This window comes from Scyliorhinus torazame, chromosome 20 (genome assembly GCF_047496885.1).
Source record: "Scyliorhinus torazame isolate Kashiwa2021f chromosome 20, sScyTor2.1, whole genome shotgun sequence".
Lineage (NCBI taxonomy): Eukaryota > Metazoa > Chordata > Chondrichthyes > Carcharhiniformes > Scyliorhinidae > Scyliorhinus > Scyliorhinus torazame.
In genome coordinates, this window is record NC_092726.1 from 95228407 (window position 1) to 95510907 (window position 282501).

The window sequence follows — 282501 nt, forward strand, 5'->3', positions numbered from 1 at the left end:
CTGTGAGTGTGAATTAGTGTCTCTGTGTGTGTGCCAGTGAGTGTGTGCATTAGTGTCTATTTGTGTGTATGTAAGTATGTGTATTTGTGTCTGTGAGTGTGTGTATTATTCTCTGTGTGTCTATGTGTGTATTAGTGTCTCTGTTTCTGTGAGAGTTTGTATTCGTGTATGTGTGTGTCAGTGAATGGGTGTATTAGTGTCTGTTTGTGCGAGTGTGTGCATTAGTGTCAGTGTGTGTGTGTGTGTGTGTGTAAGTGTGCGTATTACTGTCTGTGTGTGTCTGTGAGTGGGTATATACATGGCTGTGTGTGAGAGTGTGCGTATTAGTGTATTTGTGAGTGTGTGTGCGTATTAGTGTCTCGATGTAGATCTGTGAGTTGGTGTATTATTGTCTGTGTGAGTCAGTGAATGTGTGTATTAGTGTATCTGTGTGTGAGTGTGTGTATTAGAGTCTCAGTGTGTCTGTGAGTGTGTATTAGTATATGTGTGTGAGTGTGGTATTATTGTCTCTGTGCCTGTGAGTGTGTTCATTTGTGTCTCTCTGTGTGTGAGGGTGTGTATTAATGTCAGTGTGTGTATGTGTACATAGTTCTGTCTCTATGGGTCAGTGAGTGTGTATTAGTGTCTGTGTGTGTTCGTGTCTGTGGTAAGTCTGTGAGTGTGTGTATTAGTGTTTGTGTGTATGCATTAGTTAGTGTGTGTATTTCTCACTGTGCGTGTGTGTATTATTGTCTCTGTGTCAGTGAGAGTGTTTTTAGTGTCTGTTTGTGTGAGTGTGTGTATTAGTGTCAGTGTGTCTGTGAGTGTGTGTATTAGTGCATATGTGTGTCTGTGAGTGTGCGTATTGATGTATCTGTGTGTGTATTACTGTTTATTCGTGTGAGTGAGTGTGTGTATTTATTGTCTCTGTTTAGGTGTATGACTGTGTGTGTATTAGTGTATCTGTGTGTGAGAGATTGTGTGCATTGGTGACTTTGTGTGTTTGAGTGAGTGTGTGCATTAGTGTCTGTTTGTGCGAGTGTGTGTATTAGTGTTAGTGTGTATGTGATTGTGCGTATCACTGTCTGTGCGTGTCTGTGAGTGTGTATATTCATGTCTGTGTGTGTGACTATGTGTATTAGTATCTTTGTGAGTGTGTGTGCGTATTAGTATCCCTGTATAGGTCTGTGAGTGTGTCTATTAGTTTCTGTGTGTTTATATTCGTGTCTCTGTGTGTCTGTGAGTGTGTGTATTCGTGTCTGTGTGAGTCAGTGATTGTATGTATCAGTGTATCTCTGTATGTAAGTGTGTGTATTAGTGTTGCTGTGTACCTGTGCGAGTGTATTCGTGTCTATGTGTGAGTGCGTGTATTATTGTCTCTGCGTGTCTTTGAGTGTGTGTATTAGTGTCTCTGTTTCCGTGAGTGTTTGTATCAGTGTCTCCGTGTGTCTGTGAGTATGTGTATTCGTGTCTGTGTGTGTGAGTGTGTGCATTAGTGTCCTGTTTCGGCATGTGGATATGTGTACTCGTGTCTCTGTTTAAGCATGTGAGTTGGTGTGCATTAGTGTATCCGTGTGTGATTGTGTGCTTTGGTGTCTTTGTGTGTGTGATTGAGTGTGTGCATTAGTGTCTATCTGTGTGTATGTGAATGTGTGTATTTGTGTTTGTGTGTCTGTAAGTGTGTGTATTACTGCCTGTGTGTCTATGTGTGTATTAGTGTATCTGTTTCTGTGAGTGTTTGCAGTAGTGTACGTTTGTCAATTTGCATCAGTGCATCTGCGTGTCAGTGATTGTGCGTATTAGTGTCTCTGTGTGTCTTTAAGTGTGTGTATTAGTGTCTCTGTGAGTGTTTGTATTAGTGCATCTGTGTCAGTGAGTGTGTGTATTAGTGTTTGTTTGTGTCAGTGTGTGCATTTGTGTGTGTGTGTGTGTGTGTATTAGTGTCTCTGTGGGAGAATGTGTCTCTTAATATATATGTATTTGAATTCGTCAACACCACGTCGACAATACTTGTAATGCTTTTCCCAGGCTGATGTATAATTTCATTGTTTATTTACTTTCCTCACAGTGAACCTCATCACAATTGTGATCCTGAAGAGAAGAAACTGTGGGTTGTCCAAATGTGTGACTTGTTACCTGTTGGCCATGGCAGTGGGGGATCTACTGGTCGTTATTCTCGACCTGATATTGAGACACATTCCCATTGTTTTTGAGGAACAGTTTTATTTCTTGTGGGACATCCCCGTGTGTAATATCCACGCCGCCCTGCTTTATGCAGCCACTGACTGTTCTGTCTGGTTCACCGTCACTTTCACCTTTGATCGATTTGTGGCCATTTGTTGCCCGAAGCTGAAAAGTAAATATTGCAGCGAGAAAACGGCGGCTGTGGTTCTCGGAACAGTGGCTGTGCTGAGCTGTTTGAAGAACATTTCCTGGGGGTTTATGTTCTCAGGTCTGTATCGGATGGCAAACGACCCCTGGTTTTGTGATGTCCCAATCGATTTGTATTTCTCTCCGGTCTGGGGACCAATCGAGTTCCTCCACAACATTCTAACCCCGGGTGTTCCATTTGTCCTGATTCTGCTGCTCAATATTCTCACCGTCAGACATATTGTCCTGAGCAGCAGGGTCCGCAGGAGAATCCGGGCTCACAGCAGTGGGCACAGTCCCAGAGACCCAGAGATGGAGAGTCGGAGGAAATCCATCATTTTACTCTTCATTATCTCCGCCAATTTCATCCTGTTATGGTCAACGTTAATGGTTTATTCTATATGGAGCCGGATGATGTATCTGGGGTATAAAGATGTATGGTTAGATAATTATGTTCGAGAATTGGGCTTCATGTTGCAACCCCTGAGTTGCTGCACAAACACTGCGATTTACGCCGTGACACAGACTCAGTTCAGACAGCAGTTGAAGAATGTGCTGAAAGTTCCCTTTAGATCAATTCTTCAATTCATGAAATGCTGAGAGGAAACCCCACCCACACGGCATCTCTCTCCTCCCACTGCCGGTCAAACTGACCCTCCCAAGCCAGCCTCACCCTGATTTACCATTCTGCATTACCCAGCAAGGTTTCCCATTTGTGTTACCATTGGAGATGGTCTCCGACCACTTTGAGTTTTGTGTGTGCATGTGCGTGGCAGGCTGACTCGGGAGTGCGGGACCAAGAGGTTACTCCGGGAGGAGCAGCAGCGACCGCAGATAGAACTGTAGCGCCCTGGGAATCGGGAGGATCAGGAGTGGGAACACCAGCAGCTACAATGGGGAAAAGACTGGAAAAGATCTCAAATGAAATAAATTCAGTGGCACAATCATTATTTAAATGTTTTCAAAATTATTGAAACCTCCAACTTCATGAAATATATAAACCCCCCTTTTAAGACATTAAATATATTCAAAGAACTAATTACTGACATTCTGAATAATAGGTCAGCATTAACTCGGCCCACTCACCTGCTCCATATCCGTAGCCCCACGTAACCTCCAATAACCCTCCTAATCCTTCGTAACCCCCCCCCCCCCCCACTGATGGGTGGGGACTCTATCAGCCGTTGCATAAACGTTCGGCCTGGAAGCGGAGGAACCCAGCAGGGTTCGATCGGGAAGTTTCTCACCGTATTGTAAATTAATCTCAGCAGTGTGTCCTTACTGAAGGGATGTTCCTGCATTCGACCTGCTGTTTAGCGTGGAATTATTTTGGAACAATTACTTTCCCACTATAAAAATAGTTCTTCAAAAACATTTGCTTCCGCTGCCAAATCCGTCATTGGCGATCAGGTGGGTCTGTGTGATCGCCCCCATGGCCGATTAGCTGGGTGAGTGGAGCTCTACCCATGGCCAATCAGCTGGGTGGATGGAGCTCCCCCCATGTTCGATCAGCTGGGTCTGTGATTTTGCGATGGTCCATCAGCTGGGTCTGTTTCAATCCCCCCCCCCCACCCCCCCATGGCGGATCAGATGATTCTGTGTGATTGCCGCCATCGGTGATAAGGTGGTTCTGTGTGATTCAACCATGACCGATCAGCTGGGTGTGTGTGCCTCCATTCCATGGTCGATTAGCTGTGTTTTTGTGCCTCACCCTCTGGCCGATCAGCTGGGTGTGTGACTCCTCCAAGGCCGATCAGCTGGGTGATTGAGCCTCCCCCCGTGGCCGATCAGTTGGGTGATTGCGCCTGCCCACATGGCTGATCAGCTGGATGAATGTGTCTCCCCTAAATCGCCGAGAGATTTAGTTTTTAAAAGGTTACTCTCAAAACCTTATTGTTATTAACCTGTCCTGCGACGACAGGATCTTAGGCCACTTCACACACAGGGTGGTGGGGCTGGTCCAGGGATATGTGTGTGTCAGGTGCAGTGTGGGAGGGAGATTGCAGCAGGTGTGAGGATGTGGGTCCGCAAGGAGCTGGCGCGGGGTGGAGCGCAGGACGGTAGTGCCTCATTTGGTTAGGTTCAGATTTATGCTGCAGAGGGATCTTGCTATGCACGACCTGGCCCCTGGCCTTTGCCCGCACAGCAACAATGACCACAACATTTTTTAATAAATAGCTCACGGACTTCAAAATGGATTGAAAGGTCTCGAATTTTAAAGTTTTAAACTTGAATGATTGGAAATGAGGCTGTTAATGAACACTTTCCATAAGGCCATAAACATAGGAGCAGAATTAGGCCACTCGGCCCATCGAGTCTGCTCCGCCATTCAATCATGGCTGATATTTTCTTATCCCGATTCTTCTGCCCGAATCCCATATGCCCTGATTAACCAAGAACCTATATCTGTCTTGAAGACACTCAGTGATTTGGCCTCCACAGCCTTCTGCGGCAAAGAGTTCCACAGATTCACCACCCTCTGGCAGAAGAAATTCCTCCTCATCTCTATTTTAAAGGATCGTCCCTTTACTCTGAGATTGTGACATCTTGTTCTAGTTTTTCCGACAAGTGGAAACATCCTCTCCATGTCCACTCTATACAGGCCTCGCAGCATCCTGTAAGTTCCAAGTGGACTGAAGAGATATTCACCCGTGATCACATTGCCGCTTGTGGTCATCACTATTCCTGCCGTCGGTTTGTCTGTTACAACAATGGTGCACAAAGAGAGAGTGAGAGAGGAAAATCATCACAAACTCTGACCTCAATTTTGAAAGCGTCACAATTGTTCACAGAACAACATAGAACATAGAGTACAGAAGGAGGTCATTCGGCCCATCGAGTCTGCACCAACCCACTTAAGCTCTCACTTCCACCCTATTCCCGTAACTCAGTAACCCCTCCGAATCATTTTTGGTCACGAAGGGCAATTTAGCATGGCCAATCCACCTAACCTGCACTTTGGACTGTTGGGGGAAACCAGAGCCCCCGGAGGAAACCCACGCAGACAAATGGAGAACGTGCAGACTCCGCACAGACAGTGACCTCGGCCGGGAATCGAACCTGGAACCCTGGCGCTGTGAAGCCACAGTGATACCTATTGTGCTACCGTGCTGCCCGTTAACGGCAATCTCGCTGTGAAAAGGTTACGTCCAAAATAACCTAAATTAGCACAGTGTGTTCACTTCAAAAATTCTTCAATTGACATTAAAGCAATCTTCATACCCCAGAATTAATGTCCTTTAGCTTAAAGTGGGTAGAATTCTGTAAAAAAAAAAGCTTGTGTTTTGGGCCGAGACTGAAAAGTAAGGGTGAAATGAAATTCACAGGGCGCCATTTGAATTCTGTTCAAACAAAGAACAAAGAACAATACAGCACAGGAACAGGCCCTTCGGCCCTCCAAGCCTGTCCTGATCGTGGTACCTGCCTAAACTAAAACCGTCTGCACTTACGGAGTCTGTATCCTTCCATTCCCACCCTATTCATATATTTGTCTAGATGCCGCTATCGCACCTGCTCCCACCACCTCCCCAGGCAGCGCGCTCCATATATTTACCACCCGCTGTGTAGAAATATCTTGCCTAGCACATCTGTTCTAAACTTTTCCCCACGCACTTTTTACCAAAGCCCCCGAAAGCTTGACTATTCTCAACTAGGAAAGAGCATCTGACTATCCACTCTGTCCATGCCACTCATAATCTTTTCAACGTCTATCAGGTCACCTCTCAACCCCCGTCGTTCCAGTGAGAACAGAACGAGTTTGTCGAACCTCTCTTCATAGCCAATGCCCTCCAAACCAGGCAACATCCCAGTAAACCACTTATGTATCCTCTCTAAAGCATGCACATCCTTATGGTGTGTGGCGGCCAGAATTGTACAAAATATTCAAAATGAGGCCAAATTAAGGCCCTGTACAGCTGCAACATGACTTGACAATGTTTTTTTAAAAGCACCGACTGATGACGGCCAGCATGCCCTGTGCGTTCTTGCCCAGCGTATCCACATGTGTTGCCACTTTCAGCAATCGGTGGACATGCACGCCCACATCTTTCATGCGTTTCAGCACTCGCCAGGATTCTACCATTTATTGTGTAATTCCTACATGCAGTGGACCTCCCAAAGTGCATGACGTCACATGTTCCCGGATTAATCTCCATCTGCCATTGCAACAACCAAGACTCCAACCACGTGATATCCTGCTGCATCCTCTGACAAGCCTCTTCACTATCCGCACCTCCACCAATTTGTGTGTCATCTGCGACTTACTGATCAGACCAGCTATATTTTCTTCCAAATCATTTATATACACCATGAACAACAAAGGTCCCACAACTGATCACTGTGGAACTCCGCTCGTCACAGCCTTCCATTCACAAAAGCACCCTTCTACTCCTACCCTCTGTCTTCTGTACCCAAGCCAGTTCTATATCCAACCTGCCAGGTCTCCTCTGATCCTATGTAACTACGTCTTTTGTACCAGTCTACAAAGAACAAAGAACAACGAAAAGTACAGTGCGGGGACAGACACTTGGGCCCTCCAAGCCTGTGCCGACCTTGCTGCTTGTCCAAACTAAAATCTTCTGCACTCCCGGGGTCCGTATCCCTCTATTCCCATCCTATTCCTGTATTTGTCAAGATGCCCCTCTAATGTCACTATCGTCCCTGCTTCCATCACCTCCTCCGGTAGCGAGTTCCAGGCACCCACTACCCTCTGTGTAAAAACATTTAATCTACATCTCCTCTAAACCTTGCCCCTCGCACATTAAACCTATGCCCCCAAGTAATTGACCCCTCTACACTGGGGAAAAGCCTCTGAGATTCCACTCGGTCTATGCCCCTCATAATATTGTAGACCTCTATCAGGTCGCCCCTCAACCTCCTTCGTTCCAGTGAGAACAAACCGAGTTTATTCAACTCTCCTCATCGCTAATGCCCTCCATACCAAGAAACATCCTGGTAAATCTCTTATGCACCGTCTCTAAAACATCCACATCCTTCTGGTAGTGTGGCGACCAGAATTGAACACTATACTCCAAGTGTGGCCGAACTAATCTGCTTTACATCTGCAACATGACTTGCCAATTCTGATACTCAATGCCCGGCCAATGGAGGCAAGCATGCCGTATGCCTTCTTAATACCTTCTCCACCTGTGTTGTCCCTTTCAGTGACCTGTGGACATATACACCTAAATCTCTCTGACTGACAATACGCTTGAGGGTTCTACCATTCACTGTATATTCCCTACCTGCATTAGACCTTGCAAAAGGCATTCCCTGACATTTGTCTGCATTAAACTCCATCTACCAACTTCCCGCCCAAGTCTCAAAACGATCTAAATCCTGCTGTATCCTCTGACAGTCCTCATCGCTACCCGCAGTTCCACCAACCTTTGTGTCGTCTGCAAAATTACTAATCAGACCAGTTACATTTTCCTCCAAATCATTTATGTATACTACGAACAGCAAAGGTCCCTGGACTGATCCATGCGGAACATCACTAGTCTCAGCCCTCCAATCAGAAAATGACCCTCCCATTGCTACTCTCTGCCTCTACCATGAGGAACCTTGTCTAAGGCTTTACTGATGTCCATGTATACAACATCAACTGCCTTCTCCTCATCTATCATCTATGTTACTTCATCGAAAAACTCGATCAAATTAGTGAGGCATAACCTCCCCTCCCACTATTCAATGGTAATCAGGGAGAAAGTTCACCACTGGTTAGAGTCATGTCTGGGACAAAGATGGTTCTGGTGGTTGGACTCAGGCGTCTCAGCTCCCACACCAGCCTCACCGAGCAACCGCCGGTATGTGGCGACTAGGAGCTTTTCACACTAACTTCATTTGAAGCCTACTTGTGACAATAGGCTATTTTCATTTCATTTTTCACATAGCTGCAGGAGTTCCAGAGTGTAGAGTCCAAGGCCCAAACATCTCTGCTGCTGCATCAAAGGCGTTCGTTCCAACATAACGTCAACAGAGCTGACATTCGCTGTTTGTTGCACAGTGTTCAGCACTATTCTCCATTCCTGAAACAATCCACATGCAAATGCAGCAAAACCTGGAGAAAATCCAGGCATAGGCTAACACGTGGGAATTAACATTTGTGCCTAAAAATGCCACGCAAGGGCCACCTCCAAAAGAGAACATCAAACTATCGCCCCATGACATTCAATGATATTTACCATTACTGAATCCTCCACTATCAACAACCTGGAGGTTAGCATTTGTCCCGCGACCCAGTTGAACCACAATCTGAAGTCCGTTTGTCCGAAGATTATACCACATTGGGAACAGTGTCCTCAATTCTAGTGTCTGTCTCCCTCGGTTGGAAATCACGCAGAGCGCCGCGCACATTGGTGGTCCCGATATCCTCCAGTTAGACCACACTCGTTGGATTGTGCACAGTTTAGCCTCTGCATTCCTCTTTAGACCAGAGTTGGAGTGCTTAAGGCAAGGCGACACTGGGAGTGCTGTGCACAGTTCTGGACCCTGAATGCCTCGGTGTGACCATACTTTGTATATCGTGCACAGTTTAAGACTCCTCATCCCACGTTTAGACCACACTTGGGGAACAATTCACACTACTGGTCTCGGTATCCCTCGGATAAACCACACTTGGTTGACCGGGCACTGTCCTGTTCTCTGTATCCCTCGGTTAGAACACACTTGGAGAACGTTGCACAGTCCTTGTCTCTGTATCCCTCAGTTAGAACACACAATGCATTATTCCAGTTTCCGTAACCCTTATCGAATCTGCACTCGGAGAACTGAGCACAGTTCTGGTCCCGGTGTCACTCCATTTGAGCACATTTGGAAACTTTTTTGAAATATATGATTTGTGTGTGTTGAGAAAAGATAGGATGGTGTTGCGGGCGGCGTACTTCACACTGGCGTAATGCATAAACTGTTTGAATTTTGGAGCGGACCCAAGTGTGGAGAGGTCTTCCTGGGTTCTTTCCTGCTAACAGCGAGATTCAGGAGAAAGCAGGGATTCAGCAGCAGCTTCCATAGGAATTCCAGAACCGAGCAATCATCTGTATGAGATCAATGAGGAGTGGCAAAATCATTAACAAGGGAGAAATATACTCATCAGACAGCAGGTTGCAATGGAAGGACTGGCAGGACCTGTGGACCTCTAAAAGCTTTCCAATTCCTCTCATAATGACGCTCCAGGAAGTGATGACACTATCATCTGGTCAGGAGCGACAGGGGAAGGAAGGAAGCCGTCTCACCGTGTTCAGCAAAAACATCTCCTCTAGTGGAATATGGAATCCGGAGTCTGAAGAGCTGCGACAAATGTAGCCAGAATATTCAACAGTCTTCCAACGTGCAATGACTGTTGTTTTCCACTGTGCAAATATACCAGCTGTTAACAATTATTTTTGGCAGTCCCCAACAGACGTACAAAGAGTGGAATATAAAAAGTTGAGAAATGAAAAATGAAATTAATAATGAAATGAAAATCGCTTATTGTCATAAGTAGGCATCAAATGAAGTTACTGTGAACAGCTCCTAGTCGCCACATTCCGGCGCCTGTTCGGTGAGGCTGGTACAGGAATTTAACCCACGCTGCTGGCCTGCCTTGGTCTACTTTCAAAGCCAGTTGCTTAGCCGTGTGCGAAACCAGCCCTAAATGGAGGAGCTGATGATGAGTTCCCCAAATTCGAACAACAATCTGCCTTACTGTCAAGTGGAACTCTGCTAGTAACGCCAGGTAACGGAATATAACTGAATTATTGAAGACGGTTTATTTCGGGAAAGTATGGAGGCTATCTCAGAGATCACCTTTGTGTTTGATAATACCCGGGCCTCTTGGACGGATCTGATGCAAAAATTGGTCCAAAAGAAAATGTGATTACTGATCATAATGACGCGATGTTTGCTTGTTTACCAAATGACATGATATACATTGTATAGAATGCAAATTTTATAGAATCTTAAGAACTGTTTAAAGTTGGAAAGTATTGAGATATGAAAGCATCTGTGTATATTGATGGTTAATTATTTTGCAGGAGGGAGGTGTTGCAATAGGGAAATGTTGGACTATCAGTTCCGGAAATTGGGTCGAAGCTGCAGTGGCCATTTAGGGGTTACCAGACTGAGGGTAAAAATGTTACAATTGTATCGAAGGTACACGCCCACAACTCGCCTCAGTTACATTGTCTCACGCAGACGTGCCCTTGTTGGTGGGAACGGACACGATGCCCCTTTTCTGCCGGGTGATTCACTCAAGATTCCTCGTCCTCCTGGACACCCTGATCTGATTCGCGTTTAGCGCAGTAAAGAGTCTGATTCTCTCTGAAGTACGAGAATTGCAGGTTAATTGCATACTCATAGCTTGCCCCTGTTTATTTGTGCAAAGGGGAGTGGGCAATCAAGCGGCCAGATAGCGATGATGAGGTCAAGGCTGGACAGCCAGTACAGACCATTCTATGTGTGGCTGGGTGAAGCTCAGGGAAATAAATCAATCCTGTTTGAACAGGTGGGAAGAGAAGGTTTGGGAAAGTGACAGGCAGAAGTCCGATGAACTGGTACTGAGAAAGACTATCGAAAAGGGGTCTGATGGAGCTGCACAAACAGCAGTAACATGTTCTGTGAATGCAAATAGAACTGTTCCTTGCCCACCTAAGTGGAGTTTCGAGCTGTCTGTTCATGGCACGTGCTGTTTCGTGGCTAATCGCATATTCGGCTTAAGATATAACATGCAAGCTTTTCTTGTTAGGATTGAAGTTTACATATTGTTTAACTTTACTTCAAATAACGTTTTATTCAAACAAATAACCAAACCCTATTTGTTATGCCACCACGCCTGGAGCGAAACACGGCCATTCTGGTCCAGTATCTGAGCCACTGTTGAGCTCTGACGAGTCGGCTTGAACAGTAGGATGTAGCTGAAATCACACAGGCCGTTTTCCAACAGAAGACTCGCCGTTGTCTGATCTCCTGACAGTGAATGCCCGTTGGACTGGAATGAGCCTGTAGTGAACTAAAACAGGAATTGACCGAGGCCCCACTCGGACAAGTGCCGGATCCAGAATCCCCTTTAGCCAGTGAAGTAGAAGCGACGGGCGATACTATGTCTGCCGTTCTATCACAGGAAAGGCACGGGGGAATGGAACTGGCTGGCTCTGCTTCACCACTCACGTGTCCGGGAGAACTCATTTTTTGGGGTGCAAACGCAACCTCACGGCTGTTTCTTGGCCTGTCCAAAATTATTCCTGTATTATTAAACTCACTCCACTAAGTAGTGCCAGATGGACGAAAACAATATGTAATTATTGGTCAGAATTGCATAGCCGGATGGACCTCATGTTACAAGGGAAGGACGTGTCTGTTGAAACGACTAAAACACCCACGTTCCCTGCAGAGAGCATCAGTTCCAGCGGGGAACTGCTGGGGGCAGCACGGTAGCATTGTGGATAGCACAATTGCTTCACAGCTCCAGGGTCCCAGGTTCGATACCCGGCTTGGGACACTGTCTGTGCGGATTCTGCACATCCTCCCCGTGTGTGCGTGGGTTTTCTCCGGATGCTCCGGTTTCCTCCCACAGTCCAAAGACGTGCAGGTTAGGTGGATTGGCCATGATAAATTGCCCTTAGTGTCCAAAATTGCCCTTAGTGTTGGGTGGGGTTACTGGGTTGTGGGGTTATGGGGATAGAGTGGAGGTGTTGACCTTGGGTAGGGTGCTCTTTCCAAGAGCCAGTGCAGACTCGATGGGCCGAATGGCCTCCTTCTGCACTGTAAATTCTATGATCTATGATACTGTATACAAGCAAAGTACTGCGGCTGCTGGAATCTGAAACGAAAGAGAAAATGCTGGAAAATGCTGGAAGCAAGTCTAGCAGCATCTGTAGGGAGAGAAAAGAACCAACGTTTCGAGTCCGATGACTCTTTGTCAAAGCTTTCTCTCCCGACAGATGGTGCCAGACCTGCTGAGATTTTCCAGCATTTTCTCTTTCACACGAATACTGTAGTGATCTTTGTGTGTGCATGTACACAAGGGGTAAATGAGTAATCAGCAGCACCAGATGAACACTAGAGGGCCGACCCAACAGGCGTATAAAAGGCAGTCACACTGGGTCTTGGGCAGTTGCTCTCTCTCTCCGGTGCACTGTGATCAGGGCAATATCAGAATTTTTCAGCTCGTTAGTGGAGTTGTGTATCGTCACTGTTGTTAGATCATGTTAACCTTATCACTAGTATCAAAGTTAAAGTAAATAACTCATGCACTTGGTGTTTTAGTTACTCAATAAACCTTTGTTGTTTCTCGATGAGTTTGAGTCTTCTTCATCGAGATTCCGAATACCTCACCATCAACCAAGGATTGAGTAGCACGAGTTACCTACCACACCGGTAACAAGACATGGTACCAGGCGTGTTGGCTTTAAAAGAGCTAGTTAGATAAGGTTACACATCAAGGGAAGAAACATTCGGATAGATATTGGACAACGGCAGTCTTTGCAGCACTCGGATCTCTCGGGCAAGAAAAAAATAGCGGTAAGATGGAGTCACTTCCAGCACCACAGCAACTCAGAACCTCTCGTAATCTCCAGTATACTTGGAAAATATTCCTTCAACAATTTAATCTATTTATGGAAATTAAGGACATGGCCACTGTGGCATATTCTAAAACAAAATGCCTATCTCTTATCTGCGGTAGGGGAACAGGCCATGGAGATATATAATTCATTCACTTACACGGACATTCGACAACCACTGCAAATATGCGGTGAATGAGACATTTGAAAGCTTTAAATTCACCAGGCTGCTACAAAAACAAGGAGACTCGTTCAGCAGTTTTGTCACTGACTTAAAGCTGATGGCCAAATCCTGCAATTATGAAAACCTCCGTGACTCCCACATCAGAGACCAAATTGTCAGTGGCATCTCTGATGAGGGACTCAGAAAGTCTCTCCTAAAATACAGAAATCTGACCTTTGAAATTACCATTTAATTACTGAAGCACAGTATGAACAATTTACTCACCGGGAACAAGGCCTCCACAACGTGGTTGGATCCTTCAAAATGGTACCCAAGCTTCTAGAAGGCGTTCCTCCACCGGCAATCCCGCGCGCGCGAACCTGGAAGTGGCAATCAAACATGCGCAGTTCGCCCGAAGATTGGAACCGGATAACAAATGCACAAGCGAGGCGGGGCAGCGTGATGACGTGTCTTCACTGCGACAAGCCCATTTGAAAGGGCAATGTCCGGCTTTTGGCAAGCAGTGCAAGAGGTGTCGAAGATACAACCACTATGCCACTAAAGGTAGACCTGTGCTTCACATGACGTCCACAGGACAAAAACTGAGGCCCTGTGACGATAGGAACGTTGCACCAATGGAACACAAACCAACCTACGGTGATTACTTAGCAGAGCATGATGACCAAGCCTGTGACTACTCATGCGGTGTGGACACGGTTGAGTCAACTGAGAAACCTCATCCGAAATGTCCGAAAGTAAGCAACAAGAGTTTTACAGTTACAAAACACAAAATAATATTCTCCAGCGACAGAATGTAGTCCGTGCCTCCACCCACAATTAAAGATTACCGCCACACCACCCTGGAACAAGCAGCTTGCAACACACAAAGAGGAGAGCACAATGACAAATCCAGAGCAAAAGATTTGTTCATTGACGATGATTACTCAGGAGATGAGTTCCTCATTGGACAAATAGAGCACCATGGCACATCCTCAGTAGAAGAGATGATTTGCTCGCTGAAAAATTCTACACAGCCATGGATGACTTCATCGGATCTGATGATCATTGCAACAGCAGCATGGGTGCCAAGTTCAATATGAGTCTAATGGTAGAGAAATTCCAGTACCATGACGACATGCCAGATCGTCGATACAATGTATGACAGCCACTTGTCAAAGATACAAGAAGAAGGCGACGCCACGCAGAGAGCACAGATGGACGCCACAGAGAGGGTGATACCAGCATCCACAGCGAGCTCGTTGACAGACTCCAGAATGGACGCAAATAAAGACTCCGGAGTGACAACAATGCACGTGGAAGTCTATAACGGGCTATCCGTCTTATATGAGCAATCAGCAGCAGGCTATGAAAATCCATGTCATCAACATGCAAAAAACAGTGACAAAGTGATAACACTCCACATCCAGCGTGTGCAGGGTCACAGCGAGACTGGCAGATCTCAGGTCGTCTGTACGGAAGCACAGAGTAGGTCTACTCTTGGTCCAGTGAGACCACGTCATTTGCAATCTTGAAAATATTGACTCCAGAAGAGGAGCACCAAGAAACCAAAGGCGATTCAAATGAAACGGAAATAACTCCTGAAGAGGAGCATAACGAGATCACAGATGAATCCAATATACCGGAAATGTCTCCAGAACAGGAGCACCAAGGAAGGACAGAAGGGCAATCAAATTCACCACAAATGACTAATGTCACCAACATCAATGCAACATCAGATCATTCTCACAACTCTAAAAACAAAACGCTCAACGAAACATTGGCTAACAAAAAGGGGACTGACATAAAATACCTTTGAGTATGACTCGAATAATACAGATGGGACAGTCAGCAAGCAAAACTGTAACAACAACACCAACAAGACCAACAACGGTATCAACAACGACAGAAGCCACTGGTATGGACAAGGCTTTTCAGAACCCCAAAATGTATCATGGAGTTCCACCAAGCTCACCTTTTAATGGACTTGTTGCTTTTCCGAGCACACGTCTTTTTCCCTACGGGTTACAATTATGGACACGTGGGTTTTTAAACAAAAAACACTGTTCAATCCATGAACTAAACATGGAACTAAAATTAATTAAACATTGGATCTCTTAACACCCCTTACTTCAAAGATAACTCAGAAATTATTGCAACAGTAGATACTTCATTAAAATGTTCCTTCAAACTTCCAAGAGACGTAACACCGTTCAACAGAATCACATCAGGTTAAAGGACATATATATATTTTGTAGAATGGCATAGACTGTCGGAAACTGGCTTTCTACTTTTAAACTGCTCTCAGCAAAACCAGCCAGGCACTTTTAAACTGCTCTCAGCAAAACCAGCCAGGTACTTTTAAACTGCTCTCAGCAAAACCAGCCAGGCACTTTTAAACTACTCTCAGCAAAATCAGCCAGGCACGTTAAAACTGCTCTCAGCAAACCCAGCCAGGCACTTTTAAACTGCTCTCAGCAAAACCAGCCAGGCACTTTTAAACTGCCCTCAGCAAAACCAGCCAGGCACTTTTAAACTGCTCTCAGCAAAACCAGCCAGGCACTTTTAAACTGCTCTCAGCAAAACCAGCCAGGCACTTTTAAACTGCTCTCAGCAAAACCAGCCAGGCACTTTTAAACTGCTCTCAGCAAAACCAGCCAGGCACTTTTAAACTGCTCTCAGGTAAACCAGCCAGGCACTTTTAAACTGCTCTCAGCAAAACCAGCCAGGCACGTTTAAACTGCTCTCAGCAAATCCAGCCAGACTCTTTTAAACTGCTCTCAGCAAAATCAGCCAGGCACTTTTAAACTGCTCTCAGCAAAACCAGCCAGGCACTTTTAAACTGCTCTCATCAAAACCAGCCAGGCACTTTTAAAATGCTCTCAGCAAAACCAGCCAGGCACTTTTAAACTGCTCTCAGCAAAACCAGACAGGCACTTTTAAACTGCTCTCAGCAAAACCAGCCAGGCACTTTTAAACTGCTCTCAGCAAAACCAGACAGGCACTTTTAAACTGCTCTCAGCAAAACCAGCCAGGCACTTTTAAACTGCTCTCAGCTAAACCAGCCAGGCACTTTTTAAGCTGCAAAACCAAATTGCAAACTTGCAGCTCTCTGGAAACACACAGACTGCTTTTAAACTGAAACTAAAAACCTGCAAAATGGCTGAACTGACCTGAGCCCCACCCACTCTCTGACATCACTGTTTTCCTAAAGGTACATTGCTTACACATTCTTTTCTTAAAGGTACCCTCACATGACATCTACCCCCAAGAAAAAAAAATAAACCATCAACTTCAAGATGGTTTCATTTTTCACTTTTGCACCATCCATTAAGAAATGTACACAGTAAATATACCTTTTCGTCTTTAAAAAAACCCACAGGAGCATTGGTGATCACAGCTTTCAGGCAGTCAAATGCCTGTTGAAAGTCGGCTGTCCATTGAAATTATTTCCGTTTCTTCAGCAATTCCATCCGTGGAGTAATCACGCCACAAAGCTTTTGCACAATTGTTTGATCAAATTCATTCATGCAAGGAGATCGCATTATTTCCATTCGTCTTGAGGGTAACGGAAACACCGCAAATAAATGTATTCGGCCTTCTCCAGATTCACTTTCGCCTAGGTTATCACCAAACCCGCCTCCTGAAGTCGACCGAAGAACTCCATACGATGTTTTAAATGTTCTCTCCATGTCTGGAAATTGGAAATAAAAGCAGATTGTCCCACTTTCTCAATGCAATCCTTCAATGGTGGGACAGGATAAGAGTCCGTTCTTTAACTGCATTCACCTTTCTATAGTCCACACACAATTGTTGGGTACCGTCTGGTCTAGGTACCATCACTATGAGCGAGCTCCATTAGCTGCAACCCACTTCAATTATGCCATTAGTAATCATACTCCCAATCTCTCTGTTAACCTGTGCCAATTTTAAAGGATTAAGTCTATATGAATGTTGTTTGACAGGAACAGCATTTCCCACATCTACATCATGTATAGCCATTTTAGTAGCTCCCAATTTATCTCTACAAACTTGCCCATGTGATATCAATAACTCTTTCAGGTCAGTTCGTTTTTCCTCTGGAAGGTAATTTAACAATTCATCCCAATGTTTAAGAACATCTTCGTTTTCCAATTTAATTTGAGTTATGTCAAACTCACAGTCATCTGGATTTGGCTCGTCACTTTGAGGTAGAATCATTAAAACCTCCTTTGTCTCTCCTTCCCTTTCAAAGTACCTTTGAGGCATATTCACATGACACACTCAGTGAGTCTTCCTTCTATCTGGTGTGTTTACCACATAATTAACTTAATTGCCTTTCAATCTGATACGGTCTATAAAACCTAGCTTTTAAAGGCTCCCCTATCACTGGTAACAACACTAAAATGTTATCCCCACTGGCAAAACTACGAACTTTGGATTTCTTGTCCGCTACCCGTTTCATCATATTTTGTGCAACTTTTAAATGCTGTCCAGCCAATTCGCCTTCTCTATTTTCTCGTTCCCTAAAATTTGACACGTAATCCAATTGTGTAATTTCCGATTTCTCACCCACCAATTTTTCCTTAATCAATTTAAGTGGCGGTCTTACCTCATGACCAGAAATTAGTTCAAAATGACTAAATTTGGTTGACTCATTAGGTGCATCCCTACTTGCAAACAATGGAATTCCTTCATCCCAATACTCTGGATAATCTTGACAATACGCCCTCAACATTGTCGTTTATGTCTGATGCCATATTCCTGACGCCCCCTGCGATTCTGGATGGTACGCAGTTGATTTAAATTGTTTTATTCCGAAGCTATCCATAACTTATTTAAATAACATAGAAGTAAAATTCGTTCCTCGATCGATTGAATTTCTGTGGGTAGTCGATATCTCGTAAAGAATTCAAGTAACTCGTCCACAATCAAAACTTCAAAACAAATGTACCGTTTTGGATAATGTTGGCGGGGGGGGGGGGGCGGGGGTGACCTACCGGGGGAAGGCCATAGCGGCCAGGTCTCTGGCACTGAGTCTGGCTCTGGGGCTCAGAAGGGAAGGGGGGAGAATCGAAAAGCAATAGTTGTAGGAGATTCAATGGTTAGGGGGATAGATCGGAGATTCTGTGGTCGCGAGCGAGACTCTCGGAAGGTATGTTGCCTCCCTGGTGTCAGGGCCAGGGATGTCTCGGATCGTGTCTTCAGCATCCTGAAGGGGGAGGGGGAGCTGCCAGAAGTCGTGGTGCACATTGGTACCAACGACGTAGGTAGGAAAAGGGGTGTGGAGGTAATAAACGAGTTTAGGGAGTTAGGCTGGAAGTTAAAAGCCAGGACAGACAGAGTTGTCATCTCTGGTTTGTTGCCGGTGCCAAGTGATAGCGAGGCTAGGAATAGGGAGAGAGTGCCGCTCAACACGCGGCTGCAGGAATGGTGCAGGAATTAGGGCTTCAGGTATTTGGATAATTGGAGCGCATTCTGGGGAAGGTGGGACATGTACAATCAGGACGGGTTGCATCTGAACCAGAGGGGCACCAATATCCTGGGAGGGAGGTTTTCTAGTACTCTTCGGGAGGGTTTAAACTAATTTGGCAGGAGAATGGGAACCGGATTTGTAGTCCAGCTACTAAGATAGCCGATATGCAGGACCCCAAAGCGTGTAATGAGGCAGTGAGACAGGGAACACTGACAACGGAGAGTACTTGCAGGCACGGAGATGGCTTGAAGTGTGTATACTTGTTAGGAAGGAAGATGTGTTGGGCATTTTGAAAAACTTGAGTATAGACATGTCCCCCGGGCCTGACGGGATATATCCAAGCATTCTATGGGAAGCATGAGATGAAATTGCAGAGCCGTTGGAAATGATCTTTTCGTACTCACTGTCAACAGGGGTGGTAACAGGGGATTGGAGAGTGGCGAATGTCGTACTCCTGTTCAAAAAAGGGACTAGGGATAACCCTGGGAATTACAGGCCAGTTAGTCTTACTTCGCTGGTAGGCAAAGTTATGGAAAGGGTACTGAAGAATTAGATTTCTGAGCATCTGGAAAGACACTGCTTGATTAGGGATAGTCAGCGCGGATTTGTGAGGGGTAGGTCTTGCCTTACAAGTCTTATTTAATTCTTTGAGGAGGTGACCAAGCATGTGGATGAAGGTAAGCAGTGGATGTAGTGTACATGGATTTTAGTAAGGCATTTGATAAGGTTCCCCATGGTAGGCTTCTGCATAAAGTAAGGAGTCATGAGACAGTGGAAAATATGGCCAGTTGGATAACGAACTGGCTAACCGATACAAGTCAGAGAGTGGTGGTGGATGGCAAATATTAAGCCTGGATCCCAGTTACCAGTGGCGTACCGCAGGGGTCAGTTATGGGTCCTCTGCTGTTTGTGATTTTCATTAATGACTTGGATGAGGGAGTTGAAGGGTGGGTCAGTAGATTTGCAGACGATACGAAGATTGGTGGAGTTGTGGATAGTGAGGAGGGCTGTTGTCGACTGCAAATAGACATAGATATGATGCAGAGCTGGGCTGAGAAGTGGCAGATGGAATTTAACCCTGAAAAGTGTGAGGTTGTCCATTTTCGAAGGACAGATATGAATACGGAATACAGGGTTAACGGTAGAGTTCTTGGCAATGTGGAGGAGCAGAGAGATCTTGGGGTCTATGTTCATACATCTTTGAAAGTTGCCACTCAAGTGGATAGAGCTGTGAGGAAGGCCTATGGTGTGCTAGCGTTCATTAAACATAAGGATTGAATTTAAGAGCCGTGAGGTGATGATGCAGCTGTACAAAACATTGGGAAGGCGACATTTGGAGTACTGTGTACAGTTCTGGTCGCATCATTTTAGGAAGGATGTGGAAGCTTTGGAAAAGGTGCAAAGGAGATTTACCAGGATGTTGCCTGGAATGGAGAGTAGGTCTTACGAGGAAAGGTTGAAGGTGCTAAGTGTTTTCTCATTCGAACGGAGAAGGATGAGGGGCGACTTGATAGAGGTTTATAACATGATCAGGGGAATAGATAGAGTAAACAGTCAGAGACCTTTTCCCCGGGTGGAACAAACCATTCCAAGGGGACATACATATAAGGTGAATGGTGGAATATATAGGGGGGATGTCAGAGGTAGTTTCTTTACCCAGAGAGTACTGGGGGCATGGCATGCACTGTCTGTGGAAGTAGTTGAGTCTAAAATATTAGGAACCTTTAAGCAGCTATTGGATAGGTACATGGATTATGGTAAAATGATATAGTGTAGATGTTTTTGTTCTTAAGGGCAGCACGGTAGCATTGTGGATAGCACAATTGCTTCACAGCTCCAGGGTCCCAGGTTCGATTCCGGCTTGGGTCACTGTCTGTGCGGAGTCTGCACATCCTCCCCGTGTCTGCGTGGGTTTCCTCCGGGGGCACCGGTTTCCTCCCACGGTCCGAAGATGCGCAGGTGAGGTGGATTGGCCATGATAAATTGCCGTTAATGTCCAAAATTGCCCTTAGTGTTGGGCGGAGGTGTTGACTTTGGGTCGGGTGCTCTTTCCAAGAGCCGTTTCACACTCGATGTGCCGAATGGCCTCCTTCTGCACTGTAAATTCAATGATAATCTATGATTAATCTAGGACAAAGGTTCGGCACAACAGGGCCTGTTCTGTGCTCTATTTCTCTATGTTCTATGTTCTAATCCTTTTAGCTGTAATATTACGTACTGGAATGGCCTCTGGAAACCTAGTAGACACATCCATTACAGTCAAAAGATATTGATTCCCACTTTTTGTTTTATGAAGATTGTTTTACACAATCGATTAGGACCATTGTAAAAGTTTCCTCAGATGCAGGAATGGGTATTAAGGGCGCTGGTTTTATCACTGCTTGAGGTTTCCCTATCACTTGACACGTGTGACATGATTGACAAAATTTAACTACATCTTTATTTAGTCCCGGCCAATAAAAATATTTCTGTATTTTAGCTTGAGTTTTCCTTATTCCCAAATGACTTTCCACTGGTACCTCATGTGCAACTTGCAACACCTCCTTTGTATAAATTACCAGCAATACTACTTGATGAATTTCTGCCCACTTTTCATCATCCTACATATGTAAAGGTCTCCATTTTCTCATCAAGACATCATTTTTACGGTCATAACACTTTGGTATCCTCTCAGATTCCTCTTCCGTATATGCTTTCTGCAATCCGTTTTATTTCTACATCTTTCTGTTGTGACTCCGCCAATTTTCCTGAATTAAATATATCCGCCTCATCCTCCACCTGTTCTTGTTTTTTTTCAACTATATGATCAAAAATCGTTTATGATAATTGCACTTCAACTTCAACTTCACTCTTTGATGTCTCCTCTTGTCTTAACCTGTGACTTTGCGACCTTGTTACTACACAATCCTGAAAAATCTTAGGATATTCGACCTTCAACACTTCAGTTGACTGATTTTCCAATGGCTTATCAAACACAGTGGGCATCACACCCACCTGCGATCCAGCTATATCATAACCCAAGATTAACTTTATTCCTGGACAAGATAGTTTATCTATTACTCCTACGACCGCTTCACCACTCTTCACTGGACTTTCCGACCTTACCTTATGTAATGGAAGTCTACTCCCCGACCCTGAATTCCAACCTTACCTTATATAATTGAACGCTACTTCACTTACCCTGAATTCCACATATCACAACCTTTTCTGGCAACATTCTTCCCAAACTACATAATTCCTCATCTATCACCATTAACGATTGGCGAGCCCCTGTATCTCTTAAAATTGCGACATCTTTACCTGCTCCTCCTGATACACATGAGTAACTTTACCCACACAAGTAAATTCTTTAAAGACATCTGGCACCTTCTTAACAATTACTTGTTGAACAGGTTGTACAATCGTTTGCACCTCCTTCGCTTCCCTTGGGCTTTCCTTTACACTTTAACAAACCCCACTGTCTTATCCTGTTTTACCACATCAGCCTTCCCAGTGTTTTCTTTTCAACCACCAACACTGTGACGTTACATGACCTAGTTTATTACAGTGAAAACATTTGAAACTTTTCATTTCTTTTCCACCCTCCTGGATTTCTTTGGTAATCTGAGGTACACTCTCTTTATTGTCTACCATCAGATCAGCTTTACCTTTACCACTTGCGTATGTCTTATATTCCCAGTTTCTATCCCCCACCAGCTGAAACTGATGTCGGAAACAAATCTTTGATTTATGAACTAATTCATAATCATCTGCCATTTCCGCTGCTAATCTCGCAGTTTTACCCCTCTGTTCTTCCACATGAGTTCTCAATGCATCAGGAATTGAATTTTTAAACTCCTCCAAAAGTATAATTTCATGAGAGCTTCAAACGTTTGGTCTATTTTCAAAGCCCTTCTCCACGTATCACAATTACTCTGTTTGAGCCTTTCAAACTCCATGGATGTTTGATCAAATTATTTCCTTAAATTTCTAAACCTTTGTCTGTAAGCTTCAGGCACTTGCTCATATGCACTTAAGATGGATTTCTTCACCTCCTCATATGTTCCAGATACCTCCTCCGGTAGTGATGCAAACACTTCACTAGCCCTACCTGCCAGCTTTGTTTGAATCAGTAACACCCACGTGTCCTGTGGCCATTTCGTTTGTTTAGCTACCTTCTCAAAAAAATGAAAAAGGCTTCCACTTCTTTCTCGTCAAACCTTGGCAATGCTTGGTCATATTTAAGTAGATTCCCACCAAGCCTTCGACTATGACGCTCTTTCTCACTCTCCTCATCACTATCATCCAACTGTACGTTTCCCTTTACGTCTGCCAATTTTAACTGATTGTCATGTTTCATGGCCATTTTCCCAAGTTCAAACTCCCTCTCTTCATCTTTCTGTTTTGCTCGGGCTATTCGTTCTTTTCTCCTTTCTTCGCTCTCCTTTTCTTTTTCCTCTCTCTCTCTCTTTCTCTTTTTTTCCTCTCTCTCACTTTCTCGTATTCCAGCCTCTATGATTATTTCTGATGTTCCATTTGTTTAATTTGCAACTAACTTTTTGCCATTTCCCATGAGTCAAACTCTATCTGAGGCAACTTTAAATGCTTAACCATCGGCATAATTACCTCATCTTTTCGCATTTTATCATTAAAGGTTAACTGCAATGTTTTTGCCAAATCAACAGTCTGCGTTTCGTTTTCGACCGTAAAGCACTACGTGTGACATTCTCCACCCCCAAAGACCTCTGAGCATCTAAAAGAGCCATTTTTCACAACACTCTCCCCACTTAACCTAAAATACCACACCGGAAATCAACAATCCTTCACTGTATTTAAGTTCACAAAACCTAATCCAATCGATAGACTTTTATCCCGCTTGAGCCCCCATTTGTTATGGGCGATGCTTCTCAGAACCACAAAATGTATCATGGAGTTCAACCAACCACATGCTTTAATGGATTTGTTTCTTTTCCGAGCACACGGTTTTTTCCCTTGGTGTGGGATTACAATTATGGACTTTTAAGCACAAAATACTGTTTATTCCATGAACTCAACTAAACATCTTAAATAAACATTGGATCTCTTGACACCCCTTACTTCAAAGATAACTCAGAAATTATTGCAACAGTAAATACTTCCTTAAAATGTTCCTTCAAACTTCCAAGAGACGTAACATCTTTAAACAGTATCACATCAGGTTAACGGACATATAAATATATATTGTAGAATGGCAGAGACTGTCGCAAACTGGCTTTTTACTTTTAAACTGCTCTGAGCTAAACCAGCCAGGCACTTTTAAACTGTTCTCAGCAAAATCAAACTGCAAGCCTTGCAGTTCTCTGGCAACACACAGACACTGCTTTTAAACTGAAACTAAAAACCTGCAAAATGGCTGACCTGAGCTAAGTTCCACCGACTCTATGACATCACTGTTTACTTAAAAGTAAATTGCTTAAACATCCAGTTCTTAAAGGTACCCTCACATGGTACCACAAAAACAACAACAATGAAACATCGACCTCTACATCATATGACAACTCCACACATAAATGACAATGTACCAGCACAGTTCCAAATGGTGCTTAGTCTACAAAAATTACATTCCATAACAATAAATCTCTCGATTCCATAACTGCACCACAGCAACCAGCCAACCCAGCTTTGAAGAACGGGGACCTACGGAGTCAATCCCGCAAGCACAAAAAAAAGTACCCGGCCTGACCACAAGCTGCTTCGACCATTCGAACACCTCATGATGACTTGCTGGTCACTTACACACATGAACACTGACGATGTTCTCAACGAAATGACGACATCAACTTTGCCACATCGACGACAGAAGAAGAAAGCAACCCAACTGGTCAAATTCATAAACATTGGACTCACAAGTGTTCTTGTTAACATTTGTCTCTTTAAACACTGATTAGCGTTGTACTGTCATCATTACCATCACAGATTGTACACAGCGTTATTTGTCTTACCTATCTCCAGTTAACTGCATTACGTATATTTGTTCAATCTTCTTTCCAACATACAGAAAATATTTAACACGAGAAAGAGGGGGGATGTAATGATTTCTGTATGTGCATGTTCACAAGGGGTTAATGTGCAATCAGCAGCACCACATGATGGCTAGAGGGCAGGACCAACGAGGGTATAAAAGCCAGGCACATTGGGTCTTGGGCAGTTGCTCTCTCTCTCGGGTACACTGTGATCAGGGCAATATCAGAATAGTTCAGATAGTTAGTGGAGTTACGTATAGTTACTGTAGGTAGATCTTGTTAATCCTATCACTAGTATCAAAGTTAAAGTAAAGAACTCATGCACGTATTGTATAGTTACTCAATAACCCTTTGTTGTTACTGGACGAGTTCGAGTCTTCTTCATCGAGATTCAGAATACCTCACCATCAACCAAGGATTGAGTAGCACGAGTTTCCTACCACGCAGGTAACAAGTCAAATACCAGCTGTGGCAGCAGCCGGTCCCAAGGGAAAGTTTGTGCTGAAGCGAAAGGGAGAAGCAGGGGTTGTCCAAAAGGCGGAGCACAACCCAGTGAACACACGGCAGACACAAAAATCACAATGTTTCTTTGTGGACGGCTCATCGATGGTTGAGGACAGAGTGATAAAAGTGGTATTTCGCAATTATAGGGAAACAATGAAACACAGGTACAGGAAGAACTAATATTGGACTTAGCCGGAACCATGAGCCTTCAGAGAGCTGAAGTAGCAGCAGTAGAAATATACCCGGAATATTTAGCTGCAACACTTGACATTTATCCAGGAGCATATATGTATGAAATAGCCTGACTGTGTTGATGAGGATGAGCCAGTCAATGTGCATTAATTGAATTTTAAGAAGGCTTTGCAAAAGTTCCCACATAAGACATTCCAGTGTAAAAGTAAAGCGCAGTGGAGTAGGGGAATGTATTGATGGTTAGAAAACTGATTGGCATACAGAAAACAAAGAGCAGGAATTACTGGGTATTTTCCAGATGGCAGGCAGTGGTTCCTGGGGTTTCAGAGGGAGCCGTGCTGGGGCCCCGGATTTTCACACTATATATTAATGAGTTAGATGAGAGAACGAAATGTAACATCTCAAAATTTACAGATGACTCAAAGTTGAGTTGACTTGTGAGCTGTCCGGGTTCCTGCCGTGTGATTCGGACATGATTCGGAGTTGGCAAATGAATGGTAGATGTAGTGTAATTTGGATAATTGTGAGGCGGTATGGTAGCACAGTGGTTAGCACTGTTGCTTCACAGCGCCATGGTCCCAGGTTCGATTCCCGGCTTGGGTCACTGTCTGTGCGGTGTCTACACGTTCTCCCCGTGTCTGCGTGGATTTCCTCCGGTTTCCTCCCACAAGTCCCGAAAGACGTGCTGTTAGGTGAATTGGACATTCTGAATTCTCCCTCAGTGAGTGTGGCGACCAGGGGATTTTCGCAGTAACTTTATTGCCGTGTTAATGTCAGCCTACTTGCAGTTGTGACAATGATAACGATTATGATTATTCATTATTATTATTTTTCCTGTGATAGCAAAATGGGGCGGCGGATTATTAGCTGAAATGAGCATAAATTCGGAGAAAGGAATGTGCAACTCGACCTGGCTGTCATCGTATACCAGTCGCTGAAGGTAAATATGCAGGTACAACAGGCAGTAAAGAAGGGAAATTGTATTTTGACCTTCATAGCGAGAGGGTTCGACGACAGGAGTAGGGATGTCGGCCTTCAATTATACAGTGAGGCCACACCTGGAATATTGGGAGCAGTTTTGTTCTCCTTATCTACGGAAGGATCGACTTGTTCGAGAGCGAGTGCAGTGGAGGTTTCCAGACTGATGGCATGGCTGGACTGACGTATGCGGAGAGGTTGATTCGATTAGAATCATATTGGCTGGAGTCCAGAAGAATCAGGAGGGACCTCATAGATACCGATAACATTCTATCAGGACTAGACAGGGTGGATGCAGGAAGGGTGTTCGCGATGGTGGCTGTGTCTATATTCGGGGACACAGTCTGAGGCTACGTGGTAGACCATTTAGGACAAAGATGAGCAGAGACGTTTCACCCAGAGGTGAGGCTGTGCAATTCGGAACGACAGGAAGTAGCTGAGGCAAAATCATTGTATGAGTTCAAGAAGTTCGAGGTAGCACTTGGAGCGAAGGGGATGAACGGGTTTGGCCAAAGGGCGGTTAGGATGTGGAGTTGGCTGATTAGCCATGGTCAGAACGAATAGTGTAGAAGAGTCGAAAGGTCAAATGGCCTCTACTCGCTCCTGTTTTCTATGTTTCTATGTTTGACAGACATGGAAAGCTGGAAGATGTGTGTCTGCTGATGGAAAGACTCTCCCCTAAGCCACATTATTATAATATATAATCCAGATAGTCCAAGGAAAATAATATGGTGTAATTATGGTAAAGGCTCACCCCCATTCTCCCCAACAGACATTAGAAACACAGGTGAGTTCGGGTGGCATGGTGGCGCAGCTGTGATCACTGGGCCTAGGGACCCAGGTTCTACTCCCACCTTGGGTGACTGGCTGTATGTTCTGTGTGTGCGCATGGGTTTCCTCCGGGTGCTCGATTTTTCTCTTACAGTTACATCGATGTGCAAGTTAAGGTAATTGACCACGGTAAATTATCCCTCATTGTACAGAGATATGCAGGTTAGGTGGGGTAACAGAGACTGAGTGCGGTGTCGCTCTGTGTACATTGCTCTTCCGAGGTTCCGAGCAGATTCGATCATCCACATGGCCTCCTTCCCCACTGTAAGTATTCTAAGAAAGGGACCAGGGAAGGCATTCCTCTGAAATCCCAAACAACGAGGAAATAGCGCTCTTCGTGTATGTGAGAGTAAATATGAGGATCATATTCAATGTTAAAGTCAAGATAATGATTTGAAACAGATTAGAGAAGGATCAGACCCATTCCCATTATCATATAGGAAGTGGATAAACAAGCGTGATGTCAAGGACGGAGGACTTGTTAAAGAGGGCCGATACATGCTTCCAACCCCAGATTGCCACCATGGATTGTGCAATGTCATGGCGTTCCGCGTAATCCATGACTAGAAACTACTGCGGAAATTATTAAGAATTTATCTTGCTGGCAAAATTTGTGTGAAGATATCAAACATTATTTTGAAAATTGCTTGATATGTGCCGAAAAGAATCACGGTCGATGTGATCAAAATTGAGAGCTCAGACAAACCAGGCCTGTAGATGGACCCTGGACGAATTTACAAATTGATTATGTGGGACCTTTGTCCCCATGTAAGTCGGGTACAAATATATCATATTAATTATTCAATGAATGAGTAGAAACATTTCCCACAATAGCCAAAAGCACAAAGTTGACTGCTGATACACTGGTACAACAGGTATTCGCCCAGTGGAATAACCCAAAGTGGAGAATCCTTCACTGCCCAGTTTATGCCCAATGGCATCACCATATCGGATTAAACCACAAACAAAATGACAGTTTGTACCACCCACCGTCCAATGAAATTGCGGAATGATTGGATAGAACCCTGAAAACCAGGATCGGGAAAACAGTACAACAAAATGACAACACAGGGAATGTAGTGTTGCGTTTTGTTCCAATGTTAGTATCTGGTTTCTTGTCCGAAGCCAATGGATTCACTCCCCATGCCTTGGTGACAGCGCGTTCCAGAAAAGGACGACAGACCCTCACGGGACTGGACTTTTTGGAAGCGGATTTGTCAGCTTTCAGGCACTAGAAAGAAGTACAACAGATATTGAGCAATGTGCAAGCAGCACACATATCGATAGATATGTCCGGAATAGCCGAATGACTAGGGTAAGAGTAGGGCCAGTCAAGCACAGTCGTGGGAAGTTGTGCTTGGAGTCCGAGGAGATAGGAGAGGTGCTAAATGAATATTTTTCATCAGTATTCACACAGGAAAAAGACAATGTTGTCGAGAAGAATACTGAGATTCAGGCCACTAGACTAGAATGGCTTCAGGTTCATAAGGAGGAGGTGTTAGCAATTCTGGAATGTGTGAAAATAGATACGTCCACTGGGCCGGATGGGATTTATCCTAAGATTCTCTGGGAAGCTAGGGAGGAGATTGCTTAGCCTTTGGCTTTGATCTTTAAGTCATCTTTGTCTACAGGAATAGTGCCAGAAGACTGGACGATAGCAAATGTTGTCCCCTTGTTCAAGAAGGGGAGTAGAGACAACCCCGGTATCTATAGACCAGTGAGCATTACTTCTGAAGTGGGCAAAATCTTGGAAAGGTTTATAAGAGATAGGATGGATAATCATCGGGAAAGGAGTAATTTGATTAGAGATAGTCAACACGGTTTTGTGAAGGGTAGGTCGTGCCTCACAAACCTTATTGAGTTCTATGAGAAGGTGACCAAACCGGTGGATGAGGATAAGACAGTTGATGTGGTGTATATGGATTTCAGTAAAGCGTTTGATAAGGTTCCCCACGGTAGGCTACTGCAGAAAATACGGAGGCATGGGATTCAGGGTGATTTAGCAGTTTGGATCAGAAATTGGTGAGCTGGAGGAAGACAAAGGGTGGTGGTTGATGGGAAATGTTCAGACTGGAGTCCAGTTACTAGTGGTGTACCACAAGGATCTGTTTTGGGGCCACTGCTGTTTGTCATTTTTATAAATGACCTGGAGGAGGGCGTCGAAGGATGGGTGAGTAAATTTGCAGATGACACTAAAGTCGGTGGAGTTGTGGACAGTGCGGAAGGATGTTACAAGTTACAGAGGGACACACATAAGCCGCAGAGCTGGGCTGAGAGGTGGCAAATGGAGTTTAATCCAGAAAGGTGTGAGGTGATTCATTTTGGAAGGAATAACAGGAAGACAGAGTACTGGGCTAATGGTAAGAATCTTGGCAGTGTGGATGAGCAGAGAGATCTCGGTGACAATGTACATAGAGCCCTGAACGTTGCCACCCAGGTTGAGTACGGTGTGTTAGCTTTTATTGGTAGAGGGATTGAGTTTCGGAGACATGAGGTCATGTTGCAGCTGCACAAAACTCTGGTGCAGCCGCATTTGGAGTATTACGTGCAATTCTGGTCGCCGCATTATGGGAAGGATGTGGAAGCATTGGAAAGGGTGCAGAGGAGATTTACCAGGATGTTGCCTGGTATGGAGGGAAGATCTTATGAGGGAAGGCTGAGGGACTTGAGGCTGTTTTCCAGAAGACCATAAGACATAGGAGTGGAAGTAAGGCCATTCGGCCCATCGAGTCCACTCCACCATTCAATCATGGCTGATTTCAACTCCATTTACCCGCTCTCTCTCCATAGCCCTCAATTCCTCGAGAAATCAAGAATTTATCAACTTCTAATAAGATCATAAGAAAGTTTTCGTTGGAGAGAAGAAGGTTAAGAGGTGATTTAATTGAGGCATACAAGATGATCAGAGGATTGGATAGTGTGGACACTGAGAGCGTTTTTCCTCAGATGGTGATGTCTAGCACGAGGGGGCATAGCTTTAAATTGAAGGGAGATAGATATAAGACAGATGTCAGAGTTAGGTTCTTTACTCAGAGAGTAGTAAGGGCGTGGAATGTCCTGCCTGCAACAGTAGTGGACGCGCCAACACTAAGGGCATTCAAATGGTCATTGGATAGACATATGGATGATAAGGGAATAGTGTAGAAGGGCTTTAGTGTGGTTTCACAGGTCGGCGCAACATCGAGGGCCGAAGGGCCTGTACTGCGCTGCAATGTTCTATGTTCTACACATGGCTGCGGCTGTTGATGGGCTAGAAATAGAACAAAAAGTGTTCGGCATACTTTGATGGTGAAGTTTTACCAGCAGAATACGAGGTGTGACAAAATGTCATGATGCAAGTACACAAACATGGATGATATATATCCGCAAAATTCGAAGGCCGTTACTCAATTGTGGATAAAGTTAGCCCGCCTGTCTGTAAGGTTGTTTCAGAAACCGGGGTAAGCGGATCGTACCATGTCAATCAGGCACGTGTGACGTGTGACAGTCACAAAGCCGTTCACACGTGGGGCTGGTTTAACACAGTGGACTAAACAGCTGGCTTGCAATGCAGAACAAGACTAGAAGCGCGGGTTCAATTCCCGTACCAGCTTCCCCGAACAGGCGCCGGAATGTGGTGACTAGGGGCTTTTCACAGTACCTTCATTGAAGCCCACTTGTGACACTAAGCGATTATTATTATTATTATGTAGGATGCTGGAGAGGCGCAAGTGAACGCTCGTCTTGAGGTGTCTGCTTCAGTACCAGTTGTTCCACATGAGGTCCGACGGGCGCCAGTCGGTGGATCAGCTCCGGGTATCCACCAAAAAACAAAGAACGCGAGGCACATAGGGGGAAATGGACAGGCATGTTCCGGGATTTTGACCCAGCGAAATTGAAGGAACAGCGATATATTTCTGAAATCGACTCGGAGCAGCCGACCACGTACGAGCAGCTGCCCGAGTCGCAGGCCAGGGAATCCCCCTACAGCGGCTGCCAGAGACCGGGGAAACGTCCTAGAAGCCTGAGCCTTCACTCTACTGGCTCCCAGAGACCTGGAAAACAACACAGAAGCCGGGACCACCACTATGCTGCCCTCCAACGACTAGACCAGCATCGCAGCAGCTGCATCCCTCCCCCCTCCACCCCCCAGCTCCCAACCCAACTGACCCAGAGAGCTGCGACCCCCTGCAGGCCCCAAGCACTCCTTCCACCCCCCGCCAGCCCCCTCTACAGTCGCCCCACACTCCTTAAACTCAACTCCCACAGCCTAACAATCACTAATACTGCTCTTTTAAATTTACTTGCAGGCCTAGAGGTCGCCGTCCTCTGAAGGAATACAGCGATCTGGAAAGGACGCTGCGGACCCCAACAAACGGACCTGGCCATCGCCTCATCCGCAACCGCGATCCCAGAGACGCCATCCACTTACCGGCCTTCGCCCCAGAGCAAGGTCTGGGCATCCACCGACCTGTGAAGACAAACCGCAGCCCGATGGCGAGCTGGAACGCTCGGCCGAGCAGACCAACTTACCGCCACAGGAACCGCAAGCAAGGCCACAAATCCTCCATCCACACACCGACCACAGTGAATAACCTCATTGGACACAACTATTCGCTGAACACTGCATACTCTCACCGTCTCCCAGGCTCGAAAAGAAGCAGTCACTTCAGGAAGCGGGGAGAACGCACAGGTCTGCAAGGGAGAGTGAAACAACGCGGCCCCAAAGCCCCTCTGCCCAGCTCACTCCCAGCTAATGTCCAATCTCTAGAAAACAAGCGAGACGAACTTAAAGCCAGACTCACTTTTCAAAGAGAACTGAGGGACTTCTGTGTGCTCTGTTTCACGGAGACATGGCTCACTCCTGCTTCACCGGACTGTGGCCTACAACCAGAGGGTTTCTCGATCCACCGAATGAACCGTACGGCGCCCTCAGGCAAGACAAGTGGAGGTGGGGGTCTGCCTCCTAATCAACACCTCCTGGTGCCGAGGTGTAGCAACACTGGCGAGTTTCTGCTCCACGGACCTGGAACACCTGACGCTAAAATGCCGACCATACTTCCTTCCGCGGGTGTTCAGCTCCGTTATCCTGACGGCAGTTTACATCCCACCCCATGCAAATGTGAAAATCGCACTGAACTAAATATTCAGCACCACAAATAGCCTTGAAACGAAACATCCCGAAGCCTTGTTCATTGTAGCTGGGGACTTCAATCAGGCCAAGCTCAGTGGCGTACTACCAAGTTACCACCAACACGTCACCTGTCCACCAGAGACCCAAACTTCCTGGACCACTGCTACACAAATATCAAACATGCCTACCGCTCTATCGTCCGCCCACACTTTGGCAAATCTGACCACAAGGCTGTACTCCTGCTTCCGACTTATTCACAAAAACTGAAGCGGGAGAATTCGTCAAAGAAAGTCGTGCATTGTTGGTCTGAGGAATCGGATGATCTCCTGCGGGACTGCTTAGAGTCAGTGGACTGGTCAGTATTTAAAAACTCTGCGACTAGGCTGAACGAGAACGCCACTACAGTAACTGACTTCATTAGTAAGTATCTAGGAGACTATGTGCAACAGAAGCAAATCCGCGTGTTTCCCAACCGGAAACCCTGGATGAACAGGGATATCCTCTGCTTACTGAAGTTTAGGTCTGAGGTGTTCAAGTCAGGCGACCCTGACCTCTACAAGAAAGCCAGATATGATCTAAAGAAATCCATCAACGATGCCAAAAGACAGTCCCGGACCAAGCTCGAGTCCCAGACTAGCCACACGGACCCCACTGTATATGTCAAGGTCTGCAAGACATAACAGGCTACAAGATGAAGGCATGTAAAATCGACGGCTCCAACGCACCCCTCCCTGATGAGCTCAACGCATTCTATGCCCGCTTTGAGCAAGAGGTCAGCGAGAGCGAGCCCTCCACCCCAGAAGCCTCGGATGAACTTGTATCTGAGATCACCACTGCAGACATCAGAGCAGCCTTCTCGAAGGTCAACCCACGGAAAGCCACTGACCCGGATGGGGTACCCGGACGAGCACTCCGGTCTTGCGCGGATCAGCTGGCGGGGGTATTTGCAGACATCTTCAACCTCTCTCGACAACAATCTGAGGTCCTGATCTGCTTCAAGAAGACGACGTTCATCCCTGTACCAAAAGAAAAGTCAAGCAGCGTGCCTTAATGACTGTCGTCCAGTGGATCTGACATCCATCATCATGAAGTGCTTTGAAAGGTTAGTCGTGGCATGAATCAACTCCACCCTCCCAGATTGCCTTGATCCATGGAACAACTAGATAACAAAGACACCTATGTCAGACTCCTGTTTATCGACGACAGCTCAGCCTTCAACACCATCATTCCGACGAAACTCATCTCCAAATCCGTGGCCTGGGCCTCGGCTCCTCCCTCTGTGACTGGATCCTGAGCCTTCTAACCCACAGACCACAATCAGTAAAGAGAGGCAGCAACACCTCCTCCACGATCATCCTCAACACCGGTGCCCCACAAGGCTGTGTCCTCAGCCCCCTACTATACTCCTTATACACCTATGACTGTGTGACTAAATTCCCCTCCAACTCGATCTTTAAATTTGTTGATGACACCATCGTAGTGGGTCGGATTTCAGGCAATGACGAGACAGAGTACAGGAATGAGGTAGAGAATCTGGTGAACTGGTGCGATGACAATAATCTCTCCCTCAATGTCAACACAACGAAGGAGATAATCATCGACGTCAGGAAGCGCAGTGGAGAACATGCCCCTGTCTACATCAATGGGAACGAAGTAGAAACGGTCTTGAGCTTCAAGTTTTTAGGTGTACAGATCACCAACAGCCTGTCTGCTCCCCCACGCCGACACAATAGTTAAGAAAGCCCACCAACGACACTACATTCTCAGAAGACTGAGGACATTTAGCATGTCAGCTACGACCCTCACCAACCTCTACAGATGCACCATAGAAAGCATTCTTTCTGGTTGTATCACAGCTTGGTATGGAACCTGTTCTACCCAAGGCCGCAGGAAACTACAAAAGGTCGTGAATGTAGCCCAGTCCATCACGCGAACCGGCCTACCATCCATTGACTCTATCTACAATTCCCGCTGCTTCAGAAAGGCAGCCAGCATAATTAAGTACCCTACGCACCCCGGACATACTCTCTTCCACCTCCTCCCGTCAGGAAAAAGATAACAAAGTTTGAAGTCACGTACCAACCGACACAAGAACAGCTTCTTCCCTGCTGCAATCAGACTTTTGAATGGATATACCTCGTATTAAGTTGATCCTTTCGCTACACCTTGTTTTAACTGTAATATTATATTCTGCAGTCTCTCCTTCCTTCCTTATGCAATGTTTGTACAACAGGCAAGAAACACTACTTTTCACTGTATACAGTACATGTGACAAAAATAAATCAAATCAAATCAAAACAAAAAATGACAAAGGTCTTAACTTTTAAATTTGTGCTGCATTTTTTGCGTACTTTTTTCAAAATAAGTTATCCCTTCTTGTTATTATTTCCTATCTATGTCTTTGATCCATTCAGTACATCTTCATCTTACAACACCTCGCTGTCAGCACGATCTGGAGAGAAATTGTCCTGTCATATCACGTTCATCTATCGGTTAGGGTAGCATGGTGGCAGAGCGCTGAGCACAGTTACGTCACAGCTCAAGGATCCCAGGCTCGATTTCCGGCTTGGGTCACTGTCTGTGTGGAGTCTGCACCGTTCTCCCCGTGTCTGTGTGGGTTTCCTCCGGGTGCACACGTTTCCTCCCAGAATCTAAAGTTTGCAGGTTAGGTGAATTGGCCGTGAGAAATAGCCCTTAGTGTCCCAAAGGTTTACGTGGGGTTACGGGGATAGGGTGGAGGTGTGGGCTGAAGTAGAACCGCTGCAGAATCGATGGGCTGAATTGCCTCCTTCTGCGCTGTAACTTAACTGATTCTGTAATCGACGCCGTAAAGTCTCCATCAATGAATTTTCATGCTGCCCCTGGACTGTTTTATTTGTGCTTCTCACAGAAACCCCTCTTCAGCCTCTGTACGATTTTCTTATAGGTGTTGTGACGGATCGGAAGAAAAGAAACTCGGTTCATTTCCCTTATGCCACTTTCGCGCGTAAGTAGCAGTATATAGAAATTTGTGTGGTCATATGATCATAGAATCATAGAACTTACAGTGCAGAAGGAGGACATTCAGCCCATCGAGTGTGCACAGGCTCTGGGAAAAGCAGACGACTCAACCTCAGGCTTCCAACCTGTCCGCGTAACGTAGGAACCCGACCCAACCTTTTGAACACCAAGGGACAATTTAGTATGACCAATCCACCAAACGTGCACATCTTTGGACTGTGGGGAAACCGGAGCAACCGGAGGGAACCCAGTCACACACGGGGAGAAAGTAAAAATTCCATGCAACGGCCTCGGATGGAATTGAACCATCCGAGGCCGGAATTGAACATTGGGACCATGGAGCTGTGAGGCAGCAGTGCGAACAACTGTGCCACCGTGCGCACGCGAGGGAACGAAAACATCACAAACTCTATTTATGAACATATTGGAAGACTAAATTCTATCAAATTCATAGGTGCAGGTGAGGGAGCGGCCTGACGGGATCATTTTCCATAACCTCACACACATAGTCATAATATAATAATGATTAAAATAATTATAAATATCTTTATTGTCACAAGTCGGCTTACATTAACACTGCAATGAAGTTACTGTGAAAAGCCCCTGGTCGCCACATTCCTAACTTTTGGGAACTGTGGGAAGAAACAGGAGCCCCCGCAGGACCCCCTCGTAGACAGGGAGAAAACGTGCAGACTCTCTACAGACAGTGACCCAATTCTGGATTCGAAACTCGGACCCTGATGGAAGGCTTGAGGTGCCGCAGTATCGGGCAGGTGTGCACAAAGTCACACACACTCACAGTAAGGCGGGGGAGTAGGAACCGGCTGGATGGGCCAGATGTTCACAACGTCACACACAGTCACAGTAAGGCGGGGGAGTAAGAACCGGCTGGATGGGCCAGATGTTCACAACGTCACACACACTCACAGTAAGGTGGGGGATGAGGAACCGGCTGGATGGGCCAGATGTTCACAACGTCACACACACTCACAGTAAGGCGGGGGAGTAGGAACCGGCTGGATGGGCCAGATGTTCGCAACGTCACACACACTCACAATAAGCTGGCGGATGACGAGCCCAATGGATGGGGCAGGAGTTGACAACCTCACACACACACTGACAATAAGTTAGAAGGTGTAAAAAGAACAAAGAAAAGTACAGCACAGGAACAGGCCCTTCGGCCCTCCAAGCCAGTCCCGACCATGCAGACCGACTAAACTACAATTTTCTAAACTTCCTGGGTCCATATACCTCTATTCCCATCCTATTCATGTTTTGGCAAGGTGCCCCTTAAATGTCACCATCGTCCCTGATTCCAACACCTGCTCCGGCAGCGAGGTCCAGGCTAGCACTATCCTCTGTGTAAATAACTTGCCTCGTACAGCTCCTGTAAACCTTGCCCCTCGCAACTTAAACCTATGCCCCCTAGTAATTGACCCCTCTACCCTGGGGAAGAGCCTCTGAATATCCACTCTGTAATGCCCCTCATAACTTTGTAGACCTCTATCAGGTCGCCCCTCAACCTCCGTCGTTCTAGTGAGAACAAACCGAGTTTATTCAACCGCTCCTCATAACTAATGCCCTCCATACCAGGCAACATCCTGGTAAATCTCTTCTGCACCCTCTCTAAATCCTCCACATCCTTCTGGTAGTGCGGCGACCAGTATTGAACACTATACCCCAAGTATGGCCTAACTAATGTTCTTTTTAGCTGCAACATGACTTGCCAATTCTTCTCTTCAGTGCCCCGGCCAATGAAGGCAAGTATGTCGTATGCCTTCTTGACTATCTTCTCCACCTGTGTTGCCCCTTTTAGTGATCTGTGGACCTGTACTCCTAGATCTCTCTGACTTTCAATACTCTTGAGGGTTCTACCCGTCACTATATATTCCCTACCTGCATTAGACTTTCCAAAATGCATTACCTCACCTTTGTCCGGATTAAACTCCATCTGCCATCTCTCCGCCAAAGTCTCCACACGATGTAAATACTGCTGTATCCTCTGACAGTCCTCATCCCTATCCGCAATTCCAACAGCCTTTGTGTCGTCTGCAAACTTACTACTCAGACCTCTTACATTATCCTCCGAATAATTTATATATACTACGAACAGCAAAGGTCCCAGCACTGATCCCTGTGGAACACCACTGGTCACAGCCCTCCAATTAGAAAAGCACCCTTCCATTGCTATTCTCTGCCTTCTATGAAGTAGCCAGTTCTGTATCCACCTTGGCAGCTCACCCCTGATCCCATGTGACTTCACCTTTTGTACCAGTCTGCCATGAGGGACCTTGTCAAAGGCCTTACTGAAGTCCATATAGACAACATCCACTGCCCTACCTGCATAAATCATCTTTGTGACCTCTTCTAAAAACTTTATCAATTGAGTAAGACACGACCTCCCCTTCACAAAACAATGCTCTCTCACGTCCATTTGCTTCTAAATCGGAGTCGATCCTGTCTCGAAGAATTCTCTCCAGTAATTTCCTTACTACTGACGTAAGGCTCACCGCCTATAGTTCCCTGGATTATCCTTGCTACCCTTCTTAAACAAAGGATCAAGATTGGCTATTCTCCAATCCTCCGGGACATCACCTGAAGACTGTGAGGATCCAAAGATTTCGGTCAAGGCCTCAGCAATTTCCCCTCAAGCCTCCTTCAGTATTCTGGGGTAGATCCCATCCGGCCCTGGGGACATATCTACCTTAAAAGTTTTCAAGACGCCCAACACCTCGTCTTTTTGGATCTCAATGTGACCCAGGCTATCTACACACCCTTCTGCCGACTCAACATCCACTAATCCCTTCTGTTTGGTGAATACTGATGCAAAGTATTCATTTAGTACATCGCCCATTTCCACTGGCTTCACACATCGATTCCCTTGCCTATCCTTCAGTGGGCCAATCCGTTCCCTGGCTACCCTTTTGCTTTTTATGTGCGTGTAAAAAGCCTTGGGATTTTCCCTAACCAGATTTGTCGTTCGGGGCAGTTGGACAGAATACTTGTCCACAACCTCACACGCTCACAATACAGTCGGCTGATATGCCTTTGGGAGGGGCAGCTTTGCACCACATCAATACCCTCACGCTGAGGTGGAGGGAGTTGTGACGAGGGCGGTTGGATCCGGCAGTTGTTCTCAACCTCACACTCACTCTCAATAATATGGATGGAGTTATGACGCCGCGGCTGTATGGGAAATTGTTCTCAACCTCACACTCTCATAACATATTGGATATGCTGAAGTGTCGATTGAACGGGGAAATAGTTCACAACTTCACACACATGATCACTATCAGTTGAAGGGGACGGTGAGGTTGCGGCGGGCGGAACAATTGTTCCCCAATTCACACACTAACTCTCTCACAGTCATTTAGAAGGGCAGACGTAGGAGCGATTGTACGTGCTAATTTTTCACAACCTCATACGCACTCACAGTAAAGTAGGGAGGCGATGCGGAGGTCATGTGGTGGGTTAATAGTTCACAACCTCACACACCTGTTCACAATAACTTAGAGGGTGTGGAGAGTGGGCGGACAGAAGTGTTCGGTGTTCACAACCTCACACACACACATTCACAATATGGTGGCGATGGTGAGGGGGGGCCTGGACGGGGCAATTGTTCACACAGTTTCAATAAGGTGGAGGTGTTGTTGAATGGGAGAGGGATATTTTGCAACTACTGAAAAAAATAATAAAATATCCAGAAAGAAGAAGAACCAGACAACTTGCCTCAAAGGCTACCGTCCGTTGGCCTTGACATCGATCGAAGTGAAGTGCTTCGAGATTTTGGCCATGAAGCACATCAACACCACACTCCTCGGATGCCTCGATCCACGACAATTTGCATAGTGTCGCAACCGGTCCTCAGCAGACGCCATCTCACTGGCCCGACACTCATCGCTGGAACATCTCCACAACAAGGACTGCTACGTCAGACTCATATTCATTGACTAACGCTCCGCTTTCGAACACAATGATTTTGACCTTCTCCACGATTGTTCTCATTACCGGTGCCCAGAACGCTGCGTGCTTAGCCCTGTACGACACTACCTATACAGCCAGGACGTGTGGCAATATATGGCTCCAACTCCATTTAAAGTTTGCTGCTCGGTCAGATCTCGAACAACGATAAGTCATAATACGGGAGGGGGTAGAGAATCCAGTAGAGTGGTGCAGCGACAACAATCTCTCCCTCAATGACGGGAAACGAAAGATCTGGTCATTGTTTTTAGGAATCTAAGTACTGTACACACTACTGTGTGTATCAGCGGGGCCGGGGTGGAGATGCTTGATAGCTTCAAATTCCTTGTTGTGCACATCACCAAAAATCTGTCTGCTCCAAGCACGTCGACGCTACCACTAAGAAATCACAACAGGGCCTATACTTCCTCATGAAACTAAGGAAATTCGGCATGTCCCCACTGCCTCTTACCAACGTTTACAGGTGCAGCATCGAACGCATCCTATCTGGCTGCATTACAGCGTTGTATAGCAATTGCTCAGCCTAAGATCGCAAGAAACATCGAAGAGTCGTGAACACCGCCTCGTCCATCAGACGAACCCACCTCCCATCCATTGCCTGTATCTACTGCTGCCTTGGGGAAGCGGGCAGCATAATCAAAGAGCCATCCAACCTGCTTACTAACTCCGCAAACTTTTGCCATCGGTCAGGAGATACAAAAGTCTGAGAACACGCAGAAACAGATTCAAATACAGCTTCTTCCCCGCTGTTACTGGACTGCGAAACGACCCTCTTCTGGACTGATCTGATTACTACTACTCCTGGATGCTTCACTCGATGCCGGTGTCTCGGTATTTGCAGTGTGGACCTTTTGTTGCCCTATTACGTACTTTGGTTTCTTTTCATCGACTAAATGGTCTGTTAGATCTGTAATAGAAAATTAATTGTAACTGTACCTCGGTACACGTTACAACAAACAAATCCAAATCCTATCCGGAGTTCAGATATTAAATATCTTGAAACCGGTGAAATTATGACAGATGGAGTGTTTATTACTTGAACTATTTAATTATTTTCTGTCGAAGATCAGTCACCTGTTAACGTAATTTATCCCAATAATTAGAATGAATTCGAACTCACTGCTTGGTCGAATAAACAATTAACTCATTCATTCATTACGTGTTTGTTCATTATGTTGAAGTTCAACAAACATTACAACCAATTATTATTTCGCAACATCAATAGAAAATAGAAAATTATTTTTCAGTCCATTAAACACAGCAAATGACTGAAAACATGTCATTGCATCCTTCTCTGTGATTGCCGAAGGATTGTTCATTCCAATAATAACATACAGTTTCTAATTATTGTTTATACAATAATGACATTGAGATTGTTATTCAATGGAATAGAATCTGTAATTCCTGACCACACAACGATAATAACATCAATTAAAAATGCATTTGTTCAGCTCACAATCCCAATCAATGGGATTCTCCCTCGGCAGGATCCTCCACTTCGCCGGCAGCGCTCCCATGTCCGCGGGTTTCCCGACGCCGTGGGGTGGCCACAGCGGGAAACCTCATTGACCGGCTGCGGGAATGGAGAATGCCGCGCGCAGCTTCGGAAACCGGACCTGATGGAACTGAGAACCAAACACAGACCATTAAAACGCTGATAATATTCTGACAGAATGCTCATGGGAAGGAACTGATTACATTCAATCCATTGATCACTAACGATATGTATTAATTTTTTTTAACTTGCTACAATAATATGCATTTTGAAATATTTTGCATGTCGCTGACATTAACAATTATATCTCAGGTTTTAATTCCAGTAATCATTGTTGTGACATGAGCCAACGGTCTAGGTCTTCCAGCGCGAGATGGACCGAATGGTTGACCGGTATGGTTTACCGGCAACATTACCGTATCTCTATAATGTCACAATCTGCGGCCATGACCAACAGGACATCACCAACCTCCGAAAATTTCTCCAGACCGCTAAAATCCTTAACCTTACATACAACAAGGATAAATCTGTGTTTAGCACCGACCATCTAGCCATCCTCGGCTACGAGGTGCGAAATGGATTTATAGGCCCAGACCCTGCACGCATGTGCCCCCTTATGGAGTTCCCCCTCCCTCACTGCTCCAAGGCCCTGAAACGTTGCCTCGGGTGTTTTAGCTACTATGCCCAGTGGGTCCCCAACTACGCAGAAAAGGCCCGTCCCCTGATCCATTCCACAGTTCTTCCCCTGTCGATAGAGGCCCGCAGGGCCTTCAGCAACATCAAAGCAGACATTGCAAAGGCCACGATGCACGCCATTGACGAGTCCCTCCCCTTCCAGTTCGAGAGCGATGCGTCCGACGTAGCTCTGGCGGCCACCCTCAACCAAGCAGGCAGACCCGTGGCCCTCTTCTCCAGTACCGTCCATGCCTCCGAAATCCGCCACCCCTCAGTCGAAAAGGAGGCCCAGGCCATAGTAGAAGCTGTGCGACATTGGAGGCATTACCTGGCCGGCAGGAGATTCACTCTCCTCACTGACCAACGGTCGGTTGCTTTGATGTTTAATAATGCACAGCGGGGCAAGATAATAAATGACAAGATCTTGTGGTGGAGGATCGAACTCTCCACCTACAATTCCGAGAGCTTGTATCGTCCCGGAAAGCTAAACGAACCTCCTGACGCCCTGTCCCACGGCACATGTGCCACCGAACAAGTGGACAGCCTCCGAGCCCTCCACGAGGACCTCTGCCACCCGGGGGCCACTCACCTTTTCCATTTTGTCAAGACCTGCAACCTGCTCTACTCCATCGAGGCGGTCAGGACAGCCACTAGGGACTGCCAAATCTGCGCGGAGTGCAAACCGCACTTCTAACGGCCAGAGAGGGTGCACCTGATAAAGGTGTCCCGTCCCTTTTAACGCCTCAGCATGGACTTCAAAGGCCCCCTCCACTCCACCGACCGCAACACGTACTTCCTGAACGTGATTAACGAGGACTGTTCCCGTTCGCCATCCCTTGCCCCGACATGACCGCAAACACCGTTATCAAGGCCCTCCATAGTATCTTTGCACTGTTCGGGTTCCCCGCTTACATACACAGTGATAGGGGGTCCTCCTTTCTGAGCGGCGAACTGCGTCAATACCTGCTCAGCAAGGGCATCGCCTCGAGCAGGACGACCAGTTACAACCCCCGGGGTAACGGACAGGTAGAGAGGGAGAAGGGAACCGTCTGGAAGACCGTCCTACTGGCCCTACAGTCCAGGAACCTCCCAGTCTCCCGCTGGCAAGAAGTCCTCCCGGATGCCCACTCCATCCGGTCACAGCTTTGTACCACAACCAACCAAACACCTCACGAACGTCTCCTTGTCTTCCCCAGGAAATCCTCCTCTGGGACCTCGCTCCCGACCTGGCTGGCAGCGCCCTGTCCCATCCTACCCTGAAAACACGTGCGGGCACACAGGTCGGGCCCGTTGGTCGAGAGGGTCTATCTGCTCCATGCTAACCCCCAGTACGCCTACGGTTCGTACCCCGACGGCCGACAAGATACGGTCTCCCTATGGGACCTGGCGCACGCCGGAACCCCACGCACATTCCAGCCCCCAGACCGACCCTCCCCTCCACGGCAGCACCTTACCGGAGGCTCGGGCCTTCCACCGGTCCCGCCGTGCCCCCCCACCCCCACCCACCGACGCCCCCCGCAGGCGCTCCCTTCCCAGGACAACCGTTTTCTCCACCAGCGCCATCTAGGGGTGCCGAAGCAGCCATCGAGATCGAAGCCACGCTCCCAGAGTCTCAGACGCCCGAGACTCCACCGGAGTCAAAAAAAGCTCCGACGATCACAGAGGACGGCCAGGGCCCCCGATCGACTGATTGCTTCATTTTAATTGTAATCTGTAAATATAAACCATCAAATGTACAGAGCTATCAGACTTGTAAATAGTTTCTAAACACTGTACGGAGGTATTACGGTACCTCCATAACTAATTATACCATGTTGCCATGTTTTGTAGTTTGGGGCCACAACCCCCGCCGGACTCTTTTTTAACAGGGGGTGAATGTGGTATTATAGGTATTACGGTGCCTGATAGGCTGAAGCACCATTGGTGGAAACTGTATGCTTTCTATTGGTTAGAATGTATGAAAGCTCCGCCCTGAAAAGCGGGGTATAAGAAACCGTGCCGCCCCAACCTGAGCTGCTGGGGGAAACGTCTAGCTTATTAAAGCCTTCAGTTGGACTACAACCTCGCTTCAGTGGTCATTGCTCGTGCATCAGTGTGCAAAGGAGATTTACCAGGCTGCTGCCTGGTTTGCAGGATAGGTCTTATGAGGAAAGTTTGAGGGAGCTAGGGTTTTTCTCTTTGGCGCAGAGGAGGATGAGAGGCGACTTAATAGAGGTTTATAAGATGATGAGGGGTATAGAGAGAGTGGGCGTTCAGAGACTATTTCCGCGGGTGGATGCAGCTGTTACAAGGGGCATAACTATAAGATTCAGGGTGGGAGATATAGGAGAGATGTCCGAGGTAGGTTCTTTACTCAGGGAGTGGTTAGGGTGTGGAATGGACTGCCAGCTGTGATAGTGGAGTCGGACACTTTAGGAACTTTCAAGCGGTTATTGGATAGGCACATGGAGCACACCAGAATGACAGGGCGTGGGATAGCTTGACGTTGGTTTCGGACAATGCTCGGCACAACATCGAGGGCCGAAGGGCCGGTTCTGTGCTGTACTGTGTTATGTTCTATGTTCTATTCCAATGTGTTTACTGTTTCTGGAGAGAGAGAGAAAAAGACGGGTGGGGAGGAGATAGAGGGAGTGACTGGTAGAGACAGAAAGGCAGGAGCGGAGGGAGAGAGAGAGGTAAAGAGAGAGAGAGAGACAGTCAGAGAGAGAGAGAGGGAGAGAGAGTGAGGGAGAGACTGGCAGAGACATAAACGCAGGGACGGAGTGAGAGAGAGAGAGAGGTAAAGAGAGAGAGACAGTCAGAGAGAGAGAGAGAGAGAGAGACAGAGTGAGGGAGAGACTGGCAGAGATATACAGGCGGGGGCGGAGGGAGAGAGAGAGGTAAAGAGAGAGAGAGAGACAGACAGTCAGAGTGAGAGAGAGGGAGGGAGAGTGAGGGAGAGACTGGCAGAGACATAAACGCAGGGACGGAGGGAGAGAGAGAGAGGTAAAGAGAGAGAGAGAGACAGATAAAGAGAGAGAGAGAGAGACAGTCGGAGAGCGGGAGACAGGGAGAGCCAGACAGTCAGAGAGAGGCAGAACGTGACAAAGACTGAGGAGGAAATAGAGAGAGACATGGGGAAAGAGAAAGAGAGACAAAGGGACAAATTGAAAGTCAGCCTGTCACTAAATCTCAATTCAAACTGATTCCTGTACCTGTCAATAAAGCCTCACTTCATCGCAATGTATAAACCTGCCAGCATGAATCCAGAATGCAGTCTGGTGTTAAACAACTTTAAACTCAGCTTCCGCTAACTTCTCCCACTTTCTGCACCTGATTTGGGAATAGAATTTTTTGCTGGAAGGGCGATTGGAAAAAGACTCCTAAAGGAATGGGCAGCTGAGTTGTCAGTGTGAAGTGGTCAGGGTAACTTTTTCTGGGGGCAGAGGGGATGTGTCTGCAGACTGGCAATACAGATGGTGTCCACGGGTGGTGTGGGGGTTGTACAGAGAGAGGGTGGAGAAAACGTGGGTGAGTGAGGGAGGATGACAGCAAGCGGGGAAGAAAAGTATGTTTCCCACCTCCTCATCCGGATAGGATCACATTGCTGTCTGTGGGATCCTGCTTTGCACCAATGGCCTGCAGCCTTTCCTGGACTGTCAGCTTAGTGACCACACACAATGTCAAATTAAACTAGTTCATAGACTGTAAAACACCTTTTGGGGAGGGGGGGAGATATAACCTAACCCCTCCCCTGCCCCACCCCCCTTAGACTGGGAGCAGGGCACTGACTCCACACTGGAGACCCCCAGATACTGTGTGCCTACCCCCCCATCCCCATCCCCTCTTTGACCCTCCCATCAAACTCCACCTCTTATCTTCTCTCTATTCCTGTTTCCCTCGCTCTCTCCCCTCCTTCGCCACCCTCTCTTCAGCCATTTATCTGACTCGGGGAGTAAGACGGGGAAAGAGACAGAGAATCTGACAAGCAGAAACTTTGTCAAAGTCAATTCAAACGCTGCCCTGGGCTTTTCCACACACAACACTGACATTCCAGTAAAACACGGGCACTGTCCAATTGGCAAATTGTCTCAATGAAATGAAATGAAAGTCCCTCTTTAAAACTGGCAGTGAGGCGGGGGGAGTGGGGGAAAGTTTGGAGACTTTGGAGAACTCGGTGACTGAATTACCCCCCCCCCACACACACACACACACATGCACCCCCCTCCCCATCACCAACACGTCACTAATCAGCCCATCTTCAGCACAGGAGATATTATGGGATTAGAAACAATCCCTCACACAGCCTCACATTTACAACTTCAATTCCAGCACCTCGGCAACATTAGGAAAGGCGATGTGTTCACGTTTACATGTTGCAGTGTGCACAGCAGGATCCCACAATAAATAAACATGATGGAGACAGGAGCCCAGTCCATAATCCTGTGTCTCTCTTAACAACCTCCCACTCAACCCCCCTCTCACCTCCACGCCCCCCCCCCACCCACACACATTCCACACCCCCGCCTGCCCCCCATTCAAATAACGACAAATCACATTGGTGTTTCTATCATTTTATTGGAAGAGGAAATATAGAGAGAAGTAGCTGGAGAGAGAGAGCGGCTGGTGGTGGGGGAAGGGGAGGTGCGGTGGGGGAGGAGGAGGTCCGGTGGGGGAGGGGGGAGGTGCGCTGGGGAAGAAAGAGACAGGGAATTTCTCCCACACTCCCTCCCTTTTTCTCTCTGGGCTTCTTTCCCCCAGGAAACATTTTCAAATCGACTGTCTCAGGATTGGAGTTTGTGTAAAATCGCACTTTCTAAAACAAAATGTAACTGGGCCGTGCTTGACTGCACACAGCAGAACTCCACCCACAGATCCTGTCTTTTACACCCTATCTCTCTGTCTTTCTCTCTCCACCTCTCTTTTTCTCTCCATCTCCCTCCGACCTCTCTCCTCTCTATTTTTCTCTCGCTCTCCCTCCCCCCCTCTCTCCCCCCTCTCTTTTTCTCTCTATCGCCTCCCCACCCTCTCTCTCCCCCTCTCTTTTTCTCTCGCTCTCCCTCCCCCTCTCTCCCCCCTCTTTTTCTCTCGCTCTCCCTCCGACCGACCTCTCCCCTTTCTTTTTCTCTCTATCTCCCCCCATCCTCTCTCTCCACCTCTCTTTTTCTCTCGCTCTCCCTCCACCCTCTCTCTGTTTCCCCTCTCCCTCTCTCTTATCTCTCGTCAAATCGCATTGGGATTTTCTTTTATATTTATTACAAGGTGAAATATAGAAAAAAATGGCTGGAAAGAGGGAGAGATTGGAAAGAGGGCGAGATTGGAAAGAGGGAGAGATAGGAAAGAGAGAGATAGAAAGCTGGAGGGATAGAGACAGGGATATTTCACCACAAACCCCAATCAGAAATCCTTCCAATCCCACCGCCCTGTCTAAAGCACAAACACCACTCTGGGCTTGAGGACAAACCTTTACCCAGGCTGCGGCCTATTCATTTCAGACCCAGTCCCTCACCTCCTCCCGACTGCTTTACACTCAGACAACTAGTTTAATTTTAAATTTGTATGGTCTCTAAGTTGAAGTTCAGGAAATGCAGCAGGCCATTGATGCACAGCAGGATCCCACACACAGCAATGTGATCCTGTCAGGGACAGGCAGGTGAGCAGGGGGGGGGGGGGTCATGTTCCTTCCACTGCCTGCTATATTATTTCTTCCATCTCCACCTACGCCCCTATATTCCCACCCCTGAACACCATGGGTATTCCGAGTCTGGAGACACATCCACTGTCCCCAGAAAGAGTTAAACACCCCTCTTTAAACTGGGAAACCCACTGACCGGTCCGTTCGGAGACTTTTTAAAATCGTCCTCCCAGCATTTATTTCTATTCTATTCCCAAATTAGGGTATCCCCAGAAAGATGTGATGAGATTCCCCATTGCAGTTTGTGGGGTGGTTTTCATAGATTAAAGGTTTAAAGAGACACTAAAATGCTGGAGAGAGATGGACAGATATCGGCAGAACGCTGGGAAGACAGAGAGAATGAGACAAGAAGGGAGAGAGGGAGAGAAAGCCTCTCATTTTCACAGCCTCCCTCTCCCTTCATCCTCTCTCTGTCTTTCTCCTCTCACTCTCTCTAATCTCCCTCCCCCTCCCCCCCCCAATACACACTCTTTCTGTACTTCGCTCTCTCTCTCTCTCTCTCTCTCACCCCTGTTCCCCAGTAGTTGGGAAGGAGAGAGAGAGAAAGGGTCAGGCACAGGAATCCAACTATCACAACCACAGTAACCTGAATTCAAATGGCCCTCTGCGGATGGAATTTCACCCTCATATTTATGTCTCGGCCTAAAATACAGGCTTCATTCCAGAATTATATCCGCTTCAAGTTAAGGGACTTTTATTCCGGGCCATCGAGAAAACTTTACAGTCGATGAATTTGTTTTGAAAGTGACCCCACTATTTATTTTATTTTTATTATTCTTTTTATAAATTTAAAATACCCAATTCATTTTTTCCAATTAAGGGGCAATTTAGCGCGGCCAATCCACCTACCCTGCACAACGATGGGTTGTGGGGGTGAAACCCACGCAAGCACGGTGAGAATGTGCAAACTCCACACGGACACTGACCCAGAGCCGGGATAGAACCTCGGACCTCGGCGGCGTGAGGCTGCAGTGCTAACCCACTGCGCAACCCTGCTGCCCTAAATTGACCCCACTCGTATTAATTTTGTGAATTCTGCTGGCAACGTGTGCACAGGGAGATCCCAAAAATGATACCACTTTCAAAATTGAGTTCAGATTTTCTGATCTGGGATTTCTCTCTCTCTCTCTTTCTCTGTTTCTGCACCATTGTTGTATTGTACACACTGACGGCAGTATTGATTACACAGTAAGATCCCACACGCAGCAGTGTGATCCTGGCTGAATATCCCCTCAGTCCCCTGTGAAAACGGTTCATCAACTCACTCACTCCTAAGACTTTGAAATGTGAGACCTTGGAACCCACTTGGCAGTCCATGTACTATTTTCATTTAAGAATTGTGATCACAATTACTTTGCGGGCAAAGTCCACAGGCCTGTGCATGAACAGCAAGATCCCACAGCAGCAGCAATGTGTACCTAACCAGGTGGGATGCTGTCTGTCCTCTCCCCCACCCTCTCACTCCTGCTACGAGCCCCATTCCCGCCTGGATCTAAACCCCTTCCTCCCCCATCATCCTGTGTGTGTGGATTGGACCAAGTCTAAAGAACTCCCTTCAATCCTCTGAAAGAGTTAAACTGCCTCTCAAAACTGAGCAAAACCTTTTTAAAACAAAATCCATTGGTACACAGAAAGATCCCAGAAGGTGCTGTCAGCAGTGTTGAGTGTCGTTTAAAATAGTTAACAGGTTATACGGAGAGTGAACGGGGCTGAGGCAATGAAACCAACCCCTCCCCCCCTTTTCAGGACACCCAGATTTCAAAGAACCCTGTTATTTTGGATTCATAAACAAAATTTAGACAGCTTCATATTACAGATTTTTAATTTACACATTGTCACCCACCAAAGGGTTCATCCACTTGTTCTCTGAAGAAAATACCTTGTCCAAAGATTCCTGCTCACATTGCAGTCTTCAAAATTCAAATTCCTGGGGAAAAGAGGGAGAAAGTTAACTAATACGCAGGAAAGTGTTTAAACTGGAAACACAGCAAGAGGCCAAGATTCTCCCTCTCAGTTACACAAACTCGCAGCACCTTTTATAAGGTGTTACTGCTATTAATTATACATTTAAGGCCAAAGAAGGCAAAAAAAAATAATGTGTTTTATCCCCCTCCTGTGAGGTGAAGCCCGGCCACATTTATCTCCATGCAGCAGGGGACGAGTGTGCTGCATGATGCCTATTGTAGCAACTGAGTAAAAGAACACAAAGTGACTGAGGGAGAAAGAAAAGGGGGTGGACTCCAAAACGACGGGCGGAGCACAACCCAAAAAGAACAAAAAGGAGAAACAAAAACTTAACAAAACGCCGTCAAATGAAAGTGTGAGAATCGGGGTCAGTCCGGCAGCCCAACCCCTGCGGGGCCCACCGAGCCCGGAAAGCTTCGAGTGCGCCCGTGGACAGCGCATGCTCCCGCTCCAGGGACACCCGGCCGCCAACCAGGCCGCGGAAGAGGGGCAGACAGCCGGGCCGGACGGCCCTCTCGGTCGCCCGCTGCCTGGACCTAGAAATGGGAAGTTTGGCCCGGCCCAGGAGCAGGTTCACGAGGAGATCCTCCGCCTTCCCCGCCCCCTCCGCACCGGATGTCCGTAGATCAGGAGCGTGGGGCTGAAGGGCAAAGAAAACCTCAACAACAACGTTGTCAAGAAATCAAAGCGGGAGAGCAGCCGAGGACAGACAACGTGGACAAGCTCCACGGTCCCCACCAGGCCGCAAAAGAGGCAGGTCTGTGGGGAGGCCGAGAAGTGATAGACTCTGTGATTGGGCGGCGCTGCCGTGTGCAGCACCTTCCACCCCAGCTCCCCCAGTTCTATGGGGAGGACACCTCCGTAGAGGGCCCCCCAGCAGGGACCTCCGCTGCCGGACGCCAAGGCGTGTGGGGAGGGCGGGCGAGGTAAAGGAGGTGGAAGGTGTGCAGCAGCAGGCCGGACAGGAAACCCCACCGCGCGGTGCGGAGAGGCACGGAGGGTATTTCCATGAGGCGGCTGCGGCTGTGGGGCGCCGGCGCCCGGCGGGTGCACCGGGGCCTGGGACCAATGTGGAATTCCGTCCGAGCAGGGGTTCGCTCAGACGGGATGCCAACCTCACAACCGCGCCGCCTCTAGCTCCAGTGTGCCCGCGGGGCCGGGCACGGCCGTTTTGAGGCGTGGATGGCATTGGCCGCGCGCCGGACAGACACCGCCCCGCGCTCAGCGAGCCTGGCCCTCCGCCACCCAGCCCTTCCCACGGCATCCACAGCCCGGCCCTCCGCCACCCAGCCCTTCCCACGGCACCCACAGCCCTCCGCCACCCAGCCCTTCCCACGGCATCCACAGCCCGGCCCTCCGCCACCCAGCCCTTTCCACGGCATCCACAGCCCTCCGCCACCCAGCCCTTCCCACGGCATCCACAGCCCGGCCCTCCGCCACCCAGCCCTTCCCACGGCACCCACAGCCCTCCGCTCCGCCACCCAGCCCTTCCCACGGCACCCACAGCCCTACGCCACCCAGCCCTTCCCCCGGCACCCACAGCCCTGCGCCACCCAGACCTTCCCACGGCACCCACAGCCCTCCGCCACCCAGCCCTTCCCACGGCACCCACCGCCCTCCGCTCCGCCAGCCACCCGAATGGAGATTGGCGGAGGTGCGGATTCCTGAGCAGCGGCTCCCTTACGACAGCCGCCACTCCTGACGGGGGAGAGCTGCGGCGCGTGGCGACCGTGTTCCAGACTTTGAGGAGGTCCTGGTACAAGACGGGCAGCGCCAACAGAGAGTTCCGAAGACCCTGCTGGTCAATGAAGAGGAGCTGCACGTCGTAGTTCAGGCCGAGCACCTGGGGGAAGAAATCCGTCGCCAGGGCCCCACCGTGGAGGAGTGGCAGTCTGGGTGCGGAGGCACACCAGCGCCTGACCGCCCTCCGCAATCGGGAGACTCCAGACCTCCGCAGCGACCCAGTGCAGTCGATTGTCCCAGAGGAACCGAAGCTGGGCTCTCTGGATGGTGGGACAATGCCAGGGGGAGGAGTCAGTGACCAGCCAGGACCACAACATGGAGGCGATCAGCTGGTTTATGACAAGAACTCGACCCCTGTGGGACAACACTCGGAGCCGTCCTGTCCAGCGTCCCAGGCCAGCAGTGACCTTGGTCCCCAGCTCCTGCCAGTTCGCCGGCCAGGCTCCCTCTGCCGGGCAAAGATGGACTCCCAAGTCGAGGATGTTGGTCCGACTCCAGCTGAAGGGCCCGAGCTCCTCGGGGAGGGGGTCCATCTGCCACGGACCGACCAGGAGTCCGGAACATTTTGTGCAGTTGATCCGTGGGGAAGACGCGGCGGAGTAGACAGCTTGGCACTCTCGCATCCTCCGCAGGTCACCGGGGTCAGTGAACATGAGGAACACGTCATCAGCGTCCGCCGAGAGGACCACCCCCACGTCCGGCTCGCGCAGAACCAGCCCCGTGAACCTCCTCCGCAGGAGGCACAGGAAAGGCTCCACGCATAGGGAATAATGTTGGCCGGACAGGGGGCAGCCCTGACGCACTCCTCTCCCAAAGCGAAGGGGCGCCGTCAGGGACCCGTTAACCTTAATCAGACTCTCCGAGGCGGCGGACAGTAATCGGAGCCGGGCCACAAAATGCTCCCTGAACCCGAAAGCTCGCAGGGTCTCGAGCAAATCCCCGGGCCCCACCCTGTCGAACGCCTTCTCCTGGTCAAGAGACAGGGAGGCGCTCGACATACCTGTCCTCTGGGTAAAATGAATAATGTCCCGGACCAGGTGGATATTGTCATAGATTGTGCGGTCCTGGACTGTGTAGGACTGGTCAGGGTGGGTCACATGGTCCAGCTCGGGGCCAAGGCGTAAACACAGCACCTTGGCAAAGATTTTAAAGTCCGTGCTGAGGAGGGAGACCGGTCGCCAGTTCTTAAGTCGGCGGAGATCCCCCTTCTTGGGCAGCAGCGCATGAGGGGGCATCTCCCCGGTCGCGATACATTTCCCCAGGACATAGTCGCTCCCCAGGCTGTCCCAGCACGCCCTGAAGAACTCCACGCTCAGCCCGTCCAGCCCTGGGGATTTGCCCCGTGAGACGCTGTCCAGGGCGCCGGTCACCTCTTGGAGGTTGATGATTTGATCGATCTGCAGGTCCTCCCACAGAACTCTGCAAGCGTCTGTGCGCAGGGCTGGTTGTCAGGGGGATGGGAACCAGCACGGTAGACCCCTGCCCACCCCCTCACCCGGGGAGGGGGCAGCAAGACACACCCTCCTCACCCGGGGTGGGGGCAGCGAGACCCACCCCCCTCACCCGGGGAGGGGGCAGAGAGATCCACCCCCCCCCTAACCCGGGGAGGGGGCAGCAAGGCCCACCCACCCTCACACGGGAAGGGGCCAGCGAGACCCACCCCCCTCACCCGGGGAGGGGGCATCAAGACCCACCCCCACTCACCCGGGGAGGGGGCAGCGAGACCCACACCCCTCACCCGGGGACGGGGCAGCGAGACGCACATCCCTCACCCAGGGAGGGGGCAGCACGATCCACCCCCCTCACCCGACGAGAGGGCAGCAAGACCCACCCCCCTCACCCGGGGAGGGGCAGCAAGACCCACCAACCCTCACCCGGGGAGGGGCAGCAAGACCCACCAACCCTCACCCGGGGAGGGGGCATCAAGACCCACCCCCACTCACCCGGGGAGGGTGCAGCGAGACCCACACCCCTCACCCAGGGAGGGGGCAGCACAATCCACCCCCCTCACCCGGCGAGAGGGCAGCAAGACCCACCCCACCCTCACCCGGGGAGGGGCAGCAAGCCCCACCAACCCTCACCCGGGGAGGGGGCACAGAGAACCCGCCTCACCCGGGGAGGGGCAGCAAGACCCCACTCATCGCGGAGAGGGCAGTGAGACCCACCCCCTCACCCTGGGAGGGAGCAGCAAGACCCCCCATTCACCCGGGGAGGGGGCAGCAAGAACCTCCCCTCACCCGGGGAGGGGGCACAGATACCCACCCCCTCACCCTGGGAGGGGGCAGCAAGACCGACCCCCCTCACCTGGGGAGGGGGCAGAGAGATCCACCCCCCCTAACCCGGGGAGGGGGCAGCACGATCCACCCCCCTCACCCGGCGAGAGGGCAGCAAGACCCACCCCCCTCACCCGGGGAGGGGCAGCAAGACCCACCAACCCTCACCCGGGGAGGGGGCATCAAGACCCACCCCCACTCACACGGGGAGGGTGCAGCGAGACCCACACCCCTCACCCGGGGACGGGGCAGCGAGACGCACATCCCTCACCCAGGGAGGGGGCAGCACGATCCACCCCCATCACCCGGCGAGAGGGCAGCAAGACCCACCCCACCCTCACCCGGGGAGGGGGCACAGAGATCCCGCCTCACCCGGGGAGGGGCAGCAAGACCCCACTCATCGCGGAGAGGGCAGTGAGACCCACCCCCTCACCCTGGGAGGGGGCAGCAAGACCCCTCATTCACCCGGGGAGGGGGCAGCAAGAACCTCCCCTCACCCGGGGAGGGGGCACAGAGACCCACCCCCTCACCCTGGGAGGGAGCAGCAAGACCGACCCCCCCTCACCTGGGGAGGGGGCAATGAGACCCACCCCCCTCATACGGGGAGGGGCAGCGAAATCCACCCACCTCACCCGGGGAGGGGGCAGCAAGACCCATCCCCCTCACCCGGGGAGGGGGCAACGAGACTCCCAGTAGGTTGGGATGGGGAGTAGGAGCTCAGTGGGGAGGGAGGACGGGACGTTTGATAGAACAACTCGTTCTGCGGTGGCCTCCAGCGGCTCCACCGCCACGTGTGTCCCGCCCACCGTGAGCCCCCTTTCCAGGGCCCGGTGGGCCGCCTGCTCGGTGTGCAGGAAGAACACGGCCTTGCCGTACATCCGCGAGGCGGCTACGATGGCCGAGGGGCCGACAGCCCCGGACATTGCACGGGTGCACGCCTCAATGGTCATGGTAGGGTGGGCATAGCACTTCACCCCCAGCTGCCGCGTGAGCAGGCGGGAGGGCGAGGGCGCTGCGGAGGCAGCGGAGGGACGGGGGGCTGCCGCCCCGCATAATGTCTTGGCCGCCCTGCCCCCAGCAGGGTGGAGGATGCCCCCGAGGTGCTGGCCATGCCCACCCCTGGTACCACCCGACCGTGTAAAACGGCAAAGGACAGGGGAGGTGTGGAGGTGGCAGCCTAAATGCAGGGGCCACAAGGGAAGGCGCCGCAGGGCAATAGCAGAGCGGGGCAGCATTCTTCAGCCCTGGAGGGGGCTAAAGTAATGTCCAAAGCTGCCCCACACCCGCCGCAGGTGGTAAAGCGGCCGGACGACAGTCTTCAGCCCTGCCGGAGCCCAAAACAAAGTCTTTCGCTGCAGCCCCAGGTGGTCCCACTCCCACCTCAGGCAGAGGGGGTGGGAGGACAGGAGGCTGGGCCTGCAGCCCTGGATGGCTCCACTCCCACCTCAGGCAGAGGGGTGGGAGGACGGGAGGCTGGGCCTGCAGCCCTAGATGGTCCCACTCCCACCTCAGGCAGTGTGGTGGGAGGACAGGAGGCTGGGCCTGCAGCCCTAGATGGTCCCTCCCCCACCTCAGGCAGAGGGGTGGGAGGACAGGAGGCTGGGCCCGCAGCCCCAGGTGGTCCCACTCCCACCTTCAGGCAGAGGGGTGGGAGATAGGAGGCTGGGCCACCAGCCCTGGGTGATCCCACTCCCACCTCAGGCAGAGGGGTGGGAGGACAGGACGCTGGTCCTGCAGCCTTGGGTGGTCCTATTCCCACCTCATGCAGAGGGATGGGAGGACAGGAGGCTGGGCCTGCAGCCCTGGGTGGTCCCACTCCAACCTCAGGCAGAGGGGTGGGAGGACAGGACGCTGGGCCTGCAGCCCTGGGTGGTCCTATTCCCACCTCATGCAGAGGGATGGGAGGACAGGAGGCTGGGCCTGCAGCCCTGGGTGGTCCCACTCCAACCTCAGGCAGAGGGGTGGGAAGTCAGGACGCTGGGCCTGCAGCCCTGAATGGTCCCACTCCCACCTCAGGCAGAGGGGTGGGAGGACAGGAAGCTGGGCCTGCAGCCCTGGGTGGTCCCACTCCAACCTCAGGCAGAGGGGTGGGAGGAAAGGAGGCTGTGCCTGCAGCTCTGGATGGTCCCACTCCCACCTCAGGCAGAGGGAGCGGGGAGGACAGAAGGCTGGTCCTGCAGCCCTGGATGTTCCCACTCCCACCAGGCACAACATAAGCTGGGGCAGGTAGGATACGGGAACTCCACTTCCTCACACCACCAACAGCTCTCGCTTCAAGCTCTCTTACTTCAAACTGAAGCTCCACTCAGCAACACACACAGACACACACTGAACAAGAGGGGCAATGTTTTCGGTGAAGTGGGAGGATTGGTTTGAAATCTGAATTCCCTCAGACTCAGATTTATCCTCAGTGAGCTGTGAGCAAACTCCTGCCCTAGTCTCTGACACGTGTGGAATGTCTGCCTCTGCGGACAGCTCACTATTGACATATAAATGACTGACAAGAGATACCAATCTCCTTACTGTTGATAAATGACACAGCAATGAAACCAGAAAGCTGCTGTCTTAACACAATCATCCCACATGGACCACAATTCTGTATAACTGTATAATTGAAGCAGAAGTTAAAATGCAATTGGAAAATGATTAGAAACAGTATTGGTTGGGATCTCCTCAGAGATCTGTGTGCAAACCGACCCCCTGACTTTCTGTCATGAATGTTTTCAGTCTGTCCGCTGTGATTATTTACTAAAGATGTGTCTTCACAGGAGAGGCCAGAGGTATTTGTCCTGTCTGTGGTTATGTTAATTCAGGGGACAGCAACAGATCTAGCAATGTCATGTCCTTACTTCAGTTTTGATGTTAATATTAATTTCCTCCTGAGTTTCTGACTAGTTTGGGATGTCTATTCGTCTGATTCCCAAGGAGGGCTTTCTATACAATGAGGAAAGACCGGCAAGGATCCCCAGGATGTTCCTGTCTTGGGAGTCTTTGATGAGGACAATCTTATTCTGTTACTCACAGACAGATTTCCTCAGTGAGCTGTTCTTTAAATCTGGATTCAATTTGATTTTTCCCACTGGGAGATGTAAAGTTTATTCCTGAATAAATACAGTGTCATCGGCAACAGCAACATTTTATTAGACAGGGAGGTTCAATGGGGCTTTTCACTGAAATCCTCTGATGTCAATTTCTGAGATTAGAATTTAAAATGAAACAATTTAGATTAAATTAAAACGGTCAGTATGATAACCCCAACTGCTTTCTGTTCACGATCCTCTCTCACCTTGTTTTTAATTTGGGGGATTCTGCAGGCAGGTTGTGCACAGGAAGAGCCCAAAAATGGGGCACTTTCAATATTAAGTTCAGACTCTCTGAAGATGGATTTATTTCTCTCTTTCTACTCGAAGGTGTACAAACTGACAACAGGAGGATTGATTGCACAGTAAGATTCCACAATCAGAAATGTGGTCATGACGGAAAATTCCCCACAGGGCTGTAGGGAGAGCGGGATTAGTTTGGGGAATGACCCAGAGTGGGATTAGTATTGGGGATTGACACAGGGCTGTGGGCAGAGTGGGATTCGTTTGGGGATTGACACAGGGCTGTGGGGAGAGTGGGATTCGTTTGGGGATTGGCTCAGGGCTGTGGGGAGAGTAGGATTAGTTTGGGGAATAACCCAGGGCTGTGGGGAGAGTGGAATTAGTTTAGGGATTGACCCAGGGCTATGGGGAGAGTGGGATTAGTATTGGGGATTGACCCAGGGCTATGGGGAGAGTGGGATTAGTATTGGGGATTGACATAGGGCTGTGGGGAGAGTGGGATTAGTATTGGGGATTGGCTCAGGGCTGTGGGGAGAGTAGGATTAGTATTGGGGATTGACCCAGGGCTGTGGGGAGAGTGGGATTAGTATTGGGTATTGGCACAGGGCTATGGGGAGAGTGGGATTAGTATTGGGGATTAGCTCAGGGCTGTGGGGAGAGTGGGATTAGTATCGGGGATTGACACAGGGCTATGGCGAGAGTGGGTTTAGTTTGGGGATAGATACAGGGCGATGTGGTGAGCCTGGGGCAGTGGGATTAGTTTGGGGATTGATACAGGGTTATAGGGAGACAGTGGGGCAGTGAGATTAGTTTGGGGTTTGATACAGGGCAATGGAAAGAGAACAGGGCAGTGGGATTAGTTTGGGATTGATACAGGGCCATGAGGAGTGTTTTTGAAAACTCACCACTATTCTTAGAAGTCCCCCTATACCAAAAAGGGCCGACATTCTAAATGGTAATCAGGAATTCTCACTCCCCGACGCCGGTGCAAGCTTCAGTGGGTGCTATTCAGATCAAACTATGTTTTCAAGTTATCCCCCCACTATAACCCATACCTTCACCGAAGATTTCATCTACTTCCCACTTAGTAGCATCAATCCTGGGTCCCGCATTGCTAAGTAAGTAAAGTAGACTTTGGAATAACCACTGTTTCAGGTTAAAATATTTAAGTTATTTTATTATTATATATTTTTTTCTCTTTTTAGAAGATGCAATCACTGTCTTTATAGAAAAGGAAAACGATCTTGCTTCTGGATCCTTCTGGTTGGTTGAAGGGACCTTCAGGCCCAACTTGACAATCAATCTTCTTTAAAGTCTGGTCTTCTTTCGATGTATCGGCTATTTTAGCTGGGTTGCTTTGCTCTGTCTCTTTCCATGACCGAGCTGTCTGTGACTAGCTGCTTGTTCCTTCTCTGCTTCTCTCTCTCTCTCCCTCTGATCTCTGGTTGTCGTTCTGGTTCTCCTTCTGCTGCCCTGGCCTCTTGATTTATATTCGCTTTCTAACAATTAAGTTTTTATGATGTTATTGTAAAGTAACTCTTATTTTCTTTGATTGTAAAAAGTATCTTTTTATCTAAACCTTTTTATCCAACTAAATATTGATTTTGACATGTCCTCATCTCATAGACCTGATTGCATTGCTTCCTTTGTGATGTTCAAAATGCTTTGACTTCAATAGAGGTGCTACTTTTAATTTCTGTCATTTGTCTAGTTTTATTTTCCAATTGTGTCCTCAGCTCATAATTTTGACTTTCATTTTGGCTTTGAATTAAGTTTCTCTTAGACTGATAGTCCTGGTACAAGCAAATGTTCACACCTATAACCTCGTCCATTCTTTTCCAGATCCTTACTAAGTTAGTTACTTTCAATGAAGGTGTGAGCCATTGTCTTTGGCTTCATTCAAAATCCTGTTTGTCTTGTTTGCTGAGCCTGCTTGACCAAGGATATCTGCATTTCACAATCCTTCCCTGGCAGCTTGCTGTTAACCCTTTGTGGGATATTTCCCTGTATCCTATCGTGTTTCTTCCAGACCAGATATTGCCAGACTTCCATGTTTCAAATGACACATCTTTCCATATTTCAATAACACCCCATCTTGACATTTGAAACATAACTATATCATTTGGTCAATTATCCCCCTCCATCTAATTGTATTGACTTACATTTATCCCCGATCTTTCTCATTTGTATGTATGTTTTGTGATTATAAATTGTGCACCGAAATCAATTCGTAATTGTATCCATATCACAGACAACTGTCTTTTTTCGTTCTTTCCTCAAGTCCAATTACCGTGAACCATAGCCGCAGTTGCTCAGGAAGGTAACACAATTGCTATATCCGTGTTCCACTACCTCCAAAGCATTTGACTTCCTTTGGGTAGCAGCACCGTAAAAGCGTCCTCATGTCCCTTAGAAACAGCACACAACTCAGGCCATCAGTAACCAAAATGGTCTTTTGTCCATCACTGGCTGTTAAGTGTCACATTTTTCTGTCATCCAAAATTGCTTTCCGTTTCTCATCGGAATGGTAAATTATGATACCATGTACCACCCCTTGCTTCGTTAATTTAAAAGGTTCAATTGATCCTGCTTCTATCCCTGACTTCCCCACATTAATGTCTAATATTGTTCTGAAACATGTATGCCAGCCAACCCTGGTGTACATGAGAGAATATCTTTCTGACAAATTTCCTTCAAATCCATTTCATCTGTTATCAATTCCCTTACAACATTTGCAATACAGTATGCCGACAGTATTCACAAAACCACATCGAACTGTCATTTTTTCCAAATAAATTCTCCCTATTGTTAAATACACAGTTTTTAAAAAATTAAGTCTTATCTTAAACACATTACTAACCATGCAAATAGACCGTGTGTTACAACTTTACATATTTGCAACTGCTATTACAATTTCAATACTAAAAATAATGTACAATATCGACACATCCCTTCTCGGCTTTGGAACAAATGGTCATTATATACTAAATATGGCGTGTTAACAACATCAATGTTATTCGTGATATTCTATGCAGTTATATGAAGAAAACACACTAAACTACCACTATACCCCTCTATTAAAACATTCACACAGTTTTGAAATGCTGATCAAGATACTTGAACGGCACACATAGCCCCATTATCATACATAACAGTTCCTACTAATTTACATGACATTTCTTCCTTAATAATGTTTACAGCTCGACAATGCAATTTTGTTTGCTGCATTGGTAATAATTTTCCCGCCGTTACATCAAGCTCCAAAATTTTTAAAACTTTTATCATTTATCATGTTGGGGTTCCTCGTCAGTCTCTGCTGTCTCCCGAGACCCTTAATAACTCCATCGCGTAGCATCTACCCCGTGGAGACCTCAGATCATCTATCAGCTGATGTCCAGTTCGAGATGTCTGACCGGAGGTTTCACTGTTCAGTAATAATTTGACATTTTGATTTGTTTCTCACCCGTAAAGTTTTCCTCCGGGCTCTTGTCATTTAATTCCCTCAAATATGTAGCCAATTGTATCATTAGTTCCCCCCCCCCCAATCCTGTCAAAAACATTCTTCTCTGGAGTGCAGTTCTCTTCCTTCTTGTGAACTGGTTCGCCTGTTATTTACTTTTTCCATCTGAAAAATCAAATGAACAGGTCAAGGGTGGAGAGGGCCCTATTCTTTAATTTGTACTTTCTGTCTTCATTTGGATTACACAGAAGTGCCCTCTCCAGGACTTCTGGATTTCTTTTGCTACCATTTCTTTCTTTTTTCTTTTTGAACTGGTTTATTTTCCTTATCCTTTATGTCGTTCATAAAATGAAGGCCTGTTAAGCCTCCTCCTTCTGTCATTGCACCCCTGAGTGGGATTCGAAGAATCTCAAACTCCTCTTCTTTTGCTCACTCTGATCCAATCATTGAAACCTGACCCTGATACATTCCTGATATTGCTACTGCATTTACTTTAATTACTTTATTTTGATTACGACCTGATTTTTTGAAGGTAAGTTCCAAACATGCCATTATAACTTCATGATCTGTCCAATGTTTTAATTCACTGTCTTCCCACCAATTGGTCATGTGTTTTAATCTCTAATTCAACTGTATATTTACCCAGATTCTGATCAATCTTGTCTTTACATTTAACAGCTTCACCGATTATTTTTCCTGCAGTTTTAGTTGGTAACTTCACCCAAACTTCCTCTGTGTTATCATCGTGGGCCGAAGGGCCTGTTCTGTGCTGTATTTTCTATGTTCTATGATATCAATTGTTTTAATATCTTAATTTTACTCCCTGCATTTATTTTCATCAAATCTTTTCCTGCCATCAGATTCTCATTTCATTATACTGCTAGTAATTCTCTGAATCTAACTTATTCTCTAAAGTTCCTTCTTCAATGTATTTTACATTCTAAACATCATTATTTTTTCTGGTGTCATTCTTGTAGGGTGTAGAGGAAAGGACGGCGAGGATGATCCTGGATAAGAGCGAAAGTAACAGGGTAGTTATTATGGGAGACTTCAACTTCCAAATATTGACTGGAAAATATATAGTTCGAGTATATTAGATGGGTCGTTTTTTGTACAGTGTGAGCAGGAGGGTTTCCTGACAAAATATGTTGACAGGCCAACAAGAGGCGAGGCCACGTTGGATTTGGGTCTGGGTAATGAAGCAGGCCAGGTGTTGGATTTGGAGGTAGGAGAGCACTTAGGGGACAGTGACCACAATTCGGTGACGTTTACGTTAATGATGGAAAGTGATAAGTATACACCGCTGGGCAAGAGTTATAGCTGGGGGAAGGGCAATTATGATGCCATTAGATGTGACTTGGGGGGGATAGGTTGGAGAAGTAGGCTGCAAGTGTTGGGCACACTGGATAAGTGGAGCTTGTTCAAGGATCAGCTACTGCGTGTTCTTGATAAGTATGTACCGGTCAGGCAGGGAGGAAGGCGTAGAGCGAGGGAACCGTGGTTTACCAAAGAAGTGGAATCTCTGGGGCGATGGATAGTTACAAGGTAGCGAGGAAGGATGTAAAGAGAGAGCTAAGACGAGCAAGGAGGGGACATGAGAAGTATTTGGCTGGTAGGATCAAGGAACCCCCAAAAGCTTTTTATAGGTATGTCAGGAATAAGCGAATGACTAGGGAAAGAGTAGGACAAGTCAAGGACAGGGATGGGAAGTTGTGTGTGGAGTCTGAAGAGATAGGCGGGATACTAAATGAATATTTTTCGTCAGTATTCACTCAGGAAAAAGATAATGTGGAGGAGAATGCTGAGACCCAGGCTATTAGAATAGATGGCATTGAGGTCCGTAGGGAAGAGGTGTTGGCAATTCTGGACAGGCTGAAAATAGATAAGTCCCCGGGGCCTGATGGGATTTATCCTAGGATTCTCTGGGAGGCCAGGGAAGAGATTGCTGGACCTTTGGCTTTGATTTTTATGTCATCATTGGCTGCAGGAATAGTGCCAGAGGACTGGAGGATAGCAAATGTGGTCCCTTTGTTCAAAAAGGGGACCAGAGACAACCCCGGCAACTATAGACGGGTGAGCCTCACGTCTGTAGTGGGTAAAGTCTTGGAGGGGATTATAAGAGACAAGATTTATAATCATCTAGATAGGAATAATATGATCATGGATAGTCGGCATGGCTTTGTGAAGGGTAGGTCATGCCTCACAAACCTTATCGAGTTCTTTGAGAAGGTGATTGAACAGGTAGACGAGGGTAGAGCAGTTGATGTGGTGTATATGGATTTCAGTAAAGCGTTTGATAAGGTTCCCCACGGTAGGCTATTGGAGAAAATACGGAGGCTGGGTATTGAGGGTGATTTAGAGATGTGGATCAGAAGCTGGCTAGCTGAAAGAAGACAGAGGGTGGTGGTTGATGGGAAATGTTCAGAATAGAGTTCAGTTACAAGTAGCGTACCACAAGGATGTGTTCTGGGGCCGTTGCTGTTTGTCATTTTTATCAATGACCGAGAGGAAGGCGCAGAAGGGTGGGTGAGTAAATTTGCAGACGACACTAAAGTCGATGGTGTTGTCGACAGTGTGGCAGGATGTAGCAGGTTACAGAGGGACATAGATAAGCTGAAGAGCTGGGCTGATAGGTGGCAAATGGAGTTTAATGTAGAGAAGTGTGAGGTGATTCACTTTGGAAGGAATAACAGGAATGCGGAATATTTTGCTCATGGTAAAGCTCTTGGAAGTGTGGATGAGCAGAGGGATCTAGGTGTCCATGTCCATAGATCCCTGAAAGTTGCCACCCAGGTTGATAGGGTTGTGAAGAAGGCCTATGGAGTATTGGCCTTTATTGGTAGAGGGATTGAGTTCCGGAGTCAGGAGGTCATGTTGCAGCTGTACAAAACTCTGGTACGGCCGCATTTGGAGTATTGCGTACAGTTCTGGTCACCGCATTATAGGAAGGACGTGGCGGCTTTGGAGCGGGTGCAGAGGAGATTTATCAGAATGTTGCCTGGTTATGGAGGGAAAATCTTATGAAGAAAGGCTGATGGACTTGAGGTTGTTTTCGTGGAGAGAAGAAGGTTAACAGGAGACTTAATAGAGGTATACAAAATGATCAGGGGGTTAGATAGGGTGGACAGTGAGAGACTTCTCCCGCGGATGGAAGTGGCTGGCACGAGGGGACATAGCTTTAAACTGAGGGGTAATAGATATAGGACAGAGGTCAGAGGTAGTTTCCTTACGCAAAGAGTGGTGAGGTCGTGGAATGCCCTACCTGCTACAGTAGTGAACTCGCCAACATTGAGGGCATTTAAAAGTTTATTGGATAAGCATATGGATGATAAGGGCATGATGTAGGTTAGATGGCTTTTGTTTCGGTGCAACATCGTGGGCCGAAGGGCCTGTACTGCGCTGTATCGTTCTATGTTTGGATACTGTCGGTTGTGGGGATAGCCTATCAGGGGAAAACAGCAGCAGCCAGAGCAGTGGCACCACGGCTGGCTCTGATGTTCAGAAGGGAGGGTCAAAGCGCAGAAGAGTAATAGTAATAGGGGACTCTATAGTCAGGGGCACAGATAGGCGCTTCTGTGGACATGAAAGAGACTCCAGGATGGTATGTTGCCTCCCTGGTGCCAGGGTCCAGGATGTCTCCGAACGGGTAGAGGGCATCCTGAAGGGGGAGGGCAAACAGGCAGAGGTCGTTGTACATATTGGTACTAACGACATAGGCAGGAAGGGGCATGAGGTCCTGCAGCAGGAGTTCAGGGAGCTAGGCAGAAAGTTAAAAGACAGGACCTCTCGGGTTGTAATCTCGGGATTACTCGCTGTGCCACGTGCCAGTGAGGCTAGAAATAGGAAGATAGAGCAGCTAAACACGTGGCTAAACAGCTGGTGTAGGAGGGAGGGTTTCCATTATCTGGACCACTGGGAGCTCTTCCGGGGCAGGTGTGACCTGTATAAGAAGGACGGGTTGCATCTAAACCGGAGAGGCATAAATATCCTGGCCGCGAGGTTTGTTAGTGTCACACGGGAGGGTTTAAATTAGTATGGCAGGGGGTGGGCACGGGAGCAATAGGTCAGAAGGTGAGAGCATTGAGGGAGAACTAGGGAATAGGGACAGTGTGGCTCTGAGGCAGAGCAGACAGGGAGAAGTTGCTGAACACAGCGGGTCTGGTGGCCTGAAGTGCATATGTTTTAATGCAAGAAGTATTACGGGTAAGGCAGATGAACTTAGAGCTTGGATTTGTACTTGGAACTATGATGTTGTTGCCATTGCAGAGACCTGGTTGCGGGAAGGGCAGGATTGGCAGCTAAACATTCCAGGATTTAGATGTTTCCGGGGGGATAGAGGGGGATGTAAAAGGGGAGGCGGAGTTGCGCTACTGGTTCGGGAGAATATCACAGCTGTACTGCGAGAGGTCACCTCAGAGGGCAGTGAGGCTATATGGGTAGATATCAGGAATAAGAAGGGTGCAGTCACAATGTTGGGGGTTTACTATTGGCCTCCCAACAGCCAGCGGGAGATAGAGGAGCAGCTAGGTAGACAGATTTTGGAAAAGAGTAAAAACAACAGGGTTGTGGTGATGGGAGACTTCAACTTCCCCAATATTGACTGGGACTCACTTAGTGCCAGGGGCTTAGACGGGGCGGAGTTTGTAAGGAGCATCCAGGAGGGCTTCTTCAAACAATATGGAGACAGTCCAACTAGGGAAGGGGCGGTACTGGACCTGGTATTGGGGAATGAGCCCGGCCAGGTGGTAGATGTTTCAGTAGGGGAGCATTTTGGTAACAGTGACCACAATTCAGTAAGTTTTAAAGTACTGGTGGACAAGGATAAGAGTGGTCCTAGGATGAATGTGCTAAATTGGGGGAAGGCTAATTATAACAATATTAGGCGGGAACTGAAGAACATAGATTGGGGGTGGATGTTTGAGGGCAAATCAACATCTGACATGTGGGAGGCTTTCAAGTGGCAGTTGAAAGGAATTCAGGACCGGCATGTTCCTGTGAGGGAGAAGGATAAATACGGCAATTTTCGGGAACCTTGGATGACGAGAGATATTGTAGGCCTCGTCAAAAAGAAAAAGGAGGCATTTGTCAGGGCTAAAATGCTGGGAACAGACAAAGCCTGCGTGGAATATAAGGAAAGTAGGAAGGAACTTAAGCAAGGAGTCAGGAGGGCTAGAAGGGGTCACAAAAAGTCATTGGCAAATAGGGTTAAGGATAATCCCAAGGCATTTTGCACGTACATAAAAAGTAAGAGGGTAGCCAGGGAAAGGGTTGGCCCACTGAAAGATAGGCAAGGGAATCTATGTGTGGAGCCAGAGGAAATGGGCGAGGTACTAAATGAATACTTTGCATCAGTATTCACCAAAGAGAATAAATTGGTAGATGTTGAGTCTGGAGAAGGGTGTGTAGATAGCCTGGGTCACATTGAGATCCAAAAAGACGAGGTGTTGGGTGTCTTAAAAAATATTAAGGTAGATACGTCCCCAGGGCCTGATGGGATGTACCCCAGAATACTGAAGGAGGCTGGAGAGGAAATTGCTGAGGTCCTGACAGAAATCTTTGGATCCTCGCTGTCTTCAGGCGATGTCTTCAGGACTGGAGAATAGCCAATGTTGTTCCTCTGTTTAAGAAGGGTAGCAAGGATAATTCCGGGAACTACAGGCCGGTGAGCCTTACTTCAGTGGTAGGGGAATTACTGGAGAGAATTCTTCGGGACAGGATCTACTCCCATTTGGAAGCAAATGGACGTATTAGTGAGAGGCAGCACGGTTTTGTGAAGGGAAGGTCGTGTCTCACTAACTTGATAGAGTTTTTCGAGGAGGTCACTAAGATGATTGATGCAGGTAGGGCAGTGGATGTTGTCAATATGGACTTCAGTAAGGCCTTTGACAAGGTCCCTCATGGTAGACTAGTACAAAAGGTGAAGTCACACGGGATCAGGGGTGAGCTGGCAAGGTGGATACAGAACTGGCTAGGCCATAGAAGGCAGAGAGTAGCAATGGAAGGATGCTTTTCTAATTGGAGGGTTGTGACCAGTGGTGTTCCACAGGGATCAGTGCTGGGACCTTTGCTCTTTGTAGTATATATAAATGATTTGGAGGAAAATGTAACTGGTCTGATTAGTAAGTTTGCAGACGACACAAAGGTTGGTGAAATTGAGGATAGCGATGAGGACTGTCGGAGGATACAGTAGGATTTAGATTGTTTGGAGACTTGGGTGGAGAGATGGCAGATGGAGTTTAATCCGGACAAATGTGAGGTACTGCAGTTTGGAAGGTCTAATGCAGGTAGGGAATATACAGTGAATGGTAGAAGCCTCAATAGTATTGAAAGTCAAAGAGATCTAGGAGTACAGGTCCACAGGTCATGAAAGGGGCAACACAGGTGGAGAAGGTAGTCAAGAAGGCATACGGCATGCTTGCCTTCATTGGCCGGGGCATTGAGTATAAGAATTGGCAAGTCATGTTGCAGCTGTATAGAACGTTAGTTAGGCCACACTTGGAGTATAGTGTTCAATTCTGGTCGCCACACTACCAGAAGGATGTGGAGGCTTTAGAGAGGGTGCAGAAGAGATTTAACAGAATGTTGCCTGGTTATGGAGGGCATTAGCTATGAGGAGCGGTTGAATAAACTCTGTTTGTTCTCACTGGAACGAAGGCGGTTGAGGGGAGACCTGATAGAGGTATACAAAATTATGAGGGGCATAGACAGAGTGGATAGCCAGAGGCTTTTCCCCAGGGTAGAGGGGTCAATTACTAGGGGGCATAGGTTTAAGGTGAGAGGGGCAAGGTTTAGAGTAGATGTACGAGGCAAGTTTTTTACGCAGAGGGTAGTGGGTGCCTGGAACTCGCTACCGGAGGAGGTGGTGGAAGCAGGGACGATAGTGACATTTAAGGGGCATCTTGACAAATACATGAATAGGATGGGAATAGAGGGATACGGACCCAGGATATGTAGAAGATTGTAGTTTAGTCGGGCAGCATGGTCGGAACGGGCTTGGAGGGCCGAAGGGCCTGTTCCCGTGCTGTACATTTCTTTGTTTGTTATGGTCTATTTTGTGCTCAACGGGCAATAGGACCCTGCGGAGCTATGCAGTGTCATTTTCAATGCTCTGTTTCAAAACCTGCAAGCAGTTGACTGCTGGCCAGTACAAACTCTTTATCTGTTTATTTTAAGCCTAATTTAGTTCCGAACATACTGATATACCTCATAATACTGATCACATTTCTACCTGCCATTTATAACTTCCAATTGATGTGAAACTCGGTTTTGCAAAATACAACATGTTTTTAAAAATACAAACACCAAAGGAAATTCACAATTCCTTATTAGACATACACACACTCATTCATCCACTCAGATCTTGGATCTCTACTTTGTAGGGTTTCACAAATCCTTATTAAACACACACTAATTTATCCACTGAGGTCTTGGATCTCTATATTGTAGGATCTTAGTTACTTTTAACAAAAATTGAGACCCCCTCCATGCTGATAAAGTTTCACTTATGCAGGAGTTTTTTGCCTCTGTTAATTTCTTCCACTCTAGTTTCATTGCTTCAACTCTCTTGACCGTGTTTCAGAGCAAGAGGATTATTCTAATTTCCATTTTTCGGCATTCTAAGTTCTGTTCCTGGTTTTCCCTTTCAGTTGCAATCTGTAATTAAGGATAAGTACCCTTTCTGGGCCCTATCCAAGGCTGACTAAGGCACTATCTTACTCTTTTAGTTAAGGGTCGATTGGTTATTGGTCTCTAAATATTCTAGGCGTCCCCTATTTCTCTAGGCTTTAACCTCACAATCTGCCTTACTCTAGGGATGATTTATTTTGGCCTCATTTTACCAGTAATGGATGCAAGATTTTTAGTGCTGTCACCAAGATGTCTCGCAGACTTTATCTCAGGGCCAGCATCTTCTAGTCTGCTGATTTTACAAACCCAACCTGAGTTTCAGTCCTCTCGATCCACAGAATATCCTTACAAAAGTTAATCACACATGACTTTCCAAACTAAACTCGGCAGGTAAAGTCTGACTCACACATAGACCAGAAACGTCTAATATTCTAGCCTTTGTGCCGGTGTGAAACTTCGAATATTGTAACCGTTTCTTGGGAACTAGAAACTTCTAATATTCTAGCCCCGATTCTGCTCACCTAGAAATTCTAATATTCTAGCCTCGCTTTACCTAGAAACTTCTAACATTCTAGGCCTCCACGCTGGATGCCATGGAGAAAGCAAAACATCCGGCTGGGCGTAATTAACACAGTGTTAACACGACGGGTGCCATCTAGAAAATACAGCAACCTGCTAGGCGTAATTAACACGGTTTTAATAAAACGTCCCTGTTCGGGCGCCATGTTTTTGAAAACTCACCACTATTCTTAGAAGTCCCCCTATACCGAAAATGGGCGACATTCTAAATGGAAATCAGGGATTCTCATTCCCTGACTCCGATGCAAGCTTCAGTGGGTGCTATTCAGATCAAACTATATTTTCAAGTTATCCCCCGGTATAACCCATACCTTCACCGAAGATATCTTGTCCTTACCACTTAGCAGCATCGATCCTGGGTCCCGCATTGCTAAGTTAGTAAAGTAGACTAATAACCACTGTTTCAGGTTAAAACTTTTAAGTTATTTTTTTTTCTATGTTTAAAATATGCAATCACTGTCTTTACAGAAAAGTAAAAAGATCTTGCTGCTGGATTCTTCTGGTTGGTTGAAGGGACCTTCAGGGCCAACTTGACAATCAATCTTCTTTAAAGTCTGGTCTTCGTTAGATGTATCAGCTATTTTAGCTGGGCTGCTCTACCCTGTCCATTTCCCATGACCGAGCTGACTGTGACTAGCAGCTTGTTCCTTCTCTGCTTCTCTCTCTCTCCCTCTCTGAGCTCTGGTTGTCGTTCTGGTTCTCCTTCTGCTGCCCTGGTCTCTTGATTTATATTCGCTTTCTAACAATTACGTTTTTATGATGTTATTGTAAAGTAACTCTTATTTTCTTTGATTGTAAAAAGTAACTTTTGATCTAATCATTTTAATCCAACTAAATATTGATTTTGACGTGACCTCATCTCATAGACCTGATTACATTGTTTCCTTTGTGATGTTCAAAATGCTTTGATTTCAATAGGTGTTACTTTTAATTTCTGTCATTTCTCTAGTTTTAATTTCCAATTGTGTCCTCAGCTCATAATTTTGACTTAAATTTTGGCTTTGAATTAAGTATCTCTTAGACTGATAATCCTGGTATTGGCAAATTTTCACACCTAGAACCTCATCCATTCATTTCCAGATCCTTACTAAGTTAGTTACTTTCAACGAAGGCGCGAGCCATTGTTCTTGGCTTCATTCAAAATCCTGTTTGTCTTGTTTGCTAAGCTTGCTTGACCAAGGATATCTGCATTTTACAATCCTTCCCTGGCAGCTGCTGTTAACCCTTCGTGGGATCTTTCCCTGTATCCTATCATGTTTCTCTCAGACCAGGTATTGCCAGACTTTTATGTTTCAAATGACACATCTTTCCATATTTCAATAACAGGAGAGCGTGTGCAGTGAGATTAGTTTGGGATTGGTACAGGGCTGTGGGGAGAGAGCGAGGATGTGAGATTAGTTGGTGATTGATACAGGGCTATTGGGAGTGAGTGGGCAGTGAGATTAGATTGGGATTGATACAGGGTTATGGGGAGAGAGCAGGGTAGTGATATTAGTTTGGGGATTGACACAAGGCAATGTGGAGTGAGTGAGGCAGTTACATTAGTTTGGGGGTTGACACAGGGCCTTAGTGGGAGAGTGGGCAGTGAGATAAGTTTGGGATTGATACAGGGCAAGGGGAGAGAGTGAGGCAGTGAGATTAGTTTGGGGATTGACACAGGGCTATGTGGTGAGAGTGAGGCAGTGATATTAGTTTGGGGATTGATACAGGGCTATGGTGGGTGAGTGGGCTGTGATATTAGTTTGGGAATGGACACTGCGCTATGGAGAGGGGTGGATTAGTTTGGGGATTGACACAGGGCTATGGGGAGTGTGGGGCAGTGGAAATAGTTTGGTGATTGATACAGGGCAATGTCGAGAGTGGGGCAGTGGGATTAGTTTGAGGTTTGATTAAGGGCTATGGGGAGAGAGTTGGATAGTGGGATCAGTTTGGGGTATTGCTGTAGGGCTATGGGGAGAGAGTGGGGGCAGTGGGATTAGTTTGGGGAGTGATACAGGGTTACAGGGAGTGAGTGGGGCAGTGGGATTACTTTGGGGATTGATACAGTTCTTTGGGGAGAGTGGGATTAGTTTGGGTGTTGACCCAAGGCTGTGGGGAGAGTGGGGCAGTGAAATAAGTTTGGGATTGATACAGGGCAATGGGGCGAGAGCCGGGCAATGGGATTTGTTTGCGGATTGACACATTGTTTTGAGGAGTGAATGGGGCAGTGAGATTAGTTTGGGGATTGATACAGGGCTATGGGAGAGAGTTGGGCAGTGGGATTAGCTCGGCGATTGATACATTGCTCTGGAGAGAGAGTGGGACAGTGAGATTAGTTTTGGGATTGACACAGCTCGGGGAGACGGATTTCGTTTGGGGATTGACACAGGCCAATGGGGAGAGTGGGACAGTCAGATTAAGTTGGGAATTGATAACGGCGCACGTGGCACAGTGGTTAGCACTACAGCCTACGGCACTGAGCAACGGCCCTGGGTCACTGTCCGTGTGGAGTTTGCACATTCCCTCGGTGTCTGCCTGGGTTTCACCCCCACAACTCAAAGATATGCAGGGCAGGTGGATTGGCCACGCTAAATTGCCCCTTAATTGGAAAAACTGAGAATTGGGCACTCTAAATTTAAACAAAAAAATTGGGGCAAATTATAGAGGGACCTGGGGAGAGAGCTGACAGTGTGATTAGTTTCGGAATCGATGGACGGCTATGGAGAGAGTGGGCAGTGGGATGAGTTTGGACATTGATACTGGGCTACGGGGAGGGTGGGATTAGTTTGGGGATTGACACCGTGCTATGGGAGGGTGGGGCAGTGGGGTTATTTTGAGTATTGATACATGGCAATGGGGAGAGAACAGGGCAGTGAGATTAGTTTGAGGATTGATACGTGGCACTGTCAGTTCTCCCCCCACAGCCAGCACTGCCACTTCTCCCCCCACAGCCAGCACTGTCAGTGCTCCCCTCACAGCCAGCACTGTCAGTGCTCCCCACACAACCAGCACTGTCAGTGCTCCCCCACACAGCCAGCATTGTCAGTGCTCCCCCACACAGCCAGCACTGTCAGTGCTCCCCCACACAGCCAGCACTGTCAGTGCTCCCCCACACAACCAGCACTGTCAGTGCTCCCCACACAGCCACCACTGTCACTGCTCCCCACACAGCCAGCATTGTCAGTGCTCCCCCACACAGCCAGCACTGTCAGTGCTCCCCCACACAGCCAGCACTGTCAGTGCTCCCCCACACAACGAGCACTGTCAGTGCTCCCCACACAGCCAGCACTGTCAGTGCTCCCCACACAGCCAGCACTGTCAGTGTTCCCACCACAACCAGCACTGTCAGTTCTCCCCCCACAGCCAGCACTGCCACTTCTCCCCCCCCCCACAGCCAGCACTGTCAGTGCTCCGCCCCCCACAGCCAGCACTGTCAGTGCTCCCCTCACAGCCAGCACTGTCAGTGCTCCCACCACACAGCCAGCACTGTCAGTGCTACCCCCACTCAGCCAGCACTGTCAGTGCTCCCCCCACTCAGCCAGCACTATCAGTGCTCCGCCCCCACAGCCAGCACTGTCAGTGCTCCTCCCACACAGCCACACGGTCAGTGCGCCCCCACACAGTCAGCACTGTCAGTGCTCCCCCTCACATCCAGCACTGTCAGTGCTCCCCCACTGCCAGCACTGTCAGTGCTCCCCACACAGCCAGCACTGTCAGTGCTTCCCCCACACAGCCAGCAGTGTCAGTGCTCCCCCACACAGCCAGCACTGTCAGTGTTCCCACCCCCACAACCAGCACTGTTGGTGCTCCCACAGCCAGCACTGTCAGTGACCCCCCCACAGCCTGCACTGACAGTGCTCCCCCTTACACAGCCAACACTGCCAGTGCTCCCGCCCTCCCACAGCCAGCACTGCCAGTGCAACCCCTACTGCCAGCACTGCCAGTGCTCCCCACAGCCAACACAGCCACTGCTCCCCACAGCCAGCACTGCCAGTGCTCCAACACACAGAGAGCACAGCCAGTGGTCACCCCGCAGCCAGGACTGCCAGTGCTTCACCCACAGTCAACACAGCCAGTGCTCCCGCCCACGAGAGCCAGCACTGCCAGTGCTCCCCACAGCCAGCACTGCCAGAGCTCAGCATCCCCCCCCCACCATCAGCATTGCAAGTGCTCACCTCTCTCCCACAGCCAGCACTGCCAGTGCTCCCACAGCCAACACTGCCAGTGCTTCCGCCCCCTAGAACCAGCACTGTCAGTGCTCCCCCCTCACATCCAGCGCTGCCAGTGCTCCCCACAGCCAGCACAGCCACTGCTCCCCACAGCCAGCACTGCCAGTGCTCCACCCCACAGAGAGATCAGCCAGTGGGCCCACCCCAAACCTAGCACTGCCAGTGCTTCACCGCACAGCCAACTCAGCCAGTTCTCCCGCCCCCTAGTGCCACCACTGCCAGTGCTCCACTCACAGCCAGCACTGCCAGTGCTCCCACTGCCAACGCTCCCTACATCACAGCCAGCAATGCCAGTGCTCTCCAGCACAGCCAGCACTGCCAGTGCTCACCCCTCACAGCCAGCACTGCCAGTGTTCCCCCACAGCCAGCACTTCCAGTGCTCCCCACAGCCAGCGTTCCCTCCCCCACATCCAGCACTGCCAGTGCTCCCAACACACGTCCAGCACTCACAGTGCCCCCCCCCTCACTTCCAGAACTGCCAGTGCATCCCCACAGCCAGCACTACCAGTTGTCCCACCCAAGGCCAGCACTGGCAGTGCACCCCTCCACAGCTAGCACTACCAGCGCTCCAACCACAGCTAGCACTGCCAGTGTTCCCCCACACAGCCAGCACTGCCAGTGCATCCCCACCGCCAGCACGACCAGTTGTCCCACTCAAGGCCAGCACTGCCAGTGCGCACCCCCTGAAACAACACTGCCAGTGCTCCCACAAACAACCATCATTGCGAGTGCCTCACCCCCCCCCCACCAAGCACAGCCAGAGCTCGCCATCACTACCAGCACTGCCAGTGCCACACACAGACAGAGCTGCCAGTGCTCCACCACAGCTACCACTGCCTGTGCTCCCCTCCACACAGCCAGCACTGCCAGTGCTCTCCGCACAGCCAGCACTGGCTGGGCTCTCCCCCTAAGGTAGCACTGGCAGTGATTCCCTCCACATATAACACTGCTAGTGCTCACCACACAGACAGCACTGGCAGTGCTCCTCCACACAGCCACTATTGCCAATGCTCCACACACAGCCAGAATTGCCAGTGCTTCCCCCACATCCAGCACTGCCAGTGCTCCCCACAGCCAGCACTGCCAGTGCTCCCACAGCCAGCGTCCCCTCCCCCCCCAGACATCAGTGCCAGTGATCCCCACAGCCAGCATTCCCAGTGCTCCCCACACACATCCAGCACTGCCAGTGCTCCCAAACATACAGAACTGCCAGTTCATCCCCACAGCCAGGTCTACCAGTGGTCCCACCAAAGGCCAGCACTGGCAGTGCACCCCTCCACAGCTAACACTGTCAGTGCTCCACCCACAGCCCGCACTGCCAGTGTACCCCCACAGCCAGCACTGCCATTGCTCCACCCCACAGAGAGATCAGCCAGTGGGCCCACCCCAAACCTAGCACTGCCAGTGCCCCCCCACACTGCCAGTGCTCACCTCCACAGCCAGAATTGCCTGCGCTCCCACTCACATATCCAACACTGCCAGTGTTCCCCCACAACCAGCACTGCCAATGCTCCCCCACAGCCATCACTGCCAGTGCTGCCTCACCACAGCCAGCACTGCCAGTCCCCCCCCCCCACATCCAGCACTGCCAGTGCTCCCCACACAGCCAGCATTGCCAAATCTCCCCACACAGCCAGCACTTCCAGTGCTCCCACACAGAGCCAGCACTGCCAGTGCTCCCGCCTCTCCACAGCCATCACTGCCAGTGCCCCCCCCCACAACTGTCAGCAGCGGCTGGAGCGGCTGATTGGCTAAGAGGCTGTCAGCCAGTTTTATTTTCTCATTAATTTAATAATTGATTTAACCGGGTATTTGACCGCGATCTTGATCTGCTCCCTGAACCTGGACTGAGTCACCACATAAATAAATGTGTTTGTGCAGCAATTTAAATTCCGCAGCAAAAATCCGACTCTTTGTAAATTATATTGAGGAAGGGTGATGTAAACTAATCCTCTCACATCGATATAGAAACATTTAATAACAGACAAGGTCCAGAGGAGGATGAAAGCTCCGGAGATGCTGAAGAGTAAAATCATTGACTTCCTTCTGCTCTCCATCTCGGGGTCGGTGCGATTGTCTCCCTGACTCTGAGCCCTCAGTGCCTTCCGGACCCGACTGCTGAGTAAAATGTGTCTGACTGTCAGAGCGTTGGTCAACAAGATTGAGAAGAACGGCATCAATGGGGTTAAAACCTGATCAAACCAGGAATATCCAACCCATCCCGGGTCAGTGTAATAGCTGCTCTTTATCCGTCAGAACCACTGGACATTGTCGATTATCCCCCAAGGTTCCAATGTAACGTACCGGGGGATGTTTTTCGCACAGAGCAGGAGGCCGCTTGTGGACAGAACCACAGCCGCAGTTTTCCCGGTGCAATATTTAGTTTTCAGTTTCTGGCAGCGAATGGCCACAAATCGATCAAAGGAGAAAGTGAGGGTGAACCAGACAGAACAGTCCCTGGCTGCAGAGAGTAGGACAGAGTAAACACGACACACAGGGGTGAGGTACAGGAAACTCCGGGGGAAATAATAACCATTGATGATGTTCAGTGTGGGTTTAGTGATGATAAACAGCAGATCCGCCGTTGCCATGGCCACCAGGAAGCGAGTGGTGCAGGTAGAGAGGCCACACTTCCCCGACACAGAATCACAATTCCCAGTAAATTAACAATCAGAGAGAGAAAGGAGAGACGTGGGAAATTACTGGATAATGGATCTCCCTGTCTGAACCAGGACACAATTGCAGCATCAATATAATGAACAGTGGGTGGGTGTGTTGGGAGAGGAGTGGGCACAGAGATTAACATTGCAGAGAGGGAAGTAGGAAATGTAACTCCAGAGTTAAAGATGGGGAATGGGGGGAAAGTGTGAATTGCAGCCCTGTCAGTTTGATGGCAGTGGTAGGAAAATGTTTATAATTCAGCGACCTTAAGGAGAGGTTACATTTCTCATTTTTGTCTGATTTACAGGATTCACTCAGGACGGCCAGGTTTCCCAAACCGGATACAAACATACCAGAGATTGTCATCCAGCTCAATTATTGGACCACACCCCGGATTGGACCGTTCACTGGACTGGATTTCTGATGGGGTTGGACTCCACTCCTGGTTTATTTGAATACTCCACGATCAATGGAAAAAATAAAACAAACGCAGGACCTTCCCACTTCATAATCATGGGAGGAATATAAATATAGAATGTACAGTGCAAAAGGGGGCCATTCGGCCCATCAAGTCTGCGCCGGCCCTTGGAAAGAGAAAACCAGTTCAGCCCACCCATCCCCATAACCCAGTGACCCCATCTAAATTGTTTGGAAACTAAACACAATTTTTCGTGGCCAATGCACCTAAGCTGCACATCTTTGGACTGTGGGAGGAAACTGGAGCACCCGGAGGAAACCCACGCAGACACGGGGAGAACGTGCAGACTCCGTACAGACAGTGACCCAAGCCGGGAATCGAACCTGGGACCCTGGAGCTGTGAATCAACTGTGCCAACCACTGTGCTACCGTGCAGCCCAGCCTGTCCAGAATAGGATCTTTTCAGTCTCCAGAACATTCCGAGGGCATACACCTACCAGGTTTAGTCATTCGTAAAGCACCCGCTCCCAGGAATCCCCCATTGCCATGTCTCGAACATCCCAACATCACTGTTCCCAGGAATCCATCCTCTCCCTGTTTGAAAACAACCCCTGCTAATCTTTTCACAGGAATATTCCCGCTCTGGCATTGGACATTCCCCAGGGTTCACTTGGCCGGAATAGACTCTCTCCAGATTCGGACTCATTGCATCCTTCAAAAAAGTAGGAAAATTCCAAAACAAGAGCGGAAAGATGGAGGAGAAAGTTCCCAGAATAAAGTTGTTGAAATTAAAGTTACGTCCTGCGGGATGTAACATCCGAATTGGACGATGAGATGTTGCTCCTCCAGCTTGCGTTGGACTTCACTGCATTCTTGCAGCAGGCCAAGGACAGATATGTGGGCCTGAGAGCAAGATGCTGAGTTAACATGGCCACAACAGGAAGGCGGGGGCCATGCTGTGGGCTGAGTGAAGATGTTCCACAAAACAGTCTCCCAGTCTGTGTTTAGTCTCCCCAATGTAGAGGAGACGGTATTGGCAGCAGCGAATACAGTGGAACAAACTGAAGGCACAGAAGTGAAGCGCTGCTTCCCCAGAAAGGAGAGTTTGCTGCTGAGAACCATGAGACGGGAGGAGGTAAAGGGACTGTTGTTGCACCGTCTCTGATTGCAGGGGAAGGTGCTGGGGGAAGGGAAAGGGGTGTGGGGTGTGAGGGGGAAGTGGAAAAGGGGGAGGGAGCGGTACCTGAGGAATGCAGAAATTGAGGGGGGTGGTTGGAGAGAGGTGAAGATGTGTTTGGTGGTGACATCATGCTGGAGTTGGCAGAAATGGAGGAGTATTTTTCTTTCAATGGGGAGGCTGATGGTGTGAAAAGTGAGGAGTGGGAGACACTATCATGTTTCCGGGAGGGAGGGAATGTGTGCGGACAGAGGTGTGAGAAGTGAATGAACACGATTGAGAGCCCTGTTAACAAAGGAAGGTGGTGGGGACAGCCCGGTTAAGGAAAAGACAGACATGCCAGACGGGCTATTTTCGAAGACGCCATCATGAGAACAGAGGCGATGGAGGCGGAGAAAGTGGGAGAATGAACATAGAACATAGAACATTACAGCGCAGTACAGGCCCTTCGCCCCTCGATGTTGTGCCGACCTGTGAAACCACTCTAAAGCCCATCTACACTATTCCCTTATCGCCCATATGTCTATTCAATGACCATTTCAATGTCCTTAGTGTTGGCGAGTCCACTACTGTTGCAGGCAGGGCATTCCACGCCCTTACTACTCTCTGAGTAAAGAACCTACCTCTGACATCTGTCTTATATCTCTCTCCGCTCAATTTAAAGCTATGTCCCCTCGTGCTAGACATCACCATCCGAGGAAAAAGGCTCTCACTGTCCACCCTATCCAATCCTCTGATCATCTTGTATGCCTCAATTAAGTCACCTATTAACATTCTTCTCTCTAACGAAAACAGCCTCAAGTCCCTCAGCCTTTCCAAATAAAATCTTACCTCCATACCAGGCAACATTCTGGTAAATCTCCTCTGCACCCTTTCCAATGCTTCCACATCCTTCCTGTAATGCAGCGACGAGAATTGCACGCAATACTCCAGATGCGGCCGCACCAGTGTTTTGTACAGCTGCAACATGACCTCATGCCTCCGAAACTCAATCCCTCTACCAATAAAAGCTAACACACCGTACGCCTTCTTAACAACCCTCTCAACCTGGGTGGCAACTTTCAGGGATCTATGAACATGGACACCGAGATCTCTCTGCTCATCCACACTGCCAAGGATCTTACCATTAACCCAGTACTCTGTCTCCCTGTTATTCATTCCAAAATGAATCACCTCACACTTTTCTGCATTGAACTCCATTTGCCACCTCTCAGCCCAGCGCTGCAGAGTATCTATGCCCCTCTGTAACTTGTAACATCCTTCCGCATTGTCCACAACTCCACCGACTTTAGTGTCGACTTTAATCAGATGCAATCTTTACAGGAAGCAGGGTATGAGGATCTGCACACAACCCTTGTGTTGGGGAACGGAGGTGAAGAGGGATTGGACATCCATTGTGAAGATTAGGCGGTTAGTGTCAGGAAAATGGACCTTGTTTACGGCACCAGAGGAATCAGGAATCATAGAATCCCCACAGTGCAGAAGGAGGTCATTCGGCCCATTAAGTCTGTACCAAACCTCTGAAAGAGTACCTCACCCAAGCTCACTGCCCCGCCTATCTCATTAGCCCCTTAATCTAACCTACACATCTTTTTGGACTCTACAGAATAATTTAGCATGGTCAATCCACCTAACCAGGACTGTGGGAGGCAACCGGAGCACCCGGAGGAAACCCACGCAGACACGGAGAAAAGGTGCAGTCTCGACCCAGACAGTCACCTAAGCTGGGAATTGATCCGGGTCACTCGTGCTGTGAGGCAGCAGTGCAAACCACTGTGTCACTGTGCCACCAATGTCTTTGGGAAGGGGCAGAACAGGGTAAAGCGGATGGAATCAAGGTCGGAAGAAATTATCTTGGTGAGGCTGGAACATGCCGAAATAATGGGTGCACTGGAACTTTCCTGTTTGTGGATTTTGGGAAGGAGGTAGAAGTGGGAGGTTGATGCAGGATGTGTGGGGATGTGGGACTATGATGTCCGAGGCTGTGGACAGAAGATATCCAGAGTCAATGCGGTCAGTGAAAGTCCTTGAGACAATATCATGATGTTTGGTGGTGTGCTGCTGGTCCAGGGGGAGGTAGCAGGATGGGTCTGAGAGTTGACGGTCAGCCTCTGTGAGGAAGTGGTCAGGACACCAGACAATAATGGCACCACCCTTGTGAGCAGCTTAGATCATCAGGCCAGGGTTGGATATTAGAGAGAGGATTGGAGCAAGTTTAGAGTGAGTCAGGATAGAGTTGGTGAGAGGCACAGAGAAATTGAGACGGTCGATGTCGCACTGACAGATCTCAATGAAAAGATCAAGAGCTGATAGGAGGCCAGAGGGTGGGGTCCAGGTAGAGGTAGATTACTGGAGGCGGATGGATTTCAACAACATATTTTCATAAAGTAGACAGTGAGAAACAGCAGAAACAATATTATCTATTCACTGATCATCATCAGAATAATTACCAAAGAATTGAAAAGCAGAAGTCGGCCTCTGTTATTCTTGAATTTAGAACAGAATATAATCAAATCTCCCAGTCACAATGTCAACAATTGGAAAAAATGAATTAGAAGTCTGAGTTAAAAGAAATCCAGTAACACAGAGTATACTAAATAGTCGGCACATATTCCAAAGTCAACATTATTCCTGGCACATTGTATCCAATTATTTCAATAACTAGCAGAAATAATAGATCTGAGTAGTATGATAGATGTTAAACAATTTGATTTTCTAAAGGCCGTCAGTAAGATCCGACATAACAGACTGAAGAGTAATCTCAGAGCCAGTGGAGTTAGGGGACACAGCAGCAGAATGGACACATGCTGGCGACACACACAGAAAACAGGGAGAGGAGTTAAAGGGATTTAGGCTGATTGGTGGAATGTGGGAAGTGGTGTTCCACAAGGATCAGCACTGGGATCACTCTCCTTCACCATTCCCATCAACAGTCTGGGATCGGGAAGCAGAATGATAATTACACAATTTACAGACAAAATCACATTGGGAGTGATAGTGAATACAGAGGAAGAATACAACTAATTACATTCACACATTCATCATTAATGATGAATTTGCAAAGTGGGAATTTCAATGGGAAATTAATTTACCGACAGATCAGTGTCCGCTGCTGCATTTTGATCAGAACAATAAGTCCCCCAATCACTCCTTGGAAAACAAGTGTGTGAATGGACTGGAGGGGTTTCTGGGTTCAGGTGAATAGATTCACAAATCGTCTGAAGCAGAAACACAGTTTTAAAACACCCATAAAAATTGATAAAAATTGTGACTGAGGGAGTGGGAGAGGGAAATATTATGAGGGATTTTGTGAGGGGGAAAGAGTGTGACAGAAAGTGTGAGAGAGGGAAAGAGTGTGAGAGAAAGTGTCAGTGAGGGAGTTGTGTGAGAGCGAAGGAGGCATGGACGGCGAGAGATATAGGGATGGAGCGAGTGTGAGAAAGGGACAGAGTGTGAGAGAAAGTGTCTAAATAAGGAATGAGCGAGGAAGGGAGGGAGGCATGGAGGGAGGGAGACAGAGGGAGGGAGTTTGAGTGAGGGAGAGAGTGTGAGAGAGTGTGAGAGAGGGAGGGAGTGTGAGAGATGGAGGGTGTTTGAGACAGGGAGAGTGTGTGAGAGAGGGAGAGAGTGTGAGAGAGGGAGAGAGAGGGAGAGAGTGTGAGAGATGGTGTGAGTGTGAGAGAGGGAGAGAGTGTGAGAGATGGAGGGAGTGTGAGAGATGGAGGGAGTCTGAGAAAGGGACAGAAGGTGAGAGAAAGTGTCTAAATGAGGACTGAGCGAGGAAGGGAGGGAGGCATGGAGGGAGGGAGAGAGAGGGAGGGAGTTTGAGTGAGGGAGAGAGTGTGAGAGAGTGTGAGAGAGGGAGGGAGTGTGAGAGACGGAGGGTGTTTGAGACAGGGAGAGTGTGTGAGAGAGGGAGAGAGTGTGAGAGAGGGAGAGAGAGGGAGGGAGTGTGAGAGATGGAGAGAGTGTGAGAGAGGGAGAGTGTGAGAGATGGAGGGAGTGTGAGTGAGGGAGTGTGAGAAAGGGACAGTGCGTGAGAAAGGGAGAGAGTGTGAGAGAGTGAGACGCTGTGAGAGAGGGAGGGAGTGTGAGAGAGGGAGAGAGTGTGAGAGAGGGAGAGAGAGTGAGAGGGGGACAGAGTGTGGGAGGGGGAGTGTGAGAAAGGGACAGTGCGTGAGAAAGGAAGTGTGTGTTAGACAAAGAGAGCGTGTGAAAGAGGGAGAGAGTGGGAGGGATGGAGAGAGCTGGAGAGATGGAAGGAGTGTGAGTGAGGAAGTGTGAGAAAGGGACAGTGCGTGAGAAAGAGAGTGTGTGTTAGACAAAGAGAGAGTGGGAGAGAGGGAGAGAGTGGGAGAGAGGGAGGCGAGTGAGGCAGAGAATGTGTTAGAGGGAGAGAGTGTGAGAGGGGAGAGTGTGAGAGAGAGTCAGAGTGCAAGAGATGGAGGGGATGTGAGAGAGGGAGACACTGCAAGAGAGAGGGAGAGTGCGAAAATGGGTGAGAGAGGTAGTGCGAGAGCGTGTTAGAGGGTGAGAGAGGGTGGAAGTGTGAGAGAGGGAGAGAGTGCGAGAGAGGGGGTGTGAGAGAGGGAGAGAGTGTGAGAGAGGGTTTGAGTGCGAGAGAGGGAGGGAGTGTGAGAGGGGGAGAGTGTGAGGGAGGGAGGGAGAGGGAGAGTGTGAGAGAGGGAGGGAGGCATGGAGAGAGAGAGTGGGAGGGGGGAGTGTGAGAGAGACAGAATGTGAGTGAGTGATAAGTGAGAGACACGGGAAAATGTGTTTGAGAGAGTGGGAGAGTGGGAGTGAGTATCAATGAAGAACAAAGTATGAGAGAGGCAGGAATTGGAGAGAGGGAGTGTGAGAGATGGAGGGAGTTTGAGTGAGGGAGAGAGTGTGAGAGAGAAAGAGTGAGTGAGGGAGGGTGTGTGAGAGATGGAGGGTGTTTGAGACAGAGAGAGAGTGTGAGAGAGGGAGAGAGTGTGAGAGCTGGTGGGAGTGTGAAAGAGGGAGAGAGTGTGAGAGATGGAGGGAGTGTGAGTGAGGACGTGTGAGAAAGGGACAGTACGTGAGAAAGGGAGTGTGTGTTAGACAAAGAGAGCGTGCGAGAGAGTGAGAGAGTGTGAGAGAGTGAGACACTGTGAGAGACGGAGGGAATGTGAGAGAGGGAGAGTGTGAGACAGGGAGAGAGTGGGAGAGAGGGATAGTGGATGAGCGAGGGAGAGAGTGTGACAGATGGAGTGAGAGTGAGTGAGGAAGTGTGAGAAAGGGACAGTGCGTGAGAAAGGGAGAGAGTGTGAGAGAGGGAGAGTGGGTGAGAGAGGGAGAGAATGTGAGAGATGGAGGGAGTGTGAGTGAGGAAGTGTGAGAAAGGGACAGTACGTGAGAAAGGGAGTGTGTGTTAGAGAAAGAGAGCGTGCGAGAGAGCGAGAGAGTGTGAGAGAGTGAGACACTGTGAGAGAGGGAGGGAGCGTGAGAGAGGAAGAGAGTGTGAGACAGGGAGAGAGTGGGAGAGTGGGAGAGAGGGAGAGTGGGTGAGAGAGGGAGAGAGTGTGAGAGATGGAGGGAGTGGGAGAGAGGGAGAGTGGGAGAGAGTGTGAGAGATGGAGGGACTGTGAGTGAGGAAGTGTGAGAAAGGGACAGTGCGTGAGAAAGGGAGTGTGTGTTAGACAAAGAGAGCGTGCGAGAGAGTGAGAGAGTGTGAGAGAGTGAGACACTGTGAGAGACGGAGGGAATGTGAGAGAGGGAGATTGTGAGACAGGGAGAGAGTGGGAGAGAGGGATAGTGGGTGAGCGAGGGAGAGAGTGTGACAGATGGAGTGAGAGTGAGTGAGGAAGTGTGAGAAAGGGACAGTGCGTGAGAAAGGGAGAGAGTGTGAGAGAGGGAGAGTGGGTGAGAGAGGGAGGGTGTTTGAGACAGGTAGAGAGTGTGAGAGAGGGAGAGAGTGTGAGAGCTGGTGGGAGTGTGAGAGAGGGAGAGAGTGTGAGAGATGGAGGGAGTGTGAGAGAGGGAGAGTGTGAGACAGGGAGAGAGTGGGAGAGAGAGAGAGCGGGAGAGATGGAGTGAGAGTGAGTGAGGAAGTGTGAGAAAGGGACAGTGCGTGAGAAAGGGAGAGAGTGTGAGAGAGGGAGAGTGGGTGAGAGAGGGAGAGAATGTGAGAGATGGAGGGAGTGTGAGTGAGGAAGTGTGAGAAAGGGACAGTACGTGAGAAAGGGAGTGTGTGTTAGAGAAAGAGAGCGTACGAGAGAGAGCGAGAGAGTGTGAGAGAGTGAGACACTGTGAGAGAGGGCGGGAGTGTGAGAGAGGAAGAGTGTGAGACAGGGAGAGAGTGGGAGAGTGGGAGAGAGGGAGAGTGGGTGAGAGAGGGAGAGAATGTGAGAGATGGAGGGAGTGTGAGTGAGGAAGTGTGAGAAAGGGACAGTACGTGAGAAAGGGAGTGTGTGTTAGAGAAAGAGAGCGTGCGAGAGAGCGAGAGAGTGTGAGAGAGTGAGACACTGTGAGAGAGGGAGGGAGCGTGAGAGAGGAAGAGAGTGTGAGACAGGGAGAGAGTGGGAGAGTGGGAGAGAGGGCGAGTGGGTGAGAGAGGGAGAGAGTGTGAGAGATGGAGGGAGTGGGAGAGGGAGAGTGGGAGAGAGTGTGAGAGATGGAGGGACTGTGAGTGAGGAAGTGTGAGAAAGGGACAGTACGTGAGAAAGGGAGTGTGTGTTAGACAAAGAGAGCGTGCGAGAGAGTGAGAGAGTGAGACACTGTGAGAGAGGGAGGGAGTGTGAGAGAGGGAGAGAGTGTGAGACAGGGAGAGAGTGGGAGAGAGGGAGAGAGCGGGAGAGATGGAGGAAGTGTGAGTGAGGAAGTGTGAGAAAGGGACAGTGCGTGAGAAAGGGAGTGTGTGTTAGACAAAGAGAGAGTGGGAGAGAGGGAGATAGTGGGAGAGAGTGAGAGAGTGGGAGAGAGGGTGGTGAGTGAGGTAGATAATGTGTTCGAGAGAGAGAGTGTGAGAGGGGAGAGTGTGAGAGAGTGTGAGAGTGCAAGAGAGAGAGAGTACGAAAATGGGTGAGTGAGGGAGTGCGAGAGGGTGTTAGAGAGCGAGAGAGGGAGGAAGTGTGAGAGAGGGAGAGAGTGCGAGAGAGGGGGTGTGAGCGGGGGAGAGAGTGTGACAGAGGGATTGAGTGTGAGCGAGGAAGGGAGTGTGAGAGAGGGAGAGTGTGAGGGAGGGAGGGAGAGGGAGAGTGTGAGAGAGGGAGAGTGTGAGAGATGGGGTGTGAGAGAGGGAGAGAGTGTGAGAGAGGATTTGAGTGCGAGAGAGGGAGTGAGTGTGAGAGAGGGAGAGTGTGAGGGAGGGAGGGAGAGTGAGAGTGAGAGAGGGAGAGTGTGAGAGATGGGGTGTGAGAGAGGTTACAATCACCTCTGGCCAGCTCCTCCCTCATGTCTTTGTAGTTACCCCTATTTAATTGTAATACTGTTACATCTGACTCCAGATTTTCCCTCTCAAACTGCAGGGTAAATTCTAGCATATTGTGGTCACTGCCCCCTCAGGGTTCCTTCACCTTATGTTCCCTAATCAAGTCTGCCTCATTACACATCACCAAATCCAGAATTGCCTGTTCCCCAGTCGGCTCTGTCACAAGCTGCTCCAAAGAAAATCTCTTAGACTTTCCTCATATTCCATTTCTTGAGATCCACGACCAACCTGATTATCCCAGTCCACCAGCATATTGAAGTCCCCATGATTATTGTAATATTGCCTTTTTTACATGCCTTTTCTATCTCCTGATTTATTTACTGCTCGGGGTCCTGCAAATAACTCCCATCAGGGTCGTTTTATCTACACCATTTCTCAACTCTGTCCACAGATAATCTGTGCCTTCTGATCCTATATCGCTCCTTGCTATCGATTTAACACCATTCCTTACTGACAATGCAACCACGCCCCCTTTGCCCATCTGCCTGTCCTTTCGATAGAACACTTGCATATTTTGACCCCAGCCCTGATCACGTCTCTGTGATTCCCACCAAATCGTACCAGCCAATATCAATGTGCGCAACATGCAAATTTACCTTGTTCCGTATACATAGAACATAGAACATTACAGCGCAGTGCAGGCCCTTCGGCCCTCGATGTTGCGCCGACCTGTGAAACCACTCTAAAGCCCATCTACACTATTCCCTTCTTGACCATATGTCTATCCGATGACCATTCGAATGTCCTTAGTGTTGGCGATTCCACTATACTGCGCACATTTAGGTCCACCACCCTCAATCCTGCACTGAGCACCTCCCTTCTCACACTTGTCACCTTTTTTGCTCTGCCTGAGGGTGATGTTGTTCAGGTATTTGTGTTCTCCATTTCCCCTTCAGTTATTACACCTTCTGAGCGAACGCTCTGTTTCCCACCCCCTTTCATATTCGTTTCAATTCTCCCGGGTGACACTAACGAACCTCCCAGCGAGGATAGTGATGCCCCTCCAGTTTAGAAGCTACCCGCCCTTCTTGCCCAGGTCCCACCTATCCCGGAAAATAGCTCAATGATCCAAAAATCTGAAATCCTCCCTCCTACACCACCAGTTTAGCCACGTGTTTAGCTGGACTATTTCTAGCCTCACTGTCACGTTGCACAGGGAGTAATCGTGTGACTAATCCTCAGACCACCCGGAGGAAACACACGCAGACACGGGGAGAACGTGCAGACTTCGCACAGACAGTGACCCAAGCCGGGAATCGAACCTGGGACCCTGGTGCTGTGAAGCAACAGGCTTCACGCCTCTGTGCTGCTGTGCCGGCCTTCACATCAGGAATCCTGAAGAATTGGGAGAGTGTCGGTATCACGGAGAGCTGTGGCTCTGCTGTGTAATACTGATAAATAAATCACCAAGGCCATGGCAGGGTTTGATTCTCCTCCAATCCGCCAGCTCCAATCTTAACCATCACATTAGACCCCGGCATTGCTCAGTCCATTAAACCTGGGAAACAGAGTCTAATTGATGAATGATGAATGGAAACAATGGTTGATGACTCTCTTATTGTGAAACAGTCAGTATTTTCCCGAGGAGAAACACTAGAGGATACAGAAGGGAACCAAAAGGACCAGTCTCCCCAACAACACCAGCGGGAGTTTGTAGTTATCCAGTTCCAGCGGTCAGGTAGCCTCAATAATTTTAATAAATATGTGACACAATATATAATTGTTTTTGAGCCCATTACTTCCCGGATTCCATTATTTAAATGGCTGGGCCGTCTTCAGTAGACACATGCAGAGAGATCACAATGGATTCCACCACATAGCAGCGATATGTCTAGTAACTAATGGAATTAAAACCTGAAAGATAATTCCTGATATTCATAGAAATTTCCAAATGCATATTATTGTGAAAAGTATAAAGATTTCTAGGTATATTCAGTAATCATTGGACTGAAATAATCATGTTCCTGGCATGATGATTCTATAGAAAGATAATCACAGTTTAGTTAATTGTGAGCAGAAATGTGCATGTTCAATTTATTGTGTTATTATAGGAAGATCAGGAATTACTGACTCTATTTGAAAGAACAATCGTATTATGATTATTGTCTGAGCAATATTCATTTATGCCTCTGATTACTGGAATACTCAATCCTTCAACAATCACTTTCAAAGTTGCAATTAAATGTTTTTCGATATTTACTGTGTTCAATGGACTGAAAACGAATGTGATGCTTTCTATCAATGTTGTGCAAACATGATGTCATCCTGTCTTCCATCATTGGATATCAGAGATCATAGAATTTACAGTGCAAAAGGAGGCCATTGGGCCCACCGAGTCTGCACCGGCTCTTGGAAAGAGCACCCTACCCAAGCCCACACCTCCACCCTATCCCCATAATCCAATAACCCCATCTCAGTGAAGAGCAATTTAGCGTGGCCAATCCACCTTACCTGCACATCTTTGGACTGTGGGAGGGAATCAGAGCGCCCGGAGGAAACCCACGCAGACACGGGGAGAACGTTCATACTCCGCACGGACAGTGACCCAAGCGGAAATCGAACCTGGGACCCTGGCGCTGTGACGTTATAGTGGCACCACTATGCTACCGTGCTGCCCGATTTGCTCAGTTTTCTTTGGTAGAAACAGGCAGAATTCTCACACTATTCAGTCATGGCACAACTATGATTAATGAAATTAAATCCTGAGATATAATTGCTGGTATCATAGACATGGGAAATATTTGCCAATACATATTATTGTGGGAAGTTAAAAGATTTATTCATACCGTTAGTGATCAATGGATTAATCAGTAGCTTGGCATAATAATTCACTTGGAAAATGACCATCGGTTGAATGTCCTGTACCCGGTTCTCCGGCCCGCCAGCCTCGTTATCCGGCGCGGCGCACCCCCCGCCACAACGGGATGCTCCGTTCCCGCAGCCGGTCAATGAGGTTTCCCATTGTGACCACCCCACACCATCGAGAAACCCGCCGACATGGGTGCGCTGCCGGCGGAATTGGAGGATGCTGCCGAGGGAGAATCCCATTGATTGAGATTGTGAGCTGAACAAATGCATTTTTAATTGATGTTATTATTGTTGTGTGGTCAGGAATTACAGATTCTATTCCACTGAATAACAATCTCAATTTGATTATTGTCTGAACAATAATTAGAAACCGCCTGTGATTATTGCAATGAACAACCCTTTGTCAATCACAGTGAAAGATGCAATGAAATGTTTTTCGATATTTGCTGTGTTTAATGGACTGAAAGTTAATTTGGTATTTTCTCACAATGTTGCACAAATAATAATTAGTTGTGAAATGTTTGTTGGACTTTAACATAATATGCTGTTCAATGATTTAATTCAACCTCGCAATGAATGAATGAGATAATTGTTTATTGGACCAAACAATCAATTCAAGTTCACTCTGATTATTGGGATGAACGATGTTAACAGGTGATTAATCTTCACAGAAAAAAATTAAATAATTCAAGTAAAAAGCACCAGACCAGTACGAACTTCACCAGTTTAAAGACATTTAATGTTGGGACTCTGGCAATCATTGGTTAAAATATCTGAGCCATTTTAACAGATAGTTCTTCCATATTCGCTTTGATTATTGGGTGTAATGATTAAAAGTTAGTTACTTTAACTCTTGGACTGATGTCTGCGTGGGTTTCCTCCGGGTGCTCCGGTTCCCTCCCACAGTCCAAAGATGTGCCGGTTAGGTGAAATGGCCAATGATAAATTGCCCTTAATGTCCAAATTGCCCTTGGTGTTGGGTGGAGGTGTTGAGTTTGGGTATGGTGCTCTTTCCAAGAGCCGGTGCAGACTCAAAGGGTCGAATGGCCTCTTTCTGCACTGTAAATTCAATGGTAATCTATGATTAATCTAGGACAAAGGTTCGGCACAACATTGTGGGCCGAAGGGCCTGTTCTGCTCTGTATTTTCTATGTCCTATGTTCTATGTTCTATGATGAATATTTTGCTCTTCACTTTTATACGGAATCCAAGCAGTAGAAAAAGTGTTGGCCCTCAGGACAATCTCAACAAAAGGACACTTGAAAAGGGAACTGTTGCAGTGACTGATGCTGTCTCCAACGCCGCAGCCCACTCACCCCTCTCTGGGGTTGGGTGATATCTGGGCTTGGGTGATCTCGACCGTTGGGTGATATCTGGCATAGGGTGATCTCTGGTGTGGGGGTGATCTCTGGGGTTGGGTGATATCTGCGGTTGGGCGATATCTGTGTTTGGGTGAACTCTGGGGTTGTGTGATCTCTGGTGTTGGGTGATATCTGGTGTTGGGTGATATCTGGGGTTGGGTGATATTTGGGTTTGGGTGAACTCTGGGGTTGGGTGATCTCTGGTGTTGGCTGATATCTGAGGTTGGGGGATCTCTGGGGTTTGGTGATATCTGGCATTGGGTGATATCTGGGGCTGTGTGATATCTGGGGTTGGGTGATCTCAGGGGTTGGGTGATCTCTGGGGTTTGTTGATCTCTGGTGTAGGGTGATCTCTGGGGTTGGGTGATCTCTGGGGTAGGGTGATCTCTGGGGTAGGGTGATCTCTGGGGTTGGCTGATATCGGGGGTTGGGTGATCTCTGGGGTTGGGTGATATTTGGGGTTGGGTGATCTCTGGGGTTTGTTGATCTCTGGTGTTGGGTGATCTCTGGGGTTGGATGACATCTGGGGTTGGGTGACCTCTTGGGTTGGGTGATCTCTGGGGTTGGGTGATCTCTGGGGTTGGGAGATATCTGGGCTTGGGTAATATCTTGGGTTGGGTGATACCTGGGTTTGGGTGATATCCGCGGTGGGGTGATCTCTGAGGTTGGGTGATATCTGGGATTGGGTGATATCTGGGGTGCGTGACATCCGGTGCTGGGTGGTCTCTGGTGGTGGGTGATATCTGGGGATGGGTGATATCTGGTGTTTGGTGATATATGGGGATGGGTGATCTCTGAGGTTGGGTGATCTCTGGGGTTGGGTGATATCTGGGGTTGGGGGATATCCGGGGTTGGGTTATATCTGTGGTTGGGTGATACCTGGGGTTAGGTGATATCTGGGGTTGCGTGACATCCGGTGCTGGGTGATCTCTGGTGGTGGGTGATATATGGGCATGGGTGATCTCTGGGGTTGGGTGATCTCTAGGGTTGGGTGATATCGGTGGTTCGTTGATATCGGGGGTTCCGTGATATCTGGCGTTGGGTGATATCTGCGGTTGGGTGATATCTGGGGTTGGGTGATCGCTGGGGTTGGGTGATATCTGGGGTTGGGTGATATCTGCGGTTGGGAGATATCTGGGTGGGGGGATTTCTGCGGTTGGGTGATATCTGGGGTTGGGTGATCTCTGGGGTTGGGTGATATCTGGGGTTGGGTGATATCTGGGGTTGGGGGATATCTGGGGTTGGGTGATATCTGAGGTTGGGTGATATCTGGGCTTGGGTGATCTCTGGGGTTGGGTGATATCTGGGGTTGGGTGATATCTGGGGTTGGGGATATCTGGGGTTGGATGATATCTGGGGTTGGGTGATATCTGGGGTTGGGTTATATCTAGGGTTGGGTGATATCGGGGGTTCGGTGATATCGGGGGTTCCGTGATATCTGGAGTTGGGTGATATCTGCGGTTGGGTGATATCTGGGGTTGGGTGATATCTGGGGTTGGGGGATATCTGGGGTTAGGTGATATCTGGGGTTGGGTTATATCTAGGGTTGGGTGATATCGGGGGTTCGGTGATATCGGTGGTTCCGTGATATCTGGTTGGGTGATATCTGCGGTTGGGAGATATCTGGGTGGGGGGATTTCTGCGGTTGGGTGATATCTGGGGTTGGGTGATCTCTGGGGTTGGGTGATATCTGGGGTTGGGTGATATCTGGGGTTGGGGGATATCTGGGGTTGGGTGATCTCTGGGGTTGGGTGATATCGGGGGTTCGGTGATATCGGGGGTTCCGTGATATCTGGAGTTGGGTGATATCTGCGGTTGGGTGATATCTGGGGTTGGGTGATATCTGGGGTTGGGTGATATCTGGGGTTGGGGGATATCTGGGGTTAGGTGATATCTGGGGTTGGGTTATATCTAGGGTTGGGTGATATCGGGGGTTCGGTGATATCGGTGGTTCCGTGATATCTGGTTGGGTGATATCTGTTGTTGGGTGATATTTGGGATTGGGTGATATCTGGGGTGGGGTGATATCTGGGGTTGGGTTATCTCTGGGATTGGGTGGTGTCTGGGGTTGGGTGATCTCTGGGGTTGCGTGACATCCGGTGCTGGGTGATCTCTGGTGGTAGGTGTATCTGGGGATGGGTGATACCTGGTGTTGGGTGATATATGGGGATGGGTGATCTCTGAGGTTGGGTGATCTCTGAGGTTGGGTGATATCTGGGGTTGGGTGATCTATGGGGTTGGGTGATATCTGGGGTTGGGTGATCTATGAGGTTGGGTGATATCTGGGGTTGGGTGATATCTGGGGTTGCGTGACAGTGTGAGAGAAAGTGTCTAAATGAGGAATGAGCGAGGAAGGGAGGGAGGCATGGAGGGAGGGAGACAGAGGGAGGGGAAGAGTGTGAGAGAGGGACGGAATGTGAGAGAAAGTTCTAAATGAGGTATGAGCGAGGGAGGGAGGCAGGCATGGAGGGAGAGAGAGAGTGGGAGGGGGGAGTGTGAGAGAGAGACAGAATGTGAGTGAGTGATAAGTGAGAGACAAGGGAAAATGTGTTAGAGAGAGTGGGAGTGAGTATCAATAAAGAAGAAAGTATGAGAGAGGGAGGAATTGGAGAGAGGGAGTGTGAGAGATGGAGGGAGTTTGAGACAGGGAGAGAGTGTGAGACAGGAAGGGAGTGTGATAGATGGAGGGAGTTTGAGTGAGGGAGAGAGTGTGAGAGAGTGTGAGAGAGGGAGGGAGTGTGAGAGATGGAGGGGGTTTGAGACAGAGAGAGTGTGTGAGAGAGGGAGAGAGTGTGAGAGAGGGAGAGAGAGGGAGAAAGTGTGAGAGATGGAGGGAGTGTGAGAGAGGGAGAGAGTGTGAGAGATGGAGGGAGTGTGAGTGAGGGAGTGTGAGAAAGGGACAGTGCGTGAGAAAGGGAGAGAGTGTGAGAGAGGGAGAGTGTGTGAGAGAGGGAGGGAGTGTGAGAGAGGGAGAGAGTGTGAGAGAGGGAGAGAGAGTGAGAGGGGGACAGAGTGTGGGAGTGGGAGTGGGAGAAAGGGACAGTGCGTGAGAAAGGAAGTGTGTGTTAGACAAAGAGAGCGTGTGACAGAGGGAGAGAGTGGGAGGGAGGGAGAGAGCTGGAGAGATGGAGGGAGTGTGAGTGAGGAAGTGTGAGAAAGGGACAGTACGTGACAAAGGGAGTGTGTGTTAGACAAAGAGAGCGTGCGAGAGAGTGAGAGAGTGTGAGAGAGTGAGACACTGTGAGAGAGGGAGGGAGTGTGAGAGAGGGAGAGTGTGAGACAGGGAGAGAGTGGGAGAGAGGGAGAGAGCGGGAGAGATGGAGGGAGTGTGAGTGAGGAAGTGTGAGAAAGGGACAGTGCGTGAGAAAGAGAGTGTGTGTTAGACAAAGAGAGAGTGGGAGAGAGGGAGAGAGTGGGAGAGAGTGAGAGAGTGGGTGAGAGGGTGGTGAGTGAGGTGGAGAATGTGTTAGATGGATAGAGTGTGAGAGGGGAGAGTGTGAGAGAGGGTGAGAGTGTGAGAGAGGGTTAGAGTAGGAGAGAGGGAGAGAGTGTGAGGGAGGGAGAGTGTGAGAGAGTGTGAGAGTGCAAGAGATGGAGGGGATGTGAGAGAGGGAGAGACTGCAAGAGAGAGAGAGTACGAACATGGGTGAGTGAGGGAGTGCGAGAGTGTGTTAGAGGGCGAGAGAGGGAGGAAGTGTGAGAGAGGGAGAGAGTGCGAGAGAGGGGGTGTGAGAGAGGGAGAGAGTGTGAGAGAGGGTTTGAGTGCGAGAGAGGGAGGGAGTGTGAGAGGGGGAGAGTGTGAGGGAGGGAGGGAGAGGGAGAGTGTGAGAGAGGGAGGGAGGCATGGAGAGAGAGAGTGGGAGGGGGGAGTGTGAGAGAGACAGAATGTGTGTGAGTGATAAGTGAGAGACACGGGAAAATGTGTTTGAGAGAGTGGGAGAGTGGGAGTGAGTATCAATGAAGAACAAAGTATGAGAGAGGCAGGAATTGGAGAGAGGGAGTGTGAGAGATGGAGGGAGTTTGAGTGAGGGAGAGAGTGTGAGAGAGAAAGAGTGAGTGAGGGAGGGTGTGTGAGAGATGGAGGGTGTTTGAGACAGAGAGAGAGTGTGAGAGAGGGAGAGAGTGTGAGAGCTGGTGGGAGTGTGAAAGAGGGAGAGAGTGTGAGAGATGGAGGGAGTGTGAGTGAGGACGTGTGAGAAAGGGACAGTACGTGAGAAAGGGAGTGTGTGTTAGACAAAGAGAGCGTGCGAGAGAGTGAGAGAGTGTGAGAGAGTGAGACACTGTGAGAGACGGAGGGAATGTGAGAGAGGGAGAGTGTGAGACAGGGAGAGAGTGGGAGAGAGGGATAGTGGGTGAGCGAGGGAGAGAGTGTGACAGATGGAGTGAGAGTGAGTGAGGAAGTGTGAGAAAGGGACAGTGCGTGAGAAAGGGAGAGAGTGTGAGAGAGGGAGAGTGGGTGAGAGAGGGAGGGTGTTTGAGACAGGTAGAGAGTGTGAGAGAGGGAGAGAGTGTGAGAGCTGGTGGGAGTGTGAGAGAGGGAGAGAGTGTGAGAGATGGAGGGAGTGTGAGAGAGGGAGAGTGTGAGACAGGGAGAGAGTGGGAGAGAGAGAGAGCGGGAGAGATGGAGTGAGAGTGAGTGAGGAAGTGTGAGAAAGGGACAGTGCGTGAGAAAGGGAGAGAGTGTGAGAGAGGGAGAGTGGGTGAGAGAGGGAGAGAATGTGAGAGATGGAGGGAGTGTGAGTGAGGAAGTGTGAGAAAGGGACAGTACGTGAGAAAGGGAGTGTGTGTTAGAGAAAGAGAGCGTGCGAGAGAGCGAGAGAGTGTGAGAGAGTGAGACACTGTGAGAGAGGGCGGGAGTGTGAGAGAGGAAGAGTGTGAGACAGGGAGAGAGTGGGAGAGTGGGAGAGAGGGAGAGTGGGTGAGAGAGGGAGAGAATGTGAGAGATGGAGGGAGTGTGAGTGAGGAAGTGTGAGAAAGGGACAGTACGTGAGAAAGGGAGTGTGTGTTAGAGAAAGAGAGCGTGCGAGAGAGCGAGAGAGTGTGAGAGAGTGAGACACTGTGAGAGAGGGAGGGAGCGTGAGAGAGGAAGAGAGTGTGAGACAGGGAGAGAGTGGGAGAGTGGGAGAGAGGGCGAGTGGGTGAGAGAGGGAGAGAGTGTGAGAGATGGAGGGAGTGGGAGAGAGGGAGAGTGGGAGAGAGTGTGAGAGATGGAGGGACTGTGAGTGAGGAAGTGTGAGAAAGGGACAGTACGTGAGAAAGGGAGTGTGTGTTAGACAAAGAGAGCGTGCGAGAGAGTGAGAGAGTGAGACACTGTGAGAGAGGGAGGGAGTGTGAGAGAGGGAGAGAGTGTGAGACAGGGAGAGAGTGGGAGAGAGGGAGAGAGCGGGAGAGATGGAGGAAGTGTGAGTGAGGAAGTGTGAGAAAGGGACAGTGCGTGAGAAAGGGAGTGTGTGTTAGACAAAGAGAGAGTGGGAGAGAGGGAGATAGTGGGAGAGAGTGAGAGAGTGGGAGAGAGGGTGGTGAGTGAGGTAGATAATGTGTTCGAGGGAGAGAGTGTGAGAGGGGAGAGTGTGAGAGAGTGTGAGAGTGCAAGAGAGAGAGAGTACGAAAATGGGTGAGTGAGGGAGTGCGAGAGGGTGTTAGAGAGCGAGAGAGGGAGGAAGTGTGAGAGAGGGAGAGAGTGCGAGAGAGGGGGTGTGAGCGGGGGAGAGAGTGTGACAGAGGGATTGAGTGTGAGCGAGGAAGGGAGTGTGAGAGAGGGAGAGTGTGAGGGAGGGAGGGAGAGGGAGAGTGTGAGAGAGGGAGAGTGTGAGAGATGGGGTGTGAGAGAGGGAGAGAGTGTGAGAGAGGATTTGAGTGCGAGAGAGGGAGTGAGTGTGAGAGAGGGAGAGTGTGAGGGAGGGAGGGAGAGTGAGAGTGAGAGAGGGAGAGTGTGAGAGATGGGGTGTGAGGGAGGTTACAATCACCTCTGGCCAGCTCCTCCCTCATGTCTTTGTAGTTACCCCTATTTAATTGTAATACTGTTACATCTGACTCCAGATTTTCCCTCTCAAACTGCAGGGTAAATTCTATCATATTGTGGTCACTGCTCCCTTCGAGTTCCTTCACCTTATGTTCACTAATCAAGTCTGCCTCATTACACATCACCAAATCCAGAATTGCCTGTTCCCCAGTCGGCTCTGTCACAAGCTGCTCCAAAGAAAATCTCTTAGACTTTCCTCATATTCCATTTCTTGAGATCCACGACCAACCTGATTATCCCAGTCCACCAGCATATTGAAGTCCCCATGATTATTGTAATATTGCCTTTTTTACATGCCTTTTCTATCTCCTGATTTATTTACTGCTCGGGGTCCTGCAAATAACTCCCATCAGGGTCGTTTTATCTACACCATTTCTCAACTCTGTCCACAGATAATCTGTGCCTTCTGATCCTATATCGCTCCTTGCTATCGATTTAACACCATTCCTTACTGACAATGCAACCACGCCCCCTTTGCCCATCTGCCTGTCCTTTCGATAGAACACTTGCATATTTTGACCCCAGCCCTGATCACGTCTCTGTGATTCCCACCAAATCGTACCAGCCAATATCAATGTGCGCAACATGCAAATTTACCTTGTTCCGTATACATAGAACATTACAGCGCAGTGCAGGCCCTTCGGCCCTCGATGTTGCGCCGACCTGTGAAACCAATCTAAAGCCCATCTACACTATTCCCTTCTTGACCATATGTCTATCCGATGACCATTCGAATGTCCTTAGTGTTGGCGATTCCACTATACTGCGCACATTTAGGTCCACCACCCTCAATCCTGCACTGAGCACCTCCCTTCTCACACTTGTCACCTTTTTTGCTCTGCCTGAGGGTGATGTTGTTCAGGTATTTGTGTTCTCCATTTCCCCTTCAGTTATTACACCTTCTGAGCGAACGCTCTGTTTCCCACCCCCTTTCATATTCGTTTCAATTCTCCCGGGTGACACTAACGAACCTCCCAGCGAGGATAGTGATGCCCCTCCAGTTTAGAAGCTACCCGCCCTTCTTGCCCAGGTCCCACCTATCCCGGAAAATAGCTCAATGATCCAAAAATCTGAAATCCTCCCTCCTACACCACCAGTTTAGCCACGTGTTTAGCTGGACTATTTCTAGCCTCACTGTCACGTTGCACAGGGAGTAATCGTGTGACTAATCCTCAGACCACCCGGAGGAAACACACGCAGACACGGGGAGAACGTGCAGACTTCGCACAGACAGTGACCCAAGCCGGGAATCGAACCTGGGACCCTGGTGCTGTGAAGCAACAGGCTTCACGCCTCTGTGCTGCTGTGCCGGCCTTCACATCAGGAATCCTGAAGAATTGGGAGAGTGTCGGTATCACGGAGAGCTGTGGCTCTGCTGTGTAATACTGATAAATAAATCACCAAGGCCATGGCAGGGTTTGATTCTCCTCCAATCCGCCAGCTCCAATCTTAACCATCACATTAGACCCCGGCATTGCTCAGTCCATTAAACCTGGGAAACAGAGTCTACTTGATGAATGATGAATGGAAACAATGGTTGATGACTCTCTTATTGTGAAACAGTCAGTATTTTCCCGAGGAGAAACACTAGAGGATACAGAAGGGAACCAAAAGGACCAGTCTCCCCAACAACACCAGCGGGAGTTTGTAGTTATCCAGTTCCAGCGGTCAGGTAGCCTCAATAATTTTAATAAATATGTGACACAATATATAATTGTTTTTGAGCCCATTACTTCCCGGATTCCATTATTTAAATGGCTGGGCCGTCTTCAGTAGACACATGCAGAGAGATCACAATGGATTCCACCACATAGCAGCGACATGTCTAGTAACTAATGGAATTAAAACCTGAAAGATAATTCCTGATATTCATAGAAATTTCCAAATGCATATTATTGTGAAAAGTATAAAGATTTCTAGGTATATTCAGTAATCATTGGACTGAAATAATCATGTTCCTGGCATGATGATTCTATAGAAAGATAATCACAGTTTAGTTAATTGTGAGCAGAAATGTGCATGTTCAATTTATTGTGTTATTATAGGAAGATCAGGAATTACTGACTCTATTTGAAAGAACAATCGTATTATGATTATTGTCTGAGCAATATTCATTTATGCCTCTGATTACTGGAATACTCAATCCTTCAACAATCACTTTCAAAGTTGCAATTAAATGTTTTTCGATATTTACTGTGTTCAATGGACTGAAAACGAATGTGATGCTTTCTATCAATGTTGTGCAAACATGATGTCATCCTGTCTTCCATCATTGGATATCAGAGATCATAGAATTTACAGTGCAAAAGGAGGCCATTGGGCCCACCGAGTCTGCACCGGCTCTTGGAAAGAGCACCCTACCCAAGCCCACGCCTCCACCCTATCCCCATAATCCAATAACCCCATCTCAGTGAAGAGCAATTTAGCGTGGCCAATCCACCTTACCTGCACATCTTTGGACTGTGGGAGGGAATCAGAGCGCCCGGAGGAAACCCACGCAGACACGGGGAGAACGTTCATACTCCGCACGGACAGTGACCCAAGCGGAAATCGAACCTGGGACCCTGGCGCTGTGACGTTATAGTGGCACCACTATGCTACCGTGCTGCCCGATTTGCTCAGTTTTCTTTGGTAGAAACAGGCAGAATTCTCACACTATTCAGTCATGGCACAACTATGATTAATGAAATTAAATCCTGAGATATAATTGCTGGTATCATAGACATGGGAAATATTTGCCAATACATATTATTGTGGGAAGTTAAAAGATTTATTCATACCGTTAGTGATCAATGGATTAATCAGTAGCTTGGCATAATAATTCACTTGGAAAATGACCATCGGTTGAATGTCCTGTACCCGGTTCTCCGGCCCGCCAGCCTCGTTATCTGGCGCTGTGCACCCCCCCGCCACAACGGGATTCTCCATTCCCGCAGCCGGTCAATGAGGTTTCCCATTGTGACCACCCCACACCATCGAGAAACCCGCCGACATGGGTGCGCTGCCGGCGGAATTGGAGGATGCTGCCGAGGGAGAATCCCATTGATTGAGATTGTGAGCTGAACAAATGCATTTTTAATTGATGTTATTATTGTTGTGTGGTCAGGAATTACAGATTCTATTCCACTGAATAACAATCTCAATTTGATTATTGTCTGAACAATAATTAGAAACCGCCTGTGATTATTGCAATGAACAACCCTTTGTCAATCACAGTGAAAGATGCAATGAAATGTTTTTCGATATTTGCTGTGTTTAATGGACTGAAAGTTAATTTGGTATTTTCTCACAATGTTGCACAAATAATAATTAGTTGTGAAATGTTTGTTGGACTTTAACATAATATGCTGTTCAATGATTTAATTCAACCTCGCAATGAATGAATGAGATAATTGTTTATTGGACCAAACAATCAATTCAAGTTCACTCTGATTATTGGGATGAACGATGTTAACAGGTGATTAATCTTCACAGAAAAAAATTAAATAATTCAAGTAAAAAGCACCAGACCAGTACGAACTTCACCAGTTTAAAGACATTTAATGTTGGGACTCTGGCAATCATTGGTTAAAATATCTGAGCCATTTTAACAGATAGTTCTTCCATATTCGCTTTGATTATTGGGTGTAATGATTAAAAGTTAGTTACTTTAACTCTTGGACTGATGTCTGCGTGGGTTTCCTCCGGGTGCTCCGGTTCCCTCCCACAGTCCAAAGATGTGCCGGTTAGGTGAAATGGCCAATGATAAATTGCCCTTAATGTCCAAATTGCCCTTGGTGTTGGGTGGAGGTGTTGAGTTTGGGTATGGTGCTCTTTCCAAGAGCCGGTGCAGACTCAAAGGGTCGAATGGCCTCTTTCTGCACTGTAAATTCAATGGTAATCTATGATTAATCTAGGACAAAGGTTCGGCACAACATTGTGGGCCGAAGGGCCTGTTCTGCTCTGTATTTTCTATGTCCTATGTTCTATGTTCTATGATGAATATTTTGCTCTTCACTTTTATACGGAATCCAAGCAGTAGAAAAAGTGTTGGCCCTCAGGACAATCTCAACAAAAGGACACTTGAAAAGGGAACTGTTGCAGTGACTGATGCTGTCTCCAACGCCGCAGCCCACTCACCCCTCTCTGGGGTTGGGTGATATCTGGGCTTGGGTGATCTCGACCGTTGGGTGATATCTGGCATAGGGTGATCTCTGGTGTGGGGGTGATCTCTGGGGTTGGGTGATATCTGCGGTTGGGCGATATCTGTGTTTGGGTGAACTCTGGGGTTGTGTGATCTCTGGTGTTGGGTGATATCTGGTGTTGGGTGATATCTGGGGTTGGGTGATATTTGGGTTTGGGTGAACTCTGGGGTTGGGTGATCTCTGGTGTTGGCTGATATCTGAGGTTGGGGGATCTCTGGGGTTTGGTGATATCTGGCATTGGGTGATATCTGGGGCTGTGTGATATCTGGGGTTGGGTGATCTCAGGGGTTGGGTGATCTCTGGGGTTTGTTGATCTCTGGTGTTGGGTGATCTCTGGGGTTGGGTGATCTCTGGGGTAGGGTGATCTCTGGGGTAGGGTGATCTCTGGGGTTGGCTGATATCGGGGGTTGGGTGATCTCTGGGGTTGGGTGATATTTGGGGTTGGGTGATCTCTGGGGTTTGTTGATCTCTGGTGTTGGGTGATCTCTGGGGTTGGATGACATCTGGGGTTGGGTGACCTCTTGGGTTGGGTGATCTCTGGGGTTGGGTGATCTCTGGGGTTGGGAGATATCTGGGCTTGGGTAATATCTTGGGTTGGGTGATACCTGGGTTTGGGTGATATCCGCGGTGGGGTGATCTCTGAGGTTGGGTGATATCTGGGATTGGGTGATATCTGGGGTGCGTGACATCCGGTGCTGGGTGGTCTCTGGTGGTGGGTGATATCTGGGGATGGGTGATATCTGGTGTTTGGTGATATATGGGGATGGGTGATCTCTGAGGTTGGGTGATCTCTGGGGTTGGGTGATATCTGGGGTTGGGGGATATCCGGGGTTGGGTTATATCTGTGGTTGGGTGATATCTGGGGTTAGGTGATATCTGGGGTTGCGTGACATCCGGTGCTGGGTGATCTCTGGTGGTGGGTGATATATGGGCATGGGTGATCTCTGGGGTTGGGTGATCTCTAGGGTTGGGTGATATCGGTGGTTCGTTGATATCGGGGGTTCCGTGATATCTGGCGTTGGGTGATATCTGCGGTTGGGTGATATCTGGGGTTGGGTGATCGCTGGGGTTGGGTGATATCTGGGGTTGGGTGATATCTGCGGTTGGGAGATATCTGGGTGGGGGGATTTCTGCGGTTGGGTGATATCTGGGGTTGGGTGATCTCTGGGGTTGGGTGATATCTGGGGTTGGGTGATATCTGGGGTTGGGGGATATCTGGGGTTGGGTCATATCTGAGGTTGGGTGATATCTGGGCTTGGGTGATCTCTGGGGTTGGGTGATATCTGGGGTTGGGTGATATCTGGGGTTGGGGATATCTGGGGTTGGATGATATCTGGGGTTGGGTGATATCTGGGGTTGGGTTATATCTAGGGTTGGGTGATATCGGGGGTTCGGTGATATCGGGGGTTCCGTGATATCTGGAGTTGGGTGATATCTGCGGTTGGGTGATATCTGGGGTTGGGTGATATCTGGGGTTGGGGGATATCTGGGGTTAGGTGATATCTGGGGTTGGGTTATATCTAGGGTTGGGTGATATCGGGGGTTCGGTGATATCGGTGGTTCCGTGATATCTGGTTGGGTGATATCTGCGGTTGGGAGATATCTGGGTGGGGGGATTTCTGCGGTTGGGTGATATCTGGGGTTGGGTGATCTCTGGGGTTGGGTGATATCTGGGGTTGGGTGATATCTGGGGTTGGGGGATATCTGGGGTTGGGTGATATCTGAGGTTGGGTGATATCTGGGGTTGGGTGATCTCTGGGGTTGGGTGATATCTGGGGTTGGGTGATATCTGGGGTTGGGGGATATCTGGGGTTGGATGATATCTGGGGTTGGGTGATATCTGTGGTTGGGTTATATCTAGGGTTGGGTGATATCGGGGGTTCGGTGATATCGGGGGTTCCGTGATATCTGGAGTTGGGTGATATCTGCGGTTGGGTGATATCTGGGGTTGGGTGATATCTGGGGTTGGGTGATATCTGGGGTTGGGGGATATCTGGGGTTAGGTGATATCTGGGGTTGGGTTATATCTAGGGTTGGGTGATATCGGGGGTTCGGTGATATCGGTGGTTCCGTGATATCTGGTTGGGTGATATCTGTTGTTGGGTGATATTTGGGATTGGGTGATATCTGGGGTGGGGTGATATCTGGGGTTGGGTTATCTCTGGGATTGGGTGGTGTCTGGGGTTGGGTGATCTCTGGGGTTGCGTGACATCCGGTGCTGGGTGATCTCTGGTGGTAGGTGTATCTGGGGATGGGTGATACCTGGTGTTGGGTGATATATGGGGATGGGTGATCTCTGAGGTTGGGTGATCTCTGAGGTTGGGTGATATCTGGGGTTGGGTGATCTATGGGGTTGGGTGATATCTGGGGTTGGGTGATCTATGAGGTTGGGTGATATCTGGGGTTGGGTGATATCTGGGGTTGCGTGACAGTGTGAGAGAAAGTGTCTAAATGAGGAATGAGCGAGGAAGGGAGGGAGGCATGGAGGGAGGGAGACAGAGGGAGGGGAAGAGTGTGAGAGAGGGACGGAATGTGAGAGAAAGTTCTAAATGAGGTATGAGCGAGGGAGGGAGGCAGGCATGGAGGGAGAGAGAGAGTGGGAGGGGGGAGTGTGAGAGAGAGACAGAATGTGAGTGAGTGATAAGTGAGAGACAAGGGAAAATGTGTTAGAGAGAGTGGGAGTGAGTATCAATAAAGAAGAAAGTATGAGAGAGGGAGGAATTGGAGAGAGGGAGTGTGAGAGATGGAGGGAGTTTGAGACAGGGAGAGAGTGTGAGACAGGAAGGGAGTGTGATAGATGGAGGGAGTTTGAGTGAGGGAGAGAGTGTGAGAGAGTGTGAGAGAGGGAGGGAGTGTGAGAGATGGAGGGGGTTTGAGACAGAGAGAGTGTGTGAGAGAGGGAGAGAGTGTGAGAGAGGGAGAGAGAGGGAGAAAGTGTGAGAGATGGAGGGAGTGTGAGAGAGGGAGAGAGTGTGAGAGATGGAGGGAGTGTGAGTGAGGGAGTGTGAGAAAGGGACAGTGCGTGAGAAAGGGAGAGAGTGTGAGAGAGGGAGAGTGTGTGAGAGAGGGAGGGAGTGTGAGAGAGGGAGAGAGTGTGAGAGAGGGAGAGAGAGTGAGAGGGGGACAGAGTGTGGGAGTGGGAGTGGGAGAAAGGGACAGTGCGTGAGAAAGGAAGTGTGTGTTAGACAAAGAGAGCGTGTGACAGAGGGAGAGAGTGGGAGGGAGGGAGAGAGCTGGAGAGATGGAGGGAGTGTGAGTGAGGAAGTGTGAGAAAGGGACAGTACGTGACAAAGGGAGTGTGTGTTAGACAAAGAGAGCGTGCGAGAGAGTGAGAGAGTGTGAGAGAGTGAGACACTGTGAGAGAGGGAGGGAGTGTGAGAGAGGGAGAGTGTGAGACAGGGAGAGAGTGGGAGAGAGGGAGAGAGCGGGAGAGATGGAGGGAGTGTGAGTGAGGAAGTGTGAGAAAGGGACAGTGCGTGAGAAAGAGAGTGTGTGTTAGACAAAGAGAGAGTGGGAGAGAGGGAGAGAGTGGGAGAGAGTGAGAGAGTGGGTGAGAGGGTGGTGAGTGAGGTGGAGAATGTGTTAGATGGATAGAGTGTGAGAGGGGAGAGTGTGAGAGAGGGTGAGAGTGTGAGAGAGGGTTAGAGTAGGAGAGAGGGAGAGAGTGTGAGGGAGGGAGAGTGTGAGAGAGTGTGAGAGTGCAAGAGATGGAGGGGATGTGAGAGAGGGAGAGACTGCAAGAGAGAGAGAGTACGAACATGGGTGAGTGAGGGAGTGCGAGAGTGTGTTAGAGGGCGAGAGAGGGAGGAAGTGTGAGAGAGGGAGAGAGTGCGAGAGAGGGGGTGTGAGAGAGGGAGAGAGTGTGAGAGAGGGTTTGAGTGCGAGAGAGGGAGGGAGTGTGAGAGGGGGAGAGTGTGAGGGAGGGAGGGAGAGGGAGAGTGTGAGAGAGGGAGGGAGGCATGGAGAGAGAGAGTGGGAGGGGGGAGTGTGAGAGAGACAGAATGTGTGTGAGTGATAAGTGAGAGACACGGGAAAATGTGTTTGAGAGAGTGGGAGAGTGGGAGTGAGTATCAATGAAGAACAAAGTATGAGAGAGGCAGGAATTGGAGAGAGGGAGTGTGAGAGATGGAGGGAGTTTGAGTGAGGGAGAGAGTGTGAGAGAGAAAGAGTGAGTGAGGGAGGGTGTGTGAGAGATGGAGGGTGTTTGAGACAGAGAGAGAGTGTGAGAGAGGGAGAGAGTGTGAGAGCTGGTGGGAGTGTGAAAGAGGGAGAGAGTGTGAGAGATGGAGGGAGTGTGAGTGAGGACGTGTGAGAAAGGGACAGTACGTGAGAAAGGGAGTGTGTGTTAGACAAAGAGAGCGTGCGAGAGAGTGAGAGAGTGTGAGAGAGTGAGACACTGTGAGAGACGGAGGGAATGTGAGAGAGGGAGAGTGTGAGACAGGGAGAGAGTGGGAGAGAGGGATAGTGGGTGAGCGAGGGAGAGAGTGTGACAGATGGAGTGAGAGTGAGTGAGGAAGTGTGAGAAAGGGACAGTGCGTGAGAAAGGGAGAGAGTGTGAGAGAGGGAGAGTGGGTGAGAGAGGGAGGGTGTTTGAGACAGGTAGAGAGCGTGAGAGAGGGAGAGAGTGTGAGAGCTGGTGGGAGTGTGAGAGAGGGAGAGAGTGTGAGAGATGGAGGGAGTGTGAGAGAGGGAGAGTGTGAGACAGGGAGAGAGTGGGAGAGAGAGAGAGCGGGAGAGATGGAGTGAGAGTGAGTGAGGAAGTGTGAGAAAGGGACAGTGCGTGAGAAAGGGAGAGAGTGTGAGAGAGGGAGAGTGGGTGAGAGAGGGAGAGAATGTGAGAGATGGAGGGAGTGTGAGTGAGGAAGTGTGAGAAAGGGACAGTACGTGAGAAAGGGAGTGTGTGTTAGAGAAAGAGAGCGTGCGAGAGAGCGAGAGAGTGTGAGAGAGTGAGACACTGTGAGAGAGGGCGGGAGTGTGAGAGAGGAAGAGTGTGAGACAGGGAGAGAGTGGGAGAGTGGGAGAGAGGGAGAGTGGGTGAGAGAGGGAGAGAATGTGAGAGATGGAGGGAGTGTGAGTGAGGAAGTGTGAGAAAGGGACAGTACGTGAGAAAGGGAGTGTGTGTTAGAGAAAGAGAGCGTGCGAGAGAGCGAGAGAGTGTGAGAGAGTGAGACACTGTGAGAGAGGGAGGGAGCGTGAGAGAGGAAGAGAGTGTGAGACAGGGAGAGAGTGGGAGAGTGGGAGAGAGGGCGAGTGGGTGAGAGAGGGAGAGAGTGTGAGAGATGGAGGGAGTGGGAGAGAGGGAGAGTGGGAGAGAGTGTGAGAGATGGAGGGACTGTGAGTGAGGAAGTGTGAGAAAGGGACAGTACGTGAGAAAGGGAGTGTGTGTTAGACAAAGAGAGCGTGCGAGAGAGTGAGAGAGTGAGACACTGTGAGAGAGGGAGGGAGTGTGAGAGAGGGAGAGAGTGTGAGACAGGGAGAGAGTGGGAGAGAGGGAGAGAGCGGGAGAGATGGAGGAAGTGTGAGTGAGGAAGTGTGAGAAAGGGACAGTGCGTGAGAAAGGGAGTGTGTGTTAGACAAAGAGAGAGTGGGAGAGAGGGAGATAGTGGGAGAGAGTGAGAGAGTGGGAGAGAGGGTGGTGAGTGAGGTAGATAATGTGTTCGAGGGAGAGAGTGTGAGAGGGGAGAGTGTGAGAGAGTGTGAGAGTGCAAGAGAGAGAGAGTACGAAAATGGGTGAGTGAGGGAGTGCGAGAGGGTGTTAGAGAGCGAGAGAGGGAGGAAGTGTGAGAGAGGGAGAGAGTGCGAGAGAGGGGGTGTGAGCGGGGGAGAGAGTGTGACAGAGGGATTGAGTGTGAGCGAGGAAGGGAGTGTGAGAGAGGGAGAGTGTGAGGGAGGGAGGGAGAGGGAGAGTGTGAGAGAGGGAGAGTGTGAGAGATGGGGTGTGAGAGAGGGAGAGAGTGTGAGAGAGGATTTGAGTGCGAGAGAGGGAGTGAGTGTGAGAGAGGGAGAGTGTGAGGGAGGGAGGGAGAGTGAGAGTGAGAGAGGGAGAGTGTGAGAGATGGGGTGTGAGGGAGGTTACAATCACCTCTGGCCAGCTCCTCCCTCATGTCTTTGTAGTTACCCCTATTTAATTGTAATACTGTTACATCTGACTCCAGATTTTCCCTCTCAAACTGCAGGGTAAATTCTATCATATTGTGGTCACTGCTCCCTTCGAGTTCCTTCACCTTATGTTCACTAATCAAGTCTGCCTCATTACACATCACCAAATCCAGAATTGCCTGTTCCCCAGTCGGCTCTGTCACAAGCTGCTCCAAAGAAAATCTCTTAGACTTTCCTCATATTCCATTTCTTGAGATCCACGACCAACCTGATTATCCCAGTCCACCAGCATATTGAAGTCCCCATGATTATTGTAATATTGCCTTTTTTACATGCCTTTTCTATCTCCTGATTTATTTACTGCTCGGGGTCCTGCAAATAACTCCCATCAGGGTCGTTTTATCTACACCATTTCTCAACTCTGTCCACAGATAATCTGTGCCTTCTGATCCTATATCGCTCCTTGCTATCGATTTAACACCATTCCTTACTGACAATGCAACCACGCCCCCTTTGCCCATCTGCCTGTCCTTTCGATAGAACACTTGCATATTTTGACCCCAGCCCTGATCACGTCTCTGTGATTCCCACCAAATCGTACCAGCCAATATCAATGTGCGCAACATGCAAATTTACCTTGTTCCGTATACATAGAACATAGAACATTACAGCGCAGTGCAGGCCCTTCGGCCCTCGATGTTGCGCCGACCTGTGAAACCACTCTAAAGCCCATCTACACTATTCCCTTCTTGACCATATGTCTATCCGATGACCATTCGAATGTCCTTAGTGTTGGCGATTCCACTATACTGCGCACATTTAGGTCCACCACCCTCAATCCTGCACTGAGCACCTCCCTTCTCACACTTGTCACCTTTTTTGCTCTGCCTGAGGGTGATGTTGTTCAGGTATTTGTGTTCTCCATTTCCCCTTCAGTTATTACACCTTCTGAGCGAACGCTCTGTTTCCCACCCCCTTTCATATTCGTTTCAATTCTCCCGGGTGACACTAACGAACCTCCCAGCGAGGATAGTGATGCCCCTCCAGTTTAGAAGCTACCCGCCCTTCTTGCCCAGGTCCCACCTATCCCGGAAAATAGCTCAATGATCCAAAAATCTGAAATCCTCCCTCCTACACCACCAGTTTAGCCACGTGTTTAGCTGGACTATTTCTAGCCTCACTGTCACGTTGCACAGGGAGTAATCGTGTGACTAATCCTCAGACCACCCGGAGGAAACACACGCAGACACGGGGAGAACGTGCAGACTTCGCACAGACAGTGACCCAAGCCGGGAATCGAACCTGGGACCCTGGTGCTGTGAAGCAACAGGCTTCACGCCTCTGTGCTGCTGTGCCGGCCTTCACATCAGGAATCCTGAAGAATTGGGAGAGTGTCGGTATCACGGAGAGCTGTGGCTCTGCTGTGTAATACTGATAAATAAATCACCAAGGCCATGGCAGGGTTTGATTCTCCTCCAATCCGCCAGCTCCAATCTTAACCATCACATTAGACCCCGGCATTGCTCAGTCCATTAAACCTGGGAAACAGAGTCTAATTGATGAATGATGAATGGAAACAATGGTTGATGACTCTCTTATTGTGAAACAGTCAGTATTTTCCCGAGGAGAAACACTAGAGGATACAGAAGGGAACCAAAAGGACCAGTCTCCCCAACAACACCAGCGGGAGTTTGTAGTTATCCAGTTCCAGCGGTCAGGTAGCCTCAATAATTTTAATAAATATGTGACACAATATATAATTGTTTTTGAGCCCATTACTTCCCGGATTCCATTATTTAAATGGCTGGGCCGTCTTCAGTAGACACATGCAGAGAGATCACAATGGATTCCACCACATAGCAGCGACATGTCTAGTAACTAATGGAATTAAAACCTGAAAGATAATTCCTGATATTCATAGAAATTTCCAAATGCATATTATTGTGAAAAGTATAAAGATTTCTAGGTATATTCAGTAATCATTGGACTGAAATAATCATGTTCCTGGCATGATGATTCTATAGAAAGATAATCACAGTTTAGTTAATTGTGAGCAGAAATGTGCATGTTCAATTTATTGTGTTATTATAGGAAGATCAGGAATTACTGACTCTATTTGAAAGAACAATCGTATTATGATTATTGTCTGAGCAATATTCATTTATGCCTCTGATTACTGGAATACTCAATCCTTCAACAATCACTTTCAAAGTTGCAATTAAATGTTTTTCGATATTTACTGTGTTCAATGGACTGAAAACGAATGTGATGCTTTCTATCAATGTTGTGCAAACATGATGTCATCCTGTCTTCCATCATTGGATATCAGAGATCATAGAATTTACAGTGCAAAAGGAGGCCATTGGGCCCACCGAGTCTGCACCGGCTCTTGGAAAGAGCACCCTACCCAAGCCCACACCTCCACCCTATCCCCATAATCCAATAACCCCATCTCAGTGAAGAGCAATTTAGCGTGGCCAATCCACCTTACCTGCACATCTTTGGACTGTGGGAGGGAATCAGAGCGCCCGGAGGAAACCCACGCAGACACGGGGAGAACGTTCATACTCCGCACGGACAGTGACCCAAGCGGAAATCGAACCTGGGACCCTGGCGCTGTGACGTTATAGTGGCACCACTATGCTACCGTGCTGCCCGATTTGCTCAGTTTTCTTTGGTAGAAACAGGCAGAATTCTCACACTATTCAGTCATGGCACAACTATGATTAATGAAATTAAATCCTGAGATATAATTGCTGGTATCATAGACATGGGAAATATTTGCCAATACATATTATTGTGGGAAGTTAAAAGATTTATTCATACCGTTAGTGATCAATGGATTAATCAGTAGCTTGGCATAATAATTCACTTGGAAAATGACCATCGGTTGAATGTCCTGTACCCGGTTCTCCGGCCCGCCAGCCTCGTTATCCGGCGCGGCGCACCCCCCGCCACAACGGGATTCTCCGTTCCCGCAGCCGGTCAATGAGGTTTCCCATTGTGACCACCCCACACCATCGAGAAACCCGCCGACATGGGTGCGCTGCCGGCGGAATTGGAGGATGCTGCCGAGGGAGAATCCCATTGATTGAGATTGTGAGCTGAACAAATGCATTTTTAATTGATGTTATTATTGTTGTGTGGTCAGGAATTACAGATTCTATTCCACTGAATAACAATCTCAATTTGATTATTGTCTGAACAATAATTAGAAACCGCCTGTGATTATTGCAATGAACAACCCTTTGTCAATCACAGTGAAAGATGCAATGAAATGTTTTTCGATATTTGCTGTGTTTAATGGACTGAAAGTTAATTTGGTATTTTCTCACAATGTTGCACAAATAATAATTAGTTGTGAAATGTTTGTTGGACTTAAACATAATATGCTGTTCAATGATTTAATTCAACCTCGCAATGAATGAATGAGATAATTGTTTATTGGACCAAACAATCAATTCAAGTTCACTCTGATTATTGGGATGAACGATGTTAACAGGTGATTAATCTTCACAGAAAAAAATTAAATAATTCAAGTAAAAAGCACCAGACCAGTACGAACTTCACCAGTTTAAAGACATTTAATGTTGGGACTCTGGCAATCATTGGTTAAAATATCTGAGCCATTTTAACAGATAGTTCTTCCATATTCGCTTTGATTATTGGGTGTAATGATTAAAAGTTAGTTACTTTAACTCTTGGACTGATGTCTGCGTGGGTTTCCTCCGGGTGCTCCGGTTCCCTCCCACAGTCCAAAGATGTGCCGGTTAGGTGAAATGGCCAATGATAAATTGCCCTTAATGTCCAAATTGCCCTTGGTGTTGGGTGGAGGTGTTGAGTTTGGGTATGGTGCTCTTTCCAAGAGCCGGTGCAGACTCAAAGGGTCGAATGGCCTCTTTCTGCACTGTAAATTCAATGGTAATCTATGATTAATCTAGGACAAAGGTTCGGCACAACATTGTGGGCCGAAGGGCCTGTTCTGCTCTGTATTTTCTATGTCCTATGTTCTATGTTCTATGATGAATATTTTGCTCTTCACTTTTATACGGAATCCAAGCAGTAGAAAAAGTGTTGGCCCTCAGGACAATCTCAACAAAAGGACACTTGAAAAGGGAACTGTTGCAGTGACTGATGCTGTCTCCAACGCCGCAGCCCACTCACCCCTCTCTGGGGTTGGGTGATATCTGGGCTTGGGTGATCTCGACCGTTGGGTGATATCTGGCATAGGGTGATCTCTGGTGTGGGGGTGATCTCTGGGGTTGGGTGATATCTGCGGTTGGGCGATATCTGTGTTTGGGTGAACTCTGGGGTTGTGTGATCTCTGGTGTTGGGTGATATCTGGTGTTGGGTGATATCTGGGGTTGGGTGATATTTGGGTTTGGGTGAACTCTGGGGTTGGGTGATCTCTGGTGTTGGCTGATATCTGAGGTTGGGGGATCTCTGGGGTTTGGTGATATCTGGCATTGGGTGATATCTGGGGCTGTGTGATATCTGGGGTTGGGTGATCTCAGGGGTTGGGTGATCTCTGGGGTTTGTTGATCTCTGGTGTTGGGTGATCTCTGGGGTTGGGTGATCTCTGGGGTAGGGTGATCTCTGGGGTAGGGTGATCTCTGGGGTTGGCTGATATCGGGGGTTGGGTGATCTCTGGGGTTGGGTGATATTTGGGGTTGGGTGATCTCTGGGGTTTGTTGATCTCTGGTGTTGGGTGATCTCTGGGGTTGGATGACATCTGGGGTTGGGTGACCTCTTGGGTTGGGTGATCTCTGGGGTTGGGTGATCTCTGGGGTTGGGAGATATCTGGGCTTGGGTAATATCTTGGGTTGGGTGATACCTGGGTTTGGGTGATATCCGCGGTGGGGTGATCTCTGAGGTTGGGTGATATCTGGGATTGGGTGATATCTGGGGTGCGTGACATCCGGTGCTGGGTGGTCTCTGGTGGTGGGTGATATCTGGGGATGGGTGATATCTGGTGTTTGGTGATATATGGGGATGGGTGATCTCTGAGGTTGGGTGATCTCTGGGGTTGGGTGATATCTGGGGTTGGGGGATATCCGGGGTTGGGTTATATCTGTGGTTGGGTGATACCTGGGGTTAGGTGATATCTGGGGTTGCGTGACATCCGGTGCTGGGTGATCTCTGGTGGTGGGTGATATATGGGCATGGGTGATCTCTGGGGTTGGGTGATCTCTAGGGTTGGGTGATATCGGTGGTTCGTTGATATCGGGGGTTCCGTGATATCTGGCGTTGGGTGATATCTGCGGTTGGGTGATATCTGGGGTTGGGTGATCGCTGGGGTTGGGTGATATCTGGGGTTGGGTGATATCTGCGGTTGGGAGATATCTGGGTGGGGGGATTTCTGCGGTTGGGTGATATCTGGGGTTGGGTGATCTCTGGGGTTGGGTGATATCTGGCGTTGGGTGATATCTGGGGTTGGGGGATATCTGGGGTTGGGTGATATCTGAGGTTGGGTGATATCTGGGGTTGGGTGATCTCTGGGGTTGGGTGATATCTGGGGTTGGGTGATATCTGGGGTTGGGGATATCTGGGGTTGGATGATATCTGGGGTTGGGTGATATCTGGGGTTGGGTTATATCTAGGGTTGGGTGATATCGGGGGTTCGGTGATATCGGGGGTTCCGTGATATCTGGAGTTGGGTGATATCTGCGGTTGGGTGATATCTGGGGTTGGGTGATATCTGGGGTTGGGGGATATCTGGGGTTAGGTGATATCTGGGGTTGGGTTATATCTAGGGTTGGGTGATATCGGGGGTTCGGTGATGTCGGTGGTTCCGTGATATCTGGTTGGGTGATATCTGTTGTTGGGTGATATTTGGGATTGGGTGATATCTGGGGTGGGGTGATATCTGGGGTTGGGTGATCTCTGGGGTTGGGTGGTCTCTGGGGTTGGGTGATCTCTGGGGTTGCGTGACATCCGGTGCTGGGTGATCTCTGGTGGTAGGTGTATCTGGGGATGGGTGATACCTGGTGTTGGGTGATATATGGGGATGGTTGATCTCTGAGGTTGGGTGATCTCTGAGGTTGGGTGATATCTGGGGTTGGGTGATCTATGGGGTTGGGTGATATCTGGGGTTGGGTGATCTATGAGGTTGGGTGATATCTGGGGTTGGGTGATATCTGGGGTTGCGTGACAGTGTGAGAGAAAGTGTCTAAATGAGGAATGAGCGAGGAAGGGAGGGAGGCATGGAGGGAGGGAGACAGAGGGAGGGGAAGAGTGTGAGAGAGGGACGGAATGTGAGAGAAAGTTCTAAATGAGGTATGAGCGAGGGAGGGAGGCAGGCATGGAGGGAGAGAGAGAGTGGGAGGGGGGAGTGTGAGAGAGAGACAGAATGTGAGTGAGTGATAAGTGAGAGACAAGGGAAAATGTGTTAGAGAGAGTGGGAGTGAGTATCAATAAAGAAGAAAGTATGAGAGAGGGAGGAATTGGAGAGAGGGAGTGTGAGAGATGGAGGGAGTTTGAGACAGGGAGAGAGTGTGAGACAGGAAGGGAGTGTGATAGATGGAGGGAGTTTGAGTGAGGGAGAGAGTGTGAGAGAGTGTGAGAGAGGGAGGGAGTGTGAGAGATGGAGGGGGTTTGAGACAGAGAGAGTGTGTGAGAGAGGGAGAGAGTGTGAGAGAGGGAGAGAGAGGGAGAAAGTGTGAGAGATGGAGGGAGTGTGAGAGAGGGAGAGAGTGTGAGAGATGGAGGGAGTGTGAGTGAGGGAGTGTGAGAAAGGGACAGTGCGTGAGAAAGGGAGAGAGTGTGAGAGAGGGAGAGTGTGTGAGAGAGGGAGGGAGTGTGAGAGAGGGAGAGAGTGTGAGAGAGGAAGAGAGAGTGAGAGTGGGACAGAGTGTGGGAGTGGGAGTGGGAGAAAGGGACAGTGCGTGAGAAAGGAAGTGTGTGTTAGACAAAGAGAGCGTGTGACAGAGGGAGAGAGTGGGAGGGAGGGAGAGAGCTGGAGAGATGGAGGGAGTGTGAGTGAGGAAGTGTGAGAAAGGGACAGTACGTGACAAAGGGAGTGTGTGTTAGACAAAGAGAGCGTGCGAGAGAGTGAGAGAGTGTGAGAGAGTGAGACACTGTGAGAGAGGGAGGGAGTGTGAGAGAGGGAGAGTGTGAGACAGGGAGAGAGTGGGAGAGAGGGAGAGAGCGGGAGAGATGGAGGGAGTGTGAGTGAGGACGTGTGAGAAAGGGACAGTGCGTGAGAAAGAGAGTGTGTGTTAGACAAAGAGAGAGTGGGAGAGAGGGAGAGAGTGGGAGAGAGTGAGAGAGTGGGTGAGAGGGTGGTGAGTGAGGTGGAGAATGTGTTAGATGGATAGAGTGTGAGAGGGGAGAGTGTGAGAGAGGGTGAGAGTGTGAGAGAGGGTTAGAGTAGGAGAGAGGGAGAGAGTGTGAGGGAGGGAGAGTGTGAGAGAGTGTGAGAGTGCAAGAGATGGAGGGGATGTGAGAGAGGGAGAGACTGCAAGAGAGAGAGAGTACGAACATGGGTGAGTGAGGGAGTGCGAGAGGGTGTTAGAGGGCGAGAGAGGGAGGAAGTGTGAGCGAGGGAGAGAGTGCGAGAGAGGGGGTGTGAGCGGGGGAGAGAGTGTGAGAGAGGGATTGAGTGCGAGCGAGGAAGGGAGTGTGAGAGAGGGAGAGTGTGAGGGAGGGAGAGGGAGAGTGTGAGAGAGGGAGAGTGTGAGAGATGGGGTGTGAGAGAGGGAGAGAGTGTGAGAGAGGATTTGAGTGCGAGAGAGGGAGTGAGTGTGAGAGAGGGAGTGAGTGTGAGGGAGGGAGAGAGAGTGAGAGTGTGAGAGAGGGAGAGTGTGAGAGATGGGGTGTGAGAGAGGTTTAGATTGCGAGAGAGGAAGGGAGTGTGAGAGAGAGAGTGAGAGAGAGTGAGAAAGTGTGGGAGAGGGAGAGAGAGGGAGAGAGTGTGAAAGATTGTATGGGTTGGAAGGAATTTAAGAGAGGGATAGTGTGAGAGAGTGTGAGAGAGTGTGAAGAGGGAGAGAGTGTGGGAGGGGGAGAGAACGCAAGGGAGCAATAGAGTGTGAGGGAGTGTACTTGGAGATATGGGGAACTGGGTGTCATGTGGAAAACACAATCCGGATTAATACATTTGCTGAGTCAACAAACTTGTTCCTAAATTATAAACTCAGATCCTGGATAAAGTAAATGTCCTTCATGCAGTATTGCACCATTTAAGTTGTGAATAGCTGACAGAGTGTGATAGGTCAGTTATTGTGCAGAGCTGGAATAGAACTTGTCTTTCCCCAGTGAGAGGCCAGAAAGCAAACACGTGGCACAGCCGCTTTTAAAAATAATTGTAAAGCAACCTGAAAAAAGATAGACCTCCCTCTAATTATTAAATGTGCGTCTGCTTTTATTGGGAGCAACACAGATGTTTTCAATGTTAACAGCACAGGCAGCGCCCAGGGTCAGACAGATTGGAACTTACAATGAAGTTGATGCTGTGACGTAAGCAGTGAGCTAAAGCGGACGCTGAGTTCACACATGGACACAGTGAATAGAAAGGATTACAGTGAGAATACTCGCGGTGATGGGGAACTTGGAGGGAACCTGCAGGTGTTGGTCCCATCATCTTACAGCCAGACCACATCCAAAGCCTTAAAAGTGCGTGAAGTCCCGAAGGAGGACATTCATTCCTGGGGCTGGTTTAGCACACTGGGATAAATCGCTGGCTTTGAAAGCAGACAAAGGTATGCCAGCAACATGGTTCAATTCCCGTACCAGCCTCCCCGAACAGGCGCCGCAATGTGGCGACGAGGGGCTTTTCACAGTAACTTCATTTGAAGCCTACTTGTGACAATAAGCGATTGTCAACCATTTCATTTCATTCCGTTTGACCTCAGCGGCTCTATAGATGAGCAGATGATTCAATCCGACTGGACCGCCCTATCACAGTGACAGTGACAGTGACAGAGACAGTGACAGAGACAGAGACAGAGACAGAGACAGAGACAGAGACAGAGACAGAGACAGAGACAGAGACAGAGACAGAGACAGAGACACTGTCTCGGTCTGTGTCTGTGCCTCTGTGACTGTCTCTGTCTCTGTCTCTGTCACTGTCACTGTCACTGTCACTGTCTCTGTCTCTGTCTGTGTCTCTGTCACTGCCACTGTCTCTGTCTCTGTCACTGTCTGTGTCTCTGTCACTGTCTCTGTCTGTTCCTGTGTCTCTGTCACTGTCTCGGTCTGTGTCTATGCCTCTGTCTGTGTCTCTGTCACTGTCTCTGTCACTGTCTGTGTCTCTGTCTGTGTCACTGTCTGTGTCTCTGTCACTGTCTCTGTCACTGTCTCTGTCAGTGTCTCTGTCTGTGTCTCTGTCTGTGTCTGTGTCTCTGTCACTGTCTCTGTCACTGTCTCTGTCTGTGCCTGTGTCTCTGTCACTGTCTCTGTCTCGGTCTGTGTCTGTGCCTCTGTCTGTGTCTCTGTCACTGTCTCTGTCACTGTCTCTGTCTGTGTCTGTGTCTCTGTCTGTGTCTCTGTCTGTGTCTCTGTCACTGTCTCTGTCACTGTCTGTGTCTCTGTCTGTGTCTCTGTCTGTGTCTCTGTCACTGTCTCTGTCAGTGTCTCTGTCTGTGTCTCTGTCACTGTCTCTGTCTGTGCCTGTGTCTCTGTCACTGTCTCTGTCTCGGTCTGTGTATGTGCCTCTGTCTGTGTCTCTGTCACTGTCACTGTCACTGTCTCTGTCTGTGTCTGTGTCTCTGTCTGTGTCTCTGTCTGTGTCTCTGTCACTGTCTCTGTCACTGTCTCTGTCAGTGTCTCTGTCTGTGTCTCTGTCAATGTCACTGTCTCTGTCACTGTCTCTGTCTCTGTCTGTGTCTCTCTCTGTGTCTCTGTCTCTGTCTGTGTCTCTGTCACTGTCTCTTTCTGTGTCTCTGCCTGTGTCTCTGTCTGTGTCTCTGTCTCTGTCTGTGTCTCTGTCACTGTCTCTGTCACTGTCTCTGTCTGTGTCTCTGTCTGTGTCTCTGTCTCTGTCTGTGTCTCTGTCTGTGTCTCTGTCACTGTCTCTGTCACTGTCTCTGTCTGTGTCTCTGTCTGTGTCTGTGTCTCTGTCAATGTCACTGTCTCTGTCACTGTCTCTGTCTGTGTCTCTGTCTGTGTCTCTGTCTCTGTCTCTGCCTGTGTCTCCGTCTGTGCCTCTGTCACTGTCTCTGTCTCTGTCTGTGTCTCTGTCTGTGTCTCTGTCACTGTCTCTGTCTCTGTCACTGTCTCTGCCTGTGTCTCTGACTGTGTCTGTGTCTCTGTCAATGTCACTGTCTCTGTCACTGTCTCTGTCTCTGTCTGTGTCTCTGTCTGTGTCTCTGTCTCTGTCTGTGTCTCCGTCTGTGTCTCTGTCACTGTCTCTGTCACTGTCTCTGTCTGTGTCTCTGTCTGTGTCTCTGTCAATGTCACTGTCTCTGTCACTGTCTCTGTCTCTGTCTGTGTCTCTGTCTGTGTCTCTGTCTCTGTCTGTGTCTCTGTCTCTGTCTGTGCCTGTGTCTCTGTCACTGTCTCTGTCTCGGTCTGTGCCTCTGTGACTGTCTCTGTCAATGTCACTGTCTCTGTCTGTGTCTCTGTCTGTGTCTCTGTATCTGTCTCTGTCTGTGTCTCTGTCTGTGTCTCTGTCTCTGTCTCTGTCACTGTCTCTGTCTGTGTCTCCCTCTGTGTCTCTGTCAATGTCACTGTCTCTGTCACTGTCTCTGTCTCTGTCTGTGTCTCTGTCTGTGTCTCTGTCACTGTCTCTGTCACTGTCTCTGTCTGTGTCTCTGTCTGTGTCGCTGTCTCTGTCTGTGTCTCTGTCACTGTCTCTGTCACTGTCTCTGTCTGTGTCTCTGTCAATGTCACTGTCTCTGTCACTGTCTCTGTCTCTGTCTGTGTCTCTGTCTGTGTCTCTGTCTGTGTCTCTGTCACTGTCTCTGCCACTGTCTCTGTCTGTGTCACTGTCTCTGTCTCTGTCACTGTCTCTGTCACTGTCACTGTCTCTGTCTGTGCCTGTGTCTCTGTCACTGTCTCTGTCACTGTCTCTGTCTGTGCCTGTGTCTCTGTCACTGTCTCTGTCTCGGTCTGTGTCTGTGCCTCTGTCTGTGTCTCTGTCACTGTCTCTGTCACTGTCTCTGTCTGTGTCTGTGTCTCTGTCTGTGTCTCTGTCTGTGTCTCTGTCACTGTCTCTGTCACTGTCTCTGTCAGTGTCTCTGTCTGTGTCTCTGTCTGTGTCTCTGTCAATGTCACTGTCTCTGTCACTGTCTCTGTCTCTGTCTGTGTCTCTCTCTGTGTCTCTGTCTCTGTCTGTGTCTCTGTCACTGTCTCTTTCTGTGTCTCTGTCTGTGTCTCTGTCTCTGTCTGTGTCTCTGTCACAGTCTCTGTCACTGTCTCTGTCTGTGTCTCTGTCTGTGTCTCTGTCTCTGTCTGTGTCTCTGTCTCTGCCACTGTCTCTGTCTGTGTCACTGTCTCTGTCTCTGTCACTGTCTCTGTCACTGTCTCTGTCTGTGCCTGTGTCTCTGTCACTGTCTCTGTCACTGTCTCTGTCTGTGCCTGTGTCTCTGTCACTGTCTCTGTCTCGGTCTGTGTCTGTGCCTCTGTCTGTGTCTCTGTCACTGTCTCTGTCACTGTCTCTGTCTGTGTCTGTGTCTCTGTCTGTGTCTCTGTCTGTGTCTCTTTCACTGTCTCTGTCACTGTCTCTGTCAGTGTCTCTGTCTGTGTCTCTGTCAATGTCACTGTCTCTGTCACTGTCTCGGTCTCTGTGTGTGTCTCTCTCTGTGTCTCTGTCTCTGTCTGTGTCTGTGTCACTGTCTCTTTCTGTGTCTCTGTCTGTGTCTCTGTCTGTGTCTCTGCCTCTGTCTGCGTCTCTGTCACTGTCTCTGTCACTGTCTCTGTCTGTGTCTCTGTCTGTGTCTCTGTCTGTGTCTCTGTCACTGTCTCTGTCACTGTCTCTGTCTGTGTCTCTGTCTGTGTCTGTGTCTCTGTCTGTGTCTCTGTCACTGTCACTGTCTCTGTCACTGTCTCTGTCTGTGTCTCTGTCTGTGTCTGTGTCTCTGTCAATGTCACTGTCTCTGTCACTGTCTCTGTCTCTGTCTGTGTCTCTGTCTGTGTCTCTGTCTCTGTCTGTGTCTCTGTCACTGTCTCTGTCACTGTCTCTGTCTGTGTCTCTGTCTGTGTCTCTGTCTGTGTCTCTGTCAATGTCACTGTCTCTGTCACTGTCTGTGTCTCTGTCTGTGTCTCTGTCTGTGTCTCTGTCTGTGTCTCTGTCTCTGTCTGTGTCTCTGTCACTGTCTCTGTCACTGTCTCTGTCTGTGTCTCTGTCTGTGTCTCTGTCTGTGTCTCTGTCAATGTCACTGTCTCTGTCACTGTCTCTGTCTCTGTCTGTGTCTCTGTCTGTGTCTCTGTCTCTGTCTCTGTCTCTGTCTGTGCCTGTGTCTCTGTCACTGTCTCTGTCTCGGTCTGTGCCTCTGTGACTGTCTCTGTCAATGTCACTGTCTCTGTCTCTGTCTCTGTCTGTGTCTCTGTCTGTGCCTCTGTCTCTGTCTCTGTCTGTGTCTCTCTCTGTGTCTCTGTCAATGTCACTGTCTCTGTCACTGTCTCTGTCTCTGTCTCTGTCTGTGTCTCTGTCTGTGTCTCTGTCACTGTCTCTGTCACTGTCTCTGTCTATGTCTCTGCCTGTGTCGCTGTCTCTGTCTGTGTCTCTGTCTGTGTCTCTGTCACTGTTTCTGTCACTGTCTCTGTCTGTGTCTCTGTCAATGTCACTGTCTCTGTCACTGTCTGTGTCTCTGTCTGTGTCACTGTCTCTGTCTCTGTCACTGTCTCTGTCACTGTCTCTGTCTGTGCCTGTGTCTCTGTCAATGTCTCTGTCACTGTCTCTGTCTGTGCCTGTGTCTCTGTCACTGTCTCTGTCTGTTCCTGTGTCTCTGTCAATGTCTCTGTCACTGTCTCTGTCTGTGCCTGTGTCTCTGTCACTGTCTCTGTCTCGGTCTGTGTCTGTGCCTCTGTCTGTGTCTCTGTCACTGTCTCTGTCACTGTCTCTGTCTGTGTCTGTGTCTCTGTCTGTGTCTCTGTCTGTGTCTCTGTCACTGTCTCTGTCACTGTCTCTGTCAGTGTCTCTGTCTGTGTCTCTGTCACTGTTTCTTTCTGTGTCTCTGTCTGTGTCTCTGTCTGTGTCTCTGTCTCTGTCTGTGTCTCTGTCACTGTCTCTGTCACTGTCTCTGTCTGTGTCTCTGTCTGTGTCTCTGTCTCTGTCTGTGTCTCTGTCTGTGTCTCTGTCACTGTCTCTGTCTGTGTCTCTGTCTGTGTCTGTGTCTCTGTCAATGTCACTGTCTCTGTCACTGTCTGTGTCTCTGTCTGTGTCTCTGTCTGTGTCTCTGTCTCTGTGTGTGTCTCCGTCTGTGTCTCTGTCACTGTCCCTGTCTCTGTCTGTGTCTCTGCCTGTGTCTCTGTCAATGTCTCTGTCACTGTCTCTGTCTGTGTCTCTGTCTGTGTCTCTGTCTCTGTCTGTGTCTCTGTCTGTGTCTCTGTCACTGTCACTGTCTCTGTCACTGTCTCTGTCTGTGTCTCTGTCTGTGTCTGTGTCTCTGTCAATGTCACTGTCTCTGTCACTGTCTCTGTCTCTGTCTGTGTCTCTGTCTGTGTCTCTGTCTCTGTCTGTGTCTCCGTCTGTGTCTCTGTCACTGTCTCTGTCACTGTCTCTGTCTGTGTCTCTGTCTGTGTCTCTGTCAATGTCACTGTCTCTGTCACTGTCTCTGTCTCTGTCTGTGTCTCTGTCTGTGTCTCTGTCTCTGTCTGTGTCTCTGTCTCTGTCTGTGCCTGTGTCTCGGTCACTGTCTCTGTCTGTGTCTGAGCCTGTGTCTCGGTCACTGTCTCTGTCTCGGTCTGTGCCTCTGTGACTGTCTCTGTCAATGTCACTGTCTCTGTCTCTGTCTGTGTCTCTGTCTGTGTCTCTGTCTCTGTCTGTGTCTCTGTCTGTGTCTCTGCCTGTGTCTCTGTCTCTGTCTCTGTCACTGTCTCTGTCTGTGTCTCTCTCTGTGTCTCTGTCAATGTCACTGTCTCTGTCACTGTTTCTGTCTCAGTCTGTGTCTCTGTCTGTGTCTCTGTGACTGTCTCTGTCACTGTCTCTGTCTGTGTCTCTGTCTGTGTCGCTGTCTCTGTCTGTGTCTCTGTCTGTGTCTCTGTCACTGTCTCTGTCACTGTCTCTGTCTGTGTCTCTGTCAATGTCACTGTCTCTGTCACTGTCTCTGTCTGTGTCTCTGTCTGTGTCTCTGTCTGTGTCTCTGTCACTGTCTCTGTCTGTGTCTCTGTCTGTGTCTCTGTCAATGTCACTGTCTCTGTCACTGTCTCTGTCACTGTCTCTGTCTGTGTCTGTGTCTGTGCCTGTGTCTCTGTCACTGTCTCCGTCTGTGTCTGTGTCTCTGTCACTGTCTCTGTCACTGTCTCTGTCTCTGTCTGTGTCTCTGTCTGTGTCTGTGCCTGTGTCTCTGTCACTGTCACTGTCTCCGTCTGTGTCTGTGTCTCTGTCAATGTCACTGCCTGTGTCTCTGTCTGTGTCTCTGTCACTGTCTCTGTCACTGTCTGTGTCTCTGCCTGTGTCTCTGTCTCTGTCACTGTCTCTGTCTGTGTCTCTCTCTGTGTCTCTGTCAATGTCACTGTCTCTGTCACTGTCTCTGTCTCAGTCTGTGTCTCTGTCTGTGTCTCTGTCTCTGTCTGTGTCTGTGCCTGTGTCTCTGTCACTGTCTCTGTCTCGGTCTGTGTCTGTGCCTCTGTGACTGTCTCTGTCAATGTCACTGTCTCTGTCTCTGTCTGTGTCTCAGTCTGTGTCTCTGTCTCTGTCACTGTCTCTGTCTGTGTCTCTGTCTGTGTCTCTGTCAATGTCACTGTCTCTGTCACTGTCTCTGTCTCTGTCTGTGTCTCTGTCTGTGTCTCTGTCTGTGTCTCTGTCTGTGTCTCTGTCACTGTCTCTGTCTGTGTCTCTGTCTGTGTCTCTGTCAATGTCACTGTCTCTGTCACTGTCTCTGTCTCTGTCTGTGTCTCTGTCTGTGTCTCTGTCTCTGTCTGTGTCTCTGTCTGTGTCTCTGTCACTGTCTCTGTCTGTGTCTGTGTCTGTATCTCTGTCAATGTCACTGTCTCTGTCACTGTCTCTGTCTGTGTCTCTGTCTGTGTCTGTGCATGTGTCTCTGTCACTGTCTCTGTCTGTGTCTGTGTCTCTGTCACTGTCTCTGTCAATGTCACTGTCTCTGTCTCTGTCTGTGTCTCTGTCTGTGTCTGTGTCTCTGTCAATGTCACTGTCTCTGTCACTGTCTCTGTCTCTGTCTGTGTCTCTGTCTGTGTCTCTGTCTCTGTCTGTGTCTCTGTCACTGTCTCTGTCACTGTCTCTGTCTGTTTCTCTGTCTGTGTCTCTGTCTGTGTCTCTGTCAATGTCACTGTCTCTGTCACTGTCTGTGTCTCTGTCTGTGTCTCTGTCTGTGTCTCTGTCTGTGTCTCTGTCTCTGTCTGTGTCTCTGTCACTGTCTCTGTCACTGTCTCTGTCTGTGTCTCTGTCTGTGTCTCTGTCTGTGTCTCTGTCAATGTCACTGTCTCTGTCACTGTCTCTGTCTCTGTCTGTGTCTCTGTCTGTGTCTCTGTCTCTGTCTCTGTCTCTGTCTGTGCCTGTGTCTCTGTCACTGTCTCTGTCTCGGTCTGTGCCTCTGTGACTGTCTCTGTCAATGTCACTGTCTCTGTCTCTGTCTCTGTCTGTGTCTCTGTCTGTGCCTCTGTCTCTGTCTCTGTCTGTGTCTCTCTCTGTGTCTCTCTCTGTGTCTCTGTCAATGTCACTGTCTCTGTCACTGTCTCTGTCTCTGTCTCTGTCTGTGTCTCTGTCTGTGTCTCTGTCACTGTCTCTGTCACTGTCTCTGTCTATGTCTCTGCCTGTGTCGCTGTCTCTGTCTGTGTCTCTGTCTGTGTCTCTGTCACTGTTTCTGTCACTGTCTCTGTCTGTGTCTCTGTCAATGTCACTGTCTCTGTCACTGTCTGTGTCTCTGTCTGTGTCACTGTCTCTGTCTCTGTCACTGTCTCTGTCACTGTCTCTGTCTGTGCCTGTGTCTCTGTCAATGTCTCTGTCACTGTCTCTGTCTGTGCCTGTGTCTCTGTCACTGTCTCTGTCTGTGCCTGTGTCTCTGTCAATGTCTCTGTCACTGTCTCTGTCTGTGCCTGTGTCTCTGTCACTGTCTCTGTCTCGGTCTGTGTCTGTGCCTCTGTCTGTGTCTCTGTCACTGTCTCTGTCACTGTCTCTGTCTGTGTCTGTGTCTCTGTCTGTGTCTCTGTCTGTGTCTCTGTCACTGTCTCTGTCACTGTCTCTGTCAGTGTCTCTGTCTGTGTCTCTGTCACTGTTTCTTTCTGTGTCTCTGTCTGTGTCTCTGTCTGTGTCTCTGTCTCTGTCTGTGTCTCTGTCACTGTCTCTGTCACTGTCTCTGTCTGTGTCTCTGTCTGTGTCTCTGTCTCTGTCTGTGTCTCTGTCTGTGTCTCTGTCACTGTCTCTGTCTGTGTCTCTGTCTGTGTCTGTGTCTCTGTCAATGTCACTGTCTCTGTCACTGTCTGTGTCTCTGTCTGTGTCTCTGTCTGTGTCTCTGTCTCTGTGTGTGTCTCCGTCTGTGTCTCTGTCACTGTCCCTGTCTCTGTCTGTGTCTCTGCCTGTGTCTCTGTCAATGTCTCTGTCACTGTCTCTGTCTGTGTCTCTGTCTGTGTCTCTGTCTCTGTCTGTGTCTCTGTCTGTGTCTCTGTCACTGTCACTGTCTCTGTCACTGTCTCTGTCTGTGTCTCTGTCTGTGTCTGTGTCTCTGTCAATGTCACTGTCTCTGTCACTGTCTCTGTCTCTGTCTGTGTCTCTGTCTGTGTCTCTGTCTCTGTCTGTGTCTCCGTCTGTGTCTCTGTCACTGTCTCTGTCACTGTCTCTGTCTGTGTCTCTGTCTGTGTCTCTGTCAATGTCACTGTCTCTGTCACTGTCTCTGTCTCTGTCTGTGTCTCTGTCTGTGTCTCTGTCTCTGTCTGTGTCTCTGTCTCTGTCTGTGCCTGTGTCTCGGTCACTGTCTCTGTCTGTGTCTGAGCCTGTGTCTCGGTCACTGTCTCTGTCTCGGTCTGTGCCTCTGTGACTGTCTCTGTCAATGTCACTGTCTCTGTCTCTGTCTGTGTCTCTGTCTGTGTCTCTGTCTCTGTCTGTGTCTCTGTCTGTGTCTCTGCCTGTGTCTCTGTCTCTGTCTCTGTCACTGTCTCTGTCTGTGTCTCTCTCTGTGTCTCTGTCAATGTCACTGTCTCTGTCACTGTTTCTGTCTCAGTCTGTGTCTCTGTCTGTGTCTCTGTGACTGTCTCTGTCACTGTCTCTGTCTGTGTCTCTGTCTGTGTCGCTGTCTCTGTCTGTGTCTCTGTCTGTGTCTCTGTCACTGTCTCTGTCACTGTCTCTGTCTGTGTCTCTGTCAATGTCACTGTCTCTGTCACTGTCTCTGTCTGTGTCTCTGTCTGTGTCTCTGTCTGTGTCTCTGTCACTGTCTCTGTCTGTGTCTCTGTCTGTGTCTCTGTCAATGTCACTGTCTCTGTCACTGTCTCTGTCACTGTCTCTGTCTGTGTCTGTGTCTGTGCCTGTGTCTCTGTCACTGTCTCCGTCTGTGTCTGTGTCTCTGTCACTGTCTCTGTCACTGTCTCTGTCTCTGTCTGTGTCTCTGTCTGTGTCTGTGCCTGTGTCTCTGTCACTGTCACTGTCTCCGTCTGTGTCTGTGTCTCTGTCAATGTCACTGCCTGTGTCTCTGTCTGTGTCTCTGTCACTGTCTCTGTCACTGTCTGTGTCTCTGCCTGTGTCTCTGTCTCTGTCACTGTCTCTGTCTGTGTCTCTCTCTGTGTCTCTGTCAATGTCACTGTCTCTGTCACTGTCTCTGTCTCAGTCTGTGTCTCTGTCTGTGTCTCTGTCTCTGTCTGTGTCTGTGCCTGTGTCTCTGTCACTGTCTCTGTCTCGGTCTGTGTCTGTGCCTCTGTGACTGTCTCTGTCAATGTCACTGTCTCTGTCTCTGTCTGTGTCTCAGTCTGTGTCTCTGTCTCTGTCACTGTCTCTGTCTGTGTCTCTGTCTGTGTCTCTGTCAATGTCACTGTCTCTGTCACTGTCTCTGTCTCTGTCTGTGTCTCTGTCTGTGTCTCTGTCTGTGTCTCTGTCTGTGTCTCTGTCACTGTCTCTGTCTGTGTCTCTGTCTGTGTCTCTGTCAATGTCACTGTCTCTGTCACTGTCTCTGTCTCTGTCTGTGTCTCTGTCTGTGTCTCTGTCTCTGTCTGTGTCTCTGTCTGTGTCTCTGTCACTGTCTCTGTCTGTGTCTGTGTCTGTATCTCTGTCAATGTCACTGTCTCTGTCACTGTCTCTGTCTGTGTCTCTGTCTGTGTCTGTGCATGTGTCTCTGTCACTGTCTCTGTCTGTGTCTGTGTCTCTGTCACTGTCTCTGTCAATGTCACTGTCTCTGTCTCTGTCTGTGTCTGTGTCTGTGTCTCTGTCAATGTCACTGTCTCTGTCACTGTCTCTCTCTGTGTCTCTGTCTGTGTCTGTGCCTGTGTCTCTGTCACTGTCTCTGTCTGTGTCTGTGTCTCTGTCACTGTCTCTGTCAATGTCACTGTCTCTGTCACTGTCTCTGTCTCTGTCTGTGTCTCTGTCAATGTCACAGTCTCTGTCACTGTCTCTGTCTCTGTTTGTGTCTATGTCTGTGTCTCTGTCTCTGTCTGTGTCTCTGTCACTGTCTCTGTCACTGTCTCTGTTAGTGTCTCTGTCTGTGTCTCTGTCTCTGTCTGTGTCTCTGTCACTGTCTCTGTCACTGTCTCTGCCTGTGTCTCTGCCTGTGTCTCTGACTCTGTCTGTGTCTCTCTCTGTGTCTCTGTCACTGTCTCTGTCACTGTCTCTGTCTGTGTCTCTGTCTGTGTCTCTGTCAATGTCACTGCCTCTGTCACTGTCTCTGTCTGTGTCTGTGTCTGTGTCTGTGTCTGTGTCTGTGTCTCTGTCTCTGTCTGTGTCTCTGTCTGTGTCTCTGTCAATGTCACTGTCTATGTCACTGTCTATGTGACTGTCTTTGTCTGTGTCTCTGTCTGTGTCTCTGTCTCTGTCAATGACACTGTCTCTGTCACTGTCTCTGTCTCTGCCTGTGTCTCTGTCTGTGTCTCTGTCTCTGTCTGTGTCTCTTTCTGTGTCTCTGTCACTGTCACTGTCTCTGTCACTGTCTCTGTCTGTGTCTCTGTCTGTGTCTGTGTCTCTGTCTGTGTCTCTGTCTCTGTCTGTGTCTCCGTCTGTGTCTCTGTCACTGTCTCTGTCACTGTCTCTGTCTGTGTCTCTGTCTGTGTCTCTGTCAATGTCACTGTCTCTGTCACTGTCTCTGTCTCTGTCTCTGTCTGTGTCTCTGTCTGTGTCTCTGTCTCTGTCTCTGTCTGTGTCTCTGTCTCTGTCTGTGCCTGTGTCTCTGTCACTGTCTCTGTCTCGGTCTGTGCCTCTGTGACTGTCTCTGTCAATGTCACTGTCTCTGTCTCTGTCTGTGTCCCTGTCTGTGTCTCTGTCTCTGTCTGTGTCTCCGTCTGTGTCTCTGTCACTGTCTCTGTCACTGTCTCTGTCTGTGTCTCTGTCTGTGTCTCTGTCAATGTCACTGTCTCTGTCACTGTCTCTGTCTCTGTCTGTGTCTCTGTCTGTGTCTCTGTCTCTGTCTCTGTCTGTGTCTCTGTCTCTGTCTGTGCCTGTGTCTCTGTCACTGTCTCTGTCTCGGTCTGTGCCTCTGTGACTGTCTCTGTCAATGTCACTGTCTGTGTCGCTGTCACTGTCTCTGTCACTGTCTCTGTCTGTGTCTCTGTCTGTGTCTCTGTCTGTGTCTCTGTCACTGTCTCTGTCACTGTCTCTGTCTGTGTCTCTGTCTGTGTCTCTGTCTGTGTCTCTGTCACTGTCTCTGTCATTGTCTGTGTCTGTGTCTCTGTCTGTGTCTGTGTCTGTGTCTGTGTCTGTGTCTCTGTCTCTGTCTGTGTCTCTGTCTCTGTCTGTGTCTCTGTCTCTGTCTGTGTCTCTGTCTGTGTCTCTGTCAATGTCACTGTCTCTGTCACTGTCTCTGTCTCTGTCTGTGTCTCTGTCTGTGTCTATGTCTCTGTCCCTGTCTGTGTCTCTGTCTGTGTCTCTGTCACTGTCTCTGTCACTGTCTCTGTCTGTGTCTCTGTCTGTGTCTCTGTCTCTGTCTGTGTCTCTGTCTGTGTCTCTGTCACTGTCTCTGTCATTGTCTCTGTCACTGTCTCTGTCTGTGTCTCTGTCAATGTCACTGTCTCTGTCTGTGTCTCTGTCAATGTCACTGTCTCTGTCACTGTCTCTGTCTCTGTCTGTGTCTCTGTCTGTGTCTCTGTCACTGTCTCTGTCTGTGTCTCTGTCTGTGTCTATGTCAATGTCACTGTCTCTGTCACTCTCTCTGTCTGTGTCTCTGTCTGTGTCTGTGCCTGTGTCTCTGTCACTGTCTCGGTCTGTGTCTGTGTCTCTGTCACTGTCTCTGTCAATGTCAGTGTCTCTGTCACTGTCTCTGTCTCTGTCTGTGTCTCTATCTGTGTCTCTGTCTCTGTCTGTGTCTCTGTCTGTGTCTGTGCCTGTGTCTCTGTCACTGTCTCTGTCTCGGTCTGTTTCTGTGCCTCTGTGACTGTCTCTGTCTCTGTCACTGTCTCTGTCTGTGCCTGTGTCTCTGTCACTGTCTCTGTCTCGGTCTGTGTCTGTGCCTCTGTCTGTGTCGCTGTCACTGTCTCTGTCACTGTCTCTGTCTGTGTCTCTGTCTGTGTCTCTGTCTGTGTCTCTGTCACTGTCTCTGTCACTGTCTCTGTCTGTGTCTCTGTCTGTGTCTCTGTCTGTGTCTCTGTCACTGTCTCTGTCACTGTCTCTGTCAGTGTCTCTGTCTGTGTCTCTGTCAATGTCACTGTCTCTGTCACTGTCTCTGTCTCTGACTGTGTCTCTCTCTGTGTCTCTGTCTCTGTCTGTGTCTCTGCCACTGTCTCTTTCTGTGTCTCTGTCTGTGTCTCTGTGTGTGTCTCTGTCTCTGTCTGTGTCTCTGTCACTGTCTCTGTCACTGTCTCTGTCTGTGTCTCTGTCTGTGACTCTGTCTCTGTCTGTGTCTCTGTCTGTGTCTCTGTCACTGTCTCTGTCACTGTCTCTGTCTGTGTCTCTGTCTGTGTCTGTGTCTCTGTCAATGTCACTGTCTCTGTCACTGGTCACTGTCTCTGTCTCTGTCTGTGTCTCTGTCTGTGTCTCTGTCTCTGTCTGTTTCTCCGTCTGTGTCTCTGTCACTGTCTCTGTCACTGTCTCTGTCTGTGTCTCTGTCTGTGTCTCTGTCAATGTCTCTGTCACTGTCTCTGTCTGTGTCTCTGTCTGTGTCTCTGTCTCTGTCTGTGTCTCTGTCTGTGTCTCTGTCACTGTCACTGTCTCTGTCACTGTCTCTGTCTGTGTCTCTGTCTGTGTCTGTGTCTCTCTCAATGTCACTGTCTCTGTCACTGTCTCTGTCTCTGTCTGTGTCTCTTTCTGTGTCTCTGTCTCTGTCTGTGTCTCCGTCTGTGTCTCTGTCACTGTCTCTGTCACTGTCTCTGTCTGTGCCTCTGTCTGTGTCTCTGTCAATGTCACTGTCTCTGTCACTGTCTCCGTCTCTGTCTGTGTCTCTGTCTGTGTCTCTGTCTGTGTCTCTGTCTCTGTCTGTGTCTCTGTCTCTGTCTGTGCCTCTGTCTCTGTCTGTGCCTGTGTCTCTGTCACTGTCTCTGTCTGTGTCTCTCTCTGTGTCTCTGTCACTGTCTCTGTCTGTGTCTCTCTCTGTGTCTCTGTCAATGTCACTGTCTCTGTCACTGTCTCTGTCTCTGTCTGTGTCTCTGTCTGTGTCTCTGTCTGTGTCTCTGTCACTGTCTCTGTCACTGTCTCTGTCTGTGTCTCTGTCTGTGTCGCTGTCTCTGTCTGTGTCTCTGTATGTGTCTCTGTCACTGTCTCTGTCACTATCTCTGTCTGTGTCTCTGTCAATGTCACTGTCTCTGTCTGTGTCTCTGTCTGTGTCTCTGTCTGTGTCTCTGTCTGTGTCTCTGTCACTGTCTCTGCCACGGTCTCTGTCTGTGTCACTGTCTCTGTCTCTGTCACTGTCTCTGTCACTGTCTCTGTCTGTGCCTGTGTCTCTGTCACTTTCTCTGTCACTGTCTCTGTCTGTGCCTGTGTCTCTGTCACTGTCTCTGTCTCGGTCTGTGTCTGTGCCTCTGTCTGTGTATCTGTCACTGTCTCTGTCACTGTCTCTGTCTGTGTCTGTGTCTCTGTCTGTGTCTCTGTCTGTGTCTCTGTCACTGTCTCTGTCACTGTCTCTGTCACTGTCTCTGTCTGTGTCTCCGTCTCTGTCTCCGTCTCTGTCTCTGTCTGTGTCTCTGTAACTGTCTCTGTCACTGTCTCTGTCTGTGTCTCTATCTGTGTCTCTGTCTCTGTCTGTGTCTCTGCCTGTGTCTCTGTCACTGTCTCTGTCACTCTCTCTTTCTGTGTCTCTGTCTGTGTCTGTGTCTCTGTCAATGTCACTGTCTCTGTCACTGTCTCTGTCTCTGTCTGTGTCTCTGTCTGTGTCTCTGTCTCTGTCTGTGTCTCCGTCTGTGTCTCTGCCAATGTCTCTGTCACTGTCTCTGTCTGTGTCTCTGTCTGTGTCTCTGTCTCTGTCTGTGTCTCTTTCTGTGTCTCTGTCACTGTCACTGTCTCTGTCACTGTCTCTGTCTGTGTCTCTGTCTGTGTCTGTGTCTCTGTCAATGTCACTGTCTCTGTCACTGTCTCTGTCTCTGTCTGTGTCTCTGTCTGTGTCTCTGTCTCTGTCTGTGTCTCCGTCTGTGTCTCTGTCACTGTCTCTGTCACTGTCTCTGTCTGTGTCTCTGTCTGTGTCTCTGTCAATGTCACTGTCACTGTCTCTGTCACTGTCTCTGTCTCTGTCTCTGTCTGTGTCTCTGTCTGTGTCTCTGTCTCTGTCTCTGTCTGTGTCTCTGTCTCTGTCTGTGCCTGTGTCTCTGTCACTGTCTCTGTCTCGGTCTGTGCCTCTGTGACTGTCTCTGTCAATGTCACTGTCTCTGTCTCTGTCTGTGTCCCTGTCTGTGTCTCTGTCTCTGTCTCTGTCTCTGTCTGTGTCTCTGTCTGTGTCTCTGTCTGTGTCTCTGTCTCTGTCTGTGTCTCTGTCTGTGTCTCTGTCACTGTCTCTGTCACTCTCTCTTTCTGTGTCTCTGTCTGTGTCTGTGTCTCTGTCAATGACACTGTCTCTGTCACTGTCTCTGTCTCTGCCTGTGTCTCTGTCTGTGTCTCTGTCTCTGTCTGTGTCTCTTTCTGTGTCTCTGTCACTGTCACTGTCTCTGTCACTGTCTCTGTCTGTGTCTCTGTCTGTGTCTGTGTCTCTGTCAATGTCACTGTCTCTGTCACTGTCTCTGTCTCTGTCTGTGTCTCTGTCTGTGTCTCTGTCTCTGTCTGTGTCTCCGTCTGTGTCTCTGTCACTGTCTCTGTCACTGTCTCTGTCTGTGTCTCTGTCTGTGTCTCTGTCTGTGTCGCTGTCTCTGTCTGTGTCTCTGTCTGTGTCTCTGTCACTGTCTCTGTCACTGTCTCTGTCTGTGTCTCTGTCAATGTCACTGTCTCTGTCACTGTCTCTGTCTCTGTCTGTGTCTCTGTCTGTGTCTCTGTCACTGTCTCTGTCTGTGTCTCTGTCTGTGTCTCTGTCAATGTCACTGTCTCTGTCACTGTCTCTGTCTCTGTCTCTGTCTGTGTCTCTGTCTGTGTCTGTGCCTGTGTCTCTGTCACTGTCTCCGTCTGTGTCTGTGTCTCTGTCACTGTCTCTGTCACTGTCTCTGTCTCTGTCTGTGTCTCTGTCTGTGTCTGTGCCTGTGCCTCTGTCACTGTCTCCGTCTGTGTCTGTGTCTCTGTCACTGTCTCTGTCAATGTCACTGTCTCTGTCACTGTCTCTGTCTCTGTCTCTGTCTGTGTCTCTGTCTGTGTCTCTGTCTGTGTCTGTGCCTGTGTCTCTGTCACTGTCTCCGTCTGTGTCTGTGTCTCTGTCACTGTCTCTGTCAATGTCACTGTCTCTGTCACTGTCTCTGTCTCTGTCTGTGTCTCTGTCTGTGTCTCTGTCTGTGTCTCTGTCTCTGTCTGTGTCTGTGCCTGTGTCTCTGTCACTGTCTCTGTCTCGGTCTGTGTCTGTGTCTCTGTCTGTGTCGCTGTCTCTGTCTGTGTCTCTGTCTGTGTCTCTGTCACTGTCTCTGTCACTGTCTCTGTCTGTGTCTCTGTCAATGTCACTGTCTCTGTCACTGTCTCTGTCTCTGTCTGTGTCTCTGTCTGTGTCTCTGTCTGTGTCTCTGTCACTGTCTCTGCCACGGTCTCTCTCTGTGTCACTGTCTCTGTCTCTGTCACTGTCTCTGTCACTGTCTCTGTCTGTGCCTGTGTCTCTGTCACTTTCTCTGTCACTGTCACTGTCTGTGCCTGTGTCTCTGTCACTGTCTCTGTCTCGGTCTGTGTCTGTGCCTCTGTCTGTGTATCTGTCACTGTCTCTGTCACTGTCTCTGTCTGTGTCTGTGTCTCTGTCTGTGTCTCTGTCTGTGTCTCTGTCACTGTCTCTGTCACTGTCTCTGTCTGTGTCTCTGTCTCTGTCTCTGTCTGTGTCTCTGTAACTGTCTCTGTCACTGTCTCTGTCTGTGTCTCTGTCTGTGTCTCTGTCTCTGTCTGTGTCTCTGCCTGTGTCTCTGTCACTGTCTCTGTCACTCTCTCTTTCTGTGTCTCTGTCTGTGTCTGTGTCTCTGTCAATGTCACTGTCTCTGTCACTGTCTCTGTCTCTGCCTGTGTCTCTGTCTGTGTCTCTGTCTCTGTCTGTGTCTCCGTCTGTGTCTCTGTCAATGTCTCTGTCACTGTCTCTGTCTGTGTCTCTGTCTGTGTCTCTGTCTCTGTCTGTGTCTCTTTCTGTGTCTCTGTCACTGTCACTGTCTCTGTCACTGTCTCTGTCTGTGTCTCTGTCTGTGTCTGTGTCTCTGTCAATGTCACTGTCTCTGTCACTGTCTCTGTCTCTGTCTGTGTCTCTGTCTGTGTCTCTGTCTCTGTCTGGGTCTCCGTCTGTGTCTCTGTCACTGTCTCTGTCACTGTCTCTGTCTGTGTCTCTGTCTGTGCCTCTGTCAATGTCACTGTCTCTGTCACTGTCTCTGTCTCTGTCTCTGTCTGTGTCTCTGTCTGTGTCTCTGTCTCTGTCTGTGTCTCTGTCTCTGTCTGTGCCTGTGTCTCTGTCACTGTCTCGGTCTGTGCCTCTGTGACTGTCTCTGTCAATGTCACTATCTCTGTCTCTGTCTGTGTCCCTGTCTGTGTCTCTGTCTCTGTCTCTGTCTGTGTCTCTGTCTGTGTCTCTGTCTCTGTCTCTGTCACTGTCTCTGCCTGTGTCTCTCTCTGTGTCTCTGTCAATGTCACTGTCTCTGTCACTGTCTCTGTCTCTGTCTGTGTCTCTGTCTGTGTCTCTGTCACTGTCTCTGTCACTGTCTCTGTCTGTGTCTCTGTCTGTGTCGCTGTCTCTGTCTGTGTCTCTGTCTGTGTCTCTGTCACTGTCTCTGTCACTGTCTCTGTCTGTGTCTCTGTCAATGTCACTGTCTCTGTCACTGTCTCTGTCTCTGTCTGTGTCTCTGTCTGTGTCTCTGTCACTGTCTCTGTCTGTGTCTCTGTCTGTGTCTCTGTCAATGTCACTGTCTCTGTCACTGTCTCTGTCTCTGTCACTGTCTCTGTCTCTGTCTGTGTCTCTGTCTGTGTCTGTGCCTGTGCCTCTGTCACTGTCTCCGTCTGTGTCTGTGTCTCTGTCACTGTCTCTGTCAATGTCACTGTCTCTGTCACTGTCTCTGTCTCTGTCTGTGTCTCTGTCTGTGTCTCTGTCTGTGTCTGTGCCTGTGTCTCTGTCACTGTCTCCGTCTGTGTCTGTGTCTCTGTCACTGTCTCTGTCAATGTCACTGTCTCTGTCACTGTCTCTGTCTCTGTCTGTGTCTCTGTCTGTGTCTTTGTCTGTGTCTCTGTCACTGTCTGTGTCAGTGCCTGTGTCTCTGTCACTGTCTCTGTCTCGGTCTGTGTCTGTGCCTCTGTGACTGTCTCTGTCAATGTCACTGTCTCTGTCTCTGTCTGTGTCTCTGTCTGTGTCTCTGTCTCTGTCTGTGTCTCTGTCCCTGTCTCTGTCACTGTCTCTGTCTGTGTCTCTGTCTGTGTCTCTGTCAATGTCACTGTCACTGTCACTGTCTCTGTCTCTGTCTGTGTCTCTGTCTGTGTCTCTGTTTGTGTCTCTGTCTCTGTCAGTGTCTCTGTCAGTGTCTCTGTCTGTGTCTCTGTCTGTGTCTCTGTCAATGTCACTGTCTCTGTCACTGTCTCTGTCTCTGTCTGTGTCTCTGTCTGTGTCTCTGTCTCTGTCTGTGTCTCCGTCTGTGTCTCTGTCACTGTCTCTGTCTCTGTCTGTGTCTCTGTCTGTGTCTCTGTCTCTGTCTGTGTCTCCGTCTGTGTCTCTGTCACTGTCTCTGTCACTGTCTCTGTCTGTGTCTGTGTCTGTGTCTGTGTCTCTGTCAATGTCACTGTCTCTGTCACTGTCTCTGTCTGTGTCTCTGTCTGTGTCTGTGCCTGTGTCTCTGTCACTGTCTCCGTCTGTGTCTGTGTCTCTGTCACTGTCTCTGTCAATGTCACTGTCTCTGTCACTGTCTCTGTCTCTGTCTGTGTCTCTGTCTGTGTCTTTGTCTGTGTCTCTGTCACTGTCTGTGTCAGTGCCTGTGTCTCTGTCACTGTCTCTGTCTCGGTCTGTGTCTGTGCCTCTGTGACTGTCTCTGTCAATGTCACTGTCTCTGTCTCTGTCTGTGTCTCTGTCTGTGTCTCTGTCTCTGTCTGTGTCTCTGTCCCTGTCTCTGTCACTGTCTCTGTCTGTGTCTCTGTCTGTGTCTCTGTCAATGTCACTGTCACTGTCACTGTCTCTGTCTCTGTCTGTGTCTCTGTCTGTGTCTCTGTTTGTGTCTCTGTCTCTGTCTGTGTCTCTGTCACTGTCTCTGTCTGTGTCTCTGTCTGTGTCTCTGTCAATGTCACTGTCTCTGTCACTGTCTCTGTCTCTGTCTGTGTCTCTGTCTGTGTCTCTGTCTCTGTCTGTGTCTCCGTCTGTGTCTCTGTCACTGTCTCTGTCTCTGTCTGTGTCTCTGTCTGTGTCTCTGTCTCTGTCTGTGTCTCCGTCTGTGTCTCTGTCACTGTCTCTGTCACTGTCTCTGTCTGTGTCTGTGTCTGTGTCTGTGTCTCTGTCAATGTCACTGTCTCTGTCACTGTCTCTGTCTGTGTCTCTGTCTGTGTCTGTGCCTGTGTCTCTGTCACTGTCTCTGTCTGTGTCTGTGTCTCTGTCACTGTCTCTGTCAATGTCACTGTCTCTGTGTCTGTCTGTGTCTGTGTCTGTGTCTCTGTCAATGTCACTGTCTCTGTCACTGTCTCTGTCTGTGTCTCTGTCTGTGTCTGTGCCTGTGTCTCTGTCACTGTCTCTGTCTGTGTCTGTGTCTCTCTCACTGTCTCTGTCAATTTCACTGTCTCTGTCACTGTCTCTGTCTCTGTCTGTGTCTCTGTCAATGTCACTGTCTCTGTCACTGTCTCTGTCTCTGTCTGTGTCTCGGTCTGTGTCTCTGTCTGTGTCTCTGTCTCTGTCTCTGTCTGTGTCTCTGTCACTGTCTCTGTCTGTGTCTCTGTCTGTGTCTCTGTCAATGTCACTGTCTCTGTCACTGTCTCTGTCTCTGTCTGTGTCTCTGTCTGTGTCTCTGTCTGTGTCTCTGTCTCTGTCTCTGTCTGTGTCTCTGTCACTGTCTCTGTCTGTGTCTCTGTCTGTGTCTCTGTCTCTGTCACTGTCTCTGTCACTGTCTCTGTCTGTGTCTCTGTATCTGTCTGTGTCTCTGTCTGTGTCTCTGTCACTGTCTCTGTCACTGTCTCTGTCTGTGTCTCTGTCTGTGTCTCTGTCAATGTCACTGTCTCTGTCACTGTCTCTGTCTGTGTCTCTGTCTGTGTCTCTGTCTGTGTCTCTGTCTCTGTCTCTGTCTGTGTCTCTGTCACTGTCTCTGTCTGTGTCTCTGTCTGTGTCTCTGTCTCTGTCTCTGTCACTGTCTCTGTCACTGTCTCTGTCTGTGTCTCTGTCTCTGTCTGTGTCTCTGTCTGTGTCTCTGTCACTGTCTCTGTCACTGTCTCTGTCTGTGTCTCTGTCTGTGTCTCTGTCAATGTCACTGTCTCTGTCACTGACTCTGTCTCTGTCTGTGTCTGTGTCTGTGTCTGTGTCTGTGTCTCTGTCTCTGTCTCTGTCACTGTCTCTGTCACTGTCTCTGTCTGTGTCTCTGTCTGTGTCTCTGTCAATGTCACTGTCTATGTCACTGTCTCTGTCTGTGTCTCTTTCTGTGTCTCTGTCACTGTCTCTGTCACTGTCTCTGTCTGTGTCTCTGTCTCTGTCTGTGTCTCTGTCAATGTCACTGTCTCTGTCTCTGTCTGTGTCTCTGTCTGTGTCTGTGTCTCTGTCTGTGTCTCTGTCTGTGTCTGTGTCTCTGTCACTGTCTCTGTCTCGGTCTGTGTCTGTGCCTCTTTGACTGTCTCTGTCAATGTCACTGTCTATGTCACTGTCTCTGTCTGTGTCTCTGTCTGTGTCTCTGTCACTGTCTCTGTCACTGTCTCTGTCACTGTCTCTGTCTGTGTCTCTGTCTCTGTCTGTGTCTCTGTCAATGTCACTGTCTCTGTCTCTGTCTGTGTCTCTGTCTGTGTCTGTGTCTCTGTCTGTGTCTCTGTCTGTGTCTGTGTCTCTGTCTCTGTCTGTATCTCTGTCTGTGTCTGTGTCTGTGTCTGTGTCTCTGTCTGTGTCTGTGTCTGTGTCTGTGTCTCTGTCTCTGTCTGTGTCTCTGTCTGTGTCTCTGTCTCTGTCTGTGTCTCTGTCTGTGTCTCTGTCACTGTCACTGTCTCTGTCTGTGTCTCTGTCTGTGTCTCTGTCAATGTCACTGTCTCTGTCACTGTCTCTGTCTCTGTCTGTGTCTCTGTCTCTGTCTGTGTCTCTGTCTCTGTCCTTGTCTGTGTCTCTGTCTGTGTCTCTGTCACTGTCTCTGTCACTGTCTCTGTCTGTGTCTCTGTCTGTGTCTATGTCTCTGTCTGTGTCTCTGTCTGTGTCTCTGTCACTGTCTCTGTCACTGTCTCTGTCTGTGTCTCTGTCAATGTCACTGTCTCTGTCACTGTCTCTGTCTCTGTCTGTGTCTCTGTCTGTGTCTCTGTCTGTGTCTCTGTCACTGTCTCTGTCTGTGTCTCTGTCTGTGTCTATGTCAATGTCACTGTCTCTGTCACTCTCTCTGTCTGTGTCTCTGTCTGTGTCTGTGCCTGTGTCTCTGTCACTGTCTCGGTCTGTGTCTGTGTCTCTGTCACTGTCTCTGTCAATGTCACTGTCTCTGTCACTGTCTCTGTCTCTGTCTGTGTCTCTATCTGTGTCTCTGTCTCTGTCTGTGTCTCTGTCTGTGTCTGTGCCTGTGTCTCTGTCACTGTCTCTGTCTCGGTCTGTGTCTGTGCCTCTGTGACTGTCTCTGTCAATGTCACTGTCTCTGTCTCTGTCTGTGTCTCTGTCTGTGTCTGTGCCTGTGTCTCTGTCACTGTCTCCGTCTGTGTCTGTGTCTCTGTCACTGTCTCTGTCAATGTCACTGTCTCTGTCACTGTCTCTGTCTCTGTCTGTGTCTCTGTCTGTGTCTTTGTCTGTGTCTCTGTCACTGTCTGTGTCAGTGCCTGTGTCTCTGTCACTGTCTCTGTCTCGGTCTGTGTCTGTGCCTCTGTGACTGTCTCTGTCAATGTCACTGTCTCTGTCTCTGTCTGTGTCTCTGTCTGAGTCTCTGTCTCTGTCTCTGTCTGTGTCTCTGTCCCTGTCTCTGTCACTGTCTCTGTCTGTGTCTCTGTCTGTGTCTCTGTCAATGTCACTGTCACTGTCACTGTCTCTGTCTCTGTCTGTGTCTCTGTCTGTGTCTCTGTTTGTGTCTCTGTCTCTGTCTGTGTCTCTGTCACTGTCTCTGTCTGTGTCTCTGTCTGTGTCTCTGTCAATGTCACTGTCTCTGTCACTGTCTCTGTCTCTGTCTGTGTCTCTGTCTGTGTCTCTGTCTCTGTCTGTGTCTCCGTCTGTGTCTCTGTCACTGTCTCTGTCTCTGTCTGTGTCTCTGTCTGTGTCTCTGTCTCTGTCTGTGTCTCCGTCTGTGTCTCTGTCACTGTCTCTGACACTGTCTCTGTCTGTGTCTGTGTCTGTGTCTCTGTCAATGTCACTGTCTCTGTCACTGTCTCTGTCTGTGTCTCTGTCTGTGTCTGTGCCTGTGTCTCTGTCACTGTCTCTGTCTGTGTCTGTGTCTCTGTCACTGTCTCTGTCAATGTCACTGTCTCTGTGTCTGTCTGTGTCTGTGTCTCTGTCAATGTCACTGTCTCTGTCACTGTCTCTGTCTGTGTCTCTGTCTGTGTCTGTGCCTGTTTCTCTGTCACTGTCTCTGTCTGTGTCTGTGTCTCTCTCACTGTCTCTGTCAATTTCACTGTCTCTGTCACTGTCTCTGTCTCTGTCTGTGTCTCTGTCAATGTCATTGTCTCTGTCACTGTCTGTGTCTCTGTCTGTGTCTCTGTCTGTGTCTCTGTCTGTGTCTCTGTCTCTGTCTCTGTCTGTGTCTCTGTCACTGTCTCTGTCTGTGTCTCTGTCTGTGTCTCTGTCTCTGTCTCTGTCACTGTCTCTGTCACTGTCTCTGTCTGTGTCTCTGTCTCTGTCTGTGTCTCTGTCTGTGTCTCTGTCACTGTCTCTGTCACTGTCTCTGTCTGTGTCTCTGTCTGTGTCTCTGTCAATGTCACTGTCTCTGTCACTGTCTCTGTCTCTGTCTGTGTCTGTGTCTGTGTCTGTGTCTGTGTCTCTGTCTCTGTCACTGTCTCTGTCACTGTCTCTGTCTGTGTCTCTGTCTGTGTCTCTGTCAATGTCACTGTCTATGTCACTGTCTCTGTCTGTGTCTCTTTCTGTGTCTCTGTCACTGTCTCTGTCACTGACTCTGTCTGTGTCTCTGTCTCTGTCTGTGTCTCTGTCAATGTCACTGTCTCTGTCTCTGTCTGTGTCTCTGTCTGTGTCTGTGTCTCTGTCTGTGTCTCTGTCTGTGTCTGTGTCTCTGTCACTGTCTCTGTCTCGGTCTGTGTCTGTGCCTCTTTGACTGTCTCTGTCAATGTCACTGTCTATGTCACTGTCTCTGTCTGTGTCTCTGTCTGTGTCTCTGTCACTGTCTCTGTCACTGTCTCTGTCACTGTCTCTGTCTGTGTCTCTGTCAATGTCACTGTCTCTGTCTCTGTCTGTGTCTGTTCCTTTGTGACTGTCTCTGTCTCTGTCTCTGTCTCTGTCTGTGTCTGTGTCTCTGTCTCTGTCTCTGTCTGTGTCGCTGTCACTGTCTCTGTCACTGTCTCTGTCTGTGTCTCTGTCTGTGTCTCTGTCAATGTCACTGTCTCTGTCTCTGTCACTGTCTCTGTAACTGTCTCTGTCTGTGTCTCTGTCTGTGTCTCTGTCAATGTCACTGTCTCTGTCACTGTCTCTGTCTCTGTCTGTGTCTCTGTCTGTGTCTCTGTCTCTGTCTGTGTCTCTGTCTGTGTCTCTGTCACTGTCTCTGTCACTGTCTCTGTCACTGTCTCTGTCTGTGCCTGTCTCTCTGTCACTGTCTCTGTCTCGGTCTGTGTCTGTGCCTCTGTGACTGGATCTGTCAATGTCACTGTCTCTGTCTCTGTCTGTGTCTCTGCCTCTATCTCTGTCTCTGTCTGTGTCTCTGTCACTGTCTCTGTCACTGTCTCTGTCTGTGTCTCTGTCTGTGTCTCTGTCAATGTCACTGTCTCTGTCTCTGTCTGTGTCTCTGTCTGTGTCTCTGTCTCTGTCTGTGTCTCTGTCACTGTCTCTGTCACTGTCTCTGTCTGTGTCTCTGTCTGTGTCTCTGTCTCTGTCTCTGTCTGTGTCTCTGTCTGTGTCTCTGTCAATGTCACTGTCTCTGTCACTGTCTCTGTCACTGTCTGTGTCTCTGTCTGTGTCTCTGTCACTGTCTCTGTCACTGTCTCTGTCTGTGTCTCTGTCTGTGTCTCTGTCTGTTTCTCTGTCTGTGTCTCTGTCACTGTCTCTGTCACTGTCTCTGACTGTGTCTCTGTCTGTGTCTCTGTCAATGTCACTGCCTGTGTCTCTGTCTGTGTCTCTGTCACTGTCTCTGTCACTGTCTCTGTCTGTTGCTCTGTCTGTGTCTCTGTCAATGTCACTGCCTCTGTCACTGTCTATGTCCCTGTCTGTGTCTATGTCTGTGTCTCTGTCTCTGTCTGTGTCTCAGTCACTGTCTCTGTCTGTGTCTCTGTCTGTGTCTCTGTCTCTGTCTGTGACTCTGTCACCGTCTCTGTCACTGTCTCTGTCACTGTCTCTGTCTGTGTCTATGTCAATGTCACTGTCTCTGTCACTGTCTCTGTCTGTGTCTCTGTCTCTGTCTGTGTCTCTGTCTGTGTCTCTGTCACTGTCTCTGTCACTGTCACTGTCTGTGTCTCTGTCTGTGTCTCTGTCAATGTCACTGTCTCTGTCTCTGTCACTGTCTCTGTCACTGTCTCTGTCTGTGCCTGTGTCTCTGTCACTTTCTCTGTCACTGTCTCTGTCTGTGCCTGTGTCTCTGTCACTGTCTCTGTCTCGGTCTGTGTCTGTGCCTCTGTCTGTGTCTCTGTCACTGTCTCTGTCACTGTCTCTGTCTGTGTCTGTGTCTCTGTCTGTGTCTCTGTCACTGTCTCTGTCACTGTCTCTGTCACTGTCTCTGTCTGTGTCTCTGTCTCTGTCTCTGTCTGTGTCTCTGTAACTGTCTCTGTCACTGTCTCTGTCTGTGTCTCTGTCTGTGTCTCTGTCTCTGTCTGTGTCTCTGCCTGTGTCTCTGTCACTGTCTCTGTCACTCTCTCTTTCTGTGTCTCTGTCTGTGTCTGTGTCTCTGTCAATGTCACTGTCTCTGTCACTGTCTCTGTCTCTGCCTGTGTCTCTGTCTGTGTCTCTGTCTCTGTCTGTGTCTCCGTCTGTGTCTCTGTCAATGTCTCTGTCACTGTCTCTGTCTGTGTCTCTGTCTGTGTCTCTGTCTCTGTCTGTGTCTCTTTCTGTGTCTCTGTCACTGTCACTGTCTCTGTCACTGTCTCTGTCTGTGTCTCTGTCTGTGTCTGTGTCTCTGTCAATGTCACTGTCTCTGTCACTGTCTCTGTCTCTGTCTGTGTCTCTGTCTGTGTCTCTGTCTCTGTCTGTGTCTCCGTCTGTGTCTCTGTCACTGTCTCTGTCACTGTCTCTGTCTGTGTCTCTGTCTGTGTCTCTGTCAATGTCACTGTCTCTGTCACTGTCTCTGTCTCTGTCTCTGTCTGTGTCTCTGTCTGTGTCTCTGTCTCTGTCTCTGTCTGTGTCTCTGTCTCTGTCTGTGCCTGTGTCTCTGTCACTGTCTCTGTCTCGGTCAGTGCCTCTGTGACTGTCTCTGTCAATGTCACTATCTCTGTCTCTGTCTGTGTCCCTGTCTGTGTCTGTGTCTCTGTCTCTGTCTGTGTCTCTGTCTGTGTCTCTGTCTCTGTCACTGTCTCTGTCTGTGTCTCTCTCTGTGTCTCTGTCAATGTCACTGTCTCTGTCACTGTCTCTGTCTCTGTCTGTGTATCTGTCTGTGTCTCTGTCACTGTCTCTGTCACTGTCTCTGTCTGTGTCTCTGTCTGTGTCGCTGTCTCTGTCTGTGTCTCTGTCTGTGTCGCTGTCTCTGTCTGTGTCTCTGTCTGTGTCTCTGTCACTGTCTCTGTCACTGTCTCTGTCTGTGTCTCTGTCAATGTCACTGTCTCTGTCACTGTCTCTGTCTCTGTCTGTCTCTCTGTCTGTGTCTCTGTCACTGTCTCTGTCTGTGTCTCTGTCTGTGTCTCTGTCAATGTCACTGTCTCTGTCACTGTCTCTGTCTCTGTCTCTGTCACTGTCTCTGTCTCTGTCTGTGTCTGTGTCTGTGTCTGTGCCTGTGCCTCTGTCACTGTCTCCGTTTGTGTCTGTGTCTCTGTCACTGTCTCTGTCAATGTCACTGTCTCTGTCACTGTCTCTGTCTCTGTCTGTGTCTCTGTCTGTGTCTCTGTCTGTGTCTGTGCCTGTGTCTCTGTCACTGTCTCCGTCTGTGTCTGTGTCTCTGTCACTGTCTCTGTCACTGTCTCTGTCTGTGTCTGTGTCTCTGTCTGTGTCTGTGTCTCTGTCTGTGTCTCTGTCTGTGTCTGTGTCTCTGTCTCTGTCTGTATCTCTGTCTGTGTCTGTGTCTGTGTCTGTGTCTCTGTCTCTGTCTGTGTCTGTGTCTGTGTCTCTGTCTCTGTCTGTGTCTCTGTCTGTGTCTCTGTCTCTGTCTGTGTCTCTGTCTGTGTCTCTGTCACTGTCACTGTCTCTGTCTGTGTCTCTGTCTGTGTCTCTGTCAATGTCACTGTCTCTGTCACTGTCTCTGTCTCTGTCTGTGTCTCTGTCTGTGTCTCTGTCTCTGTCCTTGTCTGTGTCTCTGTCTGTGTCTCTGTCACTGTCTCTGTCACTGTCTCTGTCTGTGTCTCTGTCTGTGTCTCTGTCTCTGTCTGTGTCTCTGTCTGTGTCTCTGTCACTGTCTCTGTCACTGTCTCTGTCTGTGTCTCTGTCTGTGTCACTGTCGCTGTCTGTGTCTCTGTCAATGTCACTGTCTCTGTCACTGGCTCTGTCTCTGTCTGTGTCTCTGTCTGTGTCTCTGTCTGTGTCTCTGTCACTCTCTCTGTCTGTGTCTCTGTCTGTGTCTATGTCAATGTCACTGTCTCTGTCACTCTCTCTGTCTGTGTCTCTGTCTGTGTCTGTGCCTGTGTCTCTGTCACTGTCTCGGTCTGTGTCTGTGTCTCTGTCACTGTCTCTGTCAATGTCACTGTCTCTGTCACTGTCTCTGTCTCTGTCTGTGTCTCTATCTGTGTCTCTGTCTCTGTCTGTGTCTCTGTCTGTGTCTGTGCCTGTGTCTCTGTCACTGTCTCTGTCTCGGTCTGTGTCTGTGCCTCTGTGACTGTCTCTGTCAATGTCACTGTCTCTGTCTCTGTCTGTGTCTCTGTCTGTGTCTCTGTCTGTGTCTCTGTCACTGTCTCTGTCTGTGTCTCTGTCTGTGTCTCTGTCAATGTCACTGTCTCTGTCACTGTCTCTGTCTCTGTCTGTGTCTCTGTCTCTGTCTCTGTCTCTGTCACTGTCTCTGTCTGTGTCTCTGTCTGTGTCTCTGTCAATGTCACTGTCTCTGTCACTGTCTCTGTCTGTGTCTCTGTCTGTGTCTCTGTCTGTGTCTCTGTCTCTGTCTGTGTCTCTGTCTGTGTCTGTGCCTGTGTCTCTGTCACTGTCTCTGTCTCGGTCTGTGTCTGTTCCTTTGTGACTGTCTCTGTCTCTGTCTCTGTCTCTGTCTGTGTCTGTGTCTGTGTCTCTGTCTCTGTCTCTGTCTGTGTCGCTGTCACTGTCTCTGTCACTGTCTCTGTCTGTGTCTCTGTCTGTGTCTCTGTCAATGTCACTGTCTCTGTCTCTGTCACTGTCTCTGTAACTGTCTCTGTCTGTGTCTCTGTCTGTGTCTCTGTCAATGTCACTGTCTCTGTCACTGTCTCTGTCTCTGTCTGTGTCTCTGTCTGTGTCTCTGTCTCTGTCTGTGTCTCTGTCTGTGTCTCTGTCACTGTCTCTGTCACTGTCTCTGTCACTGTCTCTGTCTGTGCCTGTCTCTCTGTCACTGTCTCTGTCTCGGTCTGTGTCTGTGCCTCTGTGACTGGATCTGTCAATGTCACTGTCTCTGTCTCTGTCTGTGTCTCTGCCTCTGTCTCTGTCTCTGTCTGTGTCTCTGTCACTGTCTCTGTCACTGTCTCTGTCTGTGTCTCTGTCTGTGTCTCTGTCAATGTCACTGTCTCTGTCTCTGTCTGTGTCTCTGTCTGTGTCTCTGTCTCTGTCTGTGTCTCTGTCACTGTCTCTGTCACTGTCTCTGTCTGTGTCTCTGTCTGTGTCTCTGTCTGTGTCTCTGTCTGTGTCTCTGTCAATGTCACTGTCTCTGTCACTGTCTCTGTCACTGTCTGTGTCTCTGTCTGTGTCTCTGTCACTGTCTCTGTCACTGTCTCTGTCTGTGTCTCTGTCTGTGTCTCTGTCTGTTTCTCTGTCTGTGTCTCTGTCACTGTCTCTGTCACTGTCTCTGACTGTGTCTCTGTCTGTGTCTCTGTCAATGTCACTGCCTGTGTCTCTGTCTGTGTCTCTGTCACTGTCTCTGTCACTGTCTCTGTCTGTTGCTCTGTCTGTGTCTCTGTCAATGTCACTGCCTCTGTCACTGTCTCTGTCCCTGTCTGTGTCTATGTCTGTGTCTCTGTCTCTGTCTGTGTCTCTGTCACTGTCTCTGTCTGTGTCTCTGTCTGTGTCTCTGTCTCTGTCTGTGACTCTGTCACCGTCTCTGTCACTGTCTCTGTCACTGTCTCTGTCTGTGTCTATGTCAATGTCACTGTCTCTGTCACTGTCTCTGTCTGTGTCTATGTCAATGTCACTGTCTCTGTCACTGTCTCTGTCTGTGTCTATGTCAATGTCACTGTCTCTGTCACTGTCTCTGTCTGTGTCTCTGTCTCTGTCTGTGTCTCTGTCTGTGTCTCTGTCACTGTCTCTGTCACTGTCTCTGTCTGTGTCTCTGTCTGTGTCTCTGTCAATGTCACTGTCTCTGTCTCTGTCACTGTCTCTGTCACTGTCTCTGTCTGTGCCTGTGTCTCTGTCACTTTCTCTGTCACTGTCTCTGTCTGTGCCTGTGTCTCTGTCACTGTCTCTGTCTCGGTCTGTGTCTGTGCCTCTGTCTGTGTCTCTGTCACTGTCTCTGTCACTGTCTCTGTCTGTGTCTGTGTCTCTGTCTGTGTCTCTGTCACTGTCTCTGTCACTGTCTCTGTCACTGTCTCTGTCTGTGTCTCTGTCTCTGTCTCTGTCTGTGTCTCTGTAACTGTCTCTGTCACTGTCTCTGTCTGTGTCTCTGTCTGTGTCTCTGTCTCTGTCTGTGTCTCTGCCTGTGTCTCTGTCACTGTCTCTGTCACTCTCTCTTTCTGTGTCTCTGTCTGTGTCTGTGTCTCTGTCAATGTCACTGTCTCTGTCACTGTCTCTGTCTCTGCCTGTGTCTCTGTCTGTGTCTCTGTCTCTGTCTGTGTCTCCGTCTGTGTCTCTGTCAATGTCTCTGTCACTGTCTCTGTCTGTGTCTCTGTCTGTGTCTCTGTATCTGTCTGTGTCTCTTTCTGTGTCTCTGTCACTGTCACTGTCTCTGTCACTGTCTCTGTCTGTGTCTCTGTCTGTGTCTGTGTCTCTGTCAATGTCACTGTCTCTGTCACTGTCTCTGTCTCTGTCTGTGTCTCTGTCTGTGTCTCTGTCTCTGTCTGTGTCTCCGTCTGTGTCTCTGTCACTGTCTCTGTCACTGTCTCTGTCTGTGTCTCTGTCTGTGTCTCTGTCAATGTCACTGTCTCTGTCACTGTCTCTGTCTCTGTCTCTGTCTGTGTCTCTGTCTGTGTCTCTGTCTCTGTCTCTGTCTGTGTCTCTGTCTCTGTCTGTGCCTGTGTCTCTGTCACTGTCTCTGTCTCGGTCAGTGCCTCTGTGACTGTCTCTGTCAATGTCACTATCTCTGTCTCTGTCTGTGTCCCTGTCTGTGTCTGTGTCTCTGTCTCTGTCTGTGTCTCTGTCTGTGTCTCTGTCTCTGTCACTGTCTCTGTCTGTGTCTCTCTCTGTGTCTCTGTCAATGTCACTGTCTCTGTCACTGTCTCTGTCTCTGTCTGTGTATCTGTCTGTGTCTCTGTCACTGTCTCTGTCACTGTCTCTGTCTGTGTCTCTGTCTGTGTCGCTGTCTCTGTCTGTGTCTCTGTCTGTGTCGCTGTCTCTGTCTGTGTCTCTGTCTGTGTCTCTGTCACTGTCTCTGTCACTGTCTCTGTCTGTGTCTCTGTCAATGTCACTGTCTCTGTCACTGTCTCTGTCTCTGTCTGTCTCTCTGTCTGTGTCTCTGTCACTGTCTCTGTCTGTGTCTCTGTCTGTGTCTCTGTCAATGTCACTGTCTCTGTCACTGTCTCTGTCTCTGTCTCTGTCACTGTCTCTGTCTCTGTCTGTGTCTGTGTCTGTGTCTGTGCCTGTGCCTCTGTCACTGTCTCCGTTTGTGTCTGTGTCTCTGTCACTGTCTCTGTCAATGTCACTGTCTCTGTCACTGTCTCTGTCTCTGTCTGTGTCTCTGTCTGTGTCTCTGTCTGTGTCTGTGCCTGTGTCTCTGTCACTGTCTCCGTCTGTGTCTGTGTCTCTGTCACTGTCTCTGTCTCTGTCTGTGTCTCTGTCTGTGTCTCTGTCTGTGTCTGTGCCTGTGTCTCTGTCACTGTCTCCGTCTGTGTCTGTGTCTCTGTCACTGTCTCTGTCACTGTCTCTGTCTGTGTCTCTGTCTCTGTCTGTGTCTCTGTCAATGTCACTGTCTATGTCACTGTCTCTGTCTGTGTCTCTTTCTGTGTCTCTGTCACTGTCTCTGTCACTGTCTCTGTCTGTGTCTCTGTCTGTGTCTGTGTCTCTGTCAATGTCACTGTCTCTGTCTCTGTCTGTGTCTCTGTCTGTGTCTGTGTCTCTGTCTGTGTCTCTGTCTGTGTCTGTGTCTCTGTCACTGTCTCTGTCTCGGTCTGTGTCTGTGCCTCTTTGACTGTCTCTGTCAATGTCACTGTCTATGTCACTGTCTCTGTCTGTGTCTCTGTCTGTGTCTCTGTCACTGTCTCTGTCACTGTCTCTGTCACTGTCTCTGTCTGTGTCTCTGTCTCTGTCTGTGTCTCTGTCAATGTCACTGTCTCTGTCTCTGTCTGTGTCTCTGTCTGTGTCTGTGTCTCTGTCTGTGTCTCTGTCTGTGTCTGTGTCTCTGTCTCTGTCTGTATCTCTGTCTGTGTCTGTGTCTGTGTCTGTGTCTCTGTCTGTGTCTGTGTCTGTGTCTGTGTCTGTGTCTCTGTCTCTGTCTGTGTCTCTGTCTGTGTCTCTGTCTCTGTCTGTGTCTCTGTCTGTGTCTCTGTCACTGTCACTGTCTCTGTCTGTGTCTCTGTCTGTGTCTCTGTCAATGTCACTGTCTCTGTCACTGTCTCTGTCTCTGTCTGTGTCTCTGTCTGTGTCTCTGTCTCTGTCCTTGTCTGTGTCTCTGTCTGTGTCTCTGTCACTGTCTCTGTCACTGTCTCTGTCTGTGTCTCTGTCTGTGTCTCTGTCTCTGTCTGTGTCTCTGTCTGTGTCTCTGTCACTGTCTCTGTCACTGTCTCTGTCTGTGTCTCTGTCTGTGTCACTGTCTCTGTCTGTGTCTCTGTCAATGTCACTGTCTCTGTCACTGGCTCTGTCTCTGTCTGTGTCTCTGTCTGTGTCTCTGTCTGTGTCTCTGTCACTGTCTCTGTCTGTGTCTCTGTCTGTGTCTATGTCAATGTCACTGTCTCTGTCACTCTCTCTGTCTGTGTCTCTGTCTGTGTCTGTGCCTGTGTCTCTGTCACTGTCTCGGTCTGTGTCTGTGTCTCTGTCACTGTCTCTGTCAATGTCACTGTCTCTGTCACTGTCTCTGTCTCAGTCTGTGTCTCTATCTGTGTCTCTGTCTCTGTCTGTGTCTCTGTCTGTGTCTGTGCCTGTGTCTCTGTCACTGTCTCTGTCTCGGTCTGTGTCTGTGCCTCTGTGACTGTCTCTGTCAATGTCACTGTCTCTGTCTCTGTCTGTGTCTCTGTCTGTGTCTCTGTCTGTGTCTCTGTCACTGTCTCTGTCTGTGTCTCTGTCTGTGTCTCTGTCAATGTCACTGTCTCTGTCACTGTCTCTGTCTCTGTCTGTGTCTCTGTCTCTGTCTCTGTCACTGTCTCTGTCTGTGTCTCTGTCTGTGTCTCTGTCAATGTCACTGTCTCTGTCACTGTCTCTGTCTGTGTCTCTGTCTGTGTCTGTGCCTGTGTCTCTGTCACTGTCTCTGTCTGTGTCTGTGTCTCTGTCACGGTCTCTGTCAATGTCACTGTCTCTGTCACTGTCTCTGTCTCTGTCTGTGTCTCTGTCTGTGTCTCTGTCTCTGTCTGTGTCTCTGTCTGTGTCTGTGCCTGTGTCTCTGTCACTGTCTCTGTCTCGGTCTGTGTCTGTTCCTTTGTGACTGTCTCTGTCTCTGTCTCTGTCTCTGTCTGTGTCTGTGTCTCTGTCTCTGTCTCTGTCTCTGTCTCTGTCTGTGTCGCTGTCACTGTCTCTGTCACTGTCTCTGTCTGTGTCTCTGTCTGTGTCTCTGTCAATGTCACTGTCTCTGTCTCTGTCACTGTCTCTGTAACTGTCTCTGTCTGTGTCTCTGTCTGTGTCTCTGTCAATGTCACTGTCTCTGTCACTGTCTCTGTCTCTGTCTGTGTCTCTGTCTGTGTCTCTGTCTCTGTCTGTGTCTCTGTCTGTGTCTCTGTCACTGTCTCTGTCACTGTCTCTGTCACTGTCTCTGTCTGTGCCTGTCTCTCTGTCACTGTCTCTGTCTCGGTCTGTGTCTGTGCCTCTGTGACTGGATCTGTCAATGTCACTGTCTCTGTCTCTGTCTGTGTCTCTGCCTCTGTCTCTGTCTCTGTCTGTGTCTCTGTCACTGTCTCTGTCACTGTCTCTGTCTGTGTCTCTGTCTGTGTCTCTGTCAATGTCACTGTCTCTGTCTCTGTCTGTGTCTCTGTCTGTGTCTCTGTCTCTGTCTGTGTCTCTGTCACTGTCTCTGTCACTGCCTCTGTCTGTGTCTCTGTCTGTGTCTCTGTCTCTGTCTCTGTCTGTGTCTCTGTCTGTGTCTCTGTCAATGTCACTGTCTCTGTCACTGTCTCTGTCACTGTCTGTGTCTCTGTCTGTGTCTCTGTCACTGTCTCTGTCACTGTCTCTGTCTGTGTCTCTGTCTGTGTCTCTGTCTGTTTCTCTGTCTGTGTCTCTGTCACTGTCTCTGTCACTGTCTCTGACTGTGTCTCTGTCTGTGTCTCTGTCAATGTCACTGCCTGTGTCTCTGTCTGTGTCTCTGTCACTGTCTCTGTCACTGTCTCTGTCTGTTGCTCTGTCTGTGTCTCTGTCAATGTCACTGCCTCTGTCACTGTCTCTGTCCCTGTCTGTGTCTATGTCTGTGTCTCTGTCTCTGTCTGTGTCTCTGTCACTGTCTCTGTCTGTGTCTCTGTCTGTGTCTCTGTCTCTGTCTGTGACTCTGTCACCGTCTCTGTCACTGTCTCTGTCACTGTCTCTGTCTGTGTCTATGTCAATGTCACTGCCTCTGTCACTGTCTCTGTCTGTGTCTCTGTCTCTGTCTGTGTCTCTGTCTGTGTCTCTGTCACTGTCTCTGTCACTGTCTCTGTCTGTGTCTCTGTCTGTGTCTCTGTCAATGTCACTGTCTCTGTCTCTGTCACTGTCTCTGTCTGTGTCTCTGTCACTTTCTCTGTCACTGTCTCTGTCTGTGCCTGTGTCTCTGTCACTGTCTCTGTCTCGGTCTGTGTCTGTGCCTCTGTCTGTGTCTCTGTCACTGTCTCTGTCACTGTCTCTGTCTGTGTCTGTGTCTCTGTCTGTGTCTCTGTCACTGTCTCTGTCACTGTCTCTGTCACTGTCTCTGTCTGTGTCTCTGTCTCTGTCTCTGTCTGTGTCTCTGTAACTGTCTCTGTCACTGTCTCTGTCTGTGTCTCTGTCTGTGTCTCTGTCTCTGTCTGTGTCTCTGCCTGTGTCTCTGTCACTGTCTCTGTCACTCTCTCTTTCTGTGTCTCTGTCTGTGTCTGTGTCTCTGTCAATGTCACTGTCTCTGTCACTGTCTCTGTCTCTGCCTGTGTCTCTGTCTGTGTCTCTGTCTCTGTCTGTGTCTCCGTCTGTGTCTCTGTCAATGTCTCTGTCACTGTCTCTGTCTGTGTCTCTGTCTGTGTCTCTGTCTCTGTCTGTGTCTCTTTCTGTGTCTCTGTCACTGTCACTGTCTCTGTCACTGTCTCTGTCTGTGTCTCTGTCTGTGTCTGTGTCTCTGTCAATGTCACTGTCTCTGTCACTGTCTCTGTCTCTGTCTTTGTCTCTGTCTGTGTCTCTGTCTCTGTCTGTGTCTCCGTCTGTGTCTCTGTCACTGTCTCTGTCACTGTCTCTGTCTGTGTCTCTGTCTGTGTCTCTGTCAATGTCACTGTCTCTGTCACTGTCTCTGTCTCTGTCTCTGTCTGTGTCTCTGTCTGTGTCTCTGTCTCTGTCTCTGTCTGTGTCTCTGTCTCTGTCTGTGCCTGTGTCTCTGTCACTGTCTCTGTCTCGGTCAGTGCCTCTGTGACTGTCTCTGTCAATGTCACTATCTCTGTCTCTGTCTGTGTCCCTGTCTGTGTCTGTGTCTCTGTCTCTGTCTGTGTCTCTGTCTGTGTCTCTGTCTCTGTCACTGTCTCTGTCTGTGTATCTGTCTGTGTCTCTGTCACTGTCTCTGTCACTGTCTCTGTCTGTGTCTCTGTCTGTGTCGCTGTCTCTGTCTGTGTCTCTGTCTGTGTCGCTGTATCTGTCTGTGTCTCTGTCTGTGTCTCTGTCACTGTCTCTGTCACTGTCTCTGTCTGTGTCTCTGTCAATGTCACTGTCTCTGTCACTGTCTCTGTCTCTGTCTGTCTCTCTGTCTGTGTCTCTGTCACTGTCTCTGTCTGTGTCTCTGTCTGTGTCTCTGTCAATGTCACTGTCTCTGTCACTGTCTCTGTCTCTGTCTCTGTCACTGTCTCTGTCTCTGTCTGTGTCTGTGTCTGTGTCTGTGCCTGTGCCTCTGTCACTGTCTCCGTTTGTGTCTGTGTCTCTGTCACTGTCTCTGTCAATGTCACTGTCTCTGTCACTGTCTCTGTCTCTGTCTGTGTCTCTGTCTGTGTCTCTGTCTGTGTCTGTGCCTGTGTCTCTGTCACTGTCTCCGTCTGTGTCTGTGTCTCTGTCACTGTCTCTGTCAATGTCACTGTCTCTGTCACTGTCTCTGTCTCTGTCTGTGTCTCTGTCTGTGTCTCTGTCTGTGTCTCTGTCACTGTCTGTGTCTGTGCCTGTGTCTCTGTCACTGTCTCTGTCTCGGTCTGTGTCTGTGCCTCTTTGACTGTCTCTGTCAATGTCACTGTCTCTGTCTCTGTCTGTGTCTCTGTCTGTGTCTCTGTCTGTGTCTCTGTCCCTGTCTCTGTCACTGTCTCTGTCTGTGTCTCTGTCTGTGTCTCTGTCAATGTCACTGTCACTGTCACTGTCTCTGTCTCTGTCTGTGTCTCTGTCTGTGTCTCTGTTTGTGTCTCTGCCTCTGTCTGTGTCTCTGTCACTGTCTCTGTCTGTGTCTCTGTCTGTGTCTCTGTCAATGTCACTGTCTCTGTCACTGTCTCTGTCTCTGTCTGTGTCTCTGTCTGTGTCTCTGTCTCTGTCTGTGTCTCCGTCTGTGTCTCTGTCACTGTCTCTGTCACTGTCTCTGTCTGTGCCTGTGTCTCTGTCACTTTCTCTGTCTCTGTCTCTGTCTGTGTCTCTGTCTGTGTCTCTGTCTCTGTCTGTGTCTCCGTCTGTGTCTCTGTCACTGTCTCTGTCACTGTCTCTGTCTGTGTCTGTGTCTGTGTCTGTGTCTGTGTCTCTGTCAATGTCACTGTCTCTGTCACTGTCTCTGTCTGTGTCTCTGTCTGTGTCTGTGCCTGTGTCTCAGTCACTGTCTCTGTCTGTGTCTGTGTCTCTGTCAATGTCACTGTCTCTGTGTCTGTCTGTGTCTGTGTCTGTGTCTCTGTCAATGTCACTGTCTCTGTCACTGTCTCTGTCTGTGTCTCTGTCTGTGTCTGTGCCTGTGTCTCTGTCACTGTCTCTGTCTGTGTCTGTGTCTCTGTCACTGTCTCTGTCAATGTCACTGTCTCTGTCACTGTCTCTGTCTCTGTCTGTGTCTCTGTCTCTGTCACTGTCTCTGTCTGTGTCTCTGTCTCTGTCTGTGTCTCTGTCTCTGTCTGTGACTCTGTCACCGTCTCTGTCACTGTCTCTGTCACTGTCTCTGTCTGTGTCTATGTCAATGTCACTGCCTCTGTCACTGTCTCTGTCTGTGTCTCTGTCTCTGTCTGTGTCTCTGTCTGTGTCTCTGTCACTGTCTCTGTCACTGTCTCTGTCTGTGTCTCTGTCTGTGTCTCTGTCAATGTCACTGTCTCTGTCTCTGTCACTGTCTCTGTCACTGTCTCTGTCTGTGCCTGTGTCTCTGTCACTTTCTCTGTCACTGTCTCTGTCTGTGCCTGTGTCTCTGTCACTGTCTCTGTCTCGGTCTGTGTCTGTGCCTCTGTTTGTGTCTCTGTCACTGTCTCTGTCACTGTCTCTGTCTGTGTCTGTGTCTCTGTCTGTGTCTCTGTCACTGTCTCTGTCACTGTCTCTGTCTGTGTCTGTGTCTCTGTCTGTGTCTCTGTCACTGTCTCTGTCACTGTCTCTGTTACTGTCTCTGTCTGTGTCTCTGTCTCTGTCTCTGTCTGTGTCTCTGTAACTGTCTCTGTCACTGTCTCTGTCTGTGTCTCTGTCTGTGTCTCTGTCTCTGTCTGTGTCTCTGCCTGTGGCTCTGTCACTGTCTCTGTCACTCTCTCTTTCTGTGTCTCTGTCTGTGTCTGTGTCTCTGTCAATGTCACTGTCTCTGTCACTGTCTCTGTCTCTGCCTGTGTCTCTGTCTGTGTCTCTGTCTCTGTCTGTGTCTCCGTCTGTGTCTCTGTCAATGTCTCTGTCACTGTCTCTGTCTGTGTCTCTGTCTGTGTCTCTGTCTCTGTCTGTGTCTCTTTCTGTGTCTCTGTCACTGTCACTGTCTCTGTCACTGTCTCTGTCTGTGTCTCTGTCTGTGTCTGTGTCTCTGTCAATGTCACTGTCTCTGTCACTGTCTCTGTCTCTGTCTGTGTCTCTGTCTGTGTCTCTGTCTCTGTCTGTGTCTCCGTCTGTGTCTCTGTCAGTGTCTCTGTCACTGTCTCTGTCTGTGTCTCTGTCTGTGTCTCTGTCAATGTCACTGTCTCTGTCACTGTCTCTGTCTCTGTCTGTGTCTCTGTCTGTGTCTCTGTCTCTGTCTCTGTCTGTGTCTCTGTCTCTGTCTGTGCCTGTGTCTCTGTCACTGTCTCTGTCTCGGTCAGTGCCTCTGTGACTGTCTCTGTCAATGTCACTATCTCTGTCTCTGTCTGTGTCCCTGTCTGTGTCTGTGTCTCTGTCTCTGTCTGTGTCTCTGTCTGTGTCTCTGTCTCTGTCACTGTCTCTGTCTGTGTCTCTCTCTGTGTCTCTGTCAATGTCACTGTCTCTGTCACTGTCTCTGTCTCTGTCTGTGTATCTGTCTGTGTCTCTGTCACTGTCTCTGTCACTGTCTCTGTCTGTGTCTCTGTCTGTGTCGCTGTCTCTGTCTGTGTCTCTGTCTGTGTCGCTGTATCTGTCTGTGTCTCTGTCTGTGTCTCTGTCACTGTCTCTGTCACTGTCTCTGTCTGTGTCTCTGTCAATGTCACTGTCTCTGTCACTGTCTCTGTCTCTGTCTGTCTCTCTGTCTGTGTCTCTGTCACTGTCTCTGTCTGTGTCTCTGTCTGTGTCTCTGTCAATGTCACTGTCTCTGTCACTGTCTCTGTCTCTGTCTCTGTCACTGTCTCTGTCTCTGTCTGTGTCTGTGTCTGTGTCTGTGCCTGTGCCTGTGCCTCTGTCACTGTCTCCGTTTGTGTCTGTGTCTCTGTCACTGTCTCTGTCAATGTCACTGTCTCTGTCACTGTCTCTGTCTCTGTCTGTGTCTCTGTCTGTGTCTCTGTCTGTGTCTGTGCCTGTGTCTCTGTCACTGTCTCCGTCTGTGTCTGTGTCTCTGTCACTGTCTCTGTCAATGTCACTGTCTCTGTCACTGTCTCTGTCTCTGTCTGTGTCTCTGTCTGTGTCTCTGTCTGTGTCTCTGTCACTGTCTGTGTCTGTGCCTGTGTCTCTGTCACTGTCTCTGTCTCGGTCTGTGTCTGTGCCTCTTTGACTGTCTCTGTCAATGTCACTGTCTCTGTCTCTGTCTGTGTCTCTGTCTGTGTCTCTGTCTGTGTCTCTGTCCCTGTCTCTGTCACTGTCTCTGTCTGTGTCTCTGTCTGTGTCTCTGTCAATGTCACTGTCACTGTCACTGTCTCTGTCTCTGTCTGTGTCTCTGTCTGTGTCTCTGTTTGTGTCTCTGTCTCTGTCTGTGTCTCTGTCACTGTCTCTGTCTGTGTCTCTGTCTGTGTCTCTGTCAATGTCACTGTCTCTGTCACTGTCTCTGTCACTGTCTCTGTCTGTGTCTATGTCAATGTCACTGCCTCTGTCACTGTCTCTGTCTGTGTCTCTGTCTCTGTCTGTGTCTCTGTCTGTGTCTCTGTCACTGTCTCTGTCACTGTCTCTGTCTGTGTCTCTGTCTGTGTCTCTGTCAATGTCACTGTCTCTGTCTCTGTCACTGTCTCTGTCACTGTCTCTGTCTGTGCCTGTGTCTCTGTCACTTTCTCTGTCACTGTCTCTGTCTGTGCCTGTGTCTCTGTCACTGTCTCTGTCTCGGTCTGTGTCTGTGCCTCTGTCTGTGTCTCTGTCACTGTCTCTGTCACTGTCTCTGTCTGTGTCTGTGTCTCTGTCTGTGTCTCTGTCACTGTCTCTGTCACTGTCTCTGTCTGTGTCTGTGTCTCTGTCTGTGTCTCTGTCACTGTCTCTGTCACTGTCTCTGTTACTGTCTCTGTCTGTGTCTCTGTCTCTGTCTCTGTCTGTGTCTCTGTAACTGTCTCTGTCACTGTCTCTGTCTGTGTCTCTGTCTGTGTCTCTGTCTCTGTCTGTGTCTCTGCCTGTGGCTCTGTCACTGTCTCTGTCACTCTCTCTTTCTGTGTCTCTGTCTGTGTCTGTGTCTCTGTCAATGTCACTGTCTCTGTCACTGTCTCTGTCTCTGCCTGTGTCTCTGTCTGTGTCTCTGTCTCTGTCTGTGTCTCCGTCTGTGTCTCTGTCAATGTCTCTGTCACTGTCTCTGTCTGTGTCTCTGTCTGTGTCTCTGTCTCTGTCTGTGTCTCTTTCTGTGTCTCTGTCACTGTCACTGTCTCTGTCACTGTCTCTGTCTGTGTCTCTGTCTGTGTCTGTGTCTCTGTCAATGTCACTGTCTCTGTCACTGTCTCTGTCTCTGTCTGTGTCTCTGTCTGTGTCTCTGTCTCTGTCTGTGTCTCCGTCTGTGTCTCTGTCACTGTCTCTGTCACTGTCTCTGTCTGTGTCTCTGTCTGTGTCTCTGTCAATGTCACTGTCTCTGTCACTGTCTCTGTCTCTGTCTGTGTCTCTGTCTGTGTCTCTGTCTCTGTCTCTGTCTGTGTCTCTGTCTCTGTCTGTGCCTGTGTCTCTGTCACTGTCTCTGTCTCGGTCAGTGCCTCTGTGACTGTCTCTGTCAATGTCACTATCTCTGTCTCTGTCTGTGTCCCTGTCTGTGTCTGTGTCTCTGTCTCTGTCTGTGTCTCTGTCTGTGTCTCTGTCTCTGTCACTGTCTCTGTCTGTGTCTCTCTCTGTGTCTCTGTCAATGTCACTGTCTCTGTCACTGTCTCTGTCTCTGTCTGTGTATCTGTCTGTGTCTCTGTCACTGTCTCTGTCACTGTCTCTGTCTGTGTCTCTGTCTGTGTCGCTGTCTCTGTCTGTGTCTCTGTCTGTGTCGCTGTATCTGTCTGTGTCTCTGTCTGTGTCTCTGTCACTGTCTCTGTCACTGTCTCTGTCTGTGTCTCTGTCAATGTCACTGTCTCTGTCACTGTCTCTGTCTCTGTCTGTCTCTCTGTCTGTGTCTCTGTCACTGTCTCTGTCTGTGTCTCTGTCTGTGTCTCTGTCAATGTCACTGTCTCTGTCACTGTCTCTGTCTCTGTCTCTGTCACTGTCTCTGTCTCTGTCTGTGTCTGTGTCTGTGTCTGTGCCTGTGCCTCTGTCACTGTCTCCGTTTGTGTCTGTGTCTCTGTCACTGTCTCTGTCAATGTCACTGTCTCTGTCACTGTCTCTGTCTCTGTCTGTGTCTCTGTCTGTGTCTCTGTCTGTGTCTGTGCCTGTGTCTCTGTCACTGTCTCCGTCTGTGTCTGTGTCTCTGTCACTGTCTCTGTCAATGTCACTGTCTCTGTCACTGTCTCTGTCTCTGTCTGTGTCTCTGTCTGTGTCTCTGTCTGTGTCTCTGTCACTGTCTGTGTCTGTGCCTGTGTCTCTGTCACTGTCTCTGTCTCGGTCTGTGTCTGTGCCTCTTTGACTGTCTCTGTCAATGTCACTGTCTCTGTCTCTGTCTGTGTCTCTGTCTGTGTCTCTGTCTGTGTCTCTGTCCCTGTCTCTGTCACTGTCTCTGTCTGTGTCTCTGTCTGTGTCTCTGTCAATGTCACTGTCACTGTCACTGTCTCTGTCTCTGTCTGTGTCTCTGTCTGTGTCTCTGTTTGTGTCTCTGTCTCTGTCTGTGTCTCTGTCACTGTCTCTGTCTGTGTCTCTGTCTGTGTCTCTGTCAATGTCACTGTCTCTGTCACTGTCTCTGTCTCTGCCTGTGTCTCTGTCTGTGTCTCTGTCTCTGTCTGTGTCTCCGTCTGTGTCTCTGTCACTGTCTCTGTCACTGTCTCTGTCTGTGTCTGTGTCTGTGTCTGTGTCTCTGTCAATGTCACTGTCTCTGTCACTGTCTCTGTCTGTGTCTCTGTCTGTGTCTGTGCCTGTGTCTCAGTCACTGTCTCTGTCTGTGTCTGTGTCTCTGTCAATGTCACTGTCTCTGTGTCTGTCTGTGTCTGTGTCTGTGTCTCTGTCAATGTCACTGTCTCTGTCACTGTCTCTGTCTGTGTCTCTGTCTGTGTCTGTGCCTGTGTCTCTGTCACTGTCTCTGTCTGTGTCTGTGTCTCTGTCACTGTCTCTGTCAATTTCACTGTCTCTGTCACTGTCTCTGTCTCTGTCTGTGTCTCTGTCAATGTCACTGTCTCTGTCACTGTCTCTGTCTCTGTCTGTGTCTCTGTCTGTGTCTCTGTCTGTGTCTCTGTCTCTGTCTCTGTCTGTGTCTCTGTCACTTTCTCTGTCACTGTCTCTGTCTGTGTCTCTGTCTGTGTCTCTGTCTCTGTCTCTGTCACTGTCTCTGTCACTGTCTCTGTCTGTGTCTCTGTTTCTGTCTGTGTCTCTGTCTGTGTCTCTGTCACTGTCTCTGTCACTGTCTCTGTCTGTGTCTCTGTCAATGTCACTGTCTCTGTCACTGTCTCTGTCTGTGTCTGTGTCTGTGTCTGTGTCTGTGTCTCTGTCTCTGTCTCTGTCACTGTCCCTGTCACTGTCTCTGTCTGTGTCTCTGTCTGTGTCTCTGTCAATGTCACTGTCTATGTCACTGTCTCTGTCTGTGTCTCTTTCTGTGTCTCTGTCACTGTCTCTGTCACTGTCTCTGTCTGTGTCTCTGTCTCCGTCTGTGTCTCTGTCAATGTCACTGTCTCTGTCTGTGTCTCTGTCTGTGTCTGTGTCTCTGTCTGTGTCTCTGTCTGTGTCTGTGTCTCTGTCACTGTCTCTGTCTCGGTCTGTGTCTGTGCCTCTTTGACTGTCTCTGTCAATGTCACTGTCTATGTCACTGTATCTGTCTGTGTCTCTGTCTGTGGCTCTGTCACTGTCTCTGTCACTTTCTCTGTCACTGTCTCTGTCTGTGTCTCTGTCTCTGTCGGTGTCTCTGTCAATGTCACTGTCTCTGTCTGTGTCTCTGTCTGTGTCTGTGTCTCTGTCTGTGTCTGTGTCTGTGTCTGTGTCTCTGTCTCTGTCTGTATCTCTGTCTGTGTCTGTGTCTGTGTCTCTGTCTGTGTCTCTGTCTCTGTCTGTGTCTCTGTCTGTGTCTCTGTCTGTGTCTCTGTCACTGTCACTGTCTCTGTCTGTGTCTCTGTCTGTGTCTCTGTCAATGTCACTGTCTCTGTCACTGTCTCTATCTCTGTCTGTGTCTCTGTCTGTGTCTCTGTCTCTGTCCTTGTCTGTGTCTCTGTCTGTGTCTCTGTCACTGTCTCTGTCACTGTCTCTGTCTGTGTCTCTGTCTGTGTCTCTGTCTCTGTCTGTGTCTCTGTCTGTGTCTCTGTCACTGTCTCTGTCTGTCTCTCTGTCAATGTCACTGTCTCTGTCTGTGTCTCTGTCAATGTCACTGTCTCTGTCACTGTCTCTGTCTCTGTCTGTGTCTCTGTCTGTGTCTCTGTCTGTGTCTCTGTCACTGTCTCTGTCTGTGTCTCTGTCTGTGTCTATGTCAATGTCACTGTCTCTGTCACTCTCTCTGTCTGTGTCTGTGTCTGTGTCTGTGCCTGTGTCTCTGTCACTGTCTCGGTCTGTGTCTGTGTCTCTGTCACTGTCTCTGTCAATGTCACTGTCTCTGTCACTGTCTCTGTCTCTGTCTGTGTCTCTATCTGTGTCTCTGTCTCTGTCTGTGTATCTGTCTGTGTCTGTGCCTGTGTATTTGTCACTGTCTCTGTCTCGGTCTGTGTCTGTGCCTCTGTGACTGTCTCTGTCAATGTCACTGTCTCTGTCTCTGTCTCTGTCTGTGTCTCTGTCTGTGTCTCTGTCTGTGTCTCTGTCACTGTCTCTGTCTGTGTCTCTGTCTGTGTCTCTGTCAATGTCACCGTCTCTGTCACTGTCTCTGTCTCTGTCTGTGTCTCTGTCTCTGTCTCTGTCACTGTCTCTGTCTGTGTCTCTGTCTGTGTCTCTGTCAATGTCACTGTCTCTGTCACTGTCTCTGTCTGTGTCTCTGTCTGTGTCTGTGCCTGTGTCTCTGTCACTGTCTCTGTCTGTGTCTGTGTCTCTGTCACTGTCTCTGTCAATGTCACTGTCTCTGTCACTGTCTCTGTCTCTGTCTGTGTCTCTGTCTGTGTCTCTGTCTCTGTCTGTGTCTCTGTCTGTGTCTGTGCCTGTGTCTCTGTCACTGTCTCTGTCTCGTCTGTGTCTGTTCCTTTGTGACTGTCTCTGTCTCTGTCTCTGTCTGTGTCTGTGTCTGTGTCTCTGTCTCTGTCTCTGTCTCTGTCTGTGTCGCTGTCACTGTCTCTGTCACTGTCTCTGTCTGTGTCTCTGTCTGTGTCTCTGTCAATGTCACTGTCTCTGTCTCTGTCACTGTCTCTGTAACTGTCTCTGTCTGTGTCTCTGTCTGTGTCTCTATCAATGTCACTGTCTCTGTCACTGTCTCTGTCTCTGTCTGTGTCTCTGTCTGTGTCTCTGTCTCTGTCTGTGTCTCTGTCTGTCTCTCTGTCACTGTCTCTGTCACTGTCTCTGTCACTGTCTCTGTCTGTGCCTGTCTCTCTGTCACTGTCTCTGTCTCGGTCTGTGTCTGTGCCTCTGTGACTGGATCTGTCAATGTCACTGTCTCTGTCTCTGTCTGTGTCTCTGCCTCTGTCTGTGTCTCTGTCTGTGTCTCTGTCACTGTCTCTGTCACTGTCTCTGTCTGTGTCTCTGTCTGTGTCTCTGTCAATGTCACTGTCTCTGTCTCTGTCTGTGTCTCTGTCTGTGTCTCTGTCTCTGTCTCTGTCACTGTCTCTGTCTGTGTCTCTGTCTGTGTCTCTGTCTGTGTCTCTGTCTCTGTCTGTGTCTCTGTCAATGTCTCTGTCACTGTCTCTGTCACTGTCTCTGTCTGTGTCTATGTCAATGTCACTGTCTCTGTCACTGTCTCTGTCTGTGTCTCTGTCTCTGTCTCTGTCTCTGTCTGTGTCTCTGTCACTGTCTCTGTCACTGTCTCTGTCCTTGTCTCTGTCTGTGTCTGTGCCTGTGTCTCTGTCACTGTCTCGGTCTGTGTTATTGTCTCTGTCACTGTCTCAGTCACTGTCTGTGTCTGTGTCTGTGTCTCTGTCTCTGTCTGTGCCTCTGTCTCTGTCTGTGTCTCTGTCTGTGTCTGTGCCTGTGTCTCTGTCACTGTCTCTGTCTCGGTCTGTGTCTGTGCCTCTGTGACTGTCTCTGTCACTGTCTCTGTCACTGTCTCTGTCTGTGTCTCTGTCTGTGTCTCTGTCTGTGTCTCTGTCTCTGTCACTGTCTCTGTCTCTGTCTCTGTCTGTGTCTCTGTCTCTGTCTGTGTCTCTGTCTGTGTCTCTGTCACTGTCTCTGTCACTGTCTCTGTCTGTGTCTCTGTCTGTGTCTCTGTCAATGTCACTGTCTCTGTCTGTGTCTCTGTCTGTGTCTCTGTCTCTGTCTGTGTCCCTGTCACTGTCTCTGTCACTGTCTCTGTCTGTGTCTCTGTCTGTGTCTCTGTCTCTGTCTGTGTCTCTGTCTGTGTCTCTGTCAATGTCACTGTCTCTGTCACTGTCTCTGTCACTGTCTGTGTCTCTGTCTGTGCCTCTGTCTGTGTCTCTGTCACTGTCTCTGTCACTGTCTCTGTCTGTGTCTCTGTCTGTGTCTCTGTCATTGTCACTGTCTCTGTCACTGTCTCTGTCTCTGTCTGTGTCTCTGTCTCTGTCTCTGTCTGTGTCTCTGTCTGTGTCTCTGTCTGTGTCTGTGCCTGTGTCTTTGACACTGTCTCTGTGTCGGTCTGTGTCTGTGCCTCTGTGACTGTCTCTGTCAATGTCACTGTCTATGTCTCTGTCTGTGTCTCTGTCTCTGTCTCTGTCTCTGTCTCTGTCTGTGTCTGTGTCTCTGCCACTGTCTCTGTCAGTGTCTCTGTCTGTGTATCTGTCTGTGTCTCTGTCAATGTCACTGCCTGTGTCTATGTCTGTGTCTCTGTCACTGTCTCTGTCACTGTCTCTGTCTGTTGCTCTGTCTGTGTCTCTGTCAATGTCACTGTCTCTGTCACTGTCTCTGTCCCTGTCTGTGTCTGTGTCTGTGTCTCTGTCTGTGTCTCTGTCACTGTCTCTGTCTGTGTCTCTGTCTGTGTCTCTGTCTCTGTCACTGTCTCTGTCACTGTCTCTGTCACTGTCTCTGTCTGTGTCTCTGTCTGTGTCTATGTCAATGTCACTGTCTCTGTCACTGTCTCTGTCTGTGTCTCTGTCTCTGTCTGTGTCTCTGTCTGTGTCTCTGTCACTGTCTCTGTCAATGTCACTGTCTCTGTCTCTGTCTGTGTCTCTGTCTGTGTCTCTGTCTGTGTCTCTGTCACTGTCTCTGTCTGTGTCTCTGTCTGTGTCTCTGTCTCTGTCACTGTCTCTGTCACTGTCTCTGTCACTGTCTCTGTCTGTGTCTCTGTCTGTGTCTATGTCAATGTCACTGTCTCTGTCACTGTCTCTGTCTGTGTCTCTGTCTCTGTCTGTGTCTCTGTCTGTGTCTCTGTCACTGTCTCTGTCAATGTCACTGTCTCTGTCTCTGTCTGTGTCTCTGTCTGTGTCTCTGTCTGTGTCTCTGTCTCTGTCTGTGTCTCTGTCTGTGTCTCTGTCACTGTCTCTGTCAATGTCACTGTCTGTGTCTCTGTCTGTGTCTCTGTCTGTGTCTCTGTCTGTGTCTCTGTCTGTGTCTCTGTCTCTGTCACTGTCTCTGTCTCTGTCTCTGTCTGTGTCTCTGTCTGTGTCTGTGTCTCTGTCTCTGTCTGTGTCTCTGTCTGTGTCTCTGTCACTGTCTCTGTCACTGTCTCTGTCTGTGTCTCTGTCTGTGTCTCTGTCAATGTCACTATCTCTGTCTCTGTCTGTGTCTCTGTCTCTGTCTGTGTCCCTGTCACTGTCTCTGTCACTGTCTCTGTCTGTGTCTCTGTCTGTGTCTGTGTCTCTGTCTCTGTCTGTGTCTCTGTCAATGTCACTGTCTCTGTCACTGTCTGTGTCTCTGTCTGTGTCTCTGTCTGTGTCTCTGTCACTGTCTCTGTCACTGTCTCTGTCTGTGTCTCTGTCATTGTCACTGTCTCTGTCACTGTCTCTGTATCTGTCTGTGTCTCTGTCTGTGTCTCTGTCTCTGTCTGTGTCTCTGTCTGTGTCTCTGTCTGTGTCTGTGCCTGTGTCTCTGACACTGTCTCTGTCTCGGTCTGTGTCTGTGCCTCTGTGACTGTCTCTGTCAATGTCACTGTCTATGTCTCTGTCTGTGTCTCTGTCTGTGTCTCTGTCTCTGTCTCTGTCTGTGTCTCTGTCTCTGTCTCTGTCTGTGTCTCTGTCTGTGTCTCTGCCACTGTCTCTGTCAGTGTCTCTGTCTGTGTCTCTGTCTGTGTCTCTGTCAATGTCACTGCCTGTGTCTCTGCCTGTGTCTCTGTCACTGTCTCTGTCACTTTTTCTGTCTGTGTCTCTGTCTGTGCCTCTGTCTTTGTCTGTGTCTCTGTCACTGTCTCTGTCACTGTCTCTGTCACTGTCTCTGTCTGTGTCTCTGTCTGTGTCTATGTCAATGTCACTGTCTCTGTCACTGTCTCTGTCTGTGTCTCTGTCTCTGTCTCTGTCACTGTCTCTGTCTGTGTCTCTGTCTGTGTCTCTGTCAATGTCACTGTCTCTGTCACTGTCTCTGTCTGTGTCTCTGTCTGTGTCTGTGCCTGTGTCTCTGTCACTGTCTCTGTCTGTGTCTGTGTCTCTGTCACTGTCTCTGTCAATGTCACTGTCTCTGTCACTGTCTCTGTCTCTGTCTGTGTCTCTGTCTGTGTCTCTGTCTCTGTCTGTGTCTCTGTCTGTGTCTGTGCCTGTGTCTCTGTCACTGTCTCTGTCTCGGTCTGTGTCTGTTCCTTTGTGACTGTCTCTGTCTCTGTCTCTGTCTCTGTCTGTGTCTGTGTCTCTGTCTCTGTCTCTGTCTCTGTCTGTGTCGCTGTCACTGTCTCTGTCACTGTCTCTGTCTGTGTCTCTGTCTGTGTCTCTGTCAATGTCACTGTCTCTGTCTCTGTCACTGTCTCTGTAACTGTCTCTGTCTGTGTCTCTGTCTGTGTCTCTATCAATGTCACTGTCTCTGTCACTGTCTCTGTCTCTGTCTGTGTCTCTGTCTGTGTCTCTGTCTCTGTCTGTGTCTCTGTCTGTCTCTCTGTCACTGTCTCTGTCACTGTCTCTGTCACTGTCTCTGTCTGTGCCTGTCTCTCTGTCACTGTCTCTGTCTCGGTCTGTGTCTGTGCCTCTGTGACTGGATCTGTCAATGTCACTGTCTCTGTCTCTGTCTGTGTCTCTGCCTCTGTCTGTGTCTCTGTCTGTGTCTCTGTCACTGTCTCTGTCACTGTCTCTGTCTGTGTCTCTGTCTGTGTCTCTGTCAATGTCACTGTCTCTGTCTCTGTCTGTGTCTCTGTCTGTGTCTCTGTCACTGTCTCTGTCTGTGTCTCTGTCTGTGTCTCTGTCTGTGTCTCTGTCTCTGTCTCTGTCTGTGTCTCTGTCTGTGTCTCTGTCAATGTCACTGTCTCTGTCACTGTCTCTGTCACTGTCTGTGTCTCTGTCTGTGTCTCTGTCTGTGTCTCTGTCATTGTCTCTGTCACTGTCTCTGTCTGTGTCTCTGTCTGTGTCTCTGTCTGTGTCTCTGTCACTGTCTCTGTCACTGTCTCTGACTGTGTCTCTGTCTGTGTCTCTGTCAATGTCACTGCCTGTGTCTCTGTCTGTGTCTCTGTCACTGTCTCTGTCACTGTCTCTGTCTGTTGCTCTGTCTGTGTCTATGTCAATGTCACTGTCTCTGTCACTGTCTCTGTCCCTGTCTGTGTCTATGTCTGTGTCTCTGTCTCTGTCTGTGTCTCTGTCACTGTCTCTGTCTGTGTCTCTGTCTGTGTCTCTGTCTCTGTCTGTGTCTCTGTCACTGTCTCTGTCACTGTCTCTGTCACTGTCTCTGTCTGTGTCTATGTCAATGTCACTGTCTCTGTCACTGTCTCTGTCTGTGTCTCTGTCTCTGTCTCTGTCTCTGTCTGTGTCTCTGTCACTGTCTCTGTCACTGTCTCTGTCCTTGTCTCTGTCTGTGTCTCTGTCAATGTCACTGTCTCTGTCTCTGTGTCTCTGTCTGTGTCTCTGTCTGTGTCTGTGCCTGTGTCTCTGTCACTGTCTCGGTCTGTGTTATTGTCTCTGTCACTGTCTCAGTCACTGTCTGTGTCTGTGTCTGTGTCTCTGTCTCTGTCTGTGCCTCTGTCTCTGTCTGTGTCTCTGTCTGTGTCTGTGCCTGTGTCTCTGTCACTGTCTCTGTCTCGGTCTGTGTCTGTGCCTCTGTGACTGTCTCTGTCAATGTCACTGTCTCTGTCTCTGTCTGTGTCTCTGTCTGTGTCTCTGTCTGTGTCTCTGTCACTGTCTCTGTCACTGTCTCTGTCTGTGTCTGTGTCTCTGTCTCTGTCTCTGTCTCTGTCTGTGTCTCTGTCTCTGTCTGTGTCTCTGTCTGTGTCTCTGTCACTGTCTCTGTCACTGTCTCTGTCTGTGTCTCTGTCTGTGTCTCTGTCAATGTCACTGTCTCTGTCTGTGTCTCTGTCTGTGTCTCTGTCTCTGTCTGTGTCCCTGTCACTGTCTCTGTCACTGTCTCTGTCTGTGTCTCTGTCTGTGTCTCTGTCTCTGTCTGTGTCTCTGTCTGTGTCTCTGTCAATGTCACTGTCTCTGTCACTGTCTCTGTCACTGTCTGTGTCTCTGTCTGTGTCTCTGTCTGTGTCTCTGTCACTGTCTCTGTCACTGTCTCTGTCTGTGTCTCTGTCTGTGTCTCTGTCATTGTCACTGTCTCTGTCACTGTCTCTGTCTCTGTCTGTGTCTCTGTCTCTGTCTCTGTCTGTGTCTCTGTCTGTGTCTCTGTCTGTGTCTGTGCCTGTGTCTTTGACACTGTCTCTGTCTCGGTCTGTGTCTGTGCCTCTGTGACTGTCTCTGTCAATGTCACTGTCTATGTCTCTGTCTGTGTCTCTGTCTCTGTCTCTGTCTCTGTCTCTGTCTCTGTCTGTGTCTGTGTCTCTGCCACTGTCTCTGTCAGTGTCTCTGTCTGTGTATCTGTCTGTGTCTCTGTCAATGTCACTGCCTGTGTCTATGTCTGTGTCTCTGTCACTGTCTCTGTCACTGTCTCTGTCTGTTGCTCTGTCTGTGTCTCTGTCAATGTCACTGTCTCTGTCACTGTCTCTGTCCCTGTCTGTGTCTGTGTCTGTGTCTCTGTCTGTGTCTCTGTCACTGTCTCTGTCTGTGTCTCTGTCTGTGTCTCTGTCTCTGTCACTGTCTCTGTCACTGTCTCTGTCACTGTCTCTGTCTGTGTCTCTGTCTGTGTCTATGTCAATGTCACTGTCTCTGTCACTGTCTCTGTCTGTGTCTCTGTCTCTGTCTGTGTCTCTGTCTGTGTCTCTGTCACTGTCTCTGTCAATGTCACTGTCTCTGTCTCTGTCTGTGTCTCTGTCTGTGTCTCTGTCTGTGTCTCTGTCACTGTCTCTGTCTGTGTCTCTGTCTGTGTCTCTGTCTCTGTCACTGTCTCTGTCACTGTCTCTGTCACTGTCTCTGTCTGTGTCTCTGTCTGTGTCTATGTCAATGTCACTGTCTCTGTCACTGTCTCTGTCTGTGTCTCTGTCTCTGTCTGTGTCTCTGTCTGTGTCTCTGTCACTGTCTCTGTCAATGTCACTGTCTCTGTCTCTGTCTGTGTCTCTGTCTGTGTCTCTGTCTGTGTCTCTGTCTCTGTCACTGTCTCTGTCTCTGTCTCTGTCTGTGTCTCTGTCTGTGTCTGTGTCTCTGTCTCTGTCTGTGTCTCTGTCTGTGTCTCTGTCACTGTCTCTGTCACTGTCTCTGTCTGTGTCTCTGTCTGTGTCTCTGTCAATGTCACTATCTCTGTCTCTGTCTGTGTCTCTGTCTGTGTCTCTGTCTCTGTCTGTGTCCCTGTCACTGTCTCTGTCACTGTCTCTGTCTGTGTCTCTGTCTGTGTCTGTGTCTCTGTCTCTGTCTGTGTCTCTGTCAATGTCACTGTCTCTGTCACTGTCTGTGTCTCTGTCTGTGTCTCTGTCTGTGTCTCTGTCACTGTCTCTGTCACTGTCTCTGTCTGTGTCTCTGTCATTGTCACTGTCTCTGTCACTGTCTCTGTATCTGTCTGTGTCTCTGTCTGTGTCTCTGTCTCTGTCTGTGTCTCTGTCTGTGTCTCTGTCTGTGTCTGTGCCTGTGTCTCTGACACTGTCTCTGTCTCGGTCTGTGTCTGTGCCTCTGTGACTGTCTCTGTCAATGTCACTGTCTATGTCTCTGTCTGTGTCTCTGTCTGTGTCTCTGTCTCTGTCTCTGTCTGTGTCTCTGTCTCTGTCTCTGTCTGTGTCTCTGTCTGTGTCTCTGCCACTGTCTCTGTCAGTGTCTCTGTCTGTGTCTCTGTCTGTGTCTCTGTCAATGTCACTGCCTGTGTCTCTGCCTGTGTCTCTGTCACTGTCTCTGTCACTTTTTCTGTCTGTGTCTCTGTCTGTGTCTCTGTCTTTGTCTGTGTCTCTGTCACTGTCTCTGTCACTGTCTCTGTCACTGTCTCTGTCTGTGTCTCTGTCTGTGTCTATGTCAATGTCACTGTCTCTGTCACTGTCTCTGTCTGTGTCTCTGTCTCTGTCTGTGTCTCTGTCTGTGTCTCTGTCACTGTCTCTGTCAATGTCACTGTCTCTGTCTCCGTCTGTGTCTCTGTCTGTGTCTCAGTCTGTGTCTCTGTCACTGTCTCTGTCACTGTCTGTGTCTCTGTCTCTGTCTGCGTCTCTGTCTCTGTCTGTGTCTCTGTCTCTGTCTGTGTCTCTGTCTGTGTCTCTGTCACTGTCTCTGTCACTGTCTCTGTCTGTGTCTCTGTCTGTGTCTCTGTCAATGTCACTGTCTCTGTCTCTGTCTGTGTCTCTGTCTGTCTCTCTGTCTCTGTCTGTGTCCCTGTCACTGTCTCTGTCACTATCTCTGTCTGTGTCTCTGTCTGTGTCTCTGTCTCTGTCTGTGTCTCTGTCTGTGTCTCTGTCAATGTCACTGTCTCTGTCACTGTCTCTGTCACTGTCTGTGTCTCTGTCTGTGTCTCTGTCTGTGTCTCTGTCACTGTCTCTGTCACTGTCTCTGTCTGTGTCTCTGTCTGTGTCTCTGTCAGTGTCACTGTCTCTGTCACTGTCTCTGTCTCTGTCTGTGTCTCTGTCTGTGTCTCTGTCTCTGTCTGTGTCTCTGTCTGTGTCTCTGTCTGTGTCTGTGCCTGTGTCTCTGACACTGTCTCTGTCTCGGTCTGTGTCTGTGCCTCTGTGACTGTCTCTGTCAATGTCACTGTCTATGTCTCTGTCTGTGTCTCTGTCTGTGTCTCTGTCTCTGTCTCTGTCTGTGTCTCTGTCTCTGTCTCTGTCTGTGTCTCTGTCTGTGTCTCTGCCACTGTCTCTGTCAGTGTCTCTGTCTGTGTCTCTGTCTGTGTCTCTGTCAATGTCACTGCATGTGTCTCTGTCTGTGTCTCTGTCACTGTCTCTGTCACTGTCTCTGTCTGTTGCTCTGTCTGTGTCTCTGTCAATGTCACTGTCTCTGTCACTGTCTCTGTCCATGTCTGTGTCTGTGTCTGTGTCTGTGTCTCTGTCTGTGTCTCTGTCACTGTCTCTGTCTGTGTCTCTGTCTGTGTCTCTGTCTCTGCCTGTGTCTCTGTCACTGTCTCTGTCACTGTCTCTGTCTCTGTCTGTGTCTCTGTCTGTGTCTCTGTCTCTGTCTGTGTCTCTGTCTGTGTCTCTGTCTGTGTCTGTGCCTGTGTCTCTGACACTGTCTCTGTCTCGGTCTGTGTCTGTGCCTCTGTGACTGTCTCTGTCAATGTCACTGTCTATGTCTCTGTCTGTGTCTCTGTCTGTGTCTCTGTCTCTGTCTCTGTCTGTGTCTGTGTCTCTGTCTCTGTCTGTGTCTCTGTCTGTGTCTCTGCCACTGTCTCTGTCAGTGTCTCTGTCTGTGTCTCTGTCTGTGTCTCTGTCAATGTCACTGCCTGTGTCTCTGTCTGTGTCTCTGTCACTGTCTCTGTCACTGTCTCTGTCTGTTGCTCTGTCTGTGTCTCTGTCAATGTCACTGTCTCTGTCACTGTCTCTGTCCATGTCTGTGTCTGTGTCTGTGTCTGTGTCTCTGTCTGTGTCTCTGTCACTGTCTCTGTCTGTGTCTCTGTCTGTGTCTCTGTCTCTGTCTGTGTCTCTGTCACTGTCTCTGTCACTGTCTCTGTCACTGTCTCTGTCTGTGTCTCTGTCTGTGTCTATGTCAATGTCACTGTCTCTGTCACTGTCTCTGTCTGTGTCTCTGTCTCTGTCTGTGTCTCTGTCTGTGTCTCTGTCACTGTCTCTGTCACTGTCTCTGTCTGTGTCTCTGTCTGTGTCTCTGTCAATGTCACTGTCTCTGTCTCTGTGTCTCTGTCTGTGTCTCTGTCTGTGTCTGTGCCTGTGTCTCTGTCACTGTCTCGGTCTGTGTCATTGTCTCTGTCACTGTCTCTGTCAATGTCACTGTCTGTGTGTGTGTCTGTGTCTGTGTCACTGTCTGTGTCTCTGTCTCTGTCTGTGTCTCTGTCTCGGTCTGTATCTGTGCCTCTGTGACTGTCTCTGTCAATGTCACTGTCTCTGTCTCTGTCTGTGTCTCTGTCTGTGTCTCTGTCTCTGTCTCTGTCTGTGTCTCTGTCACTGTCTCTGTCACTGTCTCTGTCTGTGTCTCTGTCTGTGTCTCTGTCTCTGACTCTGTCACTGTCTCTGTCTCTGTCTGTGTCTCTGTCTGTGTCTCTGTCTGTGTCTCTGTCACTGTCTCTGTCACTGTCTCTGTCTGTGTCTCTGTCTGTGTCTCTCTCAATGTCAATGTCTCTGTCACTGTCTGTGTCTGTGTCTGTGCCTGTGTCTCAGTCACTGTCTCTGTCTGTGTCTGTGTCTCTGTCACTGTCTCTGTCAATGTCACTGTCTCTGTCACTGTCACTGTCTCTGTCTCAGTCTGTGTCTCTGTCTGTGTCTCAGTCTGTGTCTCTGTCTGTGTCTCTGTCTGTGTCTGTGCCTGTGTCTCTGTCACTGTCTCGGTCTGTGTCATTGTCTCTGTCACTGTCTCTGTCAATGTCACTGTCTGTGTCTCTGTCTGTGTCTGTGTCTCTGTCTGTGTCTGTGTCTCTGTCTGTGTCTCTGTCTCTGTCTGTGTCCCTGTCTGTGTCTGTGCCTGTGTCTCTGTCACTGTCTCTGTCTCGGTCTGTGTCTGTGCCTCTGTGACTGTCTCTGTCAATGTCACTGTCTCTGTCTCTGTCTGTGTCTCTGTCTGTGTCTCTGTCTCTGTCTCTGTCTGTGTCTCTGTCACTGTCTCTGTCACTGTCTCTGTCTGTGTCTCTGTCTGTGTCTCTGTCTGTGTCTCTGTCTCTGTCACTGTCTCTGTCACTGTCTGTCTCTGTCTGTGTCTCTGTCTGTGTCTCTGTCTCTGTCTGTGTCTCTGTCTGTGTCTCTGTCACTGTCTCTGTCACTGTCTCTGTCTGTGTCTCTGTCTGTGTCTCTCTCAATGTCAATGTCTCTGTCACTGTCTGTGTGTGTCTGTGCCTGTGTCTCTGTCACTGTCTCTCTCTGTGTCTGTGTCTCTGTCACTGTCTCTGTCAATGTCACTGTCTCTGTCACTGTCACTGTCTCTGTCTCTGTCTGTGTCTCTGTCTGTGTCTCTGTCTCTGTCTGTGCCTCTGTCTGTGTCTCTGTCACTGTCTCTGTCACTGTCTCTGTCTGTGTCTCTGTCTGTGTCTCTGTCAATGTCACTGTCTCTGTCTGTGTCTGTGTCTGTGTCTGTGCCTGTGTCCCTGTCACTGTCTCGGTCTGTGTCTGTGTCCCTGCACTGTCTCTGTCAATGTCACTGTCTCTGTCTGTGTCTCTGTCTGTGTCTCTGTCTGTGTCTCTGTCTCTGTCTGTGTCTCTGTCTGTGTCTCTGTCTGTGTCTCTGTCACTGTCACTGTCAATGTCACTGTCTCTGTCACTGTCTCTGTCACTGTCTCTGTCAATGTCACTACTCTGTCACTGTCTCTGTCACTGTCTCTGTCTGTGTCTCTGTCTGTGTCTCTGTCTGTGTCTCTGTCTGTATCTCTGTCAATGTCACTGTCTCTGTCACTATCTCTGTCACTGTCTCTGTCAATGTCACTGTCTCTGTCTGTGTCTCTGTCTGTGTCTCTGTCTGTGTCTCTGTCACTGTCTCTGTCACTGTCTCTGTCTGTGTCTGTGCCTCTGTCACTGTCTCTGTCTGTGTCTCTGCCTCGGTCTGTGTCTGTGACTCTGTCACTGTCTCTGTCTATGTCTGTGTCTCTGTCTGTGTCTCTGTCAATGTCACTGTCTCTGTCTCTGTCTGTGTCTCTGTCTGTGTCTCTGTCACTGTCTCTGTCACTGTCTCTGTCTGTGTCTCTGTCACTGTCTGTGTCTCGGTCTGTGTCTCTGTCTGTGTCTCTGTCACTGTCTGTGTCTCTGTCTGTGTCTCTGTCAATGTCTCTGTCTCTGTCTCTGTCTGTGTCTCTGTCACTGTCTCTGTCACTGTCTGTGTCTCTGTCTGTGTCTCTGTCACTGTCTCTGTCTCTGTCTGTATCTCTGTCTGTGTCTCTGTCACTGTCTGTTTCTCTGTCTGTGTCTCTGTCAATGTCTGTGTCTCTGTCTCTGTCACTGTCTCTGTCACTGTCTGTGTCTCTGTCTGTGTCTCTGTCTGTGTCTCTGTCACTGTCTGTGTCTCTGTCTGTGTCTCTGTCAATGTCTCTGTCTCTGTCACTGTCTCTGTCTCTGTCTGTGTCTCTGTCTGTGTCTCTGTCACTGTCTGTGTCTCTGTCTGTCTCTCTGTCTCTGTCTGTGTCTCTGTCTGTGTCTGTGTCTCTGTCTGTGTCTCTGTCTCTGTCTGTGTCCCTGTCTGTGTCTGTGCCTGTGTCTCTGTCACTGTCTCTGTCTCGGTCTGTGTCTGTGCCTCTGTGACTGTCTCTGTCAATGTCACTGTCTCTGTCTCTGTCTGTGTCTCTGTCTGTGTCTCTGTCTCTGTCTCTGTCTGTGTCTCTGTCACTGTCTCTGTCACTGTCTCTGTCTGTGTCTCTGTCTGTGTCTCTGTCTGTGTCTCTGTCTCTGTCACTGTCTCTGTCACTGTCTGTCTCTGTCTGTGTCTCTGTCTGTGTCTCTGTCTCTGTCTGTGTCTCTGTCTGTGTCTCTGTCACTGTCTCTGTCACTGTCTCTGTCTGTGTCTCTGTCTGTGTCTCTCTCAATGTCAATGTCTCTGTCACTGTCTGTGTGTGTCTGTGCCTGTGTCTCTGTCACTGTCTCTCTCTGTGTCTGTGTCTCTGTCACTGTCTCTGTCAATGTCACTGTCTCTGTCACTGTCACTGTCTCTGTCTCTGTCTGTGTCTCTGTCTGTGTCTCTGTCTCTGTCTGTGCCTCTGTCTGTGTCTCTGTCACTGTCTCTGTCACTGTCTCTGTCTGTGTCTCTGTCTGTGTCTCTGTCAATGTCACTGTCTCTGTCTGTGTCTGTGTCTGTGTCTGTGCCTGTGTCCCTGTCACTGTCTCGGTCTGTGTCTGTGTCCCTGCACTGTCTCTGTCAATGTCACTGTCTCTGTCTGTGTCTCTGTCTGTGTCTCTGTCTGTGTCTCTGTCTCTGTCTGTGTCTCTGTCTGTGTCTCTGTCTGTGTCTCTGTCACTGTCACTGTCAATGTCACTGTCTCTGTCACTGTCTCTGTCACTGTCTCTGTCAATGTCACTACTCTGTCACTGTCTCTGTCACTGTCTCTGTCTGTGTCTCTGTCTGTGTCTCTGTCTGTGTCTCTGTCTGTATCTCTGTCAATGTCACTGTCTCTGTCACTATCTCTGTCACTGTCTCTGTCAATGTCACTGTCTCTGTCTGTGTCTCTGTCTGTGTCTCTGTCTGTGTCTCTGTCACTGTCTCTGTCACTGTCTCTGTCTGTGTCTGTGCCTCTGTCACTGTCTCTGTCTGTGTCTCTGCCTCGGTCTGTGTCTGTGACTCTGTCACTGTCTCTGTCTATGTCTGTGTCTCTGTCTGTGTCTCTGTCAATGTCACTGTCTCTGTCTCTGTCTGTGTCTCTGTCTGTGTCTCTGTCACTGTCTCTGTCACTGTCTCTGTCTGTGTCTCTGTCACTGTCTGTGTCTCGGTCTGTGTCTCTGTCTGTGTCTCTGTCACTGTCTGTGTCTCTGTCTGTGTCTCTGTCAATGTCTCTGTCTCTGTCTCTGTCTGTGTCTCTGTCACTGTCTCTGTCACTGTCTGTGTCTCTGTCTGTGTCTCTGTCACTGTCTCTGTCTCTGTCTGTATCTCTATCTGTGTCTCTGTCACTGTCTGTTTCTCTGTCTGTGTCTCTGTCAATGTCTGTGTCTCTGTCTCTGTCACTGTCTCTGTCACTGTCTGTGTCTCTGTCTGTGTCTCTGTCTGTGTCTCTGTCACTGTCTGTGTCTCTGTCTGTGTCTCTGTCAATGTCTCTGTCTCTGTCACTGTCTCTGTCTCTGTCTGTGTCTCTGTCTGTGTCTCTGTCACTGTCTGTGTCTCTGTCTGTCTCTCTGTCTGTGTCGCTGTCGGTGTCACTGTCCCTGTCTCTGTCACTGTCTCTGTCACTGTCTCTGTCTCTGTCTCTGTCACTGTCTCTGTCTCTGTCTCTGTCTGTGTCTCTGTCTGTGTCTCTGTCTGAGTCTCTGTCAATGTCACTGTCTCTGTCACTGTCTCTGTCTCTGTCTGTGTCTCTGTCTGTGTCTCTGTCACTGTCTCTGTCACTGTCTCTGTCACTGTCTCTGTCTATGTCACTGTCTCTGTCTCTGTCTGTGTCTCTGTCTGTGTCTCTGTCACTGTCTGTTTCTCTGTCTGTGTCTCTGTCTGTGTCTCTGTCTGCATCTGTGTCTCTGTCTGTGTCTCTGTCTCGGTCTGTGTCTCTGTCTGTGTCTCTGTCACTGTCTCTGTCTCTGTCACTGTCTCTGTAACTGTCTCTGTCTGTGTCTCTGTCTGTGTCTCTGTCACTGTCTGTGTCTCTGTCTGTGTCTCTGTCAATGTCTATGTCTCTGTCTGTGTCTCTGTCTGTGTCTCTGTCACTGTCTCTGTCTGTATCTCTGTCTGTGTCTCTGTCATTGTCTGTGTCTCTGTCTGTGTCTCTGTCAATGTTTGTGTCTCTGTCTCTGTCTGTGTCTCTGTCACTGTCTCTGTCACTGTCTGTGTCTCTGTCTGTGTCTCTGTCTGTGTCTCTGTCAATGTCTCTGTCTCTGTCACTGTCTCTGTCACTTTCTCTGTCACTGTCTGTGTCTCTGTCTGTGTCTCTGTCTGTGTCTCTGTCACTGTCTGTTTCTCTGTCTGTCTCTCTGTCTGTGTCGCTGTCGGTGTCACTGTCTCTGTCTCTGTCTCTGTCACTGTCTCTGTCACTGTCTCTGTCTCTGTCTCTGTCACTGTCACTGTCACTGTCTCTGTCACTGTCTCTGTCTCTGTCTGTGTCTCTGTCTGTGTCTCTGTCTGTGTCTGTGTCTCTGTCTGTGTCTCTGTCAATGTCACTGTCAATGTCACTGTCTCTGTCACTGTCTCTGTCTCTGTCTGTGTCTCTGTCTGTGTCTCTGTCTGTGTCTGTGTCTCTGTCTGTGTCTCTGTCAATGTCACTGTCTCTGTCACTGTCTCTGTCTCTGTCTGTGTCTGTGCCTCTGTCACTGTCCCTGTCTGTGTCTCGGTCTGTGTCTGTGCCTCTGTCACTGTCTCTGTCTGTGTCTCTGTCTGTGTCTCTGTCAATGTCACTGTCTCTGTCACTGTCTCTGTCTCTGTCTGTGTCTCTGTCTGTGTCTCTGTCTGTGTCTCTGTCACTGTCTCTGTCAATGTCACTGTCTCTGTCACTGTCTCTGTCTCTGTCTCTGTCTGTGTCTCTGTCTGTGTCTCTGTCACTGTCTGTTTCTCTGTCTGTGTCTCTGTCTGTGTCACTGTCTGTGTCTCTGTCTCTGTCTGTGTCTCTGTCTCGGTCTGTGTCTCTGTCTGTGTCTCTGTCAATGTCACTGTCTCTGTCACTGTCTCTGTCTGTGTCTGTGTCTGTGTCTCTGTCTGTGTCTCTGTCTGTGTCTCTGTCACTGTCTCTGTCACTGCCTGTGTCTCTGTCTCTGTCACTGTCTCGGTCACTGTCTCTGTCACTGTCTCTGTCTGTGTCTCTGTCACTGTCTGTGTCTCTGTCTGTCTCTCTCTGTGTCTGTGTCGGTGTCGGTGTCGGTGTCGGTGTCGCTGTCGGTGTCGGTGTCGGTGTCGCTGTCGCTGTCGGTGTCGGTGTCGCTGTCGGTGTCGGTGTCGGTGTCGGTGTCGCTGTCGGTGTCGCTGTCGCTGTCGGTGTCGGTGTCGGTGTCGGTGTCGCTGTCGGTGTCGGTGTCGGTGTCGCTGTCGCTGTCGGTGTCGGTGTCGCTGTCGGTGTCGGTGTCGGTGTCGGTGTCGCTGTCGGTGTCGCTGTCGCTGTCGGTGTCGGTGTCGCTGTCGGTGTCGCTGTCGGTGTCGGTGTCGCTGTCGGTGTCGCTGTCGCTGTCGGTGTCGGTGTCGGTGTCGCTGTCGCTGTCGGTGTCGGTGTCGGTGTCGGTGTCGCTGTCGGTGTCGGTGTCGCTGTCGCTGTCGGTGTCACTGTCGGTGTCGCTGTCGGTGTCGGTGTCGGTGTCACTGTCGGTGTCGCTGTCGCTGTCGGTGTCGGTGTCTGTGTCTGTGTCTGTGTCTGTGTCAGTGTCGGTGTCGCTGTCGCTGTCGGTGTCACTGTCGGTGTCTGTGTCTGTGTCTGTGCCTGTGTCTGTGTCGGTGTCGGTGTCGGTGTCGCTGTCGCTGTTGGTGTCGGTGTCGCTGTCGCTGTCGGTGTCGCTGTCGGTGTCACTGTCGGTGTCACTGTCGGTGTCGGTGTCACTGTCGCTGTCGCTGTCGGTGTCGCTGTCGCTGTCGGTGTCGGTGTCACTGTTGCTGTCACTGTCACTGTCACTGTCACTGTCGGTGTCGGTGTCACTGTCTGTGTATCTGTCTCTGTCTGTGTCTCCGTCTGCGTCTCCGTCTGTGTCTCTGCCTGTGTCTCTATCTGTGCCTCTGTCTGTGTCTCTGTCTGTGTATCTGTCTGTGTATCTGTCTGTGCCTGTGTCTTTGTCTGAGTCTCTGTTTGTGTCTGTGTCTTTGTCTGTTTGTGTCTATGTCTCTATCTGTGTCTCTGTCTCCGTCTGTGTCTATGCCTGTGCCTCTGTCTGTGTCTGTGTCTGTACCTCTCTCTCTGTGTCCGTGTCCCTGTTGTGGCTGTGTCTGTGTCTCTATCTGTGTCTCTATCTGTGTCTCTTTCTCTATCTGTGTCTGTCTCTGTATCTCTGTCTGTGTCTCTGTCTGTGTTTGTGTCTCTGTCTGTGTCTCTGCCTCTGTCTGTGTCTGTCTCTGTATCTCTGTCTGTGTCTCTGTCTGTGTCACTGCCTCTGTCTCTGTCTGTTTTTGTGTGTGTGTCTATCCTGCCTCTCTCTCTGTCACTGTCTGTGTCTCTGTCACTGTCTGTGTCTCTGTCTGTCTCTCTCTGTGTCTGTGTCGCTGTCTGTGTCGCTGTCGGTGTCGCTGTCGGTGTCGGTGTCGGTGTAGGAGTCGGTGTCGCTGTCGGTGTCGGTGTCGGTGTAGGAGTCGGTGTCGCTGTCGGTGTCGGTGTCACTGTCGGTGTCGCTGTCGGTGTCGCTGTCGCTGTCGGTGTCGCTGTCGCTGTCGGTGTCGCTGTCGGTGTCGCTGTCGGTGTCGGTGTCGCTGTCGCTGTCGGTGTCGGTGTAGCTGTCGGTGTCGGTGTCGGTGTCGCTGTCGCTGTCGGTGTCGGTGTCGGTGTCGGTGTCGCTGTCGGTGTCAGTGTCGCTGTCGCTGTCGGTGTCACTGTCGGTGTCGCTGTCGGTGTCGGTGTCGGTGTCACTGTCGGTGTCGCTGTCGCTGTCGCTGTCGGTGTCGGTGTCTGTGTCTGTGTCTGTGTCTGTGTCAGTGTCAGTGTCGGTGTCGCTGTCGCTGTCGGTGTCACTGTCGGTGTCTGTGTCTGTGCCTGTGTCTGTGTCGGTGTCGGTGTCGGTGTCGCTGTCGCTGTTGGTGTCGGTGTCGCTGTCGCTGTCGGTGTCGCTGTCGCTGTCGGTGTCACTGTCGGTGTCACTGTCGGTGTCGGTGTCACTGTCGCTGTCGCTGTCGGTGTCGCTGTCGCTGTCGGTGTCGGTGTCACTGTCGCTGTCACTGTCACTGTCACTGTCACTGTCGGTGTCGGTGTCACTGTCTGTGTATCTGTCTCTGTCTGTGTCTCCGTCTGCGTCTCCGTCTGTGTCTCTGCCTGTGTCTCTGTCTGTGCCTCTGTCTGTGTCTCTGTCTGTGTATCTGTCTGTGTATCTGTCTGTGCCTGTGTCTTTGTCTGAGTCTCTGTTTGTGTCTGTGACTTTGTCTGTTTGTGTCTATGTCTCTATCTGTGTCTCTGTCTCCGCCTGTGTCTATGCCTGTGCCTCTGTCTGTGTCTGTGTCTGTACCTCTCTCTCTGTGTCCGTGTCCCTGTTGTGGCTGTGTCTGTGTCTCTATCTGTGTCTCTATCTGTGTCTCTTTCTCTATCTGTGTCTGTCTCTGTATCTCTGTCTGTGTCTCTGTCTGTGTTTGTGTCTCTGTCTGTGTCTCTGCCTCTGTCTGTGTCTGTCTCTGTATCTCTGTCTGTGTCTCTGTCTGTGTTTGTGTCTCTGTCTGTGTCTCTGTCTGTGTCACTGCCTCTGTCTCTGTCTGTTTTTGTGTGTGTGTCTATCCTGCCTCTCTCTCTGTCACTGTCTGTGTCTCTGTCACTGTCTGTGTCTCTGTCTGTCTCTCTCTGTGTCTGTGTCGCTGTCTGTGTCGCTGTCGGTGTCGCTGTCGGTGTCGGTGTCGGTGTAGGAGTCGGTGCCGCTGTCGGTGTCGGTGTCGGTGTAGGAGTCGGTGTCGCTGTCGGTGTCGGTGTCACTGTCGGTGTCGGTGTCGCTGTCGCTGTCGGTGTCACTGTCGGTGTCACTGTCGGTGTCGGTGTCACTGTCGCTGTCGGTGTCGCTGTCGCTGTCGGTGTCACTGTCGCTGTCACTGTCACTCTCACTGTCACTGTCGGTGTCGGTGTCACTGTCTGTGTATCTGTCTCTGTCTGTGTCTCCGTCTGCGTCTCCGTCTGTGTCTCTGCCTGTGTCTCTGTCTGTGCCTCTGTCTGTGTCTCTGTCTGTGTATCTGTCTGTGTATCTGTCTGTGCCTGTGTCTTTGTCTGAGTCTCTGTTTGTGTCTGTGACTTTGTCTGTTTGTGTCTATGTCTCTATCTGTGTCTCTGTCTCCGTCTGTGTCTATGCCTGTGCCTCTGTCTGTGTCTGTGTCTGTACCTCTCTCTCTGTGTCCGTGTCCCTGTTGTGGCTGTGTCTGTGTCTCTATCTGTGTCTCTATCTGTGTCTCTTTCTCTCTCTGTGTCTGTCTCTGTATCTCTGTCTGTGTCTCTGTCTGTGTTTGTGTCTCTGTCTGTGTCTCTGTCTGTGTCACTGCCTCTGTCTCTGTCTGTTTTTGTGTGTGTGTCTATCCTGCCTCTCTCTCTGTCACTGTCTGTGTCTCTGTCACTGTCTGTGTCTCTGTCTGTCTCTCTCTGTGTCTGTGTCGCTGTCTGTGTCGCTGTCGGTGTCGCTGTCGGTGTCGGTGTCGGTGTAGGAGTCGGTGTCGCTGTCGGTGTCGGTGTCGGTGTAGGAGTCGGTGTCGCTGTCGGTGTCGGTGTCACTGTCGGTGTCGCTGTCGGTGTCGCTGTCGCTGTCGCTGTCGGTGTCACTGTCCCTGTCTCTGTCACTGTCTCTGTCACTGTCTCTGTCTCTGTCTCTGTCTCTGTCACTGTCTCTGTCTCTGTCTCTGTCTGTGTCTCTGTCTGTGTCTCTGTCTGAGTCTCTGTCAATGTCACTGTCTCTGTCACTGTCTCTGTCTCTGTCTGTGTCTCTGTCTGTGTCTCTGTCACTGTCTCTGTCACTGTCTCTGTCACTGTCTCTGTCTATGTCACTGTCTCTGTCTCTGTCTGTGTCTCTGTCTGTGTCTCTGTCACTGTCTGTTTCTCTGTCTGTGTCTCTGTCTGTGTCTCTGTCTGCATCTGTGTCTCTGTCTGTGTCTCTGTCTCGGTCTGTGTCTCTGTCTGTGTCTCTGTCACTGTCTCTGTCTCTGTCACTGTCTCTGTAACTGTCTCTGTCTGTGTCTCTGTCTGTGTCTCTGTCACTGTCTGTGTCTCTGTCTGTGTCTCTGTCAATGTCTATGTCTCTGTCTGTGTCTCTGTCTGTGTCTCTGTCACTGTCTCTGTCTGTATCTCTGTCTGTGTCTCTGTCATTGTCTGTGTCTCTGTCTGTGTCTCTGTCAATGTTTGTGTCTCTGTCTCTGTCTGTGTCTCTGTCACTGTCTCTGTCACTGTCTGTGTCTCTGTCTGTGTCTCTGTCTGTGTCTCTGTCAATGTCTCTGTCTCTGTCACTGTCTCTGTCACTTTCTCTGTCACTGTCTGTGTCTCTGTCTGTGTCTCTGTCTGTGTCTCTGTCACTGTCTGTTTCTCTGTCTGTCTCTCTGTCTGTGTCGCTGTCGGTGTCACTGTCTCTGTCTCTGTCTCTGTCACTGTCTCTGTCACTGTCTCTGTCTCTGTCACTGTCACTGTCACTGTCTCTGTCACTGTCTCTGTCTCTGTCTGTGTCTCTGTCTGTGTCTCTGTCTGTGTCTGTGTCTCTGTCTGTGTCTCTGTCAATGTCACTGTCAATGTCACTGTCTCTGTCACTGTCTCTGTCTCTGTCTGTGTCTCTGTCTGTGTCTCTGTCTGTGTCTGTGTCTCTGTCTGTGTCTCTGTCAATGTCACTGTCTCTGTCACTGTCTCTGTCTCTGTCTGTGTCTGTGCCTCTGTCACTGTCCCTGTCTGTGTCTCGGTCTGTGTCTGTGCCTCTGTCACTGTCTCTGTCTGTGTCTCTGTCTGTGTCTCTGTCAATGTCACTGTCTCTGTCACTGTCTCTGTCTCTGTCTGTGTCTCTGTCTGTGTCTCTGTCTGTGTCTCTGTCACTGTCTCTGTCAATGTCACTGTCTCTGTCACTGTCTCTGTCTCTGTCTCTGTCTGTGTCTCTGTCTGTGTCTCTGTCACTGTCTGTTTCTCTGTCTGTGTCTCTGTCTGTGTCACTGTCTGTGTCTCTGTCTCTGTCTGTGTCTCTGTCTCGGTCTGTGTCTCTGTCTGTGTCTCTGTCAATGTCACTGTCTCTGTCACTGTCTCTGTCTGTGTCTGTGTCTGTGTCTCTGTCTGTGTCTCTGTCTGTGTCTCTGTCACTGTCTCTGTCACTGCCTGTGTCTCTGTCTCTGTCACTGTCTCGGTCACTGTCTCTGTCACTGTCTCTGTCTGTGTCTCTGTCACTGTCTGTGTCTCTGTCTGTCTCTCTCTGTGTCTGTGTCGGTGTCGGTGTCGGTGTCGGTGTCGCTGTCGGTGTCGGTGTCGGTGTCGCTGTCGCTGTCGGTGTCGGTGTCGGTGTCGGTGTCGTTGTCGGTGTCTGTGTCTGTGTCTGTGTCGGTGTCGCTGTCGCTGTCGCTGTCGGTGTCGGTGTCGGTGTCGGTGTCGCTGTCGGTGTCGGTGTCGGTGTCGCTGTCGCTGTCGGTGTCGGTGTCGCTGTCGGTGTCGGTGTCGGTGTCGGTGTCGCTGTCGGTGTCGCTGTCGCTGTCGGTGTCGGTGTCGCTGTCGGTGTCGCTGTCGGTGTCGGTGTCGCTGTCGGTGTCGCTGTCGCTGTCGGTGTCGGTGTCGGTGTCGCTGTCGCTGTCGGTGTCGGTGTCGGTGTCGGTGTCGCTGTCGGTGTCGGTGTCGCTGTCGCTGTCGGTGTCACTGTCGGTGTCGCTGTCGGTGTCGGTGTCGGTGTCACTGTCGGTGTCGCTGTCGCTGTCGGTGTCGGTGTCTGTGTCTGTGTCTGTGTCTGTGTCAGTGTCGGTGTCGCTGTCGCTGTCGGTGTCTGTGTCTGTGTCTGTGCCTGTGTCTGTGTCGGTGTCGGTGTCGGTGTCGCTGTCGCTGTTGGTGTCGGTGTCGCTGTCGCTGTCGGTGTCGCTGTCGGTGTCACTGTCGGTGTCACTGTCGGTGTCGGTGTCACTGTCGCTGTCGCTGTCGGTGTCGCTGTCGCTGTCGGTGTCGGTGTCACTGTTGCTGTCACTGTCACTGTCACTGTCACTGTCGGTGTCGGTGTCACTGTCTGTGTATCTGTCTCTGTCTGTGTCTCCGTCTGCGTCTCCGTCTGTGTCTCTGCCTGTGTCTCTATCTGTGCCTCTGTCTGTGTCTCTGTCTGTGTATCTGTCTGTGTATCTGTCTGTGCCTGTGTCTTTGTCTGAGTCTCTGTTTGTGTCTGTGTCTTTGTCTGTTTGTGTCTATGTCTCTATCTGTGTCTCTGTCTCCGTCTGTGTCTATGCCTGTGCCTCTGTCTGTGTCTGTGTCTGTACCTCTCTCTCTGTGTCCGTGTCCCTGTTGTGGCTGTGTCTGTGTCTCTATCTGTGTCTCTATCTGTGTCTCTTTCTCTATCTGTGTCTGTCTCTGTATCTCTGTCTGTGTCTCTGTCTGTGTTTGTGTCTCTGTCTGTGTCTCTGCCTCTGTCTGTGTCTGTCTCTGTATCTCTGTCTGTGTCTCTGTCTGTGTCACTGCCTCTGTCTCTGTCTGTTTTTGTGTGTGTGTCTATCCTGCCTCTCTCTCTGTCACTGTCTGTGTCTCTGTCACTGTCTGTGTCTCTGTCTGTCTCTCTCTGTGTCTGTGTCGCTGTCTGTGTCACTGTCGGTGTCGCTGTCGGTGTCGGTGTCGGTGTAGGAGTCGGTGTCGCTGTCGGTGTCGGTGTCGGTGTAGGAGTCGGTGTCGCTGTCGGTGTCGGTGTCACTGTCGGTGTCGCTGTCGGTGTCGCTGTCGCTGTCGGTGTCGCTGTCGCTGTCGGTGTCGCTGTCGGTGTCGCTGTCGGTGTCGGTGTCGCTGTCGCTGTCGGTGTCGGTGTAGCTGTCGGTGTCGGTGTCGGTGTCGCTGTCGCTGTCGGTGTCGGTGTCGGTGTCGGTGTCGCTGTCGGTGTCAGTGTCGCTGTCGCTGTCGGTGTCACTGTCGGTGTCGCTGTCGGTGTCGGTGTCGGTGTCACTGTCGGTGTCGCTGTCGCTGTCGCTGTCGGTGTCGGTGTCTGTGTCTGTGTCTGTGTCTGTGTCAGTGTCAGTGTCGGTGTCGCTGTCGCTGTCGGTGTCACTGTCGGTGTCTGTGTCTGTGCCTGTGTCTGTGTCGGTGTCGGTGTCGGTGTCGCTGTCGCTGTTGGTGTCGGTGTCGCTGTCGCTGTCGGTGTCGCTGTCGCTGTCGGTGTCACTGTCGGTGTCACTGTCGGTGTCGGTGTCACTGTCGCTGTCGCTGTCGGTGTCGCTGTCGCTGTCGGTGTCGGTGTCACTGTCGCTGTCACTGTCACTGTCACTGTCACTGTCGGTGTCGGTGTCACTGTCTGTGTATCTGTCTCTGTCTGTGTCTCCGTCTGCGTCTCCGTCTGTGTCTCTGCCTGTGTCTCTGTCTGTGCCTCTGTCTGTGTCTCTGTCTGTGTATCTGTCTGTGTATCTGTCTGTGCCTGTGTCTTTGTCTGAGTCTCTGTTTGTGTCTGTGACTTTGTCTGTTTGTGTCTATGTCTCTATCTGTGTCTCTGTCTCCGTCTGTGTCTATGCCTGTGCCTCTGTCTGTGTCTGTGTCTGTACCTCTCTCTCTGTGTCCGTGTCCCTGTTGTGGCTGTGTCTGTGTCTCTATCTGTGTCTCTATCTGTGTCTCTTTCTCTATCTGTGTCTGTCTCTGTATCTCTGTCTGTGTCTCTGTCTGTGTTTGTGTCTCTGTCTGTGTCTCTGCCTCTGTCTGTGTCTGTCTCTGTATCTCTGTCTGTGTCTCTGTCTGTGTTTGTGTCTCTGTCTGTGTCTCTGTCTGTGTCACTGCCTCTGTCTCTGTCTGTTTTTGTGTGTGTGTCTATCCTGCCTCTCTCTCTGTCACTGTCTGTGTCTCTGTCACTGTCTGTGTCTCTGTCTGTCTCTCTCTGTGTCTGTGTCGCTGTCTGTGTCGCTGTCGGTGTCGCTGTCGGTGTCGGTGTCGGTGTAGGAGTCGGTGCCGCTGTCGGTGTCGGTGTCGGTGTAGGAGTCGGTGTCGCTGTCGGTGTCGGTGTCACTGTCGGTGTCGGTGTCGCTGTCGCTGTCGGTGTCACTGTCGGTGTCACTGTCGGTGTCGGTGTCACTGTCGCTGTCGGTGTCGCTGTCGCTGTCGGTGTCACTGTCGCTGTCACTGTCACTCTCACTGTCACTGTCGGTGTCGGTGTCACTGTCTGTGTATCTGTCTCTGTCTGTGTCTCCGTCTGCGTCTCCGTCTGTGTCTCTGCCTGTGTCTCTGTCTGTGCCTCTGTCTGTGTCTCTGTCTGTGTATCTGTCTGTGTATCTGTCTGTGCCTGTGTCTTTGTCTGAGTCTCTGTTTGTGTCTGTGACTTTGTCTGTTTGTGTCTATGTCTCTATCTGTGTCTCTGTCTCCGTCTGTGTCTATGCCTGTGCCTCTGTCTGTGTCTGTGTCTGTACCTCTCTCTCTGTGTCCGTGTCCCTGTTGTGGCTGTGTCTGTGTCTCTATCTGTGTCTCTATCTGTGTCTCTTTCTCTCTCTGTGTCTGTCTCTGTATCTCTGTCTGTGTCTCTGTCTGTGTTTGTGTCTCTGTCTGTGTCTCTGTCTGTGTCACTGCCTCTGTCTCTGTCTGTTTTTGTGTGTGTGTCTATCCTGCCTCTCTCTCTGTCACTGTCTGTGTCTCTGTCACTGTCTGTGTCTCTGTCTGTCTCTCTCTGTGTCTGTGTCGCTGTCTGTGTCGCTGTCGGTGTCGCTGTCGGTGTCGGTGTCGGTGTAGGAGTCGGTGTCGCTGTCGGTGTCGGTGTCGGTGTAGGAGTCGGTGTCGCTGTCGGTGTCGGTGTCACTGTCGGTGTCGCTGTCGGTGTCGCTGTCGCTGTCGCTGTCGGTGTCACTGTCCCTGTCTCTGTCACTGTCTCTGTCACTGTCTCTGTCTCTGTCTCTGTCACTGTCTCTGTCTCTGTCTCTGTCTGTGTCTCTGTCTGTGTCTCTGTCTGAGTCTCTGTCAATGTCACTGTCTCTGTCACTGTCTCTGTCTCTGTCTGTGTCTCTGTCTGTGTCTCTGTCACTGTCTCTGTCACTGTCTCTGTCACTGTCTCTGTCTATGTCACTGTCTCTGTCTCTGTCTGTGTCTCTGTCTGTGTCTCTGTCACTGTCTGTTTCTCTGTCTGTGTCTCTGTCTGTGTCTCTGTCTGCATCTGTGTCTCTGTCTGTGTCTCTGTCTCGGTCTGTGTCTCTGTCTGTGTCTCTGTCACTGTCTCTGTCTCTGTCACTGTCTCTGTAACTGTCTCTGTCTGTGTCTCTGTCTGTGTCTCTGTCACTGTCTGTGTCTCTGTCTGTGTCTCTGTCAATGTCTATGTCTCTGTCTGTGTCTCTGTCTGTGTCTCTGTCACTGTCTCTGTCTGTATCTCTGTCTGTGTCTCTGTCATTGTCTGTGTCTCTGTCTGTGTCTCTGTCAATGTTTGTGTCTCTGTCTCTGTCTGTGTCTCTGTCACTGTCTCTGTCACTGTCTGTGTCTCTGTCTGTGTCTCTGTCTGTGTCTCTGTCAATGTCTCTGTCTCTGTCACTGTCTCTGTCACTTTCTCTGTCACTGTCTGTGTCTCTGTCTGTGTCTCTGTCTGTGTCTCTGTCACTGTCTGTTTCTCTGTCTGTCTCTCTGTCTGTGTCGCTGTCGGTGTCACTGTCTCTGTCTCTGTCTCTGTCACTGTCTCTGTCACTGTCTCTGTCTCTGTCACTGTCACTGTCACTGTCTCTGTCACTGTCTCTGTCTCTGTCTGTGTCTCTGTCTGTGTCTCTGTCTGTGTCTGTGTCTCTGTCTGTGTCTCTGTCAATGTCACTGTCAATGTCACTGTCTCTGTCACTGTCTCTGTCTCTGTCTGTGTCTCTGTCTGTGTCTCTGTCTGTGTCTGTGTCTCTGTCTGTGTCTCTGTCAATGTCACTGTCTCTGTCACTGTCTCTGTCTCTGTCTGTGTCTGTGCCTCTGTCACTGTCCCTGTCTGTGTCTCGGTCTGTGTCTGTGCCTCTGTCACTGTCTCTGTCTGTGTCTCTGTCTGTGTCTCTGTCAATGTCACTGTCTCTGTCACTGTCTCTGTCTCTGTCTGTGTCTCTGTCTGTGTCTCTGTCTGTGTCTCTGTCACTGTCTCTGTCAATGTCACTGTCTCTGTCACTGTCTCTGTCTCTGTCTCTGTCTGTGTCTCTGTCTGTGTCTCTGTCACTGTCTGTTTCTCTGTCTGTGTCTCTGTCTGTGTCACTGTCTGTGTCTCTGTCTCTGTCTGTGTCTCTGTCTCGGTCTGTGTCTCTGTCTGTGTCTCTGTCAATGTCACTGTCTCTGTCACTGTCTCTGTCTGTGTCTGTGTCTGTGTCTCTGTCTGTGTCTCTGTCTGTGTCTCTGTCACTGTCTCTGTCACTGCCTGTGTCTCTGTCTCTGTCACTGTCTCGGTCACTGTCTCTGTCACTGTCTCTGTCTGTGTCTCTGTCACTGTCTGTGTCTCTGTCTGTCTCTCTCTGTGTCTGTGTCGGTGTCGGTGTCGGTGTCGGTGTCGCTGTCGGTGTCGGTGTCGGTGTCGCTGTCGCTGTCGGTGTCGGTGTCGGTGTCGGTGTCGTTGTCGGTGTCTGTGTCTGTGTCTGTGTCGGTGTCGCTGTCGCTGTCGCTGTCGGTGTCGGTGTCGGTGTCGGTGTCGCTGTCGGTGTCGGTGTCGGTGTCGCTGTCGCTGTCGGTGTCGGTGTCGCTGTCGGTGTCGGTGTCGGTGTCGGTGTCGCTGTCGGTGTCGCTGTCGCTGTCGGTGTCGGTGTCGCTGTCGGTGTCGATGTCGGTGTCGGTGTCGCTGTCGGTGTCGCTGTCGCTGTCGGTGTCGGTGTCGGTGTCGCTGTCGCTGTCGGTGTCGGTGTCGGTGTCGGTGTCGCTGTCGGTGTCGGTGTCGCTGTCGCTGTCGGTGTCACTGTCGGTGTCGCTGTCGGTGTCGGTGTCACTGTCGGTGTCGCTGTCGCTGTCGGTGTCGGTGTCTGTGTCTGTGTCTGTGTCTGTGTCAGTGTCGGTGTCGCTGTCGCTGTCGGTGTCACTGTCGGTGTCTGTGTCTGTGTCTGTGCCTGTGTCTGTGTCGGTGTCGGTGTCGGTGTCGCTGTCGCTGTCGGTGTCGCTGTCGGTGTCACTGTCGGTGTCACTGTCGGTGTCGGTGTCACTGTCGCTGTCGCTGTCGGTGTCGCTGTCGCTGTCGGTGTCGGTGTCACTGTTGCTGTCACTGTCACTGTCACTGTCACTGTCGGTGTCGGTGTCACTGTCTGTGTATCTGTCTCTGTCTGTGTCTCCGTCTGCGTCTCCGTCTGTGTCTCTGCCTGTGTCTCTATCTGTGCCTCTGTCTGTGTCTCTGTCTGTGTATCTGTCTGTGTATCTGTCTGTGCCTGTGTCTTTGTCTGAGTCTCTGTTTGTGTCTGTGTCTTTGTCTGTTTGTGTCTATGTCTCTATCTGTGTCTCTGTCTCCGTCTGTGTCTATGCCTGTGCCTCTGTCTGTGTCTGTGTCTGTACCTCTCTCTCTGTGTCCGTGTCCCTGTTGTGGCTGTGTCTGTGTCTCTATCTGTGTCTCTATCTGTGTCTCTTTCTCTATCTGTGTCTGTCTCTGTATCTCTGTCTGTGTCTCTGTCTGTGTTTGTGTCTCTGTCTGTGTCTCTGCCTCTGTCTGTGTCTGTCTCTGTATCTCTGTCTGTGTCTCTGTCTGTGTCACTGCCTCTGTCTCTGTCTGTTTTTGTGTGTGTGTCTATCCTGCCTCTCTCTCTGTCACTGTCTGTGTCTCTGTCACTGTCTGTGTCTCTGTCTGTCTCTCTCTGTGTCTGTGTCGCTGTCTGTGTCGCTGTCGGTGTCGCTGTCGGTGTCGGTGTCGGTGTAGGAGTCGGTGTCGCTGTCGGTGTCGGTGTCGGTGTAGGAGTCGGTGTCGCTGTCGGTGTCGGTGTCACTGTCGGTGTCGCTGTCGGTGTCGCTGTCGCTGTCGGTGTCGCTGTCGCTGTCGGTGTCGCTGTCGGTGTCGCTGTCGGTGTCGGTGTCGCTGTCGCTGTCGGTGTCGGTGTAGCTGTCGGTGTCGGTGTCGGTGTCGCTGTCGCTGTCGGTGTCGGTGTCGGTGTCGGTGTCGCTGTCGGTGTCAGTGTCGCTGTCGCTGTCGGTGTCACTGTCGGTGTCGCTGTCGGTGTCGGTGTCGGTGTCACTGTCGGTGTCGCTGTCGCTGTCGCTGTCGGTGTCGGTGTCTGTGTCTGTGTCTGTGTCTGTGTCAGTGTCAGTGTCGGTGTCGCTGTCGCTGTCGGTGTCACTGTCGGTGTCTGTGTCTGTGCCTGTGTCTGTGTCGGTGTCGGTGTCGGTGTCGCTGTCGCTGTTGGTGTCGGTGTCGCTGTCGCTGTCGGTGTCGCTGTCGCTGTCGGTGTCACTGTCGGTGTCACTGTCGGTGTCGGTGTCACTGTCGCTGTCGCTGTCGGTGTCGCTGTCGCTGTCGGTGTCGGTGTCACTGTCGCTGTCACTGTCACTGTCACTGTCACTGTCGGTGTCGGTGTCACTGTCTGTGTATCTGTCTCTGTCTGTGTCTCCGTCTGCGTCTCCGTCTGTGTCTCTGCCTGTGTCTCTGTCTGTGCCTCTGTCTGTGTCTCTGTCTGTGTATCTGTCTGTGTATCTGTCTGTGCCTGTGTCTTTGTCTGAGTCTCTGTTTGTGTCTGTGACTTTGTCTGTTTGTGTCTATGTCTCTATCTGTGTCTCTGTCTCCGTCTGTGTCTATGCCTGTGCCTCTGTCTGTGTCTGTGTCTGTACCTCTCTCTCTGTGTCCGTGTCCCTGTTGTGGCTGTGTCTGTGTCTCTATCTGTGTCTCTATCTGTGTCTCTTTCTCTATCTGTGTCTGTCTCTGTATCTCTGTCTGTGTCTCTGTCTGTGTTTGTGTCTCTGTCTGTGTCTCTGCCTCTGTCTGTGTCTGTCTCTGTATCTCTGTCTGTGTCTCTGTCTGTGTTTGTGTCTCTGTCTGTGTCTCTGTCTGTGTCACTGCCTCTGTCTCTGTCTGTTTTTGTGTGTGTGTCTATCCTGCCTCTCTCTCTGTCACTGTCTGTGTCTCTGTCACTGTCTGTGTCTCTGTCTGTCTCTCTCTGTGTCTGTGTCGCTGTCTGTGTCGCTGTCGGTGTCGCTGTCGGTGTCGGTGTCGGTGTAGGAGTCGGTGCCGCTGTCGGTGTCGGTGTCGGTGTAGGAGTCGGTGTCGCTGTCGGTGTCGGTGTCACTGTCGGTGTCGGTGTCGCTGTCGCTGTCGGTGTCACTGTCGGTGTCACTGTCGGTGTCGGTGTCACTGTCGCTGTCGCTGTCGGTGTCGCTGTCGCTGTCGGTGTCACTGTCGCTGTCACTGTCACTCTCACTGTCACTGTCGGTGTCGGTGTCACTGTCTGTGTATCTGTCTCTGTCTGTGTCTCCGTCTGCGTCTCCGTCTGTGTCTCTGCCTGTGTCTCTGTCTGTGCCTCTGTCTGTGTCTCTGTCTGTGTATCTGTCTGTGTATCTGTCTGTGCCTGTGTCTTTGTCTGAGTCTCTGTTTGTGTCTGTGACTTTGTCTGTTTGTGTCTATGTCTCTATCTGTGTCTCTGTCTCCGTCTGTGTCTATGCCTGTGCCTCTGTCTGTGTCTGTGTCTGTACCTCTCTCTCTGTGTCCGTGTCCCTGTTGTGGCTGTGTCTGTGTCTCTATCTGTGTCTCTATCTGTGTCTCTTTCTCTCTCTGTGTCTGTCTCTGTATCTCTGTCTGTGTCTCTGTCTGTGTTTGTGTCTCTGTCTGTGTCTCTGTCTGTGTCACTGCCTCTGTCTCTGTCTGTTTTTGTGTGTGTGTCTATCCTGCCTCTCTCTCTGTCACTGTCTGTGTCTCTGTCACTGTCTGTGTCTCTGTCTGTCTCTCTCTGTGTCTGTGTCGCTGTCTGTGTCGCTGTCGGTGTCGCTGTCGGTGTCGGTGTCGGTGTAGGAGTCGGTGTCGCTGTCGGTGTCGGTGTCGGTGTAGGAGTCGGTGTCGCTGTCGGTGTCGGTGTCACTGTCGGTGTCGCTGTCGGTGTCGCTGTCGGTGTCGGTGTCACTGTCGGTGTCGCTGTCGGTGTCGCTGTCGCTGTCAGTGTCGGTGTCGCTGTCGGTGTCGCTGTCGCTGTCGCTGTCGGTGTCGGTGTCGGTGTCGCTGTCGCTGTCAGTGTCGGTGTCACTGTCGGTGTCGGTGTCTGTGTCTGTGTCTGTGTCGGTGTCGGTGTCGCTGTCGGTGTCGCTGTCGTTGTCGGTGTCGGTGTCGCTGTCGCTGTCGGTGTCGGTGTCACTGTCGGTGTCGGTGTCGCTGTCGGTGTCACTGTCGGTGTCGCTGTCGCTGTCGGTGTCACTGTCGCTGTTGCTGTCACTGTCACTGTCACTGTCGGTGTCGGTGTGACTGTCTGTGTATCTGTCTCTGTCTGTGTCTCCATCTGCGTCTCCGTCCGTGTCTCTGCCTGTGTCTCTGTCTGTGCCTCTGTCTGTGTCTGTGTCTGTGTCTCTGTCTGTGTATCTGTCTGTGTCTCTGTCTGTGTCTGTGCCTGTGTCTGTGTCTTTGTCTGAGTCTCTGTTTGTGTCTGTGTCTTTGTCTGTTTGTGTCTATGTCTCTATCTGTGTCTCTGTCTCCGTCTGTGTCTATGCCTGTGCCTCTGTCTGTGTCTGTGTCTGTACCTCTCTCTCTGTGTCCGTGTCCCTGTTGTGGCTGTGTCTGTGTCTCTATCTGTGTCTCTATCTGTGTCTCTTTCTCTATCTGTGTCTGTCTCTGTATCTCTGTCTGTGTCTCTGTCTGTGTCACTGCCTTTGCCTCTGTCTGTGTCTGTGTCTCTGTCTCTGTCTGTGTTTGTGTCTCTGTCTGTGTCTCTGCCTCTGTCTGTGTCTGTCTCTGTATCTCTGTCTGTGTCTCTGTCTGTGTCACTGCCTCTGTCTCTGTCTGTTTTTGTGTGTGTGTCTATCCTTGTCTCTGTCTGTGTCTCTGTCTGTGTTTCTGCCTGTGTCTCTGTCTGTGTGTGCGTCTCAGCCTCTGTCTGTGTCTATGTCTCTGTCTGTGTCCCTGTCTCTGTCTGTGTCTCTCTGTCTGTGTCTCTTTGTATGTCTGTGTCTCAGTCTCTGTCTCTGTCTGGGGCACATTCTGCTGCACAGACTGTGTTTAAGTGTGAGGCACTCACTCAGCTGATCGGCAATGGGGAGAGGCACACATCCAGCTGTTCGGCAATGGGGGGAAGGACACACCCAGCTGTTCGACAATGGGGGGAAGCCCACACCCAGCTGATCGGCAATGAGGGGAAGGACACACCCAGCTGATCAGCAATGCGGGGAAGCACACACCCAGCTGATCGTCAATGGGGGGGAAGGACACACCCAGCTGATCGGCAATGGGGGGAAGCACGCACCCTGCTGATCGGTAATTGGGAGAAGCACACTCCCAACTGATCGGCAATGCGGGGAAGGACACAACCAGCTAGTCGGCAATCGGGGGGGGGAAGGACACACCCAGCTGGTCGGCAATGGGGGGGGGGAGCCCACACCCAGCTGATCGGCCATGGGGGGGGGGGGAAGGACACACCCAGCTGATCGGCCAGGGGGGGGGAGGACACACCCAGCTGATCGGCAATGGGGGGAAGCAGGAACCCTGCTGATCGTTAATTGGGGGAAGCACTCTCCCAGCTGTTCGGCAATGCGGGGAAGGACACACCCAGCTGGTCGGCAATGGGGGGAAGCACTCTCCCAGCTGTTCGGCAATGGGGGGAAGGACACACCCCGCTGTTCGACAATGGGGGGGAAGCACACCCCCAGCTGATCGGCAATGGGGGGAAGGCACACTGCCAGCTGTTCGGCAATGCGGGGAAGGACAGACCCAGCTGATCGGCAATGGGGGGAAGGACAGACCCAGCTGATCGGCAATTGAGGAAGCACACGCCCAGCTGATCGGCAATGCGGGGAAGCACACATCCAGCTGATCGGCAATGGGGGAGGCACACACCCAGCTGATCGGCAATTGGGGAAGCACACACCCAGCTGATCGGCAATTGGGGAAGCACACATCCAGCTGATCGGCAATGGGGGAGGCACACACCCAGCTGATCGGCAAAGGTGGGAAGCCGCACCCCCCAGCTGATCGGCCATGGGGGGAGTCACACCCACCCACTGATAGTCCCTCCTGGTAATGCAGAATGGTAAATCAGGGTGAGGCTGGCTGGGGGTGGTCAGTTTTACCGGCAGTGCGAGGAGAGAGATGCCGTGTGGGTGGGGATTCCTCTCAAGATTTAATGAATTGAAGAATTGAACTAAAGGGAACTTTCAGCACATTCTTCAACTGCTGCCTGAACTGAGTCTGTGTCACGGCGTAAATCGCAGTGTTTGTGCAACAACTCAGGAGCTGCAGCATGAAGCCCAATTCCATAACATAATAATCTAACCGTACAGAGTCATACCCCAGATACCACATCCGGCTCCATATAGAATAAACCATTAACGTTGACCATAACAGGATGAAATTGGCGGAGATAATGAAGAGTAAAATGATGGATTTCCTCCGACTCTCCATCTCTGGGTCTCTGGGACTGTCCCCACTGCTGTGAGCCCGGAGTCTCCTGCGGGCCCTGCTGCTCAGGACAATGTGTCTGACGGTGAGAACATTGAGCAGCAGAATCAGGGCGAATGGAACACCAGGGGTTAGAATGTGGTGGAGGAACTCGATTGGTCCCCAGACCGGAGAGAACATAACACCCTCTGTGACATCACAAAACCAGGGTTCGTTCCACAGCCGATACCTACCGGTCATCATAAACCCCCAGGAAATGTCCTTCAAACAGCTCAGCACAGCCACTGTTCCCAGAACCACAGCCGCCGTTTTCTCGCTGCAATATTTACTTTTCAGCTTCGTGCAACAAATGGCCACAAATCGATCAAAGGTGAAAGTGACGGTGAACCAGACAGAACAGTCAGTGGCTGCATAAAGCAGGGCGGCGTGGATATTACACACGCGGATGGACCGCAGGAAATTAAACTGTTCATCAAAAACAATGGGAATGTGTCTCAATATCAGGTCGAGAATAACGACCAGTAGATCCCCCACTGCCATGGCCAACAGGTAACAAGTCACACATTTGGACAGCCCACAGTTTCTTCTCTTCAGGATCACAATTGTGATGAGGTTCACTGTGAGGAAGGGACATAAACAATGAAATTATACATCAGCCTGGGAAAGACATCACAAGTATGGTCGGTGTGAAGTCAAATAAATATATACAAATACACTCACACTCACACAGAGACAGTAACACACTCACACACACACACACACAGACACTAACACTAACACACTCACACATACAGATACTGACACACACACACACACATACAGTAATACACTTACACACACACAGACACTGGCACACACAGACAGTAATACACTTACACACACACAGACAGAGACAGTAATACACACACACCACACAGACACAAACACACTCACACACACACACAGACAGTAATACACTCACAATCACACAGACATTAACACACTCATAAAGAGACAGTAATACACTCACACAGACACTAACACACTCACACACACAGACAGAGACAGTAACACACTTACACACACGCACACAGACACTAACACACTCACACATACAGTCACTGACACAGGAACACACACACACACAGACACTAACACACTCACACATACAGAACTGACACCCAAACACACACATACAGAGACAGTAATACACTCACACAGACACTAACACACACTCACACACACACATACAGTAATACACTTTTACACACACAGACAGAGACAGTAATACACTCAGACACACACAGACACTAACACACACACACACATACAGTAATATACACACACAGACAGAGACAGTAATGCACTCACACTCACACAGACACTAACACACGCACATACAGTAACACACACATACAGAGACAGTAATACACTCACACTCACAAAGACACAAACACACTCACACACACACACATTCAGAGACAGTAATACTCACACACTCACTGACACACACACAGACAGAGACAGCAATGCACTCACACAGACACTAACACGCTCACACACACATACAGAGACAGTAATACACTCACATTCACACAGACACTAACACACACACACACACAGACAGAGACAGGAATACACTCACACACACACACAGACAGAGGTGTCTGATGGGGGTGTGGTACAGCAGCAGTAATGCACTGTACTGTCAGTGGTGTGCGGTGTGCTGGGTGCCTGTAGTGGGTGTGGTACATTGTGTACTGTCAGTGGTGTGTGGTGTGCTGGGAGCCTGATGGGTGTGTGGTACATTGTGTACTGACAGTGGTGTGTGGTGTGCTGGGTGTCTGATGGGGGTGTGGTACATTGAGTATTGTCAGTGGTGTGCGGTGTGCTGGGTGTCTGATGAGGGTGTGGTACATTGTGTACTGTCACTGGTGTGTGGTGTGCTGGGTGCCTGATGGGGGTGTGGTACATTGTGTACTGTCAGTGGTGTGCGGTGTGCTGGGTGTCTGCTGGGGCTGTGGTACATTATGTACTGTCAGTAGTGTGTGGTGAGCTGGGTGTCTGATGGGGCTGTGGTACATTGTGTACTGTCAGTGGTGTGCGGTGTGCTGGGTGTCCGATGAGGGTGAGGTACATTGTGTACTGTCAGTGGTGTGTGGTGTGCTGGGTGTCTGATGGGGCTGTGGTACATTGTGTACTGTCAGTGGTGTGCGGTGAGCTGGGTGTCTGATGGGGCTGTGGTACATTGTGTACTGTCAGTTGTGTGCGGTGTGCTGTGTGTCTGATGGGGGTGTGGTACATTGTGTACTGTCAGTGGTGTGCGGTGTGCTGGGTGTCTGATGGGGGTGTGGTACATTGTGTACTGTCAGTGGTGTGCGGTGTGCTGAGTGTCTGATGGGAGTGTGGTACATTGTGCACTGTCAGTGGTGTGCGGTGTGCTGGGTGTCTGATGGGGGTGTGGTACATTGTGTACTGTCAGTGGTGTGCGGTGTGCTGGGTGCCTGATGGGGGTGTGGTACATAGTGTACTGTCAGTGGTGTGCGGTGAGCTGGGTGTCTGATGGGACTGCGGTACATTGTGTACTGTCAGTGCTGTGCGGTGTGCTGGGTGTCTGATGGGGTGTGGTACATTGTGTACTGTCAGTGGTGTGCGGTGTGCTGGGTGTCTGATGGGGGTGTGGTACATTGTGTACTGTCAGTGGTGTGCGGTGTGCTGGGTGTCTGATGGGGGTGTGGTACATTGTGTACTGTCAGTGATGTGCGGTGTGCTGGGTGTCTGATGGGGGTGTGGACATTGTGTACTGTCAGTGGTGTGCGGTGTGCTGGGTGTCTGATGGGGGTGTGGGACATTGTGTACTGTCAGTGGTGTGCGGTGAGCTGGGTGTCTGATGGGGGTGTGGTACATTGTGTACTGTCAGTGGTGTGCGGTGTGCTGGGTGTCTGATGGGGGTGTGGTACATTGTGTACTGTCAGTGGTGTGCGGTGAGCTGGGTGTCTGATGGGGGTGTGGTACATTGTGTACTGTCAGTGGTGTGCGGTGTGCTGGGTGTCTGATGGGGGTGTGGTACATTGTGTACTGTCAGTGGTGTGCGGTGAGCTGGGTGTCTGATGGGGGTGTGGTACATTGTGTACTGTCAGTGGTGTGCGGTGTGCTGGGTGTCTGATGGGGCTGTGGTACATTGTGTACTGTCAGTGCTGTGCGGTGTGCTGGGTGTCTGATGGGGTGTGGTACATTGTGTACTGTCAGTGGTGTGCGGTGTGCTGGGTGTCTGATGGGGGTGTTGTACATTGTGTACTGTCAGTGGTGTGCGGTGTGCTGGGTGTCTGATGGGGGTGTGGTACATTGTGTACTGTCAGTGATGTGCGGTGTGCTGGGTGTCTGATGGGGGTGTGGTACATTGTGTACTGTCAGTGGTGTGCGGTGTGCTGGGTGTCTGATGGGGGTGTGGGACATTGTGTACTGTCAGTGGTGTGCGGTGTGCTGGGTGTCTGATGGGGCTGTGGTACATTGTGTACTGTCAGTGGTGTGCGGTGAGCTGGGTGCCTGATGGGGGTGAGGTACATTGTGTACTGTCAGTGGTGTGCGGTGAGCTGGGTGCCTGATGGGGCTGTGGTACATTGTGTACTGTCAGTGGTGTGCGGTGTGCTGGGTGCCTGATGGGGCTGTGGTACATTGTGTACTGCCAGTGGTGTGCGGTGTGCTGGGTGTCTGATGAGGGTGTGGTACATTGTGTACTGTCAGTGGTGTGCTGTGTGCTGGGTGCCAGATGGGGGTGTGGTACATTGTGTACGGTCAGTGGTGTGCGGTGTGCTGGGTGTCTGATGGGGGTGTGGTACATTGTGTACGGTCAGTGGTGTGCTGTGTGCTGGTTGCCTGATGGGGCTGTGGTACATTGTGTACGGTCAGTGGTGTGCGGTGTGCTGGGTGTCTGATGGGGGTGTGGTACATTGTATACTGTCAGAAGTGTGCTGGGTGTCTGATGGGGGTGTGGTACATTGTGTACTGCTAGTGGTGTGCGGTGTGCTTGGTGTCTGATGAGGGTATGGTACTTTGTGTACTGTCAGTGGTGTGTGGTGTGCTGGGTTCCTGATGGGGCTGTGGTACATTGTGTACTGTCAATGGTGTGCGGTGTGCTGGGTGTCTGATGGGGGTGTGGTACATTGTGCACAGTCAGTGGTGTGCGGTGTGCTGGGTGTCCGATGAGGGTGAGGTACATTGTGTACTGTCAGTGGTGTGTGGTGTGCTGGGTGCCTGCTGGGGGTGTGGTACATTGTGTACTGTCAGTGGTGTGCGGTGTGATGGTGTCTGATGGGGCTGTGGTACATTGTGTACTGTCAGTGGTGTGCGGTGAGCTGGGTGTCTGATGGGGCTGTGGTACATTGTGTACTGTCAGTGGTGTGCGGTGTGCTGGGTGTCTGATGGGGCTGTGGTACATTGTGGACTGTCAGTAGTGTGTGGTGTGCTGGGTGTCTGATGGGGGTGTGGTACATTGTGTACTGTCAGTGGTGTGCGGTGAGCTGGGTGTCTGATATGGCTGTCGTACATTGTGTACTGTCAGTGGTGTGCGGTGTGCTGGGTGTCTGATGTGGGTGTGGTACATTGTGTACTGTCAGTGGTGTGTGGTGTGCTGGGTGTCTGATGGGGGTGTGGTAAATTGTGTACTGTCAGTGGTGTGCAGTGTGCTGAGTGTCTGATGGGGCTGTGGTACATTGTGTACTGTCAGTGGTGTGCGGTGAGCTGGGTGTGTGATGGGGCTGTGGTACATTGTGTACTGTCAGTGGTGTGCGGTGTGCTGGGTGTCTGATGGGGCTGTGGTACATTGTGGACTGTCAGTAGTGTGTGGTGTGCTGGGTGTCTGATGGGGGTGTGGTACATTGTGTACTGTCAGTGGTGTGCGGTGAGCTGGGTGTCTGATATGGCTGTCGTACATTGTGTACTGTCAGTGGTGTGCGGTGTGCTGGGTGTCTAATGTGGGTGTGGTACATTGTGTACTGTCAGTGGTGTGTGGTGTGCTGGGTGCCTGATTGGGCTGTGGTACATTGTGTACTGTCAGTGGTGTGCGGTGTGCTGGCTGCCTGATGGGGGTGTGGTACATTGTGTACTGTCAGTGGTGTGCGGTGAGCTGGGTGTCTGATGGGGCTGTGGTACATTGTGTACTGTCAGTGGTGTACGGTGTGCTGGGTGTCTGATGGGGCTGTGGTACATTGTGCACTGTCAGTGGTGTGCGGTGTGCTGGGAGTCTGATGGGGGTGTGGTACATTGTGTACAGTCAGTGGTGTGCGGTGTGCTGGGTGTCTGATGGGGCTGTGGTACATTGTGCACTGTCAGTGGTGTGCGGTGTGCTGGGAGTCTGATGGGGGTGTGGTACATTGTGTACTATCAGTGGTGTGCGGTGTGCTGGGTGTCTGATGGGGCTGTGGTACATTGTGCACTGTCAGTGGTGTGCGGTGTGCTGGGAGTCTGATGGGGGTGTGGTACATTGTGTACTGTCAGTGGTGTGCGGTGTGCTGGGTGTCTGATGGGACTGTGGTACATTGTGCACTGTCAGTGGTGTGCGGTCTGCTGGGTGTCTGATGGGACTGTGGTTCATTGTGTACTGTCAGTTGTGTGCGGTGAGCTGTGTGCCTGCTGGGGGTGTAGTACATAGTGTACTGTCAGTGGTGTGCGCTGTGCTGGGTGTCTGATGGGGGTGTGGTACATTGTGTACTGTCAGTGCTGTGCGTTGTGCTGGGTGCCTGATGGGGGTGTGGTACATTGTGTACTGTCAGTGGTGTGCGGTGTGCTGGGTGCCTGATGGGGGTGTGGTACATTGTGTGCTGTCAGTGGTATGCGGTGAGCTGGGTGTCTGATGGGGCTGTGGTACATTGTGTACTGTCAGTGGTGTGCGGTGTGCTGGGTGTCTGATGGGGCAGTGGTACATTGTGCACTGTCAGTGGTGTGCGGTGTGCTGAGTGTCTGATGGGGGTGTGGTACATTGTGTACTGTCAGTGGTGTGCGGTGTGCTGTGTTCCTGATAGGGGTGCGGTACATTGTGTACTGTCAGTGGTGTGCAGTGTGCTAGGTGTCTGATGGGGTTGTGGTACATTGTGTACTGTCAGATGTGTGCGGTGTGCTGGGTGCCTGATGGGGGTTTGGTACATTGTGTACTGTCAGTGGTGTGCGGTGTGGTGGGTGTCTGATGGGGGTGTGGTACATTGTGTACTGTCAGTGGTGTGCGGTGTGCTGGGTGCCTGATGGAGGTGTGGTACATTGTGTAATGTGAGTGGTGTGCGGTGTGCTGGGTGCCTGATGGGGGTGTGGTACATTGTGTACTGTCAGTGGTGTGCGGTGTGCTGGGTGCCTGATGGGGCTGTGGTACATTGTGTACTGTCAGTGGTGTGCGGTGTGCTGTGTTCCTGATAGGGGAGCGGTACATTGTGTAATGTCAGTGGTGTGCGGTGTGCTGGGTGTCTGATGGGGTTGTGGTACATTGTGTACTGTCAGAGGTGTGCGGTGTGCTGGGTGCCTGATGGGGGTTTGGTACATTGTGTACTGTCAGTGGTGTGCGGTGTGGTGGGTGTCTGATGGGGATGCGGTACATTGTGTACTGTCAGTGGTGTGCGGTGTGCTGGGTGCCTGATGGGGGTGTGGTACATTGTGTACTGTCAGTGGTGTGCGGTGTGCTGGGTGCCTGATGGGGGTGTGGTACATTGTGTACTGTCAGTGGTGTGCAGTGTGCTGGGTGTCTGATGGGGGTGGGGTACATTGTGTGCTGTCAGTGGTGTGCGGTGAGCTGGGTGTCTGATGGGGCTGTGGTACATTGTGTACTGTCAGTGGTGTGCGGTGTGCTGGGTGTCTGATGGGGCTGTGGTACATTGTGCACTGTCAGTGGTGTGCGGTGTGCTGGGAGTCTGATGGGGGTGTGGTACACTGTGTACTGTCAGTGGTGTGCGGTGTGGTGGGTGTCTGATGGGGGTGCGGTACATTGTGTACTGTCAGTGGTGTGCGGTGTGCTGGGTGCCTGATGGGGGTGTGGTACATTGTGTACTGTCAGTGGTGTGCGGTGTGCTGGGTGTCTGATGGGGCTGCGGTACATTGTGTACTGTCAGTGGTGTGCGGTGTGCTGGGTGCCTGATGGGGGTGTGGTAAATTGTGTACTGTCAGTGGTGTGCGGTGTGCTGGGTGTCTGATGGGGGTGTGGTACATTGTGTACTGTCAGTGGTGTGCGGTGTGCTGAGTATCTGATGGGGGTGCGGTACATTGTGTACTGTCAGTGTGTGCGGTGTGCTGGGTGCCTGATGGGGGTGTGGTACATTGTGTACTGTCAGTGGTGTGTGGTGAGCTGGGTGTCTGATGGGGCTGTGGTACATTGTGTACTGTCAGTGGTGTGCGGTGTGCTGGGTGCCTGATGGGGGTGTGGTACATTGTGTTCTGTCAGTGGTGTGCGGTGTGCTGGGTGTCTGATGGGGGTGTGGTACATTGTGTACTGTCAGTGGTGTGCGGTGTGCTGGGTGTCTGATGAGGGTGTGGTACATTGTGCACTGTCAGTGGTGTGCGGTGAGCTGGGTGCCTGATGCGGGTGTGGTACATTGTGTACTGTCAGTGGTGTGTGGTGAGCTGGGTGTCTGATGGGACTGTGGTACATTGTGTACCGTCAGTGGTGTGCGGTGTGCTGGGTGTCTGATGGGGCTGTGGGACATTGTGTACTGTCAGTGGTGTGCGGTGTGCTGGGTGCCTGATGGGGATGTGGTACATTGTGTACTGTCAGTGGTGTGCGGTGTGCTGGGTGTCTGATGGGGGTGTGGTACACTGTGTACTGTCAGTGGTGTGCGGTGTGGTGGGTGTCTGATGGGGGTGCGGTACATTGTGTACTGTCAGTGGTGTGCGGTGTGCTGGGTGCCTGATGGGGGTGTGGTACATTGTGTACTGTCAGTGGTGTGCGGTGTGCTGTGTTCCTGATAGGGGTGCGGTACATTGTGTACTGTCAGTGGTGTGCGGTGTGCTGGGTGTCTGATGGGGTTGTGGTACATTGTGTACTGTCAGATGTGTGCGGTGTGCTGGGTGCCTGATGGGGGTTTGGTACATTGTGTACTGTCAGTGGTGTGCGGTGTGGTGGGTGTCTGATGGGGGTGTGGTACATTGTGTACTGTCAGTGGTGTGCGGTGTGCTGGGTGCCTGATGGAGGTGTGGTACATTGTGTAATGTGAGTGGTGTGCGGTGTGCTGGGTGCCTGATGGGGGTGTGGTACATTGTGTACTGTCAGTGGAGTGCGGTGTGCTGGGTGCCTGATGGGGCTGTGGTACATTGTGTACTGTCAGTGGTGTGCGGTGTGCTGTGTTCCTGATAGGGGAGCGGTACATTGTGTAATGTCAGTGGTGTGCGGTGTGCTGGGTGTCTGATGGGGTTGTGGTACATTGTGTACTGTCTGAGGTGTGCGGTGTGCTGGGTGCCTGATGGGGGTTTGGTACATTGTGTACTGTCAGTGGTGTGCGGTGTGGTGGGTGTCTGATGGGGATGCGGTACATTGTGTACTGTCAGTGGTGTGCGGTGTGCTGGGTGCCTGATGGGGGTGTGGTACATTGTGTACTGTCAGTGGTGTGCGGTGTGCTGGGTGCCTGATGGGGGTGTGGTACATTGTGTACTGTCAGTGGTGTGCGGTGTGCTGGGTGTCTGATGGGGGTGGGGTACATTGTGTGCTGTCAGTGGTGTGCGGTGAGCTGGGTGTCTGATGGGGCTGTGGTACATTGTGTACTGTCAGTGGTGTGCGGTGTGCTGGGTGTCTGATGGGGCTGTGGTACATTGTGCACTGTCAGTGGTGTGCGGTGTGCTGGGAGTCTGATGGGGGTGTGGTACACTGTGTACTGTCAGTGGTGTGCGGTGTGGTGGGTGTCTGATGGGGGTGCGGTACATTGTGTACTGTCAGTGGTGTGCGGTGTGCTGGTTGCCTGATGGGGGTGTGGTACATTGTGTACTGTCAGTGGTGTGCGGTGTGCTGGGTGTCTGATGGGGCTGCGGTACATTGTGTACTGTCAGTGGTGTGCGGTGTGCTGGGTGCCTGATGGGGGTGTGGTAAATTGTGTACTGTCAGTGGTGTGCGGTGTGCTGGGTGTCTGATGGGGGTGTGGTACATTGTATACTGTCAGTGGTGTGCGGTGTGCTGAGTATCTGATGGGGGTGCGGTACATTGTGTACTGTCAGTGTGTGCGGTGTGCTGGGTGCCTGATGGGGGTGTGGTACATTGTGTACTGTCAGTGGTGTGTGGTGAGCTGGGTGTCTGATGGGGCTGTGGTACATTGTGTACTGTCAGTGGTGTGCGGTGTGCTGGGTGCCTGATGGGGGTGTGGTACATTGTGTTCTGTCAGTGGTGTGCGGTGTGCTGGGTGTCTGATGGGGGTGTGGTACATTGTGTACTGTCAGTGGTGTGCGGTGTGCTGGGTGTCTGATGAGGGTGTGGTACATTGTGCACTGTCAGTGGTGTGCGGTGAGCTGGGTGCCTGATGCGGGTGTGGTACATTGTGTACTGTCAGTGGTGTGTGGTGAGCTGGGTGTCTGATGGGACTGTGGTACATTGTGTACTGTCAGTGGTGTGCGGTGTGCTGGGTGTCTGATGGGGCTGTGGGACATTGTGTACTGTCAGTGGTGTGCGGTGTGCTGGGTGCCTGATGAGGATGTGGTACATTGTGTACTGTCAGTGGTGTGCGGTGTGCTGGGTGTCTGATGGGGGTGTGGTGCATTGTGTACTGTCAGTGGTGTGCTGTGTGCCTGATGGGGCTGTGGTACATTGTGTACAGTCAGTGGTGTGTGGTGTGCTGTGTGCCTGATGGGGGTGTGGTGCATTGTGTACTGTCAGTGGTGTGCGGTGTGCTGGGTGTCTGATGGGGGTGTGGTAAATTGTGTACTGTCAGTGGTGTGCGGTGTGCTGGGTGCCTGATGGGGCTGTGGTACATTGTGTACTGTCAGTGGTGTGCAGTGTGCTGGGTGTCTGATGGGGGTGTGGTATATTGTGTACTGTCAGTGGTGTGCGGTGTGCTGGGTGTCTGATGGGGGTGTGGTACATTGTGTACTGTCAGTGGTGTGCGGTATGCTGGGTGCCTGATGGGGGTGTGGTACATTGTGTACTGTCAGTGGTGTGCAGTGAGCTGGGTGTCTGATGGGGGTGTGGTACATTGTGTACTGTCAGTGGTGTGTGGTGTGCTGGGTGCCTGATGGGGGTGTGGTACATTGTGTACTGTCAGTGGTGTGCGGTGAGCTGGGTGTCTGATGGGGGTGTGGTACATTGTGCACTGTCAGTGGTGAGTGGTGTGCTGGGTGCCTGAAGGGGGTGTGGTACATTGTGTACTGTCAGTGGTGTGTTGTGTGCTGGGTGTCTGATGGGGGTGTGGTACATTGTGTACTGTCAGTGGTGTGTGGTGTGCTGGGTGCCTGATGGGGGTGTGGTACATTGTGTACTGACAGTGGTGTGCGGTGTGCTGGGTCTCTGATGGGGGTGTGGTACATTGTGTACTGTCAGTGGTTTGCGGTGTGCTGGGTGCCTGATGGGGTTGTGGTACATTGTGTACTGTCAGTGGTGTGTGGTGTGCTTGGTGTCTGATGGGGGTGTGGTACATTGTGTACTGTCAGTGGTGTGCGGTGTGCTGGGTGCCTGATGGGGGTGTGGTACATTGTGTACTGTCAGTGGTGTGCGGTGAGCTGGGTGTCTGATGGGGGTGTGGTACATTGTGCACTGTCAGTGGTGAGTGGTGTGCTGGGTGCCTGAAGGGGGTGTGGTACATTGTGTACTGTCAGTGGTGTGTGGTGTGCTGGGTGTCTGATGGGGGTGTGGTACATTGTGTACTGTCAGTGGTATGCGGTGTGCTGGGTGCCTGATGGGGGTGTGGTACATTGTGTACTGACAGTGGTGTCCGGTGTGCTGGGTGTCTGATGGGGGTGTGGTACATTGTGTACTGTCAGTGGTGTGCGGTGTGCTGGGTGTCTGATGGGGTTGTGGTACATTGTGTACTGTCAGTGGTGTGTAGTGTGCTGGGTGTCTGATGGGGGTGTGGTACATTGTGTACTGTCAGTGGTGTGCGGTGTGCTGGGTGTCTGATGGGGCTGTGGTACATTGTGTACTGTCAGTGGTCTGCGGTGTGCTGGGTGTCTGATGGGACTGTGGTACATTGTGTAGTGTCAGTGGTATGTGGTGTGCTGGGTGTCTGATGGGGCTGTGGTACATTGTGTACTGTCAGTGGTGTGCGGTGTGCTGGGTGTCTGATGGGGGTGTGGTACATTGTGTACTGTCAGTAGCGTGCTGTGTGCTGGGTGTCTGATGGGGGTGCGGTACATTGCGTACTGCCAGTGGTGTGCGGTGTGCTGGGTGTCTGATGAGGGTGTGGTACATTGTGTACTGTCAGTGGTGTGCGGTGTGCTGGGTGCCTGATGGGGGTGTGGTACATTGTGTACTGTCAGTGCTGTGCGGTGTGCTGGGTGACTGATGGGGCTGTGGTACATTGTGTACTGTCAGTGGTGTGCGGTGTGCTGGGTGTCTGATGGGGGTGTGGTATATTGTGTACTGTCAGTGGTGTGTGGTGTGCTGGGTGCCTGATGGGGCTGTGGTACATTGTGTACTGTCAGTGGTGTGCGGTGTGCTGGTTGCCTGATGGGGCTGTGGTACATTGTGTACGGTCAGTGGTGTGCGGTATGCTGGGTGTCTGATGAGGGTGTGGTACATTGTGTACTGTCAGTAGTGTGCTGGGTGTCTGATGGGGCTGTGGTACATTGTGTATTGCCAGTGGTGTGCGGTGTGCTGGGTGTCTGATGAGGGTGTGGTACATTGTGTACTGTCAGTGGTGTGAGGTGTGCTGGGTGTCTGATGGGGCTGTGGTACATTGTGTACTGTCAGTGGTGTGCGGAGTGCTGGGTGTCTGATGAGGGTGTGGTACATTGTGTACTGCCAGTGGTGTGCGGTGTGCTGGGTGTCTGATGAGGGTGTGGTACATTGTGTACTGCCAGTGGTGTGCGGTGTGCTGGGTGTCTGATGAGGGTGTGGTACATTGTGTACTGTCAGTGGTGTGCGGTGTGCTGGGTGCCTGATGGGGCTGTGGTACATTGTGTACTGTCAGTGGTGAGCGGTGTGCTGGGTGTCTGATGGGGGTGTGGTACATTGTGTACTGTCAGTGGTGTGCGGTGTGCTGGGTGCCTGATGGGGCTGTGGTACATTGTGTACTGTCAGTGGTGTGCGGTGTGCTGGGTGTCTGATGGGGGTGTCGTACATTGTGTACTGTCAGTGGTGTGCGGTGTGCTGGGTGTCTGATGGGGCTGTGGTACATTGTGTACTGTCAGTTGTGTGCGGTGTGCTGGGTGTCTGATGGGGGTGTGGTACATTGTGTACTGTCAGTGGTGTGCGGTGTGCTGGGTGTCTGATGGGGCTGTGGTACATTGTGTACTGTCAGTGGTGTGCGGTGTGCCGTGTGTCTGATGGGGGTGTGGTACATTGTGGACTGTCAGTGGTGTGCGGTGTGCCGTGTGGCTGATGGGGGTGTGGTACAGTGTGTACTGTCAGTGGTGTGCGGTGTGCTGGGTGTCCGATGAGGGTGAGGTACATTGTGTACTGTCAGTGGTGTGCGTGAGCTGGGTGCCTGATGGGGGTGTGGTACATTGTGTACTGTCAGTGGTGTGTGGTGAGCTGGGTGCCTGATGGGGGTGTTGTACATTGTGTACTGTCTGTGGTGTGTGGTGAGCTGGGTGCCTGATGGGGGTGTGGTACATTGTGTACTGTCAGTGGTGTGCGGTATGCTGGGTTTCTGATGGGGTTGTGGTACATTGTGTACTGTCAGTGGTGTGTGTTGAGCTGGGTGTCTGATGGGGGTGTGGTACATTGTGTACTGTCAGTGGTGTGCGGTGTGCTGGGTGCCTGATGGGGGTGTGGTACATTGTGTACTGTCAGTGGTGTGCAGTGTGCTGGGTGCCTGATGGGGGTGTGGTACATTGTGTACTGTCAGTGGTGTGTGGTGTGCTGGGTGTCTGATGGGGTTGTGGTACATTGTGTACTGTCAGTGGTGTGTGGTGTGCTGGGTGCCTGATGGGGGTGTGGTACATTGTGTACTGTCAGTGGTGTGCGGTGTGCTGAGTGTCTGATGGGGCTGTGGTACATTGTGTACTGTCAGCGGTGTGTGGTGTGCTGGGTGTCTGATGGGGGTGTGGTACATTGTATACTGTCAGTGGTGTGTGGTGTGCTGGGTGTCTGATGGGGGTGTGGTACATTGTATACTGTCAGTGGTGTGCGGTGTGCTGGGTGTCTGATGGAGCTGTGGTACATTGTGTACTGTCAGTGGTGTGCGGTGAGCTGGGTGTCTGATGGGTGTGTGGTACATTGTGTACTGTCAGAGGTGTGCGGTGTGCTGTGTGCCTGATGGGGGTTTGGTACATTGTGTACTGTCAGTGGTGTGCGGTGTGCTGGGTGCCTGATGCGGGTGTGGTACATTGTGTACTGTCAGTGGTGTGCGGTGTGCTGGGTGCCTGATGGGGGTGTGGTACATTGTGTACTGTCAGTGGTGTGCGGTGAGCTGGGTGTCTGATGGGGCTGTGGTGCATTGTATACTGTCAGTGGTGTGCGGTGTGCTGGGTGTTTGATGGGGCTGTGGTACATTGTGCACTGTCAGTGGTGTGCGGTGTGCTGGGTGTCTGATGGGGCTGTGGTACATTGTGTACTATCAGTGGTGTGCGGTGAGCTGAGTGTCTGATGGGGCTGTGGTACATTGTGCACTGTCAGTGGTGTGCGGTGTGCTGGGTGTCTGATGGGGCTGTGGTACATTGTGTACTATCAGTGGTGTGCGGTGAGCTGAGTGTCTGATGGGGCTGTGGTACATTGTGTACTGTCAGTGGTGTGCGGTGTGCTGGGTGACTGATGGGTGTGTGGTACATTGTGTACTGTCAGTGGTGTGCGGTGTGCTGGGTGTCTGATGGGGGTGTGGTACATTGTGCACTGTCAGTGGTGAGTGGTGTGCTGGGTGCCTGAAGGGGGTGTGGTACATTGTGTACTGTCAGTGGTGTGTTGTGTGCTGGGTGTCTGATGGGGGTGTGGTACATTGTGTACTGTCAGTGGTGTGTGGTGTGCTGGGTGCCTGATGGGGGTGTGGTACATTGTGTACTGACAGTGGTGTGCGGTGTGCTGGGTCTCTGATGGGGGTGTGGTACATTGTGTACTGTCAGTGGTGTGCGGTGTGCTGGGTGTCTGATGGGGTTGTGGTACATTGTGTACTGTCAGTGGTGTGTGGTGTGCTTGGTGTCTGATGGGGGTGTGGTACATTGTGTACTGTCAGTGGTGTGCGGTGTGCTGGGTGCCTGATGGGGGTGTGGTACATTGTGTACTGTCAGTGGTGTGCGGTGAGCTGGGTGTCTGATGGGGGTGTGGTACATTGTGCACTGTCAGTGGTGAGTGGTGTGCTGGGTGCCTGAAGGGGGTGTGGTACATTGTGTACTGTCAGTGGTGTGTGGTGTGCTGGGTGTCTGATGGGGGTGTGGTACATTGTGTACTGTCAGTGGTGTGCGGTGTGCTGGGTGCCTGATGGGGGTGTGGTACATTGTGTACTGACAGTGGTGTGCGGTGTGCTGGGTGTCTGATGGGGGTGTGGTATATTGTGTACTGTCAGTGGTGTGCGGTGTGCTGGGTGTCTGATGGGGTTGTGGTACATTGTGTACTGTCAGTGGTGTGTGGTGTGCTGGGTGTCTGATGGGGGTGTGGTACATTGTGTACTGTCAGTGGTGTGCGGTGTGCTGGGTGTCTGATGGGGCTGTGGTACATTGTGTACTGTCAGTGGTCTGCGGTGTGCTGGGTGTCTGATGGGACTGTGGTACATTGTGTAGTGTCAGTGGTATGTGGTGTGCTGGGTGTCTGATGGGGCTGTGGTACATTGTGTACTGTCAGTGGTGTGCGGTGTGCTGGGTGTCTGATGGGGGTGTGGTACATTGTGTACTGTCAGTAGTGTGCTGTGTGCTGGGTGTCTGATGGGGGTGCGGTACATTGCGTACTGCCAGTGGTGTGCGGTGTGCTGGGTGTCTGATGAGGGTGTGGTACATTGTGTACTGTCAGTGGTGTGCGGTGTGCTGGGTGCCTGATGGGGGTGTGGTACATTGTGTACTGTCAGTGCTGTGCGGTGTGCTGGGTGACTGATGGGGCTGTGGTACATTGTGTACTGTCAGTGGTGTGCGGTGTGCTGGGTGTCTGATGGGGGTGTGGTATATTGTGTACTGTCAGTGGTGTGTGGTGTGCTGGGTGCCTGATGGGGCTGTGGTACATTGTGTACTGTCAGTGGTGTGCGGTGTGCTGGTTGCCTGATGGGGCTGTGGTACATTGTGTACGGTCAGTGGTGTGCGGTATGCTGGGTGTCTGATGAGGGTGTGGTACATTGTGTACTGTCAGTAGTGTGCGGTGTGCTGGGTGTCTGATGGGGCTGTGGTACATTGTGTATTGCCAGTGGTGTGCGGTGTGCTGGGTGTCTGATGAGGGTGTGGTACATTGTGTACTGTCAGTGGTGTGAGGTGTGCTGGGTGTCTGATGGGGCTGTGGTACATTGTGTACTGTCAGAGGTGTGCGGAGTGCTGGGTGTCTGATGAGGGTGTGGTACATTGTGTACTGCCAGTGGTGTGCGGTGTGCTGGGTGTCTGATGAGGGTGTGGTACATTGTGTACTGCCAGTGGTGTGCGGTGTGCTGGGTGTCTGATGAGGGTGTGGTACATTGTGTACTGTCAGTGGTGTGCGGTGTGCTGGGTGCCTGATGGGGCTGTGGTACATTGTGTACTGTCAGTGGTGAGCGGTGTGCTGGGTGTCTGATGGGGGTGTGGTACATTGTGTACTGTCAGTGGTGTGCGGTGTGCTGGGTGCCTGATGGGGCTGTGGTACATTGTGTACTGTCAGTGGTGTGCGGTGTGCTGGGTGTCTGATGGGGGTGTGGTACATTGTGTACTGTCAGTGGTGTGCGGTGTGCTGGGTGTCTGATGGAGCTGTGGTACATTGTGTACTGTCAGTGGTGTGCGGTGTGCTGGGTGTCTGATGGGGGTGTGGTACATTGTGTACTGTCAGTGGTGTGCGGTGTGCTGGGTGTCTGATGGGGCTGTGGTACATTGTGTACTGTCAGTGGTGTGCGGTGTGCCGTGTGTCTGATGGGGGTGTGGTACATTGTGGACTGTCAGTGGTGTGCGGTGTGCCGTGTGTCTGATAGGGGTGTGGTACAGTGTGTACTGTCAGTGGTGTGCGGTGTGCTGGGTGTCCGATGAGGGTGAGGTACATTGTGTACTGTCAGTGGTGTGCGTGAGCTGGGTGCCTGATGGGGGTGTGGTACATTGTGTACTGTCAGTGGTGTGTGGTGAGCTGGGTGCCTGATGGGGGTGTTGTACATTGTGTACTGTCTGTGGTGTGTGGTGAGCTGGGTGCCTGATGGGGGTGTGGTACATTGTGTACTGTCAGTGGTGTGCGGTATGCTGGGTTTCTGATGGGGTTGTGGTACATTGTGTACTGTCAGTGGTGTGTGTTGAGCTGGGTGTCTGATGGGGGTGTGGTACATTGTGTACTGTCAGTGGTGTGCGGTGTGCTGGGTGCCTGATGGGGGTGTGGTACATTGTGCACTGTCAGTGGTGTGCAGTGTGCTGGGTGCCTGATGGGGGTGTGGTACATTGTGTACTGTCAGTGGTGTGTGGTGTGCTGGGTGTCTGATGGGGTTGTGGTACATTGTGTACTGTCAGTGGTGTGTGGTGTGCTGGGTGCCTGATGGGGGTATGGTACATTGTGTACTGTCAGTGGTGTGCGGTGTGCTGAGTGTCTGATGGGGCTGTGGTACATTGTGTACTGTCAGCGGTGTGTGGTGTGCTGGGTGTCTGATGGGGGTGTGGTACATTGTATACTGTCAGTGGTGTGTGGTGTGCTGGGTGTCTGATGGGGGTGTGGTACATTGTATACTGTCAGTGGTGTGCGGTGTGCTGGGTGTCTGATGGAGCTGTGGTACATTGTGTACTGTCAGTGGTGTGCGGTGAGCTGGGTGTCTGATGGGTGTGTGGTACATTGTGTACTGTCAGAGGTGTGCGGTGTGCTGTGTGCCTGATGGGGGTTTGGTACATTGTGTACTGTCAGTGGTGTGCGGTGTGCTGGGTGCCTGATGCGGGTGTGGTACATTGTGTACTGTCAGTGGTGTGCGGTGTGCTGGGTGCCTGATGGGGGTGTGGTACATTGTGTACTGCCAGTGGTGTGCGGTGAGCTGGGTGTCTGATGGGGCTGTGGTGCATTGTATACTGTCAGTGGTGTGCGGTGTGCTGGGTGTTTGATGGGGCTGTGGTACATTGTGCACTGTCAGTGGTGTGCGGTGTGCTGGGTGTCTGATGGGGCTGTGGTACATTGTGTACTATCAGTGGTGTGCGGTGAGCTGAGTGTCGGATGGGGCTGTGGTACATTGTGCACTGTCAGTGGTGTGCGGTGTGCTGGGTGTCTGATGGGGCTGTGGTACATTGTGTACTATCAGTGGTGTGCGGTGAGCTGAGTGTCTGATGGGGCTGTGGTACATTGTGTACTGTCAGTGGTGTGCGGTGTGCTGGGTGACTGATGGGTGTGTGGTACATTGTGTACTGTCAGTGGTGTGCGGTGTGCTGGGTGTCTGATGGGGGTGTGGTACATTGTGTACTGTCAGTGGTGTGTGGTGTGCTGGGTGTCTGATGGGGGTGTGGTACATTGTGTACTGTCAGTGGTTTGCGGTGAGCTGGGTGCCTGATGGGGCTGTGGTACATTGTGTACTGTCAGTGGTTTGCGGTGAGCTGGGTGCCTGATGGGGCTGTGGTACATTGTGTACTGTCAGTGGTGTGCGGTGTGCTGGGTGTCTGATGGGGTTGTGGTACATTGTGTACTGTCAGTGGTGTGTGGTGTGCTAGGTGTCTGATGGGGGTGTGGGACATTGTGTACTGTCAGTGGTGTGTGGTGTGCTGCGTGTCTGATGGGGCTGTGGTACATTGTGTACTGTCAGTGGTGTGCGGTGTGCTGGGTGTCTGATGGGGGTGTGGTACATTGTGTACTGTCAGTGGTGTGTGGTGTGCTGGGTGTCTGATGGGGGTGTGGTACATTGTGTACTGTCAGTGGTGTGCGGTGTGCTGGGTGTCTGATGGGGGTGTGGTACATTGTGTACTGACAGTGGTGTGCGGTGTGCTGGGTGTCTGATGGGGGTGTGGTACATTGTGTACTGTCAGTGGTGTGCGGTGTGCTGGGTTCCTGATATGGGTGCGGTACATTGAGTACTGTCAGTGGTGTGCGGTGTGCTGGGTGCCTGAATGGGGCTGTGGTACATTGTGTACTGTCAGTGGTCTGCGGTGTGCTGGGTGTCTGATGGGACTGTGGTACATTGTGTACTGTCAGTGGTGTGTGGTGAGCTGGGTGTCTGATGGGGCTGTGGTACATTGTGTACTGTTAGTGGTGTGTGGTGTGCTGGGTGTCTGATGGGACTGTGGTACATTGTGTACTGTCAGTGGTCTGCGGTGTGCTGGGTGTCTGATGGGACTGTGGTACATTGTGTAGTGTCAGTGGTGTGTGGTGTGCTGGGTGTCTGATGAGGGTGTGGTACATTGTGTACTGTCAGTAGTGTGCTGTGTGCTGGGTGTCTGATGGGGGTGTGGTACATTGTGTACTGCCAGTGGTGTGCGGTGTGCTGGGTGTCTGATGAGGGTGTGGTACATTGTGTACTGTCAGTAGTGTGCTGTGTGCTGGGTGTCTGATGGGGGTGTGGTACATTGTGTACTGCCAGTGGTGTGCGGTGTGCTGGGTGTCTGATGAGGGTGTGGTACATTGTGTACTGTCAGTGGTGTGCGGTGTGCTGGGTGCCTGATGGGGGTGTGGTACATTGTGTACTGTCAGTGGTGTGCGGTGTACTGGGTGTCTGATGGGGCTGTGGTACATTGTGTTCTGCCAGTGGTGTGCGGTGTGCTGGGTGTCTGATGAGGTTGTGGTACATTGTGTACTGTCAGTGGTGTGCGGTGTGCTGGGTGTCTGATGGGGCTGTGGTACATTGTGTACTGTCAGTGGTGTGCGGTGTGCTGGGTGTCTGATGAGGGTGTGGTACATTGTGTACTGCCAGTGGTGTGCGGTGTGCTGGGTGTCTGATGAGGGTGTGGTACATTGTGTATTGCCAGTGGTGTGCGGTGTGCTGGGTGTCTGATGAGGGTGTGGTACATTGTGTACTGTCAGTGGTGTGCGGTGTGCTGGGTGCCTGATGGGGCTGTGGTACATTGTGTACTGTCAGTGGTGTGCGGTATGCTGGGTTTCTGATGGGGCTGTTGTACATTGTGTACTGTCAGTGGTGTGCGGTGTGCTGGGTGCCTGATGGGGGTGTGGTACATTGTGTACTGTCAGTGGTGTGCAGTGTGCTGGGTGCCTGATGGGGGTGTGGTACATTGTGTACTGTCAGTGGTGTGTGGTGTGCTGGGTGTCTGATGGGGTTGTGGTACATTGTGTACTGTCAGTGGCGTGTGGTGTGCTGGGTGCCTGATGGGGGTGTGGTACATTGTGTACTGTCAGTGGTGTGCGGTGTGCTGAGTGTCTGATGGGGCTGTGGTACATTGTGTACTGTCAGCGGTGTGTGGTGTGCTGGGTGTCTGATGGGGGTGTGGTACATTGTATACTGTCAGTGGTGTGTGGTGTGCTGGGTGTCTGATGGGGGTGTGGTACATTGTATACTGTCAGTGGTGTGCGGTGTGCTGGGTGTCTGATGGAGCTGTGGTACATTGTGTACTGTCAGTGGTGTGCGGTGAGCTGGGTGTCTGATGGGTGTGTGGTACATTGTGTACTGTCAGAGGTGTGCGGTGTGCTGTGTGCCGGATGGGGGTTTGGTACATTGTGTACTGTCAGTGGTGTGCGGTGTGCTGGGTGCCTGATGCGGGTGTGGTACATTGTGTACTGTCAGTGGTGTGCGGTGTGCTGGGTGCCTGATGGGGGTGTGGTACATTGTGTACTGTCAGTGGTGTGCGGTGAGCTGGGTTTCTGATGGGGCTGTGGTGCATTGTATACTGTCAGTGGTGTGCGGTGTGCTGGGTGTTTGATGGGGCTGTGGTACATTGTGCACTGTCAGTGGTGTGCGGTGTGCTGGGTGTCTGATGGGGCTGTGGTACATTGTGTACTATCAGTGGTGTGCGGTGAGCTGAGTGTCTGATGGGGCTGTGGTACATTGTGTACTGTCAGTGGTGTGCGGTGTGCTGGGTGTCTGATGGGGCTGTGGTACATTGTGTACTGTCAATGGTTTGCGGTGAGCTGGGTGCCTGATGGGGCTGTGGTACATTGTGTTCTGTCAGTGGTGTGCGGTGTGCTGGGTGTCTGATGGGGGTGTGGTACATTGTGTACTGACAGTGGTGTGCGGTGTGCTGGGTGTCTGATGGGGGTGTGGTACATTGTGTACTGTCAGTGGTGTGCGGTGTGCTGGGTTCCTGATATGGGTGCGGTACATTGAGTACTGTCAGTGGTGTGCGGTGTGCTGGGTGCCTGATGGGGCTGTGGTACATTGTGTACTGTCAGTGGTCTGCGGTGTGCTGGGTGTCTGATGGGACTGTGGTACATTGTGTACTGTCAGTGGTGTGTGGTGAGCTGGGTGTCTGATGGGGCTGTGGTACATTGTGTACTGTTAGTGGTGTGTGGTGTGCTGGGTGTCTGATGGGACTGTGGTACATTGTGTACTGTCAGTGGTCTGCGGTGTGCTGGGTGTCTGATGGGACTGTGGTACATTGTGTAGTGTCAGTGGTGTGTGGTGTGCTGGGTGTCTGATGAGGGTGTGGTAAATTGTGTACTGTCAGTAGTGTGCTGTGTGCTGGGTGTCTGATGGGGGTGTGGTACATTGTGTACTGCCAGTGGTGTGCGGTGTGCTGGGTGTCTGATGAGGGTGTGGTACATTGTGTACTGTTAGTAGTGTGCTGTGTGCTGGGTGTCTGATGGGGGTGTGGTACATTGTGTACTGCCAGTGGTGTGCGGTGTGCTGGGTGTCTGATGAGGGTGTGGTACATTGTGTACTGTCAGTGGTGTGCGGTGTGCTGGGTGCCTGATGGGGGTGTGGTACATTGTGTACTGTCAGTGGTGTGCGGTGTACTGGGTGTCTGATGGGGCTGTGGTACATTGTGTACTGCCAGTGATGTGCGGTGTGCTGGGTGTCTGATGAGGGTGTGGTACATTGTGTACTGTCAGTGGTGTGCGGTGTGCTGGGTGTCTGATGGGGCTGTGGTACATTGTGTACTGTCAGTGGTGTGCGGTGTGCTGGGTGTCTGATGAGGGTGTGGTACATTGCGTACTGCCAGTGGTGTGCGGTGTGCTGGGTGTCTGATGAGGGTGTGGTACATTGTGTACTGTCAGTGGTGTGCGGTGTGCTGGGTGCCTGATGGGGCTGTGGTACATTGTGTACTGTTAGTGGTGTGCGGTGTGCTGGGTGTCTGATGGGGGTGTGGTACATTGTGTCCTGTCAGTGGTGTGCGGTGTGCTGGGTGCCTGATGGGGCTGTGGTACATTGTGTACTGTCAGTGGTGTGCCGTGTGCTGGGTGTCTGATGGGGGTGTGGTACATTGTGTACTGTCAGTGGTGTGTGGTGTGCTGGGTGCCTGATGGGGGTGTGGTACTTTGTGTACTGTCAGTGGTGTGCGGTGTGCTGGGTGCCTGATGGGGTTGTGGTACATTGTGTACTGTCAGTGGTGTGCGGTGTGCTGGGTGTCTGATGGGGCTGTGGTACATTGTGTACTGTCAGTGGTGTGCGGTGTGCCGTGTGTCTGATGGGGGTGTGGTACATTGTGGACTGTCAGTGGTGTGCGGTGTGCCGTGTGTCTGATGGGGGTGTGGTACAGTGTGTACTGTCAGTGGTGTGCGGTGTGCTGGGTGTCCGATGAGGGTGAGGTACATTGTGTACTGTCAGTTGTGTGCGGTGAGCTGGGTGCCTGATGGGGGTGTGGTACATTGTGTACTGTCAGTGGTGTGTGGTGAGCTGGGTGCCTGATGGGGGTGTTGTACATTGTGTACTGTCAGTGGTGTGCGGTATGCTGGGTTTCTGATGGGGCTGTGGTACATTGTGTACTGTCAGTGGTGTGCGGTGTGCTGGGTGCCTGATGGGGGTGTGGTACATTGTGTACTGTCAGTGGTGTGCAGTGTACTGGGTGTCTGATGGGGGTGTGGTACATTGTGTACTGTCAGTGGTGTGTGGTGTGCTGGGTGTCTGATGGGGTTGTGGTACATTGTGTACTGTCAGTGGTGTGTGGTGTGCTGGGTGCCTGATGGGGGTGTGGTACATTGTGTACTGTCAGTGGTGTGCGGTGGGCTGAGTGTCTGATGGGGCTGTGGTACATTGTGTACTGTCAGCGGTGTGTGGTGTGCTGGGTGTCTGATGGGGGTGTGGTACATTGTATACTGTCAGTGGTGTGTGGTGTGCTGGGTGTCTGATGGGGGTGTGGTACATTGTATACTGTCAGTGCTGTGCGGTGTGCTGGGTGTCTGATGGAGCTGTGGTACATTGTGTACTGTCAGTGGTGTGCGGTGAGCTGTGTGTCTGATGGGTGTGTGGTACATTGTGTACTGTCAGAGGTATGCGGTGTGCTGTGTGCCTGATGGGGGTTTGGTACATTGTGTACTGTCAGTGGTGTGCGGTGTGCTGGGTGCCTGATGGGGGTGTGGTACATTGTGTACTGTCAGTGGTGTGCGGTGTGCTGGGTGCCTGATGGGGGTGTGGTACATTGTGTACTGTCAGTGGTGTGCGGTGTGCTGGGTGCCTGATGGGGCTGTGGTACATTGTGTACTGTCAGTGGTGTGTGGTGTGCTGGGTGCCTGATGTGGCTGTGTTACATTGTGTACTGTCAGTGGTGTGCGGTGTGCTGGGTGTCTGATGGTGGTGTGGTACATTGTGTACTGTCAGTGGTGTGTGGTGTGCTGGGTCCCTGATGGGGCTGTGTTACATTGTGTACTGTCAGTGGTGTGCGGTGTGCTGGGTGTCTGATGGTGGTGTGGTACATTGTGTACTGTCAGTGGTGTGCGGTGTGCTGGGTGTCTGATGGGGGTGTGGTACATTGTGTACTGTCAGTGGTGTGCGGTGAGCTGGGTGTCTGATGGGGCTGTGGTACATTGTGTGCTGTCAGTGGTGTGCGGTGAGCTGGGTGTCTGATGGGGCTGTGGTACATTGTGTACTGTCAGTGGTGTGCGGTGTGCTGGGTGTCTGATGGGGCTGTGGTACATTGTCTACTGTCAGTGGTTTGCGGTGAGCTGGGTGCCTGATGGGGGTGTGGTATATTGTGTACTGTCAATGGTTTGCGGTGAGCTGGGTGCCTGATGGGGCTGTGGTACATTGTGTACTGTCAGTGATGTGCGGTGTGCTGGGTGTCTGATGGGGGTGTGGTACATTGTGTACTGTCAGTGATGTGCGGTGTGCTGGGTGTCTGATGGGGGTGTGGTACATTGTGTACTGTCAGTGGTGTGTGGTGTGCTGGGTGTCTGATGGGGGTGTGGGACATTGTGTACTGTCAGTGGTGTGTGGTGTGCTGCGTGTCTGATGGGGCTGTGGTACATTGTGTACTGTCAGTGGTGTGCGGTGTGCTGGGTGTCTGATGTGGGTGTGGTACATTGTGTACTGTCAGTGGTGTGTGATGTGCTGGGTGTCTGATGGGGGTGTGGTACATTGTGTACTGACAGTGGTGTGCGGTGTGCTGGGTGTCTGATGGGGGTGTGGTACATTGTGTACTGTCAGTGGTGTGCGGTGTGCTGGGTTCCTGATATGGGTGCGGTACATTGTGTACTGTCAGTGGTGTGCGGTGTGCTGGGTGCCTGATGGGGCTGTGGTACATTGTGTACTGTCAGTGGTCTGCGGTGTGCTGGGTGTCTGATGGGACTGTGGTACATTGTGTACTGTCAGTGGTGTGTGGTGAGCTGGGTGTCTGATGGGGCTGTTGTACATTGTGTACTGTTAGTGGTGTGTGGTGTGCTGGGTGTCTGATGGGACAGTGGTACATTGTGTAGTGTCAGTGGTGTGTGGTGTGCTGGGTGTCTGATGAGGGTGTGGTACATTGTGTACTGTCAGTAGTTTGCTGTGTGCTGGGTGTCTGATGGGGGTGTGGTACATTGTGTACTGCCAGTGGTGTGCGGTGTGCTGGGTGTCTGATGAGGGTGTGGTACATTGTGTACTGTCAGTGGTGTGCGGTGTGCTGGGTGCCTGATGGGGCTGTGGTACATTGTGTACTGTCAGTGGTGTGCGGTGTGCTGGGTGTCTGATGGGGGTGTGGTATATTGTGTACTGTCAGTGGTGTGTGGTGTGCTGGGTGCCTGATGGGGCTGTGGTACATTGTGTACTGTCAGTGGTGTGCGGTGTGCTGGGTGCCTGATGGGGGTGTCATACATTGTGTACTGTCAGTGGTGTGCTGTGTGCTGGTTGCCTGATGGGGCCTGTGGTACATTGTGTACGGTCAGTGGTGTGCGGTGTGCTGGGTGTCTGATGGGGGTGTGGTACATTGTATACTGTCAGTAGTGTGCGGTGTACTGGGTGTCTGATGGGGGTGTGGTACATTGTGTACTGCCAGTGGTGTGCGGTGTGCTGGGTGTCTGATGAGGGTGTGGTACATTGTGTACTGTCAGTGGTGTGCGGTGTGCTGGGTGTCTGATGGGGCTGTGGTACATTGTGTACTGTCAGTGGTGTGCGTTGTGCTGGGTGCCTGATGGGGCTGTGGTACATTGTGTACTGTCAGTGGTGTGCGGTGTGCTGGGTGTCTGATGGGGGTCTGGTACATTGTGCACTGTCAGTGGTGTGCGGTGTGCCGTGTGTCTGATGGGGGTGTGGTACATTGTGTACTGCCAGTGGTGTGCGGTGTGCTGGGTGCCTGATGGGGGTGTGGTACATTGTGTACTGTCAGTGGTGTGCGGTGTGCTGGGTGCCTGATGGGGGTGTGGTACATTGTGTACTGTCAGTGGTGTGTGGTGTGCTGGGTGTCTGATGGGGGTGTGGTACATTGTGTACTGTCAGTGGTGTGCGGTGTGCTGGGTGTCTGATGGGGGTGTGGTACATTGTGTACTGTCAGAGGTGTGCGGTGTGCTAGGTGCCTGATGGGGGTGTGGTACATTGTGTTCTGTCAGTGGTGTGTGGTGTGCTGGGTGTCTGATGGGGGTGTGGTACATTGTGTACTGTCAGTGGTGTGCGGTGTGCTGGGTGTCTGATGGGGGTGTGGTACATTGTGTACTGTCAGTGGTGTGCGGTGTGCTGGGTGCCTGATGGGGGTTTGGTACATTGTGTACTGTCAGTGGTGTGTGGTGTGCTGGGTGTCTGATGGGGGTGTGGTACATTGTGTACTGTCAGTGGTGTGCGGTGTGCTGGGTGCCTGATGGGGGTTTGGTACATTGTGCACTGTCAGTGGTGTGCGGTGTGCTGGGAGCCTGATGGGGGTGTGGTACATTGTGTACTGTCAGTGGTGTGCGGTGTGCTGGGAGCCTGATGGGGGTGTGGTACATTGTGTACAGTCAGTGGTGTGCGGTGTGCTGGGTGCCTGATGGGGCTGTGGTACATTGTGTACTGTCAGTGGTGTGTGGTGCGCTGGGTGCCTGATGGGGCTGTGGTACATTGTGCACTGTCAGTAGTGTGCGGTGTGCTGGGAGTCTGATGGGGGTGTGGTACATTGTGTGCTGTCAGTGGTGTGCGGTGTGCTGGGTACATGATGGGTGTGTGGTACATTGTGTACTGTCAGTGGTGTGTGGTGTGCTGGGTGTCTGATGGGGCTGTGGTACATTGTGTACTGTCAGTGGTGTGCGGTGTGCTGGTTGCCTGATGGGGCTGTGGTACATTGTGTACGGTCAGTGGTGTGCGGTGTGCTGGGTGTCTGATGGGAGTGTGGTACATTGTCCACACACCACTGACAGTACACAATGTACCACACCCCCATTAGGCACCCAGCACACCACACACCTCTGACAGTACACAATGTACCACACCCCCATCAGACACCCAGCACACCGCACACCACTGACAGTATACAATGTACCACACCCCCATCAGACAGCCAGCACACCACACACCACTGACAGTACACAATGTACCACACCCCCATCAGAACCCAGCACACCGCACACCACTGACAGTATTCAATGTACCATACCCCCATCAGGCACCCAGCACACCGCACACCACTGACAGTACACAATGTACCACACCCCCATCCGGCACCCAGCACACCGCACATCACTGACAGTACACAATGTACCACACCCCCATCTGGCACCATGCACACCGCACACCACTGACAGTACACAATGTACCACACCCCCATCAGGCACCCAGCACACCGCACACCACTGACAGTACACAATGTACCACAGACCCATCAGACACCCAGCACACCGCACGCCACTGACAGTACACAATGTACCACACCCCCATCAGGCACCCAGCACACCGCACACCACTGACAGGACACAATGTACCACAGCCCCATCAGACACCCAGCACACCGCACACCACTGACAGTACACAATGTACCACAGCCCCATCAGGCACCCAGCTCACCACACACCACTGACAGTACACAATGTAGCACAGCCCCATCAGGCACCCAGCACACCGCACACCACTGACAGTACACAATGTACCACAGCCCCATCAGGCACCCAGCACACCGCACACCACTGACAGTACACAATGCACCACAGCCCCATCAGGCACCCAGCACACCGCATACCACTGACAGTACACAATGTACCACACCCCCATCAGACACCCAGTACACCGCACACCACTGACAGTACACAATGTACCACACTCCCATCAGACACCCAGCACACCGCACACCACTGACAGTACACAATGTACCACACCCCCATCAGGCACCCAGCACACCACACACCACTGACAGTACACAATGTACCACACCCCCATCAGACACCCAGCACACCGCACACCACTGACAGTACACAATGTACCACACTCCCATCAGACACCCAGCACACCGCACACCACTGACCGTACACAATGTACCACAGCCCCATCAGACACCCAGCACACCGCATGTGCTGGGTGTCTGATGGGGGTGTGGTACATTGTGTACTGTCAGCGGTGTGCGGTGTGCTGGGTGCCTGATGGGGGTTTGGTACATTCTGTACTGTCAGTGGTGTGCGGTGTGCTGGGTGCCTGATGGGGGTGTGGTACATTGTGTACTGTCAGTGGTGTGCGGTGTGCTGGGTGCGTGATGGGGGTGTGGTACATTGTGTATTGTCAGTGGTGTGCGGTGTGCTGGGTGCCTGATGGGGGTGTGGTACATTGTGTGCTGTCAGTGGTGTGCGGTGAGCTGGGTGTCTGATGGGGCTGTGGTACATTGTGTACTGTCATTGGTGTGCGGTGTGCTGGTTGTCTGATGGGGCTGTGGTACATTGTGCACTGTCAGTGGTGTGCGGTGTGCTGGGAGTCTGATGGGGGTGTGGTACATTGTGTACTGTCAGTGGTGTGCGGTGTGCTGGGTGCCTGATGGGGCTGTGGTACATTGTATACTGTCAGTGGTGTGTGGTGTACTGGGTGACTGATGGGGGTGTGGTAAATTGTGTACTGTCAGTGGTGTGCGTTGTGCTGGGTACCTCATGGGGGTGTGGTACAATGTGTACTGTCAGTGGTGTGTGGTGCGCTGGGTGCCTGATGGGTCTGTGGTACATTGTGCACTGTCAGTAGTGTGCGGTGTGCTAGGTGTCTGATGGGGATGTGGTACATTGTGTACTGTCAGTAGTGTGCGGTGTGCTGGGAGTCTGATGGGGGTGTGGTACATTGTGTACTGTCAGTGGTGTGTGGTGTGCTGGGTGTCTGATGGGGCTGTGGTACATTGTGTACTGACAGTGGTGTGCGGTGTGCTGGGTGTCTGATGAGGGTGCGGTACATTGTGTACTGTCAGTGGTGTGCGGTGTGCTGGGTGTCTGATGGGGGTGTGGTACATTGTGTACTGTCAGTGGTGTGCGGTGTGCTGGGTGCCTGATGGGGGTGTGGTACATTGTGTACTGTCAGTGGTGTGTGGTGTGCTGGGTGTCTGATGGGGGTGTGGTACATTGTGTACTGTCAGTGGTGTGCGGTGTGCTGGGTGTCTGATGGGGGTGTGGTACATTGTGTACTGACAGTGGTGTGCGGTGTGCTGGGTGTCTGATGGGGGTGTGGTACATTGTGTACTGTCAGTGGTGTGCGGTGTGCTGGGTTCCTGATATGGGTGCGGTACATTGAGTACTGTCAGTGGTGTGCGGTGTGCTGGGTGCCTGATGGGGCTGTGGTACATTGTGTACTGTCAGTGGTCTGCGGTGTGCTGGGTGTCTGATGGGACTGTGGTACATTGTGTACTGTCAGTGGTGTGTGGTGAGCTGGGTGTCTGATGGGGCTGTGGTACATTGTGTACTGTTAGTGGTGTGTGGTGTGCTGGGTGTCTGATGGGACTGTGGTACATTGTGTACTGTCAGTGGTCTGCGGTGTGCTGGGTGTCTGATGGGACTGTGGTACATTGTGTAGTGTCAGTGGTGTGTGGTGTGCTGGGTGTCTGATGAGGGTGTGGTACATTGTGTACTGTCAGTAGTGTGCTGTGTGCTGGGTGTCTGATGGGGGTGTGGTACTATGTGTACTGCCAGTGGTGTGCGGTGTGCTGGGTGTCTGATGAGGGTGTGGTACATTGTGTACTGTTAGTAGTGTGCTGTGTGCTGGGTGTCTGATGGGGGTGTGGTACATTGTGTACTGCCAGTGGTGTGCGGTGTGCTGGGTGTCTGATGAGGGTGTGGTACATTGTGTACTGTCAGTGGTGTGCGGTGTGCTGGGTGCCTGATGGGGGTGTGGTACATTGTGTACTGTCAGTGGTGTGCGGTGTACTGGGTGTCTGATGGGGCTGTGGTACATTGTGTACTGCCAGTGGTGTGCGGTGTGCTGGGTGCCTGATGGGGGTGTCATACATTGTGTACTGTCAGTGGTGTGCTGTGTGCTGGTTGCCTGATGGGGCCTGTGGTACATTGTGTACGGTCAGTGGTGTGCGGTGTGCTGGGTGTCTGATGGGGGTGTGGTACATTGTATACTGTCAGTAGTGTGCGGTGTACTGGGTGTCTGATGGGGGTGTGGTACATTGTGTACTGCCAGTGGTGTGCGGTGTGCTGGGTGTCTGATGAGGGTGTGGTACATTGTGTACTGTCAGTGGTGTGCGGTGTGCTGGGTGTCTGATGGGGCTATGGTACATTGTGTACTGTCAGTGGTGTGCGTTGTGCTGGGTGCCTGATGGGGCTGTGGTACATTGTGTACTGTCAGTGGTGTGCGGTGTGCTGGGTGTCTGATGGGGGTCTGGTACATTGTGCACTGTCAGTGGTGTGCGGTGTGCCGTGTGTCTGATGGGGGTGTGGTACATTGTGTACTGCCAGTGGTGTGCGGTGTGCTGGGTGCCTGATGGGGGTGTGGTACATTGTGTACTGTCAGTGGTGTGCGGTGTGCTGGGTGCCTGATGGGGGTGTGGTACATTGTGTACTGTCAGTGGTGTGTGGTGTGCTGGGTGTCTGATGGGGGTGTGGTACATTGTGTACTGTCAGTGGTGTGCGGTGTGCTGGGTGTCTGATGGGGGTGTGGTACATTGTGTACTGTCAGAGGTGTGCGGTGTGCTAGGTGCCTGATGGGGGTGTGGTACATTGTGTTCTGTCAGTGGTGTGTGGTGTGCTGGGTGTCTGATGGGGGTGTGGTACATTGTGTACTGTCAGTGGTGTGCGGTGTGCTGGGTGTCTGATGGGGGTGTGGTACATTGTGTACTGTCAGTGGTGTGCGGTGTGCTGGGTGCCTGATGGGGGTTTGGTACATTGTGTACTGTCAGTGGTGTGTGGTGTGCTGGGTGTCTGATGGGGGTGTGGTACATTGTGTACTGTCAGTGGTGTGCGGTGAGCTGGGTGCCTGATGGGGGTTTGGTACATTGTGCACTGTCAGTGGTGTGCGGTGTGCTGGGAGCCTGATGGGGGTGTGGTACATTGTGTACTGTCAGTGGTGTGCGGTGTGCTGGGAGCCTGATGGGGGTGTGGTACATTGTGTACAGTCAGTGGTGTGCGGTGTGCTGGGTGCCTGATGGGGCTGTGGTACATTGTGTACTGTCAGTGGTGTGTGGTGCGCTGGGTGCCTGATGGGGCTGTGGTACATTGTGCACTGTCAGTAGTGTGCGGTGTGCTGGGAGTCTGATGGGGGTGTGGTACATTGTGTGCTGTCAGTGGTGTGCGGTGTGCTGGGTACATGATGGGTGTGTGGTACATTGTGTACTGTCAGTGGTGTGTGGTGTGCTGGGTGTCTGATGGGGCTGTGGTACATTGTGTACTGTCAGTTGTGTGCGGTGTGCTGGTTGCCTGATGGGGCTGTGGTACATTGTGTACGGTCAGTGGTGTGCGGTGTGCTGGGTGTCTGATGGGAGTGTGGTACATTGTCCACACACCACTGACAGTACACAATGTACCACACCCCCATTAGGCACCCAGCACACCACACACCTCTGACAGTACACAATGTACCACACCCCCATCAGACACCCAGCACACCGCACACCACTGACAGTATACAATGTACCACACCCCCATCAGACAGCCAGCACACCACACACCACTGACAGTACACAATGTACCACACCCCCATCAGAACCCAGCACACCGCACACCACTGACAGTATACAATGTACCATACCCCCATCAGGCACCCAGCACACCGCACACCACTGACAGTACACAATGTACCACACCCCCATCAGGCACCCAGCACACCGCACATCACTGACAGTACACAATGTACTACACCCCCATCTGGCACCATGCACACCGCACACCACTGACAGTACACAATGTACCACACCCCCATCAGGCACCCAGCACACCGCACACCACTGACAGTACACAATGTACCACAGACCCATCAGACACCCAGCACACCGCACGCCACTGACAGTACACAATGTACCACACCCCCATCAGGCACCCAGCACACCGCACACCACTGACAGGACACAATGTACCACAGCCCCATCAGACACCCAGCACACCGCACACCACTGACAGTACACAATGTACCACAGCCCCATCAGGCACCCAGCTCACCACACACCACTGACAGTACACAATGTAGCACAGCCCCATCAGGCACCCAGCACACCGCACACCACTGACAGTACACAATGTACCACAGCCCCATCAGGCACCCAGCACACCGCACACCACTGACAGTACACAATGCACCACAGCCCCATCAGGCACCCAGCACACCGCACACCACTGACAGTACACAATGTACCACACCCCCATCAGACACCCAGTACACCGCACACCACTGACAGTACACAATGTACCACACTCCCATCAGACACCCAGCACACCGCACACCACTGACAGTACACAATGTACCACACCCCCATCAGGCACCCAGCACACCACACACCACTGACAGTACACAATGTACCACACCCCCATCAGACACCCAGCACACCGCACACCACTGACAGTACACAATGTACCACACTCCCATCAGACACCCAGCACACCGCACACCACTGACCGTACACAATGTACCACAGCCCCATCAGACACCCAGCACACCGCATGTGCTGGGTGTCTGATGGGGGTGTGGTACATTGTGTACTGTCAGCGGTGTGCGGTGTGCTGGGTGCCTGATGGGGGTTTGGTACATTCTGTACTGTCAGTGGTGTGCGGTGTGCTGGGTGCCTGATGGGGGTGTGGTACATTGTGTACTGTCAGTGGTGTGCGGTGTGCTGGGTGCGTGATGGGGGTGTGGTACATTGTGTATTGTCAGTGGTGTGCGGTGTGCTGGGTGCCTGATGGGGGTGTGGTACATTGTGTGCTGTCAGTGGTGTGCGGTGAGCTGGGTGTCTGATGGGGCTGTGGTACATTGTGTACTGTCATTGGTGTGCGGTGTGCTGGTTGTCTGATGGGGCTGTGGTACATTGTGCACTGTCAGTGGTGTGCGGTGTGCTGGGAGTCTGATGGGGGTGTGGTACATTGTGTACTGTCAGTGGTGTGCGGTGTGCTGGGTGCCTGATGGGGCTGTGGTACATTGTATACTGTCAGTGGTGTGTGGTGTACTGGGTGACTGATGGGGGTGTGGTAAATTGTGTACTGTCAGTGGTGTGCGGTGTGCTGGGTACCTCATGGGGGTGTGGTACAATGTGTACTGTCAGTGGTGTGTGGTGCGCTGGGTGCCTGATGGGTCTGTGGTACATTGTGCACTGTCAGTAGTGTGCGGTGCGCTAGGTGTCTGATGGGGATGTGGTACATTGTGTACTGTCAGTAGTGTGCGGTGTGCTGGGAGTCTGATGGGGGTGTGGTACATTGTGTACTGTCAGTGGTGTGTGGTGTGCTGGGTGTCTGATGGGGCTGTGGTACATTGTGTACTGACAGTGGTGTGCGGTGTGCTGGGTGTCTGATGAGGGTGCGGTACATTGTGTACTGTCAGTGGTGTGCGGTGTGCTGGGTGTCTGATGGGGGTGTGGTACATTGTGTACTGTCAGTGGTGTGCGGTGTGCTGGGTGCCTGATGGGGGTGTGGTACATTGTGTACTGTCAGTGGTGTGTGGTGTGCTGGGTGTCTGATGGGGGTGTGGTACATTGTGTACTGTCAGTGGTGTGCGGTGTGCTGGGTGTCTGATGGGGGTGTGGTACATTGTGTACTGACAGTGGTGTGCGGTGTGCTGGGTGTCTGATGGGGGTGTGGTACATTGTGTACTGTCAGTGGTGTGCGGTGTGCTGGGTTCCTGATATGGGTGCGGTACATTGAGTACTGTCAGTGGTGTGCGGTGTGCTGGGTGCCTGATGGGGCTGTGGTACATTGTGTACTGTCAGTGGTCTGCGGTGTGCTGGGTGTCTGATGGGACTGTGGTACATTGTGTACTGTCAGTGGTGTGTGGTGAGCTGGGTGTCTGATGGGGCTGTGGTACATTGTGTACTGTTAGTGGTGTGTGGTGTGCTGGGTGTCTGATGGGACTGTGGTACATTGTGTACTGTCAGTGGTCTGCGGTGTGCTGGGTGTCTGATGGGACTGTGGTACATTGTGTAGTGTCAGTGGTGTGTGGTGTGCTGGGTGTCTGATGAGGGTGTGGTACATTGTGTACTGTCAGTAGTGTGCTGTGTGCTGGGTGTCTGATGGGGGTGTGGTACTATGTGTACTGCCAGTGGTGTGCGGTGTGCTGGGTGTCTGATGAGGGTGTGGTACATTGTGTACTGTTAGTAGTGTGCTGTGTGCTGGGTGTCTGATGGGGGTGTGGTACATTGTGTACTGCCAGTGGTGTGCGGTGTGCTGGGTGTCTGATGAGGGTGTTGTACATTGTGTACTGTCAGTGGTGTGCGGTGTGCTGGGTGCCTGATGGGGGTGTGGTACATTGTGTACTGTCAGTGGTGTGCGGTGTACTGGGTGTCTGATGGGGCTGTGGTACATTGTGTACTGCCAGTGGTGTGCGGTGTGCTGGGTGTCTGATGAGGGTGTGGTACATTGTGTACTGTCAGTGGTGTGCGGTGTGCTGGGTGTCTGATGGGGCTGTGGTACATTGTGTACTGTCAGTGGTGTGCGGTGTGCTGGGTGTCTGATGAGGGTGTGGTACATTGTCTACTGCCAGTGGTGTGCGGTGTGCTGGGTGTCTGATGAGGGTGTGGTACATTGTGTACTGTCAGTGGTGTGCGGTGTGCTGGGTGCCTGATGGGGCTGTGGTACATTGTGTACTGTTAGTGGTGTGCGGTGTGCTGGGTGTCTGATGGGGGTGTGGTACATTGTGTCCTGTCAGTGGTGTGCGGTGTGCTGGGTGCCTGATGGGGCTGTGGTACATTGTGTACTGTCAGTGGTGTGCGGTGTGCTGGGTGTCTGATGGGGGTGTGGTACATTGTGTACTGTCAGTGGTGTGTGGTGTGCTGGGTGCCTGATGGGGGTGTGGTACTTTGTGTACTGTCAGTGGTGTGCGGTGTGCTGGGTGCCTGATGGGGCTGTGGTACATTGTGTACTGTCAGTGGTGTGCGGTGTGCTGGGTGCCTGATGGGGGTGTGGTACATTGTGTACTGTCAGTGGTGTGAGGTGTGCTGGGTGTCTGATGGGGGTGTGGTACATTGTGTACTGTCAGTGGTGTGCGGTGTGCTGGGTGCCTGATGGGGGTGTGGTACATTGTGTACTGTCAGTGGTGTGCGGTGTGCTGGGTGTCTGATGGGGCTGTGGTACATTGTGTACTGTCAGTGGTGTGCGGTGTGCCGTGTGTCTGATGGGGGTGTGGTACATTGTGGACTGTCAGTGGTGTGCGGTGTGCCGTGTGTCTGATGGGGGTGTGGTACAGTGTGTACTGTCAGTGGTGTGCGGTGTGCTGGGTGTCCGATGATGGTGAGGTACATTGTGTACTGTCAGTTGTGTGCGGTGAGCTGGGTGCCTGATGGGGGTGTGGTACATTGTGTACTGTCAGTGGTGTGTGGTGAGCTGGGTGCCTGATGGGGTTGTGGTACATTGTGTACTGTCAGTGGTGTGCGGTATGCTGGGTTTCTGATGGGGCTGTGGTACATTGTGTACTGTCAGTGGTGTGCGGTGTGCTGGGTGCCTGATGGGGGTGTGGTACATTGTGTACTGTCAGTGGTGTGCAGTGTACTGGGTGTCTGATGGGGGTGTGGTACATTGTGTACTGTCAGTGGTGTGTGGTGTGCTGGGTGTCTGATGGGGTTGTGGTACATTGTGTACTGTCAGTGGTGTGTGGTGTGCTGGGTGCCTGATGGGGGTGTGGTACATTGTGTACTGTCAGTGGTGTGCGGTGGGCTGAGTGTCTGATGGGGCTGTGGTACATTGTGTACTGTCAGCGGTGTGTGGTGTGCTGGGTGTCTGATGGGGGTGTGGTACATTGTATACTGTCAGTGGTGTGTGGTGTGCTGGGTGTCTGATGGGGGTGTGGTACATTGTATACTGTCAGTGGTGTGCGGTGTGCTGGGTGTCTGATGGAGCTGTGGTACATTGTGTACTGTCAGTGGTGTGCGGTGAGCTGTGTGTCTGATGGGTGTGTGGTACATTGTGTACTGTCAGAGGTATGCGGTGTGCTGTGTGCCTGATGGGGGTTTGGTACATTGTGTACTGTCAGTGGTGTGCGGTGTGCTGGGTGCCTGATGGGGGTGTGGTACATTGTGTACTGTCAGTGGTGTGCGGTGTGCTGGGTGCCTGATGGGGGTGTGGTACATTGTGTACAGTCAGTGGTGTGCGGTGTGCTGGGTGCCTGATGGGGGTGTGGTACATTGTGTACTGTCAGTGGTGTGCGGTGTGCTGGGTGCCTGATGGGGGTGTGGTACATTGTGTACTGTCAGTGGTGTGCGGTGAGCTGGGTGTCTGATGGGGCTGTGGTACATTGTGTGCTGTCAGTGGTGTGCGGTGAGCTGGGTGTCTGATGGGGCTGTGGTACATTGTGTACTGTCAGTGGTGTGCGGTGTGCTGGGTGTTTGATGGGGCTGTGGTACATTGTGCACTGTCAGTGGTGTGCGGTGTGCTGGGTGTCTGATGGGGCTGTGGTACATTGTGTACTATCAGTGGTGTGCGGTGAGCTGAGTGTCTGATGGGGCTGTGGTATATTGTGTACTGTCAATGGTTTGCGGTGAGCTGGGTGCCTGATGGGGCTGTGGTACATTGTGTACTGTCAGTGGTGTGCGGTGTGCTGGGTGTCTGATGGGGGTGTGGTACATTGTGTACTGTCAGTGGTGTGTGGTGTGCTGGGTGTCTGATGGGGGTGTGGGACATTGTGTACTGTCAGTGGTGTGTGGTGTGCTGGGTTCCTGATATGGGTGCGGTACATTGTGTACTGTCAGTGGTGTGCGGTGTGCTGGGTGCCTGATGGGGCTGTGGTACATTGTGTACTGTCAGTGGTCTGCGGTGTGCTGGGTGTCTGATGGGACTGTGGTACATTGTGTACTGTCAGTGGTGTGTGGTGAGCTGGGTGTCTGATGGGGCTGTTGTACATTGTGTACTGTTAGTGGTGTGTGGTGTGCTGGGTGTCTGATGGGACAGTGGTACATTGTGTAGTGTCAGTGGTGTGTGGTGTGCTGGGTGTCTGATGAGGGTGTGGTACATTGTGTACTGTCAGTAGTTTGCTGTGTGCTGGGTGTCTGATGGGGGTGTGGTACATTGTGTACTGCCAGTGGTGTGCGGTGTGCTGGGTGTCTGATGAGGGTGTGGTACATTGTGTACTGTCAGTGGTGTGCGGTGTGCTGGGTGCCTGATGGGGGTGTGGTACATTGTGTACTGTCAGTGGTGTGCGGTGTGCTGGGTGACTGATGGGGCTGTGGTACATTGTGTACTGTCAGTGGTGTGCGGTGTGCTGGGTGTCTGATGGGGGTGTGGTATATTGTGTACTGTCAGTGGTGTGTGGTGTGCTGGGTGCCTGATGGGGCTGTGGTACATTGTGTACTGTCAGTGGTGTGCGGTGTGCTGGTTGCCTGATGGGGGTGTGGTACATTGTGTACTGTCAGTGGTGTGCGGAGTGCTGGGTGTCTGATGGGGCTGTGGTACATTGTGTACGGTCAGTGGTGTGCGGTGTGCTGGGTGTCTGATGGGGTGTGGTACATTGTATACTGTCAGTGGTGTGCGGTGTGCTGGGTGCCTGATGGGGGTGTCATACATTGTGTACTGTCAGTGGTGTGCTGTGTGCTGGTTGCCTGATGGGGTCTGTGGTACATTGTGTACGGTCAGTGGTGTGCGGTGTGCTGGGTGTCTGATGGGGGTGTGGTACATTGTATACTGTCAGTAGTGTGCGGTGTACTGGGTGTCTGATGGGGGTGTGGTACATTGTGTACTGCCAGTGGTGTGCGGTGTGCTGGGTGTCTGATGAGGGTGTGGTACATTGTGTACTGTCAGTGGTGTGCGGTGTGCTGGGTGTCTGATGGGGCTGTGGTACATTGTGTACTGTCAGTGGTGTGCGTTGTGCTGGGTGCCTGATGGGGCTGTGTAACATTGTGTACTGTCAGTGGTGTGCGGTGTGCTGGGTGTCTGATGGGGGTCTGGTACATTGTGCACTGTCAGTGGTGTGCGGTGTGCCGTGTGTCTGATGGGGGTGTGGTACATTGTGTACTGCCAGTGGTGTGCGGTGTGCTGGGTGCCTGATGGGGGTGTGGTACATTGTGTACTGTCAGTGGTGTGCGGTGTGCTGGGTGCCTGATGGGGGTGTGATACATTGTGTACTGTCAGTGGTGTGTGGTGTGCTGGGTGTCTGATGGGGGTGTGGTACATTGTGTACTGTCAGTGGTGTGCGGTGTGCTGGGTGTCTGATGGGGGTTGTGGTACATTGTGTACTGTCAGAGGTGTGCGGTGTGCTAGGTGCCTGATGGGGGTGTGGTACATTGTGTTCTGTCAGTGGTGTGTGGTGTGCTGGGTGTCTGATGGGGGTGTGGTACATTGTGTACTGTCAGTGGTGTGCGGTGTGCTGGGTGTCTGATGGGGGTGTGGTACATTGTGTACTGTCAGTGGTGTGCGGTGTGCTGGGTGCCTGATGGGGGTTTGGTACATTGTGTACTGTCAGTGGTGTGTGGTGTGCTGGGTGTCTGATGGGGGTGTGGTACATTGTGTACTGTCAGTGGTGTGCGGTGTGCTGGGTGCCTGATGGGGGTTTGGTACATTGTGCACTGTCAGTGGTGTGCGGTGTGCTGGGAGCCTGATGGGGGTGTGGTACATTGTGTACTGTCAGTGGTGTGCGGTGTGCTGGGAGCCTGATGGGGGTGTGGTACATTGTGTACTGTCAGTGGTGTGCGGTGTGCTGGGTGCCTGATGGGGCTGTGGTACATTGTGTACTGTCAGTGGTGTTTGGTGCGCTGGGTGCCTGATGGGGCTGTGGTACATTGTGCACTGTCAGTAGTGTGCGGTGTGCTGGGAGTCTGATGGGGGTGTGGTACATTGTGTGCTGTCAGTGGTGTGCGGTGTGCTGGGTACCTGATGGGTGTGTGGTACATTGTGTACTGTCAGTGGTGTGTGGTGTGCTGGGTGTCTGATGGGGCTGTGGTACATTGTGTACTGTCAGTGGTGTGCGGTGTGCTGGTTGACTGATGGGGCTGTGGTACATTGTGTACGGTCAGTGGTGTGCGGTGTGCTGGGTGTCTGATGGGAGTGTGGTACATTGTCCACACACCACTGACAGTACACAATGTACCACACCCCCATTAGGCACCCAGCACACCACACACCTCTGACAGTACACAATGTACCACACCCCCATCAGACACCCAGCACACCGCACACCACTGACAGTATACAATGTACCACACCCCCATCAGACAGCCAGCACACCACACACCACTGACAGTACACAATGTACCACACCCCCATCAGAACCCAGCACACCGCACACCACTGACAGTATACAATGTACCATACCCCCATCAGGCACCCAGCACACCGCACACCACTGACAGTACACAATGTACCACACCCCCATCAGGCACCCAGCACACCGCACATCACTGACAGTACACAATGTACCACACCCCCATCTGGCACCATGCACACCGCACACCACTGACAGTACACAATGTACCACACCCCCATCAGGCACCCAGCACACCGCACACCACTGACAGTACACAATGTACCACAGACCCATCAGACACCCAGCACACCGCACGCCACTGACAGTACACAATGTACCACACCCCAATCAGGCACCCAGCACACCGCACACCACTGACAGGACACAATGTACCACAGCCCCATCAGACACCCAGCACACCGCACACCACTGACAGTACACAATGTACCACAGCCCCATCAGGCACCCAGCTCACCACACACCACTGACAGTACACAATGTAGCACAGCCCCATCAGGCACCCAGCACACCGCACACCACTGACAGTACACAATGTACCACAGCCCCATCAGGCACCCAGCACACCGCACACCACTGACAGTACACAATGCACCACAGCCCCATCAGGCACCCAGCACACCGCACACCACTGACAGTACACAATGTACCACACCCCCATCAGACACCCAGTACACCGCACACCACTGACAGTACACAATGTACCACACTCCCATCAGACACCCAGCACACCGCACACCACTGACAGTACACAATGTACCACACCCCCATCAGGCACCCAGCACACCACACACCACTGACAGTACACAATGTACCACACCCCCATCAGACACCCAGCACACCGCACACGACTGACAGTACACAATGTACCACACTCCCATCAGACACCCAGCACACCGCACACCACTGACCGTACACAATGTACCACAGCCCCATCAGACACCCAGCACACCGCATGTGCTGGGTGTCTGATGGGGGTGTGGTACATTGTGTACTGTCAGCGGTGTGCGGTGTGCTGGGTGCCTGATGGGGGTTTGGTACATTCTGTACTGTCAGTGGTGTGCGGTGTGCTGGGTGCCTGATGGGGGTGTGGTACATTGTGTACTGTCAGTGGTGTGCGGTGTGCTGGGTGCGTGATGGGGGTGTGGTACATTGTGTATTGTCAGTGGTGTGCGGTGTGCTGGGTGCCTGATGGGGGTGTGGTACATTGTGTGCTGTCAGTGGTGTGCGGTGAGCTGGGTGTCTGATGGGGCTGTGGTACATTGTGTACTGTCATTGGTGTGCGGTGTGCTGGTTGTCTGATGGGGCTGTGGTACATTGTGCACTGTCAGTGGTGTGCGGTGTGCTGGGAGTCTGATGGGGGTGTGGTACATTGTGTACTGTCAGTGGTGTGCGGTGTGCTGGGTGCCTGATGGGGCTGTGGTACATTGTATACTGTCAGTGGTGTGTGGTGTACTGGGTGACTGATGGGGGTGTGGTAAATTGTGTACTGTCAGTGGTGTGCGGTGTGCTGGGTACCTCATGGGGGTGTGGTACAATGTGTACTGTCAGTGGTGTGTGGTGCGCTGGGTGCCTGATGGGTCTGTGGTATATTGTGCACTGTCAGTAGTGTGCGGTGTGCTAGGTGTCTGATGGGGATGTGGTACATTGTGTACTGTCAGTAGTGTGCGGTGTGCTGGGAGTCTGATGGGGGTGTGGTACATTGTGTACTGTCAGTGGTGTGTGGTGTGCTGGGTGTCTGATGGGGCTGTGGTACATTGTGTACTGACAGTGGTGTGCGGTGTGCTGGGTGTCTGATGAGGGTGCGGTACATTGTGTACTGTCAGTGGTGTGCGGTGTGCTGGGTGTCTGATGGGGGTGTGGTACATTGTGTACTGCCAGTGGTGTGCGGTGTGCTGGGTGCCTGATGCGGCTGTGGTACATTGTGTACTGTCAGTGGTGTGCGGTGTGCTGGGTGTCCGATGAGGGTGAGGTACATTGTGTACTGTCAGTGGTGTGCGGTGTGCTGGGTGTCTGATGGGGGTGTGTTACATTGTGTACTGTCAGTGGTGTGCGGTGTGCTGGGTGTCTGATGGGGGTGTGGTACATTGTGTACTGTCAGTGGTGTGCGGTATGCTGGGTGTCTGATGGGGGTGTGGTACATTGTGTACTGTCAGTGGTGTGCGGTGTGCTGGGTGTCTGATGGGGCTGTGGTACATTGTGTACTGTCAGTGGTGCGTGGTGTGCTGGGTGTCTGATGGGGTTGTGGTACATTGTGTACTGTCAGTGGTGTGTGGTGTGCTGGGTGTCTGATGGGGCTGTGGTACATTGTGTACTATCAGTGGTGTGTGGTGTGCTGGGTGTCTGATGGGGCTGTGGTACATTGTGTACTGTCAGTGGTGTGCGGTGAGCTGGGTGTCTGATGGGGCTGTGGTACACTGTGTACTGTCAGTTGTGTGCGGTGTGCTGTGTGTCTGATGGGGCTGTGGTACATTGTGTACTGTCAGTGGTGTGTGGTGTGCTGGGTGTCTGATGGGGCTGTGGTACATTGTGTACTGTCAGTGGTGTGCGGTGTGCTGGGTGCCTGATGGGGGTGTGGTACATTGTGTACTGTCAGTGGTGTGCGGTGAGCTGGGTGTCTGATGGGGCCGTGGTACATTGTGTACTGTCAGTGTTGTGTGGTGTGCTGGGTGTCTGATGGGGCTGTGGTACATTGTGTACTGTCAGTGGTGTGTGGTGTGCTGGGTGCCTGATGGGGGTGTGGTACATTGTGTACTGTCAGTGGTGTGCGGTGAGCTGGGTGTCTGATGGGGCTGTGGTACATTGTGTACTGTCAGTGGTGTGTGGTGTGCTGGGTGTCTGATGGGGCTGTGGTACATTGGGTACTGTCAGTCGTGTGCGGTGTGCTGGGTACCTGATGGGGGTGTGGTACATTGTGTACTGTCAGTGGTGCGCAGTGTGCTGGGTGTATGATGGGGCTGTGGTACATTGTGTACTGTCAGTGGTGTGCGGTGTGCTGGGTGCCTGATGGAGGTGTGGTACATTGTGTACTGCCAGTGGTGTGCGGTGTGCTGTTTGACTAATGGTGCTGTGGTACATTGTGTACTGTCAGTGCTGTGCGGTGAGCTGGGTGTCTGATGGGGGTGTGGTACATTGTGTACTGTCAGTGGTGTGCGGTGTGCTGGGTGCCTGATGGGGCTGTGGTACTTTGTGTACTGTCAGTGGTGTGCAGAGTGCTGTGTGTCTGATGGGGCTGTGGTGCATTGTGTACTGTCAGTGGTGTGCAGAGTGCTGTGTGTCTGATGGGGCTGTGGTGCATTGTGTACTGTCAGTGGTGTGCGGTGAACTGGGTGTCTGATGGGGGTGTGGTACCTTGTGTATTGTCAGTGGTGTGCGGTGTGCTGGGTGTCTGATGGGGGTGTGGTACATTGTGTACTGTCAGTGGTGTGTGGTGTGCTGGGTGTCTGATGCGGGTGTGGTACATTGTGTACTGCCAGTGGTGTGCGGTGAGCTGGGTGTCTGATGGGGGTGTGGTACATTGTGTACTGTCAGTGGTGTGCGGTGTGCTGGGTGTCTGATGGGGGTGTGGTACATTGTGTACTGTCAGTGGTGTGTGGTGAGCTGGGTGTCTGATGGGGCTGTGGTACATTGTGTACTGTCTGTGGTGTGCGGTGTGCTGGGTGTCTGATGGGGGTGTGGTACATTGTGTACTGTCAGTGGTGTGCGGTGTGCTGGGTGTCTGATGGGGCTGTGGTACATTGTGTACTGTCAGTGGTGTGAGGTGTGTGGGAGTCTGATGGGGGTGTGGTACACTGTGTACTGTCAGTGGTGTGTGGTGAGCTGGGTGTCTGATGTGGCTGTGGTACATTGTGTACTGTCAGTGGTGTGCGGTGTGCTGGGTGTCTGATGGGGGTGTGGTACATTGTGTACTGTCAGTGGTGTGCGGTGTGCTGGGTGCCTGATGGGGGTGTGGTACATTGTGTACTGTCAGTGGTGTGCGGTGTGCTGGGTGCCTGATGGGGGTGTGGTACATTGTGTACTGTCAGTGGTGTGTGGTGAGCTGGGTGTCTGATGGGGCTGTGGTACATTGTGTACTGTCAGTGGTGTGCGGTGTGCTGGGTGTCTGATGGGGGTGTGGTACATTGTGTACTGTCAGTGGTGTGCGGTGCGCTGGGTGTCTGATGGGGCTGTGGTACATTGTGTACTGTCAGTGGTGTGAGGTGTGCTGGGAGTCTGATGGGGGTGTTGTACACTGTGTACTGTCAGTGGTGTGTGGTGAGCTGGGTGTCTGATGTGGCTGTGGTACATTGTGTACTGTCAGTGGTGTGCGGTGTGCTGGGTGTCTGATGGGGGTGTGGTACATTGTGTACTGTCAGTGGTGTGCGGTGTGCTGGGTGTCTGATGGGGCTGTGGTACACTGTGTACTGTCAGTGGTGTGTGGTGAGCAGGGTGTCTGATGTGGCTGTGGTACATTGTGTACTGTCAGTGGTGTGCGGTGTGCTGGGTGTCTGATGTTGGTGTGGTACATTGTGTACTGTCAGTTGTGTGTGGTGAGCTGGGTGTCTGATGTGGCTGTGGTACATTGTGTACTGTCAGTGGTGTGCGGTGTGCTGGGTGTCTGATGGGGGTGTGGTACATTGTGTACCGTCAGTGGTGCGTGGTGTGCTGGGTGTCTGATGGGGGTGTGGTACATTGTGTACTGTCAGTGGTGTGCGGTGTGCTGGGTGCCTGATGGGGGTGTGGTACATTGTGTACTGTCAGTGGTGTGCGGTGTGCTGGGTATCTGATGGGGGTGTGGTACATTGTGTACTGTCAGTGGTGTGCGGTGAGCTGGGTGTCTGGTGGGGCTGTGGTACATTGTGTACTGTCAGTGGTGTGCGGTGTGCTGGGTGCCTGATGGGGGTGTGGTACATTGTGTACTGTCAGTGGTGTGCGGTGTGCTGGGTGCCTGATGGGGGTGTGGTACATTGTGCACTGTCAGTGGTGTGCAGTGTGCTGGGTGTCAGATGGGGGTGTGGTACATTGTGTACTGTCAGTGGTGTGCGGTGTGCTGGGTGTCAGATGGGGGTGTGGTACATTGTGTACTGTCAGTGGTGTGCGGTGTGCTGTGTGCCTGATGGGGGTGTGGTACATTGTGTAATGTCAGTGGTGTGCGGTGAGCTGGGTGTCTGATGGGGGTGTGGTACATTGTGTACTGTCAGTGGTGTTCGGTTTGCTGGGTGTCTGATGGGGCTGTGGTGCATTGTGTACTGTCAATTGTGTGCGGTGTGCTGGGTGTCTGATGGGGGTGTGGTACATTGTGTACTGTCAGTGGTGTGCGGTGTGCTGGGTGCCTGATGGTGCTGTGGTACATTGTGTACGGTCAGTGGTGTGCGGTGAGCTGGGTGCCTGATGGGGCTGTGGTACATTGTGTACTGTCAGTGGTGTGCGGTGTGCTGGGTGTCTGATGGGGGTGTGGTACATTGTGTACTGTCAGTGGTGTGTGGTGAGCTGGGTGTCTGATGTGGCTGTGGTACATTGTGTACTGTCAGTGGTGTGCGGTGTGCTGGGTGTCTGATGGGGGTGTGGTACATTGTGTACTGTCAGTGGTGTGCGGTGTGCTGGGTGCCTGATGGGGGTGTGGTACATTGTGTACTGTCAGTGGTGTGCGGTGTGCTGGGTGCCTGATGGGGGTGTGGTACATTGTGTACTGTCAGTGGTGTGCGGTGAGCTTGGTGTCTGATGGGGCTGTGGTACATTGTGTACTGTCAGTGGTGTGCGGTGTGCTGGGTGTCTGATGGGGGTGTGGTACATTGTGTACTGTCAGTGGTGTGCGGTGCGCTGGGTGTCTGATGGGGCTGTGGTACATTGTGTACTGTCAGTGGTGTGAGGTGTTCTGGGAGTCTGATGGGGGTGTTGTACACTGTGTACTGTCAGTGGTGTGTGGTGAGCTGGGTGTCTGATGTGGCTGTGGTACATTGTGTACTGTCAGTGGTGTGCGGTGTGCTGGGTGTCTGATGGGGGTGTGGTACATTGTGTACTGTCAGTGGTGTGCGGTGTGCTGGGTGTCTGATGGGGCTGTGGTACATTGTGTACTGTCAGTGGTGTGAGGTGTGCTGGGAGTCTGATGGGGGTGTGGTACACTGTGTACTGTCAGTGGTGTGTGGTGAGCAGGGTGTCTGATGTGGCTGTGGTACATTGTGTACTGTCAGTGGTGTGCGGTGTGCTGGGTGTCTGATGGGGGTGTGGTACAATGTGTACTGTCAGTGGTGTGTGGTGAGCTGGGTGTCTGATGTGGCTGTGGTACATTGTGTACTGTCAGTGGTGTGCGGTGTGCTGGGTGTCTGATGGGGGTGTGGTACATTGTGTACCGTCAGTGGTGCGTGGTGTGCTGGGTGTCTGATGGGGGTGTGGTACATTGTGTACTGTCAGTGGTGTGCGGTGTGCTGGGTGCCTGATGGGGGTGTGGTACATTGTGTACTGTCAGTGGTGTGCGGTGTGCTGGGTATCTGATGGGGGTGTGGTACATTGTGTACTGTCAGTGGTGTGCGGTGAGCTGGGTGTCTGGTGGGGCTGTGGTACATTGTGTACTGTCAGTGGTGTGCGGTGTGCTGGGTGCCTCATGGGGGTGTGTTACATTGTGTACTGTCAGTGGTGTGCGGTGTGCTGGGTGCCTGATGGGGGTGTGGTACATTGTGTACTGTCAGTGGTGTGCAGTGTGCTGGGTGTCAGATGGGGGTGTGGTACATTGTGTACTGTCAGTGGTGTGCGGTGTGCTGGGTGTCAGATGGGGGTGTGGTACATTGTGTACTGTCAGTGGTGTGCGGTGTGCTGTGTGCCTGATGGGGGTGTGGTACATTGTGTAATGTCAGTGGTGTGCGGTGAGCTGGGTGTCTGATGGGGGTGTGGTACATTGTGTACTGTCAGTGGTGTTCGGTTTGCTGGGTGTCTGATGGGGCTGTGGTACATTGTGTACTGTCAGTGGTGTGCGTTGAGCTGGGTGCCTGATGGGGCTGTGGTACATTGTGTACTGTCAGTGGTGTGTGGTGTGCTGGGTGTCTGATGGGGGTGTGGTACATTGTGTACTGTCAGTGGTGTGCGGTGTGCTGGGTGCCTGATGGTGCTGTGGTACATTGTGTACTGTCAGTGGTGTGCGTTGAGCTGGGTGCCTGATGGGGCTGTGTTACATTGAGTACTGTCAGTGGTGTGAGGTGTGCTGGGAGTCTGATGGGGGTGTGGTACACTGTGTACTGTCAGTGGTGTGCGGTGTGCTGGGTGCCTGATGGGGCTGTGGTACATTGTGTACTGTCAGTGGTGTGCGGTGTGCTGGGTGTCTGATGGGGGTGTGGTACATTGTGTACTGTCAGTGGTGTGCGGTGTGCTGGGTGCCTGATGGGGGTTTGGTACATTGTGTACTGTCAGTGGTGTGCGGTGTGCTGGGTGTCTGATGGGGGTGTGGTACATTGTGTACTGTCAGTGGTGTGCGGTGTGCTGGGTGTCTGATGAGGCTGCGGTACATTGTGTACTGTCAGTGGTGTGCGGTGTGCTGGGTGTCTGATGAGGCTGCGGTACATTGTGTACTGTCAGTGGTGTGCGGTGTGCTGGGAGTCTGATGGGGGTGTGTTACATTTTGTACTGTCAGTGGTGTGCGGTGTACTGGGTGCCTGATGGTGCTGTGGTACATTGTGTACTGTCAGTGGTGTGTGGTGTGCTGTGTTCCTGATAGGGGTGCGGTACATTGTGTACTGTCAGTGGTGTGCGGTGTGCTGGGTTACTGATGGGGCTGTGGTACATTGTGTACTGTCAGTGGTGTGCGGTGTGCTGGGTGTCTGATGGGGCTGTGGTACATTGTGCACTGTCAGTGGTGTGCGGTGTGCTGGGAGTCTGATGGGGGTGTGGTACATTGTGTACTGTCAGTGGTGTGCGGTGTGCTGGGTGTCTGATGGGGCTGTGGTACATTGTGTACTGTCAGTGGTGTGCGGTGTTCTGGGTGCCTGATGGGGGTGTGGTGCATTGTGTACTGGCAGTGGTGTGTGGTGTGCTGGGTGCCTGATGTGGCTGTGGTACATTGTGTACTGTCAGTGGTGTGCGGTGTGCAGGGTGTCTGATGGGGCTGTGGTACATTGTGTACTGTCAGTGGTGTGTGGTGAGCTGGGTGCCTGATGGGGGTGAGATACATTGTGTACTGTCAGTGGTGTGTGGTGTGCTGGGTGTCTGATGGGGCTGTGGTACATTGTGTACTGTCAGTGGTGTGCGGTGTGCTGGGTGTCTGATGGGGCTGTGGTACATTGTGTACTGTCAGTGGTGTGCGGTGTGATGGTGACTGATGGGGTTGTGGTACATTGTGTACTGTCAGTGGTGTGTGGTGTGCTGGGTGCCTGATGGGGGTGTGGTACATTGTGTACTGTCAGTGGTTGGTGGTGTGCTGGGTGCCTGATGGGGGTGTGGTACATTGTGTACTGTCAGTTGTGTGTGGTGTGCTGGGTGTCTGATGGGGGTGTGGTACATTGTGTGCTGTCAGTGGTGTGCGGTGTGCTGGGTGTCTGATGGGGGTGTGGTACATTGTGTACTGTCAGTGGTGTGCGGTGTGCTGGTTGCCTGATGGGGGAGTGGTTCATTGTGTACTGTCAGTGGTGTGCGGTGAGCTGGGTGCCTGATGGGGCTGTGGTACATTGTGTACTGTCAGTGGTGTGCGGTGTGCTGGGTGCCTGATGGTGCTGTGGTACATTGTCTACTGCCAGTGGTGTGCTTTGTGCTGGGTGTCAGATGAGGGTGTGGTACATTGTGTACTGTCAGTGATGTGTGGTGCGCTGGGTGTCTGATGGGGCTGTGGTACATTGTGTACTGTCAGTGGTGTGCGGTGTCCTGGGTGTCTGATGGAGGTGTGGTACATTGTGTACTGTCAGTGGTGTGCGGTGTCCTGGGTGTCTGATGGGGTGTGGTACATTGTGTACTGTCAGTGGTGTGCGGTGTGCTGGGTGACTGATGGGGCTGTGGTACATTGTGTACTGTCAGTGGTGTGCGGTGTGCCGGGTGTCTGATGGGGCTGTGGTACATTGTGTACTGTCAGTGGTGTGCGGTGTGCTGGGTGTCTGATGGGGCTGTGGTACATTGTGCACTGTCAGTGGTGTGCGGTGTGCTGGGAGTCTGATGGGGGTGTGGTACATTGTGTACTGTCAGTGGTGTGCGGTGTGCTGGGTGTCTGATGGGGCTGTGGTACATTGTGTACTGTCAGTGGTGTGCGGTGTTCTGGGTGCCTGATGGGGGTGTGGTGCATTGTGTACTGGAAGTGGTGTGCGGTGTGCTGGGTGCCTGATGTGGCTGTTGGACATTGTGTACTGTCAGTGGTGTGCGGTGTGCAGGGTGTCTGATGGGGGTGTGGTACATTGTGTACTGTCAGTGGTGTGCTGTGTGCTGGGTGTCTGATGGGGCTGTGGTACATTGTGTACTGTCAGTGGTGTGTGGTGTGCTGGGTGTCTGATGGAGCTGTGGTACATTGTGTGCTGTCAGTGGTGTGCGGTGTGCTGGGTGTCTGATGGGGCTGTGGTACATTGTGTACTGTCAGTGGTGTGCGGTGTGCTGGGTGTCTGATGGGGCTGTGGTACATTGTGTACTGTCAGTGGTGTGCGGTGTGCTGGGTGTCTGATGGGGCTGTGGTACATTGTGTACTGTCAGTGGTGTGTGGTGAGCTGGGTGCCTGATGGGGGTGAGATACATTGTGTACTGTCAGTGGTGTGTGGTGTGCTGGGTGTCTGATGGGGCTGTGGTACATTGTGTACTGTCAGTGGTGTGCGGTGTGCTGGGTGTCTGATGGGGCTGTGGTACATTGTGTACTGTCAGTGGTGTGCGGTGTGATGGTGACTGATGGGGTTGTGGTACATTGTGTACTGTCAGTGGTGTGTGGTGTGCTGGGTGCCTGATGGGGGTGTGGTACATTGTGTACTGTCAGTGGTTGGCGGTGTGCTGGGTGCCTGATGGGGGTGTGGTACATTGTGTACTGTCAGTTGTGTGTGGTGTGCTGGGTGTCTGATGGGGGTGTGGTACATTGTGTGCTGTCAGTGGTGTGCGGTGTGCTGGGTGTCTGATGGGGGTGTGGTACATTGTGTACTGTCAGTGGTGTGCGGTGTGCTGGTTGCCTGATGGGGGAGTGGTTCATTGTGTACTGTCAGTGGTGTGCGGTGAGCTGGGTGCCTGATGGGGCTGTGGTACATTGTGTACTGTCAGTGGTGTGCGGTGTGCTGGGTGCCTGATGGTGCTGTGGTACATTGTCTACTGCCAGTGGTGTGCTTTGTGCTGGGTGTCAGATGAGGGTGTGGTACATTGTGTACTGTCAGTGATGTGTGGTGCGCTGGGTGTCTGATGGGGCTGTGGTACATTGTGTACTGTCAGTGGTGTGCGGTGTCCTGGGTGTCTGATGGAGGTGTGGTACATTGTGTACTGTCAGTGGTGTGCGGTGTCCTGGGTGTCTGATGGGGTGTGGTACATTGTGTACTGTCAGTGGTGTGCGGTGTGCTGGGTGACTGATGGGGCTGTGGTACATTGTGTCCTGTCAGTGGTGTGCGGTGTGCCGGGTGTCTGATGGGGCTGTGGTACATTGTGTACTGTCAGTGGTGTGCGGTGAGCTGGGTGCCTGATGGGGGTGTGGTACATTGTGTACTGTCAGTGGTGTGCGGTGTGCTGGGTGTCTGATGGGGATGTGGTACATTGTGTACTGTCAGTGGTGTATGGAGTGCTGGGTGTCTGATGGGGCTGTGGTACATTGTGTACTGTCAGTGGTGTGTGGTGTGCTGCGTGTCTGATGGGGGTGTGGTACATTGTGTACTGTCAGTGGTGTGCGGTGTGCTGGGTGCCTGATGGGGGTGTGGTACATTGTGTACTGTCAGTGGTGTGCGGTGAGCTGGGTGTCTGATGGGAGTGTGGTACATTGTGTACTGTCAGTGGTGTGCGGTGTGCTGGGTGCCTGATGGGGCTGTGGTACATTGTGTACTGTTAGTGGTGTGCGGTGAGCTGGGTGTCTGATGGGGGTGTGGTACATTGTGTGCTGTCAGTGGTGTGTGGTGTGCTGGGTGTCTGATGGGGTTGTGGTACATTGTGTACTGTCAGTGGTGTGCGGTGTGCTGGGTGTCTGATGTGGGTGTGGTACATTGTGTACTGTCAGTGGTGTGCGGTGTGCTGGGTGTTTGATGGGGGTCTGGTACATTGTGTACTGTCAGTGGTGTGCGGTGTGCTGGGTGTCTGATGGGGCTGTGGTACATTGTGTACTGTCAGTGGTGTGTGGTGTGCTGGGTGTTTGATGGGGGTGTGGTACATTGTGTACTGTCAGTGGTGTGCGGTGTGCTGGGTGTCTGATGGGGGTGTGGTACATTGTGTACTGTCAGTGGTGTGCGGTGTGCTGGGTGTCTGATGAGGCTGTGGTACATTGTGTACTGTCAGTGGTGTGTGGTGTGCTGGGTGTTTGATGGGGGTGTGGTACATTGTGTACTGTCAGTGGTGTGCGGTGTGCTGGGTGCCTGATGGGGGTTTGGTACATTGTGTACTGTCAGTGGTGTGCGGTGTGCTGGGTGTCTGATGGGGGTGTGGTACATTGTGTACTGTCAGTGGTGTGCGGTGTGCTGGGTGTCTGATGAGGCTGTGGTACATTGTGTACTGTCAGTGGTGTGCGGTGTGCTGGGTGTCTGATGGGGGTGTGGTACATTGTGTACTGTCAGTGGTGTGCGGTGTGCTGTGTTCCTGATAGCGGTGCGGTACATTGTGTACTGTCAGTGGTGTGCGGTGAGCTGTATGCCTGATGGGGCTGTGGTACATTGTGTACTGTCAGTGGTGTGCGGTGTACTGGGTGCCTGATGGGGCTGTGGTACATTGTGTACTGTCAGTGGTGTGCGGTGTGCTGGGTGCCTGATGGGGCTGTGGTACATTGTGTACTGTCAGTGGTGTGCGGTGTGCTGTGTTCCTGATAGGGGTGCGGAACATTGTGTACTGTCAGTGGTGTGCGGTGTGCTGGGTGTCTGATGGGGGTGTGGTACATTGTGTACAGTCAGAGGTGTGCAGTGTGCTGGGTGCCTGATGGGGGTGTGGTACATTGTGTACTGTCAGTGGTGTGCGGTGTGCTGCGTGCCTGATGGTGCTGTGGTACAGTGTGTGCTGTCAGTGGTGTGCGGTGAGCTGGGTGTCTGATGGGGCTGTGGTACATTGTGTACTGTGTGTGGTGTGCGGTGTGCTGGGTGTCTGATGGGGCTGTGGTACATTGTGCACTGTCAGTGGTGTGCGGTGTGCTGGGAGTCTGATGGGGGTGTGGTACATTGTGTACTGTCAGTGGTGTGTGGTGTGCTGGGAGTCTGATGGGGGTGTGGTACATTGTGTACTGTCAGTGGTGTGCGGTGTGCTGGGTGTCTGTTGGGGCTGTGGTACATTGTGTACTGTCAGTGGTGTGTGGTGTGCTGGGTGTCTGATTGGGCTGTGGTACATTGTGTACTGTCAGTGGTGTGTGGTGTGCTGGGAGTCTGATGGGGGTGTGGTACATTGTGTACTGTCAGTGGTGTGCGGTGTGCTGTGTTCCTGATTGGGGTGCGGTACATTGTGTACTGTCAGTGGTGTGCGGTGTGCTGGGTGCCTGATGGTGCTGTGGTACATTGTGTACTGTCAGTGGTCTGTGGTGTGCTGTGTTCCTGATAGGGGTGCGGTACATTGTGTACTGTCAGTGGTGTGCGGTGTGCTGGGTGCCTGATGGGGGAGTGGTTCATTGTGTACTGTCAGTGGTGTGCGGTGAGCTGGGTGCCTGATGGGGCTGTGGTACATTGTGTACTGTCAGTGGTGTGCGGTGTGCTGGGTGCCTGATGGTGCTGTGGTACATTGTCTACTGCCAGTGGTGTGCTTTGTGCTGGGTGTCAGATGAGGGTGTGGTACATTGTGTACTGTCAGTGATGTGTGGTGCGCTGGGTGTCTGATGGGGCTGTGGTACATTGTGTACTGTCAGTGGTGTGCGGTGTCCTGGGTGTGTGATGGAGGTGTGGTACATTGTGTACTGTCAGTGGTGTGCGGTGTCCTGGGTGTCTGATGGGGTGTGGTACATTGTGTACTGTCAGTGGTGTGCGGTGTGCTGGGTGACTGATGGGGCTGTGGTACATTGTGTCCTGTCAGTGGTGTGCGGTGTGCCGGGTGTCTGATGGGGCTGTGGTACATTGTGTACTGTCAGTGGTGTGCGGTGAGCTGGGTGCCTGATGGGGGTGTGGTACATTGTGTACTGTCAGTGGTGTGCGGTGTGCTGGGTGTCTGATGGGGGTGTGGTACATTGTGTACTGTCAGTGGTGTGTGGAGTGCTGGGTGTCTGATGGGGCTGTGGTACATTGTGTACTGTCAGTGGTGTGTGGTGTGCTGCGTGTCTGATGGGGGTGTGGTACATTGTGTACTGTCAGTGGTGTGCGGTGTGCTGGGTGCCTGATGGGGGTGTGGTACATTGTGTACTGTCAGTGGTGTGCGGTGAGCTGGGTGTCTGATGGGGTGTGGTACATTGTGTACTGTCAGTGGTGTGCGGTGTGCTGGGTGCCTGATGGGGCTGTGGTACATTGTGTACTGTTAGTGGTGTGCGGTGAGCTGGGTGTCTGATGGGGGTGTGGTACATTGTGTGCTGTCAGTGGTGTGTGGTGTGCTGGGTGTCTGATGGGGTTGTGGTACATTGTGTACTGTCAGTGGTGTGCGGTGTGCTGGGTGTCTGATGTGGGTGTGGTACATTGTGTACTGTCAGTGGTGTGCGGTGTGCTGGGTGTTTGATGGGGGTCTGGTACATTGTGTACTGTCAGTGGTGTGCGGTGTGCTGGGTGTCTGATGGGGCTGTGGTACATTGTGTACTGTCAGTGGTGTGTGGTGTGCTGGGTGTTTGATGGGGGTGTGGTACATTGTGTACTGTCAGTGGTGTGCGGTGTGCTGGGTGCCTGATGGGGGTTTGGTACATTGTGTACTGTCAGTGGTGTGCGGTGTGCTGGGTGTCTGATGGGGGTGTGGTACATTGTGTACTGTCAGTGGTGTGCGGTGTGCTGGGTGTCTGATGAGGCTGTGGTACATTGTGTACTGTCAGTGGTGTGTGGTGTGCTGGGTGTTTGATGGGGGTGTGGTACATTGTGTACTGTCAGTGGTGTGCGGTGTGCTGGGTGCCTGATGGGGGTTTGGTACATTGTGTACTGTCAGTGGTGTGCGGTGTGCTGGGTGTCTGATGGGGGTGTGGTACATTGTGTACTGTCAGTGGTGTGCGGTGTGCTGGGTGTCTGATGAGGCTGTGGTACATTGTGTATTGTCAGTGGTGTGCGGTGTGCTGGGTGTCTGATGGGGGTGTGGTACATTGTGTACTGTCAGTGGTGTGCGGTGTGCTGTGTTCCTGATAGCGGTGCGGTACATTGTGTACTGTCAGTGGTGTGCGGTGAGCTGTATGCCTGATGGGGCTGTGGTACATTGTGTACTGTCAGTGGTGTGCGGTGTACTGGGTGCCTGATGGGGCTGTGGTACATTGTGTACTGTCAGTGGTGTGCGGTGTGCTGGGTGCCTGATGGGGCTGTGGTACATTGTGTACTGTCAGTGGTGTGCGGTGTGCTGTGTTCCTGATAGGGGTGCGGAACATTGTGTACTGTCAGTGGTGTGCGGTGTGCTGGGTGTCTGATGGGGGTGTGGTACATTGTGTACAGTCAGAGGTGTGCAGTGTGCTGGGTGCCTGATGGGGGTGTGGTACATTGTGTACTGTCAGTGGTGTGCGGTGTGCTGCGTGCCTGATGGTGCTGTGGTACAGTGTGTGCTGTCAGTGGTGTGCGGTGAGCTGGGTGTCTGATGGGGCTGTGGTACATTGTGTACTGTGTGTGGTGTGCGGTGTGCTGGGTGTCTGATGGGGCTGTGGTACATTGTGCACTGTCAGTGGTGTGCGGTGTGCTGGGAGTCTGATGGGGGTGTGGTACATTGTGTACTGTCAGTGGTGTGTGGTGTGCTGGGAGTCTGATGGGGGTGTGGTACATTGTGTACTGTCAGTGGTGTGCGGTGTGCTGGGTGTCTGATGGGGCTGTGGTACATTGTGTACTGTCAGTGGTGTGTGGTGTGCTGGGTGTCTGATTGGGCTGTGGTACATTGTGTACTGTCAGTGGTGTGTGGTGTGCTGGGAGTCTGATGGGGGTGTGGTACATTGTGTACTGTCAGTGGTGTGCGGTGTGCTGTGTTCCTGATTGGGGTGCGGTACATTGTGTACTGTCAGTGGTGTGCGGTGTGCTGGGTGCCTGATGGTGCTGTGGTACATTGTGTACTGTCAGTGGTCTGTGGTGTGCTGTGTTCCTGATAGGGGTGCGGTACATTGTGTACTGTCAGTGGTGTGCGGTGTGCTGGGTGCCTGATGGGGCTGTGGTACATTGTGTACTGTCAGTGGTGTGTGGTGTGCTGGGTGTCTGATGGGGGTGTGGTACATTATGTACTGTCAGTGGTGTGCGGTGTGCTGGGTGTCTGATGGGGCTGTGGTACATTGTGCACTGTCAGTGGTGTGCGGTGTGCTGGGAGTCTGATGGGGGTGTGGTATATTGTGTACTGTCAGTGGTGTGCGGTGTGCTGGGTGCCTGATGGGGCTGTGGTACATTGTGTACTGTCAGTGGTGTGCGGTGTTCTGGGTGCCTGATGGGGGTGTGGTACATTGTGTACTGTCAGTGAAGTGCGGTGTGCTGGGTGTCTGATGGGTCTGTGGTACATTGTGCACTGTCAGTGGTGTGCGGTGTGCCGTGTGTCTGATGGGGGTGTGGTCATTGTGTACTGTCAGTGGTGTGCGGTGTGCTGGGTGTCCGATGAGGGTGAGGTACATTATGCACTGTCAGTGGTGTGCTGTGTGCTGGGTGTCTGACGGGGGTTTGGTACATTTTGTACTGTCAGTGGTGTGCGGTGGGCTGGGTGTCTGATGGGGCTGTGGTACATTGTGTACTGTCAGTGGTGTGTGGTGTGCTGGGTGTCTGGTGGGGCTGTGGTACATTGTGTACTGTCAGTGGTGTGTGGTGTGCTGGGTGTCTGATGGGGGTGTGGTACATTGTGTACTGTCAGTGGTGTGTGGTGTGCTGGGTGTCTGATGGGTGTGTGGTACATTGTGTACTGTCAGTGGTGTGTGGTGTGCTGGGTGTCTGATGGGGGTGAGGTACTTTGTGTACTGTCAGTGGTGTGCGGTGTGCTGGGTGCCTGATGTGGCTGTGGTACATTGTGTACTGTCAGTGGTGTGCGGTGTGCTGGGTGTCTGAAGGGGGTGTGGTACATTGTGTACTGTCAGTGGTGTGCGGTGTGCTGGTTGCCTGATGGGGGTGTGGTACACTGTGTACTGTCAGTGGTGTGCGGTGTGCTGGGTGCCTGATGAGGGTGTGGTACATTGTGTACTGTCAGTGGTGTGCCGTGTTCTGGGTGCCTGATGGGGGTGTGGTACATTGTGTACTGTCAGTGGTGTGCGGTGTGCTGGGTGCCTGATGGGGGTGTGGTACATTGTGTACTGTTAGTGGTGTGCGGTGTGCTGGGTGCCTGATGGGGGTGTGGTACATTGCGTACTGTCAGTGGTGTGCGGTGTGCTGGGTGCCTGATGGGGCTGTGGTACATTGTGTACTGTCAGAGGTGTGCGGTGTGCTGGGTGCCTGATGGGGGATTGGTACATTGTGTACTGTCAGTGGTGTGCGGTGTGCTGGGTGTCTGATTGGGGTGTGGTACCTTGTATACTGTCAGTAGTGTGCGGTGTAATGGGTGTCTGATGGGGGTGTGGTACATTGTGTACTGCCAGTGGTGTGCGGTGTGCTGGGTGTCTGATGAGGGTGTGGTACATTGTGTACTGTCAGTGGTGTGCGGTGTGCTGTGTGTCTGATGGGGGTGTGGTACATTGTGTATTGTCAGTGGTGTGCGGTGTGCTGGGTGTCTGATGGGGCTGTGGTACATTGTGTACTGTCAGTGGTGTACGGTGTGCTGGGTGTCTGATGGGGGTGTGGTACATTGTGTACTGTCAGTGGTGTGTGGTGTGCTGGGTTTCTGATGAGGGTGTGGTACATTGCGTACTGTCAGTGGTGTGCGGTGTGCTGGGTGAGATGGGGGTGTGGTACATTGTGTACTGTCAGAGGTGTGCGGTGTGCTGGGTGCCTGATGGGGGTTTGGTACATTGTGTACTGTCAGTGGTGTGCGGTGTGCTGGGTGCCTGATGGGGGTGTGGTACATTGTGTACTGTCAGTGGTGTGCGGTGTGCTGGGTGCCTTTTGGGGGTGTGGTACATTGTGTGCTGTCAGTGGTGTGCGGTGAGCTGGGTGTCTGATGGGGCTGTGGTACATTGTGTACTGTCAGTGGTGTGCGGTGTGCTGGCTGTCTGATGGGGCTGTGGTACATTGTGCACTGTCAGTGGTGTGCGGTGTGCTGGGAGTCTGATGGGGGTGTGGTACATTGTGTACTGTCAGTGGTGTGCGGTGTGCTGGGTGCCTGATGGGGCTGTTGTACATTGTATACTGTCAGTGGTGTGTGGTGTGCTGGGTGACGGATGGAGGTGTGGTACATTGTGTACTGTCAGTGGTGTGCGGTGTGCTGGGTGCCTGATGGAGGTGTGGTACATTGTGTACTGTCAGTGGTGTGTGGTGCGCTGGGTGCCTGATGGGGCTGTGGTACATTGTGTACTGTCAGTAGTGTGTGGTGTGCTGGGTGTCTGATGGGGCTGTGGTACATTGTGTACTGTCAGTAGTGTGCGGTGTGCTGGGTGTCTGATGGGGCTGTGGTACATTGTGTACTGTCAGTAGTGTGCGGTGTGCTGGGTGTCTGATGGGGGTGTGGTACATTGTGTACTGTCAGTGGTGTGCGGTGTGCTGGGTGTCTGATGGGGGTGCGGTACATTGTGTACTGTCAGTAGTGTGCGGTGTGCTGGGTGTCTGATGGGGGTGTGGTACATTGTGTACTGTCAGTTGTGTATGGTGAGCTGGGTGTCTGATGGGGGAGTGGTGCATTGTGTACTGTCAGTGGTGTGTGGTGTGCTGGGTGTCTGATGGGGCTGTGGTACATTGTGTACTGTCAGTGGTGTGCGGTGTGCTGGGTGTCCGATGAGGGTGTGGTACATTGTGTACTGTCAGTGGTTTGCGGTGTGCTGGGTGCCTGATGGGGGTGTGGTACATTGTGTACTGTCAGTGGTGTGCGGTGAGCTGGGTGTCTGATGGAGCTGTGGTACATTGTGTACTGTCAGTGGTGTGCGGTGTGCTGGGTGCCTGATGGGGGTGTGGTACATTGTGTGCTGTCAGTGGTGTGCGGTGAGCTGGGTGTCTGATGGGGCTGTGGTACATTGTGTACTGTCAGTGGTGTGCGGTGTGCTGGGTGTCTGATGGGGCTGTGGTACATTGTGCACTGTCAGTGGTGTGTGGTGTGCTGGGAGTCTGATGGGGGTGTGGTACATTGTGTACTCTCAGTGGTGTGCAGTGTGCTGACTGCCTGATGGGGGAGTGGTACATTGTATACTGTCAGTGGTGTGTGGTCTGCTGGGTGACTGATGGGGGTGTGGTACCTTGTGTATTGTCAGTGGTGTGCGGTGTGCTGGGAGTCCGATGGGGGTGTGGTACATTTTGTACTGTCAGTGGTGTGCGGTGTGCTGGGTGTCTGATGGGGCTGTGGTAGATTGTGTACTGTCAGTGGTGTGTGGTGTGCTGGGTGACTGATGGGGCTGTGGTACATTGTGTACTGTCAGTAGTGTGCGGTGTGCTGGGAGTCTGATGGGGGTGTGGTACATTGTGTACTGTCAGTGGTGTGCGGTGTGCTGGGTGTCTGATGGGGCTGTGGCACATTGTGTACTGTCAGTGGTGTGCGGTGTGCTGGGTACCTGATGGGGGTGTGGTACATTGTGTATTGTCAGTAGTGTGCGGTGTGCTGGGTGTCTGATGGGGCTGTGGTACATTGTGTACTGTCAGTGGTGTGCAGTGTGCTAGGTTTCTGATGGGGCTGTGGTACATTGTGCACTGTCAGTGGTGTGCGGTGTGCTGGGTGCCTGATGCGGCTGTGGTACATTGTGTACTGCCAGTGGTGTGCGGTGTGCCGGGTGTCTGATGGGTGTGTGGTACATTGTGTACAGTCAGTGGTGTGCGGTGTGCTGGGTGTCTGATTAGGGTGTGGTACATTCTGTACTGTCAGTGCTGTGCGGTGTGCTGGGTGTCTGATGGAGGTGTGGTACATTGTGTACTGTCAGTGGTGTGCATTGGTCTGGGTGTCCGATGGGGGTGTTGTACATTGTGTACTGTCAGTGGTGTGCGGTGTGCTGGGTGTCTGATGGGGGTGTGGTACATTGTGTACAGTCAGTGGTGTGCGGTGTGCTGGGTGTCTGATGAGGGTGTGGTACATTGTGTACTGTCAGTGCTGTGCGGTGTGCTGGGTGTCTGATGGGGGTGTGGTACATTGTGTACTGTCAGTGGTGTGCGGTGTGCTGGGTGTCCAATGGGGGTGTGGTACATTGTGTACTGTCATGGTGTGCAGTGTGCTGGGTGCCTGATGGGGCTGTGGTACATTGTGTACTGTCAGTAGTGTGTGGTGTGCTGGGTGTCTGATGGGGCTGTGGTACATTGTGTACTGTCAGTGGTGTGTGGTGTGCTGGGTGTCTGATGAGGGTGTGGTACATTGTGTACTGTCAGAGGTGTGCGGTGTGCTGGATGCCTGATGGGGGTGTGGTACATTGTGTACTGTCAGTGGTGTGCGGTGTGCTGGGTGTCTGATGGGGCTGTGGTACATTGTGTACTGTCAGTGGTGTGCGGTGTGCTGGGTGTCTGATGGGGCTGTGGTACATTGTGTACTTTCAGTGGTGTGTGGTGTGCTGGGTGTCTGATGGGGCTGTGGTACATTGTGTACTGTCAGTGGTGTGCGGTGTGCTGGGTGCCTGATGGGGGTGTGGTACATTGTGTGCTGTCAGTGGTGTGCGGTGAGCTGGGTGTCTGATGGGGCTGTGGTACATTGTGTACTGTCAGTGGTGTGTGGTGTGCTGGGTGTCTGATGGAGGTGTGGTACATTGTGTACTGTCAGTGGTGTGCGGTATGCTGGGTGCCTGATGGGGGTGTGGTACATTGTGTAATGTCAGTGGTGTGCGGTGTGCTGGGTGCCTGATGGGGGTGTGGTACATTGTGTACTGTCAGTGGTGTGCGGTGTGCTGGGTGTCTGATGGGGTGTGGTACATTGTGTACCGTCAGTGGTGTGCGGTGTGCTGGGTGTCTGATGGGGGTGTGGTACATTGTGTACTGTCAGTGGTGTGCTGGGTGTCTGATGGGGGTGTGTTACATTGTGTACTGTCAGTGGTGTGCGGTGTGCTGGGTGTCTGATGGGGCTGTGGTACATTGTGTACTGTCAGTGGTGTGCGGTGTGCTGGGTGTCTGATGGGGCTGTGGTACATTGTGTACTGTCAGTGGTGTGCGGTGTGCTGGGTGTCTGATGGGGTGTGGTACATTGTGTACCGTCAGTGGTGTGCGGTGTGCTGGGTGCCTGATGGGGCTGTGGTACATTGTGTACTGTCAGTGGTGTGCGGTGTGCTGGGTGTCTGATGGAGGTGTGGTACATTGTGTACTGTCAGTGGTGTGCGGTGTCCTGGGTTTCTGATGGGGTGTGGTACATTGTGTACCGTCAGTGGTGTGCGGTGTGCTGGGTGTCTGATGGGGGTGTGGTACATTGTGTACTGTCAGTGGTGTGCGGTGTGCTGGGTGACTGATGGGGCTGTGGTACATTGTGTATTGTCAGTGGTGTGCGGTGTGCTGGGTGCCTGATGGGGGTGAGGTACATTGTGTACTGTCAGTGGTGTGTGGTGTGTTGGGTGTCTGATGGGGCTGTGGTACATTGTGTATTGTCAGTGGTGTACGGTGAGCTGGGTGACTGGTGGGGCTGTGGTACATTGTGTACTGTCAGTGGTGTGCGGTGTGCTGGGTGTCTGATGGGGCTGCGGTACATTGTGTACTGTCAGTGGTGTGTGGTGTGCTGGGTGTCTGATGGGGGTGTGGTACATTGTGTACTGTCAGTGGTGTGCGGTGAGCTGGGTGTCTGATGGTGCTGCGGTACATTGTGTACTGTCAGTGGTCTGTGGTGAGCTGGCTGCCTGATGTTGGTGTGGTACATTGTGTACTGTCAGTGGTGTGCGGTGTGCTCGGTGTCTGATGGGGCTGTGGTACATTGTGTACTGTCAGTGGTGTGCGGTGTGCTGGGTGTCCGATGAGAGTGAGGTACATTGTGTACTGTCAGTGGTGTGCGGTGAGCTGGGTGCCTGATGGGGGTGTGGTACATTGTGTACTGTCAGTGGTGTGCGGTGTGCTGGGTGTCCGATGAGGGTGAGGTACATTGTGTACTGTCAGTGGTGTGTGGTGTGCTGCGTGTCTGATGGGGGTGTGGTACATTGTGTACTGTCAGTGGTGTGTGGTGTGCTGGGTGTCTGATGGGGGTGTGGTACATTGTGTACTGTCAGTGGTGTGCGGTGTGCTGGGTGTCTGATGGGGCTGTGGTACATTGTGTACTGTCAGTGGTGTGCGGTGTGCTGTGTGTCTGATGGGGGTGTGGTACATTGTGTACTGTCAGTGGTGCGCGGTGAGCTGGGTGTCTGATGGGGCTGTGGTACATTGTGTACTGTCAGTGGTGTGTGGTGTGCTGGGTGTCTGATGGGGGTGTGGTACATTGTGTACTGTCAGAGGTGTGCGGTGTGCTGGGTGCCTGATGGGGGTTTGGTAAATTGTGTGCTGTCAGTGGTGTGCGGTGTGCTGGGTCCCTGATTGGGGTGTGGTACATTGTGTGCTGTCAGTGTTGTGCGGTGTGCTGGGTGTCTGATGGGGTGTGGTACATTGTGTGCTGTCAGTGGTGCGCGGTGAGCTGGGTGTCTGATGGGGCTGTGGTACATTGTGTACTGTCAGTGGTGTGCGGTGTGCTGGGTGTCTGATGGAGGTGTGGTACATTGTGTACTGTCAGTGGTGTGCGGTGTCCTGGGTGTCTGATGGGGTGTGGTACATTGTGTGCTGTCAGTGGTGCGCGGTGAGCTGGGTGTCTGATGGGGCTGTGGTACATTGTGTACTGTCAGTGGTGTGCCGTGTGCTGGGTGTCTGATGGGGTGTGGTACATTGTGTGCTGTCAGTGGTGCGCGGTGAGCTGGGTGTCTGATGGGGCTGTGGTACATTGTGTACTGTCAGTGGTGTGCGGTGTGCTGGGTGTCTGATGGAGGTGTGGTACATTGTGTACTGTCAGTGGTGTGCGGTGTCCTGGGTGTCTGATGGGGTGTGGTACATTGTGTGCTGTCAGTGGTGCTCGGTGAGCTGGGTGTCTGATGGGGCTGTGGTACATTGTGTACTGTCAGTGGTGTGTGGTCTGCTGGGTGCCTGATGGGGGTTTGGTAAATTGTGTGCTGTCAGTGGTGTGCGGTGTGCTGGGTCCCTGATGGGGGTGTGGTACATTGTGTGCTGTCAGTGGTGTGCGGTGAGCTGGATGTCTGATGGGGCTGTGGTACATTGTGTACTGTCAGTGGTGTGTGGTGTGCTGGGTGTCTGATGGGGGTGTGGTACATTGTGTACTGTCAGTGGTGTGCGGTGTGCAGGTTGCCTGATAGGGGTGTGGTTCATTGTGTACTGTCAGTGGTGTGCGGTGTGCTGGTTGCCTGATGGGGGTGTGGTTCATTGTGTACTGCCAGTGGTGTGCGGTGAGCTGGGTGCCTGCTGGGGCTGTGGTACATTGTGTACTGTCAGTGGTGTGCGGTGTGCTGGGTGTCTGATGGGGGTGTGGTACATTGTGTACTGTCAGTGGTGTGCGGTGAGCTGGGTGCCTGATGGGGCTGTGGTACATTGTGTACTGTCAGTGGTGTGCTTTGTGCTGGGTGCCTGATGGTGCTGTGGTACATTGTGTACTGCCAGTGGTGTGCTGTGTGCTGGGTGTCTGATGAGGGTGTGGTACATTGTGTACTGTCAGTGGTGTGCGGTGTGCTGGGTGCCTGATGGGGCTGTGGTACATTGTGAACTGTCAGTGGTGTGCGGTGTGCTGGGTGTCTGATGAGGGTGTGGTACATTGTGAACTGTCAGTGATGTGCGGTGTGCTGGGTGCCTGATGGGGCTGTGGTACATTGTGTACTGTCAGTGGAGTGTGGTGCGCTGGGTGTCTGATGGGGCTGTGGTACATTGTGTACTGTCAGTGGTGTGCGGTGTCCTGGGTGTCTGATGGGGTGTGGTACATTGTGTACCGTCAGTGGTGTGCTGGGTGTCTGATGGGGGTGTGGTATATTGTGTACTGTCAGTGGTGTGCGGTGTGCTGGGTGTCAAATGGGGTGTGGTACATTGTGTACCGTCAGTGGTGTGCTGGGTGTCTGATGGGGGTGTGGTACATTGTGAACTGTCAGTGGTGTGCGGTGTCCTGGGTGTCTGATGGGGTGTGGTACATTGTGTACCGTCAGTGGTGTGCTGGGTGTCTGATGGGGGTGTGGTATATTGTGTACTGTCAGTGGTGTGCGGTGTGCTGGGTGTCAAATGGAGGTGTGGTACATTGTGTACTGTCAGTGGTGTGCGGTGTCCTGGGTTTCTGATGGGGGTGTGGTACATTGTGTACCGTCAGTGGTGTGCGGTGTGTTGGGTGTCTGATGGGGGTGTGGAACATTGTGTGCTGTCAATGGTGTGCGGTGTGCTGGGTGTCTGATGGGGGTTCGGTACATTGTGTATCGTCAGTGGTGTGCGGTGTGCTGGGTGTCTGATGGGGCTGGGGTACATTGTGTACTGTCAGTGCTGTGTGTTGAGCTGGGTGCCTGATGGGGCTGTGGTACATTGTGTACTGTCAGTGGTGTGCAGTGTGCTGGGTGTCTGATGGGACTGTGGTACATTGTGTGTTGTCAGTGGTGTGCGGTGTGCTGGGTGTCTGATGGGGGTTCGGTACATTGTGTACCGTCAGTGGTGTGTGGTGTGCTGGGTGTCTGATGGGGCTGTGGTACATTGTGTACTGTCAGTGGTGTGCGGTGTGCTGGGTGCCTGATGGGACTGTGGTACATTTTGTACTGTCAGTGGTGTGCTGTGTGCTGGGTGCCTGATGGGGCTGTGGTACATTGTGTACTGTCAGTGGTGTGCGGTGTGCTGGGTGCCTGATGGGGGCTGTGGTACATTGTGCACTGTCAGTGGTGTGCGGTGTGCTGGGTGTCTGATCGGGCTGTGGTACATTGTGTACTGTCAGTGGTGTGCGGTGAGCTGGGTGTCTGATGGGGCTGTGGTACATTGTGTACTGTCAGTGGTGTGCGGTGTGCTGGGTGCCTGATGGGGGTGTGGTTCATTGTGTACTGTCAGTGGTGTGCGGTGTGCTGGGTGTCTGATGGGACTGTGGTACATTGTGTACTGTCAGTGGTGTGCGGTGTGCTGGGTGTCTGATGGGGGTGAGGTACATTGTGTACTGTCAGTGGTGTGCGGTGTGCTGGGTGTCTGATGGGGGTGTGGTACATTGTGTACTGTCAGTGGTGTGCGGTGTGCTGGGTGTCTGATGGGACTGTGGTACATTGTGTACTGTCAGTGGTGTGCGGTGTGCTGGGTGTCTGATGGGGGTGAGGTACATTGTGTAATGTCACTGGTGTGCGGTGCGCTGGGTGTCTGATGGGGGTGTGGTACATTGTGTACTGTCAGTGGTGTGCGGTGTGCTGGGTGTCTGATGGGACTGTGGTACATTGTGTACTGTCAGTGGTATGCGGTGTGCTGGGTGTCTGATGGGGGTGAGGTACATTGTATACTGTCAGTGGTGTGCGGTGTGCTGGGTGTCTGATGGGGGTGTGGTACATTGAGTACTGTCAGTGGTGTGCGGTGTGCTGTGTGTCTGATGGGGGTGTGGTACATTGTATACTGTCAGTGGTGCGCGGTGTGATGGGTGTCTGATGAGGGTGTGGTACATTGTGTACTGTCAGTTGTGTGCGGTGAGCTGGGTGTCTGATGTGGCTGTGGTACATTGTGTCCTGTCAGTGATGTGCGGTGTGCTGGGTGTCTGATGGGAGTGTGGTACATTGTGTACTGTCAGTGGTGTGCGGTGTGCTGGGTGACTGATGGAGGTGTGGTACATTGTGTACTGTCAGTGGTGTGCGGTGTGCTGGGTGCCTGATGGGGCTGTGGTACATTGTGTACTGTCAGTGGTGTGCGGTGTGCTGGGTGCCTGATGGGAGTGTGGTACATTGTGTACTGTCAGTGGTGTGCGGTGTGCTTTGTGCCTGATGGGGGTGTGGTACATTGTGTACTGTCAGTGGTGTGCGGTGAGCTGGGTGCCTGATGGGGCTGTGGTACATTGTGTACTGTCAGTGGTGTGCGGTGTGCTGGGTGTCTGATGGAGGTGTGGTACATTGTGTACTGTCAGTGGTGTGCGGTGAGCTGGGTGTCTGATGTGGCTGTGGTACATTGTGTCCTGTCAGTGATGTGCGGTGTGCTGGGTGTCTGATGGGAGTGTGGTACATTGTGTACTGTCAGTGGTGTGCGGTGTGCTGGGTGACTGATGGGGGTGTGGTACATTGTGTACTGTCAGTGGTGTGCGGTGTGCTGGGTGCCTGATGGGAGTGTGGTACATTGTGTACTGTCAGTGGTGTGCGGTGTGCTGGGTGCCTGATGGGGGTGTGGTACATTGTGTACTGTCAGTGGTGTGCGGTGAGCTGGGTGCCTGATGGGGCTGTGGTACATTGTGTACTGTCAGTGGTGTGCGGTGTGCTGGGTGCCTGATGGGGGTGTGGTACATTGTGTACTGTCAGTGGTGTGCGGTGTGCTGGGTGTCTGATGGGGTGTGGTACATTGTGTACAGTCATGGTGTGCGGTGTGCTGGGTGCCTGATGGGGGTGTGGTACATTGTGTACTGTCAGTGGTGTGCGGTGTGCTGGGTGACTGATGGGGGTGTGGTACATTGTGTACTGTCAGTGGTGTGCGGTGTGCTGGGTGTCTGATGGGGGTGTGGTACATTGTGTACTGTCAGTGGTGTGCGGTGTGCTGGGTGTCTGATGGGGGTGTGGTACATTGTGTACTGTCAGTGGTGTGCGGTGTGCTGGTTGACTGATGGGGGTGTGGTACATTGTGTACTGTCAGTGGTGTGCGGTGTGCTGGGTGCCTGATGGGGGTGTGGTACATTGTGTACTGTCAGTGGTGTGCGGTGTGCTGGGTGTCTGATGGGGGTGTGGTACATTGTGTACTGTCAGTGGTGTGCGGTGTGCTGGGTGTCTGATGTGGCTGTGGTACATTGTGTACTGTCAGTGGTGTGCGGTGTGCTGGGTGTCTGATGGGGATGTGGTACATTGTGTACTGGCAGTGGTGTGTGGTGTGCTGGATGTCTGATGGTGGTGTGGTACATTGTGTAATGTCAGTGGTGTGCGGTGTGCTGGGTGCCTGATGGGGGTGTGGTACATTGTGTACTGTCAGTGGTGTGTAGTGGGCTGGGTGTCTGATGGTGGTGTGGTACATTGTGTAATGTCAGTGGTGTGCGGTGTGCTGGGTGTCTGATGGGGGTGTGGTACATTGTGTACTGTCAGTGGTGTGCGGTGTGCTGGGTGCCTGATGGGTGTGTGGTACATTGTGTACTGTCAGTGGTTTGCGGTGTGCTGGGTGCCTGATGGGGGTGTGGTACATTGTGTACTGTCAGTGGTGTGCGGTGTGCTGGGTGTCTGATGGGGGTGTGGTACATTGTGTACTGTCAGTGGTGTGCGGTGTGCTGGGTGTCTGATGGGGGTGTGGTACATTGTGTACTGTCAGTGGTGTGCGGTGTGCTGGGTGACTGATGGGGGTGTGGTACATTGTGTACTGTCAGTGGTGTGCGGTGTGCTGGGTGCCTGATGGGGGTGTGGTACATTGTGTACTGTCAGTGGTGTGCGGTGTGCTGGGTGTCTGATGGGGGTGTGGTACATTGTGTACTGTCAGTGGTGTGCGGTGTGCTGGGTGTCTGATGTGGCTGTGGTACATTGTGTACTGTCAGTGGTGTGCGGTGTGCTGGGTGTCTGATGGGGATGTGGTACATTGTGTACTGTCAGTGGTGTGTGGTGTGCTGGGTGTCTGATGGTGGTGTGGTACATTGTGTAATGTCAGTGGTGTGCGGTGTGCTGGGTGCCTGATGGGGGTGTGGTGCATTGTGTACTGTCAGTGGTGTGTAGTGTGCTGGGTGTCTGATGGTGGTGTGGTACATTGTGTACTGTCAGTGGTGTGTAGTGGGCTGGGTGTCTGATGGTGGTGTGGTACATTGTGTAATGTCAGTGGTGTGCGGTGTGCTGGGTGTCTGATGGGGTTGTGGTACATTGTGTACTGTCAGTGGTGTGTAGTGGGCTGGGTGTCTGATGGTGGTGTGGTACATTGTGTAATGTCAGTGGTGTGCGGTGTGCTGGGTGCCTGATGGGGGTGTGGTACATTGTGTACTGTCAGTGGTGTGTAGTGGGCTGGGTGTCTGATGGTGGTGTGGTACATTGTGTAATGTCAGTGGTGTGCGGTGTGCTGGGTGTCTGATGGGGGTGTGGTACATTGTGTACTGTCAGTGGTGTGCGGTGTGCTGGGTGCCTGATGGGGGTGTGGTACATTGTGTACTGTCAGTGGTGTGCGGTGTGCTGGGTGCCTGATGGGGGTGTGGTACATTGTGTACTGTCAGTGGTGTGCGGTGTGCTGGGTGTCTGATGGGGGTGTGGTACATTGTGTACTGTCAGTGGTGTGCGGTGTGCTGGGTGTCTGATGGGGGTGTGGTACATTGTGTACTGTCAGTGGTGTGCGGTGTGCTGGGTGACTGATGGGGGTGTGGTACATTGTGTACTGTCAGTGGTGTGCGGTGTGCTGGGTGCCTGATGGGGGTGTGGTACATTGTGTACTGTCAGTGGTGTGCGGTGTGCTGGGTGTCTGATGGGGGTGTGGTACATTGTGTACTGTCAGTGGTGTGCGGTGTGCTGGGTGTCTGATGTGGCTGTGGTACATTGTGTACTGTCAGTGGTGTGCGGTGTGCTGGGTGTCTGATGGGGATGTGGTACATTGTGTACTGTCAGTGGTGTGTGGTGTGCTGGGTGTCTGATGGTGGTGTGGTACATTGTGTAATGTCAGTGGTGTGCGGTGTGCTGGGTGCCTGATGGGGGTGTGGTGCATTGTGTACTGTCAGTGGTGTGTAGTGTGCTGGGTGTCTGATGGTGGTGTGGTACATTGTGTAATTTCAGTGGTGTGCGGTGTGCTGGGTGTCTGATGGGGGTGTGGTACATTGTGTACTGTCAGTGGTGTGCGGTGTGCTGGGTGCCTGATGGGGGTGTGGTACATTGTGTACTGTCAGTGGTGTGCGGTGTGCTGGGTGCTTGATGGGGGTGTGGTACATTGTGTACTGTCAGTGGTGTGCGGTGTGCTGGGTGTCTGATGGGGGTGTGGTACAGTGTGTACTGTCAGTGGTGTGCGGTGTGCTGGGTGTCTGATGGGGGTGTGGTATATTGTGTACTGTCAGTGGTGTGCGGTGTGCTGGGTGTCTGATGGGGGTGTGGTACATTGTGTACTGTCAGTGCTGTGCGGTGTGCTGGGTGCCTGATGGGGGTGTGGTACATTGTGTACTGTCAGTGGTGTGCGGTGTGCTGGGTGTCTGATGGGGGTGTGGCACATTGTGTACTGTCAGTGGTGTGCGGTGAGCTGGGTGTCTGATGTGGCTGTGGTACATTGTGTCCTGTCAGTGATGTGCGGTGTGCTGGGTGTCTGATGGGAGTGTGGTACATTGTGTACTGTCAGTGGTGTGCGGTGTGCTGGGTGCCTGATGGGGGTGTGGTACATTGTGTACTGTCAGTGGTGTGCGGTGAGCTGGGTGCCTGATGGGGCTGTGGTACATTGTGTACTGTCAGTGGTGTGCGGTGTGCTGGGTGACTGATGGGGCTGTGGTACATTGTGTACTGTCTGTGGTGTGTGGTGTGCTGGGTGTCTGATGGGGGTGTGGTACATTGTGTACAGTCATGGTGTGCGGTGTGCTGGGTGCCTGATGGGGGTGTGGTACATTGTGTACTGTCAGTAGTGTGCGGTGTGCTGGGTGACTGATGGGGGTGTGGTACATTGTGTACTGTCAGTGGTGTGCGGTGTGCTGGGTGTCTGATGGGGGTGTGGTACATTGTGTACTGTCAGTGGTGTGCGGTGTGCTGGGTGTCTGATGGGGGTGTGGTACATTGTGTACTGTCAGTGGTGTGCGGTGTGCTGGGTGACTGATGGGGGTGTGGTACATTGTGTACTGTCAGTGGTGTGCGGTGTGCTGGGTGCCTGATGGGGGTGTGGTACATTGTGTACTGTCAGTGGTGTGCGGTGTGCTGGGTGTCTGATGGGGGTGTGGTACATTGTGTACTGTCAGTGGTGTGCGGTGTGCTGGGTGTCTGATGTGGCTGTGGTACATTGTGTACTGTCAGTGGTGTGCGGTGTGCTGGGTGTCTGATGGGGATGTGGTACATTGTGTACTGTCAGTGGTGTGTGGTGTGCTGGGTGTCTGATGGTGGTGTGGTACATTGTGTAATGTCAGTGGTGTGCGGTGTGCTGGGTGCCTGATGGGGGTGTGGTACATTGTGTACTGTCAGTGGTGTGTAGTGTGCTGGGTGTCTGATGGTGGTGTGGTACATTGTGTAATGTCAGTGGTGTGCGGTGTGCTGGGTGTCTGATGGGGGTGTGGTACATTGTGTACTGTCAGTGGTGTGCGGTGTGCTGGGTGCCTGATGGGGGTGTGGTACATTGTGTACTGTCAGTGGTGTGCGGTGTGCTGGGTGCCTGATGGTTGTGTGGTACATTGTGTACTGTCAGTGGTGTGCGGTGTGCTGGGTGTCTGATGGGGGTGTGGTACAGTGTGTACTGTCAGTGGTGTGCTGTGTGCTGGGTGTCTGATGGGGGTGTGGTACATTGTGTACTGTCAGTGGTGTGCGGTGTGCTGGGTGTCTGATGGGGGTGTGGTACATTGTGTACTGTCAGTGGTGTGCGGTGTGCTGGGTGCCTGATGGGGGTGTGGTACATTGTGTACTGTCAGTGGTGTGCGGTGTGCTGGGTGTCTGATGGGGGTGTGGTACATTGTGTACTGTCAGTGGTGTGCGGTGTGCTGGGTGCCTGATGGGAGTGTGGTACATTGTGTACCGTCAGTTGTGTGCGGTGTGCTGGGTGTCTGATGGGGGTGTGGTACATTGTGTACTGTCAGTGGTGTGCGGTGTGCTGGGTGTCTGATGTGGCTGTGGTACATTGTGTACTGTCAGTGGTGTGCGGTGTGCTGGGTGTCTGATGGGGATGTGGTACATTGTGTACTGGCAGTGGTGTGTGGTGTGCTGGGTGTCTGATGGTGGTGTGGTACATTGTGTAATGTCAGTGGTGTGCGGTGTGCTGGGTGCCTGATGGGGGTGTGGTACATTGTGTACTGTCAGTGGTGTGTGGTGTGCTGGTTGTCTGATGGGGGTGTGGTACATTGTGTACTGTCAGTGGTGTGCGGTGTGCTGGGTGCCTGATGGGTGTGTGGTACATTGTGTACTGCCAGTGGTGTGTAGTGTGCTGGGTGTCTGATGGTGGTGTGGTACATTGTGTAATGTCAGTGGTGTGCGGTGTGCTGGGTGTCTGATGGTGGTGTGGTAAATTGTGTACTGTCAGTGGTGTGCGGTGTGCTGGTTGTCTGATGGGGGTGTGGTACATTGTGTACTGTCAGTGGTGTGCGGTGTGCTGGTTGTCTGATGGGGGTGTGGTACATTGTGTACTGTCAGTGGTGTGCGGTGTGCTGGGTGTCTGATGGGGGTGTGGTACAATGTGTACTGTCAGTGGTGTGAGGTGTGCTGGGTGTCTGATGGGGGTGTGGTACATTGTATACTGTCAGTGGTGTGCGGTGTGCTGGGTGTCTGATGTGGGTGTGGTACATTGTGTACTGTCAGTGGTGTGCGGTGGGCTGGGTGTCTGATGGGGTGTGGTACATTGTGTACTGTCAGTGGTGTGCGGTGTGCTGGGTGCCTGATGGGGTGTGGTACATTGTGTACTGTCAGTGGTGTGCGGTGTGCTGGGTGTCTGATGGGGGTGTGGTACATTGTGTACTGTCAGTGGTGTGCGGTGTGCTGGGTGCCTGATGGGGGTGTGGTACATTGTGTACTGTCAGTGGTGTGGGGTGTGCTGAGTAGCTGATGGGGGTGTGGTACATTGTGTACTGTCAGTGGTGTGTGGTGTGCTGGGTGTCTGATGGGGGTGTGGTACATTGTGTACTGTCAGTGGTGTGCGGTGTGCTGGTTGTCTGATGGGGTGTGGTACATTGTGTACTGTCAGTGGTGTGCGGTGTGCTTGGTGTCTGATGGGACTGTGGTACATTGTGTACTGTCAGTGGTGTGCGGTGTGCTAGGTGTCTGATGGGGGTGCGGTACATTGTGTACTGTCAGTGGTGTGCGGTGTGCTGGGTGTCTGATCGGAGTGTGGTACATTGTGTAATGTCAGTGGTGTGCGGTGTGTTGGGTGTCTGATGGGGGTGCGGTACATTGTGTACTGTCAGTGGTGTGCGGTGTGCTGGGTGTCTGATGGGGGTGTGGTACATTGTGTACTGTCAGTGGTGTGTGGCGTGCTGGGTGTCTGATGGGGCTGTGGTACATTGTGTACTGTCAGTGGTGTGCGGTGTGCTGGTTGTCTGATGGGGGTGTGGTACATTGTGTACTGTCAGTGGTGTGCGGTGTGCTGGTTGTCTGATGGGGGTGTGGTACATTGTGTACTGTCAGTGGTGTGCGGTGTGCTGGGTGTCTGATGGGGGTGTGGTACAATGTGTACTGTCAGTGGTGTGAGGTGTGCTGGGTGCCTGATGGGGTGTGGTACATTGTGTACTGTCAGTGGTGTGCGGTGTGCTGGGTGTCTGATGGGGGTGTGGTACATTGTGTACTGTCAGTGGTGTGCGGTGTGCTGGGTGCCTGATGGGGGTGTGGTACATTGTGTACTGTCAGTGGTGTGGGGTGTGCTGAGTAGCTGATGGGGGTGTGGTACATTGTGTACTGTCAGTGGTGTGTGGTGTGCTGGGTGTCTGATGGGGGTGTGGTACATTGTGTACTGTCAGTGGTGTGCGGTGTGCTGGTTGTCTGATGGGGTGTGGTACATTGTGTACTGTCAGTGGTGTGCGGTGTGCTTGGTGTCTGATGGGACTGTGGTACATTGTGTACTGTCAGTGGTGTGCGGTGTGCTAGGTGTCTGATGGGGGTGCGGTACATTGTGTACTGTCAGTGGTGTGCGGTGTGCTGGGTGTCTGATCGGAGTGTGGTACATTGTGTAATGTCAGTGGTGTGCGGTGTGTTGGGTGTCTGATGGGGGTGCGGTACATTGTGTACTGTCAGTGGTGTGCGGTGTGCTGGGTGTCTGATGGGGGTGTGGTACATTGTGTACTGTCAGTGGTGTGTGGCGTGCTGGGTGTCTGATGGGGCTGTGGTACATTGTGTACTGTCAGTGGTGTGCGGTGTGCTGGTTGTCTGATGGGGGTGTGGTACATTGTGTACTGTCAGTGGTGTGCGGTGTGCTGGTTGTCTGATGGGGGTGTGGTACATTGTGTACTGTCAGTGGTGTGCGGTGTGCTGGGTGTCTGATGGGGGTGTGGTACAATGTGTACTGTCAGTGGTGTGAGGTGTGCTGGGTGTCTGATGGGGGTGTGGTACATTGTATACTGTCAGTGGTGTGCGGTGTGCTGGGTGTCTGATGTGGGTGTGGTACATTGTGTACTGTCAGTGGTGTGCGGTGGGCTGGGTGTCTGATGGGGTGTGGTACATTGTGTACTGTCAGTGGTGTGCGGTGTGCTGGGTGCCTGATGGGGTGTGGTACATTGTGTACTGTCAGTGGTGTGCGGTGTGCTGGGTGTCTGATGGGGGTGTGGTACATTGTGTACTGTCAGTGGTGTGCGGTGTGCTGGGTGCCTGATGGGGGTGTGGTACATTGTGTACTGTCAGTGGTGAGGGGTGTGCTGAGTAGCTGATGGGGGTGTGGTACATTGTGTACTGTCAGTGGTGTGTGGTGTGCTGGGTGTCTGATGGGGGTGTGGTACATTGTGTACTGTCAGTGGTGTGCGGTGTGCTGGTTGTCTGATGGGGTGTGGTACATTGTGTACTGTCAGTGGTGTGCGGTGTGCTTGGTGTCTGATGGGACTGTGGTACATTGTGTACTGTCAGTGGTGTGCGGTGTGCTAGGTGTCTGATGGGGGTGCGGTACATTGTGTACTGTCAGTGGTGTGCGGTGTGCTGGGTGTCTGATCGGAGTGTGGTACATTGTGTACTGTCAGTGGTGTGCGGTGTGCTGGGTGTCTGATGGGGGTGTGGTACATTGTGTACTGTCAGTGGTGTGTGGTGTGCTGGGTGTCTGATGGGGGTGTGGTACATTGTGTACTGTCAGTGGTGTGCGGTGTGCTGGGTGTCTGATGGGGGTGTGGTACATTGTGTACTGTCAGTTGTGTGCGGTGTGCTGGGTGCCTGATGGGACTGTGGTACATTGTGTACTGTCAGTGGTGTGCGGTGTGCTGGGTGCCTGATGGGGCTGTGGTACATTGTGTAATGTCCGTGGTGTGCGGTGTGCTGGGTGCCTGATGGGGGTGTGGTACATTGTGTACTGTCAGTGGTGTGCGGTGTGCTGGGTGCCTGATGGGGCTGTGGTACATTGTGTTCTGTCAGTGGTGTGATGTGTGCTGGGTGTCTGATGGGGGTGTGGTACATTGTGTACTGTCAGTGGTGTGCGGTGAGCTGTGTGCCTGATGGGGTTGTGGTACATTGTGTACTGTCAGTGGTGTGCGGTGTGCTGGGTGTCTGATGTGGGTGTGGTACATTGTGTACTGCCAGTGGTGCGCGGTGTGCTGGGTGCCGGATGGGTCTGTGGTATATTGTTTACTGTCAGTGGTGTGCGGTGTGCTGGGTGTCTGATGGTGGTGTGGTACATTGTGTACTGTCAGTGGTGTGCGGTGTGCTGGGTGTCTGATGGGGATGTGGTACATTGTGTAATGTCAGTGGTGTGCGGTGTGTTGGGTGTCTGATGGGGGTGCGGTACATTGTGTACTGTCAGTGGTGTGCGGTGTGCTGGGTGTCTGATGGGGGTGTGGTACATTGTGTACTGTCAGTGGTGTGTGGCGTGCTGGGTGTCTGATGGGGCTGTGGTACATTGTGTACTGTCAGTGGTGTGCGGTGAGCTGTGTGCCTGATGGGGTTGTGGTACATTGTGTACTGTCAGTGGTGTGCGGTGTGTTGGGTGTCTGATGGGGGTGCGGTACATTGTGTACTGTCAGTGGTGTGCGGTGTGCTGGGTGTCTGATGGGGGTGTGGTACATTGTGTACTGTCAGTGGTGTGTGGCGTGCTGGGTGTCTGATGGGGCTGTGGTACATTGTGTACTGTCAGTGGTGTGCGGTGAGCTGTGTGCCTGATGGGGATGTGGTACATTGTGTACTGTCAGTGGTGTGATGTGTGCTGGATGTCTGATGGGGGTGTGGTACATTGTGTACTGCCAGTGGTGTGCGGTGAGCTGTGTGCCTGATGGGGTTGTGGTACATTGTGTACTGTCAGTGGTGTGCGGTGTGCTGGGTGTCTGATGGGGCTGTGGTACATTGTGTACTGTCAGTGGTGTGCGGTGTGCTGGGTGTCTGATGTGGGTGTGGTACATTGTGTACTGCCAGTGGTGCGCGGTGTGCTGGGTGCCGGATGGGGCTGTGGTATATTGTGTACTGTCAGTGGTGTGCGGTGTGCTGGGTGTCTGATGGGGATGTGGTACATTGTGTAATGTCAGTGGTGTGCGGTGTGCTGGGTGCCGGATGGGGGTGTGGTACATTTTGTATTGTCAGTGCTGTGCGGTGTGCTGGGTGTCTGATGGGAGTGTGGTATATTGTGTACTGTCAGTGGTGTGCGGTGTGCTGGGTGTCTGATGGGGGTGTGGTACATTGTGTACTGTCAGTGGTGTGCGGTGAGCTGGGTTCCTGATGGGGGTGTGGTACATTGTGTGCTGTCAGTGGTGTGTGGTGTGCAGGGTGTCTGATGGGGCTGTGGTACATTGTGTACTGTCAGTGGTGTGCGGTGTGCTGGGTGTCTGATGAGGGTGTGGTACATTGTGTACTGTCAGTGGTGTGCGGTGTGTTGGGTGTCTGATGGGAGTGCGGTACATTGTGCACTGTCAGTGGTGTGACGTGTGCTGGGTGTCTGATGGGGGTGAGGTACATTGTGTACTGTCAGTGGTGTGCGGTGTGCTGGGTGTCTGATGGGGGGGTGGTACATTGTGTACTGGCAGTGGTGTGCGGTGTGCTGGGTGTCTGATGGGGGTTTGGTACATTGTGTACTGTCAGTGGTGTGCGGTGTGCTAAGTGTCTGATGGAGGTGTGGTACATTGTGTACTGCCAGTGGTTTGCAGTGAGCCGTGTGTCCAATGGGGGTGTGGTACATTGTGTACTGTCAGTGGTGTGCGGTATGCTGGGTGTCTGATGGGCTGTGGTACATTGTGTACTGTCAGTGGTGTGCGGTGTGCTGGGTGTCTGATGGGGGTGTGGTACATTGTGTACTGTCAGTGGTGTGCGGTGTGCTGGGTGTCTGATGGGGGTGTGGTACATTGTGTACTGTCAGTGGTGTGTGGCGTGCTGGGTGTCTGATGGGGCTGTGGTACATTGTGTACTGTCAGTGGTGTGCGGTGAGCTGGGTGTCTGATGGGGCTGTGGTACATTGTGTACTGTCAGTGGTGTGTGGCGTGCTGGGTGTCTGATGGGGCTGTGGTACATTGTGTAATGTCAGTGGTGTGCGCTGCGCTGGGTGTCTGATGGGGATGTGGTACATTGTGTACTGTCAGTGGTGTGCGGTGTGCTGGGTGCCTGATTGGGCTGTGGTACATTTTGTACTGTCAGTGGTGTGCGGTGTGCTGGGTCCCTGATGGGGGTCTGGTACATTGTGTACTGTCAGTGGTGTGCGGTGTGCTTGGTGTTTGATGGGGGTGTGGTACATTGTGTACTGTCAGAGGTGTGCGGTGTGCTGGGTGTCTGATGGTGCTGTGGTACATTGTGTACTGTCAGTGGTGTTCGGTGAGCTGGGTGTCTGATGGGGCTGTGGTACATTGTGTACTGTCAGTGGTGTTCGGTGAGCTGGGTGTCTGATGGGGGTGTGGTCCATTGTGTACTGTCAGTGGTGTGCGGTGAGCTGGGTCTCTGATGGGGCTGTGGTACATTGTGTGCTGTCAGTGGTGTGCGGTGAGCTGGGTCTCTGATGGGGCTGTGGTACATTGTGTACTGTCAGTGGTGTGCGGTGTGCTGGGTGTCTGATGGGGGTGTGGTACATTGTGTACTGTCAGTGGTGTGTGGTGAGCTGTGTCCCTGATGGGGCTGTGGTACATTGTGTACTGTCAGTGGTGTGCATTGTGCTGGGTGCCTGATGGGGCTGTGGTACATTGTGTACTGTCAGTGGTGTGTGGTGAGCTGGGTGCCTGATGGGGGTGTGGTACATTGTGTACTGTCAGTGGTGTGGGGTGTACTGGGTGCCTGATGGGGGTGTGGTACATTGTGTACTGTCAGTGGTGTGCGGTGTGCTGGGTGTCTCATGGGGGTGTGGTACATTGTGTACTGTCAGTGGTGTGCTGTGGGCTGGGTGCCTGATGTGGGTGAGGTACATTGTGTACTGTCAGTGGTGTGCATTGTGCTGGGTGCCTGATGGGGCTGTGGTACATTGTGTACTGTCAGTGGTGTGTGGTGAGCTGGGTGCCTGATGGGGGTGTGGTACATTGTGTACTGTCAGTGGTGTGTGGTGTGCTGGGTGTCTGATGGGGGTGTGGTACATTGTGTACTGTCAGTGGTGTGCGGTGTGCTGAGTGTCTGATGTGGGTGTGGTACATTGTGTACTGTCAGTGGTGTGCGGTGTGCTGGGTGCCTGATGGGGCTGTGGTACATTGTGGACTGTCAGTGGTGTGCGGTGTGCTGGGAGCCTGATGGGGCTGTGGTACATTGTGTACTGCCAGTGGTGTGCGGTGTGCTGGGTGTCTGATGAGGGTGTGGTACATTGTGTACTGTCAGTGGTGTGTGGTGTGCTGGGTGCCTGATGGGGCTGTGGTACATTGTGTACTGTCAGTGGTGTGCGGTGTGCTGGGTGTCTGATGGAGGTGTGGTACATTGTTTACTGTCAGTGGTGTGCGGTGATCTGGGTGTCTGATGGGGTGTGGTACATTGTGTACTGTTAGTGGAGTGCGGTGTGCTGGGTGTCTGATGGGGCTGTGGTACATTGTGTACTGTCAGTGGTGTGCGGTGTGCTGGGTGTCTGATGGGGCTGTGGTACATTGTGTACTGTCAGTGGTGTGCGGTGTGCTGGGTGTCTGATGGGGCTGTGGTACATTGTGTACTGTCAGTGGTGTGCGGTGTGCTGGGTGTCTGATGGGGCTGTGGTACATTGTGTACTGTCAGTGGTGTGTGGTGTGCTGGGTGTCTGATGGGGGTGCGGTACATTGTGTACTGTCAGTGGTGTGCGGTGTGCTGGGTGCCTGATGGGTCTGTGGTCCATTGTGTACTGTCTGTGGTGTGTGGTGTGCTGTGTGTCTGATGGGGGTGTGGTACATTGTGTACTGTTAGTGGTGTGCGGTGTGCTGGGTGTCTGATGGGGGTGTGGTACATTGTGTACTGTCAGTGGTGTGCGGTCTGCTGGGTGTCTGATCTGACTGTGGTACATTGTGTACTGTCAGTGGTGTGCGGTGTGCCTGGTGTCTGATGGGGGTGTGGTACATTGTATACTGTCAGTGGTGGGCGGTGTGCTGGGTGTCTGATGGGGGTGCGGTACATTGTGTACTGTCAGTGGTGTGTGGTGTGCTGGGTGTCTGATGGGGGTGTGGTATATTGTGTACTGTCAGTGGTGTGCTGTGTGCTGGGTGTCTGATGGGGGTGCGGTACATTGTGTACTGTCAGTGGTGTGCAGTTTGCTGGGTGCCTGATGGGGGTGTGGTACATTGTATACTGTCAGTGGTGTGTGGTGTGCTGGGTGTCTGATGGGGGTGTGGTACATTGTGTACTGTCAGTGGTGTGCGGTGCGCTGGGTGTCTGATGGGGGTGTGGTACCTTGTGTACTGTCAGTGGTGTGCGGTGAGCTGGGTGCATGATGGGGGTGTGGTACATTGTGTACTGTCAGTGGTGTGCGGTGTGCTGGGTGTCTGATGGGGCTGTGGTACATTGTGCACTGTCAGTGGTGTATGGTGTGCTGGGTGTCTGATGGTGGTGTGTTAGATTGTGTACTGTCAGTGGTGTGTGATGGGTTGGGTGTCTGATGGGGGTGTGGTACATTGTGTACTGTCAGTGGTGTGCGGTGTGCTGGGTGTCTGATGGGGGTGTGATACATTGTGTACTGTCAGTGGTGCGCGGTGTGCTGGGTGCCTGATGGGGCTGTGGTATACTGTGTACTGTCAGTGGTGTGCGGTGTGCTGGGTGTCTGATGGGGATGTGGTACATTGTGTACTGTCAGTGGTGTGTGGTGTGCTGGGTGTCTGATGGGGCTGTGGTACATTGTGTCCTGTCAGTGGTGTGCGGTGTGCTGGGTGTCTGAAGGGGATGTGGTACATTGTGTACTATCAGTGGTGTGTGGTGTGCTGGGTGTCTGATGGGGCTGTGGTACATTGTGTACTGTAAGTGGTGTGCGGTGTGCTGGGTACCTGATGGGGTTGTGGTACATTTTGGACTGTCAGTGGTGTGCGGTGTGCTGGGTGTCTGATGGGGGTGTGGTACATTGTGTACTGTCAGTGGTGTGTGGTGTGCTGGGTGCCTGATGGGGCTGTGGTACATTGTACAATGTCCGTGGTGTGCGGTGTGCTGGGTGTCTGATGGGGGTGTGGTACATTGTGTACTGTCAGTGGTGTCCTGTGTGCTGGGTGTTTGATGGGGCTGTGGTACATTGTGTACTGTCAGTGGTGTGTGGTGTGCTGGGTGCCTGATGGGGGTGTGGTACATTGTGTACTGTCAGTGGTGTGTGGTGTGCTGGGTGTCTGATGGGGGTGTGGTACATTGTGTACTGTCAGTGGTGTGCGGTGTGCTGGGTGTCTGATGGGGGTGTGGTACATTGTGTACTGTCAGTGGTGTGCTGTGGGCTGGGTGCCTGATGGGGGTGTGGTACATTGTGTACTGTCAGTGGTGTAGGGTGTGCTGGGTGCCTGATGGGGGTGTGGTACATTGTGTACTGTCAGTGGCGTGCGGTGTGCTGGGTGTCTGATGGGGGTGTGGTACATTGTGTACTGTCAGTGGTGTGTGGTGAGCTGGGTGCCTGATGGGGCTGTGGTACATTGCGTACTGTCAGTGGTGTGCATTGTGCTGGGTGCCTGATGGGGCTGTGGTACATTGTGTACTGTCAGTGGTGTGTGGTGAGCTGGGTGCCTGATGGGGGTGTGGTACATTGTGTACTGTCAGTGGTGTGGAATGTACTGGGTGCCTGATGGGGGTGTGGTACATTGTGTACTGTCAGTGGTGTGCGGTGTGCTGGGTGTCTGATGGGGGTGTGGTACATTGTGTACTGTCAGTGGTGTGCTGTGGGCTGGGTGCCTGATGTGGGTGAGGTACATTGTGTACTGTCAGTGGTGTGCATTGTGCTGGGTGCCTGATGGGGCTGTGGTACATTGTGTACTGTCAGTGGTGTGTGGTGAGCTGGGTGCCTGATGGGGGTGTGGTACATTGTGTACTGTCAGTGGTGTGTGGTGTGCTGGGTGTCTGATGGGGGTGTGGTACATTGTGTACTGTCAGTGGTGTGCGGTGTGCTGGGTGCCTGATGGGGGTGTAGTACATTGTGTACTGTCAGTGGTGTGTGGTGCGCTGGGTATCTGATGTGGGTGAGGAACATTGTGTACTGTCAGTGGTGTGCGGTGAGCTGGGTGCCTGATGGGGGTGTGGTACATTGTGTACTGTCAGTGGAGTGTGGTGTGCTGAGTAACTGATGGGGCTGTGGTACATTGTGTACTGTCAGTGGTGTGCGGTGTGCTGAGTGTCTGATGTGGGTGTGGTACATTGTGTACTGTCAGTGGTGTGCGGTGTGCTGGGTGCCTGATGGGGCTGTGGTAGATTGTGGACTGTCAGTGGTGTGCGGTGTGCTGGGAGCCTGATGGGGCTGTGGTACATTGTGTACTGCCAGTGGTGTGCGGTGTGCTGGGTGTCTGATGAGGGTGTGGTACATTGTGTACTGTCAGTGGTGTGTGGTGTGCTGGGTGCCTAATGGGGCTGTGGTACATTGTGTACTGTCAGTGGTGTGCGGTGTGCTGGGTGTCTGATGGAGGTGTGGTACATTGTTTACTGTCAGTGGTGTGCGGTGATCTGGGTGTCTGATGGGGTGTGGTACATTGTGTACTGTTAGTGGTGTGCGGTGTGCTGGGTGTCTGATGGGGCTGTGGTACATTGTGTACTGTCAGTGGTGTGCGGTGTGCTGGGTGTCTGATGGGGCTGTGGTACATTGTGTACTGTCAGTGGTGTGCGGTGTGCTGGGTGTCTGATGGGGCTGTGGTACATTGTGTACTGTCAGTGGTGTGTGGTGTGCTGGGTGTCTGATGGGGGTGCGGTACATTGTGTACTGTCAGTGGTGTGCGGTGTGCTGTGTGTCTGATGGGGGTGTGGTACATTGTGTACTGTTAGTGGTGTGCGGTGTGCTGGGTGTCTGATGGGGGTGTGGTACATTGTGTACTGTCAGTGGTGTGCGGTCTGCTGGGTGTCTGATCTGACTGTGGTACATTGTGTACTGTCAGTGGTGTGCGGTGTGCCTGGTGTCTGATGGGGGTGTGGTACATTGTATACTGTCAGTGGTGGGCGGTGTGCTGGGTGTCTGATGGGGGTGCGGTACATTGTGTACTGTCAGTGGTGTGTGGTGTGCTGGGTGTCTGATGGGGGTGTGGTACATTGTGTACTGTCAGTGGTGTGCTGTGTGCTGGGTGTCTGATGGGGGTGCGGTACATTGTGTACTGTCAGTGGTGTGCAGTTTGCTGGGTGCCTGATGGGGGTGTGGTACATTGTATACTGTCAGTGGTGTGTGGTGTGCTGGGTGTCTGATGGGGGTGTGGTACATTGTGTACTGTCAGTGGTGTGCGGTGCGCTGGGTGTCTGATGGGGGTGTGGTACCTTGCGTACTGTCAGTGGTGTGCGGTGAGCTGGGTGCATGATGGGGGTGTGGTACATTGTGTACTGTCAGTGGTGTGTGGTGTGCTGGGTGCCTGATGGGCTGTGGTACATTGTGTACTGTCAGTGGTGTGCGGTGTGCTGGGTGCCTGATGGGGCTGTGGTACATTGTGTACTGTCAGTGGTGTGCGGTGTGCTGGGTGTCTGATGGGGCTGTGGTACATTGTGCACTGTCAGTGGTGTGTGGTGTGCTGGGTGTCTGATGGTGGTGTGGTACATTGTGTACTGTCAGTGGTGTGCGGTGTGCTGGGTGTCTGATGGGGGTGTGATACATTGTGTACTGTCAGTGGTGTGTGATGGGTTGGGTGTCTGATGGGGGTGTGGTACATTGTGTACTGTCAGTGGTGTGCGGTGTGCTGGGTGTCTGATGGGGGTGTGATACATTGTGTACTGTCGGTGGTGCGCGGTGTGCTGGGTGCCTGATGGGGCTGTGGTATACTGTGTACTGTCAGTGGTGTGCGGTGTGCTGGGTGTCTGATGGGGATGTGGTACATTGTGTACTGTCAGTGGTGTGTGGTGTGCTGGGTGTCTGATGGGGCTGTGGTACATTGTGTACTGTCAGTGGTGTGCGCTGCGCTGGGTGTCTGAAGGGGATGTGGTACATTGTGTACTGTCAGTGGTGTGTGGTGTGCTGGGTGTCTGATGGGGCTGTGGTACATTGTGTACTGGAAGTGGTGTGCGGTGTGCTGGGTACCTGATGGGGGTGTGGTACATTTTGTACTGTCAGTGGTGCGTGGTTTGCTGGGTGACTGATGGGGCTGAGGTACATTGTGTACTGTCAGTGGTGTGCGGTGTGCTGGGTGCCTGATGGGGGTGTGGTACATTGTGTACTGTCAGTGGTGTGTGGTGTGCTGGGTGCCTGATGGGGCTGTGGTACATTGTATAATGTCCGTGGTGTGCGGTGTGCTGGGTGTCTGATGGGGGTGTGGTACATTGTGTACTGTCAGTGGTGTCCTGTGTGCTGGGTGTTTGATGGGGCTGTGGTACATTGTGTACTGTCAGTGGTGTGTGGTGTGCTGGGTGCCTGATGGGGGTGTGGTACATTGTGTACTGTCAGTGGTGTGTGGTGTGCTGGGTGTCTGATGGGGCGGTGGTACATTCTGTACTGTCAGTGGTGTGCGGTGTGCTGGGTGTCTGATGGGGCTGTGGTACATTGTGTACTGTCAGTGGTGTGCGGTGTGCTGGGTGTCTGATGGGGCTGTGGTACATTTTGTACTGTCAGTGGTGTGCGGTGAGCTGGGTGCATGATGGGGGTGTGGTACATTGTGTACTGTCAGTGGTGTGTGGTGTGCTGGGTGTCTGATGGGGGTGTGGTACATTGTGTACTGTCAGTGGTGTGCGGTGTGCTGGGTGTCTGATGGGGCTGTGGTACATTGTGCACTGTCAGTGGTGTATGGTGTGCTGGGAGTCTGATGGTGGTGTGTTAGATTGTGTACTGTCAGTGGTGTGTGATGGGTTGGGTGTCTGATGGGGGTGTGGTACATTGTGTACTGTCAGTGGTGTGCGGTGTGCTGGGTGTCTGATGGGGGTGTGATACATTGTGTACTGTCAGTGGTGCGCGGTGTGCTGGGTGCCTGATGGGGCTGTGGTATACTGTGTACTGTCAGTGGTGTGCGGTGTGCTGGGTGTCTGATGGGGATGTGGTACATTGTGTACTGTCAGTGGTGTGTGGTGTGCTGGGTGTCTGATGGGGCTGTGGTACATTGTGTACTGTCAGTGGTGTGCGCTGCGCTGGGTGTCTGAAGGGGATGTGGTACATTGTGTACTGTCAGTGGTGTGTGGTGTGCTGGGTGTCTGATGGGGCTGTGGTACATTGTGTACTGTAAGTGGTGTGCGGTGTGCTGGGTGCCTGATGGGGCTGTGGTACATTGTGTACTGTCAGTGGTGTGCAGTGTGCTGGGTGTCTGATGGGGCTGTGGTACATTGTGTACTGTCAGTGGTGTGTGGTGTGCTGGGTGTCTGATGGGGCTGTGGTACATTGTGTACTGTCAGTGGTGTGCGCTGCGCTGGGTGTCTGAAGGGGATGTGGTACATTGTGTACTGTCAGTGGTGTGCAGTGTGCTGGGTGCCTGATGGGGGTGTGGTACATTGTGTACTGTCAGTGGTGTGCGGTGTGCTGGGTGTCTGATGGGGGTGTGGTACATTGTGTACTGTCAGTGGTGTGTGGTGTGCTGGGTGTCTGATGGGGCTGTGGTACATTGTGTACTGTAAGTGGTGTGCGGTGTGCTGGGTACCTGATGGGGTTGTGGTACATTTTGGACTGTCAGTGGTGTGCGGTGTGCTGGGTGTCTGATGGGGCTGTGGTACATTGTGTACTGTCAGTGGTGTGCGGTGTGCTGGGTGTCTGATGGGGGTGTGGTACATTGTGTACTGTCAGTGGTGTGCGGTGAGCTGGGTGCATGATGGGGGTGTGGTACATTGTGTACTGTCAGTGGTGTCCTGTGTGCTGGGTGTTTGATGGGGCTGTGGTACATTGTGTACTGTCAGTGGTGTCCTGTGTGCTGGGTGCCTGATGGGGCTTTGGTACATTGTGCACTGTCAGTGGTGTGCGGTGTGCTGGGTGCCTGATGGGGCTGTGGTACATTGTGCACTGTCAGTGGTGTGCGGTGTGCTGGGTGCCTGATGGGAGTGTGGTACATTGTGTACTGTCATTGGTGTGCGGTGTGCTGGGTGCCTGATGGGGGTGTGGTACATTGTGTACTGTCAGTGGTGTGAGGTGTGCTGGGTGTCTGATGGGGCTGTGGTACATTCTGTACTGTCAGTGGTGTGCGGTGTGCTGGGTGTCTGATGGGGCTGTGGTACATTTTGTACTGTCAGTGGTGTGTGGTGTGCTGGGTGTCTGATGGGGGTGTGGTACATTGTGTACTGTCAGTGGTGTGCGGTGTGCTGGGTGTCTGATGGTGGTGTGGTACATTGTGCACTGTCAGTGGTGTGCGGTGTGCTGGGTGTCTGATGGGGGTGTGGTACATTGTGTACTGTCAGTGGTGTGCGGTGTGCTGGGTGTCTGATGGGGGTGTGGTACATTGTGTACTGTCAGTGGTGTGCGGTGTGCTGGGTGTCTGATGGGGGTGTGGTACATTGTGTACTGTCAGTGGTGTGCGGTGTGCTGGGTGTCTGATGGGGCTGTGGTACATTGTGTACTGTCAGTGGTGTGCGGTGTGCCTGGTGTCTGATGGGGCTGTGGTACATTGTGTACTGTCAGTGGTGTGCGGTGTGCCTGGTGTCTGATGGGGGTGTGGTACATTGTATACTGTCAGTGGTGTGCGGTGTGCTGGGTGTCTGATGGGGGTGCGGTACATTGTGTACTGTCAGTGGTGTGTGTTGAGCTGGGTGCCTGATGGGGGTGTGGTACATTGTGTACTGTCAGTGGTGTGCGGTATGCTGGGTGTCTGATGGGGGTGTGGTACATTGTGTACTGTCAGTGGTGTGCTGTGTGCTGGGTGTCTGATGGGGGTGCGGTACATTGTGTACTGTCAGTGGTGTGCAGTTTGCTGGGTGCCTGATGGGGGTGTGGTACATTGTATACTGTCAGTGGTGGGCGGTGTGCTGGGTGTCTAATGGGGGTGCGGTACATTGTGTACTGTCAGTGGTGTGCTGTGTGCTGGGTGTCTGATGGGGGTGCGGTACATTGTGTACTGTCAGTGGTGTGCAGTTTGCTGGGTGCCTGATGGGGGTGTGGTACATTGTGTACTGTCAGTGGTGTGTGGTGTGCTGGGTGTCTGATGGGGGTGTGGTACATTGTGTACTGTCAGTGGTGTGCGGTGCGCTGGGTGTCTGATGGGGGTGTGGTACCTTGTGTACTGTCAGTGGTGTGCGGTGAGCAGGGTGCATGATGGGGGTGTGGTACATTGTGTACTGTCAGTGGTGTGCGGTGAGCAGGGTGCATGATGGGCCTGTGGTACATTGTGTACTGTCAGTGGTGTGCGGTGTGCTGGGTGTCTGATGGTGGTCTGTTAGATTGTGTACTGTCAGTGGTGTGCGGTGAGCTGGGTGTCTGATGGGGCTGTGGTACATTGTGACCTGTCAGTGGTGTGCGCTGCGCTGGGTGTCTGAAGGGGATGTGGTACATTGTGTACTGCCAGTGGTGTGTTGTGTGCTGGGTGTCTGATGGGGCTGTGGTACATTGTGTACTGTAAGTGGTGTGCGGTGTGCTGGGTACCTGATGGGGTTGTGGTACATTTTGGACTGTCAGTGGTGTGCGGTGTGCTGGGTGTCTGATGGGGGTGTGGTACATTTTGTACTGTCAGTGGTGCGTGGTTTGCTGGGTGACTGATGGGGCTGTGGTACATTGTGTACTGTCAGTGGTGTGCGTGTGCTGGGTGCCTGATGGGGGTGTGGTACATTGTGTACTGTCAGTGGTGTGTGGTGTGCTGGGTGCCTGATGGGGCTGTGGTACATTGTATAATGTCCGTGGTGTGTGGTGTGCTGGGTGCCTGATGGGGGTGTGGTACATTGTGTACTGTCAGTGGTGTGTGGTGTGCTGGGTGTCTGATGGGGCTGTGGTACATTCTGTACTGTCAGTGGTGTGCGGTGTGCTGGGTGTCTGATGGGGGTGTGGTACATTGTGTACTGTCAGTGGTGTGCGGTGTGCTGGGTGTCTGATGGGGCTGTGGTACATTGTGTACTGTCAGTGGTGTGCGGTGTGCTGGGTGTCTGATGGGGCTGTGGTACATTGTGTACTGTCAGTGGTGTGCGGTGTGCTGGGTGTCTGATGGGGGTGTGGTACATTGTGTACTGTCAGTGGTGTGCGGTGTGCTGGGTGTCTGATGGGGCTGTGGTACATTGTGTACTGTCAGTGGTGTGCGGTGTGCTGGGTGTCTGATGGGGATGTGGTACATTGTGTACTGTCAGTGGTGTGTGGTGTGCTGGGTGCCTGATGGGGCTGTGGTACATTGTATAATGTCCGTGGTGTGCGGTGTGCTGGGTGTCTGATGGGGGTGTGGTACATTGTGTACTGTCAGTGGTGTCCTGTGTGCTGGGTGTTTGATGGGGCTGTGTTACATTGTGTACTGTCAGTGGTGTGTGGTGTGCTGGGTGCCTGATGGGGGTGTGGTACATTGTGTACTGTCAGTGGTGTGTGGTGTGCTGGGTGTCTGATGGGGCTGTGGTACATTGTGTACTGTCAGTGGTGTGCGGTGTGCTGGGTGTCTGATGGGGGTGTGGTACATTGTGTACTGTCAGTGGTGTGCGGTGTGCTGGGTGTCTGATGGGGCTGTGGTACATTGTGTACTGTCAGTGGTGTGCGGTGTGCTGGGTGTCTGATGGGGCTGTGGTACATTGTGTACTGTCAGTGGTGTGCGGTGTGCTGGGTGTCTGATGGGGGTGTGGTACATTGTGTACTGTCAGTGGTGTGCGGTGTGCTGGGTGTCTGATGGGGGTGCGGTACATTGTGTACTGTCAGTGGTGGGCGGTGTGCTGGGTGTCTGATGGGGGTGTGGTACATTGTGTACTGTCAGTGCTGGGCGGTGTGCTGGATTTCTGATGGGGGTGTGGTACATTTTGGACTGTCAGTGGTGTGCGGTGTGCTGGGTGTCTGATGGGGGTGTGGTACATTTTGTACTGTCAGTGGTGCGTGGTTTGCTGGGTGACTGATGGGGCTGTGGTACATTGTGTACTGTCAGTGGTGTGCGGTGTGCTGGGTGCCTGATGGGGGTGTGGTACATTGTGTACTGTCAGTGGTGTGTGGTGTGCTGGGTGCCTGATGGGGCTGTGGTACATTGTATAATGTCCGTGGTGTGTGGTGTGCTGGGTGCCTGATGGGGGTGTGGTACATTGTGTACTGTCAGTGGTGTGTGGTGTGCTGGGTGTCTGATGGGGCTGTGGTACATTCTGTACTGTCAGTGGTGTGCGGTGTGCTGGGTGTCTGATGGGGGTGTGGTACATTGTGTACTGTCAGTGGTGTGCGGTGTGCTGGGTGTCTGATGGGGCTGTGGTACATTGTGTACTGTCAGTGGTGTGCGGTGTGCTGGGTGTCTGATGGGGCTGTGGTACATTGTGTACTGTCAGTGGTGTGCGGTGTGCTGGGTGTCTGATGGGGGTGTGGTACATTGTGTACTGTCAGTGGTGTGCGGTGTGCTGGGTGTCTGATGGGGCTGTGGTACATTGTGTACTGTCAGTGGTGTGCGGTGTGCTGGGTGTCTGATGGGGATGTGGTACATTGTGTACTGTCAGTGATGTGTGGTGTGCTGGGTGCCTGATGGGGCTGTGGTACATTGTATAATGTCCGTGGTGTGCGGTGTGCTGGGTGTCTGATGGGGGTGTGGTACATTGTGTACTGTCAGTGGTGTCCTGTGTGCTGGGTGTTTGATGGGGCTGTGTTACATTGTGTACTGTCAGTGGTGTGTGGTGTGCTGGGTGCCTGATGGGGGTGTGGTACATTGTGTACTGTCAGTGGTGTGTGGTGTGCTGGGTGTCTGATGGGGCTGTGGTACATTGTGTACTGTCAGTGGTGTGCGGTGTGCTGGGTGTCTGATGGGGGTGTGGTACATTGTGTACTGTCAGTGGTGTGCGGTGTGCTGGGTGTCTGATGGGGCTGTGGTACATTGTGTACTGTCAGTGGTGTGCGGTGTGCTGGGTGTCTGATGGGGCTGTGGTACATTGTGTACTGTCAGTGGTGTGCGGTGTGCTGGGTGTCTGATGGGGGTGTGGTACATTGTGTACTGTCAGTGGTGTGCGGTGTGCTGGGTGTCTGATGGGGCTGTGGTACATTCTGTACTGTCAGTGGTGTGCGGTGTGCTGGGTGTCTGATGGGGGTGTGGTACATTGTGTACTGTCAGTGGTGTGCGGTGTGCTGGGTGCCTGATGGGGCTGTGGTATACTGTGTACTGTCAGTGGTGTGCGGTGTGCTGGGTGTCTGATGGGGATGTGGTACATTGTGTACTGTCAGTGGTGTGTGGTGTGCTGGGTGTCTGATGGGGCTGTGGTACATTGTGTACTGTCAGTGGTGTGCGCTGCGCTGGGTGTCTGAAGGGGATGTGGTACATTGTGTACTGTCAGTGGTGTGTGGTGTGCTGGGTGTCTGATGGGGCTGTGGTACATTGTGTACTGTAAGTGGTGTGCGGTGTGCTGGGTGCCTGATGGGGCTGTGGTACATTGTGTACTGTCAGTGGTGTGCAGTGTGCTGGGTGTCTGATGGGGCTGTGGTACATTGTGTACTGTCAGTGGTGTGTGGTGTGCTGGGTGTCTGATGGGGCTGTGGTACATTGTGTACTGTCAGTGGTGTGCGCTGCGCTGGGTGTCTGAAGGGGATGTGGTACATTGTGTACTGTCAGTGTTGTGCAGTGTGCTGGGTGCCTGATGGGGGTGTGGTACATTGTGTACTGTCAGTGGTGTGCGGTGTGCTGGGTGTCTGATGGGGGTGTGGTACATTGTGTACTGTCAGTGGTGTGTGGTGTGCTGGGTGTCTGATGGGGCTGTGGTACATTGTGTACTGCAAGTGGTGTGCGGTGTGCTGGGTACCTGATGGGGTTGTGGTACATTTTGGACTGTCAGTGGTGTGCGGTGTGCTGGGTGTCTGATGGGGCTGTGGTACATTGTGTACTGTCAGTGGTGTGCGGTGAGCTGGGTGTCTGATGGGGGTGTGGTACATTGTGTACTGTCAGTGGTGTGCGGTGAGCTGGGTGCATGATGGGGGTGTGGTACATTGTGTACTGTCAGTGGTGTCCTGTGTGCTGGGTGTTTGATGGGGCTGTGGTACATTGTGTACTGTCAGTGGTGTCCTGTGTGCTGGGTGCCTGATGGGGCTTTGGTACATTGTGCACTGTCAGTGGTGTGCGGTGTGCTGGGTGCCTGATGGGGCTGTGGTACATTGTGCACTGTCAGTGGTGTGCGGTGTGCTGGGTGCCTGATGGGAGTGTGGTACATTGTGTACTGTCATTGGTGTGCGGTGTGCTGGGTGCCTGATGGGGGTGTGGTACATTGTGTACTGTCAGTGGAGTGAGGTGTGCTGGGTGTCTGATGGGGCTGTGGTACATTCTGTACTGTCAGTGGTGTGCGGTGTGCTGGGTGTCTGATGGGGCTGTGGTACATTTTGTACTGTCAGTGGTGTGTGGTGTGCTGGGTGTCTGATGGGGGTGTGGTACATTGTGTACTGTCAGTGGTGTGCGGTGTGCTGGGTGTCTGATGGTGGTGTGGTACATTGTGCACTGTCAGTGGTGTGCGGTGTGCTGGGTGTCTGATGGGGGTGTGGTACATTGTGTACTGTCAGTGGTGTGCGGTGTGCTGGGTGTCTGATGGGGGTGTGGTACATTGTGTACTGTCAGTGGTGTGCGGTGTGCTGGGTGTCTGATGGGGGTGTGGTACATTGTGTACTGTCAGTGGTGTGCGGTGTGCTGGGTGTCTGATGGGGCTGTGGTACATTGTGTACTGTCAGTGGTGTGCGGTGTGCCTGGTGTCTGATGGGGCTGTGGTACATTGTGTACTGTCAGTGGTGTGCGGTGTGCCTGGTGTCTGATGGGGGTGTGGTACATTGTATACTGTCAGTGGTGTGCGGTGTGCTGGGTGTCTGATGGGGGTGCGGTACATTGTGTACTGTCAGTGGTGTGTGTTGAGCTGGGTGCCTGATGGGGGTGTGGTACATTGTGTACTGTCAGTGGTGTGCGGTATGCTGGGTGTCTGATGGGGGTGTGGTACATTGTGTACTGTCAGTGGTGTGCTGTGTGCTGGGTGTCTGATGGGGGTGCGGTACATTGTGTACTGTCAGTGGTGTGCAGTTTGCTGGGTGCCTGATGGGGGTGTGGTACATTGTATACTGTCAGTGGTGGGCGGTGTGCTGGGTGTCTAATGGGGGTGCGGTACATTGTGTACTGTCAGTGGTGTGCGGTGTGCTGGGTGTCTGATGGGGGTGTGGTACATTGTGTACTGTCAGTGGTGTGTGGTGTGCTGGGTGTCTGATGGGGCTGTGGTACATTGTGTACTGTAAGTGGTGTGCGGTGTGCTGGGTACCTGATGGGGTTGTGGTACATTTTGGACTGTCAGTGGTGTGCGGTGTGCTGGGTGTCTGATGGGGCTGTGGTACATTGTGTACTGTCAGTGGTGTGCGGTGTGCTGGGTGTCTGATGGGGGTGTGGTACATTGTGTACTGTCAGTGGTGTGCGGTGTGCTGGGTGCCTGATGGGGCTGTGGTACATTGTATAATGTCCGTGGTGTGCGGTGTGCTGGGTGTCTGATGGGGGTGTGGTACATTGTGTACTGTCAGTGGTGTCCTGTGTGCTGGGTGTTTGATGGGGCTGTGTTACATTGTGTACTGTCAGTGGTGTGTGGTGTGCTGGGTGCCTGATGGGGGTGTGGTACATTGTGTACTGTCAGTGGTGTGTGGTGTGCTGGGTGTCTGATGGGGCTGTGGTACATTGTGTACTGTCAGTGGTGTGCGGTGTGCTGGGTGTCTGATGGGGGTGTGGTACATTGTGTACTGTCAGTGGTGTGCGGTGTGCTGGGTGTCTGATGGGGCTGTGGTACATTGTGTACTGTCAGTGGTGTGCGGTGTGCTGGGTGTCTGATGGGGCTGTGGTACATTGTGTACTGTCAGTGGTGTGCGGTGTGCTGGGTGTCTGATGGGGGTGTGGTACATTGTGTACTGTCAGTGGTGTGCGGTGTGCTGGGTGTCTGATGGGGGTGCGGTACATTGTGTACTGTCAGTGGTGGGCGGTGTGCTGGGTGTCTGATGGGGGTGTGGTACATTGTGTACTGTCAGTGCTGGGCGGTGTGCTGGATTTCTGATGGGGGTGTGGTACATTTTGGACTGTCAGTGGTGTGCGGTGTGCTGGGTGTCTGATGGGGGTGTGGTACATTTTGTACTGTCAGTGGTGCGTGGTTTGCTGGGTGACTGATGGGGCTGTGGTACATTGTGTACTGTCAGTGGTGTGCGGTGTGCTGGGTGCCTGATGGGGGTGTGGTACATTGTGTACTGTCAGTGGTGTGTGGTGTGCTGGGTGCCTGATGGGGCTGTGGTACATTGTATAATGTCCGTGGTGTGTGGTGTGCTGGGTGCCTGATGGGGGTGTGGTACATTGTGTACTGTCAGTGGTGTGTGGTGTGCTGGGTGTCTGATGGGGCTGTGGTACATTCTGTACTGTCAGTGGTGTGCGGTGTGCTGGGTGTCTGATGGGGGTGTGGTACATTGTGTACTGTCAGTGGTGTGCGGTGTGCTGGGTGTCTGATGGGGCTGTGGTACATTGTGTACTGTCAGTGGTGTGCGGTGTGCTGGGTGTCTGATGGGGCTGTGGTACATTGTGTACTGTCAGTGGTGTGCGGTGTGCTGGGTGTCTGATGGGGGTGTGGTACATTGTGTACTGTCAGTGGTGTGCGGTGTGCTGGGTGTCTGATGGGGCTGTGGTACATTGTGTACTGTCAGTGGTGTGCGGTGTGCTGGGTGTCTGATGGGGATGTGGTACATTGTGTACTGTCAGTGATGTGTGGTGTGCTGGGTGCCTGATGGGGCTGTGGTACATTGTATAATGTCCGTGGTGTGCGGTGTGCTGGGTGTCTGATGGGGGTGTGGTACATTGTGTACTGTCAGTGGTGTCCTGTGTGCTGGGTGTTTGATGGGGCTGTGTTACATTGTGTACTGTCAGTGGTGTGTGGTGTGCTGGGTGCCTGATGGGGGTGTGGTACATTGTGTACTGTCAGTGGTGTGTGGTGTGCTGGGTGTCTGATGGGGCTGTGGTACATTGTGTACTGTCAGTGGTGTGCGGTGTGCTGGGTGTCTGATGGGGGTGTGGTACATTGTGTACTGTCAGTGGTGTGCGGTGTGCTGGGTGTCTGATGGGGCTGTGGTACATTGTGTACTGTCAGTGGTGTGCGGTGTGCTGGGTGTCTGATGGGGCTGTGGTACATTGTGTACTGTCAGTGGTGTGCGGTGTGCTGGGTGTCTGATGGGGGTGTGGTACATTGTGTACTGTCAGTGGTGTGCGGTGTGCTGGGTGTCTGATGGGGCTGTGGTACATTCTGTACTGTCAGTGGTGTGCGGTGTGCTGGGTGTCTGATGGGGGTGTGGTACATTGTGTACTGTCAGTGGTGTGCGGTGTGCTGGGTGCCTGATGGGGCTGTGGTATACTGTGTACTGTCAGTGGTGTGCGGTGTGCTGGGTGTCTGATGGGGATGTGGTACATTGTGTACTGTCAGTGGTGTGTGGTGTGCTGGGTGTCTGATGGGGCTGTGGTACATTGTGTACTGTCAGTGGTGTGCGCTGCGCTGGGTGTCTGAAGGGGATGTGGTACATTGTGTACTGTCAGTGGTGTGTGGTGTGCTGGGTGTCTGATGGGGCTGTGGTACATTGTGTACTGTAAGTGGTGTGCGGTGTGCTGGGTGCCTGATGGGGCTGTGGTACATTGTGTACTGTCAGTGGTGTGCAGTGTGCTGGGTGTCTGATGGGGCTGTGGTACATTGTGTACTGTCAGTGGTGTGTGGTGTGCTGGGTGTCTGATGGGGCTGTGGTACATTGTGTACTGTCAGTGGTGTGCGCTGCGCTGGGTGTCTGAAGGGGATGTGGTACATTGTGTACTGTCAGTGTTGTGCAGTGTGCTGGGTGCCTGATGGGGGTGTGGTACATTGTGTACTGTCAGTGGTGTGCGGTGTGCTGGGTGTCTGATGGGGGTGTGGTACATTGTGTACTGTCAGTGGTGTGTGGTGTGCTGGGTGTCTGATGGGGCTGTGGTACATTGTGTACTGCAAGTGGTGTGCGGTGTGCTGGGTACCTGATGGGGTTGTGGTACATTTTGGACTGTCAGTGGTGTGCGGTGTGCTGGGTGTCTGATGGGGCTGTGGTACATTGTGTACTGTCAGTGGTGTGCGGTGAGCTGGGTGTCTGATGGGGGTGTGGTACATTGTGTACTGTCAGTGGTGTGCGGTGAGCTGGGTGCATGATGGGGGTGTGGTACATTGTGTACTGTCAGTGGTGTCCTGTGTGCTGGGTGTTTGATGGGGCTGTGGTACATTGTGTACTGTCAGTGGTGTCCTGTGTGCTGGGTGCCTGATGGGGCTTTGGTACATTGTGCACTGTCAGTGGTGTGCGGTGTGCTGGGTGCCTGATGGGGCTGTGGTACATTGTGCACTGTCAGTGGTGTGCGGTGTGCTGGGTGCCTGATGGGAGTGTGGTACATTGTGTACTGTCATTGGTGTGCGGTGTGCTGGGTGCCTGATGGGGGTGTGGTACATTGTGTACTGTCAGTGGAGTGAGGTGTGCTGGGTGCCTGATGGGGCTGTGGTACATTGTATAATGTCCGTGGTGTGCGGTGTGCTGGGTGTCTGATGGGGGTGTGGTACATTGTGTACTGTCAGTGGTGTCCTGTGTGCTGGGTGTTTGATGGGGCTGTGTTACATTGTGTACTGTCAGTGGTGTGTGGTGTGCTGGGTGCCTGATGGGGGTGTGGTACATTGTGTACTGTCAGTGGTGTGTGGTGTGCTGGGTGTCTGATGGGGCTGTGGTACATTGTGTACTGTCAGTGGTGTGCGGTGTGCTGGGTGTCTGATGGGGGTGTGGTACATTGTGTACTGTCAGTGGTGTGCGGTGTGCTGGGTGTCTGATGGGGCTGTGGTACATTGTGTACTGTCAGTGGTGTGCGGTGTGCTGGGTGTCTGATGGGGCTGTGGTACATTGTGTACTGTCAGTGGTGTGCGGTGTGCTGGGTGTCTGATGGGGGTGTGGTACATTGTGTACTGTCAGTGGTGTGCGGTGTGCTGGGTGTCTGATGGGGGTGCGGTACATTGTGTACTGTCAGTGGTGGGCGGTGTGCTGGGTGTCTGATGGGGCTGTGGTACATTGTGTACTGTCAGTGGTGTGCGGTGTGCTGGGTGTCTGATGGGGCTGTGGTACATTGTGTACTGTCAGTGGTGTGCGGTGTGCTGGGTGTCTGATGGGGGTGTGGTACATTGTGTACTGTCAGTGGTGTGCGGTGTGCTGGGTGTCTGATGGGGCTGTGGTACATTGTGTACTGTCAGTGGTGTGCGGTGTGCTGGGTGTCTGATGGGGATGTGGTACATTGTGTACTGTCAGTGATGTGTGGTGTGCTGGGTGCCTGATGGGGCTGTGGTACATTGTATAATGTCCGTGGTGTGCGGTGTGCTGGGTGTCTGATGGGGGTGTGGTACATTGTGTACTGTCAGTGGTGTCCTGTGTGCTGGGTGTTTGATGGGGCTGTGTTACATTGTGTACTGTCAGTGGTGTGTGGTGTGCTGGGTGCCTGATGGGGCTGTGGTACATTGTATAATGTCCGTGGTGTGCGGTGTGCTGGGTGTCTGATGGGGGTGTGGTACATTGTGTACTGTCAGTGGTGTCCTGTGTGCTGGGTGTTTGATGGGGATGTGGTACATTGTGTACTGTCAGTGGTGTGTGGTGTGCTGGGTGCCTGATGGGGCTGTGGTACATTGTATAATGTCCGTGGTGTGCGGTGTGCTGGGTGTCTGATGGGGGTGTGGTACATTGTGTACTGTCAGTGGTGTCCTGTGTGCTGGGTGTTTGATGGGGCTGTGTTACATTGTGTACTGTCAGTGGTGTGTGGTGTGCTGGGTGCCTGATGGGGGTGTGGTACATTGTGTACTGTCAGTGGTGTGTGGTGTGCTGGGTGTCTGATGGGGCTGTGGTACATTGTGTACTGTCAGTGGTGTGCGGTGTGCTGGGTGTCTGATGGGGGTGTGGTACATTGTGTACTGTCAGTGGTGTGCGGTGTGCTGGGTGTCTGATGGGGCTGTGGTACATTGTGTACTGTCAGTGGTGTGCGGTGTGCTGGGTGTCTGATGGGGCTGTGGTACATTGTGTACTGTCAGTGGTGTGCGGTGTGCTGGGTGTCTGATGGGGGTGTGGTACATTGTGTACTGTCAGTGGTGTGCGGTGTGCTGGGTGTCTGATGGGGGTGCGGTACATTGTGTACTGTCAGTGGTGGGCGGTGTGCTGGGTGTCTGATGGGGGTGTGGTACATTGTGTACTGTCAGTGCTGGGCGGTGTGCTGGATTTCTGATGGGGGTGTGGTACATTTTGGACTGTCAGTGGTGTGCGGTGTGCTGGGTGTCTGATGGGGGTGTGGTACATTTTGTACTGTCAGTGGTGCGTGGTTTGCTGGGTGACTGATGGGGCTGTGGTACATTGTGTACTGTCAGTGGTGTGCGGTGTGCTGGGTGCCTGATGGGGGTGTGGTACATTGTGTACTGTCAGTGGTGTGTGGTGTGCTGGGTGCCTGATGGGGCTGTGGTACATTGTATAATGTCCGTGGTGTGTGGTGTGCTGGGTGCCTGATGGGGGTGTGGTACATTGTGTACTGTCAGTGGTGTGTGGTGTGCTGGGTGTCTGATGGGGCTGTGGTACATTCTGTACTGTCAGTGGTGTGCGGTGTGCTGGGTGTCTGATGGGGGTGTGGTACATTGTGTACTGTCAGTGGTGTGCGGTGTGCTGGGTGTCTGATGGGGCTGTGGTACATTGTGTACTGTCAGTGGTGTGCGGTGTGCTGGGTGTCTGATGGGGCTGTGGTACATTGTGTACTGTCAGTGGTGTGCGGTGTGCTGGGTGTCTGATGGGGGTGTGGTACATTGTGTACTGTCAGTGGTGTGCGGTGTGCTGGGTGTCTGATGGGGCTGTGGTACATTGTGTACTGTCAGTGGTGTGCGGTGTGCTGGGTGTCTGATGGGGATGTGGTACATTGTGTACTGTCAGTGATGTGTGGTGTGCTGGGTGCCTGATGGGGCTGTGGTACATTGTATAATGTCCGTGGTGTGCGGTGTGCTGGGTGTCTGATGGGGGTGTGGTACATTGTGTACTGTCAGTGGTGTCCTGTGTGCTGGGTGTTTGATGGGGCTGTGTTACATTGTGTACTGTCAGTGGTGTGTGGTGTGCTGGGTGCCTGATGGGGGTGTGGTACATTGTGTACTGTCAGTGGTGTGTGGTGTGCTGGGTGTCTGATGGGGCTGTGGTACATTGTGTACTGTCAGTGGTGTGCGGTGTGCTGGGTGTCTGATGGGGGTGTGGTACATTGTGTACTGTCAGTGGTGTGCGGTGTGCTGGGTGTCTGATGGGGCTGTGGTACATTGTGTACTGTCAGTGGTGTGCGGTGTGCTGGGTGTCTGATGGGGCTGTGGTACATTGTGTACTGTCAGTGGTGTGCGGTGTGCTGGGTGTCTGATGGGGGTGTGGTACATTGTGTACTGTCAGTGGTGTGCGGTGTGCTGGGTGTCTGATGGGGCTGTGGTACATTCTGTACTGTCAGTGGTGTGCGGTGTGCTGGGTGTCTGATGGGGGTGTGGTACATTGTGTACTGTCAGTGGTGTGCGGTGTGCTGGGTGCCTGATGGGGCTGTGGTATACTGTGTACTGTCAGTGGTGTGCGGTGTGCTGGGTGTCTGATGGGGATGTGGTACATTGTGTACTGTCAGTGGTGTGTGGTGTGCTGGGTGTCTGATGGGGCTGTGGTACATTGTGTACTGTCAGTGGTGTGCGCTGCGCTGGGTGTCTGAAGGGGATGTGGTACATTGTGTACTGTCAGTGGTGTGTGGTGTGCTGGGTGTCTGATGGGGCTGTGGTACATTGTGTACTGTAAGTGGTGTGCGGTGTGCTGGGTGCCTGATGGGGCTGTGGTACATTGTGTACTGTCAGTGGTGTGCAGTGTGCTGGGTGTCTGATGGGGCTGTGGTACATTGTGTACTGTCAGTGGTGTGTGGTGTGCTGGGTGTCTGATGGGGCTGTGGTACATTGTGTACTGTCAGTGGTGTGCGCTGCGCTGGGTGTCTGAAGGGGATGTGGTACATTGTGTACTGTCAGTGTTGTGCAGTGTGCTGGGTGCCTGATGGGGGTGTGGTACATTGTGTACTGTCAGTGGTGTGCGGTGTGCTGGGTGTCTGATGGGGGTGTGGTACATTGTGTACTGTCAGTGGTGTGTGGTGTGCTGGGTCTCTGATGGGGCTGTGGTACATTGTGTACTGCAAGTGGTGTGCGGTGTGCTGGGTACCTGATGGGGTTGTGGTACATTTTGGACTGTCAGTGGTGTGCGGTGTGCTGGGTGTCTGATGGGGCTGTGGTACATTGTGTACTGTCAGTGGTGTGCGGTGTGCTGGGTGTCTGATGGGGGTGTGGTACATTGTGTACTGTCAGTGGTGTGCGGTGAGCTGGGTGCATGATGGGGGTGTGGTACATTGTGTACTGTCAGTGGTGTCCTGTGTGCTGGGTGTTTGATGGGGCTGTGGTACATTGTGTACTGTCAGTGGTGTCCTGTGTGCTGGGTGCCTGATGGGGCTTTGGTACATTGTGCACTGTCAGTGGTGTGCGGTGTGCTGGGTGCCTGATGGGGCTGTGGTACATTGTGCACTGTCAGTGGTGTGCGGTGTGCTGGGTGCCTGATGGGAGTGTGGTACATTGTGTACTGTCATTGGTGTGCGGTGTGCTGGGTGCCTGATGGGGGTGTGGTACATTGCGTACTGTCAGTGGAGTGAGGTGTGCTGGGTGTCTGATGGGGCTGTGGTACATTCTGTACTGTCAGTGGTGTGCGGTGTGCTGGGTGTCTGATGGGGCTGTGGTACATTTTGTACTGTCAGTGGTGTGTGGTGTGCTGGGTGTCTGATGGGGGTGTGGTACATTGTGTACTGTCAGTGGTGTGCGGTGTGCTGGGTGTCTGATGGTGGTGTGGTACATTGTGCACTGTCAGTGGTGTGCGGTGTGCTGGGTGTCTGATGGGGGTGTGGTACATTGTGTACTGTCAGTGGTGTGCGGTGTGCTGGGTGTCTGATGGGGGTGTGGTACATTGTGTACTGTCAGTGGTGTGCGGTGTGCTGGGTGTCTGATGGGGGTGTGGTACATTGTGTACTGTCAGTGGTGTGCGGTGTGCTGGGTGTCTGATGGGGCTGTGGTACATTGTGTACTGTCAGTGGTGTGCGGTGTGCCTGGTGTCTGATGGGGCTGTGGTACATTGTGTACTGT